Below are 277,634 nucleotides of genomic sequence, written 5' to 3'. Positions count from 1 at the left end.
GGGCTGGTGTCCCCCCACCTCGTGGACCGTGAGCTTCTCTGCTGTTGGTTCCTCCTGGCTCAAACCCATTTCTTCTTCCCACGTCTGAAGACGCTGGAAAACCAATTTTTAAATGATAATTCTGATAACGATAGTCGATGGGGGCAGTTAAACTTTTGGTCAGGTCCCAGTGAAGGTCCTGTGTGGCTTCAAGCTGCTTGTCTGGATCAGGTACTCAAGCAGTTAAATATTCCTGCTGCTGGTGTACAAAAGCAATGCCAGGTATCTTCCCGGGGATCCAAGTTTGCTATCTGAAATCTGGCAAATAGCAAAAATTTTTATGTCGTGAACAGAAATCACACCCCAAGGCTACGGCTGACAGGGAAGGTCTCACTGACATATTTACCTAGCTATTTTGTTATCATTAAGTACGCTTTCCGAGAAAGCCCAAACCTTGAGAACAATAGCAACGAAAAACCACTGTAGGTTTTGTGAGCAGATGCAGCTTCAAGATAACGAATGATTTTTGCTCTTTGTTTGACTGCTTGGCATCTAGTAGTTAATTAGTGAGGCCAAGTATAGTTAGATAGTTCATAAAACAAAGTTTTAGAAGCACTGGAATTGAAAGATTTTGCATTGTGCTTTCTAACTTCGGTCCGTGAGGCTGTTAGAGGCAGGCAGTGCAGCAGTTTAGAAACAACTAAAAGTAAACATTTGTTTTGGACAGTAAAAGACTGAGTTTGGAAAGGGTGGGAGGGCGGAGGGGAATAGCTTGTGCAGCCCGCCCTGCGGGGATGTGTGCTGAGGGGGCTGTAGAAATGGCACCCGAAAAGCTGGCTTTCCACCAGCCCCGCCTGGGCTTCGGCTTTGCCTTGGGCTGGGACTGGAATCGGTCTTAAAAGTTGCTGGGAGGAGGTGGGCTGCCGCGCATTCGGCTGCCGCCCCGTCTGTCCTGGTCCTTTTGCTTGTTTGGAGAATGAAGCAAAACTGCATTTGTAAGAAATAGGGGCAGCCTGCCGTGAAAAATCAGTAATAATAGTTCAGGTTATAAAGCGGTGACTTTAGTCCTGATCCAGCTGGTCCCCTTTCTTTCAGTTTTAATTTGCACGATGCAGAAAGGCCCTGACGTTGAAGTCGGTCCAAACGATGTCTAGGATGCTCTGTTAACGTTGGCATGTATAATACCGAGCCGTAAAACATTGTCTGTAAGCATGGACTTAGAGGGTTATTGTACAAAGAAGGGCATAAGAAACACGACACTCAAATTGTGATTCCTGGCAGAAATGCTTTGCAATGGGGAAATTTCAGTTTAGTTAGGGTTGCTTACATGCCTTTCTTCTAGCTGAAGGGCAAATGACACTGTTAGCATTAAATGTTAGTAAATGACATCTTAGCATGAAATATGCCTTACGTCTCCAAAATTGAGTTGGAGTTATTGCTGTTCCAGAAATTCTTCCCTGGTCTTTATTTTGGGTCTTGCCCCAAAATGGACCCAAATTAAATGTTCATGCTAGTAAAGAGCTTGGTAGTGAAGGAAAAACACAAATTAATTGTGCTTCGGGGAAAGGTCTGACAAAGAGCAAGCGAATACATGGGGTGAGCTGGACAGCCCCGTGGTTCATTTCGTCGGTTCGCCTGTGGGCTCTCGTGTCGGTACGTGTCAGGCTGATGGGTGCCTGCGATGTAACAACAGTAACAAAACCCAGGGCAATTTCGTGGGGTTTTTTTTCTGGCTTTTAGTTTTTTTAAGGCCAGTACTCTGGGTTTGAATATCTTGGACTTTTGTGGGGAAATTTTATGGTGGTTACCAGCGGTTTAGAGATTGAAGAGATTGTCCGTGTTGCAAGCGATGCCCTGTTGGTCCTGCGTCCCGGGCAGCTGCTGTTGCGGAGGGTCTTAGGTTGGTTGATATAGCTGGGCTTGGTGTACTAATGGCTTTCACGCCTTAAGATGAGTGATTTAGGAAGAGCTCATGTAGGAAGCTGTAGCGATGTCGGTTGACTGAAAGCTGGTGAAGATGTGTTTGACAGCTGGAGTTGCAGGAAGGATGAAGTGTCTTGCGTAGTGCTCAATTTTAGCTTTAGGTACAATGAATTGTGCCGCTCGTTTGAGAGATAATGAATCGGTGGTTGGTTTGGGCTCTTCGTCTACAAAAGTTTTTTCCAACGCAATCTGCCAGGGTTGTTGTCTACAGGGAAGAGAGAGGTGTCAACCTGTTTTGGGAGTGCCAATTGCTACATCTGCAGAAGATCGGCAGAGTTGGGCTTTGTTGGTAAGGAGGCTTCAGTGACACGTTGGACATCACCGCGTCTTCCAGCATCTTGTTGAAGAAAGTCAACCAGCGATGGATTGAGTATTGGGTGGGAATGATGGCGGCATTGCAGGTTGGGTCATGAGCTTCATGTCCAAGGCTGGAGAAAGGTCCAGCAGTGTCATCGGGGGGGGGGGGGGGGGGGGGGGTGTCACACTCCGTGGATTAGGAGGCCCTAATTCTGAGGGGGGCTACAGTAGCCCGTGCTGAGCCTTGATGCAAACTATGGTTTGAGACCTCTAAGCTGGTGGCTCTTATCCCTTTGAGTGAACCTCTGAGCAAAACAAATACTTAAAAGAGGAAAGGAAGACGAGTTGGCTTCTTGTGGACGTTGCCCACTTTTTCAAGCCTTGCCTACTTTTGTGGGTATGTTTCTCTTTTTATCACCAATATGGTGTTACCTGCTGCTCTTCTGACCAGCCTGGATCTGTTTTGCAGTAAGAAACTAGTATTTCAAAAGTTTTTGAACTTTGGCACACTTCAAAACTATTTTTGTTCAGTGGGAGGCAGCGGAGCATGTAATCTGGCGGGGTGGATGTTTTTTCCAGGCAGCTCTATACGTTTTCAGTTGATTATATCAGTGAAGTATGTTGACAGCTCTGTGTACCATTCGGCGTTCAGGGCTCGTGTCTGGACTGCGCGGGCTGTGTCACGCTGTTGATTCCCTACACAAAATAGCTTTCAGGCCTGTAAAGCTGTCACTCAATCGGTAATGGCTACGCCGAGCGGCGGCTGGGGAGAAACGTCTCCTGCTTTAATTGTTGGATAAAAGCAAGTGAGTGCATGTGCAAATTGTATGTCTGTGGCAGAATTTCCCTTTTGCTGTTCTTCTCCTGTTGCCTGTGTTCTCCGAGACCCCGATGAAATATAGTAAGTTGGTATTTACCACAGTCAGCTTTTGGTTCACCCTCAGGCTACATCCACCCCCTGAAAAATCAGATTTTTTTCTGTTAGTGCAGCAGGGCTTTGCAGAAATTTTTCCTTTTTTTTGGCAGAAAGTCCAAACCAATTTTGCTCTGGACCAAAGGACCTGTACCTGAGATGAGGTGCAGCCTCAGGCGATGCCATGCTGGGTCCGACCGTGTCCCAGTGCCACCGAAGGAGAGCAGGCAGCCGAGGTTTGCAGGACCTTTACTTTAGCTTTTGGAGCACTTGTCTGTGTGTGTAAACAGCTGCAAGGGGAATGAAGCTTTTTGTTTGCATATTTGTTTAGGGGGAGGTTGGGTCATGGGCCTTTCAGGAGCACGGAGGCAAGCCTTGGTTCGATCTCACACCTCTCAAGTATTACTTTGATAATAGCAAGCCTCAGATAGTCTTAAAAAATTGCTTTAGGTTAAAATCGGATTAAGTTTTAAATTTTTATGCTACCCAGTTGGAAACATGTCACTATATATGTTTTGCACTTTGAAGATCCCTTTGGTGAATAAAAATATTTTGCTTTTTCCTAGTCTGGTGCTAAGAATGAAGAAGATTATTCTCAGGTTTCTGCTATCATTGCACAAAGCCAACGTTTTCAGATTGAAAGGACTCGGGTTATTTCTTACAGGAACCTAGTCTTCTTTTTTTCCCCCGTGATATCTCCATAACGTAACTGTTTGCACATAAATTAAGCAAAATTCTTTGGCCGACTCTCGTGCACACCTGTGCACTCACATGTTCTGCCAATAAATTGCTGCAGTTAAATGTTGCTTCTAAAATATTTGCTGATGAATGATTTTGGAAATCTAAAAATTATTCTTCTAAGACTTGGACTTCTTGTATGGTCATTTGTGAATTAAGGCTACACGAAAATAGGTTACTGTTTACGTAAATGAACTGTCATTAAAAGTAGCCCGTTGGGTCTTTTGGAGCAGCAGCCAAGTCCCGTTTCTTCAATTCAAGGGTAAATTTGGCAGTGCCCTGGTGTCCTCGGCACCCTGCCTCCCTTCTGCTTCTGCCAGGGTGTTCCTTGACGGTAGGTTAAAACCACCCTGATGTTGGTGAGCACCTTCTCCTGAAGACTCCCCCAAAGACGCTTCCCACCAGTGCCGCCGGTAAGGCATCGTGCCTTACCGTGGACCAGGGCGGTGGGTGCTCGGTACGGGTTTCGTCCCGGGTGCTCGGTACGGGTTTCGTCCCGGGTGCTCGTTTCCAGGTGACCTGTTCCCCTATAGCATGGCCGGTGCAGGAGAAGACCTCCTAGCAGGTCTTCTCTCAGCCAGTCGTTGCTGGCATCATGACTTTCTCAAGGACCCACCAGCAGACCTGCAGGCAAGGTGTTAACCAACAGGCTTGGAGGGAAAAATATAATAAGGCAAGTGGGGAGAAGCTCAACCGCATTTGGAGTGCTCAGTGAAGAAGCTTGGGGTGATGCGCTGGAGATGTGGGGCTGGTGTGATGGAGCTGGGACCGGCGAGTCTGGGGAGAGCAGCAAAGAGAATTGGCCAGTTATGAAACAATTTGACTTTTGGTAAACGTGCTGCTTTCCATTCACAGCTAGGATGTCTCTTGGATGTCGAAGAATGAGTGAGTGCTTCTATCGCTTTCTAATTTTGTGCCGTCTTTTGTTTGTGTGTTCGTGTAACCCAAATGGGTGAGTTTTTCCTGTAATTATTTGAGGCTCTTGACTGTAGTGATACCTGATAGCAAAGAATTCCCTAGATTCAACTTGTAAAACAAATACAATCCCAAGATAATTAATCTCATGGTTAATGATTATCAGGATGGGCTTTTGGTGAAAGGCTGAGTGCATTGGATTTTCCTGTCATTCCCTCCTTTTATTTCAAGCTGTTTCAGAATTGGCGATTGTCTGGGCTGGCCATAGAGGTTTGAGAACGCCAATTATCGTCCTAGTTACGAGGAGTTACCGTAAGGGTGATTTCTGGCTGGTAAGGTGACCGTACATCTGCTGTTCTTAATATTAACCCATAAAGTTCCTTGGTGAGCTGGGTATGCAAGAAAGCTGCTTGTCATTATGTTAATGAAATATCGCAGCACCAAGCTTTTCTTTCAAGTCTCAGGGTCACAGCCCTGCACCTTGGAATAAAAAGGGAGGTGGGGGGTGTTTATGGCTCCGTATCCATCACCTCCAGACCGAGAGGTCTCCCGTATGCCGTTGTCTCACCCGTGCTGGTGTGATAAAGCAATGAAAAATGCCGGGCTCGAGGGACTCCGAATATGTATAGGATTTTTTTTTTTTTTTTTTTTTTGAATTTAAGCTCTCTGTTTGTAATCGATGGCTAAGGTTAGCCGAGGTAACGGGAGGAAGATGCTGAGGATAATGCAGCAAGCCCGTGTGTGCTGCAGAGGTAGGATTTACAGTAGGAGAATGCCCTCTGAAGAGCGTGTGTTTGTGCCCACAGCCATTAAGCTTAATAATCTTGCTGTCTGTATCAACTTACAAATGAAAGCTTGCAGTAATTTGGAGCAGCATTTGAATTGTGAGTGGTAGTGATGATGCTGAGCTTGTCTTTTAATGCTGAGTTTAGAGTCTTTGAGGTTTGGATTAAAAAAAACTTCAATGAAACCACAAAAAAGACATTGGAAGCATAACTGAACAGGTGGAACAAATTTGTTAAATCTGTTATTGGGAAAACAGCAACTTGCTTTTAAGAAATAAATCAATCTGCAGCTCAGTGTTTCATAATGAGGAGTGGGATAGGAAAATCTAAAAATATCTACAAATGAGAGCTAATGCTCTGAAGGAACAGATCCAAACTAGAATATAATATTGCCCATTGTGGTGACAATAAGTATTTTAAAGTTCATTGAGATCCTTGCTGTGATGCAGATGGGACTTTAAGAGCCAGCATATTTCACTTGGCTGAGTCCAGTTTTTATTTGCATAATAACTTATTATATGTATTGCCAGTAGCTCTAAGAGCCCCTGGTCAGGATTGGGAAACCACGATGAGTTCATACTCCTCTGCCTGGTGAGACAATATATTCGGCGAAGAACTGGGAGGGAGGCATCTCTAGCAGCTAATGCAAGTGATTATGTGCTTGAAATGGCAGGAAAAAAACACAGCTTTTAACCCCTGCTTTGGGACGGGGCTGACCTTTGCGTAGCTCGGCTCTTCTCATTGAGTGCCGTTTCAAGGGTCCTTGTCCTTTGGCCGTGGCCCCAGCCCGTATCATGAGCTCTAGCAGCGTATTCTAATAAAGTAAAGGATTTTATCCAGGTGGAAAATGTGTCCGTCAGCACCTGGGTTGTCAGGAGAACGGGTATCACCGCTGTGGTCTGCCTTCTGCTCCTTTTCTTAATTTCCCCTTTGCTATTTGGGCAGCAGAGCCAACCCTGCTTCCATTTTTCTTGGAAAGCTATTCCATAGCCTCATCCCTTCCAGCAGGGTCTTCCTAGCGTCATTCCAGAGTTTTCCTTGCTCGGCTGAGCCCAAGAGCTCGGTCGCACCCGGCTAGGCGAGTCTTGGGCATCGCCATCGGCTTTCGTGATCCGTCGTATCTTTCTTCGCTCTTTGATATTTGCCGAGGGCTCTGCGCAGGGGGGGTTTCTCGCGAGCGCCGTTTCGGAGTAGCTGCTCCGAAATAACTGAATCCACATGGACAGCTGTTGCTCAGAGGGGAGTAGGTAAGTGCATCCATAAAGCTTCGGGTTTTTTTGCCGGAGGGAGCGCGGCGCGGCCGGTGCAGCTGGTGCACGGCCACGGCCCTTCGGCGGAGCCCTGCGCGCTGGGGAGCTTGTCTTATGTCACTTAAAATGGCGGGGGGAACCCAAAACCTTCTCCAACTTCCAGATTGTGGTCGGTGGGGAGAATCGGGGAGTTTCGGAGTTGTAAACGAGCCCGGCCGTTTCGCACCGCCGAGCAGCGACGGTCGCTCAGGGACGGAGACCCTTGGACGCGCCGCGAGCTGACTTGGGGATACGGCAGCATCCCGGCTTTTGCGGCGTGGCTTCTCGGTTTTGGGGGTCGGAGAAGGTTTAGCTGAAACTAATTATGGGGTAACCGGGGCAGGCGGCAGTGGCAGTGGAGCATCGGGGTGGCAAATGCCACTGCTGTCTCCTGCAGCCGGTGGAGATGCCCGCGGGGTGTTGGAGCGCGGGGCCGTCGCTGGCCGCACGCTCGCTGCGCTCCACGTTCCGCGTTTGGCCGGGCGCGCTGGTCCAGGCTGCCCAGAGCGGTGGTCGATGCCCCATCCCTGGAAACGTTCAAGGTCAGGTTGGACGGGGCTCTGAGCAACCTGATCGAGTTAAACACGTCCCTGCTGATTGCGGGAGGGGTGGACTAGATGACCTTTAAAGGTCCCTTCCGACCCAAACCATTCCGCGATGCTACGAAACCGGCCGGGGCCACCATTTTGCTCCGCAAGAGGTGCTGAGGGCTGTCGCCGAGCCCGCGAGCGCAGGGGATGCTTTTGCACGGCTGGGATTCCCTAAGCGTATTGCAACACGGCTTTCTGCCCCAAACCTCAACCTCATCGCAAGCTTAAAGGACTCTTTTTCTCAACTAGCCGGGCTTTGGAAAGCCAGCTCGTAACCGTCATCAACCTGATTATTAATGCGCTGGGCTCTGGAAGGATCCGTGGTTTTTTGGAAACTCCGCCTGTCGCTTTAATGAAGAGCGGGGCTCTGCTTTCGGGGCTCGTGTGGCAATTGTGCTGACTCCTCCTTATGCTGCTGGAAGCCCTGCTCGCCTTCTGTTTCCGTGGTTTTGCGAGCGCTTTTATGTGATGCTCGGGCCATGAGAGAGCATCTCCGCTCCAGCCATGAGGAGCCGCACAATGGTGCTGGGCTGTGCCTGGCAGCCCGGGGCAGGGGTTTGGGGGGGACACACACGCACGGGGGGGGGGACCCGCTGGCCGGGAGCCACCGCTGGTAGCAGCCGGGAGGCAGGGAGCTGGCACCCGTGGGTGCTGATGGAGGTGCGGAGGATTTGGGGAGGTACCGGGGAGTTTCTCCGGCCACGCCGTCAGCAATTTTTCGAGGCCGAGGGGTTTCGTGGAGGCTTTGTGTTCCCGCTTTGAAGCTCGGGTCTGAAAGTGTTGTAATGAGATTTTATTATGTATTCTGGCAAGGTCTTGTTATTTTGTGTGTGGATTTATTGTATAATGAATTGAGTGATTTTGAAATGTTTTGTGCAACGATTTTTTGGAAAGGACATTGTATTTTGTTTATGGGATGTGTGAGTTTTTATGAAACTTTATTTAGCTTTTAGCAAGAATAATCTTTATTCAACAAATAGTGCAAATAAATCTTTAATTGAACAAATATGTGCCAACTTTCAAACACAGTAACAAACAATGACATGAAACAAGGAAACTTTGGAACAATATACAACTTTAAACATAGTATTCAAAAAAAAAAAAAAAAAAACCACCCAAAAAACCAAAACCAACCCAAAAAACCCTAACAAAGCAGAATTTGGGCCGTATAGCAGGGCAGCAGCGAAGTGCACATATATGTGGGACCTGCCAAGCCAGAGGGAGCAGAGGAGGGAGGTTGGTGCCCATCGGCTTTCTGGGGGTACCCAGTGGGTCGCGGGGTGGCGGGTACCCCCCCCCCCTCCGAAACTGGGGTTCGGAGGGAGCTGCCCCTGCCAGCTCGCGCCGGGCTGCCAGACGTGACTGGGCTGCGTGAGCGCTCGTAGCTGTGGGGCGATGTGGAAACATGGTCTCCAGCAAAGCCGGCTGTCTCCGCGGCCGCTCCAGGAAACGTTTCATATATGTCCCTGTCCTTTCTCAGCCGCCTTCCCGGGGGGGCAGCCGATGCTCCCCCCCCCGCTTCCACCACCACCATCTCCCTTCGCGGGGACATCTCCAGCCCCCTGGCATCTCCGAGGAGGGGTGGCAGGGTGCACCGCGGGGTCGAGGGCTGCCTCGGCAAGGCTTTGCATCTTCCAGCTTGGCGTTATTTTTTTGGGGGGCTCTTTGCAGGCGGCCGAGCGCCTTTGGTCTCTGTGCGTTGCTGCATCTCACGTTCACGAGGCGTGCGGTCGCTGCAAGCTTGCTCAACCTGGGAGATGGTGTTAGCGTCCCTTTACTCCTCTCTATTTCATCTTTTGACGCCCGTGCTGCCGCTGAAGTTCATCTTTCCCTCTTATCTGAGCTTGCTGCCGGGAAGGGACGAGGCAGCAGGATGGGGAGGGAAGGCAGGCAGGCACGTTCCCATGCCCAGGCTTTGCTCCAGCCTGGGTTGGAAATGGAGCTTTCCGTCCCCATCGCCACTCGGGCTGCGTCGCGAGAGGCAGCGAGAGCCCTTCCCGGGATGCCCGGTGCAGTTGCTGAGATAGTTGTATTGTGGTTGATGATAAAATGGTCCGGGTCGTGTACATGTGTGTCTTTTCCATAACTGTGCACTGTGCTTTGGTGGCAGCGGTCCTCTGCCTGTCGCGATGTGTCCCTGCTGCTGAGATCTCCATCCCTCGTCCGCAAAACTACCATGACCCGAGTTTTGGTCCCGTTGGCTTCTTTGTAAGTAAAAAAGACGCCTAGGCGTTGAAACGCAGGCAGCGAGTGGGATGCTGCCATCAGGATCCCATTTCTGCCCCAGGTGGTGGCGGGACCATCCCGGTCCTGGGGGCAGGTTTCCAAAAGCTCTGCTCCTTTTGGCGTCTTGCTGAGCTCTACAGCTGCGGACCCATCGCCTGCAAAACCCGGGGCTGCTCCGGCCCTGCTTCAGCCTGCCGCTGCCGGCAGCGATGGCTGGGGAAGGGGCTGCAGCCCCCTCCTGCCTTTCTGGACTCCGGGGTGCCGAAGACGGAGCCGGGATGGCACGGCGGTGCTGCCGGAGCGGGGCTTGAATGGCAGCTGCGTGGAAGTTTGCACCCACTTGGCTGGAAATTGCTGTAAAACTCTCATATCCACCGTGAAAGGGCTTTAAATGAGTGTAGGAAGCCAAAGGGAAGTAGTTTGTGGTGCCTAGAAATAGGCAGGCTCATAGTATTTTGCGTGCAGTTTTCCAGAGCTTTATTAAGCCATATCCTCCAGTTTTGCTGAGTTTTACTCCTCTGTGAAATCTTTTTTTACTTCGTTAAATATCTTTATCAGGAGTAAATATTTGTGAATGATTCTGATTTCCCAGAGTTTTGCATCAACTCTGTAGAAAGAGATTACAGTACGAAATTTCTCATCTGTAAAACATACACTAGTTTCAAAAAAAACCCCCCAAACCCTTCTTTTGCAACCTGCTAAGTGACTTTTATTCCTCTTTTTACCTTCAGGGCTGTGTCAGCGTTTGTTTCACTTCACTTTTTTGAATGTTAGCCTTTAGGGAAGAAGGGCAGAGTCACCTTGTTGTTTATATTAATCTGATTCTGCTGGATTTCTTTCCTTGTTCCAACACCTTAGCTGGGTGATGCTTTTCTTTTTACAGGCCAATAATTATCCTAGAGTATGGAAGGAGTTTATTAATGAAGATGCTCATAGCTCTATATGGCTGCTGCTTTCCCTGGAGTTTGTCAGATTCCTATACTGAAGGCAAATAACTCGGCTCTTTATGGCAGGAGGAGACCAAACTCTGCTTTTAAGTGGCTTCCCTACACTTTCTAACCTCAGAAATATCAGGAATACGACGCCTGATATTGCGTATTTTTGTGGGCAGTCTGGTGTAGTGAATCCATTGTTATGGGGAGGAGCATTTTCAGCCCTTCATTGGCCTTTTCAGCCCCTAGAAATTTTAACAAAAGAGCTTTTCTTCTAATAGTGAGCAATGGAATTGGGTGTTAATGAAAACAAATTAATTCTGAATGGAAAATTCCTTCTTGTCTGTGTTGTGCCATTCTCTTTTTATAGCGTAAACCTACCAGATCTCTCTCAAGCTGCCCATACTTTTCCAGGAAGAATAAATGAGGGTTATGTTTCCAGAACTGGGAGCTAGAGGCATCTGGCCTCTCCACACACCCTTGGGTGGAACCAGCCTGACCTTCTTCAGACCTTTTGTATGGCCCCAAAAGGGCATGATGCTTTTCCGTACACCTGGCTTTTAAATATTGCTTTTTCTTTGGATTTGGCCTCGTTTTCTTCTTCTCCCCAAGTCTCAGCTCCTCCTTCTTTCTTGCAGGTTGTGATTATTTTATATACCTAGAGAATCCGGTCAAGGCTCTTTGATTTTAGCTACAAATACAGGCTTTGCTTTCCGTTTTGACTCTTATTTTGGATGTGGGTGGACTTCACCCTTGCAAGAGCTCTGCAGAGCAGGAGGAGATGGGGACAGTTTCACCCCGGTTCATAAATGGAAGATATCGGTGCGGAGGAGCCTTGTTGCCCAAAGGCTTGTGGCTGAGCCAATGTTTTTCAGACCAGATCTCCTGAAACGCAGCCTGGCACGCTGAGAAACCGTGCCACCACCTCCAGCCGGACCTGTGCAACTTTCCTAAAGCTCTTGTTAGCTGTTCTTGCGTTTAAAACAGGAACAAAAGGCCAAGTGTGGAGAAAAACACCTGCCTCTGTGTTTTATTTTGAAATCCGTATTAACTTATGAGATCAATGGGTTGATGTCACTTGCACCATGCAGAAGGAATCAAGGAAAGCCATTGATGTGCCAGATGTGTGGTTGTAAAATCTGCCTTCTTCGTGGCTGCGTGACAGCAGAGCGGTTGGTGGTGGTTTGCCCAGGATTTCTCATCTTCGGTGAGGAAAGCAGGTAGGGAGATGGTGACTGAAAAGACGGCGAGCGGTGGTCTCCTCACTGCGGTAAATCCTTCTTTCGGCCAACGCTTGACTCGCAGCAGGCAGGAAAATAGAGGTCAGGCAGCAGCATTTGCTAGCAAAGCATTGGCATTTCAGCAAAAGGTGGTACTTTAACATTGATTATCAGATTGCTCTCTGAACATCTTTTTCCTTGGGTAGGATGCGACTTGAATCCACAGGAGGGCCAGCGATGGTATACTTCCTTGAGTCATGATTTTTTTTATTATTTTTTTTTAACTAGTTAATTTCCCGCTTAGTGGGGAAGGTATAATTCCCATTAGGACCAAACTCTAAGCATCACAGCTATTTGTCCATGCTGAGTTGGAGCTCCAAACACAGAGCCTTTGTACCTCCGTCCAGCAGAAAGTGAGATGGTGATCTTGCTGTCCAGCCTCTTGGGAGCCATCAGTAAGGAGAAGACCCACGTCCACGTCTTCTGGATGAACCACCCCGAGGGCTGTGCGGAGGAAAGGGATTTTCCTCCAGCTGAGGCTGCATCACCCCTGGTCCCATGAGAGGTGCTGAGAGGACCAGGGGACGACTGCATCTGGTGTTGGGACTGGTGTCCTGCCGAAGGGCAGGAGAAGGAGAAGCATCAGCAGGATCTCGGTGCTGGTGCTTGGTCAGCCCTGTCCAGTTTGGAGTTGGGTGCAGGTTAAGGATGGTGAGGTCCAGAGAACGGGACCGGCGTCCTGCTGACCAGCAAGGTGCTTGTGTTCATATTGCTGTCTCGTTTTTTGCATGCGAGAAGGTTTTCCTCTCGCTCTCTGACTATACCTTCAGCGCGTGCCTCTTCAGGTCTCCCCGTGTCTCCGTCGCGGTGCAGAGCTGCAGCAGCTCCTCTGCGGGTTGAGGGCTCGGATCTGCCTCTTGGGACGTGGTGGCCCTGGGTGGGAGGACATTCACGTGTCCCTGTGGGCTGTGTGGGTGTCCGAGTGTCACGGCACAGGGCTGCCGAATGGTTTTCCCTTGGATAGACCAGGATCCTGTGCAAGCCTTGGCTGGCAGCAGCGCTGCTGCATTTCGTATCAGCAAATCACCTGCTCCTTGTTGGAAGTGGTAAGTCTTTTCTGGCTTCGTGTCAACAGTATATCAGGCATGTAAGTGTGTTGGCAGGCAACCTTCGTCTTTCTCAGGCTTTTGGATCACAAGGGGAGGATCAACCAGATGTCCTCAAAATCCTGCATATCCTGTAGCTATCGCGCAGCCAGCCTGCAGTCCAGCAGGGAAAACTTGGCTGCTCGGCTCCGTGTCCAAATCTCTCCCAGGTCTTGTAAAGACAGAACCGTTTCGGATCTCTGCTCCCACCCTGTGCCTGGGTCCCTCAGCCAGGGAACGCACGTGCCCCTGCCCGGGCTCTGCGGGCTGGCACCAGGCACTCGGTGGGGTTTTGGCAAAGCTCTTCCCCCCTGGCAGTCGCCATCCAGGAGCTGGAATTCAGAGCCGTCACACACAGCCTTGCACCCCTCTCCATCCCTCCTGCCTCTCCTCGGTCGGAGTTTCTCCCTCGGGCTGCAGGCTGAGAGCAGGTTAATGTGAGACCTTATTGCATCCACGTGGAAGAGCAGAAAGGTGCTGAGCTTGTCCTGCACATGCTGCAAGGAATAAACTGATGTGACACTTCAGCTGTTTTTCCCTACAGACCTAAGAAAGGGGATCGGGGCTGCATGGCTTGGAGGATGTCAGTTACTCAAAAAAAGAAATGATTTATCTGCACCAAGCTTGGCGTGTAAATGGTCACGGCTAAGAAGAAATAGTGAGTAGTGCTTCGTGGTACCTGTCTACGTAGCTTAGTTGGAGTCCTAAGTCCAGACGTTGAGGTTTTCGGTTTCTGTGTCTTTGGTTTCAGACCGTCCGCTTGCTCCAGGATCTTCCTTTGGAAAGAATGTGACGTTCTGCGTCAGCGCTTGCAGCTTGTAGTTGCCGCAAAGATCCTCATCCTGGTTTTAGGATGAAGATTTTGATCTTAACCTGTGAGTCAGAGCACGCACTTCAACAGCATCTTAATGAGCTTATGGTTCAAAGCTATTTATTATCTGCTATAACAGGCTCTTTATTACACTGGAAGACTAATTTGCATTGCTTGTTGTAATTAACACTGTAAAACGTTTAAACAAAAGTACAGATAGAAATTAAATTTACAGGCATTGAATTCAATAGCTTTAAAATAAACCTTTGATTTGTTTTTCTCCTTTGGCAAGAAAGTGATTAGCTCAAATTAAATTTACGGAAAGCTCTCGACTTGGAACAAGTGATTTAATGAAAAAAAGACATCCCAAACTGCCAGAGCAGCTTGAGGAAGAGCCCAGCTTTCACTTGCAGAAGGCTGTCGAAGTGAAACTTAACCATTTTGGGTGCGAGAGGTGCATGCCCTGAAAACCTGCATCAGCCGCTGCCGGCAGGACTCATGCGGGCAGGGTGACGGCTTGGCTTTTCGGAGCCAGCGGTTCCGTTCGTCCGTGCTCTAGCAACTATTTTAGAGGCGTTTAGGGGTTTCTGTGGAGTGGGATGGAGATGCTTATTCCCTGTTAAGATCCGCTTGCGGTGGCAAGCGCTCCGTCACGTTTCGGAGCGGGATCTTGCCCAGCGCGGTCGCTGGATGCCAGCCCCACGCCGTGCCTTTCCTCTGAACCTCGGGGTCCCGCGGGGGTGGCATCAAGGGGGTAGATCAAACGGAGCCGGCACGGAGCACCACGTCCTGCGGCGTTGCTGCTGGGGCGGGTGCGTTGCTGCGGCGCATCGTCCGAGAGCAGCGCGTCGTTTGGGGTCACGTCTCAGCTGAACGTGGGAGTATTTTGCTCCGGTGCCTCAGGTTAACCATCGTATCCGGCTAAATGGAAAAGGGTCGTGGGTTGTTTTGGGGATGGCGGTTTATTTTTTTTGCCTGCCACCGCTGCCCATCCTCGGGCAGGACGGTGGGCATCTTCCTCCTGCCCTGCCGAAGTGTCAGGTATGGGCAGGCTGTTCCGTGGAGACATGAAACGTGGTTTGGAAAATCAGCCTTTTCAGTCGCAACTGATCCCGGAGCAAAGGGGATGGGAATGGTACCGCGTCCCCTCTGCTCCCAGGGCGCTGGGGACGCGGTGGTGCAGGGACCCCCACGAACACATGCCTGCGATCGGTAGATCTCCTCCTGCTTCAGAGCACTGAAGGTGATTCTGGAAAAGTCTGTTTTGCCCTAGAAGAGCCTTCGACGTGTTCGTCCTCAAATGAAGTCATCAAACCCAGACCGTTTCTGCTTTGATTTATGGAGCAGGCTTTGACAAAAAAAAACTATATTGTGAGAAAATGGTCTCTTGGTAAGGTTGGGATTCTCTTCTATTGTTTTGAATTTTTTTATTTTGTGGCTGTGATTTGCATAGTTAGAACTAATTTGTAGCGTCTGGGACCAAGGCTCTGAGTTGGCCATGTGTTGGTATTGAGCTGCTGCAGAGATTAATGGGTGAGTACGTGTTCCCCAGAGTCAGGGCTGCCATGATTTATGGCTTATAGACCTCTCGGGGACGGCTCGGGTCGGTCTGTCAGAAAGTTATGGTAGTCAGAAAAAATAAAAAAGGTAGGGTGTAGCATGTCTCTGTCTCTCCTCAGGTCTTCTGTGATGCTGAGTTGCTCAGGAAGGTTGGGGTTGGCAGCCACAGGGAAATGCTCTGCAAACCTGAGGGTATTTGTTCAAAACCTATTTAGTGGGTATCGCTGTAGAGGATGTTCGGCAACAGGTTTGGGTTTGAAGAAACTATAAGTAGTTAAAAATGAGGTCTGTCCCAAAGGTTTGCAGGATGAAAATTCGGGTACTGATGAAGCGGATTGGAAGTTTCAGGTCTTTGCCTGCTCCTGGGCAGTTTGATAGCCTTAAAATGGCATTTCCTCCTGAAATCCCACCTGTATCCGGGCGAAAACCACCGGCAAGGACCTCTCTGTGTAGAGGACGTGAAAACCTGAGAGGAACTGACCTAAAAGCAAGTAGACGACCACAGAAAGATGTTGGATCCTTTTTGATGAGGTGGTGGCCTCCGAGGCAAGGGGGCAGGGGTGGTCTCAGCAGCTCTAGTGACGGTTTGATTCACTTAACACTGTTTATTTCTGCTTTTTTGATGGCCGCCGTTTTCTTTTTGCCTTTGATTCGGTGCTTCTGTTAATCCTGACGTTAATCTGGTGATGAAACGTGCTGGGAGCCCTCCTGCGGTCTCTCCCCCAGCGCTGCGAGGGGAGGACGCTGCCTTTGCCTGGCTGGGACTGGGACTGGGTGCCTGGGCTGGAGCTGGCTTCGAAGGGACACTAACTTTTTTTAGTTCGCACAAATATCCTACATCCCCGAAGGTGTGAGATGGCAGCAACAAGGCAAACACCAGCTGCATCCCCTCCGCTCAGCTGCAGCTCTGGTACCTTTAACGCCCGCTCGCGATAACGGCAGATGTGTTCCAGTTGTGCAGGGTGCCGATGCATCGTGTTTGGAGGAACTTGGCTGCTTTTTTCCCCAAACCAAGGCTCCCACCCTGGGTTCGGGGGCTGCGGTTTTCATTTTGGGGGAGCTCTCTTCTCGGTCGCTCCTTCGTGCATGGTGGTGGGATGGGGTTGCTTCCCTTTTTTGGCTCCAGGAGCTGGCAGAGGAGCCTTGCTCGCTGCTCCTGCCTGCCCTGCCTGCCCTGCCTGCCCTGCCTGCAGGCGGCAGCAGTCGAGCAGCGAAGGCACCAGCCGTGGGCCCTGGCTAGCGTGCACCAATGCCTCAAGGAACGGTGATGGAAATCATATTTTCACAGGCAGGTCATGAACAAATTAGGTATTTTTTAATTTTTTTTTATTTTAATTTTATGTGACTCCGCAGCAGGTAGTTTTCCTTGTTGGTTTGTTCTCTCTTTTTAAGTATTTTTATTTTTAGATCAAGCTTATATTGCTCGTCCGTCCAATGGTTGCTTCTCACTATTTGCAAAATAAATCTTTAAAAGTTCAAGTATCAGTGCATTATCTGTGTTAATCTGGAAAGATTGTCAGCTGATATGGAATCTCTTTCAAACCCTGCCAGAGTTTTCAGTAACCTTTCTTCTTTTTTTTTTTTTCAAGGCTCTTTGCTTATGTAGGCACTGTGTTTATGTGCTGTTCTTTCTCCAGATTATATTGTAAAGTCTCTTAGGCAACATATGACTTCAAGCTGGCGAAAGGCATTTCAAACCCATGTGCATGTTTTCATTACAACTGTTTGAAATGATTCTTGAAATTGCATCACTCCCTCGTCTCCGCTGAAAAATGAGCGATAAGCCTGTAAATCTGCCGATGGGTGGGTGTTAGTTAAAATTGTTTCAATGCAATATGTAATTCCTTCTCACCCCCAAAACTGCTGTACTGGGTCCTGCAAATAGAGGCTCTGATAGCAAGGCACTGCAGCAGAGGAGCAGGCTCCTGCGCCCTAACTGAGGATGCTGATTCCTCAGCAGAACTGTCCTGTGCTTACATTTGCATGACCTTCTTTTTTTTTTTCCTCCTAATACTAATTTTTTGAATTTTTATTTTTATGTCTATTATAATAAAATATCTCCCTGCCTCTCCATTGTATCTGTGTCCCCCAGTCACCCAATACACTTGAGATGAGCGTTGTTCCTCTACCAGAAGAAAGACAAAGGTGACCTCAAGCTATATATAAAAGCTCATGCTTTGTGTGTTCAGTTTTGTTGTTGTTGTTGTTGATTTACAGGGAGAAAGCCAGCCCTTCAGACATGGGGTAATGGAGCTTCTGAGCGTTTGCTCTACAGAAAATAAGAATTAATTTTGCACAGGTTCTTTGACTTAGGATAAACTGGAAGGAAGGAGCATCTTGCTGGCTGTGGCAGCGTCTGCTAACAGAGCACTTTCCTGTGTTAAGAGGGATTTGTCATGCCCAAACTACCGATTGTGAAGCAGGAATAAGCCTTTTCCCTCTCATTTTGTTTGGTTTTGCTTTTTAGTGTACTGGGCCACGCAGGGCTCTGTTCTGGGGTTTGCAGTTTAAGTCTCTAAAGTTGTGAAATTAGTTAAGACATGGGATTTAATGCCTAGAGTTTGATAATTTTGTTTTTAAAACTTAAAATTGGAGGCTTCTGGTAACATGGCAAGCTGGTGGTATGCATCAGAGGCACAGGGCTTTAATTTGAGATTTGTTTTTTCTGATAGGGGTTTTTGTTTTTTTTTTTCAAGAGCAGATTCTCTCTATGTTTAATATGAGGCACTTTGGCTTTCTCTTAGAAATGACAAGTTAGGAACCCCGTTGTTAGAGTTCGGGGCAGCGGTTGGGGTCAGTTGGTTGGGGTTTTTTTTTGGCTCAGGCAATGGAGACCCAGTTTTCAGCTGAGGAGTCCTGGGCAGCCTCACAGCTGATATGCCCCACGCCGAATATGACCCAAGATATTCGCAGCATCCGCTGAAGTCTGTGCTCCGCAGCCTGTCGAGAGCAGCTCGTGCCTCGGTGCGTGCCTGGGCAGGCGGCAGGAGTGAAATGGGGAGCAGAGCGGCTATCGAGGCTCTTATCCCAACAAATTATTTATACCCCAGTCGTACCTATGAATGATAGCCCTCAAATCTGATTGCTCTTGTATTAGAGGGTTTGCAGGCGGTGTGCCTGGCCCCGTGCTGGGATGGGTCCGTGGGAAAGCGGAGCTTTGGAGGGGAGCAGGGACCATCCATCCTCAGCCCGTAGGCTGGGAGCTGCCCCTGCACGGGCTGCAGGCGAGGTGATGCGACCGTGGGGGTCTTCTCCGCAGCACTCCTGTGGGACATCCATCTCGTGCTCTCGGCTTCTAAGGCTTGTGACCCGGGGTTTTGCTGCTACGCGTTGCTTTTCCCCGAGTCAGAGGTTCGCTGATGTGGTTATGGCGAGAGGAGTTGACTACCCCAACCGTGTCGATGGAAAGACTCCAGTACCACGTAATGATGCATCTCAAAATCCGCTTGCCAGTAAATAACTGCTCTTAAAAGATACAGTCTGACACTGGTGTCAAGAAGGGATGCTGGAACACGGATGAACCTTTAACTGCAGCACAGCTGAGACCCTGTGAGATAATGCTGGAGGTTTACTCGGAGATGCTAAACTGGAAAAAAAGCGGAAGAACAACTTCCACCGTTGCCTGCTCACACAAAACATTCCGCTGCCCTACGTTGCTCGGTGCCCTGCATGCAGTAAGCGGTGATTGCTTGCTTTTTCACTTGGAGTGAAGCTCTTTTGAGAGGGTCTTAATGAGAACCTCGGCATCTCCTGGCTCACTGAGTAGCACGAGAGCAACGACTGTTTGTTACGGTGCTTTAAAGTGTTGCTGACTTTTATGGGGTATTCTGCTTAATGCATGTGTAAGGGAATTATCTTGATAAATACACAGTACAAGTACTGCTCCTGGCTAGAAGGATGATAGCAGCTAATCCACAGAAACATGCGCAGCCCAACTTTTTGTTGCTTTCCATTTTGCATGATTCTGCAGAACAGGGTATGTCAACACGCCGATGTCTGACAAAGAGCCACTTAAGGGGTGTGGGTGAGACGATAAAGCAGGACTGAAGGGGTAGGTGTTGGGACATGCTGCTGGATATCGTGTCTGCACAGAAACAGCTGTTTTATAAATCCCTCCTCTCTTTGTTAATGGAGAACTGACAGCATCCCAGAAGAAAGCAAGTTCAGGAGGTGCCAGGTGCACGTTCAGTCTAAGTGTAATTGGTTTCTTAGTAGAGTTAGCTGACTTTGGGGGGGGGTTACGTTTTGTGCTTCTGGGGTGCTGTACTTATTTCATCCCTTTCAGATGTTCTTTCTCCTTTTCTCTTTTTTCCTCAACTCTAAAAGTTGAAAGGGGGCTTGGGTTTCTTCTCCTTTTGAATGTTGACCTTGCTGCATAAAGTTGTCTGACTTTCTGCTCTCCCTGCCGAGTGATATATGTGAGCATCTGGTAATGAGGGGGGAGGCTGATCATCAGTTTTTCTGAATTTCTGTAACTAAGATCGCGCGTGTACTTCAGGATCTCTTCCCAGTGTTGCCATACTGGTGAAGCGTTCCCACTTTGGGCCCAGCCCTGCGTGCAGAGCCATAAGCAAAGCAAAGTGGTAAGTGTTGCCTTTTGGGGGGTCTAGCATATTCTGGTATTGCTAAGTGTGTCTGAATTAGTCTGATGTATGCAGCTGTTATCTGAGTTCACCTCTGATCTGAAGCAATACGGTCTCCTTCTACCTTCCTGGCCACGTCCTGGGTGTTTTGGCAGGCTGCTGTACGTCATCAGTAGTGGTCATGACATCAGTATTAGCGTTCGGATGTTTTGAGTTAGATATGTTTAGTTAAAGCCCCCGTCTTAACTCCTCGGTGGGTTTGTTCTTCCATAGGACACTTGTAGGTTACTCCTCCTGAGAGGTGGGACTCAAATCCAATGGGCAATCAATCGGTTGTTGACCTACTGAGTGTCAACAAAGCTCAACCAGCTGAGTTCCTGGTAAGAAGCAGGGTTACGCTTGAAAAAGGTTAACCTCGGTCTAGCTAAATATATTCCCATGCCTCGTGCAGCTTCTGCACGTTTGGCAGATGGATTTCGGTGATCCTGGGGAGGAAGCTGAGGGTGAGGGACCAGGCAGGGCCCTCAACCTCATCAATAAGACAGCAGTTTTAATTTTTTTAATTAAAAAATTCAGCCACTGAGCTGTGGTTGAAGATGCTGGTGGTGGAGCGACCCTCTTGAGGGGCACGAATCCCATGGACTGCTGCTACCAAAATACCATCATCTAAATGATGGTGTAATTCCAAAATAATCCATTTTATAAGGCGGTTTTATTGGTAGTTTCTATTCTTTGCTACTTTGTTTATGGGTTTTGGTTTGGTTTTTTTTTTTTTTAAGGACAATAAGATCTAGCACAAGAGGCTGGTTCCTCATGCTGGCTGTGTTCACCCTGCTTTCCATCTCAACCTCGCGCTTCTTCAGTCTGCTAATAAAACCCCAAATTGTTCTCTCGCTGTGTGTGAAAAGCTAAAGAGGGCCAGAACTGAGTCTGAATGTGATCCAGACCAAGCATCTCCACCTCCTTTTGGCTGTTGGGCATCAGATCTCTGGGGTAATAATAAAACCACCAAAAGTGTTTCTCACCTTGGGATCTTAAGATCCTTGTGACAATGTTTCCAGCATCCTTCTCTCCATGGAAGATCCTGGATTTTACTGGTGGGCTTTTTCAGGGTAAGCGGGTAAGGCGTATAAATTGAAATTTGACTGCGTGATGTAGTTTCTGGCTGCAGTGAATTCATTCCCCGCGGGCGTGGGGACATATCCCATGTGTTGTTTTCCAGTGCAAATGATTGTTTGAAACATCCATCTGCTTTATCTGCTGTTGTGTTTACAATTGCACTTTGTAGTTCCCCGCAGCATCTTGTCTCCTCTGCTTTTTGTTTATTTAAGGTTATGGTAAAATATCCCTTTCATTCAGGGGTGCGTGGGAGCCTTTCCCAGTTTGGCTGATCCCGGGGGCCAAGGGAATAAAACATCGTGACACCAAGATCGTCCCGAGAGCTCCGGTGTGACCCGGGCTGCGGTGGTTCCAGCTGGTCGCTGATGCTGTTGCTCCTCAGGAACGGGATTTTAGCCAGACCCTGCCCTTGACCTGTCTTGGGCTTTGCAGGCAGTGTGGCTGGCTGTATCGATGACCCGGTTCTTAGGAGATTCAGTGTGTGCCGTGGGAAAAATAAAGGCTTCAGTACACTTAATTTGTGGCGAAACCTGGCCAGTGGAATAATTTTTGTTTGGGTATTGAATCAGTGTGATGTCCCTATTTGTTTTTCTGTCTAGGATGATTTAGAAAGCCGGTTTCAGCTTTAGAAAAAAAATAATAATACAACAAACAAACCCAAACCAAACTGTCTGAAAAATCCAGTGAGGATATACTTGATACTTTTTCCTGGCAAAAGTTAAACAGTTTCCATCCTTCTTCAGTTTCAAGCCTTCAGAAGGTTTATGGGTCCTTCTTTAGTACATGTTGCTGCCTGTCCTTGTCCGTGCTCGTGTGCTGGCAGCACTGCGGTGCTGCAGGGCTGCACGGTGCATGCGTTGGGCTGCTCCGTGCATGCATGAGGCTGCACAGACTTCGGCGTTTTGCTCAGGTTTTGTGTCCCCATCATGGGCAAAATATGACCTGGGGTGACGTTTGGAGAAGTTGCAAAATTCTGTCTGTAAACAGTATTTTATTTTTTTTCTTATACTGAGCCCCAAGCCATGTAGCTGTTCGGCTCACCCAGAAAAGTAGGAAAATACTCTCTGGCAGCAGGAGTGGGTTGTTTTCCTAATTTTCCTCTGCTACGGCAGTGTTTCCCACTAACAGCGAGCCTGCAGAGTGCCTGGATGAGACCCCCGGCATGCACGCCGCACCAAGGTGCGTGTGGGACGTGGTGGCAAATTCCCCGTCCTCTGCCGCTGGACGCGCTGCCTGATTCCCAGTGCCAAAAGTCAGGCAAGAAGCTGCCAGCCAGCTCCCGTAGCCCGAGGAGTTCTGGCGTCGATGTGCCTGTGACGGTTTGCAGGGAAAGATAAACCTGCACCTCCGCGGATGCGATACGGTGAGTTGGCATCAGCCGCGGCGGGTCCCGAGATGTGCCGGAGCAGGTTGTTGGCCCTGCGTGCTCCGATGTGGCCGGGCAGCAGCTGGGATGCAGGAGGGGGTCCGGCTGTTGGAGCCTCGGGGATGCTCTCCAGCGGTCCCACGCTTTGATTCACTCCTCGGTGTGCTTGCCCACTCCTCTGGGACTGGCACATTCAGAGCCCAGCCTGGGTGCCCAGGCTTCTGAGCTGGGGATGCCGGCGGTATCTATATGGTTAGATATCTAGAGATACCTATATATCTATGTCTGTCTCTGAAGCCTCACTGCTAGCAGGACATGGGTTGATAGAGGAAGACTTGCCTCTTCCATATCTGGTACCCGGCAGTTTTCTGGGTTAAAAGAAGAGGATAATGATAAAATGAATGATTGTAAAAAAAAAAAAAAAAAAAAAAAAAAAAGTGACGAGATTAGATTTTTTCTGAGGAAGAGTCGTCAGGGTCCACTTCAGAGGAGCAGGTCAGGAATACCCTCATGCACTATGTGTACACTTACAATCGAATGATGAACTTGAAATGATTGGGAGTAAGCTGAGGTAAGTGGCATTTCAGAAAGACTTGAGAGCCAGCTTGTGAATCTTACAAGCCAGCTTAGTCCTCATTTTAGGAATTGGGCATTTTTATGAAGCTTTTTTCCTGACTCTTTGTTTGTTTGGGGTTTTTTTAACCTTCAGAAAGTCACTTAATCTTTCAGTGCCTCAGTTTGCAGTGTCCATACAATGGAGAAGGCAACTACCGCGGTGGCACAAGCAGTATCCACCAGCTTAAAATAATACTTAAATACTTTAACCCGTCTTGACAAACTATTAGGACTACAGAAAAACATTTTGTTTCTGTGTCAGAAAATAAGAACCTGTAAGCGAGCCACGAGCGAGCGCTTCCCCAGCGCCGCTCTCGCACAAGAGCTAACAAAGCCCGACTGGAGGCAGCTGTGCAGCAGCTGGCCTGGCGCACTGGATGGAAACATCTGGATGGTCTGAAAACGTATGGACCCTCGCGGCATGAGACGCTGTGCTGACTGCTGCTGTGTGCAGCATCTTGCTGTCGCTGCTCTCGCCTCTTTGAAAGACATGCTCTCCAGTTCATCACATCAAAGTCTGAAGCAGAAAGGCTTGGCTTGCACAAAACTAACACCTCTCCTTTCTCGTCTAGTGCTGCTGTGTCTCTTGCCCACGGCCGGAGACCGAGTGGCGTAGTTGAGGTTCGTTTGCTGAAACGATAATGTAATTCCTTCGCTCAGCTTCGAAATGCACTTGCTAGTACTGTGCCAGCTGCACCTCCTACTCGAAGGATGGCTGCTCAGACGACGGGGTGGTTTGGTGCAGTTTTATTTCAATTAAAAGCAGTCCTTCTGCTTCCATGGCGAGAGTAAACGGAGAATGTTTTTCTGATTAGGAATCCGTCTGGTCCTTACAGCAGCAAGCGGAGCTGGGTTAGTTGGCAGCCCCAAAGCTCAGCCTAGAATGCGGCTGGGGATGTGCGTGTTGCCGGTACTGGGGACCAACTGTGTGAGATAGCATCTTATGGAAAATTCGAATTCCTGAATTCCTCCCAGCTCTTTTCCAATAGTTTCCATTTCTACAGCATATCCTGGTGTTTCTCGCTCAGATGAGCCAGGCACCATTGACTCCTTCAAAGCTCAGTTTTCCGCTGTTCCACTGCATGTGAAATGGTGGTTTATGAAGTCCCTGGGTAGACCGAGCAATATTCACTCGGTCGGTCTGTGCGGCACATTACCGGGCAGTGCCGGCTGCCGGCACAACGATCCGGCAAGCGCAGCCTCTGCCGAGCCATCGGAGTTACCGAAGGGAAGGTGCTCAGCAGTAAAAGGAATGAAATGGAATTTCCAGCAGATGGTCATATATCCCTCCTGTTGTACTCTGAATTCTCCTGGCGTTCCTACGTGCCGCCTCTGGCTCCCTCAGCTGCCCAAATAACACTTCTTGAAGGAGCTATACGTGAAGTGCTGCGGGTGGGTTTGTTTTCTCCTCGTGCCGCTGGTTTCGGTGGGTGCCGGGGCCATGGGAACGTGCTCCGGGTGCCTCCGCTTCCAGAGGAGACAACAACTGCCGGCTGAGCTAAGGCAGCCAGGGGAAGCCAAGCCAGGAGGGGACTAAACAGCTGTGTAATTTCAATTTTTGGCAAGGACTGTGTTTATCTGGCGGTAACTTGCTTCGCAGGTGCCATGTGCTGAGCAGTACCTCGGTGCTCCCTGCTTTCTGGAGCCGGGACTCGAGGGGACGTTCCCTCCTTCTCCCGTTCCCGTGCTGCATCCCGTTTGTTTCCGATGAGCCCCGGTTTGCACCGCTTTCCTTGTGGGATACGGTGTTTTGCAATTCCCGCACGGAAGGAGGATCGCTGGCACGCTGCGGCACCGCACCCCGGCTCTGCCTTGCGGTGACTTGTTTGCGTTGCCGTGCCCTGAAACAAAACGAGCACTTTCAGAGCTTTTAATCCTGTTTGTATGAGATCATAGTCTCTTTTGACACTAATTGCAGTGGATCTGATTAATTAGGCAACAAAGCATGATTTATTTGAACAGATTGATTTTACAGAATTAAACTGGCAGCCGCCGTCTCCCACCATAATATCGTGCGTTCCTGCAGGTATGGGAATCGGCATTAAAACCTTCCCCGTCTTAAGTAGATGGCTTTATAAAAGTAATTCAGGTCCAAGGTTGTGAACTGTCTGATGTGTCAGCCCTGTGCTGGCTCGGCAGGTCCGGACACACCGCGGTGCCGCTGCCTAACCCCCGTGATTAGGGGTGCTCTGCTTGCATGATGGGAATCAGCAACTGAAACACGGGCAATTAGTTGATTCTTGGTTTTCTGGCTTTTTCATTAAAAGCTCGAGTATGGAAGCTGTTTCAAACACATGGGTAATAATTTGATTGAGATTATTTCCCAGTTGCTGCAGTGGACTTTTTTATCCCTATATCGGATGCATTATTTCATGGATGTTACGTTTACAGTGGACTTGTTTTTCTTTTAATGGTAATGCTATTTGATTTGGACTACTTGATTCCCTCCTCCTGTTTCCTTCCCTTCTGTTTTTCTCCTTCCAATAAAATGTCATAAAAATTAATCATAGCTGAAGGCCAATTTTAACATCCAGATTTAGAAAATAGGGTTTTAAAACCCTTGTGCTGAAAGGACAAACGCATTCTAACAGGAAGTCTTTGTTTTGTTATGGAGTGAGGAAAAACATTTTTAAAACTTCATCTATCTGAACAGTTTATAGCAAAAGGCTTTCAAAATTATGAAGATTTTTGAAGACTTCCAAAAAAAGGATAGGAGTGCATGTCTGACAGCAAGGGTAGAATTAAGTTCATCAGTTCCAATGTCTGACAAATGTTCTCCTGTAACTTTCTACTGTAGGGATCATCTCAGTGAATGAACCCAAACTCATTCTTTGCTGCAACTAGTCCCATCTCAAGCGGTGGGTTTAAGTAGAACTTTGAAAGTTAAAAGGACAAATACCAGAGAACTGAAAAATGTCCTAAATTCAGGTACTACAGCCATATTCTCAATGGAAAGCTTCAGGACAGGATTTGGTTGCGTCTTTTCTGCTGGTTGGTCACCTCTTGCAAGAAGAGGTGGCTTTATCACCTTGAGTGTGTGTCTGCTTTGGAGATGGGGCTCAAGAAAGAGATGACTATCCATTCAAGAAGCTGTTCTCAGCTGTCTCAGGTGTTGGGACTTTAGTGCTCCTGTCTCATAAGAAATGTCGGAAAGTGGTGCAAGTTGAAGGCGTTGGGTAGAAAAGAAGCACACTCAGTGGAGAGTGGCCCAACGGCGTCTTCTGGGAATGGTCTCTCTGTCTTGTTATGGTTCATGTTATATTGGTTGTGGAAGCCAGATGAGATCAGTGTTTCTGTCATGGCTAACAGAACATGCCAGGTATTCTTAAAAACGTTTTCAAACACGGCAAAAGGAAACTTTCTCCTAATGAGGAGACCCAAGGGTGGTTGAAGGCAAGCCTTTGCAGGCTGGAGGGAACCCAGTTCTTTATTTCGCAGGGCAACGGAGGTGCTCCAAGTAGAGCAGCAGAGCCCTCAAGCTCTTTGCTGGAACAGCGCCTGATTTCAGGAGGGTTTTTAAGAGGTATTATGGCTTCAAGGAGGATTGTGCTATTGACCTCATGCTGTCCTGGATGTACTGGAGAAGATCCAGGTCATGAGAAAGCATGAGCAAAGGCACAGATGGAGAAACAGGCAACAGGAGGAAATATGGCTAATATCGAGTCACTTAGGCTCACAGAGTTTCCCCCCAAAGCAAGCGTGCAGAGTGCTTTTTAGAAGTGCGTAAATGCTTTGATAATATAAATGCTAAAATAGGAAAAGAATTGCTGTTGGTATGCAGGAGAAGAAACCATGACCTCCATATGGAGGGGGACGTAGCCCAGCTGGCTGAAAATGGGACTGAAAAAGACTATGAAGGCTAATTAAAATGTGAAAAACTGAGAATTCATGCTAATAGACAGCAGATCTCTGTCTGGCGCTGGTTCACAGCTAAATTTTATTTCCTTGGGAGACGAAAGGAACTGATTTAAGTTCTTTACCTTGCTCTGACATTGATACTTTTCAGCGTTTTAACCAGTGTGTTCCCAGCAAAGTGCTTGGTTCCTGCAGGTCTGCTGTGCCGGGACAGGGAAACCTGCAGCAGGAATCTCTTACTCTTGCTACCATTAAAAAATTTACTACAGGTGTCTTCATATGTGGTGTTAAACTTGGCTTTGACCTTGTTCTGCCTCACATCTGGGTTGTGTTTTTAGCTTTCCCTTTCAGTGCCAACAGGTGTAATAAATTGGAAACCTCAGCCCTTGCTCCGTGCCGTACGTAGCGTATGTGCTGCTGAGGTCGTGTCTGGCTGCAGCGCCAGCGGCATCCCATCTCCGTCCAGCGTCCTTGCGGGAGGCACCAGCTCATCTCCGGACCAAGGCAGCTCCGCAGAAGGGTGTCCGGAGGCAAGCGTTTGGGCAAACAACCTTGTAAACCAAATCACGGTCTTCTAGGCTTGAGATGATGCTGGTTTGGTATCAAATTTAGCTATTTAGGTCCTCCTACAAAGTCAGTTTAGGTTGTGATGTACGTGTAACCCAGGGATTTGGACTGTCTACCTGGTTCCATTTTATGCTAGAAACAAATTTTATACAGTGATTTGTGACAGAAGCTGTGTTTCTCGGGGTTGCATGGGTTATTCTGCCTGTGCTGAAAGAATGCCAGAACCCTTCCTTCTCTCCAAAATTACACTCTTCCCTTCTCTCATGAAGAGCAAACCCATCTGTCTGCTGTTTCTGCCACGTTCTTACTTGTTAGAGTTCAAGTGCGTTTGCTTCGGGTTCCCTGAGTTGACAGAAAGTAAAAAGCAGCTAGGATGTTCAGTTGGATCAGGTTTTCTCTTCACTTATGCTTTTATATCCTATTGTATTTTAAAGAAGTACAGAAAACACCACCGTTCGTAGAGTTGTTCGTTGAAGCCTGTTCTCCCATGGTTGACTTCTGGTTTCGATGTGCCAGAGTGAAATCCTTGGGTAGCCATCCATGCGTGCAGTGAAGACCTGCACCCGCGGCCAGCACTCCCTGCTTCCAGGTGGAAGTAGGGGAATGTCGTACGTGGACATTGGCACCTCTCGTTCCCTTGACCCACAGCCCAGATGTGGCTGCTAAGGGAAATTGTGAAAATAACACCACGTGGAGTTATTCTCCAATGCGGCTCGATGTCAGACTTGGACTCCCAAGTCAGCAGAAAGTCCTGTTGCCTGGTAGGACCACCAAAACCAGGGGCTGGAAGAGCATACCTTGTGCCTTGCTGTCCCGCGGGCTGCGATTGCTGGGGTTCAGCCTGGAGGATTTAAAGCACGTTGCTACAAAAACTTATTTTTGTGCGTGTGTGCGGTTTGTGATTAACACAGAAATATATGGAAGAAGTAGAGCTGGTGCTGATCTGAGCCTTCTACAAAGAACAGTTAATAGTTGGAAAAGTAGAAATGAATCAGTGGTGGAAATATAAATACTGATTATGTTGCATATGGAACTCGGCTAAATGTATGGAATGCGCAGAAGCTGGCTCGATCAGCTGTCCAAACCTTCTAGACTTGACATGGTCAGAGAAACCACCATAAGACAGGATTGGATTGTTGGAAATATGTGGTGATATGAAGGCACTTCATCTTGGGAAGCAACGTCTTATATCGTGAGCTGGGCAGTTTCAATAGTAGTTCAATCGATGTACGGCTTTAACTTGCCTTGCTGCCTGCATTGCTGGAATTTGCTACCTGTAGTACATGTTAAGAGAGTGACCTGCTCTTAATTTTGAGGGCCTTTTGGTAGGGAAAAAAAATGCTTGTGTTTTAAAGATAGGCTTGTTTCTGGAAAATGGTGTGGCGTTTGGTGGGTCAGTTTGATCTAACAATTTGACTACTGAAGTTCAAATGAAATTTAAAATATTTGATCTGTGTTCCTGTTTCCCTTCGTTTGGACAGGTTATCAATTTTGGCAGTAAAAGCTTCATATCTGTAGCTGTGGGAGTTTGCAATATGTGGAAAGATGACCACTCTTGTCGATCTAGGACTGCTACTTAAAGCTCTGTAACACACGCAAAGGAGGAAGGGAGAGGAAAATGTCTGGGAAGAGTTCGGTTCTGAAGGAAAGTTTTAAGAATTGCGTTATACCCTCCAATGGCAATTAATATGCTGTGTTCGTTGCTTTGTAATGAGGCTTGAACTGATAACTGGCAATCAGATTTAATGTTCTGTGCTGAAAAATACAGTGGCTTTCCTGGGTAATAAAGTTAAAATACCAATAAAAACTTAGGAAAATATGCTCCCTCCTCTTTTATTGTTCTCTAATGATTTTCTGTTACCGCAGTGCCTAGAAGACCCGGGAGCGTGACTCACTGGCCTTCTGAAAACTGGGATTGCGCAGTCCTCTTTGAAAAGGCTTTTCAACCCAAGGACAGAAATGCTCGGCAGATCGAAAGCATCTCAAATCCGCTTCTTAAAAGCCATGATGGCACATTACGAGTCATAGATTTACCGAGACGGGCGTTCCTGCCCGCTGGCAGTAGCTGGTGCAGTGCCACTGGTCCATGGCATTGCCTGGTCCACCTCCATCTCTGAGACCAAGGTCATTTCTTTTTTCTGATGGCCAAATACTTGGTTGGCTCCTTGGTCGTCACTCGTTTTGAAGCTCCTCGTGAGTATTGGGATGGAGGTGGCTCTGCTGTTCCAGCTCTCAGCCAGAGGCATAGCTCGGTCCCTCCTTCCACCCAAAATTCCCACCTGGCTTTGGATAAGCTCCTTAGCCTTGCTGGTGCTTTTATTCTCTAGACTATAGAATTGCTTTGCCTCATAGCTTTGGGTGGAAGAAGCTTTTAAAGATCACCGTTGGGTCTAGAAACCTTGCGTGCAGATCAGAAAGAGGGGGAACTGTGGTGGGTTTCCTATCAACTCAAAGCTGATGGTTTGTGCCCCTGGGACCTCGGGCTTCAGGGTGAGTAGCTGGCGAGAGCAGGGATGTGGCTGGCGTCCGGGGGGAGGAAGGATGACGGGGAGCCAGGGGAGAGATGAAGCAATAGGGACGAGAAGAGTTTCGGGCAGTCTTGAAGGAGAGGACCACACTTCAGCTGTCACGCAGGAAAAAAAGCCGGCGGAGGGGTTTGCTGAGGATGGTGTGTAACCTACTCCAGACCCCTGGGAAGGATGCATGCAGCTGAGCTGGGCTGAAAATGCCAGATTTGAGGAAGGAAGATGGGTTATGAGAGTTCTGGCTTAGAGCAAGTATAATCTCTACTGTCTCCACCACTATCTCTGACCACGTTCTGGCTCATGGTATATATCGTGTTACAAGAGTTTTGTATTCAGGGCTGCGGCTTGTCTTGCAGACAAGACATTGTGTATAAATTTTTGTCATGTTGAAATGGGAATCGTTTACTCTTTCGCTTCTTGCATTTTCATGAGGAAAAAGTAATGATGACAAAAACAAGACTTAAAATATGTTGAATGGGGTTTTTTTCAATAAAGCAAAGCTACTCCCCAAGCTTCTTTCTAGTCTGTTTGAAAATAAATAAGCTAATTCATTTTTTTTTTTTTTTTTTTTTTTTTGCACCACGTGTTACCAGAGGCGAATTTCTCATGGAGGACAATGGGGCTGATATTTAAGTAGCTGCTACTCTGAACCGCAACCTCCGATGGCTGAACTTCAGAGCACCAGAAAAACAACAGTATTGCTTGCAAAGAATGCCTCTACAGAGCTTAAGTCTTGTTATTAGTCTTCTCACACTAATGATCTCCAAAATTGCAAATGATGAGGGAATTTGATTTTAACAATACCATTAAACAATAATGCAAGAGGATGATTTCATGCTTTTTTTTCTCTGGTGCTTTAAGACATTGTGCTGTAGGAGAGTGTGGGTTTTATTGGTTAGATCTAAAGCTGCCTAGCTTTCACATGATTAATTGGAAGCCAACTTTGTAATACTGCATGCAGAGAATTCTTTGGGGGTTTTGTTAGTGATAAATGTGCTCTGAAAGTCTTTGCAAGAATGCACTTTTCCCTGAAAAGGGCTTGTGCACCTGAATGCTTGCCTGCTTTTTCCCAATTCTGCTGTTAATCAGGAAGAAGACACTAGTTCTTCTACCAACTTGGCTTTGCCTAAGGAAAAAAATGTGCCTTTTTGTGCATAATTGCATAGGTCAGGTTGTATTTTTCCACTTCTCTCATTTTCAAGCTGTTTGACCATTGGAAATACATTCCCTTGGTGTCCAGTGGATCTCCGCTCCTGTAAAGTGTTTCTGAGGGGTGTGCGTTATTTAAGGCATTTGCAGAGGGATGCAATTAAATATGCAAAAGTTAAATTACTTCAGCATCCCAGCATTGTTTTTCTTGCTGCATGTGGTTTGTATATCCAGCCATAACTCTCTGGTACATTTGGGTTTCACAGCCTGAAGCAAGCTTCCTGTTTTATGGTACCTTAAAAAAAAAATATTGTGTATATATATGTATATACACACACGTCTCTCTATTCTTACTTCTGTAGAGTGTGGAATGTCCATCTTTACGAACCAGATGAGTTTGAGTGGCTGCAGGGTACTTCATTTTTTGGGGGTTCCCACTGTGCTCCCTTGACATCCCAGAGCAGCTTTGTTCCACATTTTCAGAGCGGGTTCTGCATGTGACTGCAGAGAAAATCAGCGCTTTTGCATGCATGCCTTTGTTTTTCTTTATTTTGCTGGGAGAAACCAAGGTAGAACTGATTCATTCTGGTGAGGCATGCCTTTACTATTGTTTCACAGGTTATTTTGAGGGATGGTTTCCCCTGGGATTTTTCCTCTCTTGGCTTTTTGACCTTTTCGCATCCTATAGTGATTTTCTTGATTAAAAGTATGGAGTCATAATGGGTTTACATGGTGTTTCTAAAACTAAGGTAATTTGAGGGCTTTAGGTTGGGGGAGGAGGAAAATGGTAATCGTTCCAACCATTTCTGCCGCTGTTGCGTAGCCGTACAGAGAAAATACGACTTCTTTTTTGGGAGCAGGTATGTGCTTGCTGGGCTCCTCAAAAATACTCCTGCTCTACGAGCGCAGAGGCTGAGAGAATCAATTCTCCGTGACTCCGAGGACGAGGAGTTTCAGCGAAGCGACGGACCAGGGCAGTGATTCCTTGCAGACCTCCCCAGAAGGGATGGATGCCGCAGCCGGGGTGCTCCAGCGAAGCCCTGCCCTGCCCTCAGCCGGCGCAGATGTCTTCGCTCCGCACCTCCTCATCCCCTGGGCTGGGGCCACCCACGCTCGTGGTCCGGCTCCGGCATCTCAGCTCTTTCCCAGACCCGGCAAAAGTCCAAATCACGAGCTGCGGTGAGGGGGACGAGCGTGGGGCACCCCAGCTTAGCGGGCAGGTGCCCGTTCAAGCCCTGCGAGTGCGTTTGCTCGGCATTTCCCTGAAAGCATTCAACTGGTATTTGTGCAAAACGTTTCTGGGTGGTTTTAAAATTCTGGGAGGCGTTCGGCTGTGGGAACGGCCACAGCAGGTCGACCGAGACGCCTGCCCAGCCCGCTGCTTTGCTCCCCACGCGGGGAGGGAGCCCGCAGAAGCCGTCCTGGTCGCTCAGCGTGTTTTTCGGACGTTTTAAGCGTTGCTTTCAGCGACCTCCGTGTCGTAGTGCTGTGCTAGTGTCCAGCCCGCAGCATTTCACTGAAGGTGATTTCTCCTTTTGCATCTGTGTGGCTGCATCATGTTTTGCTAGATGGGTGGTAAACATCTGCTCGTTCTGCTCCGCAAATCCTCTCCCTCGTTACGGCCACGCCAAATAACAGGGAGTAGATGAGTTTAATTGAAGGCGCAACAACATGCACCCCTGCGTCCAGACCAAAAGCTGCAGAGTCCAAGAGCTGCGAGTGAATATATTAATCGTATCTCGGGGGGGGGGGGGGGTGATGAATGGAAAAAGCATTGCTTGCTCTCCCAGCCAGCACAGCTGTGCCAGCCGCCGGTCCCCAGCTGACCCGGCGGCCGAGCATCCCCCGACCTCCCGCAGCTGCAGCCCCTGGAACAACGGACCCCTTGAGTCACGGGAGAGAAAATTTGCCTTCGTCAGCACAGCCGCGTGGGGCTCAGCGATGCGCTGCACCCCGCAGGCAGCTTGGCCACCCTTTGCCCTGAACTCTGGAGGGTGATCCGTCCTGAGCAGCTCCCTCCATCCGGAGGGGAACCCCTCTGAACCCCTGTACGCCGGTCGCCGTAGGTTAAATGCCGTTACTTGCATAATTAAAAGTGCTGTGGGAGCAGATCCTAGGACAAACTCCCCTCTCTGTCTTTTTGCTCGCAGCAGTTGCGTCCGTTGGCAGGGTAAGCGCGGAGGAGCGGTGCGTTACTTCTCCAGGAAAGCTCGGTTTCGTGGGGTTGGTCTCAAAGCGGTGTGTGCTCCTAGCTAGTGTGGGCACGGTTGCTGTCACGAGCTCTTTTTGGTTTTTTTTCTAAAAGGTACGTTTCAGTCATTCACCCTCACTGTCATTTCTCTTTCTGACTTGGTCTTATTAGAAAGACAAAGTTGAATGGGTATATTACTTTTAGCCAATATTTAGTATTTTTCCGATTGCTCGGCGGTAAGTGCAATACAAGAATAAAACCTGGGTGAGAACAGAGCAGCAGAGTTGGGGTTGTTCAGGCTGGAGAAGAGGACGCTCCGGGGAGACCCTCTTCCAGCCTTTCAATGTATAAAGGGGCTTATAAGAAAGATGGAGAGAGACTTTTTACCAAGGCCTGTGGTGACAGGACAAGGGGTAAGGCTTTAAACTGGAACAGGGTAGGGTTAGGCTGGACATAGGGAAGAAACTTCATGACGGGAACGGCGAGATGCTGGAACAGGTTGTCCAGAGAAGTTGTGGATGCCCTGTCGTTGGAAATGTTCGAGGTCAGGTTGGATGGGGCTTTGAGCAGCCTGGTCTGGTGGAAGGTGTCCCTGCCACGGCAGGGAGGGGATGGATGAGATGGACTTGAAAGCTCCCTTCCAACCCAAACTATTCTGTGATCCTATGAAGATTTGAGCAATCATCTGTATTTAAAAAAAAAAAAAAAAAAAAAAAGCTCAGCAATGTTGAATGTATGTTCTCCCAGCTGAAAACAAATAGCTTTGTACTCCACGTTCATGATCTGAAGAGCCTCCTCTGGGGACGAGAGGGCTTGCGGAAGATGCTGCAGGTGCCTGCGACAATTCCAGCGACTGCTGGTAGTTCTGTTTCTTTACAGCGTGGGTGGGAGGGTGGCATCCAAGAATCCAGCTTACACCTGGCAGGAAAAGAAATCTGTGTATTTATCGCTAATCTGCGTGCCAGTGCCCAGATGTGGAGAAGGAGGTGGCATGGTATGAGCTTACCATTACGCTGCAGCTTTTCAGAATTGTGGGTGTTGTCTTAAAGTTGTATTTGTAATAGCAGGGAAAGGAAACCTGGGGGTTTTGGCATAATTAGGGGTTGTGCCACTACAAAATCTTCTCAAGATGAAAAATGTTGGTTTTAGCGTTAGTGCCGGGAGCAGGTCGTGTGCCACGTGGCCGAAGGCAGTAGGGTGAGCTGGGGTGGGAAGCGGCACATCTGAACGGGCTGGTTCCCCCCGCTTCATTTTCAGTGTTTTTATTTAGTCATGTTTTGTAAAGCTCAAGTAAGAGAGCCAAGTAATAACGGCATTCGAAAGCAGCGCTGATGATTTCATTGACATTTTAACCTGAATTATAATGCAATTTGTTCCGTCAATTAGGTCTACAATGTTTCAATTTGATTTAAATAAGCTGTTTAAAAAAAACCCCTTCGCTTTTTGCTCATCCCTTGCCCTGCTTCGTTGTGCAGGGGAAGGTACTGGCGGTGCCCGCAGGAGCATCCTGCTCCTGCGCTCCGTGCCTGGGTCCGCGTGGTGGGACGTGGGCAGTTAGGGAAGATGGGCTCTGCCCCTTGTTCTTTCCATTTGCTAAGACTTGTTGTAAATGAGAGCTTCCAGTTCTCCATCCGACGCTGTCACTGGTCCTTCCTTAGGTAGGTAAGTGCCAGCTTTTACTTGCCGTTGCTTTTTATGTACGCTTAAACGTATAACTGTGCGTGCAGTGAGGCTGCGGGGAGCTGGTCCCAGGCCATCCCGCAGCGTTTCGGGGTCTTTTCAGACGCAACATCACTGCAATGACAAAAATATCAGGAATCGTGATAAATGCAGACGTGCCTGCACACAGGTGGAAATAAACTGCTCGGGAATTTGAGAAACGCTTTGGGGGTTTCTTTTTGGGGAAGTCCTTTGGTTTCCCAAATCCTGTTCCTGGGTTGGGATGTTGATGTAATGACTGTCAAAGAGTTTTTAATGCAGCAACTATTTTTGCATGAATAAGAGGTCGCTACATAGAATTTTTGCCTCTTGGCAAAAGTCACGTTATAAAGATGTACTTGCTCTGGGTTTAAAGTGTTAATTTATGTGGTATCCCGAATTGGATTTAAAGGTCCCTGAAGACCTTTGAATCTCAGTAGCTAATGAGGCTTGGAGAAGAGAGCTTGAGAGAGGAAAAACTTACTGGCAGTGAGTAATACTGGTGAAAGAGCTCCAGGATTGAGCAAGTTTTGCAGAGAATAATTAGAAATGATCGCATCGGCATTTGGGGCATTTGATTCTTTCCGGCTATAGATCTCCCCCGATGCTGCCTGCGTCCCTGTCCCTGCAGCCCCGCCGTGTCCTGGGGGGGATGCTCCTCCCTGCTGAAACCCTTCAGGTTGTGTTTTCCCAAGTCTTAGGCTGTTTCCAAGGGGACACAGCTCCTTGCGGTTTCCCTTGGGATAAGCTGAGCATCTGTCCCTTGGCTCTCCCCGTCGGCTCAGCAGAGCTATCCCTAATGGAAAGGATTTGGCGTTCAGGCTCCGAGCTCTCCACTCGGCTAAGCCATCCTTGCCAAAGATGCTTAAACTTGTCCTTCTTCTTCCAGCTGGCCTTGCTGAACTTCTTTCACCCTGAAGAAAAGCTGCACGTTGGAGAAGAAGGTAGACGCGTCCGTCGAAATAAAAGGAGTAAAGGCAGCGAAGGGCCAGACGGTGAGTCCCGCTTTGTTCCTCGCTGCTGCGCTTCTCGTCTTCGCACAGCCGAGCAGAAGACTGGCTTTTTTTTTCTTTTTTTTCTTCAGATCATGGTTGTGTTCTTGGTACAGAATTCTGTAGGGGGGGGGGGGGGGAATTGGCATCTGTGGCTTTTAATAGTTTCTGTCTGATTTTGATTGACTTCCAGATGAGAAATTCCAGTAGTTCTGATTTCTACAACTGTAGATCTAGTGATTTTGTGCAAATTAATGCTACAAAGTAATTTTGTCCTTGACTCTTCTTCTCTAATAGTAAGGCTCATTTAAGGCTATGTTTGTTGTACTTATACACCTATATTTGTTGTACTTGTACACCTATATTTGTTGTTCTGTACAGTCTCTGCTTAAAATCATCAAGTAGCTATTCATAGTCCAACAAACAGCTCGAACATCTGCATCGCAAAATGGTAACTGGGTTCTAACGGTGTTTCACAGTGCAGCAGAGGGTCTCGGGTGGGTTCAAAGCCTGTGTGAAGGGAAGTCAGAGTTGTACAGAGCTTGTATTAAGAGAGCGTAGAGTTACTAAAAAATCACAGTTATAGATCTGTGATTTGATAAATATAAAACAAGTATTTGTGATACAAACCCCAGGGGTGCTGGGCTTCCTCAGCGGTAGCCCGAGACCCCCCTGGTGCGACGATGCCGTCTGTCCTCGAGGTCCGTAGGGCGGCAGCTGCTGCTGCCCTTTGCCGTCACCGTCCCTTGGCGAGAGCATCATCCTCCACGTGTCCTGCTCTGCTACGCTCCGATGCCAAAGCCCTTCTCGTGTATCTGGTCTCTTTGTTTCAGACCTTCTGGCTTGTTTTGGACTTGGTGTCTGACAACGCGCCTGCCCTACGTGGACGGTCCCCTTGATGGGATGGGCCATACCGTGATGCAGTGGTACCCGTGCTTTATGCGGGTGCTAAATATTACAACGTGCTACCATCTGATAGGGGTTTTTCTTAAAGTGTTTTAATCTTTAATCCGGGAGGCGGAGGCCGTTCTTGATGGCTGCGAAGGTGCCGAGCTGGCGCGGAGGAGGTGGCGGTGGGAGCAGGAGTTGGGCTGCGTGGGTCGGTTATGGGTTGGATGGGCGAGGGACGGCAGCGGCTGCTTGTGGGTAAAGGTCTGGGAGATAATGGGGCAGAATTAGAGAAAGGTGGCGATTCCCCGGAGCTCTCCAGGAGCTGCGCTCTGCGTGCCGAATGGCTGGCTCTTCCCGTGGCGGGTATCCTCTAAAGCCCCTGGATGTCTGAAGGGTGCTTTAAAGTGGAAAATGAACCCTGCCAAAATTATTTCATGCTTGAAGTCATGTAATGACACCTTTTTTTATTCTTTGAAGAGCAGCGCCAGAATCCTTAGGTAGAGCATAACTTAGGGTAAGTACTGCGACATCTTTATTGCACCAAAACCACTCTCAACGCTTGTTGAGAACATAAGTAATAAATACCGAAAGAAGTAAAACTAGCTTCACCTTCAGTCCCTTCCCCTAGCTTGAATCCTGCCTGATTTCAGTATGAGGAATTTTATTTCCAATGCTGTCTTTTCGTGATTGTCCAGCTACACTGAGACATGAGGACTGCTTCCCGGGTCGAGCTCCTGGAAGAGTTCCCGGCTTTCCTACTGCAGAAAAGCACAGGTCCATTTTTGTACGGAGAGGAGAAGGGGACTGGATGCCAGGGAAAGTAGGGAAAGAAATAACGGAGGAGTTTGTGCATGGCTTGATGCCTGCTAAGCCCAAGTCCTGACTGTGTTATAAACCTCTCGGCTAGCGTTAGTTTTCCTCTCCAGCTCCCTGGCTCCATGAGTTTCCCATCTCCCTTGAAGCCTTCGCAGTTTCACAGTGGAAAAGCGTTTCCCTGTGGCTCTGCTCCAAGAGCGAGCTTCGTGAAACTCCCCAGATTCCTCCTCCCCAAAACGCTGACAAGTATGATGCATTTGGTACAGACTCCCTGAGTGATTCCAGCTAAATGTGGTCCATCCTCTTTAGAGCCAGTGTCGCTCTGATGCTCAGATGGCTCAGGCGGGATCCAAGTCCTTTTGCACAGACTCCTTGAAATCTATTCCAGTGTCTTCGCAAGTCGCTTGTGTAAGTAGCAAGTTTCCACTGTATGCGAGCGGTGTAAATGGAGTGCAGCAGGCAGATGTTCGGAGGAATTAGCCTAGTCCGTTAGGCTGCCTAAGTGCTGCCTTTCTATTGCCAGATGTGCAGAGAATCGCTGCACGGTGAGAAATAGATGCTGAAAGTCGGTGGACTAACGAAAGCTTTTCTCATCATCCTTGTGTCCGGGTGAAAACGTGTCCTACTTTTATAACTTGCACTCCTTTCCCAGATTTCATGTTCCCTGAATGCATCAGAGCTGAGTCACTCCAGAAACGTAGCTCACTTCCACCGCTTATATATGTCTTTTTGTCAGTTAGGGGGTTTGGCCCCGTAGCGTGATGGAGGTGGGGAAAATTGCCAGAGCGACAGGCCATTTTCCAAGTGGTGTTAGCAGGGCAGGTTATGTTGGCAAGCAGTTACTTCGTGTTCGGTCATCTCAGTTTTATTAGGTAGAGCGGTATTTAACAAGTGTAAGCTGTCAGGGTAGGGACTGACCTCGTAACAACCGTAAAATCAGTAAATAAACAGAATAGCTTTCTTGTGCAACTCAGGCTGTTTGGTTTAGACCTACATGAAGGAATCTTACTTTTTAGAGAAGGACAATGAATCATTGAAAAAAATAAATAAGAACATGTCACGGTACTGGTAACACCGTTTTCTTCATGAGTTTTGCAAAGGGAAAGTTGATCAAATCTTTGATCTCCAAAGAGCCTCCAGAAGATAAAAGTGGATGAACTATAAATTCCCAGAAGGAAGGAGATGTGCTTTCCACTTGAGGCCTCACTAATATTTGTCTGGAATTAATTTTATGAACTTTCAAGTCCTTTCACACATGCAGTGAAAGACCAAAGTGATCCAAGTGTGGAAGCCGTGGTTGGAGGAAGGCTGCTCAGTCCCCTTCCACGGCTGTTTGAGTCCTGCTCGTCTCCGTACCGGCAACGGGATGGCTTTGATGATTTATAAATGTCAAAGATAACACGGTTCCTTTCCTAGAAGTTTTTGCTTTTAGGAAAATTCGCTTTCAAGTCATTTGCTGTGAAAGGGGTGGTTTTGAGACGGGTCAGAGCTGGTCCCGTGGGGCCAGAGGAGGTTGATGGCCGTGGCCGTGCCCAGAGCACGGAGCCACAGGGACGGGACACGGGAGGCCACGAGCGGCGAAGGTGCTTTGGTGCCTCTTTGTTGCTTGCCGAAAATCCCCCGGAAAAGTTGTGTGCAATAGTGCAAAGCTATCGGTTGGATCCTGTCACTTCCAAACACAACTCCGGTATTTCAAGGGCTCCTCCTTTGAGGACTCCGGCTTCGGTCCTCCTACCCGCTTGTCATGTTTTATGATCATGTTTGTTTAATTTTTGTTTGTGTCCCTCCACGCACGGTGCCCTGGAACCAATTAAAGAAGCCGAGGTCGTGTCCTGGGACGCGGTGCCTGCCTGGCTCCCCTCTCCGCTCGCCCTCGGTCCAGCCCGGCTCTGGCGTGGGTCACCCGGCCACGGGAAAACGGGATTAATGGGAGCCTGATGCCTGTCCCAGTCCTGAGGAGCACCGATCATCTTTCAAGCCACCTTCCTGTGTGTGCCACCAAACCCAACGTTTGCGCAGCTTTAAAAATTGCCGCGATTTTTTTCTGCTTCTCAAGGACCAGGATTATCCCCTTTCCGGCTCCATTTTACGGTGTTCTTTCTACTCGGTGTTACCGACTCCACCTGTCACATAATTTGCTTTAGTTCACTAAAACTTGACCTTCTTCAATGTCTTTTTTTAAAAAATTTTTTCTTTTTCCCTCCTTCCTTTCTGTCTTGGTGTATTTAGGCTGCTGTGGAACCGCTGTTGCTCCCAGATTAACAAATCATTCTGGAGCTGGTAATTAGCAACAGTTGTGCTAAAAGGAACCATCAAGAATGTTAAATTAGTCCACTTTTAAATAAACTGTGTATGAAATGTTAGATCTCTATTCCCAGAGCACCAGTAAAAATGCTGCTGGCTCTTTGCTAACAAAGCCAAAATATGGGAGTAGCATGGTTGTAACTACAGAGACAATTCCGTGCTCTTGAGGTTATAAATAATGACAGAGCATTTACAAAGCAGATGTCAATAGGACTCTTTAAAAAACATTGTTTTAAAAAAAACCCAAAAAACCTAGTTTCTTTTTCTCCTACTTTCATCTCTGTTCCCAGTTAGATCCCTGCCGTGCTGCTTTCCTGGTTTGTTTGGTTTTTGCTTTTTGGTTTGGGTTTGTGTTTTTTGTTTTTTTTTTCCTTCCTAGATTTTTTCATATTGAGCTTGGTGAGAAACATAAGTGATTGTTATCCATTCTTTGATTTGGAGCATGGCAGCTGGGAAGAGGCTGAGCAGATGGCTGTCCTTAAGCTGACAACAATTTGGTTCCTACTACTTTGGCAGACCTTACTGCCGAGGAAAGTCCTTGATGAGAACTCATGGGTTTCAGTGCTGCAAATGGCTTTTGTTGAAATGAAAATGAAATTCTGGGAGAGCAGAAGCTCGTCTCGATCCCTGCTTCCACCTGGAGCTTTGGAAGTGATGCACCGGTTACGTGGGTTCAGCCTGTTAGTACTCGCGTGGTGGTTTTCGGATGGTTTGGGGATGGTTTAGCAGGTAGCTGATGCCAGGGTCTGGCTGGGGGTGCCTGGCTCCCTCCGTCCCCCCTGGGCAGCCCCTGGTCCTGCAGCCGACCCGGCAGCGCTGACGATGCAATAGAGTTTTTCTTTCTTTTTTTTTTTTTTTCCTTTTCTTTTCTTTTTTTTTAAATATCTAGATCACAATAGCAACTTTTCCTGCCGGCTTCCTCTCCTTTGGAAAGGGCAGGTTCGTCCCTCTGCCTCCAGAACAATCGGTGCCTTTGTGTCGGCCCCGTGCAATTCCCCAAAGCCCAGGCATTCCCAGAAACGCAGATGTATGAAGGGCGATAGAGCCTCATTGTGCTCCGAAACCATGGTGATGAGCACTCGGTAAATACAGAACATTTCCTGGATACTGGAGCGCAGGAGACAGTCCCAAAAGGAAAGCTCACCACAGAGTGCTTGCACTTAGTGATTTCCCCCAGAATTTCTCTGTGATTTCCCCCAAAATGGGAGAAGGGGGGAATTAAGATGATGTTTGAATCTTCGTGGACAGTCTCCATCCCTTTCCTGTGACGTTGCTGTCCGTACTTGTTATTACTATGGTAAAATTAAGAACTACAGCTCATTTACAGATCCTTACCTACATGTTATACCTGTGTTTATGATAATAAGGCAGGTAGCTGTCTAAGTTCTTATACCTCGAGCACTTTTCAGCCATGACGATAGAGTGATAAATACATAGGTAACTTATTTTAGACTAACGTCTTGTGTCTGTGCTCATTTCTAACCAACATTTCCACTGAGAGAGATCCAGAGAAGCTTAACAACTGGCTAAAAAGCCAGAATAATGTTTAGGTCCTGGTTTCAGCTCTGTTACAGCAGTGGTAGATTAATACCTTGTCATTTCTGGAAATGAGCAAAAGCAAAGGTGAAGATGATGTTATAGGGGATCTTCTTGCTTTAGGTATAACTTTTAAGGGAATCAGTTTTTAGACAGCTGAAACATTTTCAGCAAGTTCTTGGTTCAAACTACTCTGAATTCATTTTTTTAATACTGAAATTACTTTGAGGTCAAATTTGCTGCCGTGTCCATTAACAATCTTTGCTGAAGCCTGTCTTGGGAAACCATAGGCAGTTGTTTGTCATCCAGGAGCATGATGTGGTAGATACCCAAGCAAGGCATAATTTGAGGGAAGCTCCACGTAGCCCAAGGGCATTGGGAAAGCGGAGGTGTTAATATCTAGGCTTGACCCAACATGCTCCTTCAGCTTAAAGATTTTGGAGTCACTTTCTGTACCTAGAAAGCGTGTGATGCTGAAAGCCTGAGTGGCGACGTTCATTCCTGCAGTCTACGTTGAGGGTGATATTTTCATGAGGATGAGCTGCATCAGTCAGCAGGAAGGAACCAGGGTCTGAAAACTGATGGAGTCCAGAATTCTTCACTGAAGTCTGGTATGGTGCTGTCCCAACTGGCTATTAAATATTAAAAGCAATTAACTTGCTGGGAGAGGTACAAGCCTAATTGCGTGGTGGCCGTGATGAGGAATTGTTCCAGGTCACAGGGTTCACAGTGTAACGGTCGATGTGTCGTGATCCATACGCAACCTCCGTTTGCCCCCTGTTTTCTTCCCCAGCCCTTCCAGTTGTGATCTGGATTGTTGCAAAAGAAATCTTGCTTCATTATTCTTAATATTTGCAAAGGCGTGATTAGGTGCTGTTGATTTGTTCCATCCGCAGAGCTGCTCTGGCGTGTGTTTGTCCTTCCCTGGCACCCCCTGTCTGGTTTGGATAAGGTGGTGGGATGACCGCTGGGAGATTTTGAGATGCCGCGGATATTCAGAAGGCTTGGGAAGGAATTCTCTGGTCAGAATCTCACCTTGGGTTGTATTTTCAGATACTTGCACTGATTCCGCTTTTGGGTGGATTTCAGAGTTGTCCTGAAGGATCCTCAGTGCGTAGCCCACAGTGTGTGCTTTCAGCAGGCTTTGCCGAAACTTGAACTAAACTTCTAAGCTTTTTTACAGCTGCATGTTAAGCAGGGACCAGCGTTATTAGAAGTGACTGGTGATTCCGTATGAATTCCACTTCTGAAAACCGGGGCTTTTCACAATGCCTCAGGTCAAATACTGAACTTCAGGAATCTCAGATAGTTTCTTCTGTTACAAAACATGGCCAGGACTAATGAGAGGAGAACAGATGTTCCAGCCAGGCAGGAATGCGATTGCATCTGAATTATGTGTGCATCTGAACTATGGATGCCATGCACCAAACATTGTAAATGCTGAACTCAACTAGGAGCTAGTGATTTCTTTCCCACAGTATGAGAGGCTCTATTGTCTGTCTTGCTGAAGTATTTGCAGCTGAGCTTTGATTTCTGTGAATAAACTGGCTCTCTGGCCACATCCACCGAGTATTTTGCAGGCAGACACAAGTTTGCTTAGCACATGCTCCAAGCCCATCTGGTCGCAGATCAGCTCTAGCACAAAAGCTGAGGAACTGGTGCTGAGCTGGATCACGTACACCTTTGGAACGGCCAGGTATGGCAGTCCAGGCTCAGGGTCCTGCTGCAACGACTACGGGGTATCTGCCTTCTGCAGATCTTGGGCTGAATCAGCTTATTTTTCTGTCTGTGGGGGCCGGGGTGGGACTGAATAGCGAAACGCAGAGCTGCTTCGCTGGTGATGGGAATTGTGAAGTTGTCTTCATTTTGTGGCCTGTCTGGGCGCTTGTTAAAAATCTGCTCAGTTACAGTAGACCAGATACATTAGCCATAAGAAAACTGCTGTTGCCCAAAGCTGAACACCACCACCACCACTGGGAAACTCTTTGGGGAAAAAGTTGTGAATGAGGCATGGTAGTTGCATGTTTTCATTAGGGCTTTGTTGGCCATGATGTATAGCAACATTGTTGGATTTGTAACTCATCTCGTTAATGCGAGCAGGATTTGGTGAAGTCTGTTAATCTGTTTGAAATGCTGTGAATGGGTAAACTCAAGAGTTGGCTGAGCCAGGCAACGCTTTGCTGTGTCATGACTGCTGCAGGGACTTGACTCTGGCTTCCCGAAGAGTGGTGGGGTCTCTCTTGGGTTTCCTTCAGACCCCTTTTCCGATTCATACAGACAGAAGTACGTGTATGTGCACACAGATATATCTTTGGATATAGATCCCATGCTACTCCGTGTAATTAAACTGTCAGTTTACAGACAGCTGTTCAACGCTACAGAGGTTTTCGATCCAATTAGGCAGAATTACATACGGGAGGAAGAAAAACATGTGAAGTTCTACAGGGATGAGATAGTCGAAGAGATTTCCTCCCACCTGCCCTCGATTCCTTATGGATAGCTGTGGTGGGGAAGAGTGCATTTGAAACATCCAGCAAACAATTTCAGAGAGCCTTTCGTACGCTTGGTTAAAACCTTGCTGCAGCACCACTTGGGAATCATTTCTACTGGAATTCATGACATATGTTAGTTGTTTATCTTAGTGGGATATGACTTAAAATGTCAGAATGTTTTGTGTTAAGCAACAACCGAATAAAACAAACAAAATAAAAACACAGCTGTAATACTACGCTTTAAATTGTTGAATTCAAATATGTGGTATTGATAAAGTAAGCAATAGGGTGCAGTGGTGTATAGAAAATAAGCCTTGCGAGTCCAGCCAGCAAGCCAAAAAAAGCCTTGAGATACTTGAATTAGAAATAGTAATGTTGTTTGTCAGCTCTGCTGTAAAGATCCAGCATTTGGAATCCAACCTAAGTGCCTGAAGGAAAACAAAAGGCACATCATATTCTTCTTCCATAGCCAGTGAGAGTGTGGAAAATGAAATATGATGGCCACAGGTTCTGGTGCGAACCCCAGGAACTTGGCTGGGACTGATTATGTGGGAGCGAAGTTAAGAAGGGTGGAGATTTATGTTTGATTGGGTTTTTGTGTTTTTGCGAAGGCAGTGCAATATTATTTTGCCAGCAACAGTGGCTCTGTAGTTAATTGGGAGCAGGGTTTTGTCTTTGTTCGTGAACACATTTGCGCTGTGGTGTGCTTGCACCTACTCAGTGGAGACTGGGAATTTTTCTTAAAAGCCTTCATGGTATGAGTAGGCTGTCCTGGTACCTTGCCACCCAATCCCAAAGTGGACCTGGATGGGATTGAGGAGATAAATCAATTTGGTTGTTCTTTATGTCGTATAAAGCGATGGAAATTCCTGTTGCGGCGAGTCAGGATACCTCTGCCTTATTGAGAAAGCAGTGAGTAGTGGTGTTTAGCAGAGCTCTGGCTGTTGGAGAAGCAGAGCTGAGGTCGTGGAGTAGCGTAGGGTGGAGGGGGCCCCAGGAGGTGACTGGATCCAGCCCTCTCCCCTAAAGTGGGACCAACACCATGACAGAGGTGACAGACTTCGAAAGGACGGTTGCTTTTCCAGCCTGGTGCTTCTGTGACCCTGGACCTATGTTGTTCCTCATGCCAAAAAGCCCTTGAGAGGTACACAGGGCTGGTGGGTCTCTACGTGCTCCAGCGCTGGTCCCTTCAAAGAGCAGTTGATGACCTACGAGTCGCACCGTCCTTTTTAAGGTGGAAAAACCTGGTAAATGCATGAGAGCAATTACATTCGTCTTTCTCCTTCCCTCCTTTCCAGCTGGGGCAGAGGGCAGTTGCTCAACAAGGCACCTTTACCTGGACCAGTGAAACAGGTTGTTGACTGATGGTCTCCTAGGTCTGTCTGTTTTGCTTGCACTTCAGTTCTGATCATCTTGAACTGCAGTAACTACAGATTTTTTTCCCCCCCCTTTAATATGATTTAAAGATCAGCGTAAAGTACATCACAACCTACTGTCACTGTTGGCCGTTATGTCTGTATATTTGCATTTAACTGTCCTCCCATTCCTTGTGAGCTTGACCAAGTTATTGCCTGATGTGAAGAGTCCTGGTTTTTAATTGCCAAACCAGGCAAAAATATCTCTTGAGTATTGCCAGGAGAAAAAAAACTTTGGCGACAGCAAAAAAAACCTGTTACGTGACGAGATCTTACTTCGTCTGAAGCTGTCTGAGGAAGAGAGGTTGTGGCTCTCTGGCATCTAGTGTCACTCCAGGGACTCGAGAGAAGGGGCAGGGATGAGCTGTGACTTCTCTCCGTTTGTTTTCAGACCGATAAGCTTGAACTGGGGTCTGGTGTATGGGATCAGAGGAATAGGGAGGGAGCAGGCTACTGATCCATGGAGCTCCTGGAGCAGCATCTGATCATCTGGATGACACATGGATGTAGGCTTGTCCTTTGACGGATTGCTCGGAGAAGAGCAGTGAGGCAGCAGAAGGCCACTCTCATACCTAACTCACCACAAAGAGAAATGATTCTCAGCCTTTGGTGTTGAGGCACACAGGCTCTTCTCAGACCCTCTGGCCAAGCCGCGCAGTGTCCCAGAAGTGTCGGGGGAGACCGCAGTGCGGGATACGTCCCCTGGAGACATTTGGAGGCATCTGAAAAGTCGGTAAAAGAGATGAAAAATAGCCTCAATAAGTGGATGTAGGCAAGGGAGTGCCTCAAAAGAGTACAAGATGAGCTGCAAACTCTTCTTGATCTCTCGGGCTGGAGGAGACTGGCTTTGAGCGTTAGGCAGTTTAATTCAGCGCAGCGGTGGGGTATCAGAAGAAGTGTCAGCTCTAAATTGGCTCCAAGCCAGTCTTGGGGACTCAGCAGCCTATAACTCCAGAATATGACAGGGCTACCACTAAGCAAAGACTCCTGAAACGTAGGGCCTGTGTTTCTACTGTGCGCAGGTTTTCAGTTAGTGAAGGTAGAGCAGCAGGCTGGGTTGTCCTCCAGGCGTGACTCTTGGTATTGCCGTGGAAGGAAGGTGCTGTTAGGTGAAGGACAAGGAGAGGACGCTGTTTCATGGGATGCTGGCATAGAGCATCTCAATTTAAGATGTCACCAGAAAAAGACAATTAAGGGTGACTGTGTTCGCACATGAATTTTGAAGAGTTTAAAACAAATGGAAACAAAAGCAGAGAGAGAAGCAACAATGGTGGTTAAGGAAAAACTGAATGGCCTTGGGCTGTGCCTTACATACTAATATATCAAGCAGCACTGTTTCATCCATCACCCACTTTGTACAATGAGCTCCCCATTCTGTTATGTAATATATTCACTGTATTCTGATTTATTGAAATTAGTACTAGCCTTGTACCAGGGACATTGCATCCCTAACTTGGATTCAGCCATTCTGCCTGTAGTTGCAGGCAGTGTCTTTGCCCAACACTTAGCAGAAGACCTCCCTTCCTTATCCAACCCCCCCCAAAAAACCCACTCTGGCAAGGCATGCCAGAAGTTTTGAGTAGCATATGATGTGTTTTACTTCTGGGATATTTTCCTAGATCTATATTTTATCATATTTTCTAAATATTCTGGAGTAATAATACCAAAGCTGCTCTTCAAGATCTGTTGCCTTTTTCTCTGGAACTGGTGAAGAAGCACTTTCTTTTTCAGGGAAGGGAAAAAATTTATCTTGTTTCAGTATTACTATCACTGACTGATATTTCAGTAGGGTCCAAGAAGCTTTCATCTGGATAGACCAAATTTCCTGAAAATGTTGAAAACATATTGGTTCCAAACCTCCCCCAAAACCACATGTTCTAGATTAAGCATGTGTTTGGGAGCTAACATCCTTCTTTCCCCAACTCCACCATAGTCTGGCATTAATAACGCCACACTTAAAAATATTTGAAAAGCCTTACATATATCTCGTGCCCATGTGAATGAAGTAAATATCATTACACCAGTTCTGTAAATGAAACAACTGAGTTCCAGAGGTTTGACTAAAGTGGAGGTTTTTGATGTTATTCATTGGGGCAACTTACATCAAAGAAGGGAGTAGATTCTTCATCGCTTGAAATCTCAGGTAGCGCTTGAGGTTTTCTTTCCACCCCATCCACCTGTAGTATTGGTCAAATAGAGATAGAGGGATTGATGGGAGGCTTAATGGGTAGGACTTCTTTAATACTTGGTCATCATAATGGTTCCTTCTGGTCTTAAGGTTTGCGAAAGTTGACAGGACTGGTTAGTTCCCAGGCATGGGTCAGGAATAGGGTAACATTTGAGTAGCTGCTTTGCCCCTCTCTTTTTAGGAAGCCCCAAGTGGCGGAGAACTTCCTTCCTGGAGAGGTGGAAACCTTCACAGCTGGAGGGCACTTGGTGGTCAGAGCTTCCTATGAGAGATGGAAACACCCTGCTTTGCTGGGTTGAACGGTTAGCAGGACTTGAGTCCTGGGACACTCATCTGCTGGACTACAGAGCCTGGTTGTCATGCTTGGCTTCTGTTTTCATCTCCATTAGTAATGGTTTCCCAACTAATGTCCAGGAGCTCGTTTCAAATTCTGTTAGCTATCTATTCTCCAGAAGTTACTGGTGGATTTGGGCAGTATTCAGAGCTTTGTCTGGGATTTAGCAAGTAGTCTCTTTGTTAAACCAGATGGTGAGTAGGATTTGGAAAAATACTTTACGCTAATTTCCATAGCTGTTGAGAACAGTGATCATTAAACCTAATATTCTTCTTCCAACTACAGCCAGAAGCTCATACTTCAAAGAAATAGCTGTGATTTTTTTTTTTTTTCAGTGCACAAAGACAATATAGTTTTTAAAACAGGCAAAGTAGATAACTCACATAGAGCTCCCCGCTTCTGTTTTTATCTTCAAAATTAGATGTTCATCTTGAAAGTAGCTGTGGACTTACTGATTTCAGGTCACCTTATGCTTGTTTCATGAATGAGTGAGAAGCGATGTGGCGTTTCTGGAAGACACATCTCATTAATAATCAAGATTTTGTCTCTTATTCTGTTTGTAACCTGGGCTGAGGATAACTCGTCGGTACCATCTTCTCATCTCTCGAGGCAGAGTGGTGATGGCAATATGGAGATGGCTCAGTTGTTTAAATATTCCCCAAACCAGAGTCATGCTTAGGTAACAAGATTGATGATACACCATAGTAACTTCGTGCTAGGAATATAGAAAAGGGATGCCTTAATAATCTTGGGGTCAAGCAGTGAATGCTGAAAACAGGTTGGGTACCTTTCTGAAACTGGTTGAACACCTTGAAGACATCAAAGTAGATGTCTTTGTTCTGAATTGAATGTGGATGCTGCTAGGATATGGTACTGGCACTCCTCAACGTTGTTCTGTTCTTGGCAACTGAGAATTTGAGAGAGTTCAGCGGTCTTCCTAGGTACTCGTCCTTTGTTTGACTGATTTCTATAATGGTCAACCTTTTATAGGTTTTGTATAAAATAAGCATAATTACAAAGATCTGTTCCCATCAATAAAACCAGTTTGAACTGTTTTGCAGGAATTTAAACTATTTCTTGTTAATCCACACACACACAACTAATAAGCGAATGCAGGGTTTTTTTAATATACTATTTATATCAGCATATGTCCTAAAGAAGTTTTTGATATTTTTGTGTTTATAGTAAATCATAGCAGTGCGTAGCGTGCAGAAAGAAAAATCAGGGTGGAGGGGAGGGGAGTAAACTCTATAAATCTTTATAAAAGAAAACATGTCATATGTAATATCCTCGAGTTGCATCACCATCTGTTTTTTTCTGAAGCACTTGGAAATGATCCAGCAGATGCTAGGGCTGCAGAAGCTGGGGGCTAGACCGTGCTCCCTGAAGCGCAGTTAGATGTCTTCTGCCGCTTGCTGGGCCACAGGTGCAGTTTTACTCAACAACAACTCACCTATCGCAAATATTTTCTTTAGCTTAGGTGAGAAGCTTGCACCTGAAGTGGCTCAGTGCTAAACCCCGTGGCCGTAGTGCTTCTGCTAGGAGCAGTGACTTGGCATTGCTTGGAGCCTTCCCCTTGCAGATAGATGCCCAGCTGGATGGCTCTGCAGGCAGAAGACTTCCAGGGTGGCTTTTTTGTTTGGGTTGGGGGTTTTTGTTAGCATATAGAGCTGCCTTTTCCTGCCCGAACCTTTCCCTCGAACTTTACCACTCTTGCTGGTTTTATATTCCCTCCTTTTCTGTTACCATCCCCTTTTATTTTCCCAACAGATGTGGAAAATAAGCTTTTGGAGAAGTCTAGGTCTCAAGCGCTGTTCAAAGCCAGGGTCTTCAGAAGCCCAGCGCGCAGCGTTGCTGCTCTAAGACCTTCGCTGGGAAAATCCCGTCCTGTGATGAAGAGCTCGGCTGGCAGATGATAGAACTGGCCAGAGTTATTACAGCAGGAGTCGGTGGGCTTTTCCTACAGGAAATCCAATGAAAGAGATTATAAATTTTAGAAGTCGATCAGGTAGCTAGCTTAAACGTTTCAAGTCAGGCTAGCAGCCTGCTTCATAGCTTAGTAGCTGTGGCTTTAGTAGTTAGGCAAAAATAACCTCACCACTTTCCAAAGGGACTGATGAACTTTTGAGAGACTTCTAAGCAGTGACCCATGACACCGGAGGGCTTGCTCTGAGCCAGAAGACCCCCTCCAAACCTGTGCTCCTCCTTCTGGAGGTTAGAAGAAGCCTTCTCGTTCCCAGCTTAATGGTCTTGGGGACCCTTTTGCACACGTGAGGACATGCCAGTGCTGTTCTTTAAGCCCTAATAGGTCTTCTCCATCACCGTAGCCTTTTGCAGTGGTGCTGTCAACCCTTTCCCATCATTGATGGCCAACCAGGCAAGCTCTGCTTGACCGCTTCTTGACCTTCCCAGGAGCCCTTCTGTGAAATTGTTCTCATTTAAATTGATCTTTCTGTATGTAGATGATCAGGATTGACTGCGTTACTCCCAGGATTTTCACTCCTACCTACTGAGTGGCATCAGTATTGCCCCATGTCTGCTGGAGGTATTTCCACTGATCTTTTAGGATTGTATTTCTGCCTTTCCTGGCTGTGCGACAGCAACTCGGTACGTGCAGACGTTGTCTTCCACAGCTCCATCTGAGGAGCTCCACCATCCAGCAGAAAAGTTTATTATTCCCCATGTATATATGATTTATAGGACTATGCATTTTGTATGACTGAATCTCATTCCGTGCTTATTACGCTTCAAAACCATCCAGCCTGTCCTCTCCGATATCCCGGTCCTCTTCTGTATTAACAGTTCTTGTCAACTTCCCCTCCTCTGCAAAGGAAAGCTAAAATGAGAGGTGGAATAGAGCTGACAGCTCCTTCAAGGAGGGATTAGAGCATAAGCATAAATTTAATTTCAGATGAAAGACAGGAAATGTAGAAGGGGATGGACTTCCCTAGGTCTGGGGTCTGGTTTGACCTCAAACACGAGCAGACAGCCTGCGGAAAGGAGGTGGGAGATAGGTGGGATTGGTACAAAGAAGCAGTACAACAGTCGAGCACAAGCACATACGGAGAAAAACAGCTACGCTTGCATAGCTGTCGCAATTAATACCAGCAGCCAAGACCACGGGCTTGATCTCCAGTATGTTCGTAACAGATACTTAAAGGAATTCGTGAGGAAGAGAGGTGATGCCAGAAAAGTGCAGAAAAGCAAACTCGAGGTTATTTTTATAAAGAAGGAAAAAGAGGTGCTGAGGAACAGCTGACCGGTCAGGTTGCTCTCGGATCCTGCCGGGACTGGAATAAATCCTCAAACGTGCTGTGGTAAAGCCCCTGAAAACAGAGGCGAGAGCGGTAGCAGACAGTGTTGATCAGTGGAGAATTCTTCAAGTCAAACCAATTTCCTTCTACAAGGAGATGGCAGGTCTTGCGGACTCCGAAGCAGCAGTAGGTATCCTGTAACTTGTTTTTTTTTATAAGGCTTTCGATACTGTAGAGGAAAGTAGTGCACATGCCTATAATCTGCATCTTGGAGCAAAAAAAAAAAGTATCTTTTCATAGACCTTCCTTGGAATCAAGTCATCTAATGGCCTCCATGAAATTACGCTAAATAAACGTGGGTAGTGTAAAAAGGCTTTGAGACAGGGATCCTCTCTGCAGGAGGAGTGGGATGGTGAGGTGGCATTAACGGTGGAGGAGGAGACTTTAGGAAAGACTTACGCTTGCCTAACTTGTAGGTATTTAACCTGCTCCATCAATGAACAGATAACCAGCGTGTCGTATGTGTTCAACCCCTGCAGCATTTAACAGGCTTTATTGCTTAAGTATTGGGGTGTGGCCTCAGAAAAGCATGGCAGAAAGGATTTATTTTTTTTTCTCCTCTGCACGTAAATGTTGGGACAACATATATCAAGTAAAGTTTTCAAGCCTTGTGCCTCAGCACCTTTCGTACTGAGGGGAAGATAGAGCTGGTGTTTTGGTGGCACTCTGCTTCTCAAACTCAGGAAGAGACTTTGTTACCGTTGTAGACTAAATTGAGAAAGAGCCGATGAGTTTACCATTTTGAGCAAAAATGAGGAAAATTCTGTCTTCTGGTATATCGGATGAACCTTATGGCTCCCTGCTACAATTAAATTATCCACCCCCTCCTGTTGGGAGATGAACAGATGCAAACCCCAGAGACTCAGAAGCTCCCAAGGCTAATAATACTGTGTTTTTTTCATGTCAGAAGTATTTTTGTGTTTGTCGAAAGATTCACTTGCACAGCCGTAACATCTCTCTCTGCCGTGCCTGGAACAGATGCGTGTGTTGTAATATAGACTGTGAACATTGACATCGCATGTGGTTCTCATTCCTCCCATTCATCTTTGAAGCTAATTGGTTCCATCCATTTCAAATGTGTTTGGCTCGCCACAGCTATTTGTACTTTCACTCTGGTTATAGCGCTAATGGTGTGATATATATAACATGAAATAAACTCTCGTGACTCCGAGGTCTGAAGAGACACATACACAGCACTTGCATTTCGCTTGCTGTGTTGGGTTTTGGGGTTTGGTTTGGTTTTTTTTAAATTATGTCCCCCAGACAAGTTTTTTCTCTTCACTGGAAATGTTATTAACTAGCTGGTCTCTAAGATGAGGGCCGGTGGAGATCGCCAGCATGACTGCGGCTCATTCTGCATCGCGGGAGCTCAGAAAATGCAAAAAGAGGAGCCTGTCGGTATTTACCAAACGAGATACTAGGACTGGCATTGTTAGAAACCTATGGCTTGTGCTATCTACATGTTTTATTACTGTGAATGTATGGATTAATAAAAAAATAGCAAATTAGCAGAAATAATAAATTAGATAATACCATCATTTTCCCATGACCCAAATAATTAAATTCATATTCCTGTTGAAAAGGCATCAGTAAGGTTGCTGGGTATTTCTCTGGTCCTTCTCTCATCTTTACTCTTAACTAGCCATGGAAACATGGCACTTCTGTACTAATTGGTAATTTGTCTTTCTCTACCACTGCAGACTCAAAGCTACCTCCTTACCTTCCATTCATTATAAGCGTATCTCAGTTAAAGGTGATTTCAGTCTTTGATGCGTGTTTAAACCTGGATTTTAGAGGGATTTCACTGATGAACAGCGAGGGAGTATTTGGGGATTTTTGCAGTTCATTCCCATCCGTGATTAATTTTTGAGGAAGCAGTGGAACATGTTTCACACTTCAGCTTCTGCTCAAAAAGTCATGTAGTTTCTCAGCTTCACTATAAATATTTTCACTTCTTGCTAGGGAGGCTTGTATTCCCATTGTTTAAATAAGCCAGTTCATACTAATTCTTTGCTATTGGGTTTTTTTTTTTTGTATTTTATTATTATTTTTAAACAAGTTGGCTGGCAAGTATTTGGGTTACTGCTGAGAGCTGAGTCATGGTAACTTTCTTCTAACCTGTCCTCATCGGGAAGTAAAGTGTGTCAGCTCTAAATGTTAAGCGTGGCGATTTCAAGCTAACAGAGAAAATTCACGTATGGCCGCACAGGCCACAGATGCATCCGTTGTCCACTTGAAAAATAATCTGCTGCTTAGGGATCGTATTTTTAAATGGGTTCTGTTGAGTCTCAGGATTTCTGCTGTCTGCAGGTTTGACGCGCTGTACTTCTGTCAGTGACTTCAGGGGATACATACGGCAAATCTCTGGGCAAAACTCTGGGCAGTGTTCAGCGGAGCTGGAACTGAGCTGGTATCTGAGAGCGAAGCTCTGGCTCAAGGTTGAAGAGCATCCGTCACCTGAGCTTTGCCGTTGGCCGCGAGCAGATGGTTTAACTCATCTTTGCAGTAAGGGAGAGAGATGCCCACCAAAACTCACTCGCTTGCGTTGTACCAGCCACCGGTTGCTGGTCTCGGAGAGGGTAAAGCAGATCTGGGTCTCGGTAAAATCGTTATACCTTCACAGCTGCTGTTTGTAGAAAACAGAAAACTCTACGTACATCTTTGGCTTACCGGTTTTGTTGCCAGTTTTGTTCCAGCTCTGGAGAGGCACCCTCTGGGTCGGTGGGTGTTGGTGGCAGTGGGGATTTTCTAAGATGAAATGATCACTGAATTTCACTAGTTTTCTTTTTTTCTTTGTAGGTCCAAGTTCAGTCAAAAACAAGAAAAAGGGTAAGTTTGAGTTTTAATTTAATTTTCCTTTCTCTGCCTCTGTTGCGTGGCTAAGAACTTTCTTTAGCCAACATGGAATGACAGGTTCCCTCTCCGGGGAGGGCAGGATTAACGTGGTCCCACTACCCGGACCGTCACCTGCTCTCGTGCACCCCCGTTGCCACGGCAGGGGAGCATCGGCGCTCATTAAAGCCTTCCTTGAAAGCTAAAGGAAGTTAATTGTGTTGTATAGAAGTAATTCTGAAGATGCTATAATTAAATAGTTGAGTCAGGTACCAGCTATCGAGAGGCACTTGCTGTTTGCTAGGTCATCTCTGCCAAAACAGCTTTAGCTTTCTATCCCTGTCCTGCCCTGCGTCTTGCTGCAGGTTGGGGTCTCCTTCAGACCCACCAAAGTCAAGGTAGATACGCTCTGCATCTCACTTCTGGTTGTGTATTAACCTCAGAAGTATTCTTTTACTTGCCAGTTCTGAGTGTCGGTCAGCCCCCGGGTATTTTGTCTGACACTCTTACGTTCCCCAAGCGGTTTGCAACGGGTAATTGGGTATTTTTTAAAATGCGTATGTGACTTGGGTTATTTGGGAGGCAGCCCTGGGTTTCCATGGGGTGTCTGGTGCCGTCCTTGTTTGTGTAGGACTCCTGGGGAATGCTTACGGTCATACACTTGCAACCAGGAACTTGAGCAAATCAAAGGATCTGAGTTGCTTTATAAACTTTCCCTGAAAAACATGCTGCCGTCTTGATCTCAGGGAAATGGTCAGATTACCGATTTTTGCTCCTTGTAACCATCAAAACGCTTCTGTGCCCGTTTTAAAAACCAGGGCACCTACTCGTAGGTTACGGGAAACGCAGAAAGTGCGTGCAACTCGGAGTGGTTCTGCCTCCGAAGCCCAGGGAGCTCGATAAAATCGATGAAAACGCGCTCGGGGCCAAGCCTGTGCAGTAAAGCACCGACAGGTGCAATGTCAACTCTCTGCCTGCTACCTATTGCACCTAACGTAGATTTAATTAATGGAAAAGTTAGCTGTTTGGCACTTTGCTGGGTCCCTCGAGAGACCTTCCCGCATACGTACGTGCTCCAGCCCGCCGTCGCGACCTGCGGCAGCAAGAGCGGCCAAGCGTTGTGTGTCTGTGCTACTTTAATAGCGCATCAAATCGCTTTTAATCCTTGGATACAAACTCAACATTTATGGCTGAGAGGTTGAGACAGACTATAGTTAGAAACTCAATTTATATTTACCCTCAAAAGCAGCATAAAATTTTCTGTTTGAGAAGTTTGTCCTAACAAAACTCTGAAACCCTAAACCTGTGTTAAATCAGCCGAACTAATAACAAATGATGACTGTGGTATTCATAGCAATTTCGGAGTAGCAGGGGGATCTCATAGAGCTGTATTATATACAGCTGGAGCACTGTATAAAATAGTTTAATTTTATGGTATTGTCACATTTAATTTTTTTTAGAGTTAGAGCTTATTGTTTGGTGAATGATGATTAAGGGAACACTTACTGGTTCTGCCTGCTTTGAGTTTTGGAGCCTGCCTGGTGCGTGCGGGTAAAGACAGAGACTTGGCACGCTGGGACCTGGGTGCCGGAGACCCTCCCTGGAGAGCTGCTTGTGGTGGGACTGGGGTCCCCTCAGTTAGAAGATGAATCGAGAGCTTTATACTTACTGAATATCTATTTTTGGCCTTGTGACTCTAATAAGCGAGGATCCATTAACGCAGAAAAGTAGTTGAAATTACTTGAAGGAGCGGGAATGCACAGAAAATAAGTGTCCCTGTGCGGCATCAGAATTATGTGCAATTGTTTTACTGCTAAACTAGCAGCTCATTTAGTAGCAGACCAGATTTCTGAGACAGATTAGTTAAACCAGCTGTAATATGTATCCCTCCTGGGAAGGAAAGCAAGGAGTGACAGCAGCAGGATTCCTGACTTACTACATATGATCCTTCATTCGGATGGCCTAGATCGGAGGGCATGTGAATGAGAAGAATTTAGTAAGTGTGCTTTAGGGGAAATGGGTAAGGGGTTTGATGCAAGATGATAATTTCCAAAGCATGTCATTATCCTGAGGAGGAGGAGAATTGCTGGATGAGACGAAGGCTGGCTTGTTGCCAGCTCAGATTTGAAGACACAGCTACTCCTCTGGGCAGAAATACTGCTGCGAACAATTTGTCCCCTTAAGCCTTTGCCCCATTTTTGCAGGATACCAATATTACTTTAATCACCCGTGCTTACTTTAACTTAGTTTTCTGCACATTGAAACTAAACCGCACAGTTCTCCTATGCCAATTTCCATCTGCCCTTGTTCGTGGCTAGTGACCATCTAGAGATTTCCACTTCTCAGCTAACTAAAATAGATGGGGTTTTGCTTATAGTTCTGTTCCGTGACAAAGATGGGTATTAGTAGAGAAAAAAGTACATAAACGTGCTCCGAAACCATTCCAGTAACCATTATTTCATATCCTAACTGCTGCTGTCATCTAAAAAAGTGTTTTAATTCTGTCCTACAGCAGACTTTGTTTCAGCAATTGAAGCAATTTTGCTAAGTTAATAAAGATCTTTGGCATAAGAGCTGTTGCAAAGTTGTTAAAAACTACATCAAAAGAACAGAATTGCTATCAGGGGTCTGGAAAATCAGGAGAGCACAGGTCAGGCTTTCCCTGCAGACCTGATTTCACTCCGCTGTGTGTATGCCTGGTAAGAGTCTTTGCTTACATGGCCGCGCTGTTTCTCTTCTTGGGATGGCGTGATGAGATGTGTTTGAGGATCGTGGCAATTCTTCAGCGCTTTCATCCTCCTGTTTGGGTTAGTCCTTCCCTTAGCCCTCCACCCAAAGCCCCAAAAATGCACATTTAATTCTTTCAAGGCCTTGTAGCATCTTGGTCCTTCCGTGCACGTTAAGCGCATCCTCATCGCACCATAGAGACGTGCCACTTGGTCCCCACCGAGCAGCGGCGGGGATCCCTCCCGCATCGCCCCGGGGATCCCTCCCGCATCGCCCTGGGTGCTCAGCAGCTGGTGGAGAAGAGCTGAAGCTCAGCTCTGAACTGCCCTCTGGAGGCACCTCTCTCCTTCCAACAGGAGATCAAGCCGTGGGGATTACACGCTAACGCATACGTATACAGCAGGTAGAAAAGATGGCACCTGTTTTCCATCAAAAACCCGAAAACCAAGAAGCTGCAGAGCGGTTCATCTCGGCTTTTAACGCCCCAGCTTTCCCTCTGTTGCATTGCAGCCTGCGGTTGCTCGAAGGGAGCGCTCCTAACCTTGCCCCAGGGATGCGGCCGGCTCTCGGGCACGCTGCCTTTGAGGGCTGTGGGACCTCCCGGCCCCGTGCCGAAATCGGGGCGGCCGGGCCAGGGTTGTGGCCAGAGCTCTGGGGCAGAGACCGTCGGAGCCTCCCTTCCTTGGGAGGCCTCCAAGAGCCCGCGTGCCTCATTTAAATGTAATTACATATGCTGGATGGAGCCTGCAAGGCGGCAACCTGCTTCTGCTCTGCCGGCAGCATTGTCCTGGTGGTGCGGGGCCGTGGGACCCCCATCCCATCCCAGTCGGTTGGGTGCTCCTCCTTGTCCCTGCCCTCCAGCCAGCAATGATCCATCCCCAGTCTTCTGCTTTCCTCGTTCCCAGCGCTTTCCTGCAGGTAAAAGACCATCCCACGCTCGGTGTGCGGAGAAGCTAACGTTTAACCTTCTATTTTTCAGGTAAGAAGGCTGGTCCTCCAGGGCCCAACGGTCCCCAAGGGCCACCGGGTCCTCCTGGGCCCCAGGGTCCTCCTGGCATTCCCGGTATCCCGGGGATTCCCGGCACAACCGTCATGGGACCGCCCGGCCCCCCTGGCCCGCCGGGTCCTCAGGGACCACCGGGACTGCAGGGTCCCTCAGGTAACTGGTTTGTCCCCTTCCCCGCTCGGAGCCTTCGCGTACCGGGGGAGGTGGGATGCGGGAGATGCGGCAGCGCTGCTGTACAAATACAGATTTATTCCATCGGAGGACGGCGTAGGGTCCGAACGCCACGGTGCAGCATCCTCGCGTAGGACTCGGGTGCTCCTGGGCTCGTCCTCGCACCCACGGCAGGGACGAGAGGGGCGGCAGAAGTTCGGCTCGCGCGGTGGGAGCCCGGCCGCCGTGGTTCTGGGCGCGATGCCGCGGGCGACGTGGGTGCCCGTCGGAGGAGGATGCGGGGAAGGAGCAGCAAAGACCTGCGGAGCTTCAGTCGCTCTTAAGCGTCCCGCTGAAGTCTGCCGGTGACCAATTTCTGTGTGCGCAAGCTGGCTGCAAGGTGGCTTTTCCTGGCGTTGACTTGGTGTTTCTGCTAATTCCTCTTAGGCTGACGCAAAGCCTAGCTTTACATCAGGACCGGGAAGGCTGACGCTTAGCACAGCTGCTGAGCCGGCCCACGAACCACGGGAACCGAGGCGGCTTGCCTCCCGTACCAGCCAGATGAAAATATCTTTTTCTCCTGCAGTTCCCGGCTTCATTTTTAGTTCGTTTCCTTGTATCTGCACCATATTGTTTCTCCACAGAGTCATGTGCCAATTATTTTGTTAAAATCCCTGAATTTAATAACTCTTTAAAATGCTGATTAGTGGAAGTTCACATCAGTGTTGTTTGGGTTTTACATTTTTTTATATATATATATATATATATACATATAAACGGTCTAGTATTAAAAAAATGTATCTTCAGAGAAATCGGGACTCTTACCCCATAGCTCACATGGCTCTCAAAGGAAAACTTGGTTGAATTCTTGGTTTATATCTCAGAAATTGCCAAAGCAGAGGCCAGGAGCAGCATGAGGTCCTTAGCACTCCGGAGCACTGCCCACAAGCATCTCCTCTTTAATAGAGATTTGGCTCTTGGAGAAAAGAGATTTCAGCATGTAGCTTGAATGCAATGAATGACCTGAGTTACTGCAGAGTGAAACTTGTAATCTTTGCAGCCAAGAGGCTTTATTGCCACTACCGATCAGGAAAAGGGTTGTGCAATTTGTCCTTCTAGTGGAAACTGGTTGAATAACGTTGGGGAATTTTGATGATGTTAGACAGAAACGTAGGAGTAAAATAGGAAAAAGTAGGATGACTCTTTCTCTTGTTTATGTACTCTTTAACATTAAGCTGCACGCTGTACCGCTGCTACTCTCCTCCTTCTGTTAAAAATGGGGGGTTAGTGGTTATTATGGAGTAAGAGAAGTTTTATTTATAGGAGTGTTTACTGCAGCTCTTTCAAGCTTCCTCTTCAATTATGTGAAATTGCATTTTGCAGGTGCCACAGACAAGGCCGGTTCCAGAGACATCCAGGTTGGTTGATTTTCTTTCAAGGGAAAAACCCAGCTTTGCCTGGGTTTTTGTAAACTTTACCGGCTATGTTTGCTAATGTTGTGTTCGATGGTATAGTTCTGAAAAAAACCCACCCCTTCTTGTGTGTGCTAAATCATAGCTACACAGAGTGACTGCCTGAGCTCACCTTTTTAATCGCTCATAAGAAAGCCATGTTAATCTGGCTTGGGCTTCTCACCTCTTCTCCACTACTTAAACATGTTGTTGTCAGCTGCTCTGATCTTTTTTTTTCATTTATGAAAAGCATTAATGATTTCAGGGTACTATCATGCCTCTGTACTGGTCACCAGGGCTGGGAGGTGTGTCGAGTGACTGTAAAATGACGCAGTCTTTCCCATTAATTTGAAATCCCTGTGATCTCCTTTGCAGCCAGCTGTGGTCCACCTTCAAGGCCAAGGCTCAGCAATCCAAGTGAAGAATGGTAAGGATCTCATGATATTGGCAGTTACTGAAAAGAGCCCATCCTGCACCCGTAGCCTCGTGTCTGGGTCTCGGTGCATCCTATAACACGGGTCCTGGCTGTTGGCCTCCCCCTGAGATAGTCTGATTCCCCTGCCCAGACGCCCTTAGAGGAGTTTTCTGTTGAGCCTCCATCCCCGTCTCCCCTGTGCTCCTATTTACCTCCCAGATTATCTCTATTCTGTACATCCCAGTAATTCTGTCCCGCTGAATGTCCCTTCTCCTTGACCTCCAGATATGTATCGTGCCTCCTCCAACCTGCTGTCGTATCATGGGTTTTCCTCAGCCCCTCGATGGCCAGCCTTCTTTCCCACTCTATTCTATTTTAAGCCCTCAGTGTATCCTTTTCCTGTCTCAGCCCCACGAGCCTGTGTTTTTCTCCAGTTTTCCCAGTAATTTATGGCAGGGGAAGGCACAGCTGCAGTGTGAGGACACAGAGGTGCACAGCCACCGGCTCCTCCTGCGTTACGCTGCGAGCATGTACATACGCAGCCTCCGCAGTCCCTTGTGCATCTCGACCCCCACCAACAGCCTTTAAGCCTTTAAGCTCGAGTCCTGCCGAGCCATTTCACGTCCACAAGCAGCTCTTTGCTCTCCTCCTTCCTCCCCGGATCCCTATCCAATTTCTGCTCGAGTTCCTGCTCTTTTTGCCAACAGCTGGGTCTCATTCATTAGCTGCTTGCCTCCCTGCTCACGATGTCTGGCTGTGCCGGAGAGGAGCTGGCTGTGTTGTCCCCTGCCGAAGTCACCACGTGTGGGTCCCCGGGGAGAGCGGGCAGCAGTCCCGGGACACGTACCCCCATCCCAGACCTGGAGGGCTGCAGCTCCCAAGGGTTGGTGCGGCAGGGACGGAGCTGCAGGACCCCTGTCCGCCAACTTCTGCCCCATGCGCGGGACGATGAGGGCTGGCCAGCGCTTCTGTTGAAAGGCAATTTCGCTCTTTCAGCAGATGTGAGCTGTGGGAGCTGAAATTTCTCATGGGTAGGGAAGTATGCCTACAGCGGGGTGGGGGCAAGCTCCCCAAAACAAAAAGGAAACTGGCCGCTCCTAAGAACAATAGGAGGGAAAAGATGCTGTTTTGCTTACGTTCAAAAAGTAATTATCCCTTTATTAATGGGAAGCCTGTATGTTTACAGAGCGTACGCTACTCTCCAAGAGTGGGAATTGCCCTGTAAGTGTACTTCCCTGCTGCTCGGGAACAATCTGATGCTGTGAGCCATTAATGCTGTCCAGCTGACAGCCAGCAGAAAACACAGCCTGGCTGGCTCGCAACTGGGGGCAGGGAGCTGAAAAGCAGATGAAGACTGGGAAGAGAAGAGTTGTGTTTGATAAAACAAGGCATCTATAGAGAATGGTTCTGTTCTGGGCTCACGGTGAAGTGTGTCCTCTGGACCTGCTTGTTGGCCTGTCCAGAGAACAGAGGTCTACTCATGTTGTCCATTATTCCATTGGCTCCAGTGCCAGAGCACTGGGTTCGGGGTCTATAAAGTCCTGACCGTGTTGAGGAGCCCTGTCAGGGGTTAAGGTGGTGTGACGTGATACAATTTTGTACTGTGTTGTTGTTATGGCTTTTAAAAACCTAGGAAATGTAATGACGAAGCATTTGTTAAAATAATGCTAGTTACAAAGTCAAGAATGTTGAAGTCAAGGAATACCAGAATTAAAATCGATTGTGTAACCCTAAGTTGGCCTCCACGCACACACGTGTCCTGAGAGACGATGTAGTCCGATAGCTGCACATTATTTTTTTCTATCATACTGTTGTCTCTTTTGCTGCAAGGACTAGTTTTCTTCTAGGGATGGTCCCAAGGCTTAAAATGAGGGTGAAGGCTGAATCATGATGCTCCTGCTGAGAACATCTTCCAGCCCAGCAGCACAGAGCGGGGGGGCAGACAGATTGGCCACGCGTAGTCCCATTCCCACGAGGACAGGAATCACCGTTGTCACCCTAGCCTGGCTGTGGTCCTCAAGGACGTACCTGTTGACGTGGTCTTCAGCATAGCGTCTGTTGAAGCTCCACTTTGTTTAGCATGGAAGCTGGGTAGAGAGGTGTGGGGTGGTGAATAAATGAGATGGAAAGTAGAGGAAGAGATTTAGTGGTCTCAAGGCTGGGTGATGTCAGTTGAGGATACTTCTTGGAGAACTGGATCACGGTCCTACCTCTGCTGCAGAGTTTCTTCCATGATACCAGGGAGGTTGCCAGTAACAAAGCTTTTCACAAGGGCCATGAGCAGATGCTCTTCAGCAGGCACCTGAAAAAGTGCTGTTACAGTCACACCTGGGTTCTGTGGCTGAACATACCAAAATAGTGTGAAAAATCGGCCCCTGGCCCCTCAGGTGAATGAAGAAAACTTAGCAAATACCTTACAGTACTGGCATTGATTTGCACGTGCCGGAGCGTCTTGGCTCTGGAGCGGGGTTGATACTGGAACATGTTTTCAGGCCTGTAAAACGCTCAAATACGGTAATAAGCTCAACTTAGTGTCGGGAGGAGGCAAGGTAGTCTGTATCCAGCGCTGGGGGGTGAACGTAGCATAGTACAAAAGGTCATATGCCAGTTGTCAAGGATGAGGAGAACTACTCTTGACGAGGACAAGTAGAGATGTAAATCAGTTGTGCTGTGCACTAAACGAAATGAGTGTCCACCAGCAAGTGATGGTGTAATTAGAGCTATAGAGAGGAGTCCAAACTAACACACCATAGTCTTTAATTCTGGGATTTTCTTACCAAGTTACTTGACTTTTCAACTTGAGTCTGTGCCAGCCGTTGTGTATGAAACCTTGCAATGTCACTGTATTTCTGTGCTCCTGCGCTTTTCATTCTGACGGGTACTGAGTGACTGCCGTTTTCTCATACTGAGATCTTTCAGGTGGAGTCCTCAATGACTGGTCTCGCATCACTATGAACCCCAAGGTGTTTAAGCTGCATGCCCGCAGTGGGGAGCTGGAGGTACTGGTGGACGGCACATACTTCATCTATAGTCAGGTAGAAGTGAGTACGGTCCTAGGCCTAACTCCTATTCTTGTGTTCCAATGGAAGCCTTGCATGAACCACGAGAGGGCTCCAGACAACTACCAAATGCCAAGAACTTGTATGTACTTTTAACCACTTCGTGCTCTAGGAGATGTGTGTCGGAGGAAGACCTTAGAGTTTCGAAGTGCAAGGTCACACGTTTCGCCGTGACACCAGCTGCGAGAGATTAGTTACCGAAACACATGCACAGACGCCCGGCCAGATCCCACATGCCACCAATGCCTTTTTTTTAAATCCTCCGTATTGTCTGTGCAGTCATTCACCAGCCCATCTAAACTTACTCCTTGCAGAACAAGGGTCCCAGCAGGATGCTAGGCTCAGTGCTTTAATAGAGATGTAAGACCAAAACCCTGGCAACTTGTGATCATTGCGAAGCCATGTCACTCTTTGTAAGCATAGGACTCGGCCCAGGTGGCTTGGCCAAACTCCAGCCCAGGTAACTCCCGTTTTGCCTCCACCTTCTTCGTGTAGCTTCAGACCCGACACGATGCACCAGCAACAGCATTGTGCAGCGGGATGGCTCAGCTGCTGCTTTAGCTGGTACCGACGATGGATGTACGGACCTGCTTCTGTAAAAAGGGCTAAACAGAGTAATAATTTATTGTATTAGATTTGGTATACAGCTAAATAAGACATAGTTTCCTCTCCCCATTCAAATAAAATGCAGGAGATGGACTGTCATTTTAACGCACTGCTCCCAGTGTCTTGCAAATCTGAGCAGAATTGCTGAGCTGTGTAGCGTATGAGCTACGAAGCTCTTCCAGAGCACGCAGGGTGTCCGCCCGCCTGCGGACTCAAAAACTGTCCCGGTTCTGGGACAGATTTTAGCAAGTCAAGAGGGTTTCTGTGTGACAACCGCAATGAAGCGACTTCCACTTTGCTCTGGGCTTCTAATATTACTTCCTGCTCAGGAATTCCCTTTATTCAGTTGGCAGCCCCGGTGGGACTGTACCAGGTTGGATAAAGTGGGTTGTGGATGTCAAGTTAGGTGCTCTTCCGTGGAACTGGTAACGTGTCTGGTTTGGATGGGGACAAGAAAAATAACTCTTCGTGGGCCAAAGTATAATCGTTTCCCCAAGTGCTTAATGCTAATTGCTGGCCACAGTGTTGTGCCTCCGAAGCCTTAGTCGTTTGCAGCCCATCAAGGAAAAAAGGGACTCAATCTTGTGTAGTTTCTGTGGTCGCAGGGTGTAGACTAAGAAGAATTAGCAGATGCATCCAAAATGGCTGGTTTTCTTCTGTCGGGAAGAAGCAGCTCCCTGGGACTGACTTCTCTTTGGACAGGTCTTTCTCGTGCATCTCACAGTTCTTCAGAATCAGTGTGTGGGAGGTGGTTAAGTAACGAGTAATGGAGTCATGGGGACTTAGGCGCTAGGTCTAAGAGTTAAGTCAGCAGAAACACCATGAGGTCATTTGCTTCCAAGCTGTGGAGGTTGGGAGAGTGTCTTCCCTGTAATAGCTTACGCCTTTGAAAGCACCTCAAGTCCAATTACAAAGAAGGCAACTCCCAGTACATCTTAGGGCATTTTTGATGTCAACACTAAAGGAGGCTCATGGGACCCAGAAAGCGGGACTGGCCAGGTAAGTGAAAGAGGACTTCAGTTAAAATATTTCTGTTTGTTTGTTGGATGAAGAGCTGTTTGTAGCAGATAGGGCTGTCTACACAATTTTGTAACTAGGCCTGTGCAGGTTTGTATGTTTTCCTGTCGTAAGCAGGGTCTAAAGCAAGGGTTCACAGCTCTCAGCCTCAGATACGTGGGTTCACGGCTGCTTGCATGCTTGTGTCAGTATGAAGTGGAATGCAGAGTTTCCTCATGCTTGGTTGGCTTCGGGTGCCTTCTGCCTCGAACAAGTCAACCTCCCATGAGTGTCCTGGGGCCAAGGAAGGTAACGTTAGCGGAGGGAACATATATGTACACACTGAAAGGAATGTGGACTTCTTCTCTGTGCACAAATACACTCCCTAATACCTTTCTTCTTCCTGCTTCACATCAGGTATACTACATAAACTTCACAGATTTTGCCAGCTATGAGGTGGTGGTGGATGAAAAGCCCTTTCTGCAATGCACTCGGAGTATTGAGACCGGCAAGACCAACTTCAATACCTGCTATACAGCTGGGGTCTGCCTCCTCAAAGCCAGGCAGAAGATCGCTGTGAAAATGGTCCATGCTGACATCTCCATCAACATGAGCAAGCACACAACTTTCTTTGGGGCCATACGCCTAGGAGATGCACCAGCATCCTAGATGAACTTGGCATGTCCAAGGATACTCACAGAACTGCACAGTGCTGCTGTTCATAAGCGTATCAGTATTTCAGGGGGTTCTGTAATCCGGCCATAAAGAAAACTGATCCAGAGCTATTTATTCCTATATGTGAATGCAGGAAGCACAATTGTCTTCTGTGACTTGCGTGGAGACTTGGATCAAAAAGCTAGTTGAAAAAGCGTTGTGAGGAAGAAAGGCTGTTGTGTCTGCCTTGTCTCAGTATTTCAAGTATTACTGCACTGATACTCTGCTCTGTGATCTTCACACGAGGCTTGTTGAGAGTGGTGTGGGTCTCTGCTTTTATGTTGCACTAGCAAGAGCATCCCAGGCGGTAGCGGGAGAAGACAGACTAATGTCCAAATTGTCCTATCCAGGCACTCCTGCTTCTGCACGCTAACGAAAGCAAGAAAGGGGGTTTCTGGTTTTCTGCCTTCCCAGTTCGAACTGGAACGGCCGCGGGGTGCGAAGGGAGGTGAATAAGACAGGGTCAGTGGTGTTTACATTCATCCTCAGGAGTGCGAGCAAAGGCGGCGAAGTGCCTCTACCTAGAGCTTGGAAGCAGGCTGCAAAAGCAGTAAGTGCGAGAGGAAGATGAATACTTTATAGAGCAGGCTTAGCAGATAGGAAACTGCCTCCACATTCCAGAAATCACAAAGTCCCAAAGAAAATGCTGATTCCCGGTTCCAGCGCCTCTGCTACTTTCAGCTCCTGCCATTACCCCAGAGGTATACCTTGCCCTAATGGGGCTGCCTTAAAGTACTGCTGCTGTTACAGCAATTGGTGTTTTGTTGGGGTTGGTTGTTTTTTTTTTTTTTTGGTCTTTTTAATTAATATTTTGCAAACCAGAACACATTTCTACAGGCTTCACCGAGCCGCGTAGAGCAGACACAAGTACTTGTGAAAACACTCTGAAGAAGTTTGTCATGTTTAAGAATAAAATATTCAAACAGGAAATATTTTTTTTCTGTTTTAATAGCAACTGTCCTGCTTTTAGATGTGGTTTTCGTCCTTCCTTCCCCCACCCCTTTCCTTTTGGCACCCTTCTACCTAAAATGCTCTAATAAGTGGTGATGGAGTCTCTAGCAAAAAAAAATTGTATTTAAAAAGTCTGGTCCAGCATGAAGTCACCACTTTTTCTTTTCTCTGAGCCCTGCTGAGTCTAGTCATAACTCGATTTCTGGTGACTAATAGAAGAGCTGGGACACTATTGTTTCTTTTGGCTTCTTGAGCAACTCTCTCCCGTTACCTCCCCTCAACTGGGGAGACCTAAAGCTATAAGATGTGCTCGAGCTGAGGAAGAGGCTGAAGCGCTAATTGCTCTTTTTTTGTCATGCCTTGGCTTTTGCTTGGTTGTGTTGTGTTTTGTTTTTTTAACTGGATTTCTTTTCAGAGCATGTTTTTTCTTTAAAGAGGGTAGTGAAGTTTCAGCCTACGTAGCGAATGGGGCAAGTCCGGAACCGACGTCTTGGTGATGACCTCCATCTCCAAGCAGAGGTGGCCCAGCTGTGGTCACCTGCAGGGACGTGGGAGCGGACGTGTCTCAGCGCTGTGCTGCAGCGACTGATCTGACCACAGAAGGGTCCACCCTGGCTGAAGCATTCTTGGCTCCGTCACTTTTCCCCATCCGTAGCGAGTGATCTCACTTGCCAAGTATTGCAGTTATTGGGAGATAAATATTTCTTGGGGGCACCCAGCTTTGGCTACAGCCTTGCTATTCACAGGAGGCGTGCAGTTTGCAGAATAACTGCATGAAAAATTGCCTGCTATTTCTTTTTCAATATGTTCTCCTCCTTTCTAGCCTTAACATGTTGGACTAGCAAGAGCCTTAGGGGCACTTAACTAGTCTTTGTGGTTTATTTCCTTTAGAATGGATTAAGAAGGACATGTTCCTCTGACAAGAATGAATCAGGACAACTGTGTATAGTGAGAACATTAAGCAAATCATTAACAGAATTGCTTTAGAATACAGCCTGAACAGCAAGACTTAGGGGCAAGCAGAAATAAGGCAATGCCTTGGGAGAGCGCGATGGATGGAGTTTGCATTCCTTGTCCCCCACTGGCAGGATCTGTGATTTGCTCCTGACTATGGCTGCGGGCAGGAGGAGGCAGAGGGAGAATCCCTTCTCTCCGTAAAAGCCCCACGCACCGCTGTCGAGTTCCCTCTCTGGCCTCTGCCTGGGATGCGGGAGGAGAGCAGAAGGGAGCGGTTCCTTCCTCCCTCTTCCCAGGCCACGGAAGGTTGTTCCCGGGCTTTTTCTGATGCTCGAGTTACGCCAAAGCGTGAGCTCGGTGTGGCTGAGTTGGAGACGTGGAGTTGGAGTTGGACGTGGAGTTGGAGAGCAAGGAACACCTGAGTGCCGGTGGCCTTGGTACGGAGAGCCGTGTTCATCCTTGGGATGAGCGGGCGGATCACCAGTCCTGTAGCAGCCGTGGAGAGTCTTTATACTTGAAACCCTTTGGCCTCTCTAGCAACACGTTCTCATTAATGAACTATTACGGCGCAGGTTACCTAGGCTGTAGTATAGCTGCTTCTTGGTGATGCTTCTCTAGATGGTGTCCCACCATCTTTGGTGCCTCTTCCCCTTAACTGGAGCTGAAAAGGCCTGGAAGCAGCTCAGAGGAGCGCGGGGAGGATGCGTATGGGAGGTTTTAACAAACTCCAGCAGGAACAGGGCCTTGCTCCAGTCTTTCCCTCCGATGTCTGTGAATTTTGACGCATCTAGGTTCCTAGTGCGGTTGGGAAAGAAGTGCTTCACTTACAAATGTCTGTGTATCCGAGGTGGTGGATGCAAAACCAGTCACCACTGGTTTCCCGTGAGCCAGCCTTTCTCTCCGGCGGTACTTGCTGGCTCTGTTCTTGCCCACGTGCCTTGGCTCTGCTGCCCAACTTTCGGCTGGACTCCAGCTGCAGAAACGTACCAAGCAGCTAATCGGTATATAACGCATCGGCTGAAACCCTTCTGCCTCCCAAGCTCCTCTCTACAGAGACAACTTCTAGGGCAGCCAGCTCGGCTGTTGAGTTCAGGGCCCCTTTTGAAGGAAGACCTAAAGGTCATGGCTCCCTCCCCAAAACTACCTGGCCCTTCCTTCCCTCCAGCACCTTTCTCACCCAGGTAAGCGGTTGTGGTCTCCCTGGCACCCACTGTCCCCATCAGGGGACTTGGCATCATCCTTCCACTGAAGGGCACCCGAGCTGCGTTGGGAGGGAATTGAGCAAAGCGCGTTGGCTCGTCCGTGTTTCTTCCCCTCTTCTTGGTAGGAGGTGGAGCGTGGGGAGTCCTTCCCGCTCACTTGCAGCCTGGTGGCACCTGCCCTGGCGCCGGCTTTGGGGAGAAAGGGGAAGGGAAAACTGCAGCCACGCTTCGTGGCTGCACCCACTTACGAGCCTGACTCCCACCCACCCCTACCCATGTTCATCACTCCCAGGCTGGGAGAAAGCCTCTTGGACTCCGCGACAAACCGGGAGAGGAGTTGTGGGAAGAGAGACACGACTCTCCCTGTTACCTTTTAGAGCTGCACGGTGATATACTGATGCTGTTTCATGCTTCAACATCTTTATTCAAGACACTATCTGTATATAAAATATACATAATGTATATAAATTAGGATGTAAGTTTATGTAAATTGTCAATATTTTCTTTGCAAATAAAGCTTTTTTTCCTGATCTTGCTGTTCTGGGTGGGACTTCCTTCCCCGGCCAAACCAGGAGTTTCTGTGGAAAGTATTTTGGCTGCACTTGTGCGATGGGACACAGCTGAAAGGTAAAGCATCTCCCCGTCCTTCGGGGAGCGTTTGATACGCAGCTGCTGTGGCCGTGGCAGCGGTCCCGTCGTCGGGCTCAGCGCTGCTCAGCATTTGCCTTCTGACTCCCCGCTGCTCTCTGCAGTCAGGGGAATGCGCAGAAAACGGCATTGCTGTCACTACTTACTGGGAGAGAAGGACAGTTTCGGTGTACTTGGATAACCGCATACCCTTCTGCCTCCTTAACGCCCAGGATGGGACCGAGCGTCTGTCACCCTGCGGGACGGCTGTGACAGTGGGCAAGTGGCTTTATCCCTTTTTTTTTTGCAATCCTCTGGCCTGCTGCTAGTTCGTCCCATCCTTTGGGGGGCTTTCTCACGTGAAAGCCTTTGGGGAAACAGGGGCATCTCTCTCTAACAGACCATTCTGGAGACCTGGGAGCCAGTTTGGAGGCCAGGAGTGGCAAGAAGCGCGGGATGCCCTGTGAGTTGCCAGCGTGAATCTCTTCCCTAGTTGGTGCTGCGCGGTTCGCTCTGCCTTCGGCTCTCGGTCCGTGAAAAGCCTCTCGGTGCTTGCAGGGCACCTTGGACGGCTCTCGGTCCGTGAAAAGCCTCTCGGTGTTTGCAGGGCACCTTGGACGGCTCTCGGTCCGTGAAAAGCCTCTCGGTGTTTGCAGGGCACCTTGGACGGCTCTCGGTCCGCACCCGTCTCGCTCTGCCAGGCTCTCCTACAAAGGGAGTTCACAGCCTTGGGATGCAAATGCCCAGGGGTTCTCCGCAGAAGTCCCTGATCAAAATCGGGGACTTTTCAGCTGATTTCATCGGCCGGCCGTGCCTGCTGTGCGGACCCATGCCCAGCAATTCGGGATGCAGGGAGGAGAGGGTCGGGGTTCCCCGGGCGAGGCGGCGGCGGCGGTGGGGCCAGGCGCCCTGGGGGCTGCACCGGGGGCCGGAGCGCTCGCATGGCGCGGTTCCTCCCCTGTGCTGCCTTCCTCTTTCAGGGCTCTGCGCTCCGCTGCTGATGGTAGACGAGGGACGCTGAAGGCAAAGGTTCATCCAGAGGTCGGTGTTTCCCTGGCCGGAGCCTACAGGATTTTTACATCTGCACAGATGTGCTATCCTCACCGCGCCTCCGAAAACAACGGCGGGCTGTTTGCTCACAGCTGCCCTGGCCCCGGTTGCTGCTGGAGCCCAGGTCCGCCGCAGCGAGCGTCAGCCCAAAACACGGGCCCTGGTGTCCGGGCTGAGCCCTGGCTGACTGGTGACGTTGGTCTAGCTCAAGGCTGAACCACATCCCGGAGGTGGCAAAGCGCTCCCCATCACGGCCGCTGTCGGCAGGGCGAGGGGCAGCAGCAGAAGCCAGGCTGCTTCATCTTCCAGATGTGCCTGTGTGTTTATATATATAATTTATTTTTTTTTCCCCTGCCAAACGCATCTAAGACTAGAGCAACAGCTCCACAGCTGAAACTACAGCAAAGCACATCCTTGGGCAGCCACGCAGCAGCCTGGAGGTGCTCTTTCGGATGGGAAAGAAATGGGCTGCAGCCAGCCAAAAACCCCAAAAATGTGCGTTTTGCGGAACGCCCCACAAAGCATGCGTGGAGCATGTCCCGTCCCCGTCCCCCCCCCCGGGAGCGTGTGGGCACTAGGTGGCACAGGGACACGGAGATGTCACTACAAAAAAAATCCCTGTGGTGGGGTGCAGCTCTGGGAGCCCAGATACCACCTGGAGCTGCCGCAGGGAAAGTCCCTGTCTGGTTCCTGCCCTGGGTGAGGAGGTGACCCAGCAGCCGTCCTCCGGTCCTGGCAGGGACATGGCAGCGAGGAGCCCAGCACTCGCAGCACAGCGGGCTCCTGGGGAGGAAGAGGAGGAAGAGGAGGGGGGTGCCAGCTCGGCACATCCCGCTGGGAACAGGTGGTAAATCCCGGGAAGCCGTTGTTTCCCCGAGGAGGGACAGGTGCCGTGGGAGAGTCCCCTCGGCTGGGCTGCGATGGTGCAAGGAGGGGAATTTGCTCTGCCTCACCTGCGGCCCCAGAGGCATCGGGAGTCCCACGGTGATCCCCAGGAGCTCGGTCCCCGGCGTGGGATGGCCGGGGAGCCATCGCCGGCTGCTCCCGGTGTCCTCAGCACCAGCTGGCACAGGGCACGGCTTGCCCCGGTACGGGGCAGAGGAAGCTGGAGGAAGAGCAGGTCCACGCAGGGGAACTCCCCCCAAAACCTCTCAGCTTTCCCGCGTACCCACCTCTGCCTCCCGGCATTGGATTTTGGTGGTCGGTCCAGCCGATCACCTGGGCGCCGGTGCAGCCCTGCCTCCTCCCCGTCCTGCCGTTTCTCTTTCCCTTCCTTGTGGCTTTTTGCACTGTTTTTCCCCCTCTGCAATCTTATGTCTTTCTTTTCCCACTTCCGTAGCTACGAACACCCACATGTGTTATCTCCTTCCCCCATCCCATCCTGAAGCCTATTTATATAGAGCCCGGCTCCTGCCCAGCTTGCCAGAGAGCACTGGAGGAGCGGGACGGGGCTGGCAGTGCCCATAGCCCAACATGCTCTTGTTTGAACATCGGATGGCTGAAAGAGGATGCTTGCTGCTCTGGCTGCTCCCGTCTGTTCTCAGAGCCCAATCTAGTGGGGAGACGAGGTCCAGGTCCATGCCGTGCCAGCAGGTAAGGCTGCTTTCCGAGGAGCCCCTGGGTTGGGATGGCCCCGGCAGCATCGCTGGGTCCGAGCGGGGCTGCCAGCATCCCTCTGCGCAGCGCAGGGTGCATCTCCTCCCCACGGCTCTCCCCTCCTTCCAGCCTCCATCTCTTTAACCTTCCCAGCTTTGATCTCCTCTCTGCTCTCCTGTCTCTGAGCCGGTCACCCACTAGCAGGTCCCCAGCACGCAGCTGCTCCCATGTCCCTGCCGTGCCGGTGACACCTTCCAGCAGTCCCTGCCACGGGGGTGTCAGCTCCAGATGCTTGCCAAGTGGCAGGACGGCGTGCAGGGTCTCGTGGGGGTTCAGACAGCTGCCACGCATGTTAGCAAGGCAGTCGGGAGCCTGGATGTGGAGCAGCTGGTTTCTGTCCCACCACAAACGTGGCAGGGTGAGGGACAGAAACCAGCTCCTCCATGTCCAGGTTCCAAACTCCACACTGGCAGAGGAAACCAGTTTGGAGGGAGAGGGAAGGTTGAGCCCACCAGACGGTTGCCCTTTCTCTGCCCAGACAGGACAGGGATGCTCTGGACCAGTCCCTGGGCTGTCCCAGTGCCCTCCAGAGGCTGGGTTTGCCCCACCAGCCTGCTGCATCTTCAGTGCTTACGCTTCTTTTTTGCCCACCTTGCTTGCTGGGCTGTATGGGAGGACAGCCTGAGGGGCCAGAGGCTGAGCCTTCTCCTTGCACCATCAGAAAAAAACTCAGCAGTGTCTCAGAAAGCCCACCTTAACCCTGGGGACAAGCTTCTTGTCTCTGAGCTGTGGCTTTAGGTGGTCCAGCCCCTTCCCATCCCAGGCTTAGTGCTCATTTCCACATTGTTCTTGCCCATCTTGGAGAGCAGATGGCTTGGCTGGAGCTGTGGTTTGTCGCCCCTCTCATGCTGACAGCTTCTCCCATCTCTGTAGAGCCCCACGAAGGTGTCTTGCAAAGGAGCTGGCCTGCGCAAGTTTCCAAAGGAGCTCAGCCAAGGAGTTAAGTACCTCGAGCTCTCCAACAACTTCATCCAAAACCTGTCAGGCACCTACATGCCAGGGTTTGGGCAGCTTGAGTACCTGGATGTGTGCTTCAACCAGCTGGAAGCCGTGTCAGACACGACCCTGGCTCAGCTGCCCCAGCTGCGCTTTCTCCTCCTGGGATCAAACCACCTGGACCGCAATTACCTCGCTAATGGGCGAGCCTTTCATCTGCTCAGGAATATAGAGGTCCTGGACCTGTCAGCAAATAATCTGGAGAGCCACATGGCAGGCTGGTACATCAGCAACCTCACCAGGCTGAGGATGCTGGATCTCTCCGGGAACAAGATGACCAGCCTGCTGATGGATATCTTCCAGAGCGCGCCACGGCTGCGCGAGCTCGACCTCAGCAACAACTACATCATGGAAATCGAGAAGGGAGCTTTTGAGGCTCTGGAAGAGCTGGAGGTGGTGAACTTGGCTTTGAATTCCCTCCACTGCATCTCTGGCTTCAGCCTCACGCAGCTGCGAGTTTTAAATCTCAGCCACAACGCCCTGGAGCTCTTCGTCTCGGAGGAGGCAGCGGAGCCCTACCTGCTTCAAGTGCTCGACTTGAGCCATAACAGACTCCTTTATTTTCCAGAGCTCCCCAAAGCCCATTATCTCACACACTTAAACCTCTCCAACAACCTTATTGCTTCCCTGCTCCCAGGCTCACGCCATCCGGGGGAGTTTGTACTGCACTACAAGGAGATGGCGAGGTTTAATAGGACTTTGCGTACCGCGGCCGGTCTGACACATGTAGCTGACTTGGATCTCAGCAATAACCGGCTGCAGCTGTTCCCATTTACCTTCTTCCACAGCCTGGGCTCTCTGCACAGCCTCAGCCTGGCTATGAACTGTCTCCAGGACGTAGCTGGGGAGTCGCTCGCCGACGGCACGGAGCCCAGCGACCGCTCTCCTGCGCCGCCGGAGCGTGCCAACCTCTCCGTGCGCTCGCTGGACCTCCATGGCAATGCCATCCACGTGCTGCCACGCTGGTTTTTCGATTCTCTGCCTCAGCTGGAAACGATCGATCTGGGCTCCAACAACCTCCAGCCCTGCGAGAGCCAGGGGAGCGATCGGGGAGGGAATTTGGGAGGAGGCACCTGCACCCCCTTCTACAACGTGCCTCGCTTGAAGCATCTGAGGCTTTGCAATAACAACATCACCAGGCTGCAGCCCTACGCCTTCAACCGGACCTCGCTGCTCTCCCTAGACCTGTCGGGGAACAAGGACTTGTTCGTGCCTAAGGAAGCCCTGGGGGGGTTGGAGTTCTCCCTGCAGAAACTCTCTCTGAGGGGCAACCAGATGGACAACAGCAAGACAGAGCTCCCCTGCCTGGACACGCTCAAAGTCTTGGACCTCTCGGGCAATAATTTGAGCCTTTTGCCCGCAGGTCTTCTCTGCTCCCCGCTGGAAAGCCTGGACGTTCGCAATAACAACCTGCTGATGTTGGAAAAGCTGGCGCTCGTGAGCTGGTCCCACAGCCTGAAGGACGTGTCCGTCGCTGGAAACCCCTTCAGCTGTTGCTCGCTGGCCTGGCTGGACGTGCTGCAGGCAGCCGGCGTGGGCGTGCGGGACGTGGACGAAGCCCTCTGCACCTACTGGGATGAGAGCAGGAACTTCTCAGCCAAAATAACCAGCAGTCCTTGGTGGCTTTGTCCACAACCCAAGGGCACCGGCTCGCTGGCTCTGCTCGTGGTCGTGATGAGCCTTTTCTTTCTCAGCTCCGGGGTTTGCTGCCTTCTGAAGAAAGGACAGAAGTCGCCGGAGCGTGTGGGACTCCAGAGCAACAGGGTGGGGGTCTTGCCCCACCACCCCAAAAGGGAGGAGCCAGCCGAGGCAAAGCCAGCAGACAGCATCACCAAAGTGTAGCCCAGCCCTGAGGAGCAGGAACTGTAGCAATCCGTCAGAACTCTAATTGTTAATAATATTAATAACATTATTGTATTTTAGGTCTTCTCCCCTCTCTGGTACCCTGTGTGTTTTGCAAACCCAATAAAGGGAGCGTGGCTGGTGCCGAGCTCTGGGCCATCTCTCCTACTCTAGAGGGAAGGTGCCCGCAGCTGCTCTGTTCCCTGCAAAAAATTAAACACTCTATAAGCAATTGCGGGTGGGTTTTCTGCCCTGCCGTCACACATTCTCATCACCCAGGACAAGAAACCTAGGCCTGGGCTGCTTCTATTGATCTCCCACCCCCCTGAACCCATCTTGGGCTGTTTGTGGAAAGGGAATTGTCTCCATTGGCACCACCTGAGTGTTTCACAGCTTTTCCAGCAGTCACTACCTGCCTTTTAAGTAGGTTTAATAGGTCAGCTAACCTCCTGCTCTCGAAAGCATCACCCAGCCTTGCGAGGAGTGGGCAGTGGCAGGGAACGGTACCCGGTGGTGGGTCACAGTGCCGGGGGTGGGGAGGGGGTTTCTGCAGGATCCTACGTACCTCTCTCTTCTGCCTTTCCCTGCCAAGCCATCATCTGAAGGATGCTGTGGAGTTGGCAGGGCTTAAACCGACCCCAGGCACTGCTGTGGATGCAGGAAGGAAGTCTGCCCTGTCCTCACCCATTGGGATAGTGAGAATAAGAGAAAAAATCAAGTCTTGTGCTGTCCCTGGCTGATGCTGGGTCACGGGCTCTTTGGGGGGGGGTGTGTGTGCTGTACGTTCCCACCCCCAGCGCCTGCACTCCCGAGTCAGGGGCAGCTCGGTCTCCGTCACAGGGGGTAAGTGCTGGCAGAGCCGCGGTTCTTGGGGCATCTGGCACCCTCTGAGCACCCAGCCCACACTCGGGCAGTGTTTAATATTGGGGGGGCTAGGAGCCCAGCTAGGGAGGGCGGCAGGAGAAGGCGCTAAGCGGGACGGTGAGCTGCAGCAGCGATGTGGGGCGGCTGTTGTGGCGGTGCGATGGGTGCTCTCAGTCTGCACACAACAGCCAGCTGTCTGTCCTGGGTGCAGTGTGTCCAGCTTCCCGGGGCAGAGCGGTGCTGCTCCCCCCACGACAGCAGCCAGGTGCCTGACGAGCACCTGAAGGGCTGGGGCCAGCTCTGGGGAAGGATAAAAATAAGGCTGCAATGAAACATTTCCTATCTCTTTGGTTCCACCTTGAAAGTCTCCAACTGGCCTGGGCTACCTGCTTGTCCACACACCTGCTGGGTTGGAGGCTGTGAGAGCAGAAGGGCTTGGAAGTCACTTAAAATCCCAATTACTTAACTTTCTTTTTTTTCTTTTCCCTTTCAAGCTTATCGTGGTTTTGCTGTGAAGCAAAAGGCGTTTTTGCTGTAAAACATATGCCTTCCCCACGCTGCCCACGTTGCCACTGGGGCTGCAGCTTCCCGGACTTTGATGGGCATCCAGCTCCCGAGGGACCCCCAGCGCCTTTGATGGCCCCGCGTTTCCATCCCCGCTTCAGTTTCCCTTTGATCTGGCACTCTGCGCCTCGTCACGGCGAGCGACCGGCCATGCCGGGGTGCCCGGGGCGTCGCGGGGGAGCCTGGTGCTGCGTGTCACCACCCTGCAGGGACCTTTGGGACGGGCAGGCAGCCCGTGCTGCTGGTGAAAACCCAGCCTCCTGCTCGAGGGCAGCTATTTGCTGGATCTTCTGCTTCCATGCTCACCCTTCTTCTTTTTGCTGCAGCTCTTGTGTCCCTCTCATTCACCAAAGCCCCGGTGCATGCCAGCCACCCTCCCACCGCCACCACAAGCCCTCGTCCTCTCCCATCCCGGTGCTCCCCAGCTCCATCCCCTGCTCCAGCGTGGGCCCCAGCTGATGTCCCTGGGGAGACGCAGCCAGCTGGGTTTTGGGCACGAAGCACGTTGTGCCAGGACCTGCCGTGCCCACCTTGGTCTCTTCTGCGCTTCTCCTCAGCAGGGTCCCTTGTCTTCGGGTGGCACTCGAGCTCCCTGGGGCAGGGACGTGCTTTCCCGCACGCCCACAAAGCTCCGTGACAGCAGGTGGGTGAGCTCAGCCCGGCTTCAGCCCGTCCCTAAAGCCGTGCCAGCCTCCTTCCCCAGCCCAGGCGCTTGGTGACGTTACAGGGACGCTCTTGGGGGCTGCCTGGCCGGAGCCCAAAACTCTGCTGTTGCCTTTGGTGGGTGTTTCTGGTACATTTTGTGTGGCCTCTGTTCCTCATTTAAACCCCCTCCCAGGCTGTACTTTCCATGCGTGTCGCCATAAGATGTCCTGCCCTTTGTGCTGCTTCTTCGCCGGCTTCTTCCTCGCATCAAGGCTTGCGGAGGGCTGCAGCCACGCAGAGCTGGGTGGCCGGCGGGGACGTCGCGTACCACCGGGTGCTCGGTCGGTGCCAGGCGCTGCCCTGGGCTTCCCGAGTGCTCCGGAGCCGTGTTTATCCAGCACTGTTGACACAGACTGTGTCGTGTCCCTGTGGATCAGCAGCAGCAGCAGCTGGTGGTTGACCTGTGTGGGGACGGCGGTGCTTGGGGACAGCGGGCTGCTGATGCCTGAAGGTTTCTCCGGGGATTAGAGCATCTGCTAAAGCGTGTGCTAAAAATAGGAGAAGGGATCCTGGTACTGGTTTTACCCTGCGGGGAAGGCACCCAAAGACACATCAAGCTTAGGGTAAGAGGGATGGAAGAGAGATGCTGGCCCTGCTAAGGGACAGAGAAGCTCCCAGGGAAGGGGGAGGTAAGCTTTAAAAAAGAAAGCAAGCCTGGAGAACTCCTGAGGCCAAAGAAAGGTTGTGAAGGCACAGAAACTGAGCCAGGGAAATGGCGTGTCGGGTTATTATCTTTATCGATGTCTGTGTGCTTTCCCGATTCGAGGAAAAACAGGATTGTAGGCTGTGGTCTCACAGGTACTGCAAGAAGAACTGAATCCACGTCAGCACTGAGGGCAATGCCCCTTTCTCCCAGCGATAGGAAAAGCGACGTGCTTTCAGCTTGGCCGGGAGCAGGGCACGGGGCGAGCACCCAGGGCTGGTGCTGGCACAGGGGACGACGAGGTGTGACCGGGCTGGCCAGACCCTGCCCCTGCAGACCGCATTCATGTCAGCAGAAACCAGCACGAGTTACCCACGAGGTCAAGAGAAACCCGGCTGTGGTACTAACTGGTGCTAACAGGAGGGGTACGTCCTATGTTCTGCATTGCTCCTCAGCCTGAGCTTCCCACAGTTTATGGGAAATGGTTTGCTTACCCCAGTGATGTCTTAGCATCTCAAGCTTTTTCTTGATCCAAAATAAGGGTAAAAGATCTGTAGAATATTGAAGTTCAAACAAATAAAGCGATGATGCCAAATATGTTGCGTTTTCATGTCATGCTGTAAGGCAGTAGGAGTATAAATTTTGGTCTGAAAAAATAGCAGTGGTGGTTAAAATATTGTGACCATTTACAAATTTTCTAGAGAACTAGTTGAGAAATCCAGCAAAACTCATTCTTTCCAGTGGAAAGCCTTCACATTTCACTGGATCTGCATTTTCAAAGTAAAATAGATTTTATCAAAAATTTCCAACTAGCTGTTCTGCTAACTCATGTGGAAATTACCTTGTCTGCAACTAACTTCAATTACAGCACACTCTTTTTTTTTTTTTTTTTTTTTTTTTTTTTCTTTCCCCTCCCTTTTTCCCTTTCTCTCCATGGAGACAAGAGCCAGAGCTTCATCTGCTTCAAGAGCTGAAGAATTTCGCGGTCACTGGCTGGCAGCTATCGCTCCTCGAGCTGCCCCTGCCTGGCAGGGAGAGCACTCCTCATCCTCTGGCTTTAGACAGAGCATAGGTTAGCCGAAATCTCCCAACTCTGTTATAAGGTAATGCAAGATAACATGCTTTAGGCCGTTGTGAGGCGTGAAACCATCAAAGCAGAGAACGATATTTTCCTCCCTCTGCCCGGCAGCTCCTGCCCTGGGTTTCACCCGACCAAAGAGCTCAGGTAAATCCACTTCCATGCGCAGAGAGCAGCAGAACAGCTGCTGAAGGTATCGTTTCTTTTAATTTTTGCTGATATTGCTGTAATATGCATTCCCAAATGCAGCTGATCTCATAAACCACTGTCATCTTACCATAGCCTGGCTCCCCACGGCTGGGTGCCTTTTACGTGCTCCTAGCTAATGCGGCATTTGCTCTGCGGCTTTGGGATGGGACAGGAGGCTGGTGGCGGCGGCTCATCCCCATGTGTCACCTCCAGGACATCAGCCTCTGTGTCCCTCCCGGCCGTAGGGCTGTGCCACCACTGCTTTCCATTATCACTCACTGCCACAGCCTCTTCTGCATGACTCAACAAAACTCCCCTGACAGCTATTTCTAGCCTAGTTAGTGAGGTCGGGCGTGTTATTCATGACACTTTCTTCCTCTCTGGTGGGGCTCCAGCCAGGCTGGGACCTGCCACCAGCTCTCCAGCACGCAGACCTTCAGCCAGAGGAGACTCTGGCAGGGGACAGAAGGGAAACGCAGCTCCCAGCATCTCCCCTGCCTGGTGAAGTCCCGTACTGCCTTCTGCAGCATCGCTTGCCCGGGTTGTCCCGAGCTGCTGGGGACGGGGTGCAGATCCCGACACATGTTCTGCAGCTGGATCCCCTCAATCCAGCTGTTCCCGGGCCCTGGGGACAGGGCGTGCTGCAAAGCCTGCTCTGGGCTGCCTTGGCGTGTGCTGCCTGCAAGAGGACATTGCTACGGCCGCAGGCAGCCCTGGTCACGGCAGCCCGTGAAGTGTCACCAGGTGCTCTGTCTGTCTCCTTACAGCTTGAACCCACGAGCAGGTGTAGACCCACGGTCCCCGGTCCCAGCTTTGGGGCGCTGGAAGGCAGCATGGTGCGTAAGCTGCTCCGGAGGAGATCAGCTGGCAGCAGCGAGTCCTTGCCGGTCCCCGTCACCCCCAGCCTGCTTCTCAGTATCCGTCCTGTGGTGAGGTCACCCACTCCACCGCTACCTCGGAAAGAGGAAGGAGGACGGTTTCGCTAAAGGAAAGCAGCCCTCTGCAGCAGGACGGTCACCTGGCACCCAGGGTGACCCTCACCAGCATCCCCAACCTCCGGAGGGGACGGGATGCTCCCGGGTGCCCGCCTGCAGCAGGGATCTCGTCCGCAACCTCTGGGACACGGGATGGAAGCTGGCCAGGGAGCACGACCTGCCTCCTCGCCGAGACGTCAGTGCCACATGACGGCGTGCCGCAGCCACCTGCGTCACCACAACCCGGCGTTGTCACGGGCAAAAGGATGTGGCTCCTCACACGGTCGGTCAGTCGGTAGGTGAGCGTGGGGTGGGGGACCGGCAGGGGCTTGAGGGGACACGGGACACTCTGATGGCGGGGGAGCCCCGGGGAAGGTCCTCATACGAAGCTGCTTCTCCTGAGCCTGGAAGCCAGCTGGGAGGGTAGATGGGGAGGGGTCCCCGTGTGCTTACGCAGGTCACAAACCATTCAGGGGCATTTGCTTTGGCCCCTGTCCGAGTCCCAGTAGTGGGAGACACAAACCTTTGGCCATCCTGGACAACTATTTGATGTTCCTGCGCTAATTAGCTTAATCCCAGGAGCAAACTCCGTGTGCAGGCAAGCCCCGACCCAGCAGCAGGTCTTCTCCTTGCCCCTCCTGTGAGCTTCTCCTTGAGCTTTCCCCTCCGGGCTGTGGCCCCAGGGCAGCCAACACCAGGCAGGCAGTTGGGGGATGATATTTTCCAATGTTCCTCCCCGCTCCTCGCCTGCTCCCCTCTGGTCTTTCCCTCTGCTCAGCACCTGCAGATGAAGCCCCAGCAGCGCGGCTGCACTTTCTCCCCACGGTGGCTCTCCGGCGCGGGCAGGCTGGGGAAGGAAAGCCATTCTCCTGAGCTGGGAATCCCCTCCTGCCCTCCTTCTTCCCCAAGAGAGAGCCTGACACGGAAGAGGAAGAGGTATTTTTAGCACTTGCCCTACGATTGTTTCAAGGATTGAGCTAAGAAGAGGAATTGACATCAAATGAAGGATTGCTTTTTTGCTTTAAGAGGAAGCTTTTTTTTTTTTTCCTACTACTCAGTCATTGCAAAACTTTTCTGTGAAAAGGGATTGGTAAAAATCACCTTTTGTAGGAGGCAGCAGGAGACTGGCGTCAGAAATCGCTGGACGCTGTTCCCTACCCTGGCGCTGGCTCCTCGTGCCCTTGCCCAGCTCCCACAGTGACCTCGCATCCCAATGGAAGGGGACAGGGTGGTACTAAGCCCCTCTGCCCCAGCACTGGTCACAGCTCCCAGCACCTGCGAAGCTATGAGATGCCTCCACCTGCCAGACCGTCCTCGCACACGTCCTCTCTGCATTCCTGCTCTCCAGCAGCTTTTCCTGACTGTTGTCCATGGCTTCTTCTGAAGCCCCTGGGAACCCAGGTGCTCTTGCCTGCCCAGCTGCATTCCAACCCCAGTATGTACTGGCTATGGCAACCCGTTTGAGATCCTCCAGGTCCCAGAATAAGACGCCATCCACACCTTGAGGAGTTTGCCTGAAAGCAACATGGATAATAGGGGAAAAAAGTGCCTTGCTGCAATGTGAGACTTGCCAGCACCAACACGACAGGCAGGAGCATGGTGAAAGCAGGTTCTCCAAGGACCCGAAAGGGAGATGGTGGCCCTTAAAAGCAAAACCACTGGCCAGAAGGTGGCAATATCCCCTCTCCTTTCTGGGCCTGACACTGTGCAGAGCAGAGGAGGGATCAGCCCCTTGTGCCGGGGATGGGTCCATTTTGGTTTGGAAGCTCTAACCCCACTCGGACCCACCTTTGGATTGAACAGCTCGGGCAACGGCAGGACGATGCTCCATGTCCCACCCAGGTGGTCGGGCATCCCTGATGTCCATCTCCTGAACCTCAGCCTACGCTGGCCATAGTGGGTGCTGGTGTTGTGAATGCCACAGCACCTACGGTCACAGGGTGTTTCACGGGGAGGGGGGGTTGCAAAGCCCTGCCTCAGGGAGGAACAGCCCCAGGCACCAGTATATGCTGGGGCCACCCAACTGGAAAGCAGCTTCGCCTAGATAGCAACCCTAGACCTTTCCCCCCCCCTCCACCTGCACAGAGGTGGGCTTGCACTTTGCCCACCTTTGTGTCTTGCTCAGGAGAGATTAGGGGACTGCTGACCTTCCTGACCCTCTTGTCTGAAATCGTCTGTCGTAGGGTCTGTTTGTGCTGATGGTCACTTTTTAAATCATTCCAGAAGGATTAGCATCTCCAGCAGAGCCTGCGTTCCTACCGAAACCTCCTCATCCCTCAGCAGAGATGTGGCAATGGGACAATTTGGAGCAAAGCAGCTCCTCCTGGCAGGCTGGATGCAGGACACCTGCTGCAAAGGAGTCCAGGGCAGAGTGTAACTGGAGGGACTGGAAGCCACTGGAGGTCCTGCGTCCCTCTGAATGGTGTCTGAAGAAGGAGGTGTCTCGTTAGACATGACCAGCACACAGGATTGCCTTTGCTTGGCAATTCCTGCCTTGCACATGCTTGGTGAACCACTGCCCTCCCTCTGCCCACTGAGCACATGATGCCCAAAAAAGCACCCAGGCACCTCCCAACACTGACAAAAGCAGCTTTTCCTGGTCAAAAAAATCCTAATCCCTCCAGAAGCTGTTCAGATTTCCCCGCAATGTCCCCCTCTGGCCCAAGGCATTTCCCCATTCCCCAAGGCTGAAAAGGGAACTTACAGAGAATATGATTTCATAACATCAAAATCCTCGGGGTTAGAGTGAAAGGAGCGCTTGGGCTAGCACAAGGGAGAAGCGTGGACACCGTATCTGATTTGGGGTCAACCTGAGAGAAGGATCTGCAAAAGCCATGATTGAGAAGGTGAGATGTTCAAGAAATACCAGGGACTTCCAGAGCACAGTGAGTACCAGCAGAACCAAACTGACTCAAGAAAGGTGAAAGCCAAACTATGTCGCTGCAGTGAGACGGGTCTGACTTCGGTCTTTTACCAAAGACAATGGATAACTTCACGGCAAAGGACGCCAGCTTTACCCCGGGGCCGAAGGAGTCTCGCAGCACCCAGCTGTTGGTCATACAGCAGGGCCCCAGGCACCCCAGGGTGCTGTCACCCTCTCCTGCACAGCACCAGCATCTGGCCCCAACAGTGGGTGCTGCTTCGTGGGGCTTTTCTACCTCAACCCGCAGGGTCCTGTGATGCGTATAAGCAAAATCCATCATGCCGGGGACTTAACAGGGACTCTCTCTCCTTGCAGAGCCCTCGGTAGAAGGGGACCAGGTTTGGAGACTGGGTTCATCTCTGCCACGTGCCACCCGGGACTGGAGCCAGAGAGAGTTTGATCTTACAGGGGACGGCAGTACCAGGGCTCAGGTACCACTGGGGCAAAACAAACAGCAGCTTTCTTCAATAGCAGGGATGCTAGGGGAGACATTGGGCTGATGAGGGAGCAGCTGAGTTCAGCTGAAAATCCAGGGGCTTTCAGAAAACTGAGAAAAATGTGAATTGCATTGTGGAAATGGCCAGGGTGCTTGAATTGTGTCTGGGACCATAAGGAAGCCTAGGGAGTGAAAGATGCTCTAGGGACTGCCCAGGCTGAAACAGCGTGGCACGTCCCGATGCTCCCTTATCTCCTCCTGGCCGGTTTTCCCAGGTGAGCCCGCTCCTGCTGAACATCCTTCCCACGGAGGCCGGTGCGTTGCCAGCAGATCACATCGCCCCTGCGGACGGATGAAGTCTGCCCAGATGCCTGTGCTCGACCTCCCTGCAGGCTGTGAGTTACCCATCCCACAGCTGGGGATCACAAACTGCTCTAGCTAGTGTCTGACTTGCCCTTACATCTTCCTCCATGGGGCAATAATTGGGGCTGGAGAGGGCAGCAGAGGGGCAGGACCTGCCCTGATGTCCCACAGGTGCTGGAGGACTCTGGGGTACCTGATGCTTGGTCTGCGGTGGTTGGAAGCAGCGTGTGCTACAGGAGAGGGTATGCTCGTTGCTACCTTAGCCCGTAAAAACAGGCAGACTGTTGTTATTTTAATCAGCTTAGTCCTCATTTTAGAGACAGAAACCAAAACACGGGGTTTGGTGTTTAGGGAATATAGACCTGGGTTATCCCTTGTCCTCTCCAACAGGGACTCCGCTTTCTGCAGCTGGGAAAGCACTTCCCACCCTGGAATACTCGGGCACAATTTTCTAAGTACTGGTTGCAGTGAGAAAAGGTTCCTCTTGCCCTAAACCAGGGATTCCCAGCCCAACAGTGCCAGTGTTCAGCCAGTGGGATGTCGAGAGCAGGGCAGGCTTCCTGCTCAGACCACTCCGAAGCAGAAATCCGTGGATAGCACTGGCTGGCCTCCACGTGCCCTCTGCAGAGACATCCAAGCTGTGCACCCCGACGAGCAGCTCAGCAAATTTGCTTTTGTCCTGTATCTTTCCTCCTCCTGCTGAAAAATCATTCCTCAGCTGACAAGAGCTTTGGAGCCCTTTGGTGTCAGTCCCCGGGCATCAGGGAGAGGAAGGTTAATGGGATCAGAGCCAGCCGATTCCAGGGACACTGAACACAGCATCTCTTTCTTTTCTCTCTGTCCTTTAATTAAGCCTCACGTAACTCTGCTTGGGATTTGGGAGTGACCTCGGCGCTTTCCTAGCAGGACCCTTCCTCACGGGCCACTGCTCCGGCACAAAGCACCTTGGCCTTTTCATCCCAAGGGAGTAGTTTGGGAAGGTCAACAATTCAAGCTGCGTGTCCTAGTTTTGGTGCACGTGGTAGCAAGTCAAAGGGAGGTCACGGGGGATACAAACCAACCACCCAGTTACGCGCTGTAAAGGGAAAGCACCTTCCAGTGACAAGGGAAGTTGCACGGTGAGGGAGAAAGTGAAAGCCCAAAGTAGAGGTCTTCAACCTGTGACTGCTTCCAAAAGAAGCTGGTGTCAGCTGGTCTTCTCTCTCAAATGTCACCTCCCACTGTGCGAAAATATCAGCCCACCTGGTTCCTGCAGGTCTTCATAGCAGCGAGGTCGCACTTTTGTTTTTCTACTTAAGGAAGGGAAAGATTCAGAAAAAAACCCACCCTTGTGACAAGCATGTGCAAGCCATGGAAATGTCACACCAAACCACCCCCTGTCCAAGCAGGCACTGTTTTCCTGGCTGAATCATTTCTGCCAGCTGTAGTCTGGTCCCTGCAATGAAATGGGCACTTCTGCAGCTGATACCTGTGCCCGGTGCTGTCTCACGGACATGCACACACCATTTTGCCCACAGCACCGGGCAAACTCCCCTCTGGGCTGTTTGTGAAACAGCCAGTGGACTTTAAGCTCATTTTCTTGGCCTGGAGAGGCAAATTGCTGTGGAAGCCAGTTATGCTGTTTTCAGGAGCCTGGAATCAGCAGTACACATCAAAGCATTAGTCCTGATCTGGAAAGCCCAGCAACAAAGTCAAGGCAAAGTCCTTTAGCTGTCCCTCCTGTCCCCGTGCACTTTGGGGTGCTGAAGGCAACAGAAAGCCCAATGCCAACTATGGACTGGGGTTTGCAGCGCTGACAAGCTAAAGACAGCCCCATGCTGAGTTAGATCCTGCTCTGACCACATGTTTTCTAATGGGCGCATTCAGTTTTAGGGCTGTTTCTCAAGTTTGCGTGGGCAGGGCTGTAGAGCGGAGCGCGGCGGAGGGAGCCCTTGCACTGCAGCCCAGCACCTTCCTGCAGCGGGGAGAGGTTGCTTTAACCCCGTCGTTTTGAAATGTGCTCGTGGGCTGCATGCCAAGAGCCCTTCCTTCTGCTCCCCCTCTTTCTCTGCAGTTATGAAACCCCCTAGCAGCTGCCGATGCCCCGACTGAGCATGGGTCGGTAAGATGGTTTGTCTGTAGGAAGAGGGGCTGAAGCTGTGAAGTCTGTGTCTAGGGGCAGGATTTCCCCACATTCAATGAGCTTCAGTCCCAGCGCAGCCTTTGGCTGGGTCGTCTCCAGGCTGGTGAGACCAGTGTCCACACCCTTGATTGACACATATACATCTGGAGTCTTGGTTATTGCAGAATCCTGGCTGTCCTCATGGGTCTCTGGAGAGAGAGGAGGCAGATGGCTGAGACTTTCACTCTTTCTGGGTCAAGTAAAATGTATTTTTTAAACCTCCTTGCAAGGAAAATAAGAAAAAAAGCCAGAAATTACTATAAGCCTGTGCCAACCCCATCTGTCCTTTACTAACATCCTCCCTTTCTGATTCCTGCCAGCAGTTACAGGGATGAGTTTTTACATGCCCAGCAAAGACCCATATATTTGCTTTGTGATCCAATGGCTCTCCCAAAGACGCCAAAAGCGGAGAACACCACGGCTCCGGCATCGGGGCCCCCTGTGCCCAGCACCTCTACGCCAGCCCTTTGCAGGGTGACGTGCCAGACCCGATGCCGCCCCCCAACTCCCCGAGCCCCTCCGTCCTGCAGCGGGTCATCTCTTAATCGCTTCCCAGGTGCTGTTTCAGGGATGGTGGCTGCTAATAACAGCTGGACCCCCCCCCTCCACCCCCACCCCCTGCCCTAAACCGCTGTGAATGGCACCGAAACCGCCTTTGTTCCCCTCCCCGGGGGGGGGAGGACCGTGCTGCCTGCAGCTATAAAAGGGGGCGGCTGCACCGAGCAGCCCCCATCCCAGCTCGGGTCCCAGCCCCAGTCCGGGTCCCAGTCCCGGCCATGGGTCACCCCACCACCACCGCCGTGCTTCTCTGCCAGCTGGGGCTCACCGCGGCCATCCACTGGCTGTGAGTAGCAAGCAGCCCCATGGGGGGGGGATGCACCCCCTCCCAGTGCCCCCCTTTTGGGGTTCCCCCCTTTTGGGGCTCCCCCTCTCCGGCTGGGTCCCCGGAGGGGTGCCGGTGGTCCCTCTCACCCCATTGATACCCATCCTCTCCCCGCAGCGGGCTGACGGAGAGCGGCAGCGGGGTGGCCTGGAATGAAAGCCACCACTGCCGGCTGCTCGCCGGGTTGGTGCCGGACCAGTTCCAGATGTGTCGGAGGAACCTGGAGGTCATGCACAGCATCGTCCGGGCCGCCCGCCAGACCAAAAGCGTCTGCCAGAAGACCTTCGCAGACATGAGGTGGAACTGCTCCTCCATCCAACGCGCCCCCAGCTTTGGCCCCGACCTGCTGAAAGGTAAAGGATGCTTCATCCGCTGTGTTCATTCTCCTCTTTCTGCCCCACGTAGCTTTCCAGGCAGGCAGCGCTTTACTTTAGCGTGCAGCACTGCTGTTCAGCTGATGGGTGTCAGTTTTGCCTTAGATACCTATTTCGGAGAATGCTGGCTGCTATCACACTGGTGTTAATCCTGCGCAACTTAGATCTGCAGGAGATGCCAGGCGGTAACTTCCATTTCAAACAAAAACAGCTGCTAGAGGCTCCAGAAAAAAGGGGGAAGAGGTGAGGACATAGGCTGTATACTGACAGCGTAATATAATGGGTGGCACGGGTTAAAAATACAGTGCAAGAAAAACGCCTGGCCTTGGTTTTATCCTATTGCAAGAAGAAAAATCCCCCATTTGCACTGTGAGACCTTTGAGAGGAGCGTTTGGCTGGGCAGGGAGGAAGGACATCTCCCCCTCTTCTTCCCAGGGACCCGGGAATCCGCCTTTGTCTACGCCCTGGCTGCTGCCGCCGTCACGCACTCCATCGCCCAAGCCTGCACCTCGGGAGAACTCCCTCTCTGCTCCTGCGGCTCCGTCCCCTCGGAGGTCCCCGGGCCGGACTTCAGATGGGGTGGCTGCGGGGACAACCTGCGCTACGGCCTCCAGCTCGGCACCGCTTTTGCTGACAGTCCCTTAAAATCCAGCAAACTGGGGACACAAGCGCTGAAGGCCATGCATCTGCACAACAATGCGGTGGGCCGGCAGGTGGGTACGGTGCCCACCACGGATTGCTGCAGCCCAGCACACCTTACAGCAGCCTGGTGGGCAGAGGCGCCTAATGGAAGGCGGTGGCCTCCGGCCAGGCTCTTGGGATGCTGTCCTTAAGGTCAGGAGGCAACTAAACGGTTAAAACAGAGTTACAGGCGTTTGCAGAGACACCCCCCACGGCTACCCACTCCCCCCAAACATCCCTGCACCTTTTCCACACCTAGCACAAGGTATTTGCCACTTCACACCAGTACTTCCAGCACTTCTTTCCACCCCTCCGATGGGAGCAGAGGCCCGTCCTGCTCCGCTCCAGCTGGGCTTCCCAGCCCTGCCCAGAACTGCGGGGTTTTGTGCTTTCACGCGCTCCTGTTCCCCAGGTGAGGACGTGGCCAACCTGCACCCGTGATGGCTAGGGAAGCCACCAGCCCCATTGCAAGCTCCAGCAGGGAATTGCCCAAGGGCTGGGTTCTTATCACAAGGGGACCGAAGCAGGGCCGAGTCCTTGATTGCCCCATTATATTCATTTAAAGGTGGCAGTAAGCAGCTGAGCTCTTTCGTCTCCTGAAACTTCCCATGGATGCTCTTTGCAAATCAATCCCTAGGGTGGGTACCAGGAGAAAGCAGAAGGAAATTCATGTTTTCCTGTCCTCTGCAGGTGCTGAGTGACTCCCTGGATACCAAGTGTAAATGCCATGGTGTTTCAGGCTCCTGCTCGGTGAAGACCTGTTGGAAAGGACTGCCAAACCTGGATGAAATTGCCTCTGACCTCAAGTCCAAGTACCTGGCAGCCATCAAGGTGACCCACCGGCTTATAGGGCCCAGGAAGCAGCTGATACCCAAAGAAATGGACGTCAGGCCAGTGAAAGAGACGGATCTGGTTTATCTCAACAACTCTCCTGACTACTGCACACCGAATCTCCACCTGGGGTCTCTGGGGACACAGGACAGGTAAGAAACTGCTGCAAATACGCTCTAACTGAGCCTCCCATTTTATGAGTGTCTGTACCACTGGGTTTGAGAGCCTGCTCCGGGAAGCTGGTGTGGATGAGCAGATGTGGACACCACAGGGACTGCTGCGAAACCTTGGCATTTTCAAGTCCCAAGGGCAGGAAGGCAGATGTCATTCTAAAAAGGCAAGGGAGAGCCCTCACTGAGAGTCCGTCAGCTCCACTCTCCAGGACAGGATCCATCCGGTGGGGAGTCAGAAAGGGCGATACAGCCTCTCCCTGCAAGCCTTTGGGTGCTGCCTGCCAGTAACCAGGAGACGGTTCAGCAGTCCTCGGAGTCCATGGTGCTTCCCAGATGTCTCCTTTCCGGATTAGCTGCAGGGTGGCACGGGGGGGAGTTTTTAGAGAGATGGGGAAGGCTCGTTTGAAGGCTGAGCCAGGGCTGCCTCAGGGCTATGACTTGCAATCCCTGTTAGATTTAGCAGTAGCAAAATTTCCTGGTCCTAACCATCCGCCCTTCCTTCTCCATGGGAAGTTCCTGCCCCCAGCGTGATACCGAGCGAGCGTGCCCAACCTCAGCCGCAGCTGCTCAAACGCTGCCGCAGTAACGCGAGCTGCCATCGACCCCAGTTTGCAAGCAGACCCGCGCAGCTCGTTGCCTCCCGCTATGGGCAAGTAAGCTCCGGGAGGAGGCCAGGGCAGAGAGCCGTGGGTGCCACGGGTGGGCAGGTACGCTCCCTCAGCTCCCGCTTGCGCATCCTCCTCTCGACAGGCAATGCAACAAGACCTCCGTGGGCAGCGACAGTTGCAACCTGATGTGCTGCGGCCGCGGCTACAATGCCTACACGGAGGAGGTGGTGGAGAGGTGTCACTGCAAGTATCACTGGTGCTGCTACGTGGTGTGCAAGAAGTGTTGGCGGAAGGTGGAGAGATATGTCTGTAAATAACACCAGAGGTGTCACGGCAGGCGGGAGGACTCTTGCATTGGTCTCCTCCGGGGCACGGCTGGAGACCCAACGCCAACCGCAAGGGATGCTCTGAGCTACGGCGAGAAGGCGGCTATGCGGGAAGCCTGGACTCTCGCATTACCATGGCAGACCTCAAACTGAGAGATGCCGGGAAGCCTAAGACCAGAGGCCGACCTCTGTTCCATCTCTCCAGAGCAAGACAAAGGGCTGCCCTCCTGCAGCTGATCGGGAGTGTCCAGCCCTCTGTCTCCAGCTGGGGACCAACCATTTATCACTCCGCATGCACAGGCCCTTTTCTCCAAGGGTGAATGGGGACCCTGGGCTGCCATTGTCTCTTTGCAGGAGGTTTCTGACAGTGGCCTGAAAGCCAGGAGTGATGGATGGGAAGGGGGGTAGACAGTCGTCCATTGGGAGAAGGCTGCAGGGGAAGAAAGCTGCTTCGGGTGAGGGGGTCATGGGCAGCTCCTCTGGGGACAGGTTTCCACTGTGGGCTCACCCAACACCATTGAATGTTCCTCCTCGGGGACAACTACTGGTCCTGTGCCCTTTGCAGCATCTGAAATGAAGACACAGGCTGGGACACAGGCAGAACCAGTTATTGCTCCAGGAGACAGAACTTGTCGATCCTCCCCATGACCTGCATGGACATCGCCGCTGCTCTCAGTGATGACTGATGACAGCAGACAGATCTAGGGAGAGGAGTCGTCCCAGAGGCTGCCAAAGCAGGGCAGCATTGCAAAACTGCACCCAGCAGTCTTGTATTAACAAGGCAGCCATGGCAGCACTGTAGCTTCTGCCCTCTGGGCTTGTGGTGGAGGTGGAAGCCCACTCAACGTGTGGCATATTCATGGCTTGTCCTTCCTGCCCCCTCTTTTAGACCACTAAGATCTTCAGCCCACTCCTTCCACCCCCTTAATACCAGGTGTGCTGGCACTCTGGCCTGGAGAGAGGACATGACTCCAGGGACCTAGGGAAATAAGAAGGAACCTTTAGTCTCTGTACTTGCTGCAAGTGGGATTCTGGTGTGTGTTTTTAAAATAAATGTATTATACTATACCTCTCTGCGGCGTGTTTCCTAGGTCAACCTCCTTTCTCCAACTCCTTCTCAGCTGGCCACAGAGAAAGCAAGGCTGTAAGGTGAGCATAAAGCCCCGTGTCCGTACCCTTACACGCAGCAGGGGACCAGTTCAGTTTTAACTCTTCCTGCGTCTTTAATTACAGCTATCTGTCAGCCTCAGCTACTGTGCACATATGGAAAACCTGTGGGAAGCTTTCTATCGCCTGCTTCCTCAGGTCTCTCACCAGCCAGCAAGGAATCCGGCTTCCTGGGATTCAGTGCTGGTGGCTGGAAACTGAGGCAGTCCGGGCTCATTTTCTGATCCTTGTGAATGTGGGCTGGACTAGTCAAGAGCACGTGTGTGAACAGCAAGGAGTCAGGAGCCAGGGATGGGGGCTCTGATGGCCCCCCATTTCCCGTAGTACGGAAACTAAGCGCTTCCATGGGATAAGAGCTTCCCAGTCATGCAGCCTTTGGGGAGAAAGGATGAGTCTAAGCCCAGAGGTGCTGAGGAGAACCCGCAGCACAAGGAGGACAGGTAAACAGGATGGAAATCCTAGGGCAATTTCCTGCAGCTCATGCCACGACCTAGAGACTCTGGTGGCTTTGCGTGCGCCTTGGTTTATTTGTGGTTTGCATTGAATGGAGTTGGCCTCGTTCAGCCCTAAGTCCAGCTGTACGATTACTCATTTCCATATTCATTTAATCATTTTTAATAGCCTCTGCTGGGTCACGGAATCAATTCATGAGCTTTTATTGTAAACCGTCCCCTCCACTTAATGTGCTCCAGGTTTCTGTATTAACAGTGAACGACAGCCGAGAGTCAAAGGTGGCTTGAGACAAGCCTGGGAGCTGGAAGTTGAAATGCTCAGGGGTGAAGCATATGCTCACATAGTTAACCAAGCGAGTTAACTATCATTATCAGTTGTTAATGTGCCATTGACTTGATCTAGCTGCTGACATCTAGCCTTCCCAGAGTGACAGTAAAGCCACAGCTTGCAAGGCTTCCCTCACAGCTGCCAAAGGCCAAAAAGCTATCTGGAGTTTGTCTTTTAAAATGCAATTAGGGGTTAGCCACCAGCATTCCTCAGAAAAGGGAGTCTCCAGCAGCCAGGCTGCAAAATAGCTGCAGTTTCTGTGTCCAGAGCCAGGCTGAAGCGGGGAGGTGATGCAGGTACTTAATTAGGAGGATTGCTTAAATACCTTCCCTATAGCCACCTCGCTGTGCCTAGCCAGATCAGAGGGAGGTGAAACCGGGAGGGGCTGTGAACTCTGCAGAGCATTGCAAAACGAGCTGGTGAGAAAAAAAACAGGGGAAGGATCTTGTGGAGTGAGAGATTCGGCCAGGAGGGTGGGAAATGTGATTTGCATTTGGTAACTACAAACACACATAGCCTGGGGTAGAGGAGAAGAGCCACAATAGCTAGGAATGCCCCGGGGAGATGTCGTGATCCCCTCCTAGAGAGGTCCCATTTGAATTTCTGCCTGGGAAAAGGCAGGGTCAAGTGCTGAATATGCAGAGCCCTCTCCTTCCCTGGCTTCTTGCATCTTGACTGCAAGCCCAACAGGGAAGAGCTGGGAAAGGACTGGAGGGGTCAATCAGCAGCGAGGACCTTGGGCTCCGTTTGTGTCCTGCAGGAAATTGGAAAGCACTGTAATTAGTCGAAGGGTGCAAAGGGTCAGGCTGGCGGGAAGGACGATGGTGGGGAGGTGACAGCCAAGTGACAATGCTGAGTGGGAGGTGGTGTAATCTGGGCCCATACCTGGATTTACCAGGCTTGTGAGATCCGCTGGACTGGAAGAGTCTCCTAGAGCAAGGCAGTCGGCATCCGATGATGGATCCAGATGGAATAAACCCTGTGCTTGGCCCCACGGGTTGAGGAGATCCATCTGACTGGATGCATTTTCCCTCTCTAACCCTGCTTGGACAGAAAAGCCAGCAGGAAGGTGCCAGCAGAACACGGAGCTCCTTCCCACAGCCCGGGTTAGCACAAGCACCCTCTGAGGTAAAAAGATGGGAAAACTCAGACCCGATATCACCTTCCAGTGAGTGGCTTCCAGCACGAGTCACTGCAACACTCTGCCAGAGAAATCAGTGCAAGAAGGCTTTTGTCCAACCCTCTACACCTTTGCTCCCACCCCTAAACATCTCCACGTCTGACAGATAGCCCTTCAGGACCTGAATAAACCTGGGCAAGGACAGTAGCAGTGTCCCTGAAACCGAGAGCATCTCTGTAACAATTGTGGCTTTGCAGCCCTTCAGACACTTCCTCACGCGTTTCTTTTGCCCTGCTTTCACAATCGGTCCTCTCCAGGCTGCGGTAGGCTGCTGTCATTACCCTCTGCTTCACGAACCCTCGCCGGGCTCGCTGCTAATGTGACGGCTCTACCTCTTTGACTTTCCTGTCATTAGCCATTTTTCCTGATGTTTTTGTGGCTTTTTGTTTATCTGTCTCTCTGGAAATGAGACTCCCCGGAGCTGAATTCTCCATGGCCATGGCAGAAGTCTTTCACTTTCTGGTGCTATGGGAGAGATGGCTGTGAAAATGGCTTGTGTATAGAAGAAAACCATCCCTCTTCATGAAATGTGGTGAGAACCAGGCAACGGGTTTGCTCTGAAAAGCCTCCTCTTGGTTACTGCTTGACTTTTAATTGGGGTTTGAAAGGAGTAACGCTGGTATGAATGTGATCGTTCCCTGCTGGTTAGACTCGTGCAGAAAATGAAGTCTGGAGAAAGGCAAGTGATTTTCATGGACTCTTTTGACTTTGCTGCTAAAGCACTGATTACTTTTTTCCCCTTTTATTTCTTTATTCATTGAGGGACGCTGCATAACTTATTCCAAGAGGATAATCTGAGCAAGGGCAACAAGCTGTTGGTAATCAAGTAAGTGTTTTGGAGGAAGAATGACTCTGTGTTCAAGAACACGTTGCGATATTTCTTCCCTACAGCCCTGGATTGCAGCTCGGACTGGAGCATGGGTCAGGACCTCCACCTGCTTTTTGCTTGTGCTCTTCACAAAGAAAGCTGAGCCAGTACAAGGAGAATGTACGGGATGTGGCCGCTGCCTGGGGGCTCAGCTGTTGATCAACATCTGTACTGCTGTAAATATTTGGGGGATGTTGCTTTGACCTTTGGGATGGTTGGTGCCTACACTATCACACCGCAAGACACAAACATGAGTAAACACTTGTATTTAAGGAAAAACCCTTGCATCTCTGTTCTCCTTTATTTCTGGGGTGTTCAGCAATATCATGATGCCCTAAGGATGACAAATAATAATAGGGATTGTCCTTATGGGGATCTTCAGCTGAGGGACAGGGACAAATCAACATAGGTGAGTAACAGCCATAAGACCAGAGGGGGAACTAGGCAGCAGACTGAGGGCCCTTGGGCATAGCTTGAAGGACAGATGTGGCAGTGGCTGTGTGAGGTCCAGAGGGGAAGCAGACCTCCATCCCTCCTCCTGGGCTGGGCAGGCTGGCATCCCTTCCAGCTCTGAAACCTGTATTTCAGCAAGTTGATCAGTCAGAGTGCAAAAAGTCCCAGACACTGCGGGTTTGTGGCATCCCCATCACATCTGCAGGGACCAGGAGGAGTGTGGTGGTGTTTCTGAGCACCCTCATCTCCCTTCACCAACCTGTATTTCTCTCTCTCGCTTGCTTAGAATCATCCACATTCAGTGTGGGCAGAATCCTGGAGGCTGCTCACGGTGGACTTTTTGAATCGCCTTTCTGCCAGTGCGGAGAAGGTGCCATGGCCGCCCTGTTGAATCACTAAATAGTAAGTCTCTTCCCTTTGTGCATCCCTGGGGACGCTGCCTCCAAGGTCCATTAGAAAGTGAATTAAAGCAGGGAGGGAGCTGCAGAACAGTCTCCTCTCCAGAGCAGAAGCTGCTGTGGGCCTGTGAGCCACCCTGGGGCTGCCACCCAACTGGGCTTTTCCAGGAGCATCCTCCCACCAGCCCAGAACTGGGGCCGTACAGATTTTGAGGACTTTTTCGGCTTGTGTATGTGTCAGCTGTGACCACGGTGCCTGTGCTATGTGGTGGAATAAGGAATTTCCAGGCATGCTTCTGTCTGGCTGGAGCAGCACTCGTGTCGTGTAGGACAACATGCAGAAGCTCTGGTACCTTCCAGGAAGACTGGATGTACATATAACATGCTGGAGCTCCTTGGAAGCACCAGACAGGCCTTCTGGATGTGCATGGCCAGATGTTCTACACATGTGTGTTAAATGCAATACACCGTGGCGGTAGGTTTTACTACCTGTATAATGGAAAACACGTGAGCACATTTCATGCCTGGAAGTGGAAATGTAAGAACCCTCCAGAAGCTGAGGCTGATCACTAGACATTGACTTTATGCTGAAAACCTACCACAGAGAGACACCTGGCAGAACTGGGGAGTGGGAGAGACTGATCCCCAGCTTGCCAAAGCTCCAGGAACTGCCCCTTTTCACATGCAGTGGGACTAATCACAGCTACTATTCCTGTAGTCTCCAGCTTGAGGCTCATTGTGGTGTGAATAGGGACTTGCTGGGTAATTATGCCTTCCAAAGAATAATTTATTTTTTCCTTGTGTTGAGAACATTAGCTCTGTAATTAGAAGGGGCAGCTCAAAAAACCATGTCCTGCCAGGCAGACCTCAGGCAGGAGGAGAACAACATGTGCGGGTACGTGCGGTTTGCTACGCTGGAACTGAAGAGCTTACTGTGGGTGATTCTGGTCACTAACCCTTACTCATTTCATGCTCCCACAGTGTAAATGAAACCTATTCTTGACCGGTTGGGACAGCAGATTAAAAACAAGGCTGATTAACTTCTAGCAAGCAGATTCAAGAGCTTCCAGCCAGCTAACCCACTCGGCTCTTAGAGGCAAAGCCTCCTCCATCTCAAAGGAAACCTGGCCTCACACGGATTTCCTATTCTCTTGGTCTAGCTTGCCTTGTGAGCCAGGATAATGTGCTGCTCAAGGCCTGTCCTGTGCTGCCCCTGACAATCTGGGTGAAAACTGCCTCTCCTACACCCTCCGGTTTTAAGGGGAGGGTAGGCGGTCTGAGACCCCACACTCCATCATCAGCCTATTTACAATTACTTGGAGAGCAAGCCTATGAACCTGCCTGGCTTGCTCTGAGAGGTGAAGGCTTCCAAGGAGAATGCCCTAAGGAGATGTTTGTTAAAGATTAAACAGAGATATCCTATAGAAAGGTGATCTGTGAACTGCTGAGAGAGTCTCTCAGTAACACAAAGGATAATGCACGGGAGGAGTTCACCCTAGCAGTCTCTTTTGCTCTGATCCTTAAAAGTGCTGCTGAAATGTTGAATCTTAGGGGTTACAGCGGGTGATGATGTGATAGGTTTTAACTGTAGCTTTTAACTAATATATATGAAGGGAAGCGGGAGGATGCTGTATTGAGAGTGATATTGCTCTGATGAAAGTGAACTGGTTGTAATTGTTGGAGATGCCAAAGCATCTTCTGCTAGTGAAGAACAAACAGCTGTAGATTCCTGGCCCCATTCCACTTCCAATCATTATATTAATTAATTTTCCTACCACCGGACACAGCATTGTTCTTCATCTCCTGCCTGGCATGCAGGAACAGCACAGAATGACACAGTCAACTCTTGACATACCTCACACTACCGGCGCCTGCCTTTGCAGCCTGAGCAAAGCAGTCACACAGAGGGAGGGTGACGGGTCAGTGACGCCACAGGGCACAGCAAACGGGGACCTAAACCCCAGCTCCTCTGGTTTTTATGAGTAACTTTTTATCAAGCTGTCTCACGTAGGTATGAAGAAGACAGAGTAAATTGTAAACTGACTCACTCTTGGTGGCTGAGTGCTTCCAGCTGGCCCTGAATTATCCTTATAGAGTATACACATTTCTCATGTCTAGATCAATTACCTGCATTTTTAAGGGATCCACATCAGTTCCTAAAAGCTTAGCTTTAACCCTTACCTGCCTTATGCCCGTTTAAATTTCAGAGCTATTGGAAGAAGGGACTTAGGAGCTAAATAAAAAATGAGAAAGGCTGCTTATCCTTACTTTTGTCACAAAAAGAATACAGAGAAAAGAAATGGAAGGCGTTGTGCTTAAAAAAAAAACCCTGAAATGTAGCGCTACGCTGCTGAGCGTTCACGCTGTGCATTGCATGCTGCCGGGACCATCTCGTCGGATCGAGGTCTCAGGCTGTGCGGCGACAGCACAAGCCCGTAGTGAACCCAGCTGGTGTCCTAAGCCTAAATGTCACCCGGGCTCTGCCAAGAGCAGAAGAGGACCCTGCCTCTCACCTGCCGGCCCAGAACGGAGGATCTGCCCAAGCACCCAGGGCAGGACAGGCCCCCTCCATGACCTGCACACCTCCACCAAGGGCTCAGGAGCCATTTCAGTGCCATCATGCCCTCCTCGCCCCTCTCGTTCCCTGTTCTGGAGGGGGGAGGTGCACACTTTCTGTCAGTTTATCTAATTATGCTCATCTGTGCTTCTTCGTTGGGCCGCATCACCGCTACGCCTTCCCCAGGAGCTCCCTTGGCAGGCGCTGGGGAGGCCTGTGCCTCGGCCAGGAACCTGCAGCACAAACTTTGGGAGCGCTGGACGTTATGTGAGGGACCGTGGCCCCGCCGAGCCTCGTAGAGGTGACGCCACCCGCCCGCCACGGGGGTCCCCGGGCCCGGCCGGGGGCGGCGGGCCCAGCCCGGAGCCCGACGGGCCCGGGGAGGCCTCGCCAGGCCCTGCCTCCGACCCACCCCTACCAAGATGGCGGCGCCCTCCCTCCGCCCTCACCAAGATGGCGGTGGGGAGAGCGGGAGGGTCGCTCCCGGCCGACCCGGAAGCGGTTCTCCGGCGGTGCCTTCCCGGCCCAGCATGGCGGAGGGGGCCGGTGCGGGGCCGCGGCTGGCGGAGTTGCTGGCGGTGGGCCGGCGGCTCTGGGAGGAGGTGGAGACCGGCACCGAGCCGTCTTCGGGAGCCCCGGCCGTGCAGGATAAGGTGCGGCAGGGGCTGGACGCCTTGCAGCGGGCGGCCGCCATGGTGGCGCAGCTGGACCTGTTCAGGTGAGTGGAGGGCCCGGGCCTGGGCTTGGGCCTGGGCTTGGGCTTGAGCCTGGGGCACCCACCGAGGCCGTGGGAGGGTCCTCCGAGGCTTCTGCCACCTCCACACGGGCCGCGGCGGAGCGGGCTGGGCTTGGCCGGGCCCAGGTGGAGCGGAGCGGGAACGGGAAGGCTCATCTTTCCTCCCTGCAGCGAGAACGAGGAGCTGGAGGAGATCGCCTCGGCCGACCTGAAGTACCTGCTGCTGCCCGCCTTGCTGGGGGCCCTGACGCTGAAGCAGGTCGACCTGAGCAGGAGGCTGGAGCACCTGGAGAGTGCTCGGGCCCACTTCTGGCGTTTCCTCAAGCTCTGCAGGAGCTACAGGCTGGGCAGCTTCCACCTGCCCCCCGCCACTGCCAGCCCCTCAGCAGAGGAAGATGCTGGGAGCCCATCCCCGGGGGGACCCGCTGCCACCCAGCCTAGCCTGGTGGCCATGGCGTCGAGTAGGCAAGCCAAAATTGAAAGGTAAGCTCTTGCTTTGCGGTGTTTACAGGCTTTCAGGAATCAGTTTAAGAGAAGGGGAGAGCCTCTGGCAGTGCGAGACTGTACGGACAACGACTGTCAGGAAAGAACTGGTTCCCTTGATGCTGGAATACTTTGGTCATTAAACATTCATTTTAAGATACGCACCGCCTATTACTTAATGGTGTTGACTTGTGCACAGACTGGAGAGACGCATTTATGTCTTTAGTCTCTAGTCTTTGAAGAACTGCACAAAAGTTATTATGATTAGTTCTTTAATCACCACTAACTGCATAAAGCCACCCATGTTGGAAGTTACCTATTGATGTGCTTATTAGATCTTTAAAAAAGAGGTTCTTGATGCCTCTTTGTCATGCTTTAGTTAGGGATTTTGACAATCAAATTGTTGCTTATTGTGGTAGCACTGAAAGGCCCAAGCTGGGCTGGAGAGCTGTTTAAATTGCGTGAATACAAAAATAAGATTTATATTCTAGAGAGTAACCTAACTCAGATGGGTTTGGGATACTAGAATACATCAGGACCTTTGGGGTCAGCACAGCAAAACCTTTTCAGCATGGGCTGCTTGTCAGCAGTCTCAGACCTGCGCATCACCTCCCAAGCGCGAGTGAGTTGTCAGTGCCACAGGTAGGGCTTTGGTTACGCCTGAACTCCCCTCTTGCTGAAAGCTTGTGTTTGCCTGTACCGTGACTCTTTCCGCTTAAAGACAAACAGGAGGTGCCCGCGTTGTGAGTTCTGTCCAAGCAGGGGTTTGTTTTTTAGAACTTTATGCTCCTTGGCCTTTCAGCTCCCGTAGGTTTCTAATCCTTGGTCCTTACTATTCGTTCAGGTGGCACTGTAACTGAAGGAAGTGGGACACAAGGATTTAGCCTGGAACTTACTATATAGGTAGTTTTTCCCCTTTAATAACTAATTCCTGAAAAGGTCAAAAATTCCAGAAAGCCAAAACTATATTAAAAAACGACCTGCACACACACAAACACCTGAGACAGGAATTGGAAAAGTGTTCTAATCTGCCTTATAAGCAGCTTCTTGATATCTTTGTGTCATACAGAAGCAACTCAAAATAGCTATTACATTGGTTTTCTCCATGAAGGAGCCAATGAGTTAAAGTCCTGTTTTCTCCAGGAGATTAATGTTGCCAGGCTTGCCTAATTTTACCTGGGAGGCTTAATTTTCAAGGATTGCATGGAGAAGAAAAAAATAATTGAGAGAGGCGCCTCTAAATTTAAATTGTCTTCTTAAAGCTGCCTTTAACAGACAGGAGGTACTTAAATTACAACAGCAAACCATCATGACCTCCCTTTTTATATACAATTTTCTTTTTAAATACATGAAATCATGTTAAACCTCTTACAAAGAGTAGTAAAGGTCCTATGTAATGTCTAAATTTGAGTTGACAGGTGGAAGTGATGGGGAAGATGAGAGGAAAAGATCTTGGTCCTGCATGTATGTATATAACTGTGCATTTTCAAAGCCTTTTTTAAGAAGATTGGAACTCCTCTGATTTCTGTAGTTCTCATTTGTCAAAAACCTGTCAGATGAGGTGGGGAGATGGATGCCCCTGCTTGGTGTTTTGCTGCTTGCTTACACATTATTAGAGGTCATCACTAAATGACAACCAGTGTGATCTGGTGCTGCCAGTGCTCCTCTTCTTCACAGGTACATTCCTGTACATCTCTCCTTCTATAGGACTCAGTTGTTAAATGAGCAGGTCCTCCTCACATAAAGAATTTGTCAAAGATATGAGGAGCTGTATGAATAACTGGGATTTGTGTACCCTAGTGAGCACTGGTCAGCAACTGGCACCTCTGTGAAGAGCAGTTACAAGGGGATTGGGGCAGGAGGTAGCTCTCTAACTACATTTATTTGATTGAATTTCAAGAAATAGGAAATTGTTTCTTTTAGAAAACACTTTATCTGGGCTGGGCCAGAGAAAGGCTACTTAATGATCTCATTTTGTTCTCTTTGAGACAGATATAAGCAGAAGAAGGAACTGGAGAACAGGTTGGCCTCTATGAGAACCTTTGTGGAGAGCGGGCAAGCAGATGAGGATCAGATACGGGAATTTTACATACTACAAATCCAGAAATGGATCAACACTAGTCTGGAGGAAATTGAGAGTATTGACCAAGAAATGGTCATCTTGAGGAGCAGAGGTACAGCGAAACAGGTATGAGATCTCTTTTGAACTGCAGGTCCCATGGACTGTGGATAGTTAGGCCTGATGATAAGACACTGTTGCGGGTAAATGAACCCCAGAGGAGTTCAGTAGCAGAGTTACACAAGTTTTATTCTGTGAATTCTTGATTGAAATTTTGCTCAATCACAGCACAAGCAGGTGGGGTTTGGTTTAATTCTGAATGGGCAGCGGTCTGATTTTTGTATTAGTTGCTGTCTGCTACTACCACATGTTCTAGACAGTCATGGCTTATGAAATGCTAGAGCATTGAATATCAGAGCTGAACTGGTCTGCGTGCAAAGGCTTTTCTCCACTTTGCTGGGTTCTGCCAGACCCTTAACTCTATAAAGAATTAAGTATGTTTGTAAAAGAAGAGAAGACTACTGTGATTTCTTTCAAACCTACACTTCTGGTCTACAGTGTGTCCAGATGTTACAGAAAGAAATGCCCATTCTGAATGATGAAAGTTTCTCACAGACCTGCAATTCCTGTGTAGAATAGTGTTTCTGGGCTTTATGTTACTCACCTAAAATATCTGTCTAGAAATAAAAAATCATAACGTGCTGACATAGACCACAGTCCAGCTTGGTTGGCAGAGCCGGTCGGTGCGTTCATTATTGGTGTTGCAGAACTTTGCTTTTCTGTAGCGCCCTGGGTGATATCATCGGGAATGATGAGCTCTACTTGCTTCAGAACGTACTGTGCTTGATCCCTGGGAAAAATAAGCTATATTTCATGCTTTGATCTGAGCTGATCTGGTTTAGCTCTGTCAGCTTTCTGCTTTGATCAGAGCGGGTGTAACAAAGGCACCAAGAGAAGTGATTTGTAGAAGCTCACAGATGGAGTTCATGATTTAAACTGGATTAAGGCCTGAATTGTCCATCTTGGGATGTTGCTCTGACAGCAGAGGCATTTCTCTGCTACAAGACCTTTAATAACTTGTTTGGGGTGGGAAGCAGAGAAGGGGATTCTCATCTACACGATTATCTTGTGACTATTGTTTGCATCTTCAGCCTTCAGCACCACCACACGGTACTTCTCGGCAAGTCAGGGCTCCATTGAAACCTTTCATTCTTACCCGGGATGCTGCTCAGGCTAAGTATGTTGTTTTCTGATAATTTAGACACAGTATGAGGCAGTGCTGTGTTCTCACATCAAGCCTAAGATACTCTTTCAAATGCAGAAAACCAGTCATTACCTTCAGGCAGTGTGTCACGTCAAGATGGCACGTGTTGTGCATCTGGGCAGGGGATGGGGGAAATGTTTAATGCATTTCTTGAACTTTCTCTGATTTCTTCTGTTACCAGCATGCTGCAGTGTCTTGGCTAATGCTCTTTCCACCTGTTGGGATGGCAGAAGAGGAGATCGTATTAAGCAAATATTACTGTGTTAGTTTATAGGCCACGTGCTTGCTGTTTGGTAGGCTGTGGAGAGGTGAGGCTTATCTGCCCCTCTAACCTCTATGTGATGTAACAGTCTTCACTGTTAAAGAGCCCAGCAGTGAAAAGCACATGTGGTCTCTTAATCTAATGTAAAGTCTGGAAGATTTCAGTGAATTCAAATAAGTCATCTTAGGGGCTGGGAAGATGTGATACCTGCCAGAGAATCATCAGTCCCAATAATACAGTTTTTAACTCTAAGGCTTTCCCTAGGTTATCAAGATCTTAACACTTCGTGGCACCGTGAGACTCTTGCAAGGAATTTGGCAGCTGAAGCACAAAATGGGATAGAAACCAGATTTCTTGTCATGCTTTTGACATTATCTGCCCTGAGCCTCCCATATATCCATTTAGCCAAACTGTGCCTAATTCAATTCCCAGGGGCCTCCTTGGCAAGCTGTGCTAGCTAGCACAGAGTGTCCTCCTTTGGGGTGGAGAAGTGATTCAAGGTCTTTGGACTGGAACAGTCCTCACCTTTCTAAACTAGCAGGACAAACTCTTTAAATGCTGTTTTAGCTAGGTTACTGGCCAGTCTGTTGCCTGAAGGCCAAGGCTGTAGAAATACGTTTGTTGTCAAGCCCTCCTCGATAACATGGCTTGTACTGTTGGTACAAATTGGGTGACATAGTAGTTCTTTGCGTGGTTGTCTATGTTTCTGCTTGTAGTGATGTAAAGTGCCTTCTTTGACTGTCTGTCTCTTGCTGTAGAGTGTTTGGTGCTGGATATCCCGGCCTGCCTACTATGACTGTGGATGACTGGTATGAGCAGCGCAGAAGGCAAGGAGTCGTGTCTGGTCAGAGTGCACCGCAGAGAACACCAGGTATGGAGTGGCAAAGCAAAGATTGGAATAGAGAATTGGGGGAGCCTCTTGAGGGGGAGTGGGAGTGGGGATGTGATGAGGCTGTAAAATACCCACTGACTGAGGAAGACTAAGAGCTTAAGACTTTATTAGGCTGTGAGAATAACTGGATCGCTAGACTGCTCTTTGGCAGTTCCTGCTTTCCGTCTAGACTGGCTCCTGGCAGGGCTTCTGTTTTGAGAACTTGATTAGGGATCTTCCACTGTCTTACTGCCCCTCACTCCTGTTCTTGACCTTCAGCAGGTATAACTGATGAAGAGTTGCAGAAGCAGCAGCAGGAGAAAAAAGAGGAGGAGGATGATGAGGAAGCTCTTCAAAAAGCTCGGAACTGGGATGACTGGAAAGATACACACCCAAGAGGCTACGGCAACCGGCAGAATGTGGGCTGATGCTCTCGCTGCAGAGGGAGCAGGGCCTGGAAATCCTGTAAGAGTTGCCTATGTCCTGGAGATATAGGAGTAAATACACTGTACATATGTGGAGGTATCCGTGGCTTCTCTGGGAGGCACTGAAATCAGAGGAGTAAACACGACAGTTTGCTTTGGTTTACATTAAATGTCAGACTGAGTGCACTGGTCATGTACAGTGATACCACAGAGCTCCTGTCAGGTGGAGCTCTTTCTGAGGGGTCAGACTGCCTCTGTTCTCCCTGTCGGAGGAAGTCCTTGAGAGAAAAGTACATGAATTTGGAAACTGCTCTTTGTATTGTGGGTGGATGTATTTATTTTTTTCTCTCTATTTTAAGCAAAATAAAATCTCATGTGCTGCCTAGTTCTTGCTGTGAAAATCCCTTGCTCTTTGTCCTAGGCTCTTCCAGAGCAAGTCTGTAAGGCCGGTTTCCAGCAAACAAGGGAGTTGGGGATGGGAAACAGGCAATGTCAGATGGTCAGGATTTTTTAGCTGAGGCTTCTGAACACACCAGCTGCACCAGGTGCAGTGCTCACCTCATCTGTGTGCAGCCAGCGGTACCAGGGGCCTTTCCACAGGCTCATCCCGCTGTTCCTTCCAGAGCAGGCTGACTGAAGTGTTTGCGATTTTTTTTGTGTCAAGTAGATCAGGTATTTCGAGGGCAATGTCTTGAAGTGCTGATATTACACATAGTACAAATGCCTTAATAGAAACATTTGTCCTCTTGCTTTGTGTAATGTGGGGTGTGCATGGTTATAGCATACATAACGTAATGCACAACATGTGTGTACTGGGGACCCTCTCGTGGAGCCCTACAGGGGCCAATGCTGGGACAAATGGTGCTGTATTCAAAAGCAAAGTAGTGCACTGGTTCTCAGTGTGCTTTGACATCTGCTTACAGAATAACCCTGAAGGGGTGAAAACCTTTTCTGGATTCCTCTGAAGCTAGTTTAAATAGCTGCTGTAATGCGTAGTCCTGAACTTGCTGAGGAGAGAGGGCATGACTGGTCTGCTGTACCTGGCACTGACCTGGTGTGCAGCAAGCATGTTACTGGGCAAGAAAGTGAGGAATCATGGCTGGAAGCTCTGGAGTTGCCCAGCGTGGGCTGGCAGCTGTGACTGCAGTTGTTCGAAACCTGTTAGAAATGTTGGGATAAAAAAACAAACAAAGCATCACTGCTACTTGCACGTGTGGTGGTGTGTGACCTGGAGCAGGCCATGAGGCACTTACTATTTGATTTGGCACAGTTGGGTTCATCAGCATAGTGCTCCCTTACCTCTGGCGACAGTGGGATTCTGAAAAGAATTTGGGGTTTTTCCTTCCTATTATCATGATCCAGGCACACTGGAGGGGCCAGCTATGCTGCAGGAGAGCGTAGACATTTTGTACATAGCAATCTTAGCTCCTCTTAAATAATCTACATCTGTGAAGTTGTAGCCTGCAGTGAATGCCTTTGCACCCTTTTTTCCAGATACTGAGTCACTACAATTTACAAGAGCAGATGATGAGGTTTTGTAGCTTCCAAACCTCTCCCATGAAACATGTTTTTTACTTTAACAACATGTGGAATCCCATACGTGTATTTATCCCTTTCCTACATTTGATGTTAGCTGGCTGTTCCTAGTGAGTACTTCTGGAGAGGTAGATGCTGAGAAGTAGCTCTAGTGAATCAGATGCTGTGGATTTTTACTGTTCCTTCAGCTGTTGGCCTGAAGCCCCGTCTCAGGGCTGCTATTGTGCTGCTCTTGTTTCCTTTTCTTCTCATTTTCTCCCCCAGTCCTCTCCAGGCAATACTCCAGTCTTCCTGGTCTAGCGGGCAGGGCTAGCCAGCCCCGGTGCCCCTCGTAGGGGTGGAAGAGGAGGGAATGATGCTGGGTGGTGGGACTGAGGGTCAGGGACTGTCTGGCGGGCTGCGTTCCTGTACCATGGAGCGGGAGCTTTGGGATGACGTTTTCGGGCGGCTCTGGAGGGGAGTCACACCGTTAGAGCATGACAGCGGTTTGTGAAATACCCAAAGTGCGGACGGTACCATTCCCTGGGGGAAGGCGGTCCCCGCCGAGCCACTGCCGTTGCCGGCAGCAGTGCCTTTCCGAGGAGCAGCGGCTGCCCTTCGCGACGGCAGCTCCTCACCGCTCGGCGCAACTCCTCATCCTCCCAAGGACCACCAGCTCTTCTCCTTGCTCTGCAAGGTGGGGCTGGAGCGGGTCTGCTCCCCTCCGTGGCAGACGGTTTGCCTTGGATCAGCTGGTTGAAGCAGCTGGATACACAATCAATCGCTCTCCGGTATTTCCAAACTCGCCTTTTAACCTGCTGAACCAGGGTCTGGCGCAGAACTCCTTGCCACCATGAAAACAATTATTGCAGCCTGTTCCCAAAATCTTAGTGGTAAGATATTTCCAAAGCCTGTTTGAATGGTTTCTGATGCTCTAGAGATGTGAGGAGCTGGTCAGGCAATTAGCGTTTGTTGTCACTATTGTCTATTTGCTTTAGACTGCTTAGGGGAAAGGGAGGTGTTTGGAGTGATTTGGGGTTAGCAGCACCAGAGGAGAACATACAGTTGCTCAACAGGAATGAAATTTCTGACAATGCATTCGGTAACGTTACTCCCGCAAGACACTCGGTGCTGCAAGTTCTCCTTCGTCTTTCCTTGCTGCCCCGGGCCACGGAGTCAGAATTTTGGGGTTTGAAGAGGCTCCTATTGCCGCGGATGGGGCTGGCAGCAGAGCCCCTGAGGTTTCTCCATTTTCTGTCTGCGGTCTGGACATTCATGGAGTGCTTGAGGGGGAGCTAGAAAAAGGAACTAAAAAAAGCAACTGTTTGGTAGGCACAAATGTGCTAGGCAGAGCTCTGCATCTTCCTTGGAAAAAAAAAGGGGCTTTGGAAAGTTGACAATGGCAGGGCTGTGCGGGCGGCAGGGCTTCTGGGGATGCCTCGCTGGGCGTGCGGGAACGGGTGGGAGGGATTGCTTAAAGCACAGCATGCTGCTCTGGGGAAAACAATTCTTCAATGCTGGTGATGGCTGCAGTGTTTAATTAATTTCAATTGTCCCATTCACGGTTTGGATTGAGCCGGGATGAGTTGAACCTCCACCAGCCACCTGAACCAGGGTTTGGTGGTTCTCTGACCTGGGGGTCGCACTGAGGACCCGACGGTCCCCAGCACGGGAAGCCACGGGGACAGGTCTGCTCCTGTCTCACCCTGGACATCTCCCTCTCTCTGGCCAGCACGCGGATTTAGGGTTGTTTTCCCAAGAAAATGAGGCTCTTGTGACACAAGAGCTGAGATGGCTCGCTGTGGTCGCAGTGGTGGCTGTATTGGGTGGTCTTGGCCGTGCCAGACCTTTGGCCGGGAGCGGTGCGCTGGTGGGACCGGCACCTCGGGCCCGTTTCGGGGAGGAGGGATGGGGCTGTGCATGGAGTTTGGATCCTGGCACCCGGCCCAGGGCGGTTAATGGTTCACCAAGGTTGGCTGGAGGGAAGGGGGCAGCGGGGGGAGTGGAGCGGCTGCGGGCTGCCGGGCTGTCCTTCATGGGAGGCAAGGCTGAGTGGGGACGGCCAGCCTTGGCCACCCTGGCTCAGCCCCTGGCCGCTGTCCTTGGCACTTGCCGGGGGGCAGACACTGCCCCACACGTCCCTGCCGCGCCAGCTGAGAAAGCCCCAAATTCTCTGTGAGCCTGAACGTGCCAAGGAGGACACGGGAAAGGTCCTGGCCTCCGGGGAGCTCGGCACGGTGCGGGATGTGCCCCTGCGCTCAGCTCCGCTGGTGTACCCAGGCTCACGGACGCGTTTGGGCTGGGGGTGCCCAGCCTGCCAGCTGCCCCCTGCTCAGAGCAAGGCTGACCCCAGAGCAGCCATGGGTTGGCAGGGCCACCTCTTGGCACGGTCCAGAGCTCTCTGGCGATGAGCATCCCACATCCCACCCCATCCCATCCCTCCTTGCCCAACTGCTTCATCCTTCTCATCCTATCTCCCACCTTGCCCCCATACCCCAGCCATGGGTACCACCAGCCCGGGACCCCCCATGGCTATCTGGGACAGCATTTGTGCAACCTCTGCTGTTTTGGGCTGGGTGCCGTACCTCTCCCCACAGGCAGCCGTGGCAGCATCCAGACCGCCCTGCGCACCCTGCTCGCAGCACCCTGGCCCTCGCAGCGGGATGTCCGCTCCTGGCTCCAGCTCCTCTCTGTCCTGCAGTGGGTGCTCAGCTTCCTGCTGCTGGGTGAGTGGGGAGCTGGAGGGGGGGGGGGTCCCAGTGGGGCAGGAACGTGCCTGCTTACCCCCCTCCCTGGCTCCCGCAGGAACCGTCAGCCTGCTGCTCCTCATCTACCTGGTGTTCACCAGCTTCTGGCCCATCTCCGCGCTCTACCTGGCCTGGATCATCTTTGACTGGGACACGCCAGAGAAAGGTGGGGATGGGCGCAGCCCCCCCTTCCTCCAGCTTTGCAGAAGGATGGAATCTGGGGTTCCCCCTTTCTTTGGGTCCATCCCAGCATGGCAAATGGGGAGCACCATGTCCCACCTGCTCTTTCCCTCCTCTCTCCCATCATCATCATCACGGTGGGAAGAGGGATGCGGCGGGTCGCGGGGAGCGTCTCCCACGGGTCCCGCTGCCCACTGGGGTGGGCATCATCTCCTGTGGTCAATCCTCGGTTTGCAGGTGGAAGGAGGCTGCCGTGCCTGCGGCAATGGCCCGTCTGGAGGCACTTTCGGGATTATTTCCCCGTGAAGGTATGGCACGGTGAGCCGGGGTGCCGGGTCGGGATGTTCCTGCAGGCAGTGGTGGTGGTACCACCCAAAAAGATGTGACCCCTTTTTGTCCCCGCAGCTGGTGAAGACCCACGACCTGTCCCCCAGCCACAACTACATCATCGGCTCCCACCCCCACGGCATCCTCTGCGTCGGCGCCTTCTGCAACTTCGTCACCGGCTCAACGGGTTTTGGGGAGATGTTCCCGGGAATCCGGCCTTCCCTCACCACGCTGGCCGGCAACTTTCGTCTGCCCGTCTTCAGGGAATACCTGATGAGCGGGGGTGAGCTTCCATGGGCAGCCCTGTGGGCACAGCCAGTTGTACTGGGAGGGGGGGGATGCACCCCCTGCCTGTCCCACTCCTGCCCACCTCTGCTTGCTGCCACAGAGGGTCAGAGCACGGAGGGGGCAATGCCCACGGGCGGGGGGGGGGGGGTCTCCAAGGGGAACTCCCCGGTCCCATCTACGGGAAACCTTGGACTGATGTCCTCTGTGCTCCCCAGGAGCAGGCAGGGCTGGGGCGGTGCTCTGCCTGCACCCTGCCTGCACCCTGCTTGAACTCCACCTTCATCTTGCTCGCACCCTGCCTACACCTTGCCTACGCCCTGCCCACACCTTGCCAGCAACCTGCCCGCACCCTGACCCTCTCCCGCAGCAGAGAGCACCCTCGCACTGTCCCTTGCATGGTCCTTGCGTGGTCCCACCAGACACGGTCCCTCGTGGGGTCCCTGGGTGCCGCACGGGCAGGCAGTCCCACCGCATCGGTGGTCCGTTCCGCCGCAGGCTTGTGCCCGGTGACACGCCGCGCCATCGGGTACCTGCTGTCCAAGAACGGTACCGGCAACGCGGTGGCCATCGTCATCGGCGGCGCGGCCGAGTCGCTCTCCTGCCGCCCCGGAGTCACCACGCTCATCCTGAAGAACCGCAAGGGCTTCGTCCGCATGGCCCTGCAGCACGGGTGGGTCACGGGCACCGCTGCCACTGCGGGGAGGGTCTGGGGGTCCCGGCGCCCCATCAGCACCCACCGTGTCCCCTCCACAGGGCCTACCTCGTCCCCTCCTTCTCCTTCGGGGAGAATGACCTCTTCCGCCAGGTGGTCTTTGAGGAGGGCAGCTGGATGAGGAGCATCCAGCAGCGCTTCCAGAAGATGATGGGCTTCGCTCCCTGCGTCTTCTACGGCCGGGGTCTCACCTCCGTCCGGTCCCGGGGCTTCCTTCCCTACGCCAGACCCATCACCACCGTGGGTGAGCATTGCCCACCGGGGCGGAGGGGACCCCCCAGAAGGTGGAGGGGCAGAGGAGGAGGACACGCCGTGATGGGTGGCGTGGGAAGGCAATGCTCAGCTCACGTCTCCGATGAGCCGAGCACATCCCCGTGCCGCCAGCCTGACCTTCCTCCCCTCCCTGCAGTGGGGGAGCCGGTGATGGTGCCCAAGATTGAGGACCCGAGCTGCGAGACGGTGGACATGTACCACGAGATGTACGTCCGCTCCCTGCTCAAGCTCTTCAATGAGAACAAGACCAAGTACGGGCTGTCGGAGACAGACGAGCTGCACATCCTCTGAGCACGGCCAGCGCCGGCGGCCAGATCCTGGCTCACAAGAGCGGCTGGCTCTTGCGGGTGGGGATTTCAGCCGGCCCGGCATGGGGAACACACGGGGGACAGTCCCCGCTCCGGCCCTCCGCTCCTCCGGCCGAAAAACCTGAGCGGGAGGTGGGAGGAGAGGAGGAAGCGAGGGGAAGGGGAGATTGGGAAGGGTCCCCCTTGAAAGGGATTTGGAGGGGCTGCGGGTGACACAGCCGTCCCCCGAGGACAGGGGGCTGATGTGGGGAGGGGGGTTGGCAGAAGGCTGGGGACCAGCAATGGGCACGGTCCCTGCAAGACAACCAGGAGAACATGAGCTGAGGGAGCTGGTGTCACAGGAGGAGGGAATGAGACGGACTCTTTTGGGTGGCATCCTGATGGCGAGCAGGACCAGGCTGGGGAGACATCCCCCCGGGGTGGGGGACACTCCTGGACTTGGGGACCCAGGCTCAGCTGGGACCACAGAGCCCTGGCTGGGGGCGAGTGCTGGTCTGGCCCCAGATGAGCCTTTTCCACCACCTCTGTACCCAATACAGATTTCCAACCCCCCCACCGCTGCCTGTGTGTGCTGGGGGGGGGGGGGGGAACGACGACAGGATTGGCGGCACCGCAGCCGTACCCCCGCCACCCACCTGTGTCCCCTGCCCGGCAGTCCCATCTCTAGGGCTGGGGCCATGCTTGGTGGGGATCCTTGCACCTCTCAGGTGTCACCGAGCAGCTCCCGGGTCCACCTGGGCGACGTCAGATATAATGGGAGGTGAGGGGCAGCAGCTGCTCTTACTGGGTTAACTGGGATTAGAAAGCAAGTTTCCTTCTCTCTCTGCTTTTGGCTCGTCCGTGAGTGAGGGGCTCTCTGGGTTACTGTCTGGTGGGATGGGGGTGTGGGGCTGGGACATGGCATCCCTGGGGTCCTCTCCCTCCCCGAGTGACCTGGGCAGCTCTTGGTGGGATGTGGTTGTGTGTGGCTGGTGCCGTGGCCACGGCTTGGGGGGGTGACGCCCCGATGATGCTACGGGCATCCCTTCCCGAGGCACGTGCTGGCAGGGTTTGTGGGGGGTGATGGGGTGCTGCCCCTTCTGGGGGTCCCTGTGATGGGAACAGCCCTGTCCCATCCCTGCCGGGGCTGGCGTGGGAGAGTCGACAGCGCTGATAGCCATCTCTCGTCCGCTCCTCTCTGCACAGGCACTTGGTCAAACAAAAGGGCTGGGTAAACATTTGGAAAGCAAACACCCATAAAGGCAGATTCCCGAGGACTGTCCGGTCACCGTGGGTGTCACCGCTCCAGCTCCTTGCTCTGAACCTGCCCCAGTGCCGGCGTTAAGGTGGCGGGTGGCTTTTCTCTGCTCTCAAACTCTTTCTGGGGTGAAGGTGGGCGTCTCGTCCCTCTTTGTTCTGCTACAGGGAGAAACAGCTCCGGGCGTAGAGAAAGGGAAGGGGCTTTATTGGGGGGGTGATGGGCAGCGAGTGCCCGGTACCGTGTCCCTGCCCGCCTCCCCTAAGGCCAGCAGTGTGACAGGGACATCTAGGAGAGCCTTCGCCAGGCATGCGGGGGGCCCAGCGTCGGCTCCATCCCCAGTTTCACTCCAGTCCCCGCACACTGCTGTTGAGCAGACTGGAAGGGCTGTGCGTGCTCAGGGAGGGACCAGTGTCCCTTCTCTTTAGTGACCTGTCAGCCCCCGTGTGTCCCCAGGAGCATCCCGGGATGGGATGCCAGCCTGCCTCCCCAAAACGGGTTTCTCAGCATCTTTCCCATTCCCACGGGTGCCAGGCAGCTGTCCTGCCCCAAGCGACACTGGCACCCTCCTCCCATGGCATCCCGGGGCAGGACTGGGACAAGTCCCACGGCCATCGAGCCCTGAGGTCTCTGCCCCTGCCCAGCCTGGGCAGGGGCAGGTCAGGTCTGGGGACCTGGGGGTACCAGGGTGTCCACATGGAGCCCAAAGGGGCCGCGACTTGTGGAGACCAGGGATGAGGTTACCAGAACCCTCTTTGGCCCCTCAGCACCCGCCTCTACTCCTTGCTGTCCCTGGCCCTCGGGTGTCACCAGGAGTGTGGCTGCCACCCATGATGTTGTCCATGGAGGGGGACACCAGGGCCAGGTCACAGGTGGGCACAGGCTGGAGGCGCTGAGCTGGCCCCCGGCGTAGCCGCCCCCGGTACTTGTCCCCGACCATGAAGTACAAGATGGGGTCAAGGCAGCTGTTGATGCTGGCCAGGGGCCGAGTGATCTTGTAAGTGAAGTTGATGATGTTGAGGGTCCGGCAGTCGGCTTGGAAGTAGCGGGAGGTGTAGTAGATGGTCCGGGTGATGTGGAAGGGCACGAAGCAGATGGCAAAGACGGTGAGCACAACGATGATCATCCGGATGGAGCGCTTCCTGTAGGAGGGCATTCGGGGGCCGGGGCTGGAGAAGCTGGACTTGCCGAGTCTCTTGGCCATCAGGCAGTAGCACAGGACGATCACCAGGAAGGGGACCCCGAAGAGGAGGGCCATGACGGAGGAGCTGTAGTGCACGTAATGGTCAAACTCCTCAGGCTTGGTGGTGTCGTGGCACAGGGTGCTGTTGCCCTTGGAGCTGGTGGTGACAAAGATGAGGTTGGGGATGAGGCAGATGGTGACGACAAGCCAGGCACCCACACAAATGATGCGGGCGTGCTTGGTCTTCACCCAGTTCAGGGAGCGGATGGGGTGGCAGATGCCCATGTAGCGGTGGACGCTGATACACGTCAGGAAGAGGATGCTGCTGTAGAGGTTAGCGTAGAAGAGGAAGCGCACGATCTTGCAGAGCCATTTCCCAAAGGGCCAGTTGTTGCGGTCAGCGTAATAGTAGACCAGGGTAGGGAGGGAGAGGACGTAGAGCGTGTCGGAGACGGCCAGGTTGAACATGTAGGTGGTGGTGGCGTTCCAGGGCCTCATCCTGGAGATGAACATCCACAAGGCCCAGGAGTTGAGGGGCAGCCCCACCACGAAGACGATGCCGTAGGAGACGGGCAGCAGGATGAACTTGAACTCCTCATTGAAGACGCACTTTGCCTCCGCCACCGCGGTGGTGTTTCCCCCCGGCCAGGGAGCCGGCGTCGGTGTCCACAGGGCAACTGGGAACGTCCTCACTGAAGTGGCCATGTTCTCCGAGCCAGATCTAGGGGAGCAGTTAATAAAAGCGCATTAGTCGTCGATCCCGACCATTGTCAGGCACAAAGCGTGGAAGGGAGCCAAAGATGCCAGATTTTCCCCCCCTCCAGGAGCTCCGGCCACTTTGATGGTTCTCTGGTTTTTCTCAGCTCGCGCGTTCGGGCCTCGCGGGGAGCCGAGGGGGACTCGACAAATCCTCCCCTTCGCAGCCCCCGCAATGACACCCATTAATCATCCCTTTGAGCTGCGCGCAGTGACACCAGCGCCGCGTGGAGCCGGGAAGCGTGCCTGAGACAGAGGACCGCGCCGGCCCCGCCGGCCAGCAGCCCCACGGCGCGCCGAACAATGAGACCTTTATGAGCAACAGCAGCCCCCGGCCGGTGCCAGCGCAGCCTCTTGGAAGCTGGCTCAGCCTAATTGGCACCATCCTGACAATGCTGCTCGTCCCAAAGGGCTCCTTGACAAGAAGAAAGGCGGGAGGAGAAGAAAGGCTTGTCTGGGGGAATATTATGGCCTGGAGAAGTCCTCGGGGGGCTGTTAAAGGAGCCTTTGGGAGAGAGCGTCCCTGGACAGTGAGGGGCCTCCAGCTGCCGGGTATTCTCCGTAGGGGAGGGATGATCTAAGCCCCGCGGAGAGGAGCTGCGCCAGAGCCAAGTCCCAGCTCAAGACAGTGCAAGTTTGCGAGGCAGGCGGGACATTTCCCCTCGCACGGTGTTACGATCAAAGGCTGGGTTCTGCGTCCTCCTGGCAAATCGGGCCCCGGGGGCCGAGGCATCAGGGCAAGCCGTCGGAGGGTCGCGTTCGCCTCTCAGGATGTCCAAAGTTCAGAGCCCGCTGCTCCAGAGGGAAGAAGCAGCTTCTGCCAGCGTCATGGTGTCCAGCAAAGGACGGGTGAAGGCTGCCCGTGCCTTGGCCCCTCCGTGCCCGCCGTCATCCCTGGCAAAGCGATTTTGGAGCGGCCGCTTCTGCCGGCCAAGAATGGATGCTCCTATGAGTAACCTGGGAGCAGAAGCATCTGCCGTGCTGCCAGCAGAGACGAGGGTGTAGCCAAAACCGTATCTGATGGAGGGAGCGCTGGTGCATCTCCAGTTTCTGTTGGTCCAGAGCTCAGCCAGGAGGTGATGGGCGCCAGGACGGAGGAGGTCTCGGGGCTCAGGGAGATGATGCGCGTTAGCGGGATGCTGGCGTCAGCGGTACGAGGTGGAAGGCTGTGTCCTCTAGGGCTCCTTCATCCCTTCGCTCCCTCGTCAACCCCCTCCTGTTTGCCCCTTGCCTTCGCCATGGAGGTGCGCAGCCTGACGGCTTCTTGTGGCAAGAGCCCTTGGCAGGAATATCCCAGAGGGTGAATCCGTGGGGTCAGCTGAGCTGCGATCCATCTTCTCCCTGCACAGCCTCACCTGGAGAGACATCCCTGGGTTTACAGAGATGATCGTAAATGAATCGGCAGGCAGATGGGCAGGCGGGTGGCCGCAGGATGGGCCCCTCCATGCCGCACACACCTCCACGCTCTCTGTTTGAGTTGTGGGCTGAGCCGCCGTTTTGGGCGCACGTCAAACACCCTGCAGCTTCCTTCCTGCTGCGGCTGGCGCGGGCAGCTGCCTGGCTTTATTACAGGAATGAGTTCAGAGAGCAACAGGCAGGTCCTGATCAAACATTAACAGTGGGGAGAATTTGCTCTGTCTCCCCAGAACCAGGAGGGAAAACCAGCTGGTGGGAAACCCTGAGCCTCCAAGCGCTGGTGCTAGCGGTGGTCCCACGGGGTGCTGTGCCGGTCGTGCTGGTCCCAGCCCAGCTGCTGCATCTCCTCAGGCCACGATGCTGCCAAGGACATGAGGCACCAGATTTGTTTTCCTCTTCTAAGCTCGGAGGGCAACTGAGCATGAAGCCTTGAGCCCAACCAGACCAGAGGTGCTGCAGGGTTCAGTGACCAAAGCCAATCCCCGTGACATAGATCAACAAACAACAAAGATATGAAGAAGCCAATAAATAAAAAATAATAATCTGGTGTGAGAAACACATAAGGAAAAAGCCTGAGCAGCTGTGTGGTGCTGGGCTGCTTGGAGGAGAGCGCAGGTACGTGGCTTCTGGCAGCAGAAAGAGCATGGTCAGAGCTCAGCACTGTGATTTCACTGTTCCTAAGCAAGCTTCCTTTGAGGATAACCACCGAAAAATAAAAATGCAAAAGAAAATGACATTTGGCAAGCTTTATCTCAACAGGTTTCCTGCTTCCTCATCTTAGTCATGATCAAAATCAGTGGTTTAAATTGCTGATTCACATCAGTCCACCCCGAGGACACGTCACCACCAGGCCTGTTCGTACTCCTCGCTGATGTCCCCAGCGAGGCTCTCCCTGGCCATCACCCCTCCAGCGTGGGTTTTTCAAGGAGGGACTGACTACAGCTGTGGTGAGGTCTGAGCCAAGATTTGGGCTTGCTGCCAGAGCAGGAGATGAAAGGCACTGTGGGGGAAGGACGTGGAGCCGGGGAGGTGATGCCCGCTCCTGCCCTGCCTGTTTTGTGGATGCACAGGGGCTGTGATGCTGGAGAATCCCTTGCCCATGGCAAGCACATCCCACTGGGATGGTCCCTGCGAGCTGTCCCCCCCGTCCGTGCCCCGGGAAGCAGCGAGGGGTCCTGCAAAACACCCTCACGGCCAGTGGAAAGGGGCAGGGACCAGCCACGGGGACCACGTTGGGGAGCACGTGCCGCCTTTGGCCCTTTGCCGCAGGAACGGGAGCTCTGCCTTGGCTCCCGGCGCCGTGGCCGTGCCCAGCCTGAACCCGTCCTTTGGTCCTGCGGGGACCATCACCCGGTGGGTACTGGTGGTCACCCCCAGCCCAGGGTGCCCCAGCAGCTGGGAAAGGCTTCATGCCCTGGGGATCTACGGGGGTGTTGGAAAGGCACCAATGAAATGAATGAGTGGGGCAGTACCGAAGGCAGACTCTGCCCCAGAGCCAAAGTCCTGCCGGCTGGCAGGACGGGACGAGGGGTCGGGGATCGCGGTGGAACGGGCAGGAGCTTCGGAGAGGGGACGCGAGAGAGGATTTCGGAGGGGAGCAAGCAGCTGCTGAGGGATGCAGGGCTGGGTGAGCTTGGGACTGGCTGCCGCTGGAGCACGGGAAAAACAGGGCTTTTCTTCTCGGCTAAGCGCTTGGAAATTGCAAAACAAGGGGAAATTATGCAAAACATCCTGCAGAAGGACCCTTGTCCCTAATCGCCACGTGGTTCATGCAGCCAAAGCCCCGGCACAAGGGGAGCGTGACCTGATTTCTTTTCAATCCTTCCCTTCAACTGCAAGAGCAGCCAAAGCACGATCTGCCTGTGCTACCCTGGCGCTGGTGCCTCCTCCCTGGGGACACCAGCGGGGTTGGGTGCTGCTTTTGCTGCCCACCACGTCCCCTGCTCCGAGGTGACCCCCTTTCTCAGCAGGGTGGGAGGTGAGGGTTTCCTTTCACCCTTGGGTGGGCTGTCCCTGTCCCTCCTCCTCCCCAGGGAAGGGCAGGAGCTCACAGCGTTGGGCTAAGCCATAGCGACCCGAGGGCAGCTTTGCCCTGTGAGGAGATGGTGATTTGGGGGATGGAGAGAAAGATGAAGGAGAGGAGGTGGCCACGCTGGGAAGGATGAAGGCCCTCGGTGATGGAGGAAGGCAGTGGTGTGTTAGGGAAGAGGATGCACGGAGGGATTTGGGGACGGTGGAGGGATGAGGAGAACTGGCTGACCCCCACCCCACACCCATCCAGCCCTGGGCATCCCACCTCCATCCCTTGAGAGGCCAAAGCTGCTCCCTACAGGGTCCCCCCCCGGAGCCCAGCTGGGTTTGCGTGGCCGTGGTGGGGCCGTCCCCAGCTGCTGCTCCCCACCAAGCGTGGGTTACCCCGGCTCACCTGCAGTCCTGGCTGGGGTGGCTCTCAGGAGCAAGACGCCCCCGGGCTGCGCCTGTCCCCCATGGGGCTGGGGGTCATGCTGGAGGGGTTGCGGGCTGCCCTTCGCCTTGCCCTGCCGTGCCGACTGTGCCTGCTCCCACTTTCCCACTGCTGGGAGCAAAGTGCCCGGGAGAGGCAGGGCTGGAGGCGGGCGGAGGCGGGGGCAGGAGCACGCAGTGCCCCATGCCTGCATCCCTGCCTGCCTCCCTGCCCTCATCCCTGCCTGCCCCAGGGGGGCTGCCCGCAGGGTTTAGCCCCTTTGTGCTCCGGTCCCATCCCATCCATCGCCCTCGCAGGCTTTGGGCCATCCACAGCCCTCCAGATGTGGCACATCTGGGCCTCACCCATGGGGTCACAGCCCTTTCCCTATGGGGGCCAAGTACCCTTGGCCGTGGGGACCACGGCCCCTCGCTCATGGGGACCACGGTCCCTCAACGACGAGGGTTGTAGCCCCTCACCCGCGGGGACCGCATCCCTCTGCCCGTAGGGACCGTGGCCCCTCGCCCACCCCGTGGCATCCTCCCTGTCCCATTGGGGCCATGAGGGTCCCGGCAGTGCCTGCACCCTGGGGTGCTGCCCTGCTGGCACCCCAGCCCTGCGGGGCAATCCTGGGGACAAAGGTGGCCACTGCCACCTTGAGGCCAGCCTGGGCATAGTGTCCCCAAAACCAGGGCCACCTTGGGTGTCACAGCAGCCCAGGGCCCTGCTGGGTCAGGGTGTCCCCCTTGGGTTTTTTTTGGGGGGGAGCGTGTCTCCCTCACCGCCTGCAGAGCTGTGCCTGGTCTGGGGGATTTAACTCCTTTGCGAGCGTGTAGGTGGGCGAAGGGTGGGTGCTGGGCAAACAGGTCAGCGTTGCGATGAACGGGGCACGCCGGGGATGAGCGGGTGCACCCTGAGACATGGGGGACCGCGGCCAAGAGCGGGCTGGCTCGGGGGGAGCAGAGGTGTGAGGGGGGGGGACAGCCCGGGGATGTTTGGCCACGGAGGGAGAACACGGGGGACCCCAGGTGTGCAGGACTGAGCGGGCAGAGCCGGTGCATTCGGAGGGGAACCGTGCCACCCCAAGCACCTGCCGAGGGCAAAGCCAGCCCAGCCCTGCGCAGAAGCTGCGTGGGACACCAGGCAAGGGCAGCCTTGAGGGTCAGGGTTTGCAGGGTCCCTGATTAAACAGGGGGAATTTGGGGGGGCAATGCTGCTGGAGCAGCCGGGGCGCCGGGAGCTGGTGGTCTCCCCGCTTGGCTCGGCACGCTCCCTCCTTGCCCCTGCACAGAACCAGGTGTTGCACACACGCACCCCAGTGTCCCTGAGATTTTATTCTGGATAGGAATAGCAAGGGGCATCTCGTAAGGAAACGGCGCCGCAGCCTCAGGAGCGGCTCCTGTCGGAGAAGTCCTCTGGGAACGCCGCCGTCCGACCAGGGCTGAGCCCATGGAGGAGGGAGCAGCTGCCGAGGCCGAAGGTACGAGGGTGCGTGGGGCTGGGCTGGCCACAGATGCCGCTGTGCCCTTGCAGGCTGCAGGTCGGCTGCCAGAAGAGGCTGAGCCTCAAGGTCCAAAGCACCCAGCGGTCCCCGCTTCCCGAGTGACTTCAGCATCTCCCACGTTCCCCATCCCTCCTTGCTGGCAGGGCTCAGCGTGCTCCTTCCATCGCTTTGGGGAGGGAGGACAGAAACAGGCAGCGAGACCTGGAAAGCGTCCATCCCGACGGCCACGGGAGCTTCCTGAGACTTTCCAACTGAGCCGTTTGCTGGTGAGGCCAGACAAGTTGGGAGCGTGGCAAATAGGTCCGACCCTGGGTCCCTGCCTGCCCAGTCCTCCTCAGCAGCTCTCTGCCTGCCCCGGGAGCTCCGTGGAGGAGAGCACACGTGGGTGCTGGGGCAGGGATAGATGCTCTAGGCGCTGGGTGCGAGGACTCACTGTGTTGCCCTCACCAAACTTGCCAGGGATGGGTCGGGCTGAGCACCCCGGCCGCTGAGAGGGAGCCGGGATCCTGCACGGCCCTGGGGCATCCAAGGAGATGTGGGGACTTGATATCCTCCTGCCCCTGCTCTGCTGCATCCCCACCCCGAGGCTCACCTTTCCTCCCCGCCGGAGCGTGGGGCTCTGCCAGGGACCCCGGGGCCACAGGAGCTGGCCCGCACGGTGCCCCCCTTTCTGAGCTCCGGGGCTTTGGGGTCCCTGAAGATCTCCAGGTGGTCCCAGCCACGCTCCTGCAGCCCTTCCTCGTCCTGCTGGAAGCCGATGTGGCTCAGGCACCCGCCGACTCTGCGGGACCCCTCACCCCTGTCGCAGGGCCACTGGGGAAAGAAGAACAAGGACATGGGCCAAAAAACGTCACACCAGGACCACGAAGTCCCCCCCCTTCACGTCCTCACCCTGCATGAATGGGGCACATTGCAGCTCCTCCACCCTCTACCGTATCCCTGCCTGCACCGTGGTGGCTCCATCAGGCAGAGAGCACTGCCGCGGGGATGGGACCCCACGTCTGCTGCTGGCTTTATGGCCAAAAGCAGGTCCTCTCCCCTCCCTGAGCTCCCCAAGCCCCTCGGTTGAGCTCCAGAGCCCCGCGGGGACCACAGCGGTACCTCTCCAGGGCGGCCGTGCTGGCGAGCATCCTGCGTGCATCTTGGCATCTCCCGGCAGGGCCGCGGGGGGGGCTCCAGGACGCTGTGGGTCTGGCGCAGGAGGGTATTTTGGATGTCCCCTCTGTGCTCGGGGGATGCCCTGTCCAGCTGGCTCAGGCAGGTGGCCATGTGCAGCGCCGTCAACGAGCAGTCTCCCGGTCCTGGCGTGTCCCTCGCCAAAACGGCCGATTTGGGTCTTTTCTGCCGGCCCACGCTGGGGGGGCTGAGCGGGCGCCCACGGGATGGTCCCCCTGACACACAGCGGGGCCGGCTGCCCCATCGCTCTTCCTCAGAGGGAGAAGGGACCCGCGCCCCGAGGGGACTGCGGTGCCGCTGGCCCCCGGCTGGGCTCTCCGCCTGCTTGTCGTGGGCTTCACCGGCACCGGGGGCCGGCACCCACGTATTGGGGACCCCCTCGAAGATGAAGTAGGCTGGGTTGGTGTAGCCGGCAGCTGAGTCTGGGAGGCTGCGGGGCCGGCTCCTGCAAAGCGCGGCGGGAGAGGGCTCAGCATCACCCCACGGCCGGGGCTCGTGGCGGGGGCTGAACCCAGCTGGGGTACCTGAGGCGCTGCAGAGGTGGCTTGGGGCACGTCGGGGTGTCTGCTGCCGGCTCGGCATCCTCCTCCTCGAAGCTGATCCACTCTGCAAAGGCATCGAAGTCTGGCCTCTCCCCACCAGGCACCGCACGGCCCCTGCCCGCAGCCAGGGTCCAGGAGGGCAGCGCGGGCATGGGCAGCTTTTGGCCGTGCCGTGCCCGAGCATCACCCTGAGCCCCCCTTGCCCAGCGCGATGGGAGGGTGCTGGTGTGCGGCTGCTTTACCGTAGAGCCTCTCGCGGGTGCTGCGCCTCTCCTTGGGGACCCGGACCTTCATCCAGCCGCGCATGGAGCCCGTCTCCTCGCCACGGTGGAAAAGAAAGGTCTCGAACTGCTGGGCCATGCTGCCGATCATCGACCTCATGGCGATGCAGCACTCGCCTGCAGGCACGGTGCACGCTGGTGTTAGCACCCCCCCCCCATACCCCGGACAGCTTGGGGGGGGCAGGTGAGCCCCCCTTATTCAGCAGCACCCGGGAGCGGGGTGGGTGCCAGGGTCCCTTCTGCCAAGCTCCAGCTGCAAAACCTTACACCCATCAGGCTGTATGTACCTGAGCCCTATGGGGGCTACGCTTGGCACCCCACATCCCACCACAGTAGCCCCCACGCCACCATCCCACACGCACCGTAGGACTCGCAGCTCTCCACGCCCTTGATGCTGAGGAGGAGGTGCTGGTCCCCCAGGTACTCCAGGTCCGGCAGGATGGGGTTCAGCTGCACGCAGAGAGAGGGGTGCTCGGGGGGGCTGCCACGGGGTAGGGTGGCACAGGGGCGGCTCTGTCCTGGAGGGGACGATGACAGCCCCCGGCACCCCTGGGGGCTCAGGGTACGGAGCCAGCGGGAGGGATGGGGAAGAGGAGGGAGAAGGATGCCCAGGGCATGGGGGGGGCCAGCATCTTCTCCCCCTCCCCATACCACAGGCAGATGCTTTGCGGACCAGCCCAACTTGAGGAAGCCGGGGATATCACAGCTCTGGGAAGTGTTCTCCCCGCTCCGCTGGGTCTCTGCCGGGGGAACAGCGGGGGTCACAGCTCCAGCCGGGGCTGGCTAGCCCCCACGGTGCACCCCTGGCACCCCGGGGCCACCTCACCTTCCAGGCAGTGGGAGTGAAATTCGATGTAGCACTTGCTGCGGCTGGCGGTTTTCACGATCACCTCGATGCTTTCCCACTCGATGCAGGCCAGGGGCTCGGGGCCGGATCCGGGAGCTGCAGGCAAGTACCGGCGGGTCAGCGTGTGCCGGCTGAGCACCCGTGGCCAGGGCTCACCCCAAACCTGGCACGGGGCGGGGTGGCAGACCCGAACCCCTTACCCTTCTTGGGCACAAACTGCGACGTCACTCCCACCTCGAAGGTGGCGAAGACGGGCGAGTGGTCGCTGGTCACGATGTCGTCGGTGCAACCTGGATGGTGGGAGGGGGCAGCTGGGTGATGGTCCCTGAGCCCCAGGGTCCCAGACAGCGCTGGCCACCCTGGGGTCGTCCCCCCCCCCCCCCCCAGCTCTGGGGTCTCACTCACCGTAGGAATTACAGACCACGTGGGTCTCTGGGTGCGACTTCCACAGGATGCGGTCGCACCACGAGGGGACATTGATCCTCACCTAAAAATGGGGAAAACAGCTGGCTTCAGTGCCCCATCAGGTCTGGCTCCCCCCGCCCAGCCCAGAAAAGCAACCCAGCACCCCAAAAAGTGAGCTGCCTCCCTCCCGGACCCCCTTTGGGAAGGGAACAGGCACCATTGGAGCCTGCCATCCCCGTTCCCCCGGCGATGTCCTGCAGCTCAGCTGGAGGCTCCGGGAACTCACCCCCGTGGGCTTGAACTTCTGCCACATGTAGCTGTCCCGGGAGCCCCGCTCGTACCGGTACGTGGGTGGGAAGGAGATGTCACCCTCACCTGGGAACCGAGACACGGAGGTGGCATAGGGACCAGCATCCCTGCCTGTCCCCACAGCTGCAACCAGCTGGGGAGAGGCCCCACGGGGTGTCACGGTCCCCATCCAGGGCTCACACGGATGGCTGGCACCCCTGACTGTCCCCCTGCTTCCACGCTTTTGGGATGCAGAGCCCAGGGACCTGCCCCGGGGGGGCTTGCGTGGTGCACGTCAAGGTCCCCCAGGGCTTTCGGCACCTCGCACAGGGCTGTGCCAGGACAGGGCACGACCGTGTGCCGGAGATGGCACAGGGAGAGGTCTGCGGGGACCCTGGGTGCTGCTGTCTTGGTGGGGGGAGCGGCGCTTTTGCCCCTGCACTCACTGAATCGCAGGAACACCTTGTTCTTCTCTCGCTCCAGGTTGAGCTGATCGACAGCCAGGAGGGCATCAAACTCCTTCTTGGTTATATGGGCAAGGATATCCTGCGCCGGGGGAGGAAATCGCAGTGAGCCCCGGCTTCTCTCACCCCTACGGCTGCACCGGCGCTGCTGCCGGTGTGCCGCGGTCCCCAGCCGCGATGCCTGCAGAATCCCACCTGCACGTCCATGTCCAGACGGTAGTTGAGGTCCCCGAACCAGAAGAGGTGGGTGAAGCGCAGGGTGAGGTCGAATGCCCCGAGCCGCTTGTCGCCCAGGACCAGGGAACGCAGGATGTCACTGTAGTTCTGGTTACGCCTGCGGTGGGGCAGGGGGGGGCACACAGCAGCACCGTGTGAGCCATCCCGGGGACTCCTCATCCTGCCCCTGCCAGGTGGGGACAGGAGGGGGACAGGGACAGCCCCACAGCCCCCCAGGGCTCCTCCAGCCCCCGGTGACACCCGCCTGCCCGGGGCAGCCCCATGTCCCCCCCACCAAGCCTCTCCATCACCTGTGGGTCTTCTCACTGCCAGAGGCCAGGTGGCAGTTGACGAAGCCAAAGGAGGTCCCATTGAAAAGGAAGGAGACACCCACGGCTCCCTTGTTCCCTGCAGGGATGTGCCAGGCACTGAGCTCTGGGGAGGGACCGGGAGGTGCTGGGATGGCCCCCAGGCTGTCCCCTCACACTGGGGCATCCCCCCCCCCCATCCCCATCCCTACCCAGTGTGTTGGCGATCCCAGTTTTCACGCTGGAGGTGTGGACGTGGCTGATGCGCCGTTCGTGCTCGGGCTTCACCAGCACCACGATCTTGATGCTCCAGAGGCATTGCAGGGCGACCTGCGGGGGGGGTGGAGGGGGTGTGAGTCTGCCTGCTCCCCCCACGGCCAAGCACGGTGGGGATGGAGAAGCAGCAAGGTCGGCCAACCCATCCCTGAACGGTGGCTCCTGGGGAGGGCGCTCCCTGCAGGGAGTCCCTGGGGCATAGGAGGTTCCCTGGGCTGCATTTGGGATGGGAGAAGACCCTGGGTTTGGGGGTAAGAGCCCTGGGGCGATGGCTGCTGGTCACCAGTTCCCTGAGACTGCCAGGGGATGTCTTCAGCCTGCTCAGCACCGGGTCCCTCCCCAGGCACGGCCGGAGGGGTCCAGGCTGCGCCCTGCCGTTACCACTCGGTAGTCGATGGCCATCAGGGTCTTCAGAGATGCGCGGAGGAACTCGACCCACTCGCGGTCACCCAGGGAGTTCTCCTGGGTGCCGATAACGTAGATGTCGTGGGGGATGCAGGCAGTGGTCTCGTCCTGCGTGCGCCCCAAGCCCCTCGAGGTCAGCCAGGAGGCGAGGGAGCGGGGCGGCGGCGTGCTGCCTGCGGGCAGGGGACAGGGGGTCACTGGGGGGGGACAGGACAGCATGCCAGGCTCCTCGAGCTCCTCTCTAACCCCAGACTTTATGCATCTCCAGGAGCTGCCGGGGATGGGAATCCTCGTGCCAGCCCTGTGGTTCACCCATGCACGTCCCAGGCTGATGCTGGGATTTACTGCTACTAGTCCAAACCCTCCCAGTACCCCAGCTTCTCCGTTTTCCTGACAGCCACCGGACGAGTGGATCACAACAGGACAGACCAACCTGAAAGCGGCCAGGTAGGAATCTTCTCCAGCCTCCTCCTCCCACCGAGGACCAGCTCGAACCTCAGGTTCCCTGGGGCAGCTCCCTGGAGCCCTCACCCCCCAAAACCCACCCGGGCTCATGAGGAGCCAGGACAGCCTCCCAGGACAACGCGACCTTACCCATGTTCCATGTCCCGACATACACTGAGATGAGGTCAGGCTCATCCAGGTTGGAGTGCTGGATCTTCATCAGCTGCAGCAGCTGGCAAAAGGCCTCTCGCTTCTGCGGGATGAGACCGGTGTCTTAGGGGTCCCAAAGGGGAGCCAGGAGCCACAGCACCCCAGAAGGTGCCGGTGGTGGGATCAGGGGGACATCACCCCCAGGGGTAGGAGAGAAGGCTTGCAGGGGTGGTCTCAACCCTGAGATCGCTTGTTTGCTGCATCACTACAAAACAGCTCTGTATTCCCCCAGGACGCCCAGTGAGCGCAGCCGGAGCCTCTTACCCGCGCGCTGGGGAAGACGAAATCCCTGCTCAGGCTCCTCTGCGGCTCCCGGTCGTACACCAGCCTCACCTTGCTCTGCATGCTCTGGTATTTGATCAGCTGCAGGACTGAACACAGGGCATGAGGGGGGCAACGGTGGCTCCCCACCTCCCACCGTGGGGGCAGCAGGTAGCGTGGGATGGGGGCTCGGGCTGCGACCGGGGGTCTGCAGCCCATCACCCTGGCATCAGGCCTGTGCCAGGGAATCCCACAGCCCTGCGGCACCCCATCGACGGCCGGTGGGGGGGTCATCAGCCCCTTACTTTTGTCATGAGGGATGATCTCCTCCGGGGACCCGCTGCCCTTTTTGGTGATGGCCACCGTGCCCGACTCCACGTCCACCGTCAGGGCTGCCCGCTGCGACTTGCCCACTTTTACCTGCAGACGGGGACGCGATTCCCGGGTTGGCTCACTCCTGCCCTGCCCGAGCAGCGACACCGGGACCCCCCATCGTGCCCCCTGCCCTCACCTCGAAGCTCTGCACGGCGAGGGGCTTGGCGGCTGGCGGGGGGGCTGCAGCCACGCTGGGCAGCGCCAGGTTGTGCCTCGACACTGTCTCCTGCAGCGACTTCAGCACCTGCAGGAGAGACGGGCACCGGTCTGGGGGCACTGGGCTAACTGGGAGCCCTGGGCACCCTGTGCCAGCCCATCCTGCCCCATGGGGCACCCTGGGGCTGTGCCACCGCCGGCAGCTTGTTTTGCTGGAGGGTTTAATTTAGGTGAGGGGTTTGCTGGAGCAGAGTGAGGGTCCCCAGCTCGGGGCACTGGCAGAACCGGGCAGTGGCTGCCATTAACAGGGGTCGTGCCTCTCCCTGCACCCAGCTGGGCTTCCCGGTGTCGGGGGGGGGGGGGGGCAGGCACCTTCTTTTCCAGCGAAGAGAGGAGATGGTTGACGGTAGATATCTTGTTGAGGAGCAGCTCAAGGTCTGGATCGCTGGTCAGGAGACCCTGAGGGGAAGGAGGGACATTTTTGGAGCAGCGCGGTGGCACCGGACCGGTGAATTCCTCCCTGCGGGTCCAGGCTGCACCCTGAGTGATGGGGGTCCCTGGGGTCTGGCAGGAGAAGCAGCTTCCCCTCCCACCTTTGGGTGCCGACAGGCACCGAAACTGCCCCCCCATCTCCCCTGCAGACCAGCTGCACCCACCCACGCATGCCAAAGCACTTGCAGGTGGCTGCGGGCTGCGACGGTGCTGGGGGGGGGCTCACCTGCTCCCTGGCCGGGCTGCGAGGGGACGCGGGGGAGTCGAACACCCTGGCCAGCGTCTCCAGACCCGCCAGCGTGAAGTCGATCTCACTGCGGAGGAGACGAGCGGGTGAGAGCTGGCACCGGCATCTCCCGAGCCTCGGTGGCGATGCTCGGCCACCGTGAAGGGGATGGGGAGAAGTTGGGGGGGTGTCCCTCCCCACTTCCATCGCCGCCGTTCCCAGGCCACTCACCTGTGCAGCGCCCGGCAGGCAGTGACGAGCGCGGTGCTGAGGTGACGCAGCTGCGGGTGCCCGTGGCGCAGTGCCTCCAGGTCCAGCTGCAGGTGGTGGTTCAGGTACTCGGCCATGAAACCCATGAAGTCGCTGGCCGGGCTGCAAGGTAGGATGGGCGTCTTTGGAAAAAATCCCCCCCATCACCCCCACCATCGTGAGGGAGGGGTGGCCGTGCCCACCCCGTCGCCTCCATCAGCCCCTGGGTGGGCATGGGGGGGTGCATTACCTGCTGTGGACCTGCTCCTGCAGCCTCTGGTGCAGTTGCTGTGAGATGTGGGTCCGGCCGGCGATGGGAGCGCTGACCCACGTGCCCGCCACGGTTCCACCGGCCAGAACCGCGCTCGCCGTCTGCCCGCCGCTTCGGCCATCCTCCCCGTCTGCGGGCAGAGGACAGCCTGCTCAGCGGGACCCCCTCCCTGGCTCACAGCCCTGCACGGCCCCCCGCCGCCCCCTCCCCAGCTCACCCGAGTCCTCGTCGGCCGCCTGCCTTGCCCGGTGCACGGGGTAGAGCAGGGGGGTCACCAGCCCGTTGTTGGGCTGCTGGTAGGCGCCGATCAGGTCGGGGAGGGTTCGGAAACATTTGGCCTGGATGCCCTGGATGGTCTGGGGAGGCAGAGAAGGGGAAGCACCGTCACATCCCCCCCATGGCTCCACTGGCTCCGTGTGCTGGGGCAGCAGCTCCCAGTGGGTTGCGGACCAGCCTGCTGTGTCGAGTGGGGTCTGTTCCCCAAAACTGTGCCCATGGTGAACTGGAAGTGCTCACCCCATGGGGAGCTCACCCCAGTGTCCCTGGCAGGGCAGCAGAGCAAGAGGAGGAGAGTGCAGACGTCCGCCTCGTGTGGCAGACAGGGATGTTCCCTAGGGATGCTCTTTTCAGAGGGCAAGAAAGGGCGGCTGCAGAGAGCTGGGTACCAGGAGAAACCATGAAGTGATGCCGAAGAGGGGAAGCGAGGCCAAACCAGCAGCCAGGACGGACATCACAGGGACAGACATTGCGAGGATCGGGCCTGCGTGGCCAAGCTGGGGCAGGGGACAGCGGCAGGAATAGGACAAGTGTTTTTCTGTGCCACCCAGGGCAGGCCGGTGACAGCCGTGGGGCCGTCGGGGAAAGCAGCCTTGCCAGGCAGCCCGGTGCTGCAGAGGTGGTTGCGAAGCTCTTGCATCCTGCAGAGCCAAGCGTTGCAGGCAGCTTATGCAAAAAAAGCAAACCGCACCGCTCGCTCGCAGCGCTGGCGTGCCGGGGAGGGCAAGCAGATGCCACGTCTCCGGCTGTTGCCCGGGGGGGGAGCCAGCACCCCGGTCCTTCTGCACCTGCATCCTGCCCGCGCCCCAGCTTGCAACCGATGGCCCCACACACACACCAGCACGGCACCCGGTGGCATTAGCCAGGGCAGGGAGGGCACCCATAGCTGCACCCACCTGGACGGAGAGCAACCCCTCGTCATCGGGAAGGATGCGGTAGGTGTGGACGTGCCGCTGGAACCTGGGGGAGAGCAGACCGTGGGCGTGTGGTAACGTTGAGGGGGGGTGCGTGGCACCCAGCCCTGATGCAAACACCCTCTGCAGAGAGAGGAACTGAGCTCTCATTTCTGGAAATAAAACCATCACCCTCAGCTCTGGGGCTGTACCCGTTTGCAGGGGGTGATGCGCAGCGTCCCGCTGCCTCCAAACAGCACCCTGCCTCCAGTGGGCACCGCCACGGCACGCCGGGGGCTCAGCCAAATCTCCGCCAGCATTTGCTTGGGGCACTTAGCCTGGCTCTGTGCTCCCCGTGGCTGCGACGGCACGGTCGGTCGTACTCACTCCGAGGCCACCGCGCATCCCTGCCCGTGCCACCGTCCCGTCTGATATCAGCCTGATCTCCGACTCCGTGCCGGGGCAGCTAACCGGCCGAAACCCCAACGTACCCCCCCACACACCTCCCCGCGCCCCTCGGCACCACGTGTTTGCAATTTGTCCCATCTACCGGGCCAGGCAAGGCGTAGGAAAGGGGGTGGCATCCTGCCAAACCCGCCGAGGCACCTCCCCGCTTGCGGACGTGTCGCTCGGCTGCAGGAAGGGGTGCAGGCAGCAAAAAAGGGGTGCAGGCAGCAAGGAAAGGGTGCAGGCAGCCCCAGAAGCATTCATTCTCCGGGGCTGTAAACCTGGTTCAAGGTGTGGGGATGGCAAGGGTGGTAGGGGATGCAGCCCCGAAATCCCGGCATCCGAGATGTTAACGGCGGGTGTCGCGGTCCGGATGCGGCCAAGTTGGGGGTTGGAGGGAGACGGGATGTTTGTTTTTTTGCAGAGGGAGGGTGACGCGAGTCAGCCTCTCCCGCTTCCACGCACGGGGCCGGGATGGCGGGCAGCCCGAAAGGGCTTGGCAAGCCCTGGATTTTGGGTTCTCCCTTCAGTAATCCCAGTGCTGGGCAGGGCTGCTGGCCCAGGCTTCTTCCTGCTCCCAAGGACGTGGAGTTTTGCCCTGGTCCGACTTGAGGATCACCCGAAAACCCCCATACCAGAGAGCTGGCACCCTGCGCACCCCGCCGGCATCCCTGCAGAAAGCTTTTCCACAAGGTTTTGGCAGCGCCAGCCCAAGGGGAAGTGCCAGGATTGCTGTTCCTGGAGCCCGGAGCAGGGAGAGGGACAGAGGGACCTCGGCAAGGGACAAGAAAGAGAAGCCGCGAGCAGAAGCCAGGCAGGTGACTCACAGGAGGCAGAGGGCATATGCCCCTGAGACCGACTCGCTGTCCCGCACGAGGAAGCAGCCATCCCGCCCGGCCTTGGCCAGCAGCTCCTCTGCCACCACCCGGCTGATGTCCCGGTGGTACCAGCTTGCTGCCGCCATCCTCCGAAGCAGCGAGACGCCGGCTGTGCTGCGTCCCCGTCCCAGCCCCGCATCGGGGCTCAGTGGCCGCCGCTGGCCATCGGCTGGCCCGCGGGGTCGGTTGGCGAAGGTAAAAGTGGGGGTGGCGTGGGGGGACCAGCCCCCCAGCACCCGAGTGAGTTGCTGGCTGGAGGTCCCAGTGGGTGATGGGCTGCCACCGAGGTGATGCTCATGGGGACGGGGTGCCTTGCGGCCAGGCAGCGTGGCAGGAGCAGGACCCGGGGAGCAGTTGGGAGAGGCTGGGGGTCCGGATGCTCCTCATCACGGGGGTCTCCAGCCTGCGGGATGCACGGGGGGGGCAGAGAGGAGCAGATCAGCGAACAAACCTTTCCCGCAGGGGGAATTACCCCATGCTGCCGCCCCAGCCTCCCCCGGGGGGGGCACCATTCTGCCCCGGTGCATGGTGAATACAGGCCATGCTGGCATCCCAGCAGCAGGCAGGACAGGGGGGGCCCAGACTTCACCCCCCACACTCACCGTCCCTCGCAGATGCAGCGCAGGGCTCCTGCGGGGTGCTGCGGGCAGCGAGCCAAGCTTTCGGGGTGCAGCCAAGCAGGAGCGGAGCCGCGATGCTACACCGGCCGCTCTTGGACTTTCTCCCGCGGGGCACGCCGGCAGCCCTGCCCGTTGGGGCGGCAGCAGCTGGGGGGGGGGGTCAGGCAGCACCCACACCAATGTCCCCCCCGGTTCTCCAGTCCCACCGGCCAGGCCTACCAGCTCAGCGTCCCGTGCCGCTCGCTCGACACCGCCGCTGCGGCCGCCGCGCTCTTCCTCCTTCTCTGTGCTCTGCTCTCCCCGCTGCCGGGACCAGCCTCCTCGCTCCTCCTCCAGCTCCAGCCCCGCGATGGGGGGAAGCCTGCAGCCACGCGGGGCTGAGCGTGGCAGGGTGCAGGCAGCAGCGGTCCTGGAGCAAGGGTTCTGTCTCCATCCCGCTCTCCCTTGCTCATCTTGCCCAGGGGCGATGGAGCGGGGAGAGCCCCGTCCCTCGGCTGGGATGATGGGAGAAGGGACCGCCAGCGGCGTGGGACAACCGCAAGCCCCTGAAATGTGTTTGGGGCAGCGGGCGGGCAGGCAGTCCGAGGGCAGCGACCGAGTTGCCCGCTCCCAGGGACCTTGCTGCCCACGTTGGGGCTGAGCTCTGCTGTTTTGCTGCCGGCTGCGTGCGGATGGAGATGCTGGCGGGCATCGGGCGGCCGAGCGAGCCAGGAGCCCACGATGGCATTCATGTCACCCCGTCTGTACGTGCCTTGCCCGCAGGCAGAAGGGAAGCGGGGTTCGGGGGCTCCTGGGAAGGGGTTTGGAAAGGAGGGAGGCTTTTCCTGGCAGGATGGGGCTGCAAATAGCAGCCCAGCTCCGGGGTGCAGACCTCGAGGTCTTGCTCCCTGTGGCAAGGAGCGAGTGGGCCATGTGCGTGCAGCTGGCTCGAGCTGCGAGCTGCGGTAGGGTGATTAGCACCAATTAATTACAGATGAGCAGCAGCCACCGTCTGCTGCCAGGGTGCCTGGGAGCACCAGGGCTGCTCCGGGGAAAGATGGGATAGCGGGTTCCTGCCAGAGGATGAGGAGGAGGAGGAGGAGAAGGTGGATGAGGAGGAGGATGAGGAGGACGAGGAGGAGGAGGAGGAGGAGAATGGAGTGCCGTGCCAAGCCGTGCTTCCAGCTATCTGCTGCCCTTGGCATCACGAGCTGACCCCTGCAGCCATGAGCCCAGCGCAAAGGGACCGTCCCCCACCACTGTCTGCGCAATCCCACCGGCGCAGATGTGCCAAAAGCCCCTGCCGAAGCTTCCTTCTGGGCTCCCGGTCTCGAGAGGAACCTGTGGCCAGGGTTGCCAAGAAGTCGGGCAGCCTGCTTGATTTTGGGCTGGCGGCTCCGGGCCTCAGGGCAGCGGTTGCATCTCTCACCAGCGCCCACCATGCGGACACGCAGCGATGGTGGGTCTGTGCAGGGACGGCAGCCGGGGACCCCCATCCTGCTGGAGATCCCTGTCCTGCCAGAGACCCGTTCCCACCGGTGCTGCTCCCTCCCGTTACTTAACAGCGCAGCAATAATTCCCAGCAGCCATGGAGGCGCCTGGCTTCAGATTAATGCCGTCCGCGCCGCTTAATCCGGATCAGAGGAGGAAGCCCTGGAGCTCTGAGGGGCTTTGAGAAATCAGCGGCGCCGGCTGCGGACGTTTATGTAAGGTGGCTGCGGTGCACGGTGCCGGAGGCTGAGCCGGGACGTTGCCAGATGCACCGGCACCCAGGGAGCTCTGCCAGCACCTGGGGATGGTTGAATTTTGGAAGGCAATGTGGGTTCACTGGTGCCAGCTTGCTGGGTAGCTCCGGCTCCACCCAGGATCCCTTCGGAGGGCAGACCCTGCGGGTGAGGGCACCGAAGCGGGAGGACGTGGGAAGCCCTGCGGCCATTCTCCGGCGAGGCAGGACACCGCAGGGCACTGTCCATCGGGGACCGGGGATGAAGCCGGACCTCCATGTGCTCCACCAGTGTCCTGCCCCACTGGAAGTGGCCGTTTGAGCTGTGCTTTACGCAGCGTGGGGACCTGGACGGACGGGTGGGATGAGGCGGATGAGAGGAGCCTTTGACCATTTATTAAACAGGAAAAAGGAAGAAGCCCTCTCTCATTTCCCTATTATTTTTAACACGGCTCTGCATCCCCCAGCTTCCTTCCCCGGTGCTAGGTTCGGAGCATAGCGTGAGCTCAGGAAAGGATGTGGTCTGTCCGTCTCACCACTGTTTTGGGGAGGGGAAATGTCTGTGTCCCCCCCCCCCGGGGAAGATCTCCGTGGCTGAGTCCACCCCAGTCAGGATTAAACCGTGCTGAAGCCACCCGTAATGAAATCTGCTCTCCATCCTCGCCACGCTCTGCGGAGCCGACAGCCACAACAGCTCTTGTGAATGGCACCAGTCTCAGGAGCCTTATTAAGAGCCTAATGAAGAGCCACAAACAGAGAGCTCAGGATTAGGTGCCTCGGGCATGGCACTGGGGGTGGCCGCTCCGCCGTCCCCCCCAGCCAGGCAGCGGGCATCCAGGTGGAGCTGCCTCCTCCTCCTCCTCCTCTTCTTCCACCCACCAGCGGGAAGGTCACAGTTCACGTGTCCCCCTGACCTTGGCAGAAATAGCACCCGCTAATCTGCAAACTAAGCAGCTCTCCTGTGTGCAATTAAAGAGATCACAAGTCCTGGCCCCGGGCAACGTGTGCTGACAGCTAAAGCCCCAGGCTGGTGGGGCTGGCGTGCTGTGGTGGCTCCCAGTGGCTCATGATGGTTCCCAGTGGTTCATGATGGCTCCTGGTGGCCCACGGGGCCAGGGGCACCTGTGGGCTGTGTTTGGGAGGAGTTGGTACCCAGGTGATAAAGGTGGAGCTGATCCAAGGTGGTGGGATGAGGTTGCTGGCAGCTCTGGGGTGGAGGCACAGCAGCGAGCAGGGACATCCTGACCAAGTGCGTGCTCAAAGCAAAGGGTCTGGCCAAGCAAGCAAGAGCTTGATGGATTCTGGAGGTGAGGAAGATGAGTGGGGCCGTGCTGGAGCAGTCTGCAGGCTGTCCTGGGCTGTCCCTGGGGTCTGTGCCCTGTCTCTAGGGCCAAACCAGGGGCAGCATCCTGTGAGCATCCCACAGCCATCCCTGCGGGAGGGGGATCCCGTGTGCCGGCTGCGACCGAGGAAGCGCTTCTTTCCTGGCCAGCCGTAAGGCAAATCCACTCTGCGCTTTCAACAGTTTTCTATATGCAGCAGCAAACTGTGAATTAATGATGTGCTAATCAGGTCAGGTGAGGCCAGCCTGCGGTGTTATGAAATGTCGTGGGGCTGAGCAGATTGCCCGGCGGTGCTGGGGCACAGTGGCAGGACCATGTCCCACCACCAAGGGGTGGCTGGCCCTCCCCTGCTGCTTCGGGGGGAGCGAAGCCCAGCGTGGGAGCTGCTGCTGCAGCCCCGAGCCTCGCATCTGCCTTCGCCCCATCACCTTGTACATCAGCGGGCCCCATGGCAAGGGTGTCCTGTGTGCCCCGGACCACAGCAGGTCACCTCTAGGTGACCGGCCACATGGACATGTTGGCCATGCAGGAAGATGCCTACACCTCCTGTCCATCTGTTAGCCATCCAGCAAAGTGCGTAAGGGAGGGATAAAACCCGGCAGGTCCCTCCTGCCCGTCTGCCATCTCCATCCACCTTCGTGCCCAGGGCTGGCCCAGCTCCACTTGCCATGGGAGCAGTTGTAGAGAGCATCACTGGGAATTTGCGTCCCTGCCTGCACCCCTGCCCACCGGGAGCAGAGCTTCCACCTCAATTACCATCACTTTACTCCTAAACCCGCTTTGCCAATCTCCGTAAGCTGCTTTCTCAGGGCTCTGGCAGCAGCCGTATTTATAGCCCACTCTTACTCATGAAGCGTCTTCCCCAATTAATAAACTAATAGGATTCTTCCCAAAAGTACCTCTTTCATGGTGCACACACACACAAACACACATGCACCCCCCCCCTGCCCCGTGGAGATCAGATGCCAGGGGAGGGACCGCCGGGGGGTATAAGAGGCTGCAGGACTGGGAGCAGCCCGTAGTGACTGGGTGGCGGTGGGACGTGCTGGGAGGGGAAGAGGAGAGCATCCGTCTGTCCATCCACCCGCTAGGTGAGTGCTGCCTGCTCTGCTGCCTGGGCCCTGCCAGTGCTTTGGGGCACGGATTCTGCTGGTTTGTAAAACACTTGGGGCAGGGACGTTGGTGTTGGACTGTGGCTGGAAGGAGGGTGGTTTGGGGCTGAAAGGGGAAAAAGGTGGCCAAAAGGGTTTCTGTGTGGTCAAGTCAGTGGGCACGGGTGGAGGGGTCAGGTAGCAGCATGGGAGAGCTTAGCCAAGCCAGGAGGGGTCCAAGTCCCCTCTCTGGAGCTTGGGAGATGTAGAGGAGGAGTTCAGCTCTTCTCTCCTCCACCTTTCATCGCCTCGTCCCCAATTCCTGGGCTCTGGAGAGGGCCAAGTCTGCAGCACCGCTCTGCTCCCACTCCCTTTGCACCTTCTCTTGCTGCTGCCCAAGAAACTCTGCGGGCAAGGATGCTCAAGCTTCACATCCCGTGGCACCTGAGGGAAGCAAAGATCCTGTGTTTGGGGCTAATGCCTTGTTTTCCTGTGGAGAGGAAGATCATCTCCTCCCCCCAATATCAATTTCCTCCTTCTCCCCAGCATCCCTGCGGTTGCATAAAGAGGCAACTCTGCCCACACGCCCCTGGGGCTTAAAATCCTACCTGGCCTTAAGCTCTGCTAATTTCAGAGCTGTCTAACTTTAAGAAGCTGAGCTCATCCCATCTAATCTCCTGGTGAAATCAGCTGGTGATCAGTGCGATATTTACGGTTTAATTCTGGATGCCAGGCTTGAGCAAGCAAAACGCAGGCAGCGCAGTCGGGCAGGGCTGGGCAGCCCTGGCCAGGCTCCCGGTGTGAAGACAGAGCTGCCAGCGCTGCCCTCCCAGCGCCGGCTCAGGGACGGGGACAGAGGGGCCGTGGGTCGGGGCCGTGCACCCCAAGACCCCCCTACCCACGGGGTGGTTAAGCTGCCCTCGACCTTTCTGCCTGCGGTTTCCTCGCTCTCCTGTGAGTGACAGGACAAAATGAGTCCCATTCCTGCCGTTAAGTCATGACAGCCAATTTCACGCAGACAAGAAAAATTCATAAAATTGAAACTCCGTAAGCCCTTGTCTTCATTTTCTTGCCTTTCCCAGCCTTGAACTTGTTCCCTTGGGAGTCACCCCTGTGCTTCCTATTTTCTGAAGTGTGCCTGCCTGGGGCATCGCTCTCCCTTTTTCTCTTCCACCTCCTCTTCACCACCTTTTTGGCTGGGAGCAAGGGGCTTGCATGGCTCGCCTGCCCCAACGGGTCTCCAGATGCTACCATGTGCCTTGTGTGCCGCCCTGAAGCTGGGCAGCCCCAGCTGAATCCCGAGCGGCCGAGCTCTGCAAAGGCAAAATGCCCAGCAGTGCCGCAGCCCTGCAGTTCGTTGGGACGTGAACAATTTTGTCCCGCTGGCTGGCAATGGCCGGCGGCTGCTCCTTCCCCGCTGCCTTGCCCAGCGTGCCCCCTCCATCTCTCCCTCCAGATCCCTGCCTGCGCAGCCGCTGACTTAAAATGGCAGAAGGAGCAAAGTAAGTGGCTCTATTTTATTTTTTTTTAAGTTGGGATGGAGCAGGGTGCTGCAGGGTAGGAGTGGGGGAGACCCAGTGCCCTGACCCTGGATGGGGTGAGAAAGCGAGCCCCCCCACCCACTGCCCCTGCGTGCAGGTATGCGAGCTCACTGTAGCAAGACAGACCGAGCTGTCGTGGGGTCATTGAAGAACCTTCTCTTTTCTTCTGCTTGTTGGTGCTTTCTCACTTGCCCTTAAGACACAGCCGGCTAATGCACCCCTCCTCGATTTGTCACACGCTGAGCTCAGGAGCATGACATCCCCTGGGGCAGTGAGACCCGGGGGTGGGTGGGTGGTTTTGGGTTCCAAATTTGCAGGACACCGAATTCCCCAAGGCCAGGCCATCCTGTGCACGCTCTGGCGTAGCTCTTGGAGATGCAGCATGTTTGCAGGGAAGCCCTCACCTCCTTGCCCCACGGAGATGAACGGCCACCCCCTCCCTCCCCACCCTGGGAGCGGGCTGTGCCGCATCCAGCCTGGTCCAGGGCATTCCCAACGCGTCTGCCTGTGTTTCCTTCACAGGGTGTTCAAGAAGACCAGTCCCAACAGCAAGGTGAGTCCACGCACGCAGAGACGGGACCGCGTGCCCACGTGCAGGCTGTGCTGGGGCTCCTCCGGGGTGACTCTGCCCACGGGACAGGACACAGGCTGGCCCTTCCTTTTGAGATCTGGTGGATTCCTGCTAAACCCGCCACGATGCCACCGCGGGGCTTGCTTTTCAAAGTAGAAATTAAAAAAACAAAACTATACGAACCCTTAAATGCAATGTCTGGTCCGACAGGCTAACGGGGTTAATGAGCCCCACAACACAACTCGGGGCTTGAAAATTTTGGGCAATTTAACGGCAAACACTAACTTGTTTCCTTCTTTCCTTTCACCGTGTGCTGCCTCCAGCTATCCATCTACTTGGGGAAGAGAGACTTTGTGGATCACGTGGAGTCAGTGGACTCCGTAGGTGAGTGGGGCCATGCCCGTGATGGAGGGGGAGGCACAGGGAGCGAGCGGCCGGAGAGACAAGTCCCTTTGCTGGTGGCTGCTCATCTCTGCTTCCCTCCAGAGCAGGAGGAGCAAGGGCAGCTCCGGAGGAGCAAACGTCCCGTTTTCTTGCAAATACCCTTACAGAAAAACGGTGGGGGAAGGAACAAAGTCCCTTTGCAAAACAACTCGGCCAAGCTGCTGGTGGAGATGCTGGAGGAGGCATCGCCGTCCCCCTGACTGGCAGCTTCCCTCAGTCACCTTCCCAGCTGATGAGCAGATTATTTGAATTTAAAAAGCTCTGTGTTTTTGCAATGATATTCCTGGGCAGCTGAGCTCACCCTCCCTTCTTTGTTTATTTGCAGATGGCATCTGCCTGATCGACCCAGAGTACCTAAAGGACAGAAAAGGTATTAATGCAGAAAACCCCACGTTATAAGAGGAAGGGATGGAAACCAGTGCAAAGCTCACCAGAAACCTGGGACTGTAGTCAGGTTAAAGATGCAATGGGTCGTCTACAGCTGCTTGTATGTCAGGGCCACGGCAGCTGACCTGGAGGAGAAGGCTGCCTCTTTCTTCTCATCTCTTCTGCCTGGGGCACCAGCTCTGAAGCTACATGTGCCTTGCAGAAAGATATGATGAATCTTGTTCACTTTATATTTAGTGTTTGAGGTCCAGGTCCTGATAACAGAGTCGTATTTCTGCTGAAGAGTTATTACAGTAGTTTTTCTTTCTTTCCTCTTTATTCAACCCCTTTTCCCCACCCCGTGCCTTCCCTTTATCTCGCCTTTCCCCTAATCCTGCTCCTCTCCATTTCCGTCTGGCTTCAGTGTACGTGACACTGACTTGCGCGTTTCGCTACGGCCGAGATGACCTCGACGTTATCGGGTTGACCTTCAGGAAGGACCTCTATGTCCTGACCACCCAGATCTTCCCACCGGTGCCAGACCAGACACCCAAAACCCTCACTCCTTTGCAGGAGAAGCTGATGAAGAAGCTTGGGGAGAATGCCTACCCCTTCACCTTCGAGGTAAGGGCTGCTCAGCCCTTCCTGACCACACACCTCCGTGGTGTGCACCAGGGCTCATCTCTGGGCATGCTCTTCATTTACTTTTTTCTCTCTTTCCCTGTTCTGCCCAGATTGCCACCAACCTGCCCTGTTCGGTCACCCTCCAGCCAGGACCAGACGATGTGGGAAAGGTGAGCTGCTGTCCCCGACCTGTGTCCCCCAGACCCATTCCCTCCTGGCAGGGGGTTAAGTTGTGGGGTGCCAAAAATGAGAGCTGCTTCTCTTTCATGGGGATCTGGCCCATGGGTTGAGGGTTGGGGAGGAAGGATGGCTGGAGTCGGGACCGGGATCTCCGTGGATACGGTGGAGGAAGGAGAGGAACGAACCTAAACCTCAGGCAGCTCTGAGCCCCTCCTGCTTAGTGACCACATGTGTCTTCCCAGGCCTGCGGCGTGGACTTCGAGGTCAAAGGATTTTGTGCTGAAAATCTGGAGGAGAAAATTCACAAGAGGTATTTGAAGGGGATCCCTTTCCTTCCCCATGGCCAGCTCAGGGGTCGGGCTGAGGACCTGCTTTCAGCCTGTGCCACACTTGGATCGGGTACTTTGCCCAAAGGAGGGGCAGTGATCCCCGTGTCAGAGCCCACCATGTCCTAAGAGCAGGCTGCAGCTTGCGTCCTTTGGCTAGAGACCTTGTGATGTCCCCGAAGACAGCCGACGTGTCCCCCTCGAAGGTTGTGTTGACACGTCCCTACTGGGGGTGACCGCTTGTCACCCCACAGGAACTCGGTGCGCCTCATCATCCGCAAGATCCAGTTTGCACCCCTGGTGACGGGGCCAGCCCCAAAGTCGGAGACCACCCGGCAGTTCATGATGTCCGACAAGCCCCTGCACCTTGAAGCCTCCCTGGATAAGGAGGTCAGTACAGGAGCCGTCCCCTGGCTTGTGCCACCACCTGCGTCCCCAGAGACGGGGACCAGGATGCCCAGTCATGTCACTGAGCCTCTTCCCACTGCAGATATACTACCACGGAGACCCCATCAATGTGACCGTCAACATCAACAACACCACCAACAAGATTGTGAAAAAAATTAAGCTCTCAGGTGAGAGGAGGCAGGAGGGGCATGTCCAGGCACCCGCCGCATCCCAGTCTCCCTGTCGGAGATGGGGATTGTGCGCCCGTGCCTCTGCCGTGTCACCAACGCTGCTCTCTCTTGTCCCTTCTCAGTTGATCAGATCACAGATGTGGTCCTCTATTCGCTGGATAAATACACGAAGACCGTGTGCACCGAGGAGATAAAGTAAGTAAAAAGGGACTGGGGGTGGCATGGCATCGTGGCCAGAAGGAGGAAGAGAAAGGAGGGGCGAGGGGAGAGTGATGGGGAGAAGAAAGACAGTTTTACACCAGGCAGCAAAAATATCAGGGTTAGAAGAGCAGGTGCAGAGGAAGCAGAGGAGAGGGAAGGCTGTGGACACTGTGCCCCCCCCCCAGCACAAGCCGGTGTCGGCTGGGGAGGTCCCTGGGGGAACGTGCGCAGCTGCCCCCCGGCTGCTTTGTCTCCTTACTTTGCATCTCTGAGGCCAGCTGCAGCCTCTGCGCCCCTGAGAACCAGGCAGGCTGCAGCAGAGGCGAGGGGTAGGAAAAAGAAGTGGTTGTATAAGGGAACGAAAGGAGGAAACAGACCCAGGCAGCTGCGTGGGGAGGGCAGGGTAGGGGGGGGGTCTGGCTCTGCCTACGTGCCTGGTGCGACGCGGAACATCCTCAGTGGGTGATGAGCACCCACCAGGCTGGTGTTGGCTCTGAGCTCTCCTCTCCCACCCCTTCCAGCGAGAACGTGGCAGCCAACTCCACCTTCTCCAAAACGTACTCCATCACCCCCACGCTCTCGGCCAACCGTGAGAAGCGAGGCCTTGCTCTCGACGGCAAGCTCAAGCACGAGGACACCAACCTGGCTTCCACCACCATGTAAGAGCCAGGCGGGCTCCCCCGCTCCCCGCCACGGCCGGACCCATGCCTTCCCCCCTCTCTGGCTGCTTCTCACTGCTCAGGGTGCTCTGGGCTCCCACCAAGGTTCCCCCCCCCCACCTCCTGTGCCTGAGCCCACCCCGTCCAGCTGGAAAATGTGGGGATTTTGTGACATGGCCACAGACCCACCTCTCCACCCCGTAAGAGAGCCATAGCCTCCCAGTCCCAGTCCAAAGCCCCTGTATGCCTCTGCAGAACTGCATTGGGTCTCATCTCGTGAGTAAATCCCAGCTCAGACAGCTCAAGTGGCCTCCAGCTCTGTGGCTTCAGCCAAATGACCTGCCCTCCCCTCTCTTTTTACTGCCACGTTGTGTTGTCCTTTCCTGCTAAAACCCAGTGCACCCCACACAAAATGGGGCACGGAGACAGCCCCGGGAGCTGCCATGTGGGGAGCGGACGGGGTCTGCGAGCAGCAGTGCCCACCTCACCGCTCCACTCCGCCTTTCTCCTAGCCTGAGACCCGGCATGGACAAGGAGGTGCTGGGCATCCTGGTGTCCTACAAAGTGAAGGTCAACCTGGTGGTGTCCCGAGGAGGGTGAGGCTCTGCGGCCGCGGGGGGTAGGGACCATCCCCTTGGGCTGTTCTGTGGGATCCTGTACCACCGGGCAGATGACGAAGGCACTCATGCCGTGGATCCCCTTGTCCCTGCCCTGCTCCCCTGGGCCACGGGGCAGCCAGACGCTGGGCTCCTAGCCATGGATCCGTGCTCCCTGACCCTCATCCCCATCGCCGCTGCCCTTCAACCCTATTATAAATAATTTTCTACCTTATTATAAAGCAAAGTCTAACACCTCCCCTCCTCTGCACTGGCTGATTTCTGTCCCTTCTCTCCCACTGCTGCAGCATCCTGGGGGATCTCACTGCCAGGTAAGGGAGGAGCTGCCTGCAGGACCCAGTGCAGCATAGTGCCCAGTGCCCACCCAGTGCGGTGCTGGGCGGGTTTATTGAAAGAAGTGGTTTTCCTTCCAGCGACGTTGGAGTCGAGCTGCCTGTCATCCTGATGCACCCGAAGCCTGCGGATGGTAAGTAGTGCCTGGGATGCTGCCAGAAGACCCAGGAGGAAGAGGCAGTCCCTGTTCAGAGGGGAACCTGTAAAAGCACCGCTGATGCAGGTGCAAAGGGACCCTTTGCACCCTTTGCCTCCGTGTAAAGGGCCCTGCTCTGCCCCAGCATCCCCGGCTGTGGGACAGGCAGAGCTGCTCCGGCTGCACGGCAGCCACCCTCTCCCTGGGACCAGTGTGGGAGCAGCTCTTCTCCCCGTGGCACCTTGGGGGCCGCCCATCCCAATGTCTCTCTTTCCAGAAAAACACTTGAGCATTAAGTTAGTTGAAATGCCCTTTCTCTATTAACCTGCATGTGTGTCTCTCTCAATCCTTGCCTCCCTGTGCTTTGCTTATCAATGGACTACAGATAAGCCAAGGTAAAGAGATGTTTCCTTATACCTCAGGCCAGTATTTCCTCTAACACATAAACCACACAGATCCATCACAGATGGATGTGATGCCCCATTCCAGCTTGAGATTACATCCTTGGATTAAATCATCCAGGCCTCAAAGTCCTGAGCCCCTGCGTCACAGCAGACAGCATGACACCCTCCATGGTGGCACAGGCAGCAGGAGCTTTGTCACAGGCTGGGAGGATTCAAATGCTGGGCTCGGCACATGTTCTGCCGATTTCCAGGGCTTATTTTACAACTCCGCTTGCTGCAAACACAGCAGCCTCTCCTGCTGCAAGCCCAGACCTCGCCTTGTCCCTCGGAAGCGGCCAGCAGTGCTCCATCTCCCAGTCGCGAGTGCCACCGCTGCACATAACGTCCCCTACGGCCTTGGTCCCCATCTGCCCCACGCTGAGGCCCCTCGGCTGCTGGAAGCGGCGCTGGTCACAGCCCCGTGCCCCTGCACGCTCCCTGTTGCCAGAGCCCTCTTCTCCTCCCACCACATGAGCTTATTCCAAGCTGAAGCCACAGCTGGGGTTGCTTCCCTCTGGGAAGCTGCAGCGTGCCAAACCCATTCCTGGCAGCTGTGCCTGGCAGCCACGGCCGCCAACCAGCCCCACAGCCGGCCCTGGCTTGCAAAGACCCAAAAGGCTGTTTTTGTGTCTGGTTACACCCTGCCACGGGATGCGAGCGCTGGGATTTGGAGCCTGGAAACTTGGGCTGCAACTGCAAGGCTTTCACACCAAAGCCTATCAGTTTCCCAGCCCAGCGAGGATATTTAAACTTCCAGAGGAGGAAATCTCTTGGCCTGTCCCCACCATCGCTCCCTGTAGGTTTTGCCAAGTCTTTTCACATTCGCAAGCTTTTGGAATTGGTTTTGCTGACTCTTTTTTTTCCGTTTTCTTCCCCCACTTTTCATTTTGCGGCTCTCCCTTGATGTCATCTGCCGCTTGCCTTTCGCAAGAAGGTAACTAATCTCTTTGTCTCCACTTTAATTTCTTTTCCTTCCCTTTTTTCCCTTGACAATGCAAAACAGCGTCTTTAAAAAAAACGCCAGAAGTTGCAGTTGCTCTCGCCCAGCTCCTCCGGTCACGCACACTCGCAGCCGAGCCAGCGATGTCCTGGATTTGTGTGCTTGGCTCAGGCTGTGGCTCGCAGTGACCCCACGCTACCTGACTGCTCCCTGTGCTGTGGGGTGACGGGGCCAGGGCCAGCACCAGCAGGATTTGCGCGCTGGCCCCTAGTTTGGGGAGGTTAGCAGGGATTTCGCCCTTTTCTTTGCGGTGCATCCCGGGCAGCCAGACCGTGGGCTCCCCGTGGCCACCTTTCCCCAGCTCACCACACTTTGCTCTCCCTTCCAGTGAGGAGGACATTGTCATCGAGGAATTCGCTCGCCAGAAACTCAAGGGGGAGAAAGACGACGAGGAGGAGGAGGCCAACAAAGAGGAAAGCTAACCTGGCTGCCTGTTCGCACGGACGGCCACCGGGTCCCAGGCGGCCTGGTTTGGGACGTAGATGCCCGTAGCGCGTTCCCCGCTGTACCGCACGCGGTGCAGACACCTCAGCCCTCTACGCGCGGTGCGATGTATTCCCTTAGGGTACACCTTCCTCCCCCCCTCCCCGGGTTCCTCCTCGCACCGACTCCAAGACCCCGGTTGCGGCGGAAAGCCCGACAGCCTGCAGGACGGTGCTCCCACCTCCTCGCACCCAGCGAGGGGACGGGGAGGGCACCGTCGGCGGCGTGTTTGTCGTTTGCCTGCGTTACGCGATACTCTGTGACACCGTTATCAATAAACCCGCCCCAGCGGGCCCGGTGCAGGCTTCCGTGTCGTGGTACCGGGGAGCGAGGCCCATCCCGGGGCCGCGGGAGAGCCCGAAGCGGTGCTTCAGGCTGCCGCGGGCCTCGGCGGGAAGGCGAGGGGCTGCAAAACCCGGCGGCCGCCGCTCCCGGGCGGGATCCGCGGTACAGGCCGCAGCGCCTGCCGCCACCGGAGACCGGCCCGCTGCCATGGCAACCGCCCGCCCTACGGAGGGGTGTGGGGGGGGGTGGGTGTGGCGGAGTGACGCGCCGGTGACGGCGGCGGAAGTGACGCGCGGCGGGGCGGGGCGGCGGCGGCGGTCCGGTGTACGCTCGGCGGTGTCTCCTTCTCCTCAGTCACGGCTCCGGCTCGGCCTCCCCGCGCCGCCATGTCCGCCCCCGGCAGCGGCGGCGAGTTCGGGAACCCGCTGAGGAAATTCAAGCTCGTCTTTCTGGGCGAGCAGAGCGGTGAGCGGGGCGACCGACCGACCGACCGGGCGGCCGCGGGGGGCGTCAGGGAGGATGAGGAGCCGTCACGGGCCTTCCGCTGCGGGGCGGGGGCCGGTGAGCGGCCGTTAAGGGGGGTGAGGAGCCGTTAGGGCCGCTGAGGAGCCGTTAAGGGCCCGGAGTGTGTGTTGGGGAGGGGGGGTGAGGAATGAGGGGGGGCCGGTGAGGAGCCGTTAAGGGCCCGGAGTGTGTGTTGGGGAGGGGGGGTGAGGAATGAGGAGGGGCCGGTGAGGGGCCGTTAGGGCCGGTGAGGGGCCGTTAAGGGCCGTGAGGAGCCGTTAAGGGTCCGGAGTGTGTGTTGGGGAGGGGGGGTGAGGAAGCACTAAAGGGGCCGGGGGGGGGGAGTGAGGATCCGTTGAGGGCTGGACGACGTCGGACCCGTGAGGGTCTTGCGGCGGCGGAGGAACCGTTAAGGGCCCTTTCTCCGCCCGGGGTTGGGGGGGGGAAGGCGGCGACGAGCCGGCCGGGACCCCCGCCCGAGGGAGGGGCGGTCCGGCCTTAGGCCTCAGGCCGGCGGGAGGCGCGGGCCTAGCGAGCGGCCGGTTCCCCGTTTGCAGCGCTCCGCCGGTCTTGGCCTGCCCCGGTGGGCCTGTGCTATACCCGCCTGCCGGGGCCGGGGCTGGCCCGCAGTGCGCCCGCAGCCGTGCCGCTGGGGAGGCGGTGCTGTTTGTATATAGCATGGCTGCGGCCTCCCTTACGTCTTCGGGTTGTTTTTTTTTTTCTGTTTTGCCTGGGAGTTGCCTCCCTTTCGTACCCCTTCCCTCGTAATATATGGACGAGTTGTATCTTTTTCTTGAAATTGTGGTGTTCTTTGCTGTGTTACTCTCTTTAGATCTCGTACTGATTACCTCCTCCTCAGTCCCAGAACTTGGAGGAATTTCGAGGAGTTGTCTAATTCCCCCACCTTCAACATTACTGCTGATAGACATATGTCTAACTGTTTTTTAACCCAGCGTTCACAATTTCACAACCTTTCTAGGGCAATTTATTCCTTTTCCCTCTTCTCTTCCATCCATGTCCTTTGAATTTTTCTTGGCTTCCTGAGAGAGAATCAGAGCTCTTATCTTTGGTTCCTGTTTCTTGTTGGTTCTGTGCTTTGTCTCTTGATAATATTTGGAGACATGAATCTAAAGTTTTTAAGCAAGCCACCAAAGTTTACTCTGTATCTAAAATCTTATTATGAAGAAAGGATGGAAGTCTTGAATGTTGCTTTTCTATCCAGCCAGAGGCAGCTAAACAGTGTCTGGGACATCACTGTGTCTTGTTTTGATGTTTATGCCTGTAAGTCCTAGACTTGGTGATTACATAAGTACAGAAATATGAGCAAGTTTATTGCTCGCTTAAAGCAAATAAATAATTCTTTGTCATATGCATCGCGATGTACCTAATTTGAGGACCATGTTTTCATCATGATTAACTTTTGACCTACTGAGATTGATTTGGCTTAACATACTTCTGTCATTTTGTGAATTAATTACTTAGCTGGTTATTTCGCAGGAGGCCATAGCTGGGAAATAGCCTTAGAGTGGCAGCTCAATTCTGATGATTGGCGCTACCAGCGTGCCACTCCCAAAGCAGTGGTTATTTTTTCCCCACTGCTGCTTGAAAGTAATTTATCTCTTCTTTTGTAGTTGGGAAGACCTCTCTGATCACCAGGTTTATGTATGACAGTTTTGACAATACTTACCAGGTATGTGGTAGACTTTTAATTTTTTTTTTTTATTTTTTTTTTTACTTTTCATATATATATATATATATATATATATGGGTAAATCTATTCCCCACTATTAAAATGTATGCCTGTGAGAACTGTTAGGGCCCAGCACATTTCTCCATGAGATGTCAGTTCAATATCACATGTAAGGTTGTAAGGTGCCTTGAAATGGAAATGAGACTTCATGACTAAGCCCAGGCATTTAGTGTGATGTCAGGAAATACAGTGTACAAAAAAGAAGCAAGGTTTAGATCCTGTCTGGATATGTGAGAAACCTTGAGGGAAACAGGGAGAAACATTTTTTTTTATGGGGTTGGCTAATAGAGAAGATAATGGTCAGGATGCCTGATGATGGACATGGAAGTCTCGGGAAACAGAGAATGAATAAGATACAAAGACGCTTATGATAGTTCTTGGTCTCTAGCATCTTCAGAGGCTTGCTGTTTAAGTAGGAGTAGTTGAGTCCATAGTATATAGATACATCTGCAAGAAGTCAGCATGGCATATTCTCTCTCTTAATTTTTTTAATTATTGCTATTTTTTTAACTAAAAGGCTATAGATAGAAAAAGCCAGGGAAGTCTTGGCAGGGAGAGAGTAGGGTGGGGATGAAGAGGCTGCAGATGAAAAGCTGAAGATGCGTAAGAGGCCTGAAGATTTCAGGAAGAGTTAGTTGCATCAAAACCGCTTAGCAGTATTTTGAGGAAATACCAAATATCTTTAAAGAAGATGAGACTAGGGCTTTCTCTTTTAATTCAGGTGAGGAGTTACAGGTTTAGATTGGGGTAATTTGACGTTGGAAGAGAAGATTGCTTTCTTGAGGACAAGTCATTCACTGGAACTGGATCCTCTTGTGCTTTCTGTGTTTCTTTTCCTGACTTTTGTAAGGTGCTCTCATAGATTCATCTGCTTATTGTAGTTGTTATAAACTGTGTCCTGGCTGCAGAAAATAGGACTCCCAGAAATAAGTCCTCACTACAGAAATTGACTGTTATGGTCTCTTCTAATGCTAAATGTTTCACATTCTGATGGAGACCTTCCAGAACATGTTATGCTGCCTATGTTTGCTAAGACGGGAGGTAATCTGTCTAAAATACTAAAATCTGTTACATTAGTAACCTGTCACCTGTTTCCTAGGGTTATAATGGGCTAGGACATCTGCTTGATTTAAGTGCCTGGGAGCGCATCTAACTTAGCAAATTAATTGAAATGTCTTTGTACTGGAATTACTGTACAGCAATGGAAATGTGAATGGAAGGAGACTTACAGAAAGAACTGCCTGGGAAATGAAGCTTCTGAATGTCACTGGAAAGGAAGCATAATCTGAAATGGAAAATCCTGAATAAGCATTGCTTTTTAGCTTTCAGCACAGTCGCCCACAATTTATATATGTAATTTGCTCTACCTTTTGGTTATTTCTAATAAGATAGCTCTTACCAGACTGAATTGCAGTAGACCAGAAGGAGATGCCACTTCAGATATGATCTGTGTTAAGATGCATGAGTGTCTGAGGCTAAAATTGAGAGTCAGAGGATCTTGTGCAGTTGAGAAGTGTTGGAAGAATGATGTGAAATGAAGATGGCACAGATACCCAGATTGCTTTGTTTTTATCAACTGTATTGAAGGCAAATATGGTCCACAGCTTAATTATAAGTTTTTGAACATTTCTAAGAGTTTGTATAGAAAGATCTGATTTGCAGATGCTGGAAGGCAAGTTGCAGTTACTAATGCTTTTCTTCTTTTCAGGCGACCATTGGAATTGATTTCCTGTCAAAAACTATGTATCTTGAAGATCGCACGGTAAGTGAGGCATCTGTGTGATAGCATGGCAACTGCAGTCATGGGAGCAGCAGTTGCTGTGTGTGCTGTTTCACCTGGCCATTCCTCCAATGGTTGCTGAAATCCCCCAGCAGCCTTCAGAAGGACAGCCTTTGAATCAAATCACTGACCCACTGTCCTGTTTATGGTGCTTGTTAATATCTGATACCCATAGAATGAAGTCAAAATCTTTCATGCAAAATTGAGGCAAGCTAATGTCCATATCCCAGGGAATGGGCTGTCTGTTATATGTACCTTAGGAGTAGTTTCCTCCCAGAATTTGCAGCTCTGCTTCTGGGATTGTCAGTTTAAATGGGTGCGAGCAGACCCTAGGCAGTTCCAAGTCTTGAAGTCATTCATGCTTACCAGTGGTGGCATAGTTCCTCCTTGTAGAAAGGCTCCTTATGTAACACAGTTCTGACATACTGTTAATAAAGCAATTTTTTATTTAGCTTGCATGAGATTCCTTTTTGCATAAAAGAGATCCCTCGCATCCCTCTCCTGTCTTTGAGTATGTGTCTTTTTATTAGTTTGGGTTTTGCTAGTACTTGCCTTTTTGCTAGTTTCGCTACTGGCTGAGAAGTATGAAACTGTTTGTGGGGAGGAAGGGGCCAGTGGTGCAATGGAAGTCCTTTTTGTTGCTTTGAGTCTGTTGCTTCTGAAGAAGTCCCAGCCCAGTGTGTGTGGTGAGTTTCCCGAGTACTTCTCTGCCATCTTACCAGTGATTCACTATTAGGAAAGACCTTGCTTAATCTTTGTATTACTTTGTATTGTAACTACTTGAATAACATTCTTCAGTGGTACTGGCAGTGGCAGAAGAAGAAAAAGATCTTGGGAATGCTGCTTAACACCGGTGAAGGCAAGCTGGAATGCCTGTGTGCTGTTTTCAGCAGTGTAGTCTTGATTTCTTGTGGTTGTGTGGGTCAGGATGTCATTCACCTGCTGGCCTGCTATCCAGAAAATACCATTTTCTTTCCAATGTTAGATATACTGTTAGCTTTCCTGATTATGTAAGTGGTCCACAGAGCCCATAAAGCCTGTTTAAATAAGAGAGGTGTTGCATGTAGATAAGAGGAGGAAGAAATACAAGCACACAAGCTAGGAAAATTCAGACATTGAAATAATTTCTCAGATATGGCTAATGCTGTATTTTGCAATAGGCTTTGACTGCTGGGCTTGAAATGAAGAATGGTAAGCCTCTAACTGCAGCATATGCTTTGGCATATTTGATATGTCCTTACACCAAATAATATATCCTGGAATGATACCTGTGCTAGATCACTCGGCAGTAAATATGGCCTGGGTAGCATGTACTAGCCAGCAGAAGGGACAAATACATGTGGAGTTTGGTTCTTCAAAACCATCTCCAAAGCCTCCCACAGAGGGTGATTGTAAGTATGCCATTTCCAGCACGTTGCCAGTGCATTGGGACCTGTGGCACTAAGTGAACTGGGGCCACAAGTAATCTCATCCTCAATCCCAACTCTCAGGCTGCCAGTTCCACGTTACAGCTACAACCTCACTCTTGAAAGACCCAAGTAGTATTTCCTTTTCTGTGTCTTGGTATCTTCCCGGACTTGTTGGATTTAAGCACAAGAAAAGCCAGTCTAGAGGGTGGTTGCTCTTCTGGCTTGTGCCCCGCTACTGTGTTTCACCACATCAGGCTTTCCAGAGGGTTAATCAGTAGCGGGGTGATGTAGTCCTTATGGTTAGGAGTCACCACCTGTAGCTAGCTGCAGGTTGCAGTCTGCTTGTGTGGCCATTATCGCCAGAGTCCTTACATGGCAGGATGCACTGAGGTATGTATGCTCATTTCCCTCATTTGCAGATGGTGTGAGAAGGTATTTTTTAGGGATGTCTTGGTTTTATGATTAAATAGAAGAGCGTGTTCATACATGTGAGTTATTAATGGGTCTGTGGAGGGAGGGAGGTTTCTCAGACATGCTAGGCTGAGGCTATTGTGAGAATGCAGTTAGAAGTATCGTTAGCACTTTTCACGTTTCTGTTCCATTTTAACTTTCCTTTTGTTGCATTATTTTCGCCTTGCAATTTTTTTTCTCTTTATTTTTATTTCACTTGAGTTTTGGTTTTGTTTTCCATTTTCCTGCTCTTCCCCTTCCCTCTTCCCCTACACTTTTCCATTTCCCAGATCAGGCTGCAGCTGTGGGACACAGCCGGCCAGGAGAGGTTCCGCAGCCTCATTCCCAGCTACATCCGTGACTCTGCTGTGGCTGTCATTGTCTTTGACATTACAAGTAGGTATTGAGCTGGAGTGTCTGCAGGGACCTTGCATTTAACATGTACCTTTTATGCATTGGAAGTGGTGGTGTTATCTGAAAAGGGCTAAGATAGGACTGTAGGTGTTTCATGGGCTGAAGGGATGTAGCTGAGCATCTTCCTCCACAACCAGTGGTAACTCCATCCCATAATACAGAAACTGGGGAACTGGAAAACTGGTCTGCTCAAAGCTCAGACAATGGAAATGATACACGGAGGATTGGCAGGGAGGTGATTAGGGATTGTGACTTCTCGTGTGTCTGTGCTGATTGGAATGAAAGGTGATTGGTAGCCTTCAGAAAGCTTTATACTTTTTCTGGTTGGGGTGGCTTTTGGTTTGTTTTGTTTTTTTTTAAACCTCAGGATGAATTTTTTTTCCTTTCTGGATAACTGAAGAGGTTAATAAATGTAACAACTTTGGATGCCAAAGCAAAGGAACACTGTCAGAGTAGGTAAAACAGTACAATATCTATTTAAATAAAAGCTTTGTAGTGACTTAAGAGGATTCAAGACTTCAGTTTCATTGAAGAAGAGCTGGCTATTCATATGAGTAACGAGAGAGGTTTTGAAAGAGATGAGATGTAACTACCATAATTTCTAAACAATAAACAAGCTTAGAGGGAAATTCTCTGTAACGCTTGGCACGAATGTTTTAGTATAAGATATGAATACAATTATTTCATTTTAACGCCTTGTTATTGATTCCACTTGATCTGGCTTTTTTGGTTAAGCTACAATAACAGCATAAACACCTAGACAGGATTTATATCAGTGAGCCAACACCATGTGGACAAAGTCTAAGTAACGAATGTAGCGCAGATGAAAAACCTCTGGCCCACCTTCATTTTGTCACAAACTGTAGATTATAGATAGTGAGGCTTTATGGACCAGGGGTTTGTTTCACTTCAGTTAACTGAAGGGCCTAACAAATAATAGACTTCTGTTATGATTTATCGTACATATTGAGGGCAAATAATTATAAGGTCTTTCTCCCAGTCCTGTAGCTGAAGTAGTTGACTCTGGGATGATTTCTGGCTTGGTCCAAACTAATGTCAAAATGAAGTGATCTGTTTGGGATTTGAGGAGTGCTGAGATGTGCACTTGATGTCTTATGCTGGGAACTCATCTAGGTGAGGCAGTGTGTGTGGCAGGCTGCATAGGCTGGCATCTTTTCTCCCCACTGTTGTGACAGATACAGGATGCTGTTTATCCAGGCAGGTGGAAAAATCTTGCCAGTCTAGGCTGTTCTTAACAGCTTCCAGACATGTCAAAAATAATTAAGTGATAGCTGATCTCATCATACTTTGGTAATGGTCTGATCTTTTCAGATAATTTCATTTTTTCTTGTTACTGCTCTTTGTTCTGCTCTTAGTGACTGAGAGGCTCTTCGTTTTCTTGTGTTATTGAAGGAACATGGTCATGTACTTCTGAGGGCATGATGATGGTGAGCACTAGTGTGATTAGGAAAACACAGTTTCCTTTACCACTCTGAAGAGCTATATATTTACATTGTCTTTAGTGGTAACTGTATTTGGGAACCTCAAATAGTCTCCTGTAAGTTAATGCCGGTCATGGTAGTGTAAAATATGGACAGTCCCACAGGACATAAGTACCAGCCAAGATACTCTTAACTAGTAGAGAAGAACTGTTAGCTAGCATGTAGGGAGCTGAGAAGAAAAAGGGTAATTGCTTAGTTATTGTTAATCTGTTGGGCATCTTGAAATGCAAGTGGCCTGTGGAGAGATCCATGGTGAAAGTCCGTACTGCAACTCTGGGCCCCTTTCTGAACAAGTTACCTTGTTTGCAAGAGGGGCTGGGTTAATTCTTGGTTGAGGACCTTTCACCTTTCCAGACCAGTAGGGTTGTTAGCATGTCATGTTTGAGTGGGTTGTTCATATTTTCTCTTCCCCTCCAAAACAGGTGTACACAAACTTTGACTTCTAGAAATGAGAAGCCACGGAAAAACTGCAGCTAACTTTCTCAGGTCACTTCAGGGGTGCCTGCAGGGTACCTGCTTACTAGATGAAGGCCTTCCCTCAAATAGTGTTACCCTTCACTACAACAAGATTAGATTACTGGGGCCAGTTTTTCCCAAGTTCTGTGGTACTTCCTCTAGTTGCCTTTTTGACTGGGAGTTTGAAGGTTGGAATGTTTAAATCAACACTTTGGAAAACTTTCTGGGTGAATAGTCTGGTGTAGCAGCTATGTCTTGGGGACTATGTGGAAGCTTGTTGTAAAGTCCAGAAGAGCCAGAAGCTGTCATTATCAATCTGATCTTCCAGCACCAGTGTAACATTGTCCAGGTGCTTGGAGTTTGTCACCCTGATTTTCCTGGGGTAATGAAGAGTCCTGACTTTTGCTGCTGTAATCAAGTCTGCCTTCAAAACGAAGCATGAGCTAATTGCTTTAACTACAAGTCCTAATCTTCCTTAAGCCCCAGGGCATCAGATCTACATACACTGATGTAGGTATGATGTTGTTTTGAATCTTCTTGTAGCAAGACACTGTGCAGACATGTGCTCTGTCCAGCTTCTGTTTCTCTTCTAAACAAGCCAATTACTGGTCCTTCTGAAACTGCTTTCTCCCTTGTAGCCAGTCTCCTGCAAGCTGCCCTATTAACTACTGTTCTGCACATAAACAGCTGCTCTCCCTCATTGCTGAACAAGTGGCTTTGTGAGCAATCTAACCAATTCATGTAATTAAGCTGGGAACCAGTATCTGCCCTCCTGTGAAACTTGTGCCTGTTGAGAATGCCAACAGAAATCTTGTTTTCTGGCAGTGTAGTGCTACTTGTACAGCTAGCCGTGTGGGGTAATGACTTGGAAGGAAATGGTATCGCTCCCAGTTGTGAAAAGCTTTTGTTTAGCATTCACTGTGGTAGTTGGGCATGTTTTGACCATTGCTGTTTCTAATAGGCAGGTCCCAGACTATCATATATAATAGGTCAGTTTGTGTTTGGGCATAGTTCTAGAGGTCAAATTGTACCTCTCATAGCATTTGTGCTTGCTTCTGACTCTTGTGCTTATCTGAAAGGGAGAGCCTGATGCCCTCTGTGTCACCTGAAGCCTACAGCATGTAAATTTGCTTTTGTTTCTGCTGGAACTTAAGTTACTGATTGCCTTAATCTTGCATGAAAATTGCCATTACCATCTTCTGGGTGCTTGATGCTGGAGAACAGATGCTGTTTTACTACATGGGGCTGAGGGAATTGCATGTCTGTCATGTGGGAATTGCCCGAAAAGCTTTGATCTGAGATGCTCTAGGCCAGGAGTCCTGCGGAGACCCCATGCATAATCCTGGGTAGACCAGGAAGACCAGCTCTTTATGACTTACTAGCTACTGCTATCAGCATTGAGGTAGTAGTCATAACCTGGAGGTCTTTGGGAATAGCAGAATCTCTAAGCAAGCAAAGGTGGTAATTAAAGCACATTATCTACAGAGTCAGAAAAGCCAACTTCCGTGGTGTTTGGATATTTGGGGCAAGATTACAAGGTCAGCCTCAGCTTCTCAGACTGAGCTGCATACAGTTAATTCTAGAAATGGCCTTTTCTCTAAAGGACAGTTTCCTCCTTTCTTTTCTTTCTTGCTCTCTCTCTCTCTCTTTCTCTCTGCTCTCCCTGGCCTGGTACCAGCAGGTTCGGCTGCAGCTTTGGGACACAGCAGGCCAGGAGCGGTTCCGCAGTCTCATTCCCAGCTACATCCGCGACTCCACCATTGCTGTGGTAGTCTATGACATTACAAGTGAGTGATGCTTTGGTGTCTCATTATTTGAAATACTACATGTAAGCAGAACTAATAAGTTACAACGAGAAGTTCTGCAAAAAGATGGTTAACATTAGAAACGTTTTTTTCCCTGCCCTGTTTTTCTGTCTGAGCGGAAAACAATTTATTGGTCATTTATATGTGGTGTGGGGAGATTTGGAGAAGCACCTGAGTACAGGCATAGCACTCTCCCTCTCTGAAAAGAAGTTTTATCCTCAGCACTCCCATTTGATTCTTCCCTACAGACTTGAATTCTTTCCAGCAAACCTCCAAGTGGATTGATGACGTTCGGACAGAGAGAGGAAGTGATGTCATCATCATGTTGGTGGGGAACAAAACTGACCTGGCAGACAAGAGGTAATGGAGGGGAGCTGGTGGCCTTGCTGCCCTGACCAGTAGAAGCAAGGAACTGGCAGACTAGTCTGTCTTCAAAACAATTCTTGATTTTTAAACGAAGCATAAATAGCTTGTCATGAAATTCAGGTTTCTGGTTTCAGCATATGCAAAGTTACTCCATTTTGCTATTCTATAAATAGTTTTGGTTAAAACAAACCCACCTAAAAAAAAAAAAAATCCTTTTGCTTAAATTAAGTATCTCTATACCGTGTTTCTCAACAGTGTATTGTGTCTGATTTTTTTTTTTCCATGCTGAGATAAAGCCAAAAAGATGTCTTGCAAAAGCAAGGAAATCTACCTTTTTTCAACAATCCTATTTACGTGACTCTTTCTGCATGTGCAACTATAAGTTCATAGTAAAGTTTCTCCTTGTTACAAGACACAGCATGAGCTTTTACAGTATCAATCTAAAAGGTTTCCCTTTGAGCATAAATTTCATGTCATACATAACACAAACTGTGATGTTGTGGATGTGTGAGAGGAAACTAGATTAGCAGAAGCAGACTTCCCCAAGAGACGTAAAAAGTTAATTAGACTCTTAAAATCACACGGACTTAATGTTTTGGGACATGTCATAAAGCATTTTCTTTTTAAATCTCTTAATTCTACAACACCACTTCAGCCAACATAACCAATGTAATAGCTTCTTAAAAGACCACAGGCTTGTGCTTTTGCATTTCTATTTCAAATTCTTCTCTTGATTGATGATTTAGGAAAAATTTTGTTTAATGTTTTCAGAGATTGTCATTCTTTATGAAGATATCGGAAACAGTGTAGATAAGGAAAGATTTTTATTTTAATGGTTAGTGTCAGTAGTAGTTGGCAAAGGGAAGATGGAGTAAGCCATGCAGTTTCTTACAGTCCCAATGCTTTAAACCGAAGCATTTTCACATACATCAGGTACTCTAAAATGTGTGCTCGTACGTCATGGGACATATGAAGTATTGGCACGATGGGGAATTTTTATATGATGCAAAGAAAGCATCTCAAAAAGGCAGAACTGGGAAACTTCTGAATCTCACGGCAAAATGATGTCTTATACAATCAGACCCTTATCCTTTGGCTGTTCATGAGACATTTCTGATCAAAAGGTAACAGCTTGAAAAGCCTTACAGGTGGAACACTAATGTTTTCACGGAAAAATCTTGTACTATTATCTGAACTGCCTGTTTGTTTACTCTGGTTTTTTGTGATGGTGGGCCTAATAGGGTTCTGACTGTTCCATTGTTGGATGCTATTGTGTTTTAAATTTTAAACCTTGCTTTACTCACTCCTGCAGTGTACATATTGCTTTGGAATGTATTGTGATGTGTTTTTTCTCTTGTGGTTTTGGTGTTGTCCAAATGCTCATATGAGACAATACCCAGCATCCCTGGCTGCACGAACCGGTGTCAGGAGATGCTTTTTGCCCTTTGTCCCCGTATATGTCATGCTGTTAGTTTTTTGTTTGTCATGTCTGGCATGAAAAGCATAGACAATTCTAATCCTGGCAAGTGGTTTGAGTCAGTGGTGAAGAGGATAAAGTTAGGCTCCAACTGGGTGCTGTGTCAGCTTCGTACTGATGGTTCTTACAGAAATGTGTTCTGTCCCCTACACGCAGACCACCTTAGTCTTGATGACTATTTGGCTTTTCCCACTTCCAGTGGGAGGCCATTCTAAGTGTCCTGTGCCTTGCACTTTGGAAATGTTGGTAAAACTCGGTGCTTAGAGCTTCAGAAATAGGATAAAAATGCATATAGCTGATTTGGATTAAGAATTCCAGGTGGCAAGACCTCAGATCAGTCTGGTCTTTGAAATCAGCTTACAAAAGCAACGGAACAAAATCCAAGATGTTCTACTTGAGCCAGCTTTGGATGTTGACCACCTAGTATCTCTTATGCCCTCCTGGGAGCTAGAAATAACTGCAGCTCCCTAACTGAATAACCTGGCATTTAAGATTTGAGGCTTTCTAATTTCTATCAAAATCCAATTTAATGTGGAACTGGAAAACGCAATGGGATAATTTCAGTTTTGGATTATTTCCTGATAGTACGTAAATGGAGTGTGTGTGCAGCTGGCTCAGCACTGCTGTAAGAATTAAAAATACCAGAAAATTGTTTGAAACATAGCTACAGTTCAAGTTTCTGTAGCACTAGAAATTCTTATTTTAGAAGTTTAGTGTAAGTGACAGTAGTCCTGATCTAGGCTAGAACTTGGAATTATGGTGTATATCCAGGTATAAGTAAAAGAAGCTGCCTTGCCTTTCTTTTTAAAAGGAAGTTAGATTTGTGTTAGGCTGAAATACTAGGGCTTTTAAGGCTGGACAAAGCTGCAGTATCGGTCTGAGCTTGGTCACATTTTTCGAAATGGAATACAGCATATTGGAAGCCATTCATCCTATGGTAAAAACCAAGTGATGATGCACATTCTGAGGCCAAAAAGCTGACCTAAAAATAGCACTGTTCTTATTTGGTGCAGCCAGTTAAGTTTTTCTTTCCTGTTAATGTTGCTTCAGTTGGTGGCTGCTCTTATCCTGCAGTTTTCTTTTTATAATTTTTGGACTATTTTTCTTTGCTTTGGTTTTTCTTTTCTGTGATTTGTTCTCATTGCTGTAGACAGGTTTCTATAGAGGAGGGTGAGAGAAAAGCCCAAGAACTGAATATGATGTATATTGAAACCAGTGCTAAAGCAGGATATAATGTGAAACAGGTATGTACAGGGTATTGATCAGAGATGCAAATGCAGGTGCTTGCTTGCAAGCAGCAGCCTAGCGCTTGCTGTTGCACTGCACTTTCTGCTGGAGCCTTTCTGAAATCTTTCTGTAACCTCACGGAGTTCCCTCCTGTTGACTTGCGAAACTGCTTTTTGTATCAGGTGCAGCGTATAGGGATTCTTCCGTCCTTTGAGGATGCTGTGAATGAGGCTCAAATGTACTGCACAAACTTCATCCTGTGCTGATCATCCATTATTAATAGTCATAAGTCCAGGCGTTCCCTGGGTAACCTACTTGAGGTTGTTTCATTCTTAGCTGGAGGACCTAGGGGTCTTAAAGACTCAGAGGTGCTGAGGTCTCCATTGGTGGACTATGCACCCTTGTAAGGGGTGGTGAAGCGGCCCTCCACTGAAGAGCATCTCAGTCACAGACATCTCTAACTCTTCCTGTCTGTTCTTCCTTTCTGTCTTTCTGCTTCTGTTTGCATCTTTGTCCAGGCAAATCACTACAGAAGAAGGTGAACAGAGAGCCAAAGAGCTGAATGTGATGTTTATTGAGACCAGTGCAAAGACTGGATACAATGTGAAACAGGTAGATCAATGTTTTGTTCTAAAGAGAGGATATCTGTACTTAACTGCTCTATATGTGTATGCTTCTGCTTGGGGTTCATGTTCCATCAGATATTTGCTTGTATTGTTTGATGACAACCCCTGAAATGCTTCTTGCCCAAAGATCACTGTTGCTGCTTTACCTTTCCTGTCAAGTCAATGATTTCCTGTTAAAGCTAAGCAAACTTACCTTGAAAGAAAGGAGAATCTAAAACCAGAACGTGCTGAGGGATAGGAATGGAACTGTTTTGTGCGGCCAGTCACACGTAATTTTGTACATTCCCTTTGCTTTTGTTAACAGTTCATGCACTGTTTTCTAAAATCAACGTTGACATCAGTTGGGATAATTGCTTATGCTGATGCACTAGAGTAGAAGTTCATGCTTCTGTTTTCAAGCCACAGAGGAAAATCTTTGATTAGTTGAGGTTGGAAGGGATCTCTGGAGATCGTCTAGTCCAACCGCTGTGCTCAGAGCAGGCTGCCCAGAACTGACTCCAGTTGAGTTTTGAATATCTCAAAGAATAGAGACTCCATCTCTCCAGGCAACCTGTCACAATGTTTGGCTATTTGTACAGTAGGAAAAACTTTAAATTTTTGTCTTGTGTTTAAACAGAATTTTCTGTCTTTCAGTTTGTGCCCATTGCCTCTTGCTATAAGCTTGTGATCCCACTCTCCGTTAGTTCAGGAATTACTCTGAAGTGTAACAGAACTTGGGGAGTAAGGCAGCCATAAGGTCCAGGGGTCTGCAGGGAGCGTAGTACTGTTGGTGTCAGCTAGGAAACATAGCAGTTTGCTGCACACCAGCTGGTTAGGAGAACCTCACGATGGGATTAGGAGACTTTGGGTTTGTTTCTTTGGGCTATTCTGGATTGAATCCACATTAGTCTTTGGTTCTAACTTAGTGTTGCTTTATTTGCTTAGCGGGTGTTTGCACTGAGAACTTCTGTGACTAAAAGGATGCTCACTGCAGCACCTTGCTCGTACCTCAGTGGCTTGATTTTCCAAGTAACACACTTTTGAGGTGTGGATGAGAAGTCCCTGCCAAGCTACTGTGAGGAAAATCATCATTAGCTGATGATTCCTCTGGTTCTTTATGCAGCACTTCTCACCAGACTGCTTAGCAGTGTCTGTATTGTGTTAGCTGCTGCATTAATGTCAGCAGGAGGAGCTCTAACATTGACTTGAAAAATTATGCAAAACAATTTTCTGGGTTTTTTTATGGGGATATGATAGTCCTTCCCAGCTCTAGCACATCCTTAATAGCTTAAATGCAGCTCGCTTGAGCCAACTGTTCTGCTCAGAAATGGCTGGTTTGCAGCAAGATTGAACTGCAAGGATGGGCTGTAAAACCTCAGTTATTCCACAGACTTCTTAAACCTTCGGTCTCTTGCAAGGTTGCTTATCAGAAGTCTAGAGTTGTGCACTGTAACGTTGCTGTGTGCAAAAGCAGTTGAGGCTGGAAATGGTAAATAACATGCTTACTGAGTGCAGGAGGGAATTGTTCTATGTGTCCCTGGAAGAACTGTTACTAATTAATTCCATGTTCTGTTCAAGTAGAAACAGTTACAATCAAACTGTGTTTTGTAGGCATCGAATAACTTTAATAAAACCTGTTAAATTTCTTTGGTAAAATTCTCGTGGCATTTGTTGATCATTGCTTTGCTTGCTAAGGTAACCCACATAACAAGTTTGTAAGATCTGTTGCAAAGCAATGGTTTTTAACATGCCTTTTTTTTTTTCTGATAAGTTTTCTTCAGCTTTATCTATTGCTACTTTTCAGCTTTTCCGTCGTGTGGCTGCTGCCTTACCTGGGATGGACAGCACACCAGAGAAGAGCAAAGAAGACAGTATCCTTTTTTTTCTCATCAGTAACTTTCCCTGTTCTCATAGAATTTGGCAATTATCTTTTGTCAGGTTGGGCTTGCTGACTTTTTGGCACACTGTGGGGATGGGTCTTATCGGGGTTTTGCAGAGATGTGGCTGAAACAGCCAGTATAGAGTGGTGCTTACCTATGGGCATAAATTGATGACCCTGCTTGTGTTCTATATACAATCTACACAACTACTTATAATGGCAAACACAAGTTTTGGATAAAATTTGCATTGTTTCAAAATACCGTAATATTTTCTGCCTTTTGCACAGGGCTGTCTTGTGTGCAGACCTGTCTGATTGGGCTCTGTCCTCTAAATGGTCTTGACGTACTAAGACCACTGGTTTTGCAGTTAATCCTGTTCAGGCAGGATTTCCTCTGCTCTGCTGAAACACCTGCCCTTGTTAAGAAGGGACATCTAACAACCTTTTCAGATACTGATGCCTTTCTCTGTTCTCTTCTTGTTTTTCCTTGGGCTGGGTGATTTCCTTAACTTGTCTCCTGCAGTGATTGACATCAAACTAGAGAAACCTCCTGAGCAGCCAGTAACGGAGAGCGGGTGCTCCTGCTAACAGGCCCGTTCTGTAGCAGCACATTCCCCAACCGGCCAGTCTCACTGAAGAACATCACCGCTCATTGGCTAGGCAACCCTACTTTTGTGGGCTGAAAAACCAATCTACTAAGCGAGCGAACTCCCTGTTTACTGGTGGGGAGCAGCCCCGGCCGCCCCTCTTACTGCATGGTATGAGCCCTGAGTGCAGAATGAGTGTCCTGTCTTTTATTTTATTTTTTTATGTTGTTGCACTTTGGCACTGTGGTGCCCTTTACACTCTCTCTCTTCCTCTCCTTCTCCCCCTCTTCCCCACCTTGAGCCTGTCTGCTCAGATGTATCTTGTGAATGCAATGGAAAAGCCACCAAGTTAGGGAAGACAAAAATAAAGCTTGGGGGTGGGCTTTCCACCTTCCTTACTGCCTTGCATCTTAACTAGTTCCCTGTCCACGCCAGCCCAGTCTTTGTCCTGCATCCCCACTTCCTTTGTCAAAAGGCTGCTCCTTTTAAACCAGTCAGTTTGACTTGGCCTTGCCTTTTTGGACAATACAGGTTATCTGTTTCTAGGCTTTTGCTTCCTGCAGGGCACACACAATACTAGCTCCTCAGTTTCTCCTTTCTGTGGATGATCTTGGCTAACTCTTGCTCATGGCTTCTGAGTTTTGCCCCTTGTGTTACACACAGCACTGGAAACCCCCAAACTCTGATAGCTTTGGCCTTGTTGCTCCTGTTTGTGTAGCAGAGACACCCTAGAGACTGCTCTCTTCAGTTGGAGCATCTTCCCATCCAGAGGACGTTTGGTGCTTGGTGAGTGTTGGCTGTCAGATGTGGGGAAGGAAGAGGGTACAGAGGCTTTGCAGCATGAAGCTGGGTGGGGAGAGATCCTCGGGGTGGTTTGTAGAGACCTGGGTCCTGTCTGTCAACAGTGAAAGTGAACAGTTACCTGAAATCCATCACTACAGGGGCAATACCTGCCCTAGAAGTCATGGATGCTGTTCAGGCTCCTTTCTAGTCTCTGTTCTGTTCATCGTCACGTAGGCTGGGAGCTTCTTCACACAGAGCAGGAGAGCTACAGCAGATGGAAGGTTAGCGATAGCTGTTGTGCTCTCGTACCTAGGTTGCTGCTTGATGAAATCATATGTAGCTGCTTCTGCCTTTGTAGTAGACTTCTGGGGGATGGGGCTAGTAGCCATTTCACTTTTGGAATAGTGTTAAGCTCTAATATTGCCAAAACTGAGATGAGCAGTGGCAGGGATTTATTGTCAGACCTAGGTAGAGGAATGGAGGAATGTATGCTGCTGAAGTGAATTTTGGTGTCACTTCTCCACCTTGGAAGTTGGGAAGTACATCCTCTTCTCCCTGCCCCTGGTTTCTAACTACGTTAATAGAGCTTTTCAGAGACTTTTACTGGGGGTTTTCCATCCGTCTGTCCTAACCAGAAGTCTGTAGGTTTGTTGACAGTGAGGAGAATAAAACAGTCGGATGGCTCTAAGCTATTCACTGTTCTTTTCATCACCCAGCGTATGTCACGCTGATGGGGGGGGATGCCAGCGGGCAGGAGAGCGACTGACCGCAGTGTGACGGGCGTTTGGTGGTTAGTGACACTTCCCTAGGAGGATGCCTGTCGGGTCCCTGACACAGCGTGCGCACTTTGAAGCCTGCGGGCGGTCGAGGGGAGGGGAAGGGGCAGCCTGGGACCAGGAGCTGGTGGTCCCTGCCTTGGCTTACTGGCGGCAAGTCACCTTGCTGCCGGTGGCTGACCTTTTCTTCCCCAGAGCCCTGTCCCTTCCCCTCCGGGTGAGCTGGCCTGCAGGAGGAAGCAGGGATGCGGTTTCCCATTTCACTCCGGAGTGTCCCCCCCCTCACCTTACCTACAGTCCTAACTGGCAGAGCCGGGTCCCAACGCCTGGTGAGATGCTCAGCCCCCTCCTCTGTACATACCCCTGTTGTGTGGGAATTGCTGATGTTTGTCGGTGTGTCCGTGTCTGCTGTAGAACAGGTTTTGCTGTCCCCTTCTCACAGGCAGGTGTGTGCTGCTCTGCTGTCGTGTTGTTCCGAGTCACGGACCTGGGGGGAGGGAGGGGGGAGACCCTAAGTAACGGGGGGGGGGGGGGGGGAGGGGGGTAACTAGTGAAATAAAATAGTTCACTTCCCACTGTCTTCTCTATGGATGTGTATAATATTGAGTGTGTGTCTGGCCCTGCTGTCTCCTAGCTGTTAGCCGAGTAAGTGTGACTATTAATATGAGTATGGACTGTCTGACCACGGCCGTGTATCACACTAAATAAAGTTATTTCACCAACACCTTCGCTGTCCTGCTGCCGGTGAGGGGCCGAGGCCTGCCTCTGGTTATTTTACTCGTGGGTTTAACGAGTCTGTCCCGCGTAGGGTATGGTGGAAGAAGGACGAGATTACCGGGTTTAAGCGGGGCTTTGGGGGCCGAGCGAGAACAGAAGGGCTTTAAACCGCCCGGCGGGGGCGTGGCCCAGCGCTCGGCAGCGGTCCATCCTATTGGCGGCTGCCGGGAGGGGGCGTGGCGGAGGCGGGTCATCCTTCCCGCCGTGGAGCGCGCGCGCGCGGGAAGGTCGACACCGTCGCCGTCCGCCGAGCGGGGGCGCAGCGGGTCCGCACCGGGACGGCCCCGGGGGCGGCGGGGAGCCGGGCCGGGCCGCCTCCCCATCAGGACCTGCCTTCTTCAGCGGTGGCCTACCCGCTCCTGCCAGGCCGAGGGGGGTGTCACCGACCCGGGGGCACCGCGGGCGCGCTGGTGGCCCCAGCTCCTCTCTCACTCGAGGGAGCGTGATGGGATTTCTGCGCCTCCGGGAGTGCCTCGCTCCCCTTGGGGTGCGAGGAACCCACAGGCAGCATTCGGCCTTGCTGTCCACAGGGGAACTCCCTGTCCTGTCCCGTCCCGCAGGCACCCTGACAGGGAGGGGTGCAGGGCCTGGGGTGGGCGAGCCTGTCCCCTCAGTGCCGCATCGACATCCCGGACGAGCCGGCGGAGAGGTGCGTACGACGTGCTGCGCGATGTCGAGTATCGATGGAAGCGGGACACCGACGTCATGGACACGCGTGGCATCGCCCAGCTGGCTGCCAACGCTGATGTGGGCTACTGCACCTGCGAGTGGGGGCCAGAGGGGGACAGGGGATGGAACCAACTCTTCCACCAAAGTACTTGGCTTGTGTTAAATAGAGGGGACCCACTGTCCAAGCTGCTTGGCAGGAGAGAGGTGTTTGGGGTACAGGGCACCACGTGGGACCTCTGCTGCGTGAGGTCGTTAATACCGCTCGGGCTGGGAAGAGGTAGGGTAGGTGCTGCTCGGAGGAGATGGTGAGATCATGAAGAAGAGGACGCTCGGGCCAGGCAGAAGCTTCTAGAGTGGCTGCACATCTATGCGGACTCCGTGTGCTGTTCAGGCAGGTGAAACAACTTTCTTCCTTGTTCAAGGCGGTGCCCGAAGCCCTTGAAGAACGGGGTTGTGGTGACACGGCGATCCCTGCAGGTCGAGGATGAGTATCACGCTGTTATCAGCTTCTCCATCAGATACCTGGTGAGTGAAGACTGGGCTGGGCCTGAAGGCTCTCCCATTACAGTGATCCCAGGAACTGCAGGGTTCTGGTAAGGGCAAAACGCTGTCCTAGGGTTGGTCACCAGCTGCATGGATTCACCCGAATTAGGAGTCCGAGATGGTCTCAAGATACCACGCTGGGTCCCTTAAAGCTGAGCTACACCGTCAGTGCCAGCCTCGCAGGAGTGCAGCAGTCTATCTAGACAGCAAGATCCTACCTGTGCCTGGGACAAAATGGGGTCCCAGAGTCCCTAGCATGTAGATGTGTAATTCCTTTACAAGTTCCTTAGCTTGAGGAAGCTCCTCTGTGCCTCTAGCCAAGTCTTTGCCCTGTAATTTCAATGCCAGACCTGATAGAGGGAGAGGACAGGGAAGATGGAAGACAGTATCTGACTGTCTGATGTGTTTGCACAGAAATACCCTCCATGCGAGGAGCTGACAGCGGTCTCTCTGCCAGCGGGATACCTGGTCCATTCAACTGGGCCCAACAGCTGCAGTCTGACCTACCTGGCTCGGGTGGATCCAAAAGGTAACTCTGTTTCTGCGGGCCTCAGGATGTGGTGACGGGGTGATGCAGATTCTTGCCCCAGTCAGTGGAAATCCTGCTCTTAATCTGGAGCGCGCCTACGTCACGTGGCACTCCTCTGCTCCAGACCCTCTTTGACAAACAATGATGCAAATGCTGCAGTTTGCTATGGGGCCTCTGGGTGGTTGGTAGGAGCACAGCTATTTTCTGGCACGTTAACTTCTGTTTTTCCCCAGATCCATCTATTACGGTCGTTGCCAAAGCGGGTTGTAAATAAAGCTTTGCAGTACCTGGCGCAGCAGGGGAGTGGAGCATTTCCAAGGTGCCTGTGCCAAGTCTCACCCCAGTAGCTGGAGCAGAGGGTGGGCCTCCCTCGGCGGTGAGGCTGCACTAGGAACGGGCATCTTGGCTCACTACTGGTGTGGCATCACGTTCTGTCAGCCTTACCAGTTTTGACAGCTGACTGATACTTCTCTGAAGCCAGAGGGCTACAAATAACACGGCCACTCTGGTCTCTCCTTGTGTAATAACCTGCCTGACCCTCACTTTTCATGCCCCGTCCGAACAGGGCATGAAAAAAAACCCTCAGTAGCTTTTGCAGATCCTGAGCTGAGTGGCAGAGCAGTGCTGGAGGGGTCTCTGGTGCCAGAGCAGGACAGGGACAAAGGATTTCAGTACAGGAAGTTTAATTTCACTCTCCTAAAGCAGCTAGCATCATCAGGGGACCTGGGCAAGCAGAAGATGGTCCCATCAGGGAGTTAAATTGGCCTTCTGCCTTTCTCGCTAGTGGGTCCTGAGCCCCTCCTAAGCAGCCAGAAAAGAAATGGAGTAGGTGTTGTTAGTGGCTAGATGAGACACGTGCCAAGACCTTTTCTAAGCTTCCATGGTTGTTTCCCCTGTACTTCTCTGCTCCCGATATACAGCACAAGGCCTGCGTGAAATACCCTGCCTGGAAGCAGCAGCACGACACTAACATGAAACCCTGGCTGTACCCTGAGCAGAACAAGCTTCCTCTCTTGGCGGTGTGCTGCCTCGCTGGAGAACGTTGATGAGAGCAGCCTGTCCGAAGCGAAGGATGAGAGGGGCGACCACAACAGTTCGGAGAACTGATGCTGCTAGCATTGCTGCAGGGAGGAATGTTACGTGGTGCTGCTCAGGCACATCCAGTCTTTTACAATAAGGTAGGGGGGAGCTTTTAAAGAAAATCTCTGTGTTTGTAGCCTTTTCTCTCAAGATGTGACTGTGTGGGTCCGAGCACACCAGCCTTGCTCAGCACCGAGACTGAACAGGGCCAGGAGCACACGGGCCGCCTGTACCAACCTGGCTGAGTTATGCTCAAGGAGAGGAGCTGCGTGGTATGTTTCTCAGGTGTAACCTGCCATGCTTTAACATAACACAGCTTGTTCTGGGGCTGTTACTGTCGCTCCAAAAGGTCAAATTACCTGCAGTACCTCTGCTAGTGTGCTTCCCTGGGCAGGGAGTTATTCATTGACAAACTAAAACTGCTCCAGCGCTTGTGACTCTTGGCCTCTATTTTGCAAGACATTAAAACCATCCAATGTTGCTGGACCTGTTGTTTTCCCAGCAGGGATCAGTAACTACCCCTGTTTGTCCCTCCAGTTCCTGGAGGATCAAATGGACTCTGGTCACCAGTACAAACCCTAGTACTGCTTTGTCAATTAAGATACCTAAGACATGAGTGTTTCTTGGGAAAGAATCCACTCTTTCCTGTTAGCCCACAGCCAGTCATGGGGTCAGTGCAATGGCTGCAAAGGCATCCACTAATTACCTCTGAGTAATGGCAGGGAGGAAGCTGCCCTAGGCAGGGGCCATCTCCCTGGAGCTCCTGCGAGGGACTGCTTTAAAGCAGGATTAACAGATTGAAGAACATTGAGGTTGTATTTGCAGTCCCCTGTGGAAAGAGTTCAAGGTGCTTCTTGGCTCCTCAGCAGCTGGGTTGAGTGCCACAAGCCTGATGCGTGCATTCGATCGCTGTTTTCCACCAGGCAGAGCACAGGGTTGGCTTTGGAAAACAGCGATCAAATGCACGCATCAGGCACCATGGCACATCTGAGCACAACAGAGGGAGAAGGGAAGACAGAGCAGTATGAAACATTGCCTTGCTGCAACATGAGCCCTGAGCATTCTCCTTCCCCAAGGAGCGTGTAAATGCTGTGAAACTGGAAGCAAATCACCATGGGACACAGAAGCCTGTCTCCATAGAGCTCTTAGCTTGCTTTCTCAGGGTGTTACAGCAAGGCTTTCCATGATACTTATTTTCCTGGTAGAAAAGCTATTTTTTCATTCTGAGTGAAAGTCTGTTTTCTATTATCTTTTATTCTGCTTCAGCCTGGCTCAGCTTTCTGCCCAGCAGTTGAGCTAAGAGCAACCTGGCTGGCAGTGCTGAAGCTGTCAGGGCTGCTGCTCTTGGCTGTCTTGCTTAAGTTGCATTAGTGCCACCACAGACAAAACCCTCCATTGCAGCTCTTACTCCTGGCAGTGCTGAAACACCGCTCCAGGCTAATCAAGGGCTGACTTCCATTACAATCAATGGAAAAACACCCTTAAAACAGAGCTACACCTCACGTGGGTCCCACGCTTTCCCCCTACAGGCTGCAAGGGCAGCTAAAGCCAAGCCTTGTCCCAGCTGTCCACCCAGCACTTCCTCAGGGTAGCATTGAGGATGGTAACAAACAACCCTCCGCATAGACTTCCTGAGTGGGAATAAGATAAATTCTGGTTGCTGTGCTCGTTTTATTATTTCAGTTATTACAGACAAGCAGAAAACACCACACAAGGCCAGAGCAAGGGCTGTCCTGATGCCACTTACAATGTGATGCTACCATGCATTTGCACCCTGCTTTGCTGATAACTAGCATGTTTTCATCTGTGCTCTCCCAGCGCAGGGCACAGGAGGCTTCTTCATCCATCTTTGAAAACACAGAAGGGGAGAATTTTACCTCAAAGCGGCGGGGAGTTCTGATGGGAGCACATGACAGGGACAGAGCTGTGCCAAGTGATGGAAGCAGGTTCAGCGAGTGAAACCCTTAACCGTGCAAGTACCACAGCTGAGGGAACCTGGCCAAGTGCCCACAGCAGTTCAGAAACATGCTCCAGGCACCTCCATCCTGTATTGTGGGGTTCATTAAGCAGCAAAGAGGTACAAACACACCTTAGCAGACTAGTGCAGCTAGAGATGTGCACTGAGTTTGAGTGGATTTTACTCCTGTTCCTTGAGTCCCAAGCAAACCCAGTAGTGTAGAGCAGAGGTAGGACAGTGGAGAAGGAAAGAATTTCATGTCACCGGAGAAGCGAACAGGTTGATCTCTTGGAGGACAAAGGCCGTGCTTTGCTCGAGCACGCTCAGACCCTCTTGGCCTTACATCTAGCAACAACGGTTGGATCCAGAACCAGCAGAGTACTCATTTAATTTAAGTCCTGCTAGAACAGAAACACAGATCTTGCCAAAGAAGCTGTCCTCCGGTACCCACTTCCACATCAGCACCATCAGCTTGTTTCAACACCTAGTTCAAGGAGTACAGACTAAAGCCCCATCCATCTTCCAGCTAAATAAGACTGTTGGCATCCCTCCACGCAGGAAGCAGAGCTGATGCCTGTGCAGCCAACAGGACAGTTGTACCTGCAGTGACAGCCGAAACTTGATGTGTCATCTCACATGTTGAGGAAAAGTAGTGGAGAGTTTTTTGCAGGACAGCCGCTCTGGAGACCCAGCAGACAGCTGCCTACTAGTGAACAGTTCTTTCCTTCTGTCTCTGGTAATCTGGAAAGGAAAGAGAAGGCAAGGCTGAAAGGGCAGGAGCGGCAGTCGCTGATGACAAGGGGGAATTAGCCAAAATGTTAAAGGAAAACATCAATTCTGTTTATATCTCACTAAGTAGAGGCAGTAAAGGCTACTTTCTTGGGTAGCAGCTGGCTTTGAAATAGCATATTTGCACCCCAGCCACTCATTTCAAGCTATTTTAGGGCACTTAGAACAAAAGTTTGTTTAAAGTCCTCTCTTCCCCTACTCCACAGTTTTCTTCTTTCTTCACTTAAGGGCCAGTTTCCATTTTATGAAGAATCCTTGTTTGGCTTGACTTGACCTCTTTTTTTTCCCCTTACATGTATGAACTTTATGGGTGCAGAAACTGAGAGTTAATACAGTCTTTTCCTTCACTTGGAATTTAAAGGTCCTTAGGGAGGGATAAAAGCCACAAGCAGTGTCCACCACTGGCACAGGTCCACTAGTGTTATTCAAGGATAAGTAGCTGCTTCTACAGCTCTAAAGTTAACATTTCCATTCAACAGTCATCCCACCTTTTAGCACTGTGTTGCTAAGCCCTGCTCTAGATGTTCTTCTATGTGGGCAGCTGAAGCCAGTCCTTACTGTTTTGACTTGGTACCTGCCCCGATCCCCAAATCAAAGCCCAGTCTTCTTTCTGATCTGCAGGCTTAACACTGTCTACGGCCTTAGACTCATAACTGCTAAGCTCAGGTGGAATCAGCAGGGACATGTGGCAGTCTGCTTCCCAAGGAGAAATGCTGCTAGGTGACTGGACTCGGAGCTAGCGGGCACTTACTGTAGGGGAAGTAACGCACACGCATGGTGATTTCACGGGCTGTCTTCAGGATCTCCACAGCCTGAAAGCAGAAAGAGTTGCTCAGTGACCATGCTGGGCTGGAGGATAGGAAAGAGGAATCTATCAGTTATGTGGTGCCAGCAGCTGAGTTGGTGCAGCCTGAGAGGCTGGAAGGAGTTGGTATGTACACGGATCCCCATCCTGTCCCTGCTCCAGCAGCTGGGCCACAGGAGTGCTCACCTTGCTGTGCTCAATATCCTGGAAATCCACATCGTTGACCGAGAGCACCTGGTCCCCTTCCTGCAGCCCAGCTCTGTGTGCATCTGAGTCAGGGATCACCTGCGAAGGGAAGAGCAGAGACAGCAGCAGTGACTCTCTGCACGGCCAGTGCAGCAGCTCCCCTCCCTTGCAGCCAAGGCAGCCCAGCCCCAGAGCCTCCCCACGGTGCCCATCCAGCACACTCAGGCGGGACTGGGGGAGGATGGGGAGCGGGGACTGCAGCGCACCAGCAACACTCTGTGGGCTGGGCAGAGACCAGGAAATGGCACAGGACCATCTGATTGCTGGTTGGTGCCTGGCAAATTACAGCTATGTGTTTGGAGATGCATATAAGGCATATGACAATCTCCCTGCACGCCCTGCTGGCTCAGCAACACCCAAGGGAACAGACAGAACACGGGGAGGGAATGGCAGAAGGACAGACACACCTTAGAGATGAAGATCCCCAGCTGCGAGGCTTTTCCTCCCCGGATGTTGAATCCTAGCTGTGAAAGAAACCAGCAGCGAACTGCAGTCACCCCCCTTTGTCCCAGGACCCCTCCCACTGCTAACATGTCTCTTCTGGATGGAGCAAAGCTGTTGGTGCTGCAGCGTTCAGCCAGGCAGCAACAAGCACCAGTCCCTCTCTGCTAACTTCTGTGGCAATCTCACCTTAAACACCCCAGGGGCTCCCTGTCCCACACCAGCTCTGCATCCCGAGATACTCTACTGCTCTGCCTCACGCACAAAGCTTTTTTTCTCCCAGCAGGGCAGCAGCGATGCCTCCCCTTATCCCACCCGTCCCGCCAAGTGCTTGGATGAGGAAAGCACCAAGGAACTCCCCCCCCACCCCCCTCGCCTCCGGGCTGCCCTCAGCGCGCCGGTCGGGGATGATCATCGCCCCCCCGGAAGCTCAGCCTCTGCATCAACCGATTTTTGCCAAGCAAAGGCGCTGGGAAGGACGGCCGTGACTCAAACACGGGAAACGCCACGCCGAGGGGAACGTGGTGGCCGTGAGGGAGCCCGTGGGCCGGGGTCTGTGTGGAGGGGGGGGGGGGGGGAGGGTCTCACCTGCGCTCCAGGCGGCTTCTTCAGGACGATGGTGCGGGGCAGGAACTGGGTGAGCTCGTTGTTGTAGTCGGGGTGATAGACCCGCTGCAAGGCAACGCACCGGCGGGCCGTCAGGCGGCGGCACCCGCCGCACACCCGCACCACCAACGGGCCGGGTGGCGGCCCACCAGCCCCTTCGCTCACCCCGCCCACCCATCCATCAACCCGATCTACCGCCTAGCCCTCCCCGCCCACCTCTCACCTCACCTCATGCGGCGGCACCCAAGCGGGCGGACTCTCGTAAGGCGGCAGAAAAACCACCGGGAAATCGTCGTAAGGCAACCGGCCCTCCATGCTGCCGCCGCGCCGCCTGACGGGACGGCACCGCCCTCCTCCCCTCACCTCAGCCTCGCCACGCTCCTCCCCCTCCGCCGTGACGCAACGGCTGGCGATTGGCGGTTGGCGGCGCGCAGCCTGGCGATTGGCGGTTGGCGGCGCGCGGCCCCCGGTTTGAATGTTGGTGGCGCCGCCGCCATCGTAACGGTCAGCAGCGGCTCTAGGTGGGTCCCGCTGTCGCCGGGGGCAGCGCCGCGACTACTCCACCCCCCCCCCCCCCCATCCCATCCCTTTCCTCCCTCCTCGGGTCTCCTCAGGTACGGACGCTGCCGGGTTCGTGGTCGCCGCGCTTCCTCCTTCGCCCGGTGGGGCCTGGTCTACCGGCGGGAGCGGCCCGTAGGGGCTGGGCACCCCTCCGGCCTAGGCCCCGGGTTGTGGGCCGCGGCGCTGGGCCCTGTCAGGGGGGTAGCTCCCGAGCAGCGGCGGGCTTTGGTCCTGCGAGGCTTTAACCGGCTTCGTTCCTCCTTTAGGGCGTCCGCGGTGACAGAAAAATGGTGAGGGAAGATGACAAGGTGATCCCGGTGCGTGTGGCGCTGCGCTGCCGTCCCTTGGTACCGAAGGAGATCAGCGAAGGGTGCCAGATGTGCTTGTCCTTCGTGTCGGGGGAACCGCAAGTAAGGGAGCCGGCCTTCTGCGTCCCGGGGGTCGGCCTTGCCTTCTCCCCTCATCCCCCCGGGTCGGGGTGGGGGGGTTGCTGCCAGGGTGCTGGGGTGGTGTAGTCAGCGGTTTTTGTTCTGGTCACCTCCGCAGGTGGTTGTAGGTAACGATAAGTCGTTCACGTATGACTATGTGTTCGACCCTTCTGTTGAGCAAGAGGAAGTCTTCAACACGGCCGTCGCCCCTCTCATACGAGGCATCTTCAAAGGTTTGTGGTTAACTGACTTAAAGCTCTGTTTTAAAATACTGGGGGGTTCAGTGGGCTCAGCTGTGTGGAAGAAGGTGCTGCTTAATTCTCCATTCTGAGTTGCTTTTTCTTTGATCTTTGCAGAAAATAAACTCCTGCACTATCTAGATGCTGACTCCAGCCTCTAGTGAAAAGTGCCAAATTTTGCCTGTTTACAATCTGTTGTACTTTGCAGGGCTAACAAAATGACTTGTGCGTGTTCTCTGGGTCATTTTGGTTCCTGCAGCTATTTATGTAAGCCAAGAGAACTTTATCAAGAATAATACAGTGAATTGATAAGCATCCCATACCAGAAGCTGTTAGCGATGCTACAGCGGAGCTGGGATGATGGAGAATTTAGGCTGTCTTTCTATGGCTAGCTCTAGTAAAGCAGTGGCGCAGTCTTAAAAAAGAGCTGGAATAATAATTTTACCTGTGTTTTGGGGAGCTTTTCATTGACTTTTTTTCCCCCTTGACGTTGCTAACAGTGATCTGTGCATAAAGCTTGTGTAAACTGACAGTGAGGGGCAGTGCTTTTCTGGAAGGATGCTTTTATTAGAATGCAGCCTTTTTTTGTCAGTTTCTTCTGGTTCCTATGTGACTTTCTGATCTGGGTGCCCTTTGTTCCCCTAGGGTATAATGCTACTGTCTTAGCCTATGGACAGACAGGATCTGGAAAAACGTACTCTATGGGAGGTACCTACACTGCCAATCAAGAGCATGAACCCGGTGTGGGGGTCATCCCTCGGGTAATCAAACTGCTATTTAAGGAGAAGGAGCAAAGGCAGGATTGGGAATTCGTCCTCAAAGTTTCTTATCTAGAGGTAAAAGTTGGCTTGACTTTTCAAACTGTTATAAAGTTATGAATTGCACATAAAGCAAGCTTTAAAGAGGCCACCTCCTTCAAGTAACAGATATTTATTAAATCAAAACCAAAGTAATGTAAGATCTATGTAAGATCTTGTCAGAAACTTGATTCTGAGTCCTAGGTATCTTTCTCTAAAGGTAAAGTGAATAGAATGTCACGTAATGTTAGCCATGATTTTGGCGTAACTGTACATCGTTCTTTATGCAAATTGCACTCTTGCATTGCTGCTAACTCTGAACTGCTGTTCTGATGCTTTTAGATCTACAATGAGGATATTCTAGACCTGCTGTGCCCCTCAAGAGAACGGTCTTCTCCAATCAGTATACGGGAAGATCCAAAAGAAGGCATAAAGGTCTGTTGCCCTGTTAGATATAGGTACATAAGAGGGTGACATCGCTAGGGATGAATGTTTTGGTGAAACAACTGTCTGACTCCTTGAGTGCTGTTTTATATAAATGAAGCTATTGATGATCATGAAGTTTACCCAAAGGGTGACACCAGTAGGGTTAGACATTCATGACAGAGCCACTTGCAAGTCCTGTTCTGGCTTTTCTTTGAAGGCTGATTTAGGTGAATATCTTGAGAATGTTGTACTTTGGGTCCCTTTGCCAAACTTCAAACTCTGTTGCAATTGTACTCTTCAGTTTGGCAGAAGTAGTGTGCAACAGAGGGATCCTGAGGGGAAACTATTTAAGTGCCAAAGTTATTTTCTTAGCAGTTTTGTACAGAAGTGTGCTTATAGTGTAGTGCAGAAAGACCTTGTGCTACTGCTTGTTCTGTGTACTTGTTTTGTAGTTAAACTTCCATCCGTCGGTTGTACTTCATTTATACAGCTTCAGTTTATAGTGGTAGGGAGGTTGTTGGTTGTCATATGCACAGCTTAGGTGTGCGTGACACCTGTAGGTTTGATCCATTAATGTTTTTGTTGTGTGTAATCTTGTGCTGCTCACTGTCACCTCTAAAGTAGCGGTGTGTGGCTCATCCATGTATTGGTAGTGGCGTTGTGATCCAGAGAGATGGGCTCTTCAGGGAAAGCGCAAGCTTGCCAGGGAGCACGACCAGTCCCTACTACTCAGTCCCCTCTGCCCTTTATGTCCCTAATACCTGCATCCCCTCCACTCTCTTCCCACAAATACCTGACCCCCCGCAGTCCATTTCCTCTTTCTCTGCCTGTGACTGGCACAAATTTCAGCTCCCAGCTTGGCCAGAGGATATCTGAGGGCAGCTAGGAATTTCTCCACAGAGTACTGTAGAGCCCTGTCTCCATCCCATAGCTCACCTGGCTCTCATAGCTCAAGGTCCATTCCATTAGCTCAAGCAGGCACAGAGGAACCTGGTGTGTGCATGTAGGAATAGGCTGAGAGAGAGGTGATGCCATTTAGTTACTGATACGGAGTTCAGAATAAATTTTTGCTGGGGCAATCCATACCAAGCCTCTGGCTTGATGTGAGACTCTGATTCTTGTCAATGTGTATTTATTTTACTTTGTCTGCCATAGTCTAAGACAGAGGATAATTTTTCTGATGTAAATTGGAGTGAAGAGGAAGGAGAGGATAAATGATGCTTTCTTCCTGGATACAGATTGTAGGGTTAACGGAAAGAAGAGTCACCTGTGCCCAAGATACTGTATCCTGCCTGGAACAAGGGAACAATTCCAGAACAGTGGCCTCCACGGCAATGAATTCCCAGTCCTCACGGTCCCATGCCATCTTCACCATTTGTATTGATCAGAAGAAGAAAAATGACAAGTAAGTGTGATTGCGAAGCTGCTCCTAGCAGCTCTTAGGGGTCAGACTTACTCAAAATTTTGTAGTCCTGTCATTCTTTCTTGTTCTTGAATGAACTCAGCTGAGCTACTCTTGAGGCAGTTCTTGTATTTGACTGTCTCTGATATGAAGTATATTTTTCAGCCCAGTAGCTCAACTGTAGTAACCACTGGACTGCTCTTTTCCTAACTTCAGGTTTACTTGAGAGAATAAAATAGTTTATTTCTGCCATAGGAACAGCAGTTTTCACTCCAAGCTACACCTGGTTGATCTTGCTGGCTCTGAGAGACAAAAGAAGACCAAGGCTGAGGGAGACAGACTAAAAGAAGGTCTGTAGGAAAAGGACTGGTATAGCTTGGGTTTCTTAACACTTTTAAGTTAATAGATAGAGTCCTTGTGAGGAAAAGCAAAGCAGTTCTTTAATTAACCCTTATAATTTGCCTTCTTTTCACCTTCTTCAATTTTTTTTAACAAGGACAGGAAATGACCAGTTCCTAGCTGCTGAGGTGGCTCTACTCACTGTCATCTGTTTGTGTGCAGGCATCAACATAAACAGAGGTCTCCTCTGCCTGGGGAATGTAATTAGTGCTCTTGGTGATGAAAATAAAAAGGGTGGTTTTGTCCCCTACAGAGACTCAAAGTTAACAAGACTGCTGCAAGGTAAGAGACAGATGATGATAAAGCCTAAATCTACAGATGCACTTTAAATAACAAAGTAGGAAAAAACCTAACAGCCGTACAACCACAATTCAAAGCAGTAGCTGCTGTTGACAAAGGAATTGCATTTATTGGTTTAGTTCCTTTTCTTGCTGAAGCTAGACCTTCTCTGTACTCTTATTTTTAGGTTGCGAATGCATTGAGATGGTCTCATTTATGAGTCCTGCTCTTTTGCAGTTCCTGTGTGATAGGACAAAACTAGACAAATTCAGTGTGTTTTTTTTGGTGGGGAGAATGAAAATGAGAAGTTCAGTCTGGAAGTGGAGTTCTATTATTATACCTAATTATAGCTACTTACTGGAGGGTATCACAACCAGAATGAAGCTTAAATTGCCTGTGCCTTCACTGTGAGCGTCACGTTTGGTTTGTTTTCCAATTCTGAGTATCTGGTCTTTGTGGTACTTATTTTTCAACAGTTGCGATGGTCTTTTAATACACTTTATCTAAATTAGCCTTTAATATGGGGATAACTATAGTAATGCAATTCACTGGGATTTTTTTTTGGTAGTTGAATAATTTGGAACAAAAAGTTAGGCTCTTCAGGATTTTCCATATCTGAAAGTATCTAATAAAAAGAAACCGGATTATGCAGAGCTGGATGTGGGGTCTTTTTTTTTTTCTGATCAAAAGTTTTAAGTAGCCAACATGTTAGTGTAAAACCAAAGGCTAAAATGCCATGCAGCTTGATGATCTGAACAAATATGTTCTTAGCCAATAATTCTTTAGATTGGAAGATAGTGTGAATTCGGATGCCTGGATATCCATGGAGGTCTTGAGTATTATTGTGTGGGAGAAGGGAGGGGAAAACCTGAAAGAACTATGCTAGAAATGGCATACGGGAATTATGGGTAATTACAGACATTAGTCAAGAGGACAGCAAGATTACTAGGGATTCTGATGTGAAATCATCAGTGCTTAGAGCCGAGACATAATTTTGAGACTTTGGCTTTCCAAAAAAGGTCTTTAGTATAATACTGACTGGGACAGAGGAGAAAGTAGATGACAATGGCACACAGCTGCAGTTAGTTATTTTCTACTTTCTATATATACAGCTAGATATTTTCTAGCTGTAGTCCGGAAGTGTACTCATGTGGTCTTAGATATCTTAGGGATGATATCTTACTAGTCATTCCTGCTCTCTCTCAAAGCATTGATTATGCCTTGTTTTCCCTCTCAGATTCTCTGGGTGGTAACAGCCACACTCTCATGATTGCCTGTGTAAGTCCAGCAGATTCCAATCTAGAAGAAACTCTAAATACTTTGCGTTATGCTGACAGAGCAAGAAAAATAAAAAATAAACCAATTGTCAACCTTGATCCCCAGGCGGCTGAGTTGCATCATTTGAAGCAGCAGGTACTGACTGGGCGCTTTCTTCATGTGAGAGGAGTAGATCTATCATTTTGGTATTGGGCTCAGTAAACAGCAAGCAAAGACATAGGTTGCCTAGCTACACAAAATATGCGGGGGAAAAAAATTTAGTATGTGTTTCTCTGTCTCTTGAGATGGATGTGTAAGTGCTAGAAGGGAATACATGACTATTTCTTGTAATTCTACAGCAACTATTCAATGCCATAGGAAAATGGTAGTGTTAGTGTGATTTACATCATCACCTGCCCATTAGACTACAGACAAAATGGGAAATACAGTGATGGTTGCCTTGCTGAAACCACCTGCCTATGTCCAGCACAGAGTGGGAAGTGAAGAGTGTTCCTGTGTGGTCAGCTTCAGAGGGAAATAAGTTGCATAAACTAGAATTGGTTAAACCCAAAGCTAGAAGTGCCTGAGGGCTTGTCTGCTGATGAGTTAACCAGGCTTGCTGTGCTTACTTGACTGTGTGCATGTGATACAGTCTTTCATGCTACCTCTCTGTAGAAAAACTCAGTAGTCTTGTTCCACAGTGGAGCAAGTAAGTGGTTTTCCTTACTACATAGGAGTGTTCACCAGAGCCTAGTGAAAGTTTGTTAACATACTGTAAATTTAAATCACATATTCAAGAAGCTTAGGAAGGCAGGTGAACTGACTATCTCACGTGAAAGGTAGCAACAGAGCATTGGTTCAGCGAGATAGGAGGCCTGCCCTTTGGATCAGCGAGGTCTCTGACACCCTGCACAGAACAGTATGTCAACTGTCTGTGGGTGACTTAACATGCTCTGATTTGAGCATTCCTGATGAAGGGAAGGTAGCTTTTTTTAGGAGTAAATTACTTGAAATACTGTAGTGACATGATTCCTTTCCACAGGCAATAGTAAAAGAATAGTTCTGGAGCAGGTGACTGATATTCAGACTAAGGATCTTAATAGTGTTCCTTCAACCATCTATTTACTATATAGGAGAGACTTATAACTAGTAATTGTTTGTCTTTCTAGGTACAACAGCTACAGGTGTTACTGCTGCAGGCCCATGGAGGGACCCTGCCTGTGTCTATCAAGTAAGATTTGTAGATTAATGGTCAATGTAACTGATGGCCATCACGCACCAGCAAAGGCTCTAGATCTCTTTTGCTCTAGACAGTGCTGTAGAGTGAGGGTAGAGAAAACTGGCTGCTTTCTAATAGTATCTGGACAATTTTTTTTTTTCTTCTTTTGTTCTTTTTGTCACTTTTACTGAAATTCCACGCATGTAGGGGGTCACTTAGTTTTGTAGCAGACCCCTTAAGATTGCAAAAATCCGTTGTAGCAAATATGAGAGGAACTAGGCAATGCCTCCTAACTAAGTATCTGTTTCTCAGACCCGTCCATCCCTCTTTTCTTCCTCACCCCTCTACCTCTAAATGTAAGACACCTCCATCTCCATTGTTCTTAAAAGCACAAATGCAGGGAAGAGTTGGATTGTGTAGGTGTTGTCTTCTGAGGATGTTTCAAAACCTAAGTACATGCAGGTTACAGACTTACCATTTTGAAACAGTAATGCTGTTTAACCAAGGGTGTTTTCTTCTCTTGCAAATGTCTGCTTTGGTATGCTGTATTACTTAAACTTTTGAATTCAGATTAGACTTCCTCCAGTTATTTCCATTCATCTGCTACAACCTATATTTATTGTAAGTTATTTAGGAAACCTGGAGGTAATTTCAGTGCTATTAAAAACCTCTAGCAAAGTCATGTTCACAAGCAAACTGGTCCTTAATGTTTCAGTAGTATGGCACCTTCAGAGAACCTTCAGTCCCTGATGGAGAAGAACCAGTCACTAACGGAAGAGAATCAAAAGCTGATCCAAGGGCTGAGTGAGGCTGCTGGTCAGACAGCACAGATGTTGGAGAGGATCATTCTGGTAAGGTTCAGTTACCCCAGAAGAGCTTTAACTTGCATGACTTCCCCTTTTAGCTGCAGATTAATCACTAGCAGTTCCTGTAATAATGGCATGTTAGGAATCTCTCTCTTTTAATGTTCCTTTCATATTTATTGCAAATCTCTAGCTATCGGTCAGAACCAAAAGTCTTTCAGAGCCTATAGAGCTGGTGACTTCAGTAGGGAAAAGTAGACCTGAATCTTTCAGCTTTTCTGTTGCTTTAATGTTTTAAATACCAGCACTTGTGCATGTGCGCTCTCTCTCTTCCCTCTTCCCCATCCCGCTCTGCTTTCTTTTGATTCACTGCAGTGTATATTCCTGTGAAAAAGGGTGTTAAGTCTAAGCAAACTGGTGGCAATGATCATGCGAGATCTTTCAGTGCATTGATTTGCCACAGATGAACAACATGTCTTTCCCTACAAATAATTAGCTGTTTTCTGGCTTCTTATCATGCTTTTCCTACAATTCAGTATAATTCTGATTTATCTTAGACAGAACAAGAAAATGAGAAGATGAATGCCAAACTAGAGCAACTTCAGCAACATGCTGTGTAAGTCTGTTTCCACACCCTACTTGTGCTGAGGAAGTGTCTTTCAGCATTAAATGTTTTTGTTGGGATAAACTGGATACAGTCAATTTGTGTTTGTTCATCCAAAACTCATTTGTATGTTCAGTGGGGAAAATTGTTCTTTATTGGCATGTGTTGACACAAATGTGCCTTGTACTCATGGACTTATTCCCACGTCTGCATTGCAGATGCAAGCTTGATCTGCAGAAGCTGGTAGAGACTGTAGAAGATGAGGAACTAAAAGAAAACGTAGAGGTGATTCGCGATCTGCAGCAAGTGTTGGCTCAGTTGCAGGTAAGACTGAATCCAGGGAGAGAAGAGTGTGTGCCGAGTGAATTTACTAATGAAACCTAGGGTTCTTCTGCTGAGCAGTGGATTCTACTCTTCAGAAACCTTGCTTAAGGAACCCAGGAGTTACAAGTATTAAATGGCTCTTGACAGAGACTTCAAAACAAGCTGCCCTGCTGTGCTTTTAATGCCACAGAAAGGCCACTTCAGCTTGAGTGGCTGCACGTGGTGGGGGAAGAGTATCCATAAAAGAACCTGTTAATGGGAGATTAGCATGGATTTAAAATCCGAAAGTTGGAAATGAGAGTTATAAACTTGGTAGTTTTAATGAGCAACCCAAATTTCAGGGACCTGAAATTGTTAAATAGAAGTTGCCAAACCTTTGTCTAATTGAGGAACTTCTCTGTTCTCCCTTGCCAGACATTCCCCCTGTTCCCAGACTCCTTACTCTTGTGAGCAGCTGCCTGCCAATGCTGGAGTTCAGGGAAGACTAGAAAGAATGTCTAGGAGGATAATGGCATCCTCTTCTCAAAGACAGATTTCTGGACAAAGGAGAATAACATGATGCTTTATCACTATAGGCTAACAGACTGTTACTAGCTTCATTTTACTTCATCTTTCACTTTTTACTTAAATTTTCTTCTTTGTCCTGTATAGAGTGAAAGTGCTGCCACAATGGAAGCTGCTGCAGAGATGGCAAATTCTGAACAGGATGCTACAGCTGTAAGTGAAGGGAGTCCAGCAGTGCAGGTCTTAACAGGGGCACGTTTCTATCATCTCGTCTGCATCCTTATACTAGTTTTCTAACCAAATGTTTGGTAACTAATGTGTCACTTTTGTATGTGCTGCCTTTCTATGACCTTATTTGTTCAATGTGTTCAAGATCAATAACCTGTTCTCATTTCTGAGTCTCTAATTTTTAATGTAAAAAAAAAAAAAAGAATTTGAAGTGTTCCACAAAAACTGCGATCACATAGTTAAAGAGCTTTCCCCTGGCCTCTCTAGCTCATTGCTGTGTCTCCCCTAGGAAGCAGAAATGGGCCAGGATACCAAGAGATCCTTGGATGACTTTACCACTCAACATGCCCTCCGTCAAGCACAGTTGTCCAAAGAACTGCTTGAATTGAATAAAGCCCTGGCTCTGAAAGAGGCACTTGCCAAAAAAATGACACAGAATGATAGTCAGCTGGAGCCCATTCAGTCCAAATACCAGGTAAACTCTTCTGAAATAGCTCTTGTAAGAATGCATTCAGTTTATTTTTCCCTGTTAATGCAGTCAATGCATGCTGACTAGGGAAGGGAGAAGATTTGTCCTCTCATGAGCATATTCTTACTGGGTCTATTTTCTTAAGCTTGGTCATTGCCCCCTTGGGCTTACGAGGGGAGTTTAACTACAGGTGTCAGCAGAGAAGGCGGGGGGATGACCATGCCCAGCTATCTACAAATAGCTTTACCATCAGAAGACAGTCTTTTCCCTGAAATAAGCTATTAGCCACTAGCTGTTCTATGTGAAATGGGCTTCTCTGCTTTTTACTCGGAGGTTTGCTTGGGTGCACCAAGCCAAAGTGCAGATACTCCATTGTTAACTCTCATAGTACAGCCAGCTGATCTGGCTTCCCCTGTTCACTAGCTGTGTTGGGATCTCCCATCGCTGAAATTGTTCAGTCATAACTTTTAGTTTGTTCTGCGGACTGATTAAGATTTCAGTGTATGGAGCACTAGCCCTTTTGACACTTGTACTGCTTTTAGACAAGGTGGCTTACAACCTGTTGGAAAGGAACGTGGTTTCTTGAGGCCTCCTGCCCTTAGAGCTTTGTCTCGGAGTGGAGTTTCAAGGTTTTTATTTTGAGGCTTACTACTCTTGTCCTTTCTAGACTGATATCAGGGATCTGGAATTGGAGGTCGGCAGTTTGCAAAAAGAAAAGGAGGAGTTGATCCTTGCTCTGCATATGGCAAAGAAGGATGTCAACCAAGCCAAGTAAGAGTGACTATGCAAGCCATGTGGCTTATAGCACTGAAAATTGTGTTAATGCGCCTGTGAAAATTCATTGTCTTGCACTTAGTTCTACTATTTGTAAAAGCTCTTATTTTGATGGAAATGCATCCCTTTAACATGCCATGTGAGCCGTATGAATTGCGGAGAAGCCTGAGAGTGGGCCTTCATCAGTGGGAAAGGTGATAACACACAATCACTTCATTTTTCATGAAGTGTCTCTGAAGTTGGAGAGTACTTGTTTGAGAATAACAGTTATTGGGGGGGGGGCAGTTTTTAAAGTGTAATTTCTTTACAGACTGAGTGAACGGCGTCGGAAGAGGCTTCAGGAGTTGGAAGGGCAAATAAGTGAGCTGAAGAAAAAGCTGAATGAGCAATCGAAGCTCTTAAAGCTGAAGGAATCTACGGAACGCACTGTCTCCAAACTGAACCAGGAAATCAAGGTAACTAACCCTAGCATGCAATTCTCAGGCTTGCTCCGGTGTAGACAAAGCAGCTTCCAGACAGAAGGCAATCACTTTCTGTTTTGTTAGACTGAGAACACCAGTTTTTGACAAGACTCCTTTGGCTACATGACCACAATTGCTGGTGTAATGCAATAGGTAGGTGACTACTGAGACTTGGAGGAATAAAAGAAGTCCGAAGTGTCTTCTGGCTATTCTGATAATTTAGTGCCTCAGTGAAATCACTTGACTTCACTTTGATTTCCATGTGTGTACTGTCCATGTGTTAGCCTTCCCTTTATGCCTTAAAAGATGAATTCCTGGGGTTTAGCACTTTTGAGAGTGTCCTTAGGCATGCACTCTGAGTGGGCAGCACACTAATATTTCCTGTCTGCCACCCCTGACAGACACACTATGGGAATGTAGGTTGAAACTACCCAGAATATGAGTACTGGACAATTTTTGCAGCCTGCTCTATTTTTCAGGAAATGAAAAGCCAAAGGGTACAGCTGATGCGCCAGATGAAAGATGATGCTGAGAAATTCAGGCAATGGAAACAACAGAAGGACAAGGAAGTGATCCAGCTGAAAGAACGGGTGAGCAAAGAATAAGCTCCCAAACTGTACCTCCCTCTAAAGAGTGAAACAAATCATTAAAGTGTTTGCTGCAAGGCTTTGTTTAACTAGCAAGCATCTGAAAAACATCTGCGGAATGCTTTGAAGATAATGTTAGTTCATATGGTTGCCACCTTTCACCAGTTGTCGTAAATGGTCTCACTTGCTTATGTTTGGATATCTTAAAGCTATTTAAGATCTGGAGATCTTAAAGCTACATAGTTGTTATGATTCAGCTCTAAAGCAGAAGGCAAAAATATTTAATATTTTTAAGTATTTAAAGTTGCAGGGTTTGGCTGCAGAACGGGAGGTATTTAAACTTTCAAAGGAATATTGAATCTGCAGGTAAACAGAATTGGTAATGAAATCCAGCTGCTTGTAGCATTCAAGTGTAATGCACAGCAAATATCTCTACCTCTTGACTTCTGGTCTCACAGGAATTCTTACTGTAACAAGTTTGTTCCTCAATGCTTTGGCACGCTTAAACTTTTGGTTTGCAGTCTCTTACAGCCTTTAGGCTCCTAAACCTTTTTAATGGAAAGTGTGGAGCCCCTTCTACTCACTTTAAACCTAACAGCCATTTGTTCTCAGAGGTGCTACATGGCTTAAGCTTGTAATGATCAGTGAAATCATTACCATGAAGCACTTGCATTGCAGAACAGAAAATATAATTACTCTGTTCCAAGAAGCGTGAAACTGGTCATAGGTATTAATGTGATGTGATTTTTTTTGTGTGGGTTTTTTTTTTTCTATCTGTCTTAATGTTATTTCCCTGCAGGATCGCAAGAGACAATATGAGCTCCTCAAGCTAGAACGAGATTTCCAGAAGCAGGCCAATGTACTTCGGCGCAAAACAGAAGAGGTAAGGAGCCGATATCTGGTAGAAACTCCTGACCAGTTCTTAAAGGTTTGCAAAGTGTGGTTGGAGGTTGTAATAGGATATGCAGAAACTTTTTAAAAGCAGTTTGGAGATCTGGAAATAGGTGCTTTTCTCTCTGTAGGAAAATACCATGCTTCTGTCTTGTAGCCTTTGAGGGATTCTAGTTAAATCTGCTCCTTTAAGGCTAAATTACCCTTTGTGCATCAGGCTGCTGTGGCAAGTCTATTACAGGTACCCAAGCCAGAAAGTTTAAAATGAACTTGGGTGGTGGATATGCTAGATTGCAGTTCAAAATTCTTTCAGGATGGCTCTATAGAAGAAATGCATCTCAAAACCATCATTTTAGATGCTTTCTTCTACCTTTTGGCTTAGAAGCATATTCTCTTTTTAAACTTGGAATCTCAGCAAAGGAAATAAAGTCAAGGACAGTCTAGTCTTACTTTAATTCTAAAGTTGTTCTGGTTTTATTAACCTCAATCTCTCTTCTTGTTGTCTCAATGTCTGTCTTTCGTTGTGAGTTTTCAACCGCTGCAGATTAAGTGAAGTAACTACTGTTCAGCTTCTGTGTAAAATATTTTACAGGCAGCAGCTGCTAACAAGCGCCTAAAGGATGCTCTGCAGAAACAACGGGAGGCTGCAGATAAACGGAAGGAAAGTCAAAATCGGGGAATGGAAGGAGTTGCTGCACGAGTAAAAGTGGGTGACAGTGTGTTGTGCATTCCAACAAACAATGAGCAAACTTAGCTTTGTTAACTCAGTAGGTGTTGCTGGGGTTGATGGCTGGAGAGCAGAGGGGAGGAACATGGAGTTACATATTGAGGGAGGCAATGTGATTATTCAGTTTATCTGTGAAGGCATTTCAGAGAAGGATTGAGTCCAGAAGTTGAGACCACAGTGAACCACTATACTGTTTAGTTTTGGTGGTTTTTTTCCTCCAGAGCTGGCTTGCAAATGAAGTAGAGGTTCTCGTTAGTACTGAAGAGGCTCGACGGCACCTTGCAGACCTTCTGCAGGACAGAAAGATCTTGGCACAGGAGCTCTTTCAGCTTAAAGAGAGCAAAGAGGCTGGGGAAAAGCTACCTTCAAAGCTCCGGGTAAGAGAGAGGGAAATGCCATTTTCCCTGTCCCACACCTCTGGCTGTTCAGCAAGTACCGTCACTGACTCTTACTCCTATTTGACCTTTTCCCTCAGAAGGTAGGGGTGGTTACCTTTCTGGAAGAAAGGGTTAATGTTGTTCCTGTCCTCTGGCATGTCAGGGAACTGAGTTGCTGAAGTAACTTGTTCCTTGATGCAATGAACCTGATGGATGTGAGTGGGTCACACCCCTTATCAAAGACTTTATGCTTTTGGGAAGGAGCAATGGAATTTAAGCTATGGAGAGATACTTGGAGGCTTTTATAATAGTTTGCTCCCTTTGCTGAAATGTCTGTAAATGAAAGCCCAGTCTTGTGTGCACTTCACCTATTGCTTACTTCTGTCCATTGCTGCAATTCTTTAGAGACGCACCTACACCACCACAGACTTCCAGGAAGCAGAGATGGACCTTTCCATGTCAAAGCAGATAGAAAGCCTGGAAACTGAGATGGGGCTCAGGTAAGGCAGTATGACCAAGCTGATTTGCTCACCCTTGCCTCCATATTTGGGTTTGGTTTTTTTCTTATCTCTATCTACAACTCTTCTGTGAAACAGAAGAGAAAGTAAAATAACTTATACACTGACACTAAAAATTATGAAGTAAGACCATGTGGTTTTTCTGGTTTGAATTTTTCCAAAATGCGGGGATATAAGAACACTACTCGGTCACTGAGACTGCATTGTTCTTAGCTGTTTGTAAGCATCTCTGTATGAGGGAAACACTGCACTTTTAATTGGAAGTGTGAAGGGAACGAGAAACTCCCTGGTATAGCACTGCAGGTTCCAGCTGGTCTACTAAGCAGTCAAAATTTTGACTTGAGCAATTTTGTCTAATATTCTGGTAAGAGTAATTTTAGCCCAGACTCTAGCCTAGGTTTTCTTCTGTGTTGTAACCTCTAACACATGCATTCTTCCAAAGGAGTGCCCAGATAGCAGATCTACAGCAGAAACTCTTAGATGCAGACAATGGAGATCGTGCGAAACAGCGTTGGGACAATATTGCAACAATTCTAGAGGCTAAATGTGGTTTGAAGTATCTCCTTGGAGAGGTAAATTCTGAATTTTCTTATTTTATCACTAAAAACAAAGGTTCTAAGTGCCTAGCCAGGAATGAAAGGCAGTGACTAACAGGCTGACAGCAGAGATGAATTCAAGTGAAGAACTGCTGTACTGGATGAGGTTTATTTCCCTCAACTTCTCATTGATATGTTCTGTACTGTAGATCATTTTGGGGAGTGAAATCCAAAAAGAGCAGGGAAGAGGGAAACAGAATAGACACAGGTCTGGAGATATTAGCTAAATCTGTGCGTACAGAAGGCTTGCATGGGAATAGTGAAAGGGAAGAGACACATTTCAGAAGTGGAAATGAAAAGAAGAGAAGTACCTAAAAATACTGAACAAATAGGCTGTCTGCAGGGAAACAAGGGGACTGCTCTCTCAGGTCAGAGTGGAAGCAGTGGAATGGATGTTGGGATGGGAGACGCTTAAACAAGACTGAGGGTAGGAGAGAGTAGGAATTGGGCTGATGTGGAATCAAGGAAAGAACAACTGGATGGCAGAATCGTATGTCAGTCCCTGGTGCTTGGAAATTAAAGGAAAAGAATGAAGGAGCTAATGTGAGAGAGCATTCATTTTTGGGGTCCCCCCAGTACTCAAAGTGCTGCAGGGAAGGAGTTTAATCTAGAACTGTTAACAAAACTTCCTGCTATCTGTCTTGCACTTCCACACTGGCTGTCAGATGTCTAGCTCTGAATATCTCATCTAGCCTCCTTGTTGCTGGTGGCCAGTCCAATTCTTAGGGTGGTTGGAAGTTAGGCAGAAATGCTTTGCCTTTGAACTGAAGCATGTCTGCCCCAACAGACATTATGAAACTCGGAACTCATTGACCCAAGCAATCATGCTTTTGTCTTTCAGCTGGTCTCCTCAAAAGTGCAGGAAAGCAAGTTGGAGAGCAGCCTTCAGCAGAGTAAAGCCAACTGTTCAGACATGCAAAAAATGCTGGTTGAAGAGCGAAACCACATAGTGGAGATGGAGGCTGAGTTCCAAAATCAGCTTTTGGTGCAGGAACAACACCACCAGGAGAAGGTAAAAAAAAAAAAAAGTGATAGAAATCTTGAGAGCTCTTGTGTCTTGGGACTCTGATTCCCAGATCTGCTCAGAGAAAAAGGCGAAGTGTTGTGCTGAAACCAATCTGTCAGTGTATATCTGATCAAGATTTGTCAGACTCTTGCAGGATAGCTGACAAAAGCCCAAGAAATGTCCCTATTCATCTTCTGTCCTATGCAAGTTGTTTTATTCAATAACTTTTTGCAGTGATTTAAGTGAGGATGTTACACCTCAGCACAAGATAATTTTCAAAGTAAATTGGGGCAGAATCCTGCTCGAAGTGGCAGAAAGAATCTTTCTGAAATTGTCAAGTCTCTGCCTGAGCTGCCAGAATTCTCTTTAGGAATTCATGTCTGTTTGCCTCTGCTATATTAACTTGCTTTTAGGTTCTGTACCTGCTTAGCCAATTTCAGCAAAAAGAAGCAGCAGAGAAGAAATTGGAAGATTCGCTAAGTGAGCAAGAGAAACAGCTGCAAGAGCGACTCAAGTTCCAGGTAGAGTGTCTGGATGTGGCCTGGGGGAGCATGTGCTCATTAGGGCTACCTGTTACTTGGAATAGTGCCTTTAAAATGAGGAAGGTGCAGAAGGATTGAGTGCATTTCCATTTGCAGCTGAGATTGCTTGATTCAGTTGGTTGCAGGGAATAGTTGCTATACAGGTTGGAATAAGCCTGTTGGTTTTTTTTTCTCCCATCTTCTTCCATTAAATAAATGTAAATGCAGCAATGAGGCTTGCCACAATCTGACCTGCAAACTTCTTCCATGCTCAGAACACCTTTAGTTAGAACATTCAACATGCTATTACTAATTCTTTACTGAGCACAGCTCCACCATGCTATCAGCACTGGAAGAACTTTACCTTGATCATATAAACAAGCTGCACCTTGTCTTGTTGCTAGGAGAATTAAGTGGCGTAGCAAACTCTTGTGGAAGGGCATGTTCAGTGATGTATTAAAGCAAAATCAGCCCGAGGTGTACATAATTTGGAGATAAGCCTTAGAAATAGAGGATGTTTTAGATCTTAAATGGTCACTCTGAAAGGGTCACATTCTCTCTTTGTGTTGGCACTGTTACTTGTAAAACAAGATAGTAGCACTAATGACTTTCCTGATTTAGTAGTCAGAGCTGATCTCCTGTCAGAGAATGCAAAGAAACCCCCCCGGTGTTGGAAAAAAGTTCCAAATAAAAAAATCTCTCCCAAACAACTACTTGTGCTACCCCCATGTAAGCCTACCAATTTTCTCTTGTCTTGCAAACAGGAGGAAGAGCTGGAGAAAATGAGGGAGATCTGTGAGAAGAACCAAGAACTTCTCCAGGAAAATGACACTCTTAAACAGGTAGAGATCTGTACAGACATAGGTCATAAGAGCTTCCTGTCAGTTGGGTTAATGTATTTTGCAAAGCTAACTTTTGTTCCTCTTAACAGAAACTGCTGCTCCTCCAAGTTGCCAGTGGACAGAAGCTCTGCCACATTCGGCAAATGCTGCCTGAGTCTCCAGATTCTTCTTTTGATTATATTCCACCCAAAGTAAAGATGCTGCATACCAGTTTTCATGCTTGTATTGTACCTGGGTTATTTTCAAAAGTTAATGTTGACTATTAATAATCTTGGCTTTGTTCTCCCAACTTGCTTTTTACAAGGCGTCTTGCTCTGCTTATTGAAATAGGCCTGTTCTCTACTTCATCACTGTTTAAGGTTTCTGTTTTCAAAATACTTCTGAAACTAGCTTGCACTAGTTTTTCTATCTTAACAAAAAAAAAGGGGGGGCAGGGGGGCGCAAGCAAAAACCCAAACCTGTTTCCTCAGTCTAATTATGTCTGACTCTGTATCCTCCTTGGTAATCCAGGTGTTTTCTCTGTAGCGTTTCCAGTTTCTGAATCATGGAGCAAGGCATCTGTCATAGAAAATTTAATCATTGTCTTGCAAAAGAGCCAAATCTTAGTGCTGGGAGGAATAAATGGTTTAATACAACTTTGTCAAGACTGTGACACAAATCTATTAAATTTCCAAGATTTGTCACCTGTAGCAGTTTAAATCAACTGATTGATTTTTAGTCCTGACAATTTGATCTTTTGTCTCCTCCCTAACCCTACAGCCTTCCTGGCTGTCTGAGAGCCATGGGGCTGTGGTGGCTGGACTCTGAAGTGCCTTAATAAAATGTAAACCCACTGTTATTTCTTCTGGGCCCTCAACCCTTGTAATTTCTACGTGTAGCCAAAGACTCGACGGCAAACGACAGCAAAACCCCGTGCACCAACCCCAGAAATGAATGTGGAAGAGCTGTTCTCTGACTCAGAGGAGTCTGGAGCGGAGATGAAGGATGCAGACTGGGTTCCGGTAAAAGCAATCAAAGGAGCAAAGAAAAGCATGATGGGGGTAAGATCCAGCTACCTTTGACTTGTTATTATCTATAAGGGAATCATTTGCCTGTATCCCTAAGTATCTAGTATGTGTACAGAGGAACAGTGAGATTGTAGCATTGCCACTATTGCTCTGAAAAGCCTTAATATGATAGTGCTGCTGGCATTGGTTATTTATGGTCTTCTGACAGAAAGCGCAAAAGTTGCTTGTAGTCAGCAACACCTTCCTAAATAGTTTTTCATTGGACCAGTCATCTTCTACCATGAGACACACATTCTGTCCTGCTGCCTGTGGCTCAACTGGCCTATGTTTCAGACAGCAGCGAAATAGTGAGCCCTAACAGCAGCCTTATTCCTTCATGAAGCCTATTTTAGGGGGGGGGAAAAAAGGGATGGCCTGTCGTGTATCCCTATGGACTGTTCCCACGGTGGTATACTGTGGCTCCTAGTCCTGACAGAAGCCTCAGCTTCCATCTTTTGTTTCTATCACTCTGCTGGGTCTGAAGCTTCAGCCTGCTGCTCAGTCAGTTCCTGATGGGATGGAAGAAATGGTTTGAACATGCTGAGCGCTGTGAACCAGTGGGCCTCTTTGGGCTTGAATTGCTGTGAAGCTAGACCTCCATTGTGAGACGAGTTCTTCCCCTTTCACAGAGGGGTAAATGATTACATATCTCACTATTAAGTGACTGTGAAAATGTCAGCAGTTACTACAGAAAAGCTTATGAATTTTAAGGTCTAGTTCCTTTCACTGTAGCTTGTCAACCTGATAAATTCTGAACTACAGTACTATTAGTGGTTTGGGTTTTGGGGAATTCTTTTTGGCCATGTTGCAGGAAGGAGGGTTTGTGCTTGACACTTGGGTCTATGGAGTTTGTTTACGTAGCCCAGTGGAATTCCAGTGCAAATTACTGCTCAGTTCAGAACTGTAGCTTGGAGCAGCTGGTCTGTGCAGTCTGACACTGCTTCATGTACCCAGACTAGCAAAGAGATTCATTGTTATGGTATGCCATGAAGTAGCTAAATTGGGTCACCTCCATCTAGATGGAGGGCCCTAGGTATGGTGACTCAGGTTTGCCTCCTAGTGTGTAAGTGTTAGCTTGTTTTACTGACACTGAAACTGGCATTTTTTTAGATAACTTGAAGTCAGGGATTGAGTAATTGAAGATGCTTATTTTGGGGATACTGAAGCAAGAGACGGGTCTGTAGGTGGAAAGACCTTGTTTCTTTTCCTGGGATGCAGGACAGACAGTGAAACAGTAAAAGGTTCATGACAGCTGTAGATTGCTTCATGTGTTGACAGCTGTGGCAATCTAGATGCACTCTATAAAACACCGAAGCTCTTTCTGCACAGAACTCTTCTCTTAATTAGTGCTCCTGCAAGGGCTGGTGTGGAAATAGACAGTGTGGCTGCAGGAAGCAGAAGGTGGGCTGCACTGAAGGCTGTAGCTGTGACTCGGCAAAATGCAGAAACAGAGACCCTGGCTTTCCGGTGAGTAGTTAGTGCTGCGTTTGTGGGTGCAAAAGGGCCTGCACCCGACATCCAGACTACACAGTGTGTTTAAGCAAAGCTGGATGAATGGATAAGCAGTTACACTCTTAGTGTACATGCATAGTTTGTCAAGCTAAAGCTTTCTGAAACATTTGTAAATGTCACTGTAATTCAGTGTTTATCTGTGGTAATTAAGTACAAAGTTTTCCACTGCAGTACCAGGCTCTTGCACTAAATATAGAAATTTGCATGATGTCCCAAGTCACTTAGATTTACCTACTGCCAGTTGTCAGCCATGAACCTGAAGACGAACAATTTAAGTCTTTCTTTTTTGCACTTAGTAAATAAAAATTATATCTTTCCTTTCAGATGGCACAAAAGCTTAACTCATTCTCAGTTATTTGTTTTGGTTTTTGTTTGTTTTTTTTTTTAAAGTATGGCAGGGATAATTTGGGGAGGAGCTTGTAACATCGGGAATGATCGTGAGCAACTGATGTTCATTAGAACTCTTGCTAGAAATGTCTCCCTTACCTCTTGGATCTTAGAGATTTGAAGCAGAGACCCCCTCACAGTAATTTTTTAATTGACTATTTTATGAAGCCAGTTGCCTGACAGAGGCATCTAGCATCTTGTACTATAAATTATTTTGCGACTGGAGAGAAGGTAGCTTAGGGACCTTGAATATTTCTTCAGCTGTTGGTGGGAGAGGAAGGGATGTATATTGTAAAAGTGCTTCAAAATAGTACTGCCCCTCAGGATGCCACACTGTGTGAGGACCAAACAAGGGATTCTGAAGGTTCCTTCAAACTTGAAGACCCCACTGAAGTGACCGCAGGAGAGACCTTCTTTCAGCCTGTGTGCATCACACCAACTACAAAGGTACTGCCTAAAGCTGTAAGAAAGAACAGTGGTTCTGAATGTGTGCACACCTTGTTTACAGCTAGTGATGGATCTTAAAGAAAAAAACCTAAGATGATAGACTGCTGCTAGAAAATTCTGAACATGCTACAGCTGTCAAGCCAGCTTATATTTAAGTTTGGAGTCTGCTGAATTCTTAAGTTTTCACACTAAAACTTTGTCACAAAAAATGGATTCACTTCTCATGTGTACCCTCTGCCCACTATTCTAAATGCTCTCTCTTCCTGCTCAGCCCATGAATTTATCCTTGCAATTTTGACTTAAGTAAAGAAATTAAGCAACTCTTGATGTTCCCCTGGCAATTTCTGTATGTGCTGCCTCCAAGCTCCAGTGCAAGCTGGCTGGCTTCTTCAGGGCAGTGACCAACTCCAGAATTGTCTTCCTTGCTTTTCCAATAGGTCCTGAAAGAGATCACAGACCAACATATGTTTGTGAAGAAGTCCAGCACTGCTGCTTCCCTGCTCGTGAGAGATGAGGAGGCCCAAGAGAACCAGATACCACTTGTAAAGAGAAAGAAGAGAATGCTGAGTAGCAATGCCAGCTTCTTCTCAGGTTGCACCCCTATCAAAGAGGAGCTTAACTGACAAGCCCATAAGATGTCCCGTAACTGGGTTGTGCTGTGCTTCTTTACACCACATTGCTGGTGCCTTTTTTAAAAAAAGTTGGGATCTCTTGCTGCAGTAAAAGCCTGATGACTGTCATGCCTCATGACTCCTGGCATCAGCAAGGGAATCAAACACTATGTCTTGCTAGATTGTGTCCCATTCTTTGTAAATACTTGTATGTGTGGGACTTGGGCCCATGGTAAGAAACCCTTTCCTCTGAAATTTCTGTAGTAAGTGGAGGTGATTTATCCAGGTTGCTTATTCCAGCTGCCTTCCTCCTCCTGAGCTGTGAACACATTGGGTACAGTTTAATCCGTAAGCTTGAACAAAGTTTGTGTTTGCACTGTATATCTGGGCACTGTCTCATCCAATACAGCTGCCCTGGGGGATCTGCTGGTGCTTCATCGCGAGGAGGGACTGTCTGTAGTCTTAAACTAGCTAGCAGATATGAAATGGTGGTCAGTGTTTCTGTTCTCTTTGGGGCACTGGTCTGTCCTTATTCAATGAAGTTAGAAACTTGCTAGCCATATGTGAATATTTTAGTAATTTTAACTTGGTTTTGTAGCTTTAATAAAGTAACTACTAAAAAACCCCTGACTTTTAGTTGTACATTATTGTATACAATGAACCACACAGCCAATCTGGCCTGTCTGCAGTTAAAATGGGTCTCAAAACTGTTCCAGCAGTTTCTGTGCTGGCTGCCAGCAGGACTAGCTCTAGGTCTTTTTCTGTTGGGGTAGTGCTGCTTTCCTTTCCTCTCTTTGCCACTGTGTCCTAATTTTGGGTCACAGCATGAAGAAAAAGTGACAAATATAATTTTTTTTTTTTTTTTTTCCTCCTATGATAATGGTGACAACCCAGAGCTACACTTTGCCTTGCAGATAGATGCTGCATTAGCACTGTACCTTCCCTGAGCTCTCTGTTTATCTGGGGCTTGGTGCAATATTAAGGATTATGTGGCTTCTGGCTCAGTGCAAGCTGAGCAGGCTTTTCTGTGCAGGAGCTGTTCAGACATGCCTTTGTTTATTAAAGGATAAGTGGATGGTTTATCTTAAAATTAGTCCCAACATGAATGAGCAGTGTAACTTTCCCTTCACTCTATTATGAGCCTGTTCTTTTTATGAGGAGGGGCTGGAGCAGAGCAGGGCTCTCTGCAAACTCTTGTGGGGCTGTGGTAGAAGCAGCGTTCATACTGTACCTGGCATTGCTCTCACCGATAGAACCATGCAGCGTGGTGCCTCTGAAAACTGCAAGCCAAGACACAATCCCATGTCATCGCATGTGGTCTGCTCAACAAAGAGCTATTAGCTGACTGCTCTTCTACCTTCAGTCATCTTTCTACCTTCCAAGCATATAAAAGTCCCTGATTGTTGCAAGACAACTGTTTCGATGTTTAAACAAGCTTGTAAGTTGTGAGGACTTTACCCAGCAAAAGGGCAGCCACCTCATCCCACAAACCTTCCCATCCTTTATGCGAGGGCTTAGAAACTGTGAGTCAGGATCATTTTGTATTTGAAGAACAAAGACACGGCACAGAGGCAACAAATCTTTGCGCAGTGAAATGCAAGGTAACAAATGCCTGTGGTTTAAGAGAACTTGTCCTATTCCAAGACAGGATTATGAAATAATCTGTGGAGGTGTCCAGGCAGCAGCCAAGGTGGCAGGTCTCTCCTCGCCTTTCCCCAATGCTTGTGCCTCGCTGGAAGGCGTGAGAGAAGAGCAGCTGCCCAGGAGAGCCGTCCGCTTTGACCGACGGGCGTCAGTTTAACCTCCGCTGCTGGAAAAGAGTGAGTTTTGTGGATCTGAAGCCCAGTTGCGCAGCCTGTGCCACACCACACCTCTGGCGTGACGGGGCAGGGGACCCCCCCTGTAAAAGAAGAAAAGCTGTAAATCAGAAAAATGGGTGGTTTTCTGAAGTGTTGCCTTAGTCGCATCCCCTCGTACCACGCAGCTCCTCCTGTTTGGATGCTGGGTTGACTAAGGGCTGCACTGGAGACACCAGAAAGGTGCTGTCCCACCCGGGCAGGGAGGTGGCATGGGCTGCAGGGCCCCCCCTGCAGCACGAGTCGCCCCAACGCCCAGCACTGCGGGACACGCTCGGGGCTTAAATGAAGGTGAGTGTCTTCATTTTGTGTTGGTGCAGTACCGGGAACCCAACGGCAGCTGAGGAGCTGCCTGGGGGAGCAAGGGGGCACCACCCCCCGTTAAATATCATATATAACATACATTTTTTATGTGTCTGAGACTGTCTGTGGAGTTGTAGAACACGTGTATAAGAATACATGTCACTGCGTGAACAAGAGAGTGTGTGTGAGAATATGAATTTATTTATCCATATATTAGACTATTACATACGTAAAAGAATAGATGTCTGTGAGTGCTGGGTGTGGCTGTGTATATTTTACATATGCAATAGTATATTATAGATTATAGTATATGTAATATGTTACATGTTTTAGATATATATATATAAAAAAGTCTGTCTGATACTGTGTGTATAGAGAATGTATAAATATAGAATCATAGACTCATTTAGGTTGGAAAACACCCTTAAGATTATCAAGTCCAACTTTTTAGTAATATATATATACACACACAAATACATGTATAAAAACGTGTGGTTTTTTACATATAAGCTATGATATATGAGCATTATGAGATAGTGTGATATGTTCTCTATTACATTATATTTTTTTTAATGTTATATATTGTATATTGAATATATATTTTTATCTATATATCTAGCTATCTTTTTTTTATATATACACACCCCCAATGAAAGGGTGTCTGAGACTTTGTGTGCATGGAGTAGAAAAAAAAAATATGTATATAGAAAGCATATGTTTCTATGTGGTTTAGATACGCTATATATGTATTATATATGTTAGATAATATATCATATATTATGTTACACATTATATAGTAATGTGATGTATTATTTGCTATGTATTGTAGATATAAAAAGGTTATGAGACTGTGTGTATGTGTGTGTGGTTTTTTTATGCATGTAATATATAATTGTAAATAATGTCTCAATATATAAGTATATATAATATACAACATAATTATGTACTATATAATATCAAATATAAATCTGAATAACAGACTACATGATATATAAAATATGGCATATATAATATATGCCATATATTTTGTTTTGTTATATATTATTATTATTTTATACTTATATACAAAAATGAAAGAGTGCCTGAGCCTGTGTGTGATGTTATAGAAAGAGTATATAATGTGTGTGTAAAAAAAATAGGTGACAGAGTGTAAGAGTGGCTATGTGTGGGGGGGTGGCTGTGTAAACTAAGCCTGCATGCATATGCATGTGTATATATATATATATGTATGTATATTAATTATTTTAAAAGGTGGGGGGTGTGAGAAGATAACATGTAGTTTTATTTATCCATATATATATTTGAATAGTATATATGTAAGAGTAGTGTCTGTGAGAGTGTGGATACGTATAATTAAAAAAATACATATTACATGTTATATATGTTGTCAAATGTATGCTGTATACATTATATATCTAAATAAAAAGGGTGTCTGAGACTATAAATATATTTATCTATATAAAATAATAAGTGTCTGCATCAGTGTGTGTGTGCATAATACAAGTGTATATATCTATATATTATATATAAAGGGTGGCTGGCTGAATGTGTTCACGTGCATGCATAAGTACTATATATTTGCTATATACACACATACTATATTCTATATATGTATATACTGTCTCTATATAAATAGCTGTCTTCTAGGGACAGCTAGGGACGCGTCTGAGAGCATATGATACAATTATATATGTGTGTGTGTACATACATGTATATAAAAAAACCTGCCAATATATACACACACATGCATATCTATGTGTATATATAAACCCCCTGACAAACGCGGCGAGGTCCCCGGGCGGTTGTGTGTGTGTGTAACATGGATCTGTTCCGGCTGTTTCTACACCCACATAAACAAGGTATGTGTGGAGAGGGGGGGGCTCCGCCTGAGAGCAGAGTCAGTAGGAAAGGCAATACAAGCTAAAGCATTTACCAAGGAGATATTGTTATAAAAACACACCACTTTATTGTTTAATATATAAAAACACATTAAAGTGATTATCCAGTCTTTTAGCAGAGCACACTTAGGATCCTGCTGCACAACAAAAGCATCCGCAGGTACCCGAGGCATCAAGTCAGACACGCGCCGTCAAGCTCCGGCCATTTGCCCTTCGCCAGATCCCCCTGTCTGCCACGATGACTGTGACACTTTTTAATTCAATAAACACAGAAGCACAGGCTTAATAAAGTGACAAGCGACAGAGGTGCAGCTCTTTCTTTGGAAATAAATAAAGAGCAAATCTCGGCTGGGTTTTCACCTCTTCTCTAACTTCAAGCTGCAGTTGTGGGTACTGGTGTAGGTGTTAAGGTCAGCAGAAACCATGGGTTAATGGATACCACAGGTCAGCCTAAAAGTAAGTAAGTTAAGTGTTCTCCAGAAATCCCCTCCTCTACCTTTTGTCTGCATTTCTACCGTTAAGAGAAACCTTTCACACCCACTGGAACTGCATATGGAGAACAGTGTGTGCAACTAACACAACCTAGAAGCACCAAATGTATTTGGGGGGGGTTTGGGGAAAAGGCTGATGTTCCCCAGCTATGTCCCACCTCACCCAGGACTCTGATGTTATCTGAAATAAGACACCTGTTTGTTAGAAATAAGGTGACAGAAGAGGCACAAAGACTGTTCTCCTGTGTAACAGTGACCAGTGCTCACCAGCGCTGCTGAGGTTCAAAAGACAGTACGGGCCACAGGAAAAGATGAGTTGCTTTTTCGTCTTTCCACTGGCAGTGATCTCTCTCTCACTCCACACCCAATGCATATTAACTGAGTATTTACACGCTCTCACGCAGTTTACAAAGAACTCTTGGCAAAACCCGTCAGACTCAATATGAATCGCTGAAGAAGGGAAGGGGATCAGACAGTCTCTTCACAAATTATCATAGTCGTCATCATCTTCATGCTTCCTTTTCAAGGGATTTGATTCATTAGAGGTATTCTGTGACGATACCATGTTTGTAGTAATAAGAATGTTCTTTGGTCCAATTAAGGAAGGATTAATTAGAACATTCTGAACTGTCGGAGTAGTTGGTGTGGCTGTGAAAAAAAACCCAATGTCATTGAATGAAAAGCTTGAAAAAAAATGACAGCTGATTTTCCCCACACTGGAACAGAACTTCCAACCTAATAAAGCAGTGTGCTACTAGAACATTCCGGGCTGAAAACCCTGGAATGATCCTGAGAAGATAGGAAAGTGCTGGCAGGGTGAGCACGAAAGAGCGAGAGAGCACAGAGATGGCAGTTAAGGTGTAAGGGAAATCTGCCTGTATCTTCTGGTTGAAACCACTGTGCTAAAAACAGGAATTAAAACTAGAAGTTACTGGAATAACCAGAGAGAGGACTGCCTGCCTTAAGTAAGGAGACACAAAAGATTAGTGATATTAAATATCAGAAGAGGTGAAGGTAACTTCCCACATTATTACTATAAATTAATAAATTAATTCCCATTCTGCTAAGAAGAACCCCCAAAAGTGCTGCTGATCTCTACAGCTTGTGTTTTACCTGACTTGACTGCTGCCTGAGAAGACGGGATCTGTACGGTGAACCTCTGACCGGTCAGCGACACTGGAGTGCCAACTTTTGTTGAGACAGACACTGTTTGTGCTGAAGGTGTACCTGAAATTCAAAACAACTCAGTCAAAAAACAAATTAAAAAATAAAAATAAATACTTGCACTCGTAAATTTGCATTCAAAGTGGAACCTATTATTTTCAAAGTAGCGGGAATATACAGGAGCATACTGGTACTGGATATACAAGAGTCGGATTTTCAGGCAGAACTGCACGTTTACTCAAGACCTATAAAATTCTAGGCTACAAACACGCACACTAATATGTAAGTGCACGTGCTCAGTCATAAATGTTGGGAACCTTCTAAAAATGGATTTTATTTACTGCTATTTGTAGTTCAGGATAGTGCTCACATTGAGGAAAAAAACCTCAAACACATGTAAGTTTCTTGAATAGTCTCTTCACTTATAGAAGTTATCATAAATACAGGAATAAAAATACAGAATGTCAGTAACGTATATACGTATTGAACACTACAATAATCTTTTTAAAATGAATTCAATTTTTCTGATGCTATCAAATGATACTAAGTTCAGGTAGCACCCGGAATTTCCTCAGTGGTATTACTCCTCATTACTTTTTCCATCATAGAATCAACATGGGAAACCCCAATTGAGCCATTTCCTACCTAAAGTAGGAGTGCTGGGCCTGCTGCTCACAGCACCAACACTCAGGCGAGGGACTGTTATTCTCCCTGCAGAGGAAGAGACCTGTTGAGAGAGAACATTCGGTTTAGCATCCCATTAGGAAATTAACAGTTCTTAACATGAAAACAAAGGAATGGTTCTTCCTACAAAACCACAGAGAGCCTATTTCACGGCAGCAATACACGATTTGTATGCCAACACAGAAGTTCTCAAACTTCACGGTGTGAACATCACTGGCATGAGCTGGAGAGCTCCTGGACATGACATAACGCCAAAGATCAGCAGGCAGCTCACCAGGCAAACAGCACTCGGCTCAACCAGGTTCGTTTCTACTGGAATGAGTAACTAGAACGTTTTAATCAACAATTATTATTCCACTCTACACCAAGGCATGTCCCATGTCAATACCTGGAACCTTAAGTTCAACTTTTAAGATTCTTTCTTTAAAATGGGGGAAGTAAATATGAAATCCTACCCACTGAGACCTTACCTTCTTCTGTAAGGACTTCAGTCTGTAGTTGGGAGCTGTCAAGCAGTATCTGTCAGGTGGAAGCCTGGGTCCGGAATAAGGCTTTATCAACGGCAGCGGCGTCTGATTTTTCTGCCTTGCGATATCTAACAAGAACTGGAGAGACACGGTTACGTTCCCACCTGTAGCCTCTCACCGTGTTCTGTTGCTATCAACAGAGTTTTACTTACGTCTCTCGGAGGCGGAGAGGTAAACGACTGGTCTGTTCGACACTGGATTGCCAGCCTCACGTCATCTGCATCCACGCTGGATTTCTTTGCGTGGCTCGAGTAAATTTTTGCGTCTTCCAGTATAGTAGTCACGTACCCTTTGAAAAACAGAACCTCTCATTAAGACCGGATGAAAAGAAATAAACCTCTCCCTCCCCCAGCTGCCACCGAACACCCCCCTTAAGACTGACAGCGACACCCCCCCAAGGACACACGGCTAAAACCAGCATTCCCCTCCTCCCCTCGGCCTTTCCCAGCCAGGCCAGCGCCGCTGATTCCCGCCGGGCCCGGGCCCCGCCGCTTACTGTAGGCGAACTCCAGCATCTGGTTGATGACGCGCGGCTCGTACTCCGTGATGCCCATGTCCTTCAGGATCTGCGCCATCACCTGCAGGGCGGAGAGGCACCGCTCAGCCCCGCCACGCTGACCCAGCCCTGCCCGGGGACCCCCCTCAGCCCCCCGCCGTACCTGCGCGTCTTTGGGAGCGCTCTTGGGAGACGCCATCTTCGCCGGCTCCATCGCTTCCGCTCGCCCTAGAGCGGGGCCGCTTCCGGTCGCGTGACCGGGGAACGGCGAACGCGGCTACGGGAGCCGGGGGGGGGTGTTGCCATGGAGACGCGGCCTGGCCGGGGCGGAGCGGGGCGGGAAAAAGCCGCGGCCTGGCGGCGGCTCGTAGGATGCGGCCGTGGCCGCTGTCTCCTTGCTGTGGAAAAGCAAACAAACCCTCCGGCAGCCGCGGGAGAAACTCAGGGTTCCCCTCCCCGCGGTGGAAGGCGGGGGAGGGGGGAGCACAGGCCTCACCTGTTACCGAAATCCGGAATAAAACTCTGTAACACCAATGTGAGGTTAAGAAGCGGGTACTTCGTTTATTGGCAGCACTGGGGACACGGGGGATCGCTCCTCCAAAGGCGTGTCCCACTTGGTATCAAAATCCATCGGTTTTTATAGACTTTTTCTGTCAGGTCATTGTTACATAATCTCTTTACGTAAAAATACATACTATGCTCGCTCTTAAATTTAACCTTTATAATGATTGGTCCTTTGATTATAGAACCTGATCAATATTCTTATTTAAAAACAATCATCGGTCAGTTACACTTAGCTCTACTGATTGGAATCTTCGATACTCAAATCCAGATGGGAAGGGTAAGGGGGTTTCCAAGCAGCAAACTGGTGTCCACGACGGTTTCTTGAAACAAAACAGAAAAAACAGTAACTTCCTGGTGAGGTTTCTATGGTTAGCTATTTCAAACTTTAACAATATTAAGGTTTCTATAGTCACACATAACACAGTTCCTAAAGTTTCTATGGCTACGTTTCAAACTTAACAATCTTATATGTTATGCTTCACAATTTTCTTGATCAAACCCAACTCTTATATGTGATTCAATTTTTATTTCTTTACCAGAATTATTTGCAAGAACGGTCTGTGGGGTTGAGCTCCTGAGCTCCCTCTCCAGGTCAGACCGGTATTGGGTTAGACAGGGCTTTTAGCCTTCTCTTCAAAAAAATACATTTCTGTGGTGCAGATATTCCTTTTGATAAAAATATTTGTGGAGACAAAGCGATGCGCAAGAGCACAGACCAAGTCCCCGGGGCACGGGGAATTGTCCCCTGCTCGCCTTGCTGCAGGATAGTCCAACGCCAGCCATTTGTTCCGTGGTGAAGCAGACGGGTATGTTACTTCATTAGTGACTTCAGTGGCCGCTTTTTAAATTGTCAGCATTCCCAGGATTAAAGAAAAATTAGAGTATTGGCAGAAGGACTCTTTGAGCTTGTTTTCCCTGCAGCCGAAGGATCTCTACATACGTCCCATGCAAGTCTCATCAAAAGTTTCTCTCTTACTTTCTCAGGCAAAACAGAACAACAACAAAAAAGTTTTCCTGTGATTTTTGTCAAACAGGGGCGTTAGCAGCATACCAGAAGAAGTTACAGTAGTGTTGTCATTAGCCGTGACGGTCCAAACGAAGCGAGGTCTGGAGGAAGATGCGATATCCGCACTAGACCAGCTGATATAAGGGGGAAGAGAAGCCAACCTCCTTTGAGAGCAAGAAGAAATAAACAGCTGTTAACTTGTGACCCCTCTGATTCATGCCTGTAATGCATTGCAAAACATTCTGGCAGCAGCAAGACTCTCTCTGCTTCTATACCAGGGACGATGTTTAACACCTGGAAGCCATACATTCAGCCTACCTAGATGTGAATGCAACTTGCGAACCTGTCTAGGCCTCTGTATATATGTACTGAGATGGTGGCTGGCCCCCCCCAAAGCTGCAGGTTTGCCAGTGAGGGGGGATGCCAGACTCAGCCTGACGGGGGGCAGAGGCAGCCCTGCGGCTGCAGCGGCAGCTGGAAGAGCTGGAAAACCCGCGTCCAGCACGTGCCAGCGCTGGAGGTGCAGGCGGCCAGAATGCCTCTGCTGAGGCTCTTTGGCTGGAAGCACTGCAGCGTCGTAGTCCAAGTCATTTGACTTTCATGAGTCAGAGTATATTACACAAAAACATCCTGCGAGGAGGGAACGGAGGATGAATTCCAGACACTGACCTTAGACAACAAACAAAACCCACTTCTTTTCCCTTGTTTTAGGGAAGAGGGGGAGGGGAGCTCTTTCACCAAGGGCTGGATGCAGGCTGTGGATCAGGCTGAAACTTGGCATCAGCGGGCCATCTGCCATCACTGCCATTTATTCCCGATGCAGTAAAAAAAGAAAGATACTTTGTACTGCTGATGGGCTCTGGGTTTACCCCCAAGAGCAGCCAGAGACTCTGCCGCCCCCTCCCACGATCTCCTGTCCAAGCCACGACCGCCTTCCCCACCAACCCTGCTGCGCAGAGGTGACTTTCCAAGCTGAGCGGCACGACCAAGAGCTGCAGCAACTTGCAGCGTTTCTGCCTGGAAAACAGCGGCGAGGAGAAGACACAGAGAGCCAGTTTCTACAGGGGAGATATTTGTCCCCGAGGCCACAAATGCCTTCCGTGCGGCCAGCTGAGCTGGAGCGGCTCAGCCTGCCTGGCTGTGAAAGCTTCCTCCCTCCTGCCAGTCCTCTGGGGCACGGCCGTGCTGTGAATGCCTGCGTTCAGCGGGCTGCGGACACCGTGCCTGGCCTGAATGAAAAAGCAGTCACCCTTCATCTTTGCTCACACACTGGGGTTTCTTTCAGCGTTGGAAAACAGGAAACTGGGTCACGGCGTGGCCAGGACGAGCGCCGACTCCTCCGTCTGCCATCGCCGAACCGGGGACGTTCATCAAAGGCAACTGTCTCGCAGCTGGGAGGGATCTGCTCGAAGAAATAGGGCTGACAGCCGGACACGGTTCAGCCCAGGCGAGGGCTTAGCTCTGCTCAGAGTGCATCATTTAGATCATCAACACAGAGTTAAGCATTGGGAATTTCTTCTTAGATGGGTTTTGCTGGGGTGTTTAAGGCACAGCAAAGCAAAGCCCTGGCTCACAGACTGCTTTTCTATTCCCGAGGTGTTCAGGTGCCTAAATCTCTTGAAAAAAAACCCCTACGGCCAGGGCATCCACCTCTTGGAAACGGCAGCAGAAATCTCCCTAATGTTAGAACCGAGGCTCTGTCAACACAATGCAGTGACTGTGTTCAGCACTGACCTTCCGAGCCCACATCCCATACTATTTGGCTCTACAAAATGCTGGCCTTTGAATAGTCCTTCAGACAAGAAAAACGGCAAAGAGCAGAGCTCTGAGGAGAACGGAGGAAGTTTAGTTTGTACAGGGTACCCCGCTCACTTCTGCCAGCGCCCCTCTTCCCAGGTTATGGAGGAATTTCCAAGGACCGTGGCTGGATGCATCCTGCTGTTGAGCTGGGCAGCGTACGCAGCCTCTCCAGTGCCAAGTGTCCCCGCTCTCTCCGGCTGCGTGCAGTTAACCTCCAGCTTCCCAGAGCCTTCCCTTGAGTTTTCCCTTCCACTGGCCTCTTTTCCCCTCTCCTCCCCCGCCCTGGCGCTTTCCAGCTCGTCATCTCTGATCTTTTCTGAAGTGGAAAGTAACTCAGGGCTAAGTGTCCGACTGTCTCATTTTGAAGACTGATGTTCAAATAAAGGCTTTCCCATCCTATCTTAATAATGTCATTAAAGCACCGTCAGTAGAAATTTCTCACTTGGCAGCATATGCTGGGGAGGAGCTCAAGTGGGAAAGGCCCTACGTAAACACAGAACAATGGAAAATTATGTAACTGGCCCAAATGGGCTAATTAAATTTCCAGTATCAAAGAACTGGTTTACCCTACTTGGTAACTGCAGGCACTTTTTGCAGTGTAAGGAGAAAAGCAGAGTGGGAGCACATATTTAGCGCAGCATCATTAGCAGTGTGTAGGTGGAGGGAGGAAGATGGATGACCACAGAATGGGCAGCACGGGAAACAGCCACAAAAAGTCAAGCAGTGCCAGCTGATTTCCTCAGAAATTGTGCTGCGTGCCAGGGGACTCCGGCACCCTGGGGACCTCCCGGCACACCAGTGTCATCATCACCGAGAGCAGGAAAGCCATCCTGCAGGTGAAGCATCAGGCACGGTGACCGCCTGCGAGCCAATCTGTTCCTCGGCGGAGCCTGGAGGAGACTCTTCTCAGCCTAAAGATTTCCACTCGTGGTGCTCGCAAACGCTGGAAGGGAACTGGCAAACTGCTGAGTGGGTCCGAGAGGCTGTTCCTATCCAGCTCCCGTCAGGGGGACTGCCTCCCCTTGCGGTTCCTCGGCGATCGATCCAGTGCCCCGCTGCCAGACCCGGCTCTACACAGGACTTGAATGGAAATGCAAAAAATAGCCCTTTTCCAAACACCACGAAGCTAAGGGTAAATATTGGCATGGTAAATATGTTTTATAATGGTCACTATTGTTTTTAAAAGGTTGGGTCTGGCAAATGCTGGATGTGTGAATCTAATGTTCCTTTACTTCTTGTAAAATGGACTAATCAGTACTTGGGTATTTATCTTCATCAGCTACATGGTTATGAGCATAATTTTGATTTTTTTTAAATGTAAAAAATCAATATGTAAGAGTCATGTAAGAGTCACTGCCTAGACGATTGGTGCTTGGACCCTCGCTTCAAAACATGCCTCTCTCCTACTGTGACTCAGATTTCTGTCGAAGGGGAAGACGAAGCCAGCCCAGACCTCGGCTTTGGAACCAGACATGGGCTCCATCTCAAATCACAGATATTTCAGAAATGACACAGACTCCTCTGAAAATCAGTCTTTTGCTTTGTTTGACATCCATATTTTGATGCCCATGACTATAATTTCTATCATCCTGTTTTTCTTGGGAGTCTCTGAGAATTTGATAACGATAGCCATTTTCAGACACTCACAGGAGATGAGGATGATGGTGAACGTGTAACTGCCCAGCATGGCACCGTCAGACATGCTGATTTTCCTCAGCCTGCCTTTGGACCTCTACTGCCTTTGGAAGTACAAGCCCTACATATTTGGGGATTTTCTCTGCAAGTTCTTCATTTACCTGAGCGAAACATAACACATACTGCACCATCCTGCACATCACCATTGTGAGCGTGGAGAGGTACTTCGCCATCTGCTTTCCCCTGAAAGCCAAAGCGACCATCACCAAGTGCCCAGTGAAACGGCTCATCCTGGTGCTGTGGGGCTGCTTCCTCCTGACCGCCAGCCCCATCCTCTTCCTCTTCGGTGTGGAACACCCCAAAGGCAGCCTGTCCCAGAAGAGCCAGGAGTGCAGGTCCATTAAGCACATGGCCCGCATGGGGCTGCTCGAGATGATGACCTGGGTCTCCAGCATTTATTTCTTCCTGCCAGTGCTCTGCTTGACTCTGCTGTATGGACTCATCGGCAGAAAGTGCTGGCGGAGTGGGCAGCGGCTGCCGGGCTGCGGGCAGGAAAAGGTCCCGCACGCAAACTGTCAAAATACTGGGTAAGAGTGGTTTAGAAACGCAGTCTGAAGAACCGTCCTCTTTAATCACTCCCACGGGGTGTACAGCAATGCAGGGGGGATGATGGAGAGGAGATACAAAACACACAGGGTTCCACAGATTAAAAATCAAGGGATTTACACTTAATTTGTGTTCCTGGCTCTTTCTGGTAAGAAGGGGAGTCCCCAACAGCATGGTATTCAGGCTAGGGATCTTACTGCATAGCAGAAAAGCAGATCAGCATGGCAGGGAAGCAGATCAGCATGGCTTTTGGTTGTTTTGAGGTCACATTCCTCATGTTCCCCCCCCCCCCCATCTCTGACCCTTAAATTTCCAATTTAAAGAAAATGGAAAATTCTCTGGCTTAAAACCAGACCAGGCACTTCCCCTGCTGTGGCAAGGAGAGGTTTTAAAGCAATTTCCCCTGAAAAATTTCTCAAGCTTAGTGACTATGGCTTTGTCCAGGACAGCAACAACCCACCTGTCTGGGCTTACTTGAACATGATCTTTATCCTGTGCCAGCTGGTACCTGTGCCTTGGTGCAGACGCTGAAACCAAGGAGGGTTTGGGTCCCCTCCCTTCCTCCCAAGCCCCCCCCCCCAGAAATCCTTCTCAGAAGGGAAGCAGCAGCACCCACCACTGGAGATACCTTCAGTAAAACGCACCGCAGCTACCAGGTGCGTTTCCTGCCAGTTTTTATTTGCTTACCGCATGCTCTGTTTCCTCATCCTCTTTCTCAGTGCCTCCTGGTCCAGTCGGGTCCCCTTTTCCTCCCCTCCATGGGGACCCCCCACCTCCCAAGTCCCTGGTCCTTCCCCTCCGATACCCACCGCAGGTTGCCAATGGTGACTCAGATTTTCAGGCCAGGAGCAGGCAGTAGCCCTTAATTTAAGTACAGACTGCTTTGCCTCAGTCCGATTTGATTCCTTTATCTCCACTGGACAACATGGGTGTAGAGAGCCCTATTTTAATTACAAACAATTAATTTTGTATGCAGCCTTAAGCCTTAACCACCACGCAAAAGTAGCTGGGCAAGGCAGGAGGTCTTGTCCTTACTGGGTTAAACTTTGCAAGCTCGTGTCTCGGTCCTTATAGTTTAAACAGGCAGAATAAACTCTGCTCAAAATGACTGAAGCATGCTCTCTTCCTCTTTAGCTGTTGTAGTCTTGGTCTTTGTGCTCTGTTGGCTCCCGTTCCATGTTGGCCAAATCCTCTTTGCCCAGAGTGAAATCATCCTGTATGACCTCACACACTACTTCAACCTCATCGCCATGCTTTTCTTCTACCTTGGGGCTTCTATAAACCCCATACTTTACAACATCGTGTTGCACAAATACAGGAAAGCGATGAGCAAAATCCTGCACCACAAGCGAACTCAGCGCTGCAGGAGCCAGACCAGGAATGAAAAGGTTTCTTTGGAAGGTACAGAACTCGGCTTTTTCACATCAACTGTTCAGCATTGACTTAATTCTCACAACCCAAGCATTTTGCCAGCTGTGTTGCGGGTTAAAACCTGGGTAGATGGTGTGCATGGAGACTGGAACAAAGTTTAAGGCGGTCCTTTTGGCTTACCTCTCACTGTTTCCTGAGATAGGCTTGGAACATTTTGGGAAGGTTGGAGCCTATTCATGTTCTTCCTGCGCATAGGGGCAGGCACAGGGGGGAGGCTGGGTTATTCTCTTTGGTGAATTTACCAGCCACAGTGCCCACAAAACTCCTGTAAAGGGATTTGTCCATTTCTGAGGACCAGATGTTTTGTTAAAGCACAGATAATTCAAGTTACTTTCTTCCCACAGAAGCCAAGAGAGAGAGTGGAGGTTAAAGCCAGCCCAGCGGTTTGCTCTCAGCAAGTAAGTGCAAGAAATACAATCTGTAAGGTACTTGAAAGCAATTGCATTACCGTCTTCCTAAAGGCTGGATTTACTGCTCAGCCCTCAGGCCTCTTGAGTCGCTTCCCTCATTTTCTTTTATCTTGTTCTTTATTCAGACTACACCCAGCTTTCTGCAAGGGTAGACCCCATCTCTAGCCTCTGCGGGAAGAGTCCTTACCTTTAGAGCTCCTCTGAACGGACCAGGGACAAATTACACATGTGGGCCATCGCTGGGGAGGGAAGCAAGAGCAGAAGCCATCTATCTGCCCATCTCCCTCGTTTGTAAAACAGGCAAACACCGAGTCCCGATCACCAGGTCACAGGCTGTCCCAAGACCTCATGTAAAAGGGTTCAAGTCACACTGCTTGGTCCCCAGGCTGACACAGCTCTTGGAAAAGAGGAGGACAGTGCTGTGCTAAGGTTCCCACAAGTAGCTGTTATTCCAAGAAAGATTTTTTAAGTCCGCTCTTAATGACACTTAGTAACAATGTTAAACATGTTTCTTCACCTTAAATTACATAGGACACAAATGACTGCTCCTGACTCAGATTAAAATCCACAAAACCACACAACAACCGTGTAGTCAAATTTGAATACATTTGTATTATTTATTGGCTGTATTAAATATATTATCTATTTGATAGTTACAATTTAGTAATACAATGCATGGCAGCTTTAACATAAGTTTGAGATACCTCAAAATTACAATACAAGAAAACTGGAGATACCTAACACATTAATGCCACTAGGGTATATCGTTCTGGAATGGATAACAGCTGATGTAAAATCCGTACTGCAGTAGGCTTTCCCAGGTATTTCCTGGAAACATGAATATTTTGTGGCAATTACAAAAGAACTTTCTTTCACTTTTTAGGAGTCATGACTTGTTAGTATTTACTCGCAATCCTAATTTATCTTTTAAAATTATCAGAAATATTATTGCCAAATAAACCTCTACAAACTTCGTTCTAAGAGTTAAAGAAATAACCCTTTGGCAATAGAGATTTGCTGAAGGCAGTCTTATTTGCTAAAAAGTAGACTATGAAGAGAAATAAAGACAGATTGTAAACTCTTCTGCAAACTAAAGACTAATATCTGTATAAAACTCTTTCCAGCACTGGAGGGAGAGATTTCTATGATATAATAAATGATTAACTTAAAGTTCTGCTACAAGTAGAACAATACATTCAAACATACATTTTCCAGGACTTTTAATCAAAATAAATAGAGTACAAAATGAAGAGTACATTTTGAAAAGATTAATTTCAGATTGCACCATAAATCTACTTTTAAGAGTATTAAGCGATACTATGTCATAATTTAGGTTTTCCACATCTGAAATACAACACAATGCCTCAAACTATAATGCAACATTATTCATCAACTGCCATAGGAGAAAGACCCTTAAAGTGATTAATTACGGGAAATACTTAGCCTGTAGCACTATCACATCCGACATTCCACATACAAGTGCATTGCTCTGATGTATATAAAGTGTAGCCATAGTCTTTTGCAAAGTACGCTAAATCTACCTTTCTATGGCATATTCCAAATGCTATTGGGAAGACCCATTCTGAAACACATTCGAGATTCCAGAGTTCCAGCTTTCAAAATACTCGATATAAAGAAGACAGCCGTCAGACTCATCTTTAGGTACTCGCAAGCAGATTAACAAGAACAGTCATATGTAGTGCACAGTGTCCACAAAAAATACCCCCCAGACAAACAGGACAAGTTTCAGAAAAGTTCATAGCAGGCTGAACATTCCCATCTAGAAAACAATGGAATGTGAAGCTGCTACCGCTGGGATAGCAAGTCATTTAAAACATTGTATAAATGTTATCTAAAAAGAGTTCTTTCATGTACAATTTGATAATTCAGATTAAGTTAGAAGGGCATCCAAAAGCAGTTTGAACTTTTTATTTTTAGGTTAATAATAGTACAAAAACATTTGCTCAGTTTGAGCCAAATAGTGTAACATTTATCATAAATGCACTCTTTCTCCTTAAAGACAATACCTGTGCTTTTCTGAAAACGCTGCAAAGATCTGATCAGAAGCACAGGAAATTACTTTTCTCTCAGGCACTGAGAGTGAAATGTGGATTGGGCCAACAGCTGCTCGCCAACAGCAGAAAGCATTTCATTCAGAAATGTACAATACAAAAGGGGCCTTTCCTGCAATGTCACATACGAACGCCTTTGCTGTATGCGCATTACGGCCTGCTAACGTTTTGTCTAGCATTTTGATTAAAATTCTAAAAATGCTGGCGCCCTCTACTTTAACACTTGAAATGATTATTACTGAATCCGAAACATTAAAATAACTGTAAAGTAGTAATATCACTAAGTCAATATTCTGCTTTCCTTCTACAGTATATTAAATGTGGTATGCTCTAGTAATGTTCTGCAATACAGTACTGCTCTAAGCTTAAGCATTTGTGCTGCTGTATTTCATGTATACCAAACTACAACAATACCTGATTAAACATGGCGGATCGACTACCACTGCTCTAGTTGTACTTGAAAAGGACTTGTTCTATCAATGCCTGCTCTCTCTAACTGGCCAAAAGGGCCCCACTTTGAATTCGGAGAGAGGAAGAGTGTGCACACACACCAGTGTACACAGTAAGGCAGTTTTTTGCTGTTTTATTAACAGCTAACCCTGATTACAGAGGACCCAGGATTACCCTTTCTACAAGAAATCTGTGTTCAGTATTTGGAAAGGATCTGCCAACCCAGCCTCACTGTTAGCCAGCAGCAAAAGTGGAAACGCATGTAACTATACATTTCCAGCTAGGATTTTAATTAGAACTAACCATAAATACCCGAAAGAGCTTCTGTACAAAAAGCTGAGTACTGAATAGGCTCTCGTCTACTTGATTACAAAGTACTGAATAACAACAGCAAATAAAATAGCAACCACTGCAAATCCGCAGAGAAGAACAATAGCAATGAAGCGCTCTTCACGCAATGTCTTCTTAGTCTCTGCCAACTCTGTCGTCAAATCAGCACATGGTGGAACCAGCTCTTGTTTCTGAGATGAGAACACTGTACTGGGACTGTAAGGTCCATACAGTTCTTGTGATCCAGAAGAGTCTTGGGACTGACGGCCAGCGCAGACTCTGATCCGATATTCACAGTTTGTCTGCAAGCTTGTGAGACGGAAGGAAGTCTCTGGTCCCTTGTATACCTAGTCGGAAGAAGAAGAGAGAACCACGTCACATGGGATTCAACTTACAAACAGTAGGCGATACTTTCCATTCTGCTCTACGAGCACAGCCAGTGCTGGACACTGCCTGAAGTCATTCTCTTCAAGACAACTTAATAAAATCTCCGTTTTTATTTCTGAAGAATTTATGATTCACTGCTATGCCCCACACTGATAGACCTGGATTGTGAAGTTCAGAAAAAGAAAAAAAATCATTCTGCACAACTATTGTTTTGTATATATACGGATACATGTGTGTGTATATATATACATATATATATATATATATATATATACTGCTCCAGCTGCTAAATGCGAGGCAAGAGCTATTTATGTGCTACTAACACAAACAGCGATGCCACAGACCGTAAGATTTAAGAATCAAAAGAGCCAAAGGAAATGCTGGGAGAACAGGATAAAACAGTGTTAACCTACTTCTAGATAACCAACTCTCCCCATGACTCTCAAGCCTGCCTTCACAGTCATTTGCTTTTAGAGTACCAGTAAAGGGGCAACAGGGAAATGAAATTTTATGATCTTTCATTTGTGGCAACCGTCAATGCCGTGAAGAGGCAGGACCCTATACTGGAAGCTGTCCTCACCCATCACAAACTTAAAGTCTCGCTGAGAGGAACTGACCGAGATGTAAAATGAAGCACTTGGGGAGTCAGGATTGTAAATTGAGTCCCTTGCCGAAATGAAAAGTATCCCTGCCACTAGCATCACCAAACAATTTCAACCCTCAAATACAGACATCTTTTCTTGCAATAAATTTTCAACTTAAAAAACCCTGAAGTTTATCAAGTTAAATAAAAGGTACCTGATCAAACTCTCTCCCAGCAGCAAGCTGAAGGATGTAAACAATGGAATCTCCTTTCATCGGCTGTAAAGGTTCCCATGTGATTTCATAAGTGTTTTCTTCCAGCTGATTTGCTTTGGGTGCTAGAAAGGAGTGATTTGTTGGTATTGAAGGGGAAAAAAAAAAGAGAGAGAACAATGGTCTCTACAAATGTTCTTGTTTTTTCAATCAGAAGAGAAGGTCCAAAATCACCAATTATTACAGTGACTCATTTTCACAGTTAATGTAGCAAATGGGCACCGGTTTCAGTGACAACAAGGAAGTTTTCTCAGTCTGGCTTAAAGTACACTTTGCTTTCATACATTTTCCATTTAAAATCTTTCAGTTCTAACGCAAGCAACTGGGCAGCGTAAATCTAAAAGCTTAAGGTTTTTCCAATATATTTGTTAACAACGTTGGGGTAACTGTCATTCTTAGAGGTAACAGTCATTGAAATAATTTTAAACCATTCAAGATCTGTTTCATTCCTTCTTTTTCTTTGCTGTATGTCATGACATAAGCTTAAAAAATAATCATTGTAATATTTGTAGGTTACACTTGTCTTGCTTTTCAAGCTGACAAGATGAGCTTCTGATATCTAATGCCTTTATAGATGAGCAAGCACTTTCAAATCACTAGAGAAAAGGGCATTTACGTCCATGTATCTCCAGAGCTGAAATTCCATGTTATAAACATGGTTGAGTGAACTAATTTTCCTGCAGGTAATTAGCATTCTGATCTTCAAAATGACTTTCTCTAATGGCAATCTTTAATGTTCCTATTAGAAAATGAAGATCAGAGGAATTATTTGTGTTCTCATTTGTCTACATGCTGTTGTAGCTTCTATCAAATGATCAGTAACCCTGAAAAATGACTTTCCAGTTGAAAAAGGGTAGAAGAAATCCTTGTTTCTGTTCTCTGTTCCTCAAAGGCCCTGGAAAGACACTGGGCTGGGAAGAGAGTCAGGCTGTACCATTCACTCTAGTCCGTAAGTTTCTAGTGCAGTGTAAGCTCACCTTTAAGAGATGCGGGTGGAGACTTAGTTGTAGTGAAAGCGTAAACTTCAGAAAACCCTCCTTCGCCAGCATCATTATATGCCTGGATTTTAAAATAGTACGTAGTGGATTCACTGAGTCGCTGTACCTTGTATGTATGACAAGGACCATTATAAACAGTAACAAACCTAGAAGAAGAACACAGAATACATACAAATTAGAATTATTCAGTAATCACAAATTTGTATGTCAATATTGTTAAATGCAACACTTTCATATCTAACTTAAGTACAAAAAAGTGACAATGCATTCTGGGTGCCCCGGCTTTCTACTCTATGCAGGAGGAATGTTAGGCAGTTTGAGCTCTGCTATTGTCATCAACAGTTCATGATGTGCATTAAATCAGCAACACACACCATTCATACTGGTACCAGTCTTAATTTACATTCACAAAGCATTCCTTCAACCTGTCTAGGCACTAAGCTACAGCCATACACAGGCTACCACTGAAACGACATGACCAAACTCTTGATTTGAATCAAGAGAATAACCCTTGTATATACTAGAGAAGGTGTAATTTCAAGTTAATAGAAGAGTTGTCAACCCCATGTTTCTTACATACAAACTGGACTTCATTTTAAAATTTCACCACCCCACTCCCGCCAAACCTGGCAACATAGGAAGATGGTAAGATATTACTATTTAAATAGGAAGTAGTATTTACTGTTTACAAGTAAATACTAGCGCAACAGCTATTAACACCGTTTCTGGTTGAAAGATGGTATGCAAAAATGCAAACTAAGGGGCAAACTTTGGGATGGCCAAATGACTTACTAGTGCAAACAAAATGAGAATACTTAAAATATCTTAAAAACTTGATATGAAGTTGCAAAGCAACAATATCCTTAATGCTCTGATTATCTTACCTGCCAAACCTGTCCTCCATCTGCAAGTTGAATTGTGTAGGGTTGGTAATTAAAGCTCTGCTAGGACCTTCACCCCATTTAAGTTTAAGGCTCTGGTAGCTGAAGACCACACATTCAAGGTGAGGAGGGTCAGGAGGTAGTGGTTTCGTTTTGGCTTTAATGGAATGACTGAAAGGACCAACTCCGAAGCTGTTTATGGCCTGTATTCTAATTCTAGAAATGTGAGAAGAACAGCTAAATGGTTAATTTACCGAGGTCCTGAAAAAATGCTAGGTAATAAAGCAAGACTTAAAATTTGTGAAGAATATAACTCCAAACAATAAAGCAATGAAAATGCAGTTAGAAATCAAGTATAAAAATGATCTACTTCAAAACAAGTCAACATAATTACATTGTTTTCAACATAATGAAGCTTCAGTGTTTCTAATTATTGTTCAGGTTTATTCTGTTCAGTGAACAAGCGTCCAGGTTCTCCACATTAACCTGATCACCCCACTATATAAAATAAAAATTCTAAACCCAGAAAATTTAGAATAAAGCCTTGGCTTTGAGACAGAATGTTAATCTTAACAGAGCAACCTTAACTCTTGCCACTAAAACATCATGATTTGATTCTGGATATGACTGTTTCATTTTGTTTTTTTCAGAGTTGCAGAGTGAATTGGGCAAACAGTCCGTAAGCCTAATGAAAAATTGCTCTAAAAATTTAAACCACTACCCTCAAACCTATTGATTGAAAATCCTACAAATGTGGTTTCAGAATAAATCTATTAAGTATTACCTGTACAGAGTGTCAGGCAGCAGATTCTCAAGAACATGGCTTGTATTTCTTCCAACAGTTACAAGCTGCTTTTCCCCATATTCTATATTATATCCAGTGATCTCTGACCCATGACAACACGGTTCTTCCCATTGAATTGCAAGGCACGTTGATAAAGGAAGAGAAATTTCCATTTGATCTTCTTCAAGTAAATGCAGCACTGACACTGCTGCAGGCGCTGATGCAGGGGTTGTCACCACACCAGTCTCGCCAAATAACCCAACTCCAGCGACATTCACAGCCTGAAAGAAAGACCATGTATTGTTTACCGAACCTATGTTTTACTAACCAGATAGTCACATCTGTCAAGCTTCCTTCTGCATGTTAATAAAAGCAACTTGGAAGAGAATAGAAAATGTCCCACATAAAAGGTAAATATGGCAAAATGTCTGGTTTAATGCAACACTAGATCTAAATCTCATTTCTAGAAACATGTAGTTAGGAGGGACTGGGGGAGAAGGGAAAGCATTTTTACCAGTTACCTTCTTTATTGCATTAGTAGGTGACAGTACATAATTTGATTCATCTCTAGCTGAAGTTTTTCTTCAAACTTTATGTGCTTGTTCATTTGCTTAGTAACACATAACAAAAGGCTTTTCATACCTGGACTCTGCAATAATATGTGGTTGCAGGTGTGAGACCTCTTACTTCATAGCTCTGGCAAGGGCCAGTGTAAATGATATGCATTGATCCTTCCACCTGTCCCCAGTCCAGTCTATATTCACTAATTTCTGCACCATTGCAGGCAGGACTCTGTGGGTTTAAGTGATAAATTTTCTTTCAGCTACTGCACATACACACATTCACCATACAAGCATGATCTCTCGTTACACTGAATGGAAACACTGGAAAAGAAGCACTGGGGTTGAGACCTGAGGTCTTTTCCACCATAGCTAAGGGCATGACTTTAAGTTCAGCTTGTTAAAAGGCTTGCATCTAGACACGTGGCTATAATAACAACACAGTTCAGACCAGAATTTTGAATGGCTCGCTATCTCTTACCACTTGGATGAACTCAATATACTATATATTAGTTATCATACCATGAGGAGAATTAAATGTCACCCAATTTATTTGGTTAAGATGGAAATTCACAGCTGACACAATGTACAAAACCAATGTATACCTCTATGAAGAAATGGGCTTAAAATATTCCACCTCTGCATTTGTTACTTCTTTCGTTTCTGTGTACCACACACGTATCGCTACAGTTCTAAAAGCCAAATATTAATTTGTATATTCCTGAAAATCATTAATACCTACCTCCCATGAAACTACAGCACAAGTTGCACTTTTACAAGCTATCAGGGGTTTGCAACATTGGTCAGGGGGTCCTGGAGCAGTAGAGATCTCTGCTTTGTCAGAGTGAGGGCCAAACTGCAAGAAAATACAATTGCATGAATACAGGAAAAACAGTAGAGCAAAAACTGATGTGCAAGTGTACGAGCTGAAGAAAACAAGTTATTTTTAACTTGATAGAGAAATAAATAGAAGAGTTCAGTGCTTAGTTTCACAGCACCATTTAAAATTCCTTTCAGGTAGTTTACTCTATGAACTGGCCCTGTGCCTACAGGATATCTGTAATCCTCCCACTGCTACGGTTTTGTAACTCCTCCTGTAGTCAGGATCTGGCTTCCAGAAACAGCTGGGTACTGTTTCAGAAAGACTTTTATGCAACCACCATTTATCCCAACTTTGTTCAAACCTGGCATTATTTGAACACACCCCTCTACACAATACCATTCCCACACCACCAATTTGTAGAGTCTACCCTAATTGTAAAACATAAGGCAATTTCTCAAGGCACAAACCTTAAGTGGTTATTCACAGCCAGACATGTAGGGTTTACGCCGCAGTCAAAGAAATGAGTAAAAGTAGTAAGAAAATGTCTAGCACTAACTTTGGACTAGTCACCTTCGGTATTGACAGTAATCCAGTAAACAACAACAGAAATGCAACACAGAGAACATCCCCTTAATCAGGGACATTCAGTCCTTCCTTCAACCCTAATTTGTTGAATCTTCTTTAAATCGTATTTTTTATACTGTAACAAATTTTGCTCCTTCAACAGAACTACGACAGAACACAGAAGCTACAAAGCATCCTCAGTCTTGTAAGACAATAGTATCATTACTATCTCTTGTGTAAAAAAATAAAAAAATAAAAATTAATCTCATTAGCACAGTGGTTACCCCAACTTTATTTGCTGCTCGTATCCAGAAGCAGTATGTTCTCCCTGGCAGCAGATTGTTTACTACACATTCAGACGCTGGACCCTGATACACTTGTCTGCGTTCATCTTGTTCAGAGTTTGCCATCTCTACAATATATTCCATAATGTCAGAACCTCCATCTACAGACGGTGGGCCTATGAAATAGAGAGAGATTTATTTTTTTTCCCTATTAATTTCACAAAGCGCTTTTAAATACTTTCTAGTCAGCCTTCTCAGGCTAAAAGTTGTGTCAGATGAATTCTAAAAGTTGGAGTGCAGGCTTTTATCCTATATCTGAGCAGAAACACTTTTATGAAGCTTGCTTTTTTCCCCCAGATACTGATAGATGAGTTTAAGATGGCCTTCATGAGGTTTTTTTTCAGGTGTTTTCCATGTTTCCTTCAAAAAACAGCGTATCTTCATTACTTTTTGATTATCTCCTTTACTGAGATAAAAATAAGAAAAGGAGAGTTGATTTTTAAATTGCCAAACACGTGTCAGTAACGAGGCAGTCAGCAAGCTTTCTCACTGGAAGACATTTATGTCTGCTTAAGTCTCACCGTACCATTGCACAGGTATGCATCACCAGATCAGAGGTGGTTAGCAAGTTTTGGCCTTCTTCAAAAAAACCCACAACTGAGGACATGGACTACATCTATTTCCCCTTCCCCACCCCCCGAAGAGTTCTACGGACTTTTCATTTGTGTTATGACATTTAAAATCAGAGAAGTATTTTGCTCAGAAACACTGGAGCTTACCCCACTGTAAAGTGATTTCCTTGGGCTTAGCTTTGCCTGCCAGGCATGGAGCATGACACGGTCCAGGAGGAACAGCTGATGTTGTAACAGTCATAACATCAGAAGCCTAGCAGTAAAACACACATCATTTTAGAGTGGAAACACAAAACAACATTTCACTAGAACATGAATAGAAATGGTTTTCAGAAGCAAATTTATTCTCATTTTTCTTACCTGGCTTTCACCACCTTTACTGACACAATAAACTCTCATTCTGTAGGTAGTGCCAGGCTTGAGATGATCACATACATGTTCTCTCTGGGAACCACTGTATATGGTGTCCCATTTACTTCCTGAGGAGAGAAAGAAAATACTTTACACTACAAAACTTTTGCAAAAATCAACCTTGAAAATTCTCTCACACAATTATCAATTAGAGACGGCAGTCAAGCCACAGAATCAAATTTGAATGATCAATTATGCAGAGAACATGTACAACAATATACACATGTGAAAACAGAACAGTAATTGCTAGAGCAATGAGTAGTGAATCAGTACACCGAATTAGCACACAAGCTGAATTAGTACTTCAAGATGATTGCTTACCGACTGATGTTTCTGAGATTTCCAAGAAGTATTTAGAAATGTCTGATCCTCCATTATCTTTGGGTGGTTCTGAAAGAAATCAATATCTTAAAATAAATTATAGAAGATTTTTCAGAGAACATATTCATTCATTGTAGAATATATTCAAGTAGAAAACTCAAACAGAAACAGAAAACAGTGTAGTTACATATTCACAATACATTTTTCAGAACAATGGTTTTTTTCTATTATTAATTGTGATTATGCCAGGAAGAAGAGTAACTAGGAAAATACTGCCAGTTTCAGGTCTTATTTTTTTAAGAGGACATGAAAATTATTTAAGCATCACAGTAAATCTAGAGGCTATTACAACTGAGGCTATTACAACAGCATTGTCTGCTTCTCCAAAACGAATAAAGAAAACCATTACTTTTGTACTACAGCCCTAAAACAAACCAAGTTGCAATTTTTTTGTAATGCTAAGTATCTCTCCTGCAATAATGGTATCTGCAGAGACAAATAATTAGCCCGAGTTTGATTCTGTTTTTTAACCTGCATTACTGAGTGACTGTACGTACATAAGCAGCACCCAAATACAGCATTAACAAAATGTAACCTACCCCACGTAACTTTCACACTGTGTGAATGGATCTTGCCCTTTACAGTTGGTTTACTTGGTGGTCCAGGTTTGTCAGGATTGGTGCTGTGTTCTACCACCTCACTAGGGCTACTTTTTCCTTCACTGTTGTAGGCAAACAGCTGTTTCAGGAATGAACGGAATATATAATAAATACTTTATTTAATGACAAGTAATATCCTGCTGATTTACAAAATTCTTCTATAAAAAACCAACCAAAACCCAAGAAAAGACAACAATTTAAAAGAAAACAAAATTAGCTAGTGCAAAAAAATCTGATTTGTATTATGATTCTGCCAAAACCTATCATAACAACAGAAGTACTGCAAGTAATTTTCTGCTGTCTCCATAGAAAGTGTCTATGTGTCTAACATTTCATATGTTAAAATGTTAAATGTTAAAACTCCACAAAAGCACACAGTCATAATTAAATTAGAAACAAAACACAGTACAAACCCTAAACTTATAGGATGTACTCCTCCTAAGATTTCTTAAAGTGCATGACAGTTCATCTCCATTGTACTGTGGTTGAAAACCATAACCCTGTAAAGGAGAGAAAATAAAAACAATCATTAATTTCCCATGATAAAACAAAAACCAGATCAAGATCGATCACTTTTTTTTTTAAGCTTGAACTTCATCTTTGTTTCATGAATACACCCAATACTTTCCAACTGTTGCAGTATTTTGCAGCATTTTATTTGAAAGTAAAAAACAAGAGTTAATTTAAGCACTGCTTACTGCCTATCAGGCTTTTGCACACAAAACAAAACCCAGCACTTACAGAACCTTCTTCTTCCATGTCTAAACTGTAAGTGAGAGAATCATCTGAAGACACCCCGTTAGGTGGGCTCCACTTCACTGACAGCCAGCTCACTCCTGCTTCAACGAGCACCGGCGGCGATGGGGCTGGTGGGACAATTCCTGCTGTGTAGTATGTCACTGTCTCACTGAATCCACTAGAAAAATATTTTTTGAAAAATGTTAACAGCAGCAGACATAGCTGATGAGAAAATAAATTATATGATACATTGTGTTCATTACCTCATGCCAATATCATTTTTAGCAGCTAATCTGAGCGAGTATTTTGTAGAAGGAGAGAGTTTGGTAAGTTTATACTGCTTCAGATGCCCGTAGTAGCATTCCTTGAAGGGTCCGTTCTTCCCCTTTAAAAAAGTGAGAATAAGCTGAGTCACTTTTTGCATGGGGACTCTATGCTCCCTGCTAAAGTCAACCTCTTCATTCTAAATTTTCCTAAATTTCATTTCACTAATTCAATAATAATTAAAAAAAAAAAAAAGAAAAAAGAGTAAGCCTAAAGAATGTAAAAAGCCAATTTCATCATGGTCATACTGAGTATGCCGATAGTAATCCTGAGCATTCTTGATAACGAAACCACATTTTGATTGAGGCATCTGTTTATTTTTTGGCACTGTAGATTTGACAAAATGGTAATAAATGACTGCAGTTGAAAACAAAACACATTTTTAAAGGTTTTTTTTATCACTTTGGAATACATTTCAGTAAGAAGTTCAAAAGCTGAGTAATATTTATGTCAGCTACCGAATACACAGGACAAATGCTCATCCATTTAAACAGAGTACAGCAATTAATGATGCTCTGAATGACAAGAACCAAATGAGGGAGTTTTACACTGTCCTCTCAGAGGTTCTGAAAGGATTGTCTACTTGAATTGCTGCAATACTAGGCATTCGATTCAAGCTTTTTAATTTGCTTGTCTCTTTAAAACTGTCTGGACAGTTGCACTGAAAATAGCTGATGTACCTAAGCAAAAAGTATTTTTAAGTATAATTGGTCTACAGATGTCATTATGATTCTTTTTTTTTTTTTTTCACTAGAAAAGGTCTTACCTCATCCCATTCTAAAAGAAAATTAGTTATTTTGGAACCATTGTCATTTGAGGACTGAAAATAAAGAAACAACAAAAAAAGTTAAAAATCAAATGGTTGTACTTCTATAAATATTTTTGCACATTAAAAAACATTTTAATAATTGAATATAATATACTCTAACTGCCTTTTAAAACAAAATATTTAGTGTAGAGCTGAAAGGAATCTGCAGTAGATGTACAGAACAGCCCTCTTCTTCCACAAACACACTTGTGATAATCTGAAACTACTGTGGGCACTGACACACATTCAGTATAGTGAGTTTGAAAGGGTAAAAACTGGCAGGTGTTTTAACTAGTTTAATTCCTTCTTCCTGATGGCTCTCCAGGCTGCTGTACTACTTTTATTAATTCCAATAGTTCAGAATATGAACTTATGAATAGTTTTATTTTATGAATAATGCAAATGATATTCTTATCGCTTTGTTCCTTGTGTCCTTGCACTGTGTGCTCACCAACTGTCTGAGCAACGTAGGCGTTCAGACAAGTGACATTTGGGCTTGTTACAACATATGAATTGGGAACTTTTCACTTTGCAAGTAAAGATTATGCAAATAATTTAACTAATTAAAGTAACTTAGCAATAAACCGTTTTCCAGGTGTAAGCACAGTCATATGAAAAACACAAAAAGACAAGAAAACACAGTTACCAACAAGTCTTTACAGATACTGTATATATTCAAAAGTCAGATTAAAAAACTTCAATCTACAAACTAGCCAAAGAAATTTACTTTAAATATGTCAGAATAAGTAAAGAACTCTGAATTACAACATGAAGTCTTATCTATTTATCATCCAGGAACCCCAAGCAAAAATATAAATGCTCTATGCTTTCCTATGCTGCCAATTCAGAAGAGAGCTTTCCCACTGGTTAGTTAATACTCAGAGAGACCTGCTACCAACTCTATCACACTAAAGCTGTATGCAAGAAACTAAGTAAATGCTGAAAGGAAGAGGAAGAAACAATTATGACTTCAGTTATCAGTCTTAGCTGAGCAACTTAAAAGCCAACACCTAAAGTACACACTAAATTATTGACAAAGCTAATTTAAACATACCATACATGAATACATCAGACTGCTTACCTTCCACTGCAAACTTAGGCTGTTTTTGGTTCTGTAAATTAGCTTCGGTGCAGCTGGACAGTCTGGCTCACAACTTTCTGTAGTGAAACTCACCAATTCGGAAATGGACTCTTTTATGGAACTGCTCGTTGCTGAAACTCTGAACAAAGGACAAGTAATTATGTTGCTATTGCATTAGCACCTTAAAATTTAAGGAAAGAGTTGCCAGCTTTAGAAATGCATTTAATCACAAGCAGTGGTTACAGCAACAAGACCAGTCTGCTCACGTTATAGGGAACAAGTGCCCAATCACTCTTCTTTCACATCATTGATTCTAAAAGACAACTTCATGCCTTTTTCTTCAGGAAGAAACAACAGGAAGTGAGTTTATGATGTTGCTCCAGGTTCTAGTAACCAATGCCCACATCATAAGAAACACTGCTATTCCTTTCTATGTTCAGGGAGACAGGGGCATGCTGACAGAGTAGTGTGATGGAGATCACACAGGTACACTTACTGATCTTGAAGACTCCATCTGGCATCGTTCATTTACTTTACAATAACTATCTAACACAGTGGAGATATTTTAGTGATGAAATACAGGTGGGAGGCATGATGAAAACTATAGGAAGTGTTACCAAATCGTAACAGAATACAGGACTTGAAATGAACCTTTTGCTAAAAAGGCCTTGAAATTCAAATACGGACAACACTTACTTGTGCAAGAGAACAGATACTAAAATAGGCTAAATCAGCTGTTTGGGCAATAAAAGCCACGTTTATCAGTGTAATTGTTCAAATGGGACAGAATCTCTAGAACAGTCACGCTCATTTATGTCTGTTTCTGAAGAGCAATGACTTGATTAATTCTTCAGAAATACTGTCTGTCTTATCAAACGAATTGTAGGTGAAAGTTGGCCTCTACGGAAAGCAACACCACGAACCAAACGCACACTGTGCTATGCTGTGCAAGCAGAGCTGTGCTATTTAACACACTCGGAACTCTCTTGCAGTTTAAGAACAGGAGTTTGCTTCAGGAAGTCTTAAAACTTGCGCCCAAGCACTGAGGCGCTCTCTTCTGCTACTGGATCAGTGTTCTCCTGGCTTGTTTAACCAGCTTATCTTTCTCCTGACCAGTTAAACACCTTCTCCAGTAATGCTTATTTACTCTGCGTGACAATTCTTTAACATCACGTCTTGTTCCCTTGTAACACAGCATCTAACTTCTCCCTATTTCAAACAGTTTCCACTTCCCTCCTTGCACTGCTACAGAAGCTTGCAGTTTAGAGAAGCAACTTTACAAATCAAGCTGACCAGACTTGCAAATCCGTGTTCAAGGCTAAATTATTTTATTTACCACTGCCTTCAGCCTACCACAATCTCTTTCACTGAGTCCAATCTTGTTATTCTAAAAAAATACCAGAGGGTAACTTGAAGTTTGTATTTGAGAAACACAAAGAAGACAGAGAAGATAGTAGGGAAGAAAATGAAGTGACATTTTAATGAGATGAGAAGGTAAGTGGAAATTTAGATAGCAACAGTAGTGTCCATGGGTATGATATTTTTGCAGAATATTCCTCAAGTTGTTTGTGATCACATTATTTTTCATGGAGCCACAATAATTTTATAATTAACAAAACAATGAAAGTATTAAGTACCTCATTCCCAGCAACATACCTGGCGTGATAATCAGTTGCTGGTCTGAGATCAGGAAGTGTAATTGTTAATTCTTCCCCACTGTGGAAAAAAAAAAAAGTTACAGCTCATCCTTATACTTTAAAGGATAAAAGCTTATTGAAAAGCAAAACCATGTAGCGCACATTTAATTTTCACGTTTTCCATTGTCCATGTAACTTAGTGATATTACTTAAAATTTATTTCATGTGAAGTAGGTAGGTCTGCAAGTCAACAAACAGCTCCTGATAGAGAGATTGCTGATTGGTTAATGTTTTTAAACATCGGTATTGTGCTTAAATGAAGAAACTAAACTTACACATAGACAGATTTAAATTTTCCATTTTTACCACTGTTGGATATTGCTACTTCAAATGTAAATGCTGCTGGACTATGACTATGGCTCTCTCCATTCTGTGAACTAACTGGGAGATTCCAGGACAGAACGGCTGATCTTGCTTGTATATCAGAAACCTATTAAAAGCATAAATAATGCAAGTAAGTTTGCTTTCTGTAATAAAAGGTATATTAGTCAATAACATGGTGTCGCTAGTTTGCCTATGAAGCTCCTCACTGGAGGAATTCTTTACCTTTGTAGTGGAAATATCGAGTCATTATTTGAATTTAAATTATTTCCTCTTTTCATTTCTAAAATATCATATTAAAGGATTTCCCTTCAAACACTAAACGAACTTATAGACACAGTACGTTGTCTCAGTGTACGAAGAGAAAATTTTTATTTCACCTGCACTGTTTGCATCACTCATTTGGAGCAAATTTTCAGATTTGGAGTCTTGAACAGTGACACCAGATTTATACTTAGGCACAGTCAGATAGCCTAACTTTCTAGCTCTATTACAACTCCCTCACATAATCTTAATATTTAACCACTAAGCTATAGGACAGCAAGAGGCTCTGATTTTAAGCGATCATGACTAAAATTTTTGGTCTAAGTTTTTTGCTGCTTAATTCCCATACTCCAAATTTTCTCTGACAAAGTCAACACAGCTTTGTGTTAGCATTATGTACAGATGTCAGAAGCAGCAATGAAAAAATACCATAACAAAGAAGAGCTGGAAAGCTGGAGCAAAAGAATACAACCCAAGCTTACTGTATAGATAATGCAAAGAAGAGTGTCATTAAGCATGCTCAAGATCAAAAATATCAGTGCAGTTTTAGCCTTTAGACATTTAAATTAACGTCACCAGACTCCAACTTCCTAAATACATCTGTAAATACTCAAATATTTGCTCCAATTTCTAAACATAACCTAAAAAGACGATCTATTTTTGTAAATTCTATTCCCAATATTCTTAAATCCTCTATGCTGAATGAAGGATGGTTCCAAGAGTGGATAGGCTTCGATTAGTTTAGCAGGCCCTTCGTTTGCAAGGTACTACAGCGCTGTCATATACTAAACATCATCAACAGTGGATACACTCTCAGGTTACAGACTGGGAAACTGAGTCAGACAGACTGTTTCAGAAAGTTGAGAAATAGTGGGTTTCCATAGCATGGTTGCCCTTTCCCAGCTATGAACTTTGACAACTAAAATACATTTTCTCTATTAAAAAAATAAACCATTAAGAAAAAAGAAAAAGAAATCAATAAGACACATGGTATTTTATAGAAAGCACATGCACAGAAAATAATGGTATTTTAAGGATAATACTTACGACTGGCTTGCCAATGCTCAAGTGAATATCACATTTCTTGGATTCTGTGTCAGATTCTGAAATTTCAAATACAAAACAGATTACCAAAAACCCCAAGAGCAAACCAGTCTGTTACAAAAATGCCACCACAAGATGGAGTTCGCCTCATTAAGAGTTTAACAATAGTACTTATTGTGCAAAGTTCATTTCCCCTGTTTGTTTTGGCTGCGTGAGGGGTAGAAACATGAACTATCCAAAACTAACAGTGTTACAAAAACCCTTTTAGTACATCCTGCACAAAGGGTATATTTTCCTAATCTGAGCATAAATAGGTTTTCTTTGACAACACAGAAACATTCCTCCAAAAATGAAAGGTGTTAAAAAAATGACAATAAGATCTTATCTCTCTATTGTATGTGCTTTCCTTGAATTTCTATTGCAAAACACTTGGTCTAGGCATAATTCAGAAGAAGCCTGATCAAAACTGCACATTAAAAATACCTACAGGTACCAAAAGGGTTACGTCTGTAAACTGAATCATATCTTTGCAATTGTCTGTGTCAAACAATTCAGGATATTATTCTGCCTGCAAATAAAAACTATTCTCCCCCCGCCCCAAAAAATCTGTATTAAGACAAATCTTTAATCAAGTATGTTTTTCATCCTTGAAACAAGTTGGATAACAGCTTCCACCTCTACTTACTTCCCAAGATACAAAGTCAGATTTCTCTTTTATTACTCTAACTGAAGAGTTAGATGTAACAGTGACATGCAAGGACTAGACCTTGCAGCCTAACAAACCACTTAAATTAAGACACACACAAAACACAAATCATTTAAGGAATCGTGGTAAGAAACTGCATTTCAGCAACACTGTTTCAAACTGTCAGGAAAAACAAAGCTATTGTACACAAGTTATTTTAGTATATGCAAGTAAATAGTCATAAGCAATTAAAAAGGCTCGAACAGAAACCTGTACAGACAGTTGCTCAAACCTTCCTATTTCCGAAGTTTTAAATAACTCCTAGTTATCTGAAAAGTGCCACAAAGAATGACACCAGAAGCCTTTTATGTAAGTACCCACAGGTCATCCTCACTTGGAATATTGATCAATCCTGGGTCAGAAAAGGCAGGTTTAAAATTAAACCTTCCTGAAGACCTTATTTGACAAATCTCAAATGAACAAACTTGACATTACTATTATTTCTAGGGGGGGGGGGGGGGGGGGAATCCAAACATAATGAAAAGTATTTCAGGCTTTCTCTAATCCTGAATAACCAAAGAAATTTACAAATTCAATTTTTTTCAGAAACTATTTTGCAATGAACTTATAGCATCTTCTGTTACAAAAGAATCTAGATTTTTTTTTTTTGTGCCCTTTCAACGCAACCTACCTCCCATCTCTGCATCTGGACTGCCCTTTGTTTTTCCTATCTGCTTCTGCTTTAGTGGTCCTCCTGCCCCTTGCTGTCCCTTTCCATTTCCATTCTGAATTGTTGCGTTGGAAGAATTAACAACTTTATGTGGTGATGATGGAGGACTGTTAAGTTTATTGTTAGTATGACCACTAGCTTGTCTGTCTTTTAGTCTTTTCTTCAGATGTTCTTGCATTTTGAGACTCCTTTCATCTCGCTGAATGAAGTTTGTCCTTCCATGAGAACGAGGCTCTACAAAGAACGGAGAACTTATTTCATTATTCAGTACAATTTATTTCACATCTGAGAAACACTCTGTAACTTAGAAGAATAACTACAGTAAAACCAGAACTTGAAAACCCATGGAACTTCATTGTGCTTGCTTTGTCAGTCTGTAGATGCATGGAGCTGCATGGCTCACAGAACTTCGGCTTGGTGCATCTGTGAAGTCCTGAGGAGTTTCACGGCGTGTCTCTGGGCAGCAGAACAACAGACAAGAAGCACGCACGTCTCGCACTGCTGACCGGCAGAGCTTCACGAGACTTTAGGAACCTCACCTGATAAAGAGTTTATGGATTGGGCTCAAATTGGTGTATGAGCATAAAGATCAGGTAGTAGGAGAAGAATGCGCCTGGAGATTTAATTCTTGTTTTGAAACATCATCAATGTTAGTTAAGTGCTGCAGTAGGACACACAAAGTATCCGCAAGCAAATTTCCATTTTTCCTATTTAACCCATATACAAATTGTTGATTTTTGTTTTCTTTTTCTTAAGCATTATTTTTGATCACTTGCTGAGTTTAGAGTTTGTTTTGGTTTTCTTTTTTTTAAATTTAATTCTTCAGGCCTTTCTCTTTTGTTAGCTGCTCAAGATTATGCCTTACAGTTGCCCTTTTTCCCCTGATACAGCCATACAGTCACATTTTCAAAGAAGTGCAAGCAAATTTAGGACCCAAACTAACTTTTTAAAATGTAGCTTGGGTGCTACTGAATATTTTACCCTAGACATGAGTTGAAATAGCTTAATTACCAATTCAAGCTTCAGAAATAGTGGATGGTCTTACATAGTCTAATTGCTTTCTGTGTTAAATGCTTGTTTATATAATAAAGCTTACAGCCTGGTTTAATTCAGCAGTGACCCCAGCCCTCCAATGGCTCCAATGAAGTATTGCTTCATTTGTTTTTTACATATAGAGTGGATTTGCACTTCATCTTCCAACATGGATTACTTTTTTTTTGTTTATGTATGTTATTTTTATTTTCTTTCCAGTCATACTTGGACTCTGTCTCATCAAAAAAATACATTCATGTATCAAATTATTGCATTTTCAAAACACTTCATGCCAAGGCTGTGACAAAACATAGCAGTTTTGGAGAGCACAATTTTAGAGAAAGGTAGAAGCAATCATTGTGGCATTTACAGTAACAAAAGTAAGGATCCATGAAAAATACACACAGTATTAGAACACTTCTAAATTACTGCTTTTGCATTAAATCCTTAAAAACAGAACAGCAGAAGATTTAAACTTTATACAATCATACTTTGCACATGCAGAGTGCCTTCAGACCATGACACCTTATACGCGAGTGTATTTTTTAAAATACCCCATAAAGACACATAAGCCTCAGGGAGTCTAATAACTAGCACCAAAATAACAGAAATGGGTGAGAAAGCTACTGACAAAACTCAGCTCTCTCAATCTAGATGCACCCAGTGAAAGGCCTTCTTGTGTATTTAAACATCACCTGCGCTCTCACCTTGTTCTTGAAAAACGTGTGGTGGTGGATGCTGGTGAATGAACTGTGGTGGCAGCTCTCCCGTCCCAGGAACCGGAGGGTACACTGGGTGAGGTGGGTGGGGAAGCAAAGCATGGTGATGATGCATGTAATGTGGCACATGGGGAGGAGGAGGAGGAGGATGCATGGAAGGATGGAATTCAGCTGAGTGTGGCAATACCACCACTTTACGAACTCCATTTTCTTCCACCACCTGTCATGCGACATAAGAAATCAAAAGTTAGTACAATAACAATCTTATAAATATTGTATATATAGTAAAAAATCTCTGTGCTTAAGATTATACCCACAATCTGACAGTCAGGGATATACACACCGAAATGAATTCCAGTCAAAACCCAGCATATATTACTGGAAGAAACTGGAGTTTGAAGCAATCAGTTTTAAGAAGCTGAGCTTCACACACCAAAGTGCTAAGCAATCTATAATTTATGAATAATGTATATATTCTTTTAAACAGGTAATATGAATTGATCAGGGTGTAATTCCCAGTCTCCTTGTAGTTAAGAGTCAGAAGAACTGCTTTAGACTACATCCTGACTGACAGCACTATCGTATGTACAAGTCACTGCATGTCATCTGATTTGTGGTACATGTCTGCATACACATTCTTAGCCTATGGCAAGTACAAAGTATTACAAGTCAGCTCTGCTGTCTTGTACTATGATCCAACCCAACTCAAATGTCAAAATATTTCATGTTTGCCACAGGCTAAGAGAATTCCGACAAGGAACCTGTCTGTGCATCTGAACTCTAGGATAAAAAGATGCTAAGACAGTACATGCATATGTATGCACAGGCACACTTCTAAGCATGTGTCCTAAACTGGCAATATATAGGCTCCTTCTGGAGTCTAATTCTGCCAGCATGAAATACATTAATATCTCAATATATTGCTTTTCCTACAGTAAATTTAAAATACATTAGGGTTTTATACAGTAACACTTCTCTAAATCTTAAAACTGAGAAGAGACGGAACACAGGTTTTAGGAGACAAGGTCAAAAAATAACACTACAGCAGGATTCACAAAAAGACATATTAAACAACAATGACACTGAAGTGAAACAATGCCCAGTTTGGTCTCATCTTTAAGACACCTGGAACAGACAACCAGATGCTGAGGTTTACAGGGTCCTTTCTCCAGGTAGGGTTCACACTACAGACAGGACATCTGCACCAATTTGCTGTCATTCTGTGGTTACAGTCCATTTCCCTTATCTGAGGGATTAAGTTTTCAGCACCTTCAGCTCTGACGGGGTCAAAAGCTTCTGACTTGACCATCAGAAAAATCATCTAGTCATATTCCAGTTTGTTTCTTCTCCCACAATACAGAAGTCCACTGGCATAAAATTCAGACTGTATCTAATGAGAAGTCTGACTCAGAAACTAAGTAGACTGTATTAAATCCTATTTAAAGGCAGACAACAACTCATTTTCTCCCTCACACAAAAGATTAGAGAGGTATGAACAATGTAATTGGTAAAAAAAAAATCAACAATAGGAAAATGTTCTATATTATAGGCAAACTGACACTTCAAAATTAATCAAGTCTCAGTAGGAAAACACGGCATTTTTCTTAGATTGGTTTAAAATTAGTCTGCAGCTTTATGCTTCTTTCCTTCAACATCAGTCATCTCCTCCAAGTTGCATTTAAAAGTGCAAATTACAAACACTATTAGGAAGGGCCTTACAGTGCTTTAGTATTAACACAGATGGATCATGTAGTCAGCAGAAAATACTACCTGTGGATGCGGGGTGGGGGATGCATTCCAGCTTCAGGCTGGCATACAAAATTGAGATGCAAAAAAATACTTTTTTTTTTTTTAATGCAACCCATAATGTAAATCATACAAAATAAAACCTGCTCTTAGAAGAGTTCAACTTATTTATGTAGCCCTCTGTTACTAAAAATAGACACAATTTATATTTTAGGGCATTTAAAGAAAGAACTTAGACAAAAGCAGGCCATGTTTTATCCTGTTAGTTCTTTCATGACCTTATCTTTAAGAGTATTTGGTTTGGTTATAAGAAATCACTGTAGCATTTCCTAGTTGGCCAAGAAGGCATTACGGATGTTGAAATACTGCTTACACCAAAAGTGTATTTTGAAAAGCTCCTTAGCAAAAGATAGAGCAAACTAATGAGAAATTATTCTTCTGAAGGGAAACAGAATGTGTCCACTCACAAATTGCTATGACAAAGCTCAGCTGTGAGACAGCCTCAGTCTCAGCTGTATTATTAGCAATTCTTAACAGACTTTAAATAGAAGAAAAAAAAAATACAAGACAACACTTAAGACTAAGCTTACACTGAATACACTTTGTTCTAGAAACAACATGGGGAGTTCTTTGGTTCATCAACGGAACTAAATACACCACTTGAACTACATTACATTGCATAATATTATAACACACTATAACATATACAAGTCAAAACTCATTGCAAATTTTGATGGCTGTGTTAACTCTGTTTTATGTATATATTAAGCAAGAACATGTGGCATAGTTTCAGGTAGAAGGGATACATTAATACAGTAAGACTTTCACATGATTTTACAGTCTGAAGTTGCTGTGTCCCCATTATCCACTACTGAATCGCTTCATTCCACTTTGGCAGAAACTAACATAACAATCTCTGGGCTCCTCCAGACAGATTTGGGAGCAGAGAGTTAAAGTCTCATGCACTGACAAGAACAGTATAAATAACTCAAGCTCTAATTTAAAGCTGGTTTCAAACTTGTCTATCCCTGTCATAATGACCAAGGGAAAACAAAACAAAACAAACCCCCCTAGTATCATGTGACAGCAAACACAGAACAAATATATTTTTCAGTTTGTACACCTCAGCATTTGCCAGTGCTTTGCATACTGTTTGCACTGAAGACTCAATTTCACATTGATGCATAAATTAGCTGGGGGATCTTTCTTCAAGGTCTGCATGAAAGTACCTACTTATAATAGCAGAAGCACAAAATGCAGAGGCAGCTGTATGCAAAAAGACAACTGCCTGAGGAACTCAAGAACATACAGTTACAAAGTTTTCAAGCCTACTCAGAGAAGTCCTGATTTTGAGCAACGCTAGAAAAGGAGAAACCTAGCCTGTGCTGTTTAAACATTTGTTTTTAATTACTTCCCTTTAAAAAAAATGCATTAATTTAAAAGTAAATCAAATTGTTAACTTCAAATACCTGACAGTTCAAATACCACATGCAGGTCTGATCTGCTATGACTTAACAACACAGAGGAGTGGAAAATCAGTGAGAACTGAAAAGTAAAGCTGGGAGAAAAGCCCAGAGTCCTGCTCATTTCATAGGCACATGTCACTAGCATTAACACTCCTCTTCACACTTCTGCTAGAACAGTGGAGTGTTTTTGCTGAATGTTAAGGAGATCAGAGCTGGTAAAGAAAGGGGCATTGAAAACTTTGATAAATAGAGTTATATTACAATAGAAAAAGCTTAATTATGAGCAGACATTAAAGAGAAATATCTTATGCAGCCCAGGAAAAAAAAAAGATCTAAGGGATGAAAGAGAGAGTGATACTGGTTTATGACCTGTATAACCTCAATGTAAGAAACACAAGCCTCATAGCCACGGCATGCATGAGACGCGTTCAATTCCGATGCTGCCCCCAGCTATGTTCCCATCAGACTGTTTCTAGCAGAGCTAAGCACCGTCTATACCCATCAGTCCTCTGACACTTAGCAGGCTGCAGTCAACTGTGATTATTCATATGACCCAGGCACCTACTTTCACCTTGAAAACAGGACTGAAGAAAAAAAATCAAGATGTGGATCCTGCTAATGGAGCTCAGCAGACAGCCAATTCACAGCCATCTACTATCTTACTAAAAGTAATTTTTTACTGCTTAGTAGTATTATTACAAAAATCCTGAAAACTAGATCCAATTTTACTAAGTGATCAGAAGGTGATAGAGCCTACAATAAAGTTAAATAGTTGGCAAGCTCAATGGAAAAAAAAATATAAGAAATGCTTTTAACAGCTGTTCCAGATAAAATAATCAATAGCCTTATTGTTGAAAAGCCACACTCACAAACATACTGAAATATAAGAATAAATTAAAGTTTACCTGAGATACATAACCAGGAGGCACAAATATAGGCGGCATAGAACCATTTGGTGACATCATAGGAACATGTGCTGGACCTGAGAAGTAATAAGGTGCCACTTTTTAACAAATGAGGCTTTTACAAACTTGAGACACCTTTTTTTCAAAGGTGGTGGCTCACTTTAGTGCCTGAAAAGCCAGCAACTGCATCCAACTCTGTATTTATGGAACTACTTTTAGACAAGTAGATTTAGAAGCAAGGCTTAAACTATCCAATTAAAAAGTCAGTTAGGAGAGAAACTTAAATAATAAGGACTGTGAGTTTAAAAAAAACATAAAAGAAGTGACTGTAACAAGTTTCCATCAAGAAAAATAATGCAATTTATGTCACCAATGGACAACTCATTTTCACATTCAATACACACATTAAGTATGATTTAATAACTTTCAGGAAGCATCTATAATTCTAGATAATATCGCTGAATGCAAGTATGGCTGTACGTTTATTCTACAAAAAGCAGATTACATTTATCCCAACCACCACACTTATACAGCCAACAATATTTCTTTAAGCCTACAAAAATCAGCATAGATAAATTTTAGTTCTTCTTTTGTGACAGAGTTAAAAGTCTGTAGCAACAATATTGGCACTGTAGTAATGCTGACAGTTGGTCTACCAATTTTTAATTTTTTTTTTTTAAATAAGAATGTACTATTTTTCAAGTCAAGCTGAAAGAAAGTATTCCTGTCTGGGACTTGATGAAAGCAGAATGGACACGTTTTATATAATGTTATTTGAAATGGTGAAAAATATTCCAAAAATGGAATTACTGATAAATTCAACTTGACTTACAGGAGATATTTTGACCCGACTCAGATTTGCAGTTCTGTCACTTACCCAGAAGGTAAAAAGTAGTTTGTAGCCACACACAGAGGGTAGCAATGCTTCCCACAATATCAGCAGACTGCTAATGCTACTACCTTACAACAAAGTGAGGTCACACAGCATCTATTAAAGTTGTTTGGATTAGTGTGGACTAAATCCCATGTAAATTCATGTGTTAAAGATTCTGAGAAGACAGTTATTCAAGGATCATTACAAAAACAGTTGAGATGCCAGTCTTTTATAAATTAGCAGCAAAGTTTGCGGAGATGCAGGGAATCTTGGCAATTTCCCAGTGCTGTCTCATTTGTGCTTTAAGTACAAACTGAAAAATCTGATTTATTACATTGCAGAACATACAAAACCACATTTGACATTACAGAAACAAACACTGGTAGTAGTTCTTTGATATTTGCAGAATCAAAATATTTGGATTCAGTACTTCAGTTTTCCTTTACCTTGGATACATTGAATGTGTCCATCTTCAGTTGTAATTGTAAATGTTTCACCTGGGTTTACCTGTACAAGAATAACCTGTAGAAAACAAAACAGAAAATAGGTGATTTGGGTTTTGGGTGGGGTTTTGTTTGGTTGGTTTTAGGTTTTTTTTTGGGGGGGGGGGGTGGTTTTTTTTTTTGGTTGGTTGGTTTTTTGTTGTTTTGTTTTGGTTTGGTTTTTTTGTTTGGTTTTTTTTTTTTTTTTTTTTTTTTAAATTTTAGAAATTACCAGGGAGCAGGGGGGGAACATCTCTTCCTCATACCCACATGTTAGATTAAAACAATACAGCTTTGGCAACCTGAGAGAGTATAAAAGCAAGATGAGAAACACGGATGAGTAGAATGAATTTTCTTCATACTTTGACATAAAATCCTTAGTTTTGCATCATCAATATTTTTCTCTGATTACTACCAGAAAGTGCCTCCCTTGGTACACTTGAAATAATTAACTAAGCTTTTGTTTTCAATATTTTCACACTGCTTTTTCTTCTTTTACTGAAGCAATAAATTACCCAAGATTCACCTTGCTTTCCAAGCTTTGCCTATGAGATTATTTCAGTTTCAGGGCTAAAGTGGCAAAATCAGGACTATAACCTCACCCCTCATGGCTCAAAACTCGGCCATGTTTTTTCACTGAAACCATGCTGGTATGTATTTTGATAATATATTCTCCGACGCTGTCAAGTAACTTATTAAAGTATGCAGTCCTTTGGCAGTGGGAGGACGGTAGAACAGGTGATAAAGCAGGTCATGCCTACCACCACTGCTCTACAGCTCCTGAAAGATCAGGTGTATTTTCTCATGTTTGTGTAATTCTGTAGCTAAAGAAATACAACAGTGAGATTCTGCAGGTCAATTTGGGCATGATTGCATTCACTTTCACACAAATCAATGTGGACATCTGCCAGAATTATTCCTCAGGCAGTCCACAGCATCGTTTCCCTTGTGCTGGGTAACACAAGTGATCACCTCGTTCTACCCCATTCATGGCACGTGCTTCAGTCTTACTGTAAAATACTGGCAGCTGTGCTTCAGTTTTATTGTAACATAACAACATTACTACAAGAATTTTGCAGTGAGATTCTACTATATTACATAGGCACAGGTCTAATTCTTTAGTAAAATGAGGGGTTTGGCCATGCAAGAACTGCACAGTTACACAGTCAAAATTCCACCCTGGTGACAGCTAACACATAAAGAACAAAGGCCAACGTAAATTGAAATAAAATATATTTGTAAAACTAGCTATGAAACTCAAAAAGTATAGTTTTCATTCATTCAATAATTCTATCAGATAGATGGAACCTGAAGAGATCACCCAGTCATCTAACTCCTGGTAAAAATGAACTACACATGACATTAACGAATAAGCCTGTCTATTTTGTGCTGCCACATCTCCAATGATGGAGCTCCATAAAATCCCCAGGCATCTGCACCACAGTTTCACTATCCTCATCATTACAGATTTTATCATCTAACTTCAGCATTCCCTGCTTCAACCTGAACCCTTACTCCATGTCTTAACCACCAATGAAATAAAGAATAAAGCACCAATAAAAGAAAGATTGTTTTCTGTGATTTAGATGCCATACCCTGTATATAAATCCTTTTGGGGTTTTTATCTGCCTTTTTTTTTTTGAAACAGTCCAACACTGATGACTTCCACTTGCAGTCTTTATCCACCCGTTGGCAGATGTTTTTCTAAAGGACCACTACTAAACCAGTCATTCCTTAGGATAAGCTGACTACCTAAACATCGTACTTTGTACTCGATGCTAATTTTCTAGATTATCTTTCTAGTAATCAAAATAATTTCAGGCTTCCCAGATGCTTGCAATTCCTCCCATTTTGTATCAGCTGCAGATTTATTAAGTACACCTCAGTCCTATTATACCAGTCACTAATAAAAAGATCACTGAAAAGAATGAGACTTAAAAAGATCTTGTGGTCCCTCATTCAACCTTTGCCTTTTGACCAACTCCACTGACTACTCTTTTCCAAAGAGTTTGCCAAGTAGCTTATGCTGGCATTAACCAAACCACATTTTTCCAGCTAATGTGTAAGAGAATAAGTCCAAACACACTCGTGTTTCCTGAAGTTAACAACTTATATCTCCCACTTCTCTTTCCCTCTACTCTTGAGTATGCCACTTCAGCACAGAGACTGAGGTTTGCACAGATCTGTTACATTTAAACTGTTGTGTGTAAAACAAAGCAGCAGGCTCATAAATGCTGCTTAACACTGATTTTGCAGACTCTGCACGCTGCTATATTAATCATAGCTTTTATTTTTTAACAGGGGACGCAGAGGCATATACAAACACAGTGAGTTCATAGTACAGGAGACAATTTTACTCAAGGAAGATGAGTTGTTTCTGGACAACAAGTAAAACACCAAAACCCCCTTAAAAGGCCATCTAGCCAGTCAGCAATATTTATTACAGTTCTACGAGAAGGACAGATGACAGATAATGCTTTTAAAAATGGCATAATTAAAACACTGAAACTTAGACAGATCTGTCAGTATCTAAGTACATTTATGACTTAAACTCCACTAGATGTCTAGGAGTAAAGAGAGAAGCAATGTTACTTGTTTAAAGAAAACTGACAGCAAGAGGCTGGGGATTTACCGGAGCACAAAGAACCAGGAAAGACAGGTCTGCTGCCAACAACAGCTGCTGGGGATGGACACTAGCAGGGGACAGGACTCCACAGGCAGGTATTAAACCTCAGAGGAAGTCTCATCTTCAAGGGCAAGAAAATTCAGAGGTAGGAAAGGGATCCTTTTAGAAATTCAGAGCCTCTGAACGTGTCAGATCTTCAGGAGGGGTTTCAATTAACTGAAGTTCTCACAAACAGTTCAGGAAACTGTTAACTGAACTCAGCAAAAAGGATCGTAAGTGGTGTAATCACAGGGCTGTAGAGCAGTTCAGGGACTGGAATTTCAGGAATGCATGGGGCAATGTCCTAGAGGAATGACTCATTATAATTAATGAAGCAAATGCAGTTCCATCTACCTTCCACCAAGGAGAATTTCCAGGAAGCTTGAGTGTTTCTAACGCGTCAATCTAAGCCAAGTTAGATGACAGACTAGTTCTAGGAGTCACAGTAACGTCAACACCTTTAGGTGTCCCATGTAACCATTTCAGAACTAGTGGGATCAAGCTATTTCAAAGCACCGGTCAGTGTTTTGCTTTTATCCCTTATTCACGCACTTTCCATTGCTGAAGTTTTTTCAGAACAAGAAACCCTTCCAGAAAACTTTCAACTTATACTTTATGTGAAATGAAACTAATGAACTGGGTGCTGCATCTGATTGAAATGATTGGCCAAACAGCACGCATTTTATTTCTGAAAACAAAACCACTGTGTAATACTCTGTAATTAGCCTATCCTCTATGGCACTGGCAGCAAAACACTTAAAAATCGCCTGTGTTAACAAAGCTTCTAAGTTAATACTCTATTTAAAAGCAAACTTTCCAATGTGAGACTGTAGCTCAGAAGCCTCTCTAGAGAAAAGTGCCACAGACAAGAGCAGTAAGTGTATTTGTTAGCCAACCAAAGGGCAGCAACATGATATGGATGGCAAGATGACACGGTTGTTTATATACAGACACACTAGAGTAAGAAATATTGGCACATTAACACAAAATCACATTCCCGGTCCCATGAAGATTTTCACTACACAGACTTACTTGTTACTTCCAATATAATTCAATTGTAAGTCTTGGAGGCTATCAGCCTTCAAGTCTACTCTTCAAATGCATGTCCAAGATTCAACTGGGGGGTTTTTCTGGGTTTTGTTTTTGTTTTTTTTTAACCTTACCTGATTGCTAACAGTCTCCACTAGGTTCTGAAAATGTCAACGTTTGTCACTTTCTTTTGGGTCATTCAATACACAATAGTATTCTACACACTTACCTATACAAAGACATGCTATAAAAATACAGCTATGAAGATGGTCTCTAATTAGATCTACTTGACCTCTTTTCCTTGTGTAACATGAAACACTGCCTACTGAATAACCTCACAGCTGGTCAAGTGTCTAAAATTTCACGTTGCTAATGCTAGAACTTCAGAACTAGCTTAGAGACTCTACAGCTTTACTTATTTCAAAACACAGTCACTGTACTTTTATCTCCAGAGTCTGAGGAAAAAAAGCAGAGGACACTTTTTTTTTTAAATAAAAGCTATTTTTACAAGCAAGTATACTACAATCCTTTCCCATCTGTAACAAATACAAAGTAAACAATATCTCTTTTAAAACTTCAGCATTTATGGTCTATCAGACCCTCCACAATTCATGATTATTTTGTTGCACCCTCTTTATCCACTGTACATTCAAACATGTCAAGATCTTCACTGTTACCATTCATAATCATAAAATCATGGAATGGTTTGGGTTGGAAGGGACCTTAAAGATCATCCAGCTCCAACCCCCCTGCCCTGGGCAGGGACACCTTCCACCAGACCAGGTTGCTCCAAGCCCCATCCAACCTGGCCTGGAATACATCCAGGGATGGGGCAGCCACAACTTCTCTGCGCAACCTGTGCCAGTGCCTCACCACCCTCACCATAAACAACTGCTTCCTTACAGCTAATCGAAATCTACCCGCGTTCAGTTGAGAGCCATTACCCCTTGTCCCACCCCTACATGCCCTCATAAAAAGTCCCTCTCCAGCTTTTTTGTAGGCTCCCTTTAGGTACTGGCAGGCTGCTGTAAGGTCTCCCTGGACTCTTCTCCTCTCCAGGTGAACAACCCCAACTCTCCCAGCCTGTCTTCAAGGGAGAGGTGCTCCAGCCCTCTCATCACCTTCATGGCTCTCCTCTGGACCTGCTCCAACAGGTCCGTGTCCTTCTTGTGCTGGGTGCCCCAGAGCTGGATGCTGTACTCCAGGTGGGGTCTCACAGAGCAGAGCAGAGGAGGAGAATCACCTCCCTCAACCTGCTGGTTACGCTTCTTCAGATGCAGCCCAGGATACAGGTGGCTTTCTGGGCTGCAAACACACATTGCCGGGTCACGTTGAGCTTCTCATCAACCAACACCCCCAAGCCTTTCTCCATAGGGCTGCTCTCAATGCACTCATCGCCCAGCCTGTATTTGTGCATGGGATTGCCCCGACCCATGTGGAGGACCTCGCACTTGGCCTTTTTGAACTTCATGAGGTTCATATGGGCCCACGTCTCAAGCCTGTCCAGTTCTCTCTGGATGGCATCCCTTCCGTCCAGCGTGTCAACCTCACCACACAGCTTGGTGTCGTCGGCAAACCTGCTGAGGGTGCACTCAATCCCACCGTCCGTGTCACCAGTAAAGATGTTAAATGCTGCCGGTCCCAATACCGACCCCTGAGGAACGCCACTTGTCATTTCATATGACAGTTATCCTCTGGAAACTTTTATGCAACTTTTCCATCTCGATTAACCCCTAAATTCTTATATACTGATCAGATTAAAGCAATGGGCAGTTTTGTCCCTTGCTTCAACAAAATTATTATTTAACTCCAGGCACATAAAGCCTTCAAATTTGTGTTTTGTTATTATAGAATCGTAGAACAACCCAGGTTGGAAAGGACCTTGAGAGATCATCTGGTTCAACTTTTTGTGGGAAAGGGAGCCTAGATAATATTATCTAGCACTCTGTCCAATTGCAGCCTGCCAACAAACAGCCACTTAGCTATTTAAAACAAACAAAGCAACCAATCTTTTCTCTCAAACTATGATGTGTCATGTTTGTAGCTGCTAGGGCAGGGGGAAGATGCTTCTTAAACTAAGATCCAATGTTAAAATGTCAGGATGTCTGTAATATTTCTGAGTGCACTGAATGTCTGTCTCCAAATGATGGGAAGATACCTCACATTTGCAGTACAAAGCACTCAGCTTCTACTGCCAAACAGTAAATTCACTTCAAGTTTACTGACAACTTACACAAGCTTGTGCTTCAAACTGTTTTGCTTTCACTTTTGTCTGTATTTCTAATCGTACTAGGTACTTTTGAAGGGTCGTGTCCACTAAAATTCTAAAGTTTCAAATAAATACACTCAGGTTTCACCACTGCACTGTAATTATTAATGAGGATACTTAATATCAAGAAGCCAAGGTCTTTCCTTTCATTCCCCTGCAACAGTCTTCTTGGTTTAGAGCACTGCAACCACTTGCTAGTCTTTATTTAGATGAGCTTTAAGAAGAGCTTTCAAAACCTCAGTGCTTTATTAAATCCATGTATTATATTTTTCCTTTTATGCTTTGATTTTGTAGTCTAGTTTTAAAGCACTTACATGTATATAACATTCCTTTTAATTTGCAATCTTTTCACATTTCCACTGTATTAATTTTGAATGATTTTCTTCCTCTCTATATTTGCACTTCTATTTTACTGATGATATCAGTGCTGAGAACCACATGCTTTTCTAACTTTGCAAATCAGTATCGTAGTTGCTTTATTTCAAGCCTCCTCCTTTTTCAGCCATCATACAAGTTAGGAAAACTGTTTTACATCTGTTCTATTTTCTACATGATGCTTGAATGTCAACCTCCCTACTACCACCGCTGGCACAGTTTCACATGACTTGTATGAAAATGCAATGGATTTACTTGCCTGTTGTATGCTGTCCCCATTAACCATATGAGGTAGAAGTGGCACTTCATTCAATATAGGCGTAGCTTCTAATGGAGGCGGCTGGTCGGCCATCATGTCTGAAAACCATTCATTGACAACTGCTCACATTAACCACCTGCTAAAACAAAAAGAAAGTGCCAATATTAGATATGTCTCTCCTCCGCCCCAAATAATTCTCTACTTCGTTCGCCAAACTTGGTACCAATGCCTCAGAAGAAAAAAACAGAGCAGTGCCTTCAGGACTTTTTTTTTTTTTTTTCCCCCTCTCCATAAAACAAACACTTGCACTATGCTATTAATTGGATCCTTTAATGACAGCAATTCAAGAATATTTGAAAACCCAATAGGAAAATATCATCAGACTTCAACACTCCACAACTCTCCCCCAAAGATTTTCAAATAAACTGACTTTAATTGCAGACAAAAGTTACTGTAAAACATCAATTTTTAGCTTCATTGCGCATTTAAAAACTTATGCAAACTGACAGTCTTAAAAGCATGAAGGGGATCATGTGTCATATACTCGAGTTCTTCATAACTGAGTACACACAATATGTTACCCTACTTTTCATTTTTAAGTACTGCATTTAAGCAATACATATTCTTCTTCTAAAAATATGCTCTGTAAGTATGTATCATGCACATTCAGCTTGACGTGCCACGAGTGATGAAATCGGTACATAAGTGATGCAATTATACAGTAGCATAACTTATACTTAAGCAGCACTTCATTCTTAAATTTGTAGTTATTATTTCTAAATTGCCTGTGCTCCAGAACCTAAATTTCAGGCCAAATAATTCACATACTACATGTACATTTCAGTCCCTGTGTGATCAACCCCCCTCCAAACCGTGCAATTTCTCCAGTGTTGCAACATGCCATCAATACAGAAATCTGACACAACGAAAACAAGGCTTAAGGCAACACAAGAGAGTAATTTGTACAAAAGTCCGAGTATCACAAAAAAATGCATATGGAAAAGTGCTGCACGGTTTTGGGCTTCTAGTGAATAATCTGTAATTACAATAAATCAAAATACAATCTAAGTGCTAGTGAATTTTCAGTGCATAGTTAATTCAGCATCCATAAAAAAAAGCACACGATAACAGGATACAGGAAATGCTGACATTTCCTTCTCCCTTCCCATTACCTCCTATAAACCCAAACAGAAGACAAAATGCGGTTAGTTCAATTCATTAACTTATAAACAAAAAGTAAAATCAAGACAAAAACCATTTCCCACTCCCAAATCTGTGCATGAACCAAGTCAACCTATATACAGCTGCCAAATCCTCGTTCAGTTCTCTGTAACCAGTATGGAAATTACAGTGTTGGGGAGTGTGTGTCATTTCTTCTGGTGTTAACTCATTCCTTTCAGAAAGGGTCTGTAATAAAAGTTGAGATTACAAGGATTTCTCCTATATTACCATTAGAAGGTAAAGAGGCTGGTAGCATCCACTGATAAAAAAACCCCAAACATTCTTTCTTGTTTGCAAAAACATGTCAAAATAACTGATACAATCGCACAGCCACAAAATACAGCATAACAAAATAGCCAAGACTGCCAAAGCAACCAGCTCATTCTGCATACCAATTGTTTCCTGGGTCTGCTCCAGTAACAATTTTAAAGGGCCAAATATGACTGCACAGGTGCAAGGCCTAGACAAGACCTCCAAAATTTAAATTTGTATCAGGTTTGTCCTAACTATACTTAACTACCTCAGTATATTACTTATTTCCTGAATGAAATAATCTTCTATCCTATTTGTCACATTTTTAATTACCTCTGCCAAGGAAACAAACTCATCTGATTGTATATAACTATTCCACTTAAAAATACCTGCACAGTAACACTGCCAGACAGTATGTTAAAATTAAGGCAGAATTCTCTTCTACTACACCTCTCCCATTTTCAGAGGTTTAGAGGTTAGACGCAAGTCTTAAGAGCCGTAATAGGAATTCAGTACACACAGGCAGGTTGAAAATACTTTATTTTATATATGCGTATAGTCTCAATTTCTTTCATCTAAGAACCTCAAAGACAACAGAAATTAGCACTTAACATAAAGGGGAAAACCCTGTACCAAAAAGCAACTACATCTGCATTCAAATGTTCAACCAACTAACCAAAATAACCAGCTGTAGAAAAACATGTTCTGAAACAAGTCCCAATACCACCTGCAATTTTAAATAAACGTTCAAAGTTTCTATCCTAGTCTCCTGCATTGGCTGAATATAATTCTCTGAGGCTTTGTCTACGTTAGTGAGCAGCACAGTGTAGTTAGTACAAATTGTAGAGCAGAGCATCAACATCCACATGGTTTTTAGAATCCTTAATCACTTACCTAATGACACAGGTAGTATTTACATTTACACCTACACCACACATACATTCTACTTGCTTAGTGCTTTAATTTCACATTTTTCAAAGGAAGAACTTAATACTTGGAATATCAGGAAACAAATGTTTTTATACAGTTAGTGACAATCTCCAAAAATAGCAAATACAATTTCAAGTCTTAGTAGGAATCTCCATATGGTCAGAGAAAATGTAAGTGCTAGCATAAATGAAACCACTTTAATAACTCTTGGTCAGATTCACCTGACTCAGAACACTAACATTTTACTGTACAGCTGGGCTCAGATGGCTGCAAGTGGCAGAACACTAACGACAAAGAGCAGCATCCCACTGCATACTGATGGAATTTGCAAAAAACAAGATTTTTTTGCTTCTAGAGCACAGCTTCATTCCTTGAAAATATTGGTAACAGGGCAGCAAAAGACACTGCTGTTCTCAAAGGTGCCACCTCTGCTGGTAAACGAGCATGGGACTCAACCCCTCCCCAGGGTAAAACTTTTCAAGGGAAATAACGCACCCCCACTGAACACCGTATCAATGGGTTCGCCTCCCAAAAGTCACCATTTCATTCAAGTAAGTAGGTGGTATTTGGGTAAATAAAAAGAGAATTCCTGAAAAGTTACTACACACTCAGCACAATTTCCTGAAAAACAAAACAAAGAAACAGAGATCTATCTTGAAAAGCCATTACCCACACTCTCCTACTGCTAGTCTAGGAGCGAGGAATCCAGCCCTGCCGTCCTCCAGCTCAGCCCCACGACTCTCGCCACCGAAGGCAGCAGGGCAGGCAATGCAGCACGGCTGCTGGGAGGGACCCAGACAGCCGCTTCTAAAGAAAAGGTGGAGGGCAACCACTGCGTGGGCAGAAAGGAGATTTGAGGATTCTGAACCCACCTCCATCCACAACTCCCACAATCAAAGTCCTACCAAGTCTCACAGCTTTCCTCAAACACCATCTTGAATGCCGGGCATTCTCTGAACCCCCGGGTTTACCCAAAACCCAAACCAAGTTACCTTTGATAGGCAAATCCAGCCGGCAAGTTGTACTTAGCCCAAAAAGGAAGAACCCCCCTAGAGGCAGAACTGCATCAAAAAGTTTTTCAGGTCCCTGAAGGCTAGTTTATTCTATTGTATGTTTAGTAATAGAGGCTCAGACTGCTATTTTCCATAGTCTGTTCTTGCCAGCTAGGCGTTAAGCTTATCATCACTACTAACTATCCAAGCAGTCAGGGCAAAAAAAAAGAAAAAAAAAAAAATATGTTTGCACTAAGAATTCACAGGCTGCACCGACATTAAAGATGAGCTAATACACATCATTTTAAACTCTAGACTAAAAATAAGCAAGAAAAATCCCATCTGGAAGCATTAAAGACTAGGCAAATTTCGTAGTTTTGAGTTGCAAAGGAACATACCAAGAATTAATGAATCATTATATATGAATCAATAGCAGCATTTGTAGAGATATCTTCTAGAGCTTTGTCACCATGCCCTGGAGATTTTTGAGTCGGTATGGAATTAAACAGATTAATTTTTAGAAAGGTTACATTTTGCAAGGGTACTTCTGGCCTGATTCATATCTTTACAGTGGCTTCTATTAGACATCAGCTAAAGGTCATTCCCAAACTTTGTTTGAGCTGAAGGATGAATTCAGTCCATATAGCATAATAGCAATTAAAAAAAAAAAATAATTGAGACTAACCATCTCAGAAACAAACCTTCTGAAACACTGTTTTAGCAAAGCCGGAAGTAGTAATATTGGATATTGCATTTCTAAGTTAACAGAAATCTACACCAGAAATAGCCTGAGCTACTGCTCTCACAGGTTACTTGTTCAAGACACGCATCTAAAAAGCTGAAATATTTTGACATTTATTTCACAACATTAAAAAAATTAAAATATTATTTTAAACTAAGTAAAACCAGGTCATATTTTAAAAATGTACCCTGAGAAGTGTCCCCAAGCAATTCAACACTGTGCTAATGTAATACAGTTAATCATGTTAACCATATTAAAAAAAGGGCAATATTTTCCGCTGACAGTCTCACACTACAAAGGCTTCTAAGAAAAACAGAAAATCTTAATGACTAGCCTTCCAGAAAACAATTACAGTATACAGCGGCTGTGCCTGACCTCACTTCCTGACATAGTAAAAATGCCGAGACTCTGGAAGACTGAAACATTGGCCTTCCCTTTTCTCCAGCCCAAATTCTTCTCAGCCAGTGCTGCAGTCATCCTGGACCCCATCCAGCTCCCGAGGATTCGCACTGAACTCAGTGTTCATTGATTCATGCCTACTCCCGTCTGAAGCCAGCGCCTCAACCGAGAAAGCTGGGCTCTTATTTACATACAAAACAGCTATTATGCTCCCTACACAGAACTAGCAAAGCAAAGGTAGCTAATTGAAGTCTATATGATACTAGATCATCATACCTTAAGTCTGGAAAACGATTCTCATGAGACATTTTGAAATTAAAATCTAAAATAGTTTCAATGCAAAGTGAAATAAATATGCAATTCTAGTACATGGGGTAGTTACTAAAACTATTAGAAACAATGCTTGCTGCATTACAAAGCCTCCTTTAGCCATCTGCCAACGTGTAGCTTGGAATGAGGCACCACGTTCAACTCAGTCACTTCCACTTGAATGACACAACAGAAAAAACTTCAAAATCATAACAGTAATATCTCTAAGAAAAAGTTATTACCAAAATAATCTTCCTGTATAAACACATCGCTTCTGTTTTATCAAGATCTTTGGAACAGCCACCAGTAAACACCAACAACACATTAACAATTATACAGACATGGTTTCTCTTTAGGCAGTAACGATGAATTTGCAACTATTTATGTGCAGGGCATGTAAAAACAAAGAAAAGTTTGTGTTACTCATTAAATGCGTTTTATAGTACTACAAAAAAATAAGAAAAAGTCATATATTAAAAAAACTGGTTTTTTGTTGGAATGATGTCCTTTGATCATATTAACAGAATACGAGATTAACTACTGTGCAAATATGTAGCAGTATTACATATTTAGCACATTTTAAAAATCATGTTATCTCATATTAAAATAATTTCCTAGTATATTAAAAAATCTCTCTCCAGAAAGATATCACAGAGAAACTAAATGGGGGCGAATACTGTAGATAAAATGGATCAGCTTCATTCCACTGTCCAGAGTGGAAACTGAACAGATTTCATGAACAGCAAAAGAAGTTTATAATCCCACACAGAAGCTATCACAAACACTGTATTTTCATTATAGTAAGTGCTGGATTTAATATGAGAAAGTTCCTATTCCCAGGAGCTTATTACTTAAATAGAGACTTCTTTTTTTTAATACAGTATGCCTGAGTTAGAAAGAACAATGTGTCCAGGACCAAAAAGGAAGTCTGATGGAGAGCTAGAAATTCAGCTCAGACTTCCTGATTTCTAGGTTCAGCACCTTATGCAACCTTCTAGCCTGATCATAAGCTTACATTTATTGCAGGAAGTAAACTACTACAATATTGCTATTTATTAAAAGCAGTATTGTAAAAAACCCTAGAATTTTAATTATACCTGTTTATATTAATAGAATTACTAATTAGTATTATATATTTACTATACTTTCATATATTATATATATTTATTTTCTCTAAGGGGTGGGGCGAGAACAAAGTCTTATTACAAGCAACATAGTGTTTTTCACCTTTGGAAAAAAGTAACATCTAGAACTGGATCTGTGGACATACACATATATGATGTGTATGACATATCATGTACTCTGATAAAGAAAACGCCGAGACACTGCCATGCCTTAAACTCCAGATCTCTTGCAAACTGAGACTTCTGAGTATTTTAAACACACTCTAATCTGTCAGTTAAATTTTGCGTCAGTGATCTCCGAAGGTTGTTAAAAAGAACAACAGTAGACCCAAACAGAAGTCATCCCCAACCCCAGGCTAAGGAATAGCCTTGTCAAAAAGATCAAACCTTATTTATGAATTCTAAAAAAACCTCAACCCTCCAGATTTGAAATTTATGCCTCACACCATTTTGAGGTAGGAAACATTTTGGAAAAAAGATACAAGGTACCCTCTCCCACCCAAGTTTTTCAAATAAACAGTATTAACAAGGTGTTTAAGATATCATCCCAATCCCAAAATAGATCTCCTCTGCCACAGGACCACACATGAGACGTTCTAGGTGGATTGGTTTACTTTTAGCAAGATTAAGGGAATGAGAGACTTAACAGAAGCTCAGTTACAACTTTAGCTCTGAAGAGACCACCATCACTCCATAACAGTCATCTGTTCAAAACTAAATATATGTTTTGTTTAAAATGTTGGAAATAATTTATAATGACACCCAAGTGAATTTGTCTGCACCATCTTGTATGAAGTTTGGCTTCTGGCCATAAAGGCGCCACAACTTTGATATTGAAAACGTTCTTCATGACTTACCCAACAAATGTGCTCAAACTTTTTTAATGCTTACAGCTGTAAAGCCCGATGTCATTTTGATCTAGGTATTGGTAAGGCCTTGCAATTCTGACCTAGATGAGGTCTGCAACCCAAGTAAAACAAAAAAAACCTCAACAAAATGCCCACCCCAACTCCACATAGTACAAGGTTTCCAAAGTTTGTGCCAAGTGTTTTCTTCTGAAACTCTTCTTAAACTTTTTTCTCTTTTGACATCTGAAAAAGTGACAATTCCAGAACATTTCTCTGTGTTTTCCAAAAAGTTTAACTGTTACTTAAATGCTTATTCTGAAGTAGTGCTAATAGTTTTTATGGTAAAATATAGACCACAAGTCTTTTATTACAGATAGTCCTTCTGCCCTGTCAAAGACCATTTGGAGATCAAACACATCAGGCCAGCTGCCAGAAGGACCTCTAGTAACTTCCTAAAAGCTGCAGAAAGTTAGCTGGCTCCTGTGATCACCGACAAGAATGACCCATGGAGGGGGATGTCAAGGTGTAAATGATCTGTAGGAGAGCAGAGGGGTAAAAAACCCCCACCAAACAAAAAAAGGCAACTAGCAAATTACAGGACACTTTTTTTTTTCTAAAGATGATTAATACTCATCTCTGAGGGTACTGTGAGACCTGGCTGCCCATAAAGATGCTCCCTGAAGGAGGAGTAAGATTGAGATGGAAATCCCTCATATCACAGACACCACAAAACCCTAAAAACACAGAGAAACAGCAGATACAACATACTAAGACACACGGGAACTCTGATGTAAGTGATAATATCACCTTTCATCCTCCCTTACCAACCTAGATCAAGTTCCTGATGTGACTGTACCAGGAAAGCAATAAAAAAATTACTCCCCTCCACCCTCAAATAGAAACTACACAAGCAACCACCCATAGCACAGAAGAATTATTTTCCAACCTGAAACTACACCCCTTAAGATTTGAGAGCTCTACTCCATGGGGACAAAAAAGGCAAATGCACAGTCTGAAGGGCAGCGCTCACCCTACAGGGTCAGATGCATTTTCCCAGTGACTGCAGAACTTCTTGCTGTTCTTCACAAGAGAAACTCCACTGTTAAGAACTGTGAGCTGGGAAGCAAGTATTTGTCAATGCCCAGAGTACATCAGATTTGACTTGATTGGAGCTGTTATTTAATAATATGCTCATTGGTCACATTAGGGCCATGTCTGTCCTCTTGATCATTGATTTGAGGCCTGTAAAGTTTGCATTAACAGTTTCTATAATGCAAACATTACATTATTTTCACATAAATATTTTCCTTCATTGTTATAGTTATTTTACACCTTTCCTCTTATTGCCAGAAAAGCAGAGCCCTATCCTAAGCACTTCTGTGCTGCTTCCTAAGTGACCAGCCCCATAAAATGAAACCCAGTAGTTCCTGAAAGGTCCAATTCCTACTTCTGGAAGTGTTCAACAGAACGGAACATCTCAAAGGACTGAGCCCTTAAAGTGTTTCATTCTTATTTCAACTTTAAAAAACTAATGGGATTAAGATATTTTCCAGCTGTATTGGTGGTGGTAAAAAAAAAAAATAATTGAATTAAATGCAAAACTGACTGCTTCTTTCCACCAGCTAGGAAGATGACACATTCTGGCATAAGCTAAGTTGCTCATTCTAATGTCCTAAAGCTATACAAAGCATAAATTTTCAAGCTTATATGGAAAAGCTTTTAATAAGTGCAATGTAACAACATATTTATTTAAATTATGATTTTCTAAGTGTGAAACTTTGCCCCCTGAATTTCAAAACATTGTTCTGGTTGTTCAGGCCTTGAAGGAAACCAGTTTATTTGCACATTAACAACATACTACTGAAATTCTATACAAAAATGTCTATCCAAATCACTTCGAACTTATGGAAATAACATACATCATAGCCCATTGAAAAGTACTTCCAAATAAACTTCTGACCAGAGTCACAAGAAGTAAAGCACACTGTTGAAATGAAAAAAAAATGATAAAAAATGAGAAAGGAAAACCCTACAAAGACCAAAAGCAGTGACAGTGTCCTCACAGGACTCATGGTGCAGGTGTAATGTTAACAGTGGTAAAGAACAGCTGGAAAGCTAATAGGTTATTTCTTGGCAAATAAAACACAGCTCTAGAAAGACAACCCTACACTCTTAAGAGCACAAGGTCTACTACGTACCTGAAAATATATCTTGGTGATAATACAGTAAGGGCCACAGAGAAACCTTAACCAGTCAGCAAAAAGGTAGCTGGAGTTTACACCTTTAAGTAACTACAGATCTGAACCGATGAAGCAAAATGTTTAAAACTGTGCCAAGATTTACAAGATGGGAACTGCAAGTTTCTACAGGGAGCTGCACGTGCTACAAGATCTGAAATTCAGGTTAAGTATCTGCATAACTAGGTACAATTCCTTCCTATGGGACAAATTTGGTCTTGAAGTGGAACGTAAAATTGAATCCATTTTATGGTAATTTTTTCCCCTAAAAAGAAACAAGTTCTGCCCATTAATTTACCAACCTTCTTCAATTCCAGGGGAAAAAGTTCTGTTTCAAAGACTGGAAACAATCCAAAGAAATGTCTATTGTACGTGCGGACAAGTCCACCGCAACAGGAACACATACTCCATAGCACCTTGTTCATCCGAGTTTCCTCCCTAGAGCAAGGAATACCTAGTTCATAGCAAGGAATAAATATCTAAGTATTTTTAAAAGCTTTTCTTATAATCTTCAAGCAAGAGCTGGCTGACGACAGGCCAGCAAAGTGGCAAATTTAAGCACACCCTGAGCTTGGCTAGTCTACTTTGTCCTATGTGATACATTTCCAGACAGCAAACATGCAAACTCCGTGTTGCACATAGACATGGATATCAGTTTGCTGAGCCAATGAAACCTCCTGGGGTTATGCCAGGGAAGCACCAAAACTCAGACCTTTTTAGTGTCAGAGCTGGGTAATAACTGTCCTAAATTAAGCTAGAGAGCATTATGGGATGGCAGACCCACGCACAAAGTTCATACAGCTCAAATGATACAATCATGTTGTGATCCAAAAGTTATCCTCCAAATGCTTGCATTCCAAATCTTGAACAACAACTTATTTACTTTAAACTTGACTTTAAGAGCGAGCAATCATCCAGACGATTAAAACCAACATTAACAATGCTATTTCCAGGAAAGGCTCCCTACCACAAGACTGGTCAGAGCAGTCAGTTGTCTAATCCAACAAAACAGAAGTAAAATCAGGACTTGACAAGATTAATATAAGCAGGAGTTTCCTTTCAGGTTTCTGTAGGGACTAAGGAAAGCAAAGGCTGATTTTCCACTAGCTCTGATTCACTCTGCTTCTGTGAATGAGAAGTGTGCTTGATGTATCCTGTCAGTGTATTGACACAAACAAGCTTTTTAATTTAAGAACCCTCTTACAAAACATGACTTCAAAAACAAGCATAAAAATACAGTGAAAGCAAAGGATTTCTTCAAATTGTAAGAGATTATGCAAGCTTCAAGCAAGGAAGAATTATTTTGATACACAAACTGAAGACTGTTTTCCTTGCGCAACATGAGAAGAGGTTCAGGCTGTAACGCTTTAGCTGCACAGCGGATCAAATTAGTCTAGTTAAAACAGGTTATACTTAAACCAAGGGCTAAAACACACCAATAAATTACTTAAATTACCACATCTGAGCAGTCTCATGGTAACAGACCATGTGCATTTTTTTAGTTCATGGAAAATGCAAAGTAAAATGCAAGCATGAGGTCATACACGTGAAGCTTAAGCAAGCACACTTTGCTCAGTGTTTGTAACAGGCCAGTAACATGCATATAACCATTTATCACAGTTCAGCTGATGCACTGTAACAGACTAAAATAATTTGCTTCTATATCCAAGCTTTAAATATTTATTGGTAAATCAGTTAAGCCGCTACAAGTTTGGGGATGTAAGCACACCTTCACGTAAGAGCTTAAGTGGAAATTATCACAGTTTCAAAGAATCTAAGGGTGACAGTTTATATATACACTTTTACAAAGTTTCTATTTGAAGAAATCTAGGGATTAAAAAGCAAAATGACAGTTTACAATACACCAAAAAGTTGTTTACATATTATCTTCCAAAACTGATTAATTCTTCTAAATAATTATCACCCCTGACATTTTGAAATGGACAAAAATATATGCATTGGTAAGCTGATTAAACCTTCTGAAGAAAACAGTCATTCTGCTCAATACTAACATGTACCATCTTGCAAGTACTTAAAAGAGTACTAAAGCTACTTATATCCATGCAAACATTAAAGGCTGCCTTTATTCCTTCAAGTAACTGTAGTATGATGAACCCAACTGAACTTATACATTAATGGTACAGATCACTGCTTTGGAACACTTTAATACTTCACATAGCAGAACTGAAAGCAACGGATCCGCATTAGAGATATCAGTGTTGAAGCTATTTAATAAAAGGCATTAAACAGCAGATAAAAGTACTTAATCTAAATTTATAAACCCATATTTAACATGGTTAAATGATTTTCCTCCCAAAATACCTATTCAACTCCAGGAGACTATATGTGGTTACCATTTCTTTTTTTTTTAATGTCTTGTAAAAAATCCATCTGCTGATTGATCTTGCACTCAGAGGACACTTTCAACTTTTCTCCCCAAAGACTTGTTTTTTACTTATGTAGTTTCACATCACATTCTATTCCACATCGATTAGCTACCATTCAGTTCTTTACTCGATTTCTTCTGTTGCATTAGACAATTGTGAACCAAACATGAAAGGGCTTGGGAAAATGGGGTAAACTGTTCTTCACGAAGTTGAAACTAGCACATTACACTTGAATTTTGGTGCATATTCATAACATGAAAACTAATTCTTCATTAAGAGGTGACCTAACCTCAGCAAAAATATACTGCCATCATAGAAAAACTAAAATCTGCTTCAATACCTTTCAATTCAATGAACAGCACATTAGCTGTGATGTAATGCAAAAAAGCAGTTTCATCCTAACACAGTTGATGTGGCACTGCATTTCTCAATGCAGCAGTCGCATTAGGCTAAAGAACACACTGTTGTAAACTATATGCAGCCAATATCACACATACAGGGATCAAAAACTTCTCAAAGGATAGGGTTAATTAGTGACTATATAATAGTTGTGTAGTGTTGACAGATACCCATTTTGAGCCATATTAACAACGGCTCTCTTCTAATCCACAGATAGGTCGTGAAACATGAATTCAAATACATGAATTGGAAAGACCAGGCCTCCACCGATGCAACAGGTGGTTCTACACCTAAATGTTCTTTTTAGAAAAAGCTTGACAATGGTCTTCAGGAGATACATCAACTCTTCAAAAAATGAGAACGGCTACTTTGTGTCTTTACATCAAAAAAGTGACTTCTGATTCACACATACTTTATACTGCATCTTCTTATTCTCCTCCCACATAAAACACACCGTTCCAGCCCACAGCTTCCAAACTAATCTTTACTTTTGGCTACTTTTATTTTTAACACTGCAACTGCCATGGTTTCATAAGGGTATTACAGTATTGTACATCAGAATATAATTCACAGGAATCTTCATTAAAAAAAAAAAAAAAAAGAAAGTTGGAGAATTCTTGCTCTCACAAGTGCCATACTGTGGCAATTTTCTGACAGATTTCTTTCCGCTTTTCAAGCAGGTCAGCTCTATGACCTGATCAATTCCATGACTGAGGAGCTCAATTCCATGAGCTCCAACTAAAAACAATGTATCTGAGTAAGGCCACCTAGTTGGTCCCTTATCAGTATGCTACCACCCACTTCAGCTGTTTTCTACACAGGAAATGCATTTAGCTAAAACCAGAATTTACTTTCTTTATCCAAAGGCCAATTATGCAAGTCTCTCTAAAGACAAAACTTCCAGCTAAGGGGTGGCATGGGGCGGAGGGGGGAGTGAGAGAGGGGAGTGGGGGGAGAGAGAGAAAGTAATGTGAAAATAAAGATAAGGTTGCTACCTTATAAAATCAATAATGTTTATGTGGAAATACCAAACCTCTTCTTACCTCAAGAACTCTATCAGTTCTTCCTTCCTTAATTCATTTTTTCCATTTGATAATAAGTTATCCAAAAAATTCTTCCAAGGAAAAAAAGAAAAGGACTCCTAAGTTTAGAAGTCTGTCAAATGCTTTTATATTCTTTCACCTTAAAGTGTTACTTAGAGACTTAAAAGGAAAAAATGCTTTATAAAATCTGGGAGAATAGTAAATTATGTCTAATTACCGTTGACACTCTCCTGACTTGAATTTGTTCCTGTTGATAAATGTTACACGGTCAGCTCCTGCTGTATGAGCAATGTGCTGTACTGTCCCTCAGTCTTCTTCCTGCAGACAAGAAAAGAGTAATTTTCTTTTAAGTGACTTAGCAAGCATGAAGTCTTATCAAAAAAGGTGCAGAAAACAACCTACATTCAATAAGACAGCAAGAGACATCAGAGAACAGCCAGTGATTAACTCTACTAGAATCAGCAAATAAAACTCAAGGAAGACCCCACTGGGAAAGAACCAGACGACCTTACGCAGCGTTCTTGCATTTATTCAGTATGTACAGAATGCAAAACCTGACAACTGTGTAAACACTGCACATACATTTAATGCTGTACTAGCCAAAGACACTCCATTTCTTATCTATGATCTAATTAGTGAAAGGTAACTTGAATGGTATGAAGATGGTTCCCATATGAAGCGCATTCTGTGGTAATTAAGTGTATTTACTTAGTTATCTACTCAATGCTCTATTCCTCTGTATGACAAAAGTAATGAAAAAAAATCCATTTCCAGAAAGTGTGTGAATGTATCCAAATTTAAATTATCATGAACATATTTATCCTCTGGTAGGGGACATAAAGACATAAACCGTACAATCTGGAAAATGCAATCACAGTTTACTGTTATGGGGCAGCACAACCTTATTCTAGAAACCGTTCCACTAAAGGTGCTCCAGCATGAGAAGGTAACAAACAGCTTCAGTAGTCACTGGAGCGGTTCAAGATGTTAAATTTAATAATGTAAAACCCACTATCTTTCCCAAGCTACTGAATCCAGTACCAAACTCCAGTTCCTAAACGGTTCACACACTGAGGAGTGTAAATTGCATTGTTCTGGCTCTCCAAACTCAGGAAGCCTTTACAAATATTAGTCAATTCCCAATACAGGTTTTCTAAAGAAAAGGCACAGGCATGTATGTTCTCCAGTTTTACTGCAACACTCCAAGAAATCACTGCCCCCGTAGCTCACTGAGGTAGTTTACAGACTCAGCTGGCTAGCTTTGCACTGAGCCAGCCAGCAGAAGCTCACAGCTTCCTCCAGCAAACACAGCAGATCCATTGTTATTTTCCCCAGAAAGGTGATACTGTCTTGAAGTCGCAGATGTTTCTGAAGTCACAGCCTAATAAATGTTCCTCCTAAACTACTTTTAATAAGACATGGGCAAAAAAGTATAAAGCATCAGGCCCCAATGCTGGAAAAGTGAACCTTGAGCAAACGGAGGCATTTTCCACATCAATCAAGATATTTGGAACAATAGCAGATTTACATTAAGATTGAAACGGACTAGGGGCTCTGAGCCAGTGGTCTGTCTTTGCTGGTCAATACACAGAAAGGATTGTGTTAGCACCACTGAAAGAATAAATTATCGCTGCTTTTACAATAAGCTCTTCAAGAATGCAATAAAGAGTTCAGTGTGTGCTCCTCACTCAGGAATCCAAAACTTTTCAGTTAAGGTCTGGCTTGCAGCAAAGATAACAGCTGAAAACTAACCATCTTGACCTTGGTAAGCATCATCACAACTTGCTAAAAACAGGTGAAAAAAAAGGAAAAGGTTAGTTCTCTGATATTCACCGGCCTTGAAACCAGAGCAATGAGCAACCACAATTTTAAACACCGATAGTTCAGACCTGATTGTTTTGAGATATAGCAAAATTAGAAGTGAGAAACGTAATTTTTTTTCCTGAAGTCTCTTGACTGTTGCAGTATTACTAATATTGAGGTTTTCTCATCTGCTTTCAGATATACATTTAAAATTCTTCTCCGATTAAATGAAATGATGACAGGAAATTAAGAAGATACGTAGCTAGGGAGGCATTTTACAATATTTCATACCGGCTTATGACTTTGATGCAGAATATTGTAAGAATGCCTTCCCAGTTGTCTATTTCCTTAAAAGTTACAAGCTTACTTCTACAATTTCACAAGAAGTCTTCCAAGTTGGGGGAAATAGCAGGTCATCAAATAAAAGTGCCAGCTTCAGTCTTCCAAGCTTAAAACATGTATTTTAATTTGCTTGAAATTCACCTAAGGGGATTCCAAAACCTTTTTCAATAATTGGTGTACAAATGGGTCTACAAATACATACATAGTACTGCTTCAACATACTGCATTCCCAGTGGGGGTTTGCCAAGGCCAGGCACTCTCTCTTGTGAGCAGAATGCTGGAATTTTTACTGTTTGCACAGTACATATAAAATCTTGGTTTTTAAGGACTCACCAAAACTTTCCTAAAAATAAACGTAAAAGATGAAAGATTGTTGGCATGGGTGTGACGACCCACACAGTCAACATGATGCAAATGCTAGCCTCCCAAAAAACCCAAACAAAAGACCGTTAAAACCGTTACAGAACATTTATGTTGCTTTGTTGCAAATTTGGTTTCAGTGCACCATCAAAGAAAGATGCAGTTTGTGACCAAGGGCTGTGGCAGGAAACACATTTGTGTAAACAAAGTTATCTTTATTCTCTCTAAAGGTGAATACATTAGGAGTTATTGTTTTAAACTATTCTAACATCCAATCCCTCAAAACCATTGGCAAGTAAAACACTGTAGTAACATTAACTACCAAGTTTTACACACAGAAATACGCTACCCCAATATAACAGGAATGAAAACAGCCTGCAATATGTATCTGTGCCGACACAAACCCCAAGAAGTTGAAATTATTCCATTTCATTGTCAAAGTGCTGCTTAATTGCAGTTAAGGCCAAGTTTTTCAAAAACTTGCTGCAACAATACTGAGCCTACAACCGAGTGAACAACTTGTAATAGCTTGCTCCAGGAGACATTTAAGACAGTCAATACAAGTCCTGTTTATTCACAGACTGCTGTATTAAGAATCACAAACTAAGAACCAGGATACCAACGAACACAAAGGAGATGACTTTCAACTCAGCTTTACAGAATATTAGATTTATTTGATCCTAGCTAAGAACAAATTATTCCCAGACAACAGCAGCATTCCAAAACTTTCAGAGATTTGGAACACAGTAAGGTAAAAAGACCTAAAAGAGAGGACCGCGTAATAGCTGGCTGTTTTTCAACATGCATGATTACACACACAGAGCCTTGAGAAAGTCAACATCTTTCCTATTTTACCACCTTATCCTTTTTCACATACAAATTACATAAAACAAGGAAAGGAATGCAAGTGTGGGAAGCAACTCGGGTTTTGCTTCTTACTCACAAAGATACTGAGCAAAACACAAAGTACTTTCTTCTACACTGGATATTAACTCCAAGGTCAATTTATTGGCTTCAAATACAGAGAGGATGCTTCCCTGGTTAAAATGCTAATCTGAGTCTCAGGAAATCTAGATTCAATTCCCTGCCTCACCACATACTTCCTGTGTGACCTTGGGCCATAAATATTTCGGTGCCTCAGTCTTTCCATCTGTGGCTGAGATAGTATTTCCCTATTGAATCAAGTGTCATAAAGATAAATACATTAGAAGAACATTAGGAATCACAGACCACAGGCATAAGCGTACCGGGCTACTGAAGAACTTATCTGCAGCAGTACTGTGTGTCAATATTCACAATTAGGCATCAGGTAAAGCGAGGAAGGACTGCCAATGTTGAAAACCTAGTTACCGCAGGACAGAAAAGCCATAAAATACTCGAAGAATGGACAGAAATTGAAACATCAGTTATAAAAATAAATTAGCTTTACAGAAAATTTCCACCATTCTCAACAAGAAGTCTGAGTAGCAAGTTTTAAACAGGAACAAAACTCAGAAGCCAGCTGAGAGCGAGCTGCTAAAGGAAGCAAATACACCTGCCAGCAATGCATTATTATTACCCTGTTTTCCGAGATTACTGCGATGTGCTGCGCATGAAGCGCCTCAAATAAGAAGCAGCGGAGGGGCTGGCTGAGGCTGGGGGGCCACGAATCCCTGGAGACTCTCCCCCAGCCCTCCGCAGGAAAGCAACCGCACGTTGCTGAAGTCAACAGCCTTTTGTAAAAGGCAGTAAATAGGATTGCACTGAAAAGCAGTCACAGTAGGGTCCCCACCTTTGCCGCTGCCCCAAGGCAGAGGGGGACAAAGCAGAAGGGGGGAGGGTAAAAAGATGGTCACCACCCAAACACTAGATGACAGGACTGACCTCCCCCTGCCCCGACCCCAGGAGGAGCTGGGGGAGGTGTCTGGTACTCGAGCTGCTGATCAGCCAAGGGGAACAACTACAAGGCTACGTGGCATTTGCAGGCAGCAGCTCCGGCTGCCGAGGAGGGAGAAGGGGGGGGGGGGGGGGGGAGCGGCGAGGGGGAAGCTTTGGGGGGGGGGGGGGGGGGGAACGACTTCAGATCTCACCCCCCCTCTCCCCAAAGAAACAGAAGGAAAAGGCGGGGGGTGGGGTGGGGGGGGTGGTACAGGGAGAATTTGTGCGTTGGGGTGAGGAGCAGGAACGGGCGGAGGGAAGAGCGAGTCCGGGGAGCTCGCTGGCACGAACCCCATCCGGGGAGGCACAGCGGGGCTCGCTGAAAGGCAGCCGCCATACCCCCGCCCTGCGAACGGGACCGCCGCGACCCCGGCCCCAGACCCCTCTGCCTTTCCAGCCCACCCCACCCGAGCGGGACCTGCCGCCGCCGCAGCGGGGCTGTCCCGTTAGAAGCGCCCCCCCCCCCCCCTTGCACCCCAACCCCGGGCAGACCCCCCACACCCCGTGGGGCAACCCACCCGTACAGCCCTCCTCCAACCCCGGCTCCCCCCCCCCCCCCTCCCAGCCTGCCCCGTACCCCAGGCACCCCATCTTCCCCCCATACACCGGGCTGCCCCCACTTGCCCCCCGTACGCCACGTCCACCCTCCCCAAACCTGCCTCATACCCCGGGCTCCCCCTCCCCAACACCCTCCCCACACCCCGGGGTCCCTCTTCTCCCCTCAATCGCACCACAGCCCGCCCCCCCCCCCCCCAAATGGCGGGCACCCCTCCTCCTCCTCCTTTCCCCCACTCCCCAGCCGCCGTCCCGCACCCCGCCGCCTCCCGCCACAGACGGGCCAGCACCCCGCCGCCTTCCCACCCCCCCCCCCCCCTCTCCCGCCTCGCCGGGCTCCGCTCCGCTCCCCACCGCCGCCGCCAGCTCCTGGCACTGCCCACCCCGCCTTGGGTGGAGAACGCCGCGCTCTCCCCCGGCCCGGCCCGGGCCCGGCCCCGCCACCCTCTCCCCCACCCAGCCCCACGGGGGAAGCAGAAGGAGCCCACGGGAGCGGCTCCCCCCTTGTCCCGAATCTGCGTTCGCGGCGATCCCCACGGCAACAACTGACCGTGCCCGGCGCCTCAGCCCCCGCCTCAACCCCGGCGCTGCCGACCGCCAACCGACCGTTCCGCCATGATGGAATGCGGGCACTGCGCCTGCGCCGCCGCCGGCCGGGGGCGGGCGGGCGGGCGCGCCAACCGCAGGCCGGGCCGATCTTCGTCTTTAGCCACCCGCTCCCGCGAAAAGAGGCTCGGGGGGGGGGAGGGGGGGAGGCCGCAGGTGGCTGGAAGGCCGGGGCGAAGGCTCGGGCCTGCGGGAGTCCGACGGGGGAAGCAGGGCCGGGGAGCGAGGGAGGGGACGCAGCTCTTCGTGGCAGAGGCGGCACGGAGCGGAGACAAAGGTGTGACGGAGCGGCCGGCTGGGTCACCCGCCCGTCCCGCCGTGAAGGAGGCCCGGGGCCTCGTCCCCTGAGGTGCCCCCGGGGGCCCGCAGTCCGTGCCGGGCCCTGTCCCTCAGCGGCCGAGGGTCGGTGGCACCTGATGGCCGATGTCCTGCCTGGCACCCGGTGGCACGGCCGGTGCCGTTGTCCGTACCCTGGCTCTCACGCACGAACCGGTGCCCGGCAGGCCTGCGGCCTCCGCCCGCCCCGTCGTGCCAAAACCGGGAGAAATGTGGTGTTTCACACATTTTATACATCTCCCCTCCAGTGTAGGGGGACAGATGGGTCACAGTGCACGCAGAGACAAAAGGCCCGAACCCTAATACTGTGTAAATAATATAAAAAGCATTAACGCTGACGGCCATAAGAAGTGTGAGGGCGTTAACGCCAGCTGTCCCAAGCGGGCAAAGCGAAGAGGAAGGCAAGATGTCGTTACCGGCTTGTCAAAACGAGGAGGCGGCTATCCCGACGTCTGTTCTCCGCGTCCGTCGTCAGAGCATCCTGAGCACTCGGGGGGCTTAAAAAAGGACCAAGGGCAGGGGCTGAAAAAACACACACCGGGCTGAAGAGCCCCTCTGGCACATCCATTTTCTCTGGCAATTAATGCCGCAATAAATTCTGCACTCTCCAGCTTATTTCCACTGGACGGTTTGCCCTGATATGTCTCCATTAACGTGTTTTAACCAAGTTTGAGGCACCTTTCTTTTTTTTAAAGTGGTGATTTGAGGGATATTTTGCGCACAGCGTGGAAGTCAGCTTCTGTGTGGATGCAAAATAAATGCGACAGCTGTGCTCTTATACAAGCTCCACGTAAATTGTGGATCACAGCAGTTCGGAAGAAAAAGGTCAAACTCAACGTTTATATGCAAGCTATATAATATACACATAAAGAATTAACCTTTTAAAATTAATGGCCATGTGTTTACCCTGGATTGATCTTAGATGTATTTTAAATTAATATAGGAAATTTTATAATGAATAGAAGAAATTGTTCCTTTATGTCAGAAAATTTCTCTCTGGAGACTAGTGGAAGTGGTTGATTTGCTATGCTGAACAACCTATGCTAAACAGGACTAAAATAAATTCCCATCCATCTTTTTAAATAAGCAAGCAGTGTTAAGGAAGGCCAGAGGTGGTGGGGTCTGCTGAATTTCTAGGCGCCTAATAACTTACCTTGTTAGATAAATGCCACAAAAACACTCGGTGTAACTTTACAATTAATCTTACTCATATCAGCCCATAAAATGATGAATATATTCTCTGCAAATTGATAGCAAACAGTGAAAGAACAGACAAAATCATCCTCAGATTGCATCTATGCGTGTTTGGCACTTGCTGAAGTGTCGTCCCTTTCTTCTCTTTTGTTGCATTTGGTCATCCAGCTATTACAAGACTTCACTAATGTTTTTGAATTTTACGTTTGTTTTGGGGAGGAAACAAGCAAATGCTATCATTATGCTTCAGCATCACTGAAAATGTACATTTGGTGCAGAGTAACAGTGCTGATGCATTAAAAAATGGCTTTTACAAGGAGCCCATTACCTTTTCATCCTCTGATCTCTGTTGTCACCCCTATTTATTTAAGCTTCTGAACACATACGAGAGCTTCTTTGAACAGCTCATTGTAATGTCCTTTGTGATCTGAAAAGCAAAATTTGGTAACTGAATCAATGGCCAATTCCAGGTGGAGAAGGCAGGAGAAACCTTTTCCTCTTAACATGATAATTGGCAAAATCTCTGTCATGGTGTCTGCACTGAAATTTCCTCTTCTTTCTACCACTTCCATAAGTTTTACTGTACACATGTGACTAGTGGCCTGCTTCTGGTACAGAAAAGCAGCAGCTCTACTTTTGCCCTGTGGAATAGTGTGAATCAGCACATCACATTTTATTATGGTTGATACGAAATTAATAATTCTTCATGCCTATAAAATAGATTGAAATCTTCAGAAAAGGAGTCAGAGGAAAAATAAGCTGCTCTTCTGTTTTGAGTCATGTCGTACTTTTGTCACTAATACCTAGCTCTTCATTTCACTAACAATTCTGAAATGAAATTCTTTAATTCCAGCTCAGATTTAAGGCTTGTGAACACTTAGAGAAGGTAGAAGACAAAACCAGCACGGGACTCAGTGAATGCAGACCTGCTTTCTGCATTATTGTGCTCTAGGAACAAAAGGTTGCTTAATCATTTCACCTTTGAGAGAATTCCTGGAATCTTCAGCACTCCATCTGAGGAATCTTATAACTCCACAGGCTCTAACTAATCTGCAGCGAAGCGTATCTAGTGCCCTGGGGATTTAATTTTTGAAGTTAAATATTTGTACTTAATTTTTGGGAGATCCTCTGAAAGAGACCCATCAGGATGCGATTTAGAAATTCGAAGTACATTGCATTAAATGAATGTTGCTGCTGAAGGCAGCAATTCAAGGACTATTTTGACTTTGCAGGCTCTGTATTTATTCATTGCCAGCTAAACCTTAAAAGTTATGACTAGTGGTGTTGTGTGATATATGAAGGTCTGATTCCCCATCATGAGTGTACTGTGTCTGATACCCAGAATAAAGAAGGTCTTCGGGGGTGAATGCTGAGCATTCTTTGCACTGAAGGCTATTGGACCTCCCAGCTTTGATTATTACAAGAATTCCTTTGTAGGTAATAATGCAGTATTTTAGGACTCAGAAAAATCCTTTTCCTTTCCCTCCAGCCTTTCATTAAATCATTTTTTTTCCCCTTAATTTTCCATTCTATATATACTTTATATCCTACCAATGTATTCACTGGTAATTCTAACAAACATGATGTCTGATGGAAAAGCTTACAGAGCCGTAGCTACTTGCTAGTGAGGCTTAGGATGAAAGATCTAAAAACTGCCCACATTCCACAAGCTCCAGGGCTCCTTTAAAACTGAAATTGCTTCAAGTACGAGAACTATTCCCACACCGTGGAAAATAAATGACTGAATGTTTGCTGCCTACATTCTACATTCAGACTGCTATGGAATGACAGTAAGGGAAAAATTTTTTTCAGCTGAAACTGGAAACTATAGGGCCAGTCGGTGAGGCTGAAGGCACATAGGTGGGCTGTTCCAGATGGCAAAGCTGCACAGAAGAAATATTTGGCTTGAGTAGCATAGTGACCAAACTGCCTGGAAAGAAGATCCTGATTAGATGGGTGAGAAATTACAGAATGTCATGGAACAAGTCTGAGGGGAGCTTTATCTATATTTTGAAATTCCTGGAGAGCCATAAGGACTATGCGAGGGCAGTGGCGATGCCAGGTTCCACACACAAAGGCAGGCAGTGCTCATCTCGAGTCGCTGGATTAGGAAAAGTTGGATTTTGAGGAAATGATTGCCTAGATTGTCCCTTCAGTCTAGAGAGGAAGAGGGTGAAGAGGCACACACATCGATGGTATTGGGTCAGGGGTAGATCTGGGCCTGGAAAGAAGGAATTAAAAATAGCAGAATGTAAGATCAGAGAATATTTGGAGAAAGGAAAAGGAAAGAGAAAAGAAACAGCCAAAATGGGAAGTGGAAATGAGTCAGGAGAGAGGGAAGAGAGTACAAATGGGAAGAAATCTGGACTTATAAAGGAAGGGCAGTCTCTGGAATGGAAAAGGAGAGTTAAGGAGAGTCCGTCTTAATGAAACAATGGCAAGAAGCATGCAAAAACCATGCTCATTCTTCCATTAGAAAATTTTTAATTGTAATTTCTATTTTTTTCTTTGATAATTCCACAGCTCTAGGTGAGTTAATAAACAAAAAAGGGGGGAGGGGAGAGAAAAATATTAAAGAAATGGAAAAGAAAAGCTTTTGACAAGAAAGGGGAGAAGAGAGAGGTAAGAGGAATATTACAATTACAACATATTCCAATCTGAACATGGGCGGAGAGGTTGTTGAAAGGCTTGGATAACAAAAAACTGCTGCTTACAGTTGGACACAGTAAATACCTGGATGCACAAAACCCCCTCCAAACCAACAACCAACATCACTTATCATGATGATTAGCAGCTGCTCTGGATTTCTAGTTCTAGCCCATAATAAAAATATTTTTTTTCCATACTTGCATGGCAATAATAATGATGATTATGGTTAACTAGTGTCTAGCAAAGCTGCCCATCTCTTGAATTTGTTAGGACCTGCGAATGAGGTCTTGGAACACATTCACTTCATTTTCTCTTATTATATACAAAATACTGTTGTGTACACTTTAGGAGGAACCAAGGCAAAGCAACCTGGCAAACAAACTTTTATCAAACAGCACTTTGTTGGAAGCGTATGTGCTTAGATCCTCAAAAGTAAACAGCGTATATTGGAGCAGATTTTTCCGCCAGTGTGTATTGGCATTGCTCCATCCACCCCAGTGGAATTAGGAGTGTTTTCTCCAGCTGAGGATCTGGTCCGTCGAGAGCAAACCAGCACTCTGTGCTGTATATTTTGAAAGAAGCACAATGGGAAAAGCCTGTAGGGCACAGGGAGCAGGAGTTTCCCTTGCAGGTAGATGAAACATGCCTGCTATTCTGCATGCACAGGTGCACTCATCCCTATTCCAGGGAATTTGCTGTTTGTTTGCCACTGAACTCCATAAGCAAGTCATCACCAGCAGGAATGATTTAACATTAATCAACACTATCTAAACAAATAGGTGATACAATCAGAGGCACTGAATTATACCAGCACACCGCTCCACACTCTGTGTAGTTTTGTCCACTATGTTATTAAAAAAAAAAGCCATTTTAAGTGAAGAAATTCGACCAAATTTGGAGATTTTTCTTTTGAGTCCAGTAACATGTACAGTACTTTCTGCCCTCTCAGTGAGCACACTGGTTTACGTTCCTCGTACAGCTGGAACCGGTGGTATTCTTACAGAAAACAAGAGACACACCTTATGAAGAAAGAAGACAGATTCTTGGCATCAGTACGGATTGGCAGAGAAGTTTGGCAGGTGATGGAGATGCAGATGGACATCACATTTTGCTGTCTGCACTTTTTCTGCAAGTAGGACCCAGAACCCACCGCTCCAGACCAGAAACTCCTTGCAATTCTCACATAAAATCCCACATAAACTCACTGAATCCACAATGCTGTTGGTACAAAGTAATGATAAACGTGCACAACAAAAGCCCTCTGCAACCCACAATAAACATACCTTGCGTTTATGGCTGTTTTAAATGGCAAGGGATGAAGTTCAGTGCCTGGGTAATTTGCACTTTGCACAGAACATCTGTTTTACGATTCTTTCTCTCACTTATTATACGGCGCAGCCTGTCTGCAAACACAGCGTATCCCAACGTAGAGCTGCACCCGCGTCTTCCCTCGCCCCGGCCTTCAGGTTTGACCGAGTTCATTGGAAACACAACAGGCTCTATGAGGAAAAGTGAATTAAACCCTGGGTTGTTGCTGCAGCCCCGCTGCTGACCTCCCCGTGTGCAAGGAGAAGCTAAGCTTGCCCTTGTCACCCCCGCTGGGAGCAGGGGCAGCCGGAGCTCCCACCTTGCTCGCTGCCAGAGGATGCCTGGAAATAACAGCAGAGGATGCCAGGGAGCACTGGAAGGCAGCAGGACTCCTCTGGAGCTCGACACAGGCTGCCGATCAGCCGTGGCAAACTAATTGCACTCTGTCTGCTTTTGAAATGAGGGCGGAAAAGTGGCTGGAACGGGCTCTTCAGAGCTGGGAGGATGCCTGGAGGCTGAAGGTGCCTCTTAGTTTGCGAGAGCCGGGAGCGTTCGGCTGCCTGGCCGTCTTCATCCGAATGACTGCCTGCTTCCATTTAGCAGCAGCTCTGACTCCTTGCTGAACTCCGTCCCTGTAATTAACGCATTAACTTCTGCTCTTTGCTGAGCCACGAGAGTACAAGGGCAAGCGCTGTTTGTCCGAGGACTCGTAGCGACCGGTCCCTGCGGCTCTGCAGAGCCTTGGAGAAGCCCGTGCCAAGCACAGGAGCTGCTTGGCCTTCTGGCCAAGGGGAACATGGCACCTTCCAGCTCTCCTTTACCGTCTAGCTGGCTGCCACGGCCCCGAGCACCAAAGCTTTCCTCGCCCGAAAGCCTGGAGCGGAGCGGTCACCGCTCGCTTCTCTTGGCCCCAGCCTGGAGCTGCTGCTCTTGTGCAGCACTGCCCCGGGAGCAGATGGCTGTGGGACGCCTGCCCAGTCTCTCCCACACACCTTTACCACCTTCTGCACGGTCTTTCTGCTCAGTTCCTCCTCAAATTATTCAGCGAGGGCCCAGATAGGAATCAAATATCCCGATTCAGTCTAATTCCAAACACTGGCTGTGTTTATCCATAAATTTATAACTCTTCCCCCAAGCCAAGAAGCAAACAACAACAACAAAAAACCCAAACCCCCAAACAGGCTGAAGAACTCTGTGCTGCTGCTTCTGAACTTGTTTCTTCTGTTCTTTCTGAACTCCTCTTCTTCTTGTTTTCTGTAAGAACTTCTGAGAACAGGCAGGCCCAAGCAAACGCCGGGGGAAGCGCATGCAATGTGGCACCGTACCTTTTGCTCCAGAGCAAAACATACAGCTGAAGGAAAACGCTGTCTCCTTGCAAAGAGCTTCTCCTTGCAGGAGAGAGCCCATCCCGGCCTCGCTCCCTGGTGTCGGAGCATCTGCAGAGCACACGGGAGATGCATCGGACATTTCGGTGGTGGGAAGGCTCAGGGTCTGAGGAGCTGGAGCGGAGTCATCACTCCCAGGGTAAATACCCAGGCAGTTCTTCAGCTGACCTGGTAGCAATGCCAGTGGAGCTAAGTCAGGTCTGCTTGCCTGGCCTGACGTGAATGTAGTCATAGTTCTTAGTAATCCGAGTAGCTGGATCCTCAGAAAAGCTCAAAACAACCATAGTTTAAACATGTTAGAGCTGGAGGATGCTTGTCCTTGCTCTAGCAAGGAAAGGAGAAAGCCAAAACGAGTTCACCACTAGCTCTTATGAACTAGACTGAAAATGTTTAATAAACCACCATTGACAAGCTTTACTGTTGCTTTGCATAAAGATAAAATTTGCAAGATGCTGAAGCACCCGGGCCATGTGTTTTTATCCCAAAGATAGGGAATTTGGAAGGAGCGGGTTTGCTCCCTGGGCTAGGCAGGGCAGGGGCTCGTTTCCTGCTAACCTGAAACTCAGCTGCAAAGGGTCTTTGGAGAGTGAGAACGAAGCATCAGAGCCGATTTCTGAAGAACAGAGAGGAGGGGAAGGACAAAAAAGAAAGAAAGCAAGCAGAATAAATCTGAACTGTAACAAAATTATAGTCCGTATTGAAATTTCCACATTTGGAATTGATTTTTTTCCATCAGACAAAAGGCTGAAACTTTAGTTGTTGAAATACTGATCTCTTTTTAACTTGTTCTAAATGTCATATCTGAACAAGCTGCAGGTGAACCATCAGCAATAAAGGACTGATGCAATCTGAAAATATTTTCGTGTCAAGCGTAATGTGATGCTCTTCCCTTTGTTTGCATTGTTTTCTCTCCTGCTCTGCCTGTGGTGCAAGTTTCCTACCTTCCATCAGGTGACACAGGGTCACTCATTTTTCTGGCTGCTGCCCATTTTCTAACTCCCCCCCTTCACATTTAGGGAGTGAAAAACCATCTCCCTTGTGGCATCACGTTAGCGCTGAAGTTTCAACTTAACTATGTGTGCAAAGAGTTTTATTTGCATCCCTAACCTGTGTATGCTGGAAGCGAAAAGAGCTGCGGCACCTTTGCGAAAAGCTGCTCGCCTGTGATCAGCGATCTCCCTGCTTTGTTTTAACATGGGTTTTCAATTGTTTCACTCTATTTCTCCATTGTCTTTCTTCAGAGCACTATTTCTTTCCTATCTGGCATTTTCTTCACTGTCCCCAAACAACCTCTTTTACTTGCTTTCTCCTACAATAACCCCATTCCTCATTATTGTTTCCATTCTCTTTTTGTGTTTTTTTTTTTCACTTGATGGAGGCCCGGGGGCCCCTGCTCTGCGTTGGGGGTTCCTCTTCCAGCCACAGCACTCGGCAGACACGTCGGAGCTGGAGCACCGTCTCCTTTGCGTCGGATCGGTGTCTGCACCACTGCAGAAGAGGCTCGCCATACTCTCCGACGAGCATTTTATATCTGCTTTGCAAGAGCATACGTAATCTATCAAAGTGCAGAGCAGCGATGAATCAGGTCTTTGATGCAAATAAGAAGCAGCCACATGGCGTGAAGCATTTGGGAGCACTTCAGGCTAAAAAGAAAAAAAAAAAAACAAAAAAAAAACAGAAGAAGAAAAAGATGCAGCTGTGAAGAATACAAATATTGGCTCCTCGAGGAAACCTCCATATTGTATCCATTATTGCAATCTACTTATTTGTTCAGGGCTAATGCTCTCCATTTTGAGATTGTCATGGAGATCTAGTTTCCCATCCTCAGAGAGCAGACGAGAAGGTCTAAGCAGCAATATTCTGCGTGAGGTAGCTGCCTAAGGAGTCTTTCTCTGCTGTCTGGCTGACAGAGCAGATTGCTGTGTGAGAGAACCTGCTATTAAAATGAATAAGGACCCTTTTGTGCATGAGAAAGCAGGAGAAAAAAAAAAAAATTGGCCTCTTCCCACCTTCCCCATCTTCTCTTGGTATGAAAAAAAAAATCTGCACTGCCTTCCCTGCTGCAGCTATTGTGAGTGCCTTGCAGTGGAGACTGCTGGAAGAGGGCAGGTTTTACACAGCCTTCCCGAAAGCTCCTCTGCAGGAATGTGGAGCGCTTGCTTTGCTGAGTTTCCTGCAAACGCCATGCTCAGGAGAAGGACCTGGCGGCTCCGGAGGCTTCGAGTGAGGCCCCGAGCAGCTGCCAGCTGAGGTCATCCACGGGGATCGACGTGGGGCTTGCCTCGACGCTCCAGCAGTGAATTTTCTGATCATCTGCGAGAACAGTGGAAGAAAGAGAGGTGTAAGTGGTGTACATAGCGGTTACGTTGCTGTGAGCATGCCCTGAAGCTGCCTTCTTGCCTGAAGCCCGGCTGGACGATGCTTCTGGTTGCCACCACGGTCTCGACGGCGGTGAACTCAGGACAAATATTTCAGCTGGAGAAATCTGGCTGAGAGTGGCCTGGTGCTCCAGCATCGGTCACTGCCTCACTTCTTCATTTACACGCTGGGAATAACAGTCGCTCCCTGCTTAACAGGGAAGTTAGGAGCCTGAGTTCGTTAGAGGTTACGCTGTTGCTGTGATAATGGGGGTGAGATAAGTACGGCAGCGATGGAGGACAGCTTTCTGTTAGAGCTGTAAGAGCGGGGTGATAAGCTGCTGTCTGCCAGGAACGGATTTGAGGCCCCTGAGCCAAACGCTCCTGGGCTATAGCGAGGGGTAAACCAGCCAAACCCCGCAAATGAGCATTGCCCTGGCCACCACGCAGCTACAGAGGTCCCACATCGTGGCTGGTGCAAATAGCAGTCTCCGTTAAACCCAGCAAATTGGAAAGTTTTGCTTTGCATCCCGCTTACAACTCATTTCGTATGATGCTGGGTAAAGCAGCATCGCCCACTGTGAAACGCGGGAGGGAGGAAACCCCAGAGCAGATTCCCTGTAGCACAGCCTGAACTACCATAGTGTAGGCAAGAAAAAGTTTGAAATGACCCTCTTTGCTCTTGTTCGTCCTAAGCATTTCAAATGGAGCTGAGGGAAAGCCTCCAAAAATGAAGTATTTGTACCTGTGAATGATCTACTATGGCCAGTCACCCCAGGAGGGCCACCTATAAGCAGAAACCCGAATCCTTCCCCCACCTGCATGTGTGTCCTCAGTGTCTATTCCAGCCATTTCTCTAAAAACAAAAACACAGAGCACATTGAGAGAACTACAGGACTCTTGTTTCATTAAAAAAAAAAAAAAAAAAGAAGCAATATGCTTTTCACTTCCCCTCTTTGCAGTTACTTCAGCCCGTTCCCCCCAAACCGTGCTGGCTGGCTGCCGCGGCCGTGCCAGCAGCGTGTCCTCCAGCAGCGTGGGGCATGCAGGCAGGGGTAAAACATGCACGAGGCTGGCCTTTTGTCACAGCGTCACTCAACGAGGTTTGCTAATCCCTGGTCTTATTAAAGGTTACGTAGCCGAGGCTTTAAAATCCTCCTTCGGATGGACAAAATGCTGTCTGTGCCTCTCTAGGGGAACCTGCTAGGAAAATGGACCCTGACCTCCTACGTCTTTGGGAGAGGGGGAGAGAAAATGTCTTGCCAACATTGGGGTCTGTCGTTCACGTACAGCAGAGCTGCCTTTTCACTGCTGTCCTTGGATAAGTAGGTTTGTATTTATATATAGAATATAGCAAAAAACATCATAAAAGCCATGAGTATTTAAATATAGATCCCTTCATCCAGAAGGAGCCTGAACTGTGTTTATGCAAGCTGGGATAGTAAAGGCGACGCTGTTCTGCGGTGTTTCTGCACTGAACTTAAAGAAAAGCCCCTGAAGTTTCACATGAAATAAAAAGAAACTAACAAATCCCCCAATTTACTATTTTCTCAAATGGCCTCATATCTCCTGCCCCTCCCAACAACCCCGGGAGAGTGCAGCATGGATGGTTTGTATGGATATAATCTTTGTAGTTTGGATAAAGGGCTGGTGATCTGTAAAGATTTCCGTTTTCTAGGGAAACCAGGGGTTGAAGCATTTACATATTTTTTTGCATAATTGAATTAATTTGGGATTGAAACTTCAGCTGTTGAGCTTCTCTGATCTAAATTCTTGATTAATTCTCAACTTTAACTTTTCAACAGCACTGTTCTTGGTTTTTTTGGGGGGGGGGAGTGGGGTGGAGGAGGGGTCGAACAGCTTCCTTCTGTTTGCTGCCCAAAGATGACTTGGGTTAGACAAAGCAGGCGAGATACCTGAATCAAAATCAAGAGGTTCCTTGTAGATGGCGTGGCCACAGCTACGATGTTTTGCTCCTTTCTGTCTGCCCTGGTGCAGGAGGACTATCACAGAGAAAGCTGTTCTAGCTTTGATGGCTAATATCCTGTATTCCTACTTTTTCCCTTGTAACTATCAATTAACTCCCACAACTTCCTTCTAATTAAGGAGAGTCACTTTACTGACGAAACGTGCCCTCCATGAGCGCAAAGTGTAACTGGGATCTCTTGCTACAGCACTCCTTGTTGGAGCACAGTTGTTTTAGAGAAACATCCAGTAGAAATAAACAGGGGAAAATCAAAATATATAACCCTGCTGCAGGGTCAGTGGCCGTGGAGGAGGCCATGAGCTCAGCACCCCTCGCTGGAAGCTGTGGAGGCTGCTGAGATCGGTGCCTTCATATTTACATAAACTCAGGGTAATATCCAATGTTAGCAAGGAGCTGGGGTTATTTCATCAGAAGAGCTTCCCACCACAGGAGAGGGTTACTGTACTTGGAAATTTAATTGGGCGGATGCCACGGCTGAATCATTGGTGCCACTTTTTACGGCCGTCGATTCTCCTGCCCAGCACTGACCTGCTGCTGCGTCCTCTGCTACGGACCAGCCGGCAGCGCAGATGTACCAGGGACATTCGCTGACCTTCAGAACAACCCCAGATTGTAACGATTAGTTTTGGTTTCAATTGCAGCGCAAGCAAACTCTTGGTAGTAGCAGCGCGATTCAGATTCGAACAGGCTCCTGGCAGATCGCAAGATAAAAGTACCCAGGACCTCAGGATGTGCAGAACTGTCCCCCAGGGCTTTGGCAACCATTTCTCAATGCCTCTGTTTTATTAGTTCACATCCCTGAGGCCTGTTTTTCCTACCACAGGATATGATTAACCCTGACCGGAGTCATCGCGCTGCATCCCGAAGCGGAAAATCCACCTGAATTCAGCACAACGCCTCCGCCCGCCTTGAATCCCGCACAGCGCGGGACCAAGCAGACCTCGTGCGTGGCTCGTGGATCTTCTCCAGGGCAGGTCTGCTGGGCCACCTTGTCACGGGGGAGGCTGGACGGCCCAAGCAGAGCCTCGCTGGTCTCCTTTGCCCAGGTAGGGAGCAGGGTGCTGCCCCAGGGTCAGCCTGGAGCTGGGGACCACCGGCTTTGCCGCACAGGGTGAGGGATGCTGCTCTGGATTTGTAGGGGTGCTGCAGCGATGCCCTTCCCACCTGAGCACCCGAAAAAGGGCGAGGAGGAACATAAACCGGCTCTGAAGTCCTGTGAACCTCTGGCATAGTGAGTCGGGGTGATGAAGGACACGGAGGCGTGTGGGAGGAGACGCTGCTGACAGCAGGCAGAGGCTCAAGGCCAATTATGGGGAACTTCTCATTCCATTTTCCTTGAAAAATAGCGGTGAAAGGGCACTGTAGCATTTTTCAGCCCTCACTCACGTAAGCAGTGTGTGCTTGTCGCTCCGGCAGGCTTCCTGCCATGAGTAACGTGGAAGGGAAAAAGGACAGAGAGTAGGGACTGTCTCGTTTCAGATGGTTACTCAGAAAGGAAATAAAGCCCCGACCGGCTCCTGGGATAGATGCAATTCTTCAGCAGAGTCAGGCCACACGCTCGCCTTTTGCAATAACTGCTCGCAAAAGCGAGCGGCTCTCGAGTTAGCCCTTTGCAGCACCCCGGGCGCGGGCTTGCTAGACAAAATATCTGCAGAAACCTCCTGCCTTGTGCTGAGAGCGATTCCCGAAATGGTTACACAGGGCAATGCTGTGCCTTTTGCCCTTGATCCCGCAAGGCGTTATCTGGGGGGGGTCAGGGGGGTGCGTGGAGCCTTTTGAAGTTAAACTCAAGCAGAGCGTCACAGAGGCATGGTCCTCACAAATAAAGGGATTTCAATGGGCTAAACGGAAAACAAACTCTGTTTAGTCTTCAACATCCCTAGCAGAGGCATGCAGCAGTGTTCCTGGAAGTGGAGTTTTTAATTAATGACCAAAATAGGGTGTTTTTGCTACCTCCTCCCCATTATCCCCCCCAAACCTGGTGAAGATCCAACTGCAATATATTTATTAAACTACCAAAGTGTCCTTACTTTCCTCCGGGAGCAGCCTGGCTTCCTCTGAAGCGTAAGAAGCCACATTGACAGGAAAGAAACGGGCACATTTCACCCTCAAGTGAAGTTTGCAAATACTCCAAATATTTGTTTGTACGTGTGGCCACTCGCAGAGCTGAAATTAATAGTTTGGGAGAAGTAGGGTTGAGTTCCCAGTCTTGCCAATCCATGTGCCGGGAGATGGATTTGCAACCCCGAGCAGCAAGGATGGGCTCTTCATCCCTCAGGTTGGCTTTCAGTATCATTTCTAAGACATATTATTGCTTACACTGATGGTATTTTAAAATCTGATGTACTTTCCTTCATTTTTGCTGCTTATTTTTTCCCCCTAGTAATCAGGTCATACCCTCCGCTGCCATACATGAAGGATAAAGAGCCTAGTGTTCTCCCTCCTGCCATATGGAAGAAGTCCCTCTTCTAATGTCAGACCGCAGTGGAAATGGGGGGAAAAAAAAAAGCGCTAAATTAGGATTCAGTGTGAGAATTAGCTTCTGCTAAGGGACCTGCAGCCTCTGTGTGCACAGAAACCTATTGCAGCTGGTGAGGGAGATTCAGGCAGCGGGAACTACCCCGTGGGCTGCACTGAGCCCCTCCAGCCCCAAAATATATGCCCAGGCTCCTGTGGATGGTGGGGGCAGAAAGCACCTTGCTCAGAGCAGGAAATCTCTTTATTGCCGGCGCTTGGAGTTTATTGCTTATTAAACTGAAGGGTGGTTTGCTTCTCACATCCTGCAAGCATTTTATATGAAGACAGTTTGTATAGAATAAGGGCGGTTACATCCTATGCATAGTTCCTGAATTTCCCAGCCCGTGGCATCGGAATTTGGCCCCGTGGCAGGCAAAAATGGTGTGGAGTTAAAAACCCCAAATGCCAACTTGCTATAGTATCACAAGCGTCAAAGAAGGAAATATTTTTACAGCCTGAGGAAAAAAGACCACTGAAGGTCTAAACAAGATGGACATGCCACCAAGTATTAGAAATATGACTTTATCTTCTGTGATTTATAGTGTGTCCAAGCAGATACATGCATGTGGGGAGAAAACTCCCCCCAAACTCACCAGAATTAACCAGCAATTCTGACTGATCGGGTTTGGGGGCACACAGCCTAAGATAAATCAGAAAGCGCCCTTCTCCCTGCAGTTAGGGTCAGATGATTTGACTGTAGCTCAAGAAGAACATGAAGAAAAGCTAAGAGCAAGGGAGATTCCTGCTTGAAAAATCCTCTGTACAGCACCTGCCCCGGCAGCGTGTCCGAGGGAAGCCAGCGATGTGCGTGCTGGAGGGGATCTGCACTGAGCAGCTGCTGAAAAGGAGTACAGAGCGGTCAAGGCCAGGATTTATTGGAAACCAAGGTTTGTACTGTTCTCTTAGAAACAGAAAGATTGTTTTATTTTTGCAAACAGAAATCTAGTTTGTGGTTAGCTTCTGGCAGCAGGTGGCTGCTTTGGACCCTTTCTGAAAACGAGCACAAATAAAAACACATTTTAGCCTGCTACGAAGACAAAACAGCGCCCATATGGTTCTCTTTGCTTGCACGGAAGTTTATCCTGAAACCCGTCTTAGAGGAGATAAAGGGGAGAGGTTTTTGTCTGTCTGGGAGGCACCATGTCCCGGGCATCTGCTAGACCGGGATTTCTTGTTTGTTAAGGGATATTCTCTGCCCCATCTTCCCGTTAAGGAATCTGAATGTTATCTGCTACGCTGTAATCCCCCAACCCCAAAAAGATTACTGCCTCAATCAACACACGATGCAGATTTTTTTCTCTCTTGTATTTCAAAGTTTTGTTCCACTTCATGCTCTAGCAGCTGGTGGTGCCTATTCAGCCCATTGGGAAAAGACCCAGCTCCCCCCATTTTTTTTAAAAAGAGAAACCACAGTCAGCTTCAGCCCTTGCTTATGCTCACACCTGCAGGTTGTGCGTACTATTACATGCTCTAGGCTTCAGCTGAGGTGGCTCTTTTTTGCCCTTCCATACGGGAGTGAACCCTCTGCCCCAGCAAGGGCTGTCAGAGGGGAGCGAGCAGGGTCTGACTTGAAGCATCCCTTATTTTCTGCCTGGGGAGGCATCATGCCCTGAATGCTGCTCAGGGGATACAGCAACTCCATCATCATAAAACCCAACAGTGAGAAGAGTAGGTTAAAATCACTTGGTTTTGACAGTAAATACACTATTAATCAGTTCACACTTTAGCATATAGAATACACTCGCCCGCACTGTCTGAGCCCCACGTATAATTTCAAAAGGTTGTAATGCACACACGCTAGACCTAAGTAGACTTTCTCAGTGGCTTGACTTACGCTGACTAAAATCAGAGGTCTACAGCAGAAGTTTTCACTCTTGGTTTGCTTTGGGGGAAAAAAGTGTATTTCTAGTTGTGGAGCTTGCAGAGGGAAACCTGAAGATGTTACCTGCTTGCACCCTAGAGGCACAGGCACTGAACAGCAAAGAAAGAGATCCAAAACAGTATTAAGCCATGATTTGGAAGGCTTGATTCAAGGTTTTTGAGTGCTTAGGACTGACAACATGTGCACAGCAAGTGACAGTCAGAAACGACAAGGCAGCTGGTTGGGCATTTTTATGATGCTCTAGTTATTTTTCCGTCTTCGAGCAAACATAAACGATACCACATTACAAGCACAGACTCCGCTATCAAACTTACCCACTGAATCATTACTATTTCCCAAAGGAGGCAACGCATGACTGAAAGGTTAGCACAAGGCATAGCCTGTCTCTTTAGCATCAACGGCCACATGGCGATGCCTCCTCCTCCTCCTCGGTTGGGATATTCCCAGGTGGCGCGCGCTTCGTTGGCGCTGGGTTCCCTTGCCGAGGACCCGAGGGACTCCTCAGAGCGGGGCAGTGTCCGTGCGAAGGGGACCACTTGTTTTCTTCTGGGAGGTGACAAGCAAGACCATTTTATAGAATCACAGAACCAGAGAATCATTTAGGTTGGAAAAGACCTTTAAGATCATCGAGTCCAACCATCAGCCATGCCCACTAAACCGTTATCGCCCTATGCCAAGCAGACGGCACAGCGAGGAGCTAAAAAACCCCAGAACCCAGAAATCTCAGCAGGCAACAGGCAGCTGCTCCACGAGTAACTCTGCACTAGGGGACACTATTGTACCATAAATCGCAACAGACGCAGCAGAAGAAAGTCCAGTTTCTAGCAAGAAACGGAACACCTCGCTGCTTTTTTAGGGATTTCTGACACTGACACTGTACCAGGATGGCCCTTCGTCCCCCTCTTCCCAACTCCTGTCATTTTTTACAGCCCACACAAACATCACAATTTCTAACTCACCTCATGATGGTGACGGGTCCCGTTTCTTGGCACGTGTTTCTCTCCAGGTCCCTATTCCTGAGCAAAACACGATCATCATTTGCTGTCGGGATGGCACTTTTCTGCGTGCCACAGGGCAAAGTCACAAGCTGGGGACAACTGCCCTCGCCTCGCACCTGGAGCTGGGTTTCTGCCGAGCCGATGGCAAAGCTCCCCCCTCACCAGTACGGACTGGAGTTTTACAACTACATAACACGCTGCATATCCTGCGCCTATTTTGGAAAAAGCTAAGTAGAAAACATCATTCTTGGCAGACCTTTCCGTGCAGGAACCTGTGTGGTATGTGACCGCGCAGGACACCCAAATACATCCTCCTCACCAAAAGCATCGCTTCCCTCCCTATGTCTTGCAAGCATTTTCTATCTGTAAATACACATTTATCGAGGTCCCAGCTGCTATTTGCTGGGGTGCTCCACCTCTGCAAGACCTACCAAGAGCCCAGTTGCCATCAGAAGTGGTTTGGCTCCAACAGGTCTCCACACCAGCAGCCCCAGACGGTGCCCTGCGTCCCGTGAAGTTGGGCGACAGCAAAGGCCAGTTCAACTGGACCAAACTCCAGCTCCGAGAAGCTGGGCCAGCGAGTCCCCCGATATCCCAGCCTGCTCCAGGTGCTGCCCTCGGCAACTTCTACGCTGTTTTTAATGGAGTGTTCACTATATCATTATAAATGATTATTAGGTGACTATCACACTCTAGTGCTGCATGTAGATAAAAATGTGTTGTAGAGAAGAAGAATCTGTATGCAGAGACTTTAAAATAAGACACAGAAAACAGTAATTGTTAAAATTTAGCTTGTGACATTTTGATTTAATTTTCAGCAATCTTTTTTTAAATAGTCTTTCCTATTGCACAAAAACCACTGCTGTTTCTCTTGCCATAATCATCGTGTCATTAAAAAAAAAAGAGAGAAAAAGGAAAAAGCATACCTCTGGTACAATAAAAATGCTTTGCAACACACACATACATATAGCTTTACTGTATAATATTTAAAAATTTGGGAATTATTTGTGTATTATTTCTACATATTCTGAAACTGAGTTTTCCGTGATGATTTCTATTTACAGTTGCACAATGCCTTTAATGCTTGGAGACACAGCTATAATACTCAATGCTAACCCTCGAAAGGAAGTTTTTAGCCAACTCTTACACACACTTTCTCAAAGCAGTCTACAGTTACATCTTTGAACTAGGAGCTCTGCCCTCCTGTGGGGTTAGGGGGAACTGTAACACTCCTCTACACGAACAGCTTTTAGCCCTCTTCCACTTTACAGAACCTTAAAATTTTCTAAAGGAGTCTCGGATCTTGTTGAAAATTCACATCCATAAATTGTTATGCAGATGAATTTGCTTTTCTAAGTGCCTTTTGCAGACTGTGGTGTGAAGAGTGAACTTACACTCTTCTGCGTATCTGTAAAGGTAATTTCTCAAGCAGACCCTTGCCCCAAGCCAAACTCCTTTTGCTCACTCTTACTCTGCAGTATGAAAACTGTTTTCTTTCCTTAAGATAATGTCAAGTAACTTGATAAATACCTTATCAAAACATACTCGCTATTCATTTATCAACCATTTTTCCAAGTAGGAGTCTTAATCCTACAAGACTTTCTATTTTTGTCTTGATGTATCACACATTTAGGGCTGGGCTTTGCTCCAGCAAAAGGCAGGCAGCACTCCTTTTCTGTGATGTCACTGGAAAAGCACAGGAATGTCTCCTTCTGACCAAGATTTTGAAGTTTTTCTTTACATCAGAAACATAGCCCAATCTGTTTTTTCACCATGTTGTACTCAAAATCAGATTCACTCATGTCTCATCTGGACTCAGATGATTGATCTCCAGGTCTTCCTAGAGATCCTTCCAAGGGCCTTGGGCTGTCTCTTTTCTGTGGGGGGTGAGGGAGGTGAACACTCTTGAACAGGATCAAATATCACACATAGGTATTTTTAAAAAAAGGACTTCTGCATTATTATTATTATTTTTTAAAAATTATTTTAAAAAACCCAACCTTGGTCAATAGTTCAGAAAGGCAGGCCTGATCCTGCACTGGACTCTGATCATCCAGAGCTCTACTTTTAGGTAAAGCCTCCTAAAGAACTGGAGCGATCACCTGGATCCTGCAGCCATCACTTACAGGACCAGTCCCATCGAAATAAGTTTCAAATGCATGCTAGGATACTGCAATTTTAAAACTGCTCCCACAGACAAGATTTTTCTAGAAGTTTGGAAAATGCTGGCAGATCTGCTGCACATGAAAGCATGTCCAAAGAGCTGCTCATTTGGGGTGCGAGAGGGGCTGAAGCCCGAGTTCCCTTATTTGCAGACCCAGGCACCAAGCCTGCAGGTCTTACAGACATAATTACCTTGAAAACTGAAATCCAAAGCAGAAGCAGCTGGGAGCAGGGCAGGAATTATCCTGACCTCTGCTGTGTAAATAATTTAGCGGCTGTTTGAAGACTCTGAAAACCCTGCCCTCTTTATTTGTCAGTATTTCCCCGAGTGCCGCGTACACCAAATGCTGTGTTTACATTTCCCACTGACTCAGAGAGTTAACACTCTTTGTAGAGTTGTAAAATGAAGCAGATGCCCAGATACAGGCTTTGAAGAGTTTGTTTATGTGAGTTTATCATCAGATCAACAGTTTTCTGGTGCTGGCTAGCGGTGGTGGCTCCTTCATCCTAAGCGGCTGCGTATGTCCAAGCAGTGCGCCTGGGGAAGGGGTTGGCCATTCCCGGCAGCGTCTGTACCAAAAAGGAGCATAAATCATGGTCTGTCCACCGTTATTATTACATATCGAATCGCGACAAAGGCTTGCAAGCCTCCATCGTGTCTTCTGGAAGGGTTCCGAGATCTCCGTTGCCCATCTGAGATCTCAGGGGAAGGTCTAGCCTCCTTACGAAGGGGCCACGGCTGCCTTTCCATTCTCCCTATGGCTTTCTCCAAAGGGTTCCTCATCCTTCTCTTTTATGGAGAACTTTTTCCTGAAGGCTTGCGTTAAGCTGGAGGAAGAAGCCTTCCTAAACGTGGTAAGTCTCTTCCGAAAGTTGCCCCCCGAGAAGAAATAGAGAAGCGGGTCAAAGCAGCAGTTGGAAGCTGCCAAGGGGAGCGTTACCACAACCGATTTCTGTAGGTATATGGCATCCTCGCAGCTGGCGTTCTTCAGCCGCAGCACGTGGAGGTGAACCGTACGCAGAATGTGGTACGGGGTGAAGCTCACCAGAAAGGTGGCCGTCACGATGATGATCATCCAGACCGCCTTCTTGCGGTTAGCCTGGTTCTTCTTCAAGGAATTTTTCAGTAAGGTCCTTATGATCATTGTGTAGCAGATAGTTATGACAATAAATGGAAAAATGAAGCCCACAAATAGGGCAATAAAATCCAGGATCACAACTAGGTTTGTCTTCTGAGAGTCTTCTGGTGGTTCGAAGCACTTGGTCTTGTTGCCATATTGGTACGTTCCGTTTCGCAGGAAGGGAGCGCTTGTCAGGGTGACAAAAATCCAGATGCCAGCGGAGACAAACTTAGCCTTCTTCTCCGTTACCAAATTGATGTTCTGGACTGGAAAAACGATGGCTATGCAACGGAAGAAGCTCATCGCAGTCATGAAAAATATGCTGCAATACAGGTTGACGTACAACGCGTACGAACTGATCCTGCATAGGAAGTCACTGAAGAACCAGTTCCCTTTGTGGACATAGTAGATGACACGCAGGGGCAGGGTACACACGCAGAGGAAGTCGGACACGGCAAGGTTCAGCATGTACACCTGGAAGGCCGTCTTCTGCCGGTATGTTTTTATGAGGACGTACAGCACAACGCCATTGCCGACAAAGCCCATAATGCTGATCATGGAGTAGAGCGTGGAGTAGACTCGGTTTCGGAAGTCGTCGATGGAGTGGTGGCATGACAAGTTATCAAACAGTGCCGTCATGTTGCCCGGCTGAGGCACCGATTCTGCCTGGCGATGAATGTCAGGCCTAAGGGTGAAAAACTCAGGTGAGTAATGAAAAGCAGCACACAAAAATAAAATGCCATTATAAAATAGGAGGAAAAACTGTCACCTCTCTCGTATGGGAGAGAACAGCTAGGAAGGGATGTGGATCCGCACAGATCCGTGTTACTACAACTATCTACTACGGCCACCTTTCTTGATGTGGTACCAGCAACTGGTGATGCAAAGATGAGAGGCACATTTTCGTAAGCCCTCAGTACTGGTGGCATCCTTCTTCCACCAAATTACCAAAAAGCTCTAACTCCTCGCAAACTAAGGTAGCTACTCATTAAACAGCAGAGAGGAATAACAAAGGTGGCAATAGCACTATGCAATTTAAAATATAAAGACCAGATCTGGACCCTAATGACTGTTCAGTCCTGCCTCTCCGCATCACCTGGCAAATGCTGCCTCCCTGTGCTCCACCTCCATGCCTGCCTGTGTAAGGACAGGTCACTGCAGGAGAAAGTCTGCAAGAAGGTTTCTGAAACAGTCAAGGAAAACTATTTTAAGAAAAAATTTAAATTAAAAAAACCCCAGGTCCTTTGCACTGAAGGCGGAATAAGATTCCAAGCCAGAGGCTGCTCAGTGCACGACCAGACATCTGTCAGCTCCCCAAATTCTGCAGTGCTCTCCTCTGCTCCCAGGTAGCACCATTTTTTAAGCTTGCTGTGTTAATAAATAAGTGTATATTACTAGCTGTAGAAAAGACAGCGCCTATTATATCTGACAAACAGGAAGGATCGCTGTAGCAGAGAGGATGCTGCAGGGCTCCAGTATCCCTGGCACTGCCTGGGCAGAGGTACTGCTACAGCGCCCGGCAGACGGAGGGGGAAGCTGCAGGGACGCTCATGTCAAGGGGAACAAATCTCTTGGTCTGGAGACATCTCTGCCATCAAGGTAACTCCCTGGCAAAAGATTTCTTCTTGGGTTTGCTTTTGCACATTGCTTTGATTTACATTAGCGGGTCTGGGGCTCTCCGGAGCAGTCAGACCGTACAGCCAGGGAGGGTTTTTGCATCCGCTCAGCCAGCCTTTTGTGAAATTTTATCATTTCCTTTTGGTATTCATTTGAGTGCAGTGAGACATGACAGACACTCTTAATTTGGGTTGTCCTAAAGTAAAGCAAGAGAAAAATAACGCATATTTTTCCCATTAATTTTCAATTTCTAATGGTTCAAACACAGAATCTCGCTTGCAGTCCGAGACCGTGAAAAACCCCAATGATCAGAACTGCAGAATACATGCAGGCTGAAATAACAGGACTTGGGAAAAAGAATGATGAAGGCAACAGCTGGGACAAGATCGGTTACAAGAACCCACCCCATGTATGTGCTTAAAACAGATGTTAAATGGTACATATTTTCATCCATAAAAATAGCCTGGCTGCATTAAAGTAGAGTCTCTGTCTCTCTCTGGGATTTACTGCAAATTCAGAACCATACTGGGATGCTCAAGGTTTTTAGGTTTCAGTGAAGTTTCAGCTATTTGCAAGTTATACTTTTAAAACAATCCTTTGATTATCTGCAATGCACAAAATACATTAAAGCTCAACAGATATCAGCAAAGTGGCACAGATAGGACAGGAGGCACAACCTGACAGGAGAGAGGATATTTTTTCCCCTTGGGCTATTTGTGGACACGTAGCGGGGGTGTGAGCGACGGACAATGCCACTGCACAGAGGTCTTTGGCCAGAAGAGGCAGCCAGGACTCAACATCCCTTGTCAAAAGCCATAAGATCAGCACATTGTACAGCATCACTTGCAGTTCACCTCAGCTTGCATAAATGAAGCTTATTTAGCGATGCTCGTTGCAAATAACCTATTCATCAGAGAGGGGCAGTGAGTTTGCAGCCGGGTCCTCTCCCTGCCCCACAAATGCCGCCTCCGTGAGGACCAGCCAGTAACACGGAGCTGCTGCCCCGGTGGAGCGGTGCGGAGGAGACCAAGCCCTGGTCCCCTGGGAGATGCCGAGAGATCCAGCCTTCAGCCCTCACCACTGGCATCCTCGCTTGCCCGAGGTCTTCGCTTCAGACTTGAGGTTCAAGTTAGGAAAA

At 48.2% G+C, this 277,634-nt stretch overlaps 15 protein-coding genes across 40 annotated transcripts in view; 9 read left to right on the top strand and 6 right to left on the bottom strand.

The window, feature by feature from the left end:
- The window catches only part of EDA (ectodysplasin A), an 81,966-nt gene extending 13,112 nt beyond the window's left edge, over positions 1-68,854 (top strand). The window contains exons 2-8 of one of the 3 annotated variants that reach the window (XM_049827764.1): positions 35,941-36,046; positions 54,133-54,162; positions 57,872-58,051; positions 59,432-59,466; positions 59,875-59,926; positions 62,834-62,949; positions 64,993-68,854. In XM_049827764.1, coding sequence (XP_049683721.1) covers positions 35,941-36,046; positions 54,133-54,162; positions 57,872-58,051; positions 59,432-59,466; positions 59,875-59,926; positions 62,834-62,949; positions 64,993-65,244 — 771 coding nt within the window. In that variant the 3' untranslated portion in view covers positions 65,245-68,854. Of the gene's footprint in view, positions 1-35,940; positions 36,047-54,132; positions 54,163-57,871; positions 58,052-59,431; positions 59,467-59,874; positions 59,927-62,824; positions 62,956-64,992 lie in introns of all 3 variants that reach the window. The other 2 variants (XM_049827762.1, XM_049827763.1) reach the window with 2 other exon arrangements.
- A 2,625-nt stretch (positions 68,855-71,479) lies between these two features.
- LOC126050185 (transforming growth factor beta activator LRRC32-like) lies at positions 71,480-77,943 on the top strand. Its single transcript, XM_049827755.1, has 2 exons — positions 71,480-71,669; positions 72,606-77,943. Exons 1-2 carry the CDS (start codon positions 71,550-71,552, stop codon positions 74,568-74,570), a joined length of 2,085 nt encoding a protein of 694 aa, XP_049683712.1. The 5' UTR covers positions 71,480-71,549; the 3' UTR covers positions 74,571-77,943.
- A 525-nt stretch (positions 77,944-78,468) lies between these two features.
- On the top strand, positions 78,469-90,414 carry LOC126050193 (protein Wnt-11b-like). Of its 6 annotated transcripts, XM_049827768.1 has the most exons (9): positions 78,469-78,617; positions 79,009-79,882; positions 82,826-82,941; positions 83,222-83,341; positions 85,596-86,026; positions 86,471-86,706; positions 87,163-87,440; positions 88,099-88,391; positions 89,163-90,414. In XM_049827768.1, the coding sequence occupies exons 6-9, from the start codon at positions 86,559-86,561 to the stop codon at positions 89,335-89,337; spliced, it is 894 nt and encodes a 297-aa protein (XP_049683725.1). In that variant the 5' UTR covers positions 78,469-78,617; positions 79,009-79,882; positions 82,826-82,941; positions 83,222-83,341; positions 85,596-86,026; positions 86,471-86,558; the 3' UTR covers positions 89,338-90,414. The 6 variants fall into 6 exon arrangements, 5 of the variants coding, with proteins under 5 accessions (XP_049683725.1, XP_049683724.1, XP_049683726.1 ...); XM_049827767.1 differs by lacking the exon at positions 78,469-78,617 and having other exon boundaries at positions 78,629-79,882; XM_049827769.1 differs by lacking the exons at positions 78,469-78,617; positions 79,009-79,882 and having other exon boundaries at positions 82,726-82,941.
- IGBP1 (immunoglobulin binding protein 1) lies at positions 90,406-103,237 on the top strand. 2 transcript variants are annotated; one of them, XM_049827758.1, is made up of 9 exons: positions 90,406-90,495; positions 90,580-93,517; positions 94,081-94,196; positions 95,174-97,467; positions 97,657-97,968; positions 99,961-100,156; positions 101,179-101,264; positions 102,312-102,424; positions 102,707-103,237. In XM_049827758.1, exons 4-9 carry the CDS (start codon positions 97,172-97,174, stop codon positions 102,850-102,852), a joined length of 1,149 nt encoding a protein of 382 aa, XP_049683715.1. In that variant the 5' UTR covers positions 90,406-90,495; positions 90,580-93,517; positions 94,081-94,196; positions 95,174-97,171; the 3' UTR covers positions 102,853-103,237. The 2 variants fall into 2 exon arrangements, with proteins under 2 accessions (XP_049683715.1, XP_049683714.1); XM_049827757.1 differs by lacking the exons at positions 90,406-90,495; positions 90,580-93,517; positions 94,081-94,196 and having other exon boundaries at positions 97,087-97,467; positions 102,704-103,237.
- Positions 103,238-104,812: 1,575 nt separating this feature from the next.
- LOC126050190 (diacylglycerol O-acyltransferase 2-like) lies at positions 104,813-109,754 on the top strand. The gene is made up of 8 exons (XM_049827760.1): positions 104,813-105,257; positions 106,962-107,090; positions 107,170-107,277; positions 107,529-107,599; positions 107,697-107,901; positions 108,402-108,576; positions 108,660-108,862; positions 109,028-109,754. Exons 1-8 carry the CDS (start codon positions 105,218-105,220, stop codon positions 109,180-109,182), a joined length of 1,086 nt encoding a protein of 361 aa, XP_049683717.1. The 5' UTR covers positions 104,813-105,217; the 3' UTR covers positions 109,183-109,754.
- A 1,243-nt stretch (positions 109,755-110,997) lies between these two features.
- P2RY4 (pyrimidinergic receptor P2Y4) lies at positions 110,998-116,347 on the bottom strand. Its single transcript, XM_049827759.1, has 2 exons — positions 116,217-116,347; positions 110,998-112,340 (listed from the first exon to the last, which is right to left on the bottom strand). The coding sequence occupies exon 2, from the start codon at positions 112,322-112,324 to the stop codon at positions 111,200-111,202; it is 1,125 nt and encodes a 374-aa protein (XP_049683716.1). The 5' UTR covers positions 112,325-112,340; positions 116,217-116,347; the 3' UTR covers positions 110,998-111,199.
- A 1,761-nt stretch (positions 116,348-118,108) lies between these two features.
- LOC126050314 (phosphatidylinositol 3,4,5-trisphosphate 5-phosphatase 2-like) lies at positions 118,109-129,029 on the bottom strand. 3 transcript variants are annotated; one of them, XM_049828052.1, is made up of 28 exons: positions 128,964-129,000; positions 128,727-128,891; positions 128,074-128,527; positions 126,803-126,866; positions 125,848-125,986; positions 125,610-125,760; positions 125,342-125,482; positions 125,111-125,198; positions 124,765-124,851; positions 124,373-124,480; positions 124,167-124,281; positions 123,865-123,971; positions 123,541-123,643; positions 122,923-123,119; positions 122,478-122,595; positions 122,269-122,392; positions 121,937-122,075; positions 121,724-121,823; positions 121,276-121,364; positions 120,990-121,071; positions 120,785-120,874; positions 120,564-120,680; positions 120,389-120,477; positions 120,100-120,187; positions 119,699-119,854; positions 119,439-119,520; positions 118,840-119,359; positions 118,109-118,551 (listed from the first exon to the last, which is right to left on the bottom strand). In XM_049828052.1, exons 3-28 carry the CDS (start codon positions 128,208-128,210, stop codon positions 118,327-118,329), a joined length of 3,456 nt encoding a protein of 1,151 aa, XP_049684009.1. In that variant the 5' UTR covers positions 128,211-128,527; positions 128,727-128,891; positions 128,964-129,000; the 3' UTR covers positions 118,109-118,326. The 3 variants fall into 3 exon arrangements, with proteins under 3 accessions (XP_049684009.1, XP_049684010.1, XP_049684011.1); XM_049828053.1 differs by lacking the exon at positions 128,727-128,891 and having other exon boundaries at positions 128,964-129,029; XM_049828054.1 differs by having other exon boundaries at positions 122,269-122,365; positions 128,727-129,008.
- A 3,755-nt stretch (positions 129,030-132,784) lies between these two features.
- Positions 132,785-141,667, top strand: ARR3 (arrestin 3). Its single transcript, XM_049828096.1, has 16 exons — positions 132,785-132,880; positions 134,337-134,382; positions 134,944-134,974; positions 135,316-135,376; positions 135,762-135,806; positions 136,227-136,426; positions 136,537-136,596; positions 136,849-136,916; positions 137,187-137,322; positions 137,423-137,507; positions 137,633-137,705; positions 138,233-138,370; positions 138,883-138,966; positions 139,275-139,298; positions 139,401-139,460; positions 141,201-141,667. Exons 2-16 carry the CDS (start codon positions 134,366-134,368, stop codon positions 141,319-141,321), a joined length of 1,203 nt encoding a protein of 400 aa, XP_049684053.1. The 5' UTR covers positions 132,785-132,880; positions 134,337-134,365; the 3' UTR covers positions 141,322-141,667.
- A 263-nt stretch (positions 141,668-141,930) lies between these two features.
- RAB41 (RAB41, member RAS oncogene family) lies at positions 141,931-159,956 on the top strand. Of its 10 annotated transcripts, none has more exons than XM_049827288.1 (9): positions 141,953-142,132; positions 143,803-143,861; positions 145,630-145,683; positions 147,851-147,956; positions 151,611-151,719; positions 151,986-152,097; positions 155,326-155,419; positions 157,217-157,283; positions 157,815-159,956. In XM_049827288.1, exons 2-9 carry the CDS (start codon positions 143,836-143,838, stop codon positions 157,877-157,879), a joined length of 633 nt encoding a protein of 210 aa, XP_049683245.1. In that variant the 5' UTR covers positions 141,953-142,132; positions 143,803-143,835; the 3' UTR covers positions 157,880-159,956. The 10 variants fall into 10 exon arrangements, 9 of the variants coding, with proteins under 9 accessions (XP_049683244.1, XP_049683242.1, XP_049683239.1 ...); XM_049827289.1 differs by having other exon boundaries at positions 141,955-142,132; positions 151,614-151,719; XM_049827287.1 differs by lacking the exons at positions 151,611-151,719; positions 155,326-155,419 and adding an exon at positions 154,731-154,824 and having other exon boundaries at positions 141,931-142,132; positions 157,815-157,949.
- Positions 159,957-161,325: 1,369 nt separating this feature from the next.
- KIF4A (kinesin family member 4A) lies at positions 161,326-189,841 on the top strand. 5 transcript variants are annotated; one of them, XM_049827277.1, is made up of 34 exons: positions 161,326-161,408; positions 161,841-161,955; positions 162,876-163,133; positions 167,560-167,803; positions 168,707-168,850; positions 168,987-169,101; positions 169,753-169,943; positions 170,247-170,339; positions 171,569-171,735; positions 171,988-172,082; positions 172,294-172,413; positions 173,648-173,823; positions 174,837-174,898; positions 175,602-175,737; positions 176,247-176,305; positions 176,512-176,617; positions 177,269-177,361; positions 177,639-177,824; positions 178,486-178,589; positions 178,903-179,047; positions 179,533-179,643; positions 180,440-180,523; positions 181,124-181,237; positions 181,480-181,635; positions 182,041-182,135; positions 182,596-182,725; positions 183,591-183,761; positions 184,169-184,276; positions 185,041-185,118; positions 185,208-185,309; positions 185,997-186,158; positions 187,512-187,631; positions 188,388-188,510; positions 188,948-189,840. In XM_049827277.1, the coding sequence occupies exons 5-34, from the start codon at positions 168,728-168,730 to the stop codon at positions 189,131-189,133; spliced, it is 3,711 nt and encodes a 1,236-aa protein (XP_049683234.1). In that variant the 5' UTR covers positions 161,326-161,408; positions 161,841-161,955; positions 162,876-163,133; positions 167,560-167,803; positions 168,707-168,727; the 3' UTR covers positions 189,134-189,840. The 5 variants fall into 5 exon arrangements, with proteins under 5 accessions (XP_049683234.1, XP_049683233.1, XP_049683237.1 ...); XM_049827276.1 differs by lacking the exon at positions 167,560-167,803 and having other exon boundaries at positions 177,269-177,334; positions 188,948-189,841; XM_049827280.1 differs by lacking the exons at positions 161,326-161,408; positions 161,841-161,955 and having other exon boundaries at positions 163,085-163,133; positions 167,557-167,803.
- On the bottom strand, positions 164,687-168,230 carry PDZD11 (PDZ domain containing 11). Of its 2 annotated transcripts, none has more exons than XM_049827292.1 (6): positions 168,108-168,230; positions 167,862-167,945; positions 167,240-167,296; positions 166,773-166,871; positions 166,533-166,630; positions 164,687-165,733 (listed from the first exon to the last, which is right to left on the bottom strand). In XM_049827292.1, exons 1-5 carry the CDS (start codon positions 168,192-168,194, stop codon positions 166,565-166,567), a joined length of 393 nt encoding a protein of 130 aa, XP_049683249.1. In that variant the 5' UTR covers positions 168,195-168,230; the 3' UTR covers positions 164,687-165,733; positions 166,533-166,564. The 2 variants fall into 2 exon arrangements, with proteins under 2 accessions (XP_049683249.1, XP_049683248.1); XM_049827291.1 differs by having other exon boundaries at positions 166,533-166,593.
- Positions 189,842-193,221: 3,380 nt separating the features above from the next.
- TAF9B (TATA-box binding protein associated factor 9b) lies at positions 193,222-196,809 on the bottom strand. Its single transcript, XM_049828067.1, has 7 exons — positions 196,704-196,809; positions 196,541-196,622; positions 196,197-196,333; positions 195,988-196,122; positions 195,479-195,560; positions 194,783-194,896; positions 193,222-194,317 (listed from the first exon to the last, which is right to left on the bottom strand). Exons 1-7 carry the CDS (start codon positions 196,752-196,754, stop codon positions 194,151-194,153), a joined length of 768 nt encoding a protein of 255 aa, XP_049684024.1. The 5' UTR covers positions 196,755-196,809; the 3' UTR covers positions 193,222-194,150.
- A 4,573-nt stretch (positions 196,810-201,382) lies between these two features.
- LOC126050383 (growth hormone secretagogue receptor type 1-like) lies at positions 201,383-204,185 on the top strand. Its single transcript, XM_049828209.1, is given in 5 exon segments — positions 201,383-201,718; positions 201,720-202,093; positions 202,095-202,132; positions 203,286-203,552; positions 204,118-204,185. Coding segments are annotated over 5 exon segments (1,083 nt in total).
- A 396-nt stretch (positions 204,186-204,581) lies between these two features.
- On the bottom strand, positions 204,582-255,015 carry LOC126050126 (fibronectin type-III domain-containing protein 3a-like). Of its 2 annotated transcripts, none has more exons than XM_049827599.1 (27): positions 254,927-255,015; positions 249,617-249,717; positions 236,517-236,655; positions 229,884-229,959; positions 228,564-228,640; positions 224,435-224,666; positions 222,657-222,929; positions 221,284-221,339; positions 219,927-220,081; positions 219,611-219,670; positions 217,955-218,093; positions 216,832-216,885; positions 216,005-216,126; positions 215,745-215,919; positions 215,417-215,503; positions 214,944-215,082; positions 214,345-214,413; positions 213,973-214,091; positions 213,760-213,865; positions 212,981-213,156; positions 212,052-212,165; positions 211,392-211,541; positions 210,750-211,030; positions 209,969-210,181; positions 209,064-209,230; positions 208,030-208,151; positions 204,582-207,191 (listed from the first exon to the last, which is right to left on the bottom strand). In XM_049827599.1, the coding sequence occupies exons 3-27, from the start codon at positions 236,610-236,612 to the stop codon at positions 206,874-206,876; spliced, it is 3,576 nt and encodes a 1,191-aa protein (XP_049683556.1). In that variant the 5' UTR covers positions 236,613-236,655; positions 249,617-249,717; positions 254,927-255,015; the 3' UTR covers positions 204,582-206,873. The 2 variants fall into 2 exon arrangements, with proteins under 2 accessions (XP_049683556.1, XP_049683557.1); XM_049827600.1 differs by having other exon boundaries at positions 236,517-236,652.
- A 17,382-nt stretch (positions 255,016-272,397) lies between these two features.
- The window catches only part of CYSLTR1 (cysteinyl leukotriene receptor 1), a 7,100-nt gene continuing 1,863 nt past the window's right edge, over positions 272,398-277,634 (bottom strand). Inside the window, exon 2 of the mRNA XM_049828101.1 lies at positions 272,398-275,564. Coding sequence (XP_049684058.1) covers positions 274,481-275,518 — 1,038 coding nt within the window. The 5' untranslated portion in view covers positions 275,519-275,564 and the 3' untranslated portion in view covers positions 272,398-274,480. The remainder of the gene's footprint in view (positions 275,565-277,634) is intronic.

The sequence above is a fragment of the Accipiter gentilis genome, chromosome 24, assembly GCF_929443795.1.
Source record: "Accipiter gentilis chromosome 24, bAccGen1.1, whole genome shotgun sequence".
NCBI classification, from domain to species: Eukaryota; Metazoa; Chordata; class Aves; order Accipitriformes; family Accipitridae; genus Astur; species Astur gentilis.
The sequence above is the reverse complement of the archived record's forward strand: the minus strand, read 5'-3'. Positions and strand labels throughout refer to the sequence as shown.

Bases quoted from the DNA above. Each gene is read 5' to 3' on its own strand.
- LOC126050185 (XM_049827755.1), top strand. From the start codon at position 71,550: ATGCTCTTGTTTGAACATCGGATGGCTGAAAGAGGATGCTTGCTGCTC. The intron at 71,670-72,605 runs GTAAGGCTGCTT...CCATCTCTGTAG, and splicing joins GGTCCATGCCGTGCCAGCAG to AGCCCCACGAAGGTGTCTTG.
- LOC126050193 (XM_049827765.1), top strand. From the start codon at position 86,247: ATGGGTCACCCCACCACCACCGCCGTGCTTCTCTGCCAGCTGGGGCTC. The intron at 86,315-86,470 runs GTGAGTAGCAAG...CTCTCCCCGCAG, and splicing joins ACCGCGGCCATCCACTGGCT to CGGGCTGACGGAGAGCGGCA. The intron at 86,707-87,162 runs GTAAAGGATGCT...TCTTCTTCCCAG, and splicing joins TGGCCCCGACCTGCTGAAAG to GGACCCGGGAATCCGCCTTT.
- IGBP1 (XM_049827757.1), top strand. From the start codon at position 97,172: ATGGCGGCGCCCTCCCTCCGCCCTCACCAAGATGGCGGTGGGGAGAGC. The intron at 101,265-102,311 runs GTATGTTGTTTT...CTCTTGCTGTAG, and splicing joins CGGGATGCTGCTCAGGCTAA to AGTGTTTGGTGCTGGATATC. The intron at 102,425-102,703 runs GTATGGAGTGGC...CTTGACCTTCAG, and splicing joins TGCACCGCAGAGAACACCAG to CAGGTATAACTGATGAAGAG.
- LOC126050190 (XM_049827760.1), top strand. From the start codon at position 105,218: ATGAAAACAATTATTGCAGCCTGTTCCCAAAATCTTAGTG. The intron at 105,258-106,961 runs GTAAGATATTTC...CTCTCCCCACAG, and splicing joins CTGTTCCCAAAATCTTAGTG to GCAGCCGTGGCAGCATCCAG. The intron at 108,577-108,659 runs GTGGGTCACGGG...TCCCCTCCACAG, and splicing joins CGCATGGCCCTGCAGCACGG to GGCCTACCTCGTCCCCTCCT.
- P2RY4 (XM_049827759.1), bottom strand. From the start codon at position 112,324: ATGGCCACTTCAGTGAGGACGTTCCCAGTTGCCCTGTGGACACCGACG.
- LOC126050314 (XM_049828053.1), bottom strand. From the start codon at position 128,210: ATGGCGGCAGCAAGCTGGTACCACCGGGACATCAGCCGGGTGGTGGCA. The intron at 123,644-123,864 runs GTAAGAGGCTCC...CTCATCCCGCAG, and splicing joins TCGTCTTCCCCAGCGCGCGG to AAGCGAGAGGCCTTTTGCCA. The intron at 120,478-120,563 runs GTGAGGTGGCCC...TTCCCCCGGCAG, and splicing joins TCACTCCCACTGCCTGGAAG to AGACCCAGCGGAGCGGGGAG.
- ARR3 (XM_049828096.1), top strand. The intron at 135,807-136,226 runs GTATTAATGCAG...GTCTGGCTTCAG, and splicing joins GTACCTAAAGGACAGAAAAG to TGTACGTGACACTGACTTGC. The intron at 137,323-137,422 runs GTCAGTACAGGA...TTCCCACTGCAG, and splicing joins AAGCCTCCCTGGATAAGGAG to ATATACTACCACGGAGACCC.
- RAB41 (XM_049827282.1), top strand. From the start codon at position 142,054: ATGTCCGCCCCCGGCAGCGGCGGCGAGTTCGGGAACCCGCTGAGGAAA. The intron at 143,862-145,629 runs GTATGTGGTAGA...TCTTCTTTTCAG, and splicing joins GTTTTGACAATACTTACCAG to GCGACCATTGGAATTGATTT. The intron at 145,684-151,610 runs GTAAGTGAGGCA...GCCTGGTACCAG, and splicing joins TGTATCTTGAAGATCGCACG to CAGGTTCGGCTGCAGCTTTG.
- KIF4A (XM_049827276.1), top strand. From the start codon at position 163,062: ATGCTGCTAGCATTGCTGCAGGGAGGAATGTTACGTGGTGCTGCTCAG. The intron at 172,414-173,647 runs GTAAGAGACAGA...TTTCCCTCTCAG, and splicing joins GTTAACAAGACTGCTGCAAG to ATTCTCTGGGTGGTAACAGC. The intron at 177,825-178,485 runs GTAAACTCTTCT...TGTCCTTTCTAG, and splicing joins CCATTCAGTCCAAATACCAG to ACTGATATCAGGGATCTGGA.
- PDZD11 (XM_049827291.1), bottom strand. From the start codon at position 168,194: ATGGAGGGCCGGTTGCCTTACGACGATTTCCCGGTGGTTTTTCTGCCG. The intron at 167,946-168,107 runs GTGAGGTGAGAG...GTTGCCTTGCAG, and splicing joins CTTGGGTGCCGCCGCATGAG to CGGGTCTATCACCCCGACTA. The intron at 166,872-167,239 runs GTGTGTCTGTCC...TTCCCTTCGCAG, and splicing joins TGGGGATCTTCATCTCTAAG to GTGATCCCTGACTCAGATGC.
- TAF9B (XM_049828067.1), bottom strand. From the start codon at position 196,754: ATGGAGCCGGCGAAGATGGCGTCTCCCAAGAGCGCTCCCAAAGACGCG. The intron at 196,623-196,703 runs GTACGGCGGGGG...TCCGCCCTGCAG, and splicing joins GCGCTCCCAAAGACGCGCAG to GTGATGGCGCAGATCCTGAA. The intron at 194,318-194,782 runs GTAAAACACAAG...TTTTTTTCACAG, and splicing joins TCAGGCAGCAGTCAAGTCAG to CCACACCAACTACTCCGACA.
- LOC126050126 (XM_049827599.1), bottom strand. From the start codon at position 236,612: ATGATGGCCGACCAGCCGCCTCCATTAGAAGCTACGCCTATATTGAAT. The intron at 221,340-222,656 runs GTAGGTTGCGTT...TTGAAATTTCAG, and splicing joins TCCAGATGCAGAGATGGGAG to AATCTGACACAGAATCCAAG. The intron at 210,182-210,749 runs GTAATACTTAAT...TCACATTTCTAG, and splicing joins CTGCCTGACACTCTGTACAG to AATTAGAATACAGGCCATAA.